Consider the following 208,204-nt stretch of genomic DNA (forward strand, 5'->3'; position numbering starts at 1 on the left):
TGACAGCCAAACTGTCAGTCAAGTGTGAGGCAGAACAAAGACATTTTTGGATAAGCAGTCTCAAAAAATTCTTATACACTCTCTCAAGAAGCTGTTGGAGGATGTGGTTCACCAAAGCAGGAGCACTGACGAAAAATCAGGATAATGTGGGATACAGAAAAAGGAGATCCAACGTAGAAGGGATATGACAGGTACACCCAGGATAAGGTCAGAAGGAGTCCCCAGAAGGCCGTGTCCAGAGGGGAGCCAGAGATGGAGGGCTCCAGGAGGAAGAACACCTGGGGAAAAGCTGGAACTGTAGGCTTCTGTGTAGATTTGACAAAACGTTGAGAGTTGTATTTGGAGGCTACTGGAATGGGATGTTTTAGCTATCGACAGAAAACTAAGCAATAAAAACAAGTCTATTATAATATTCAGGAGAAAAATAAATGTTTTGCAAGAATAGAATCATAATCAGAATATGCTACATGGCTCTGAAGCTAAAATATTTACATAATTATAATAATGGAAACATGACAATCAGCTTATCCAAACGTGGTGCTAACAACCATAGTGGCTGTTTGGGAGGGGAGGTTAAGAGACCCAAATACTCATCTGGTTGATAAATCAAGACATAGTACCAGAAGCACTGTTAAGAAATATTAAGATAAATGTCCACAGAAATGGCAAAAAGAATTGAAGAGACTGAGGAATGGGGAATAGGTAGAAATGGGGCAAAGGGCAGCTATTTTTTTATGATAAACCTTTTTTTTAACATTTCATTGTGGAAATTCTCAAAACACTTTCAAAAGTGTAGGGAAAAATACAGTGAATCTCCATGTACCCCTCATCCAGTCCCAACAATTGCCGAAGTGGCCAATCACATTTCATCCATAATCTCACTCACCACCCCATTTTATTTTACTTATATCATAAACCTTTAAGTACTATTTAGTTTTATAAAAATTTATTGCAGTGTAGCTGATTTACAATGTTGTGTTAATTTCTGCTGTACAGCACAATGACGCAGTTGTACACACATTCTTTTTCATATTCCTTATGGTTTATCACAGGAAACTGAATAAAGGTATATACTGTTTAATTTTTAATTAACAGTTAAATACCTGCACATGATAGGAGTAATATTTGTGAAAAGATATCACTATACACCAAACTCCTTTGCAACCAAAAGAAAAATAACAGTAATCACTACCTCAGACAACATGGCCCAACAGAAACTTTGTCACAGTTGGTACATATACTGCATATATACAATGGAACACTACTCAGTCATAAAAAAGAATGAAATGATGCCATTTGCAGCAACATGGATGCAACTAGAGATCATCAAACTAAATGAAGTACATCAGAAAGAGAAAGACAAATACCTTATAATATCACTTATATGTGGAATCTAAAATAATGGAACAAATGAACCTGCCTACAAAACAGAAACAGACTCACAGACAGAGAGAACAGACTTGTGGTTGCCAAGGGGGAGGGGAGGAGGGAGAAGGATGGACTGGGAGTTTGGGGTTGGTAGGTGCAAACTATTATATTTAGAATATAATAGCAAGGTCCTACTTATAGCACAGGGAACTATATCCAATCTCCTGTGATAAACCATAATGGAAAAGAATATTTTAAAAAAGAATGTGTATATACATATATATGTATAACTGAGTCACTGCTGTACAGCAGAGATTGGCACAATTGTAAATCAACTATACTTCAATAAAGAAAAGTTGGTATATGTACTAGAGAGTATAATACCCTGGAAATGAATATGGACATGGGTAATAAAGTGACAAAAGCATACATTATCTCTCCAAAGGTGGTTCCCAAAGGAATTTTAACTAAAATTAAAGTCAGAAGATTAAAACAATATCAGGAATTAGACTATCAGCAAAATATGGCTTCAGCATACTGAGATGAAAGGGCAGTGTCTACATCTGCCGCTCCCCACTTATTAACAGACAATGTCATAAAGTGATGGTTTCCCGCAACCACAGGTACATGGTCTGCATGGTAGCAACACTGCTTGGGGGGCCTCGCTGGTGGTGCAGTGGTTAAGAATCCGCCTACCAATGCAGGGGATACAGGTTCGAGCCCTGGGCCGCGAAGATCCCACATGCCGTGGAGCAACAAAGCCCGTGTGAGCCAAAACTACTTAAGCCCGCATGCCTAGAGCCCGTGCTCCACAAGAAAAGCCACCGCAATGAGAAGCCTGCGCACCGCAACAAAGAATAGCCCCCGCTCGCCGCAACTAGAGGAAGCCCTCGCACAGCAACAAAGACCCAACGCAACCAAAAATAAATTTTAAAAAAGAAAGTAGTAGATGCTCATAATTTAAAATATATATTAAAAAAAAGAAACACTGCTTCGTGTGCACGTGCTGCATTCCTTTACGTGATGAGATGAAGAAAGGAGAAATAGTGTCAGGCAATAGCTAATTCAGAATATGTGTAATAAAAATAGTTCCCTCTTCCTCCTAGTATATAAGAAGTGGAGAAAAAGTAGAGAATACACAATAAGCACATAAAGGCAAAAAACAGCCAAATTTTGTTTCCCCATCTTCACCTAGGGAAGTAAAAGAGGTCAAATTAAAGACTATTAAAATCAAAGATCCCATGGTATTATAAATAAATATAAATGATAAAGGGCATATCAAAGTTTCTTGTAGACTGTGAAATTCATATTTGATATTTCAAAAGAACGTTAAAAATCTTATTTTAAGTTGATGTATGAAGATGGTTAAAAAAATGTTTTAAATGGTGCTAAAGGCCTATACATGAAAAGGTGTGTCCTCCTGTCTCATCCCCCACCCCTCGGGCTCCCTGTTCCTCTCCAGAGAGGTAAACACTGTTGTTGGGTTCCTGTGTATCTTTCCAGAAATTGTCACGTGCACGTGTATACACCCCTGTGCACGCACACAGGGGAGCCGTGCCGCCGACCTACCATAGTTTGAAGGGGGCTCCGTGTGGTATCCCATATAGGCCATGATTCATCAGCCTCACGTGGGTGGAAATGAGAGTGGGTTCTAGTCTGGGGCCATTATAAATGTGATGAATATCCTTGTCTTTATGCTCATATAAGTGTAAGATCAATGTGGTGGGAATTTTTCAAAATAAAGTTTGATGTCCTACGTAAAGTGGTACATAGTGTATTTCCAATGACGTCGAGTGAACTTCATGTTCTCATTCCAGTTTGAGCATGTGGTTCATAAGAAAGTCAGCTCTGGATTATTTACGAGAGGGTTGCCCTCTGAGGATTTTCTTATAGCGGCTCTGGCTGAGCCTCCTGCTGCAGCACTGGTCAAAAGGGACTGAGAGTGGGGAGCAGTGTACGTAAACCAGCGAGTGGCTAGTGCCACAAGGGAGGTCCAGTTACATTCCCATGCTGGCTTTTAAATGATCTGGCAATGACCTACCATTTAGAACGGCCTACGTTTAGAACTGCCTACATTTTACCCTCCCCACCCCCGGCCCACAAGGTGAGCATAGCTATGTTTGTTTCTTCAAAAGGAAAAGCTATCAAAAGTACAGAAGGGTAGCCAGCCAGGAGAGACAGAGAAAGTGGTTTAAGGGTTTCTCCAAAGGCCAGAATGCTAAGAACAAATTAATACTGTGCAATCAAGCACCTGATGCTCAGAGAGGCCGAACGAAGGGTAGATTCCCTCTGGAGGCATCGCGTGGATAACGCTACCCAGAACTGCTCCATTTTAAGAGAATGGCTGAGAAGGGTGCTTTCTGCCTAAAGGTGGTGCTAAGAGCCAAGGCATTCATTCCCTCAAAATCAACCCCTGATCTTTCCTACTGACTACAGTAAGTGTGAGAAACAAATTTTCAGTGGTGAAATTTATGACTTGTTAATTAGCATAACTGACTTTTGTTGATCTCATTAGTGGAAGTCAAAATCTGAAAAAAAAAGAAAAGTTAAAATTCATGGGATTCTGACTCATGGAGTTTTGGATGGGGCCTGGGAAAAAAAATCTGCATTTTCTAAAAATGTCCCAGGTGATTCCAATGAGCCAACCAAGTTGAAAACACCTCATTCTAAGGACAGAGGCAAATGGGGATGGTAACCACCACAGTGGAGTTTAGTTATAAATGACACATTCCATGTCCTTCCTTGCCTTCCAGATATGGTCGGTAAAATGCAGCCCATAAAAGTTGAATCCCTTCTCAATATGGTCATGGATGTGCTGAAGAGTTCACTTCAGGACATGCAGAGCTTGGTATGCATGAGAACATCCAGGTCGAGGGGACAGGAGGGAGTTGCATGTACAGGTCTGAAGCTCTGGAGGAGTCCTGGCTGAAGATGGGTTTGGGAGAGGTTAGCCCATAGATGGAATGAACAAAGTCCCTGAGGGGAGCCGGCTGAATGAAAGGAGACCCGAGAATGAAACTGTATGTGCGGATATGGCCTTGGCCACTGTAACTAATGTTTCTTCCCTCCACTGACATTTTGGTAAAAACTCAACTCTATTTCTATGCTAACGTATACATTCCTTGCCTTTGTGTGTGCCATTACTACATCTCCCATTTTCCCCCACCCTGTCTGCTCCTGTCCAGGCTCTGAATGCCCAGTTCTTTTAACTATCACTCACGTGCTTTCCAGACTCCACCCCACCTGTGCACCCCACCTGAGCCCGTGGTTTGAAGTATCCTCAAAACTTAGGACCCGGACATCGCTGGTGGCGCAGTGGTTAAGAATCCGCCTGCCAATGCAGGGGACCCGGGTTCGAGCCCTGGTCGGGGAAGACCCCACATGCCATAGAGCAACTAAGCCTGTGCGCCACAACTACGGAGCCTGCGCTCTAGAGCCCGAGAGCCACAACTGTTGAGCCCACGTGCCGCAACTACTGAGGCCCATGCGCCTAGAGCCTGTGCTCCCCAACAAGAGAAGCCACGGCAATGTGGAGCCTGCGCACCGCAACTAGAGGAAACCCGTGTGCAACCACGAAAACCCAACACAGCCAATAAGTAAACTTACTTAAAAAAAAAAAAAATTAAAAAACTTAGGACCGCAAAATAAGTATGCGCCTGCAGAGGCCGGCGGTGTACGCGGGACACAGGAAGGCCGCGCCTGGCGGGTGCCGCGGCACCACAGGCTCCCCTCAGCGGGCAGATGGGCGCCCGGCGGACCCCGTTCCCCTCACAGCCCTCGAGAGGCTCAGGAGCCGAACCCAGCCGCTGGCGCGTGGCGGCGCTCCTCTGGCCTCGCGGCGTGTTCCCGCGCACGAAGGGCGGGCCGCGGGCCTCCGCACCGGCGGCCGCGGACAGGCGGGGGCTCGCGTGCGGTCCGGCCTGGGCGGGCCCCGGCGTCCCCTGCGGCTGGGCCGGGGGCGCCGCGGAAGGACACCGGCCCTGCCGCCGCGAGCACTGGTGGCGCCTTGCGGCCGCGGGTGAGCGTTAGTCCCGAGCCCCTCTCACCTGCCTTCCGCGGGCAGGGCTGTCCACGGGGGCCTGCGCGTCCTCCACGCAGGCAGCCTGCACAGCAACGCGTCCGCGCGAGCCGCCCCCCGGGAGCCTGGAGCCGGCGGCCCGCAGTGTGAGCGCAGCGGGCCCTGAGATGACAGGACGCCCCGGCCCTTCCCCTGGGCATGCGCGAGCGTCCCCTCGGGGACCTTCGGGCGTCGGAGCGCCGGAAGCCCCGCCCCCGGAGGGTGCCGGGCACCGCCCTGTCTCCACGTGCCGGCGCCGGGGCCTGGCCGCGCCTGCGCAGAAGGCCTGGCGCGCCGCTGCCGTGCGTCCGCTTTCCCGCGCTCCGCGCCTCGGGCCGCAGTCGCTATCGCGGGGAGGCCGAGGCCCTCGCCTGTGGGAAGGCAGCGTGGGGCTGGTGCCCCCGTCTGCTCGGCTGTGGGCAGCCGCTTTGCCGGACGCCTCTGCTCCTCCGCTTCCCGCGTGGGCGGCAGGGCGAGCCGGGCCGCTGGCTCGGGGCCGCCGCGCGAGGCTCCCTTCTCGTTCCTCGCGCCCCGGCAGCCGCGCGGCGCCCGCGGGGGGCCGGCGGCCTCTGGTGAGGAACTCGCCCAGCGGGTCCCGGAGGCGAGCCCACTGCTCTCGGAGGTGCTGTCGCGGCCCTCCAGCCGCACAGGCGCCGCGCGGCGCGGAGACGCGGCCGGAGAGCGGAAGCCCCCCGACCTGGGGCCGCGCTCCTCCGCCCCGTGTCCCCCCGTGCCCGCCTCCTCGGCTGACGGGCCGGCGCGCCGCTCGCCCACCCGCGCCGGCCATCGCCCCGGACCCGCTGCGCCGGAGCCCGGCCGGGGCCGAGAGGTGGGTCGCGGGAGGCCGCGGGAGGGCGGCGGGCCGGACGAGTGTCCGGCGGCCGCGCTGGCTGCCGGCCCCGCGGGGACTCCGGCCCGGCGCGGCCGCGGAGGCCTCTCGGGTCCCGCCCGCACCCGAGCCTGCGCCGGTGCCGTCTCGGCGGGCGGGCGGAAGGGAGGCCCGTGGCGCCCGCGTGGCGCCGGGGGTCTGGGTCGCACAGCTGGGCTGGGCCCGGCCGGGCCGTCGTGGCTCCCGCCGTGCGCGGCCCAGCCCGCCGGCCTCGAAGGCTCTTCGGGGGCGCCCGTGGTGCCGCTGCGGGAAGGCGGCGCGGCGCCGGCCCTGCCCCCTTCCCGCCTGCCGCGAGCCCGCCAAGCCCGCTGCCCCTGCGCTCCGGGCCGCTCCTTTCCGGGCCCCGTTCCTGCTCCTCTCCGGGGGACGTGCCCCGGCCCGGAGGTCCTGCAGACCGCCGCCTCCCGTTAGAGGTGGCAGCCGAACCGCAGCTTTCGGCGGGGCCTGGACAGTCGCCGCGGAGCGTCTGCCCGGAAGCAGGCCGACCGCTGCGGCCCCGGCGCTCGCTTGCCGTCGTCGGCCTCAGGACCCCCGGGCCCGCGGGGTCTCCGGCCTGAGGCGGGCTCGGCCCCCAGCCCCGCCTTCTTCACCTGCAGAACCGCCTCCGCGAGCTCAGTTTAGCCACGCCCTGCTCTGGGAGACCTCCTCTGGCTCCCTGGCAGCCCATCCCCTCCTTCCCGGTCTTAGAATTTAGCGTCAAGGCCTGACAGTGCTGGTTTCTTCTTGGGTGGGGGGGTCAAGTTTGCATTGGAAAAGGACGTGTTTTCTTCAGCTGTAGGATGCCGTGTACTTTGCGGGGTTTTTATTAAGCTTCTAAATTGTGGGGTTCAACCCTTTTTTCTTACTGATTTTTTTATCTTCTTGATCTGCTACTGAAAGAGGTGTATTAAAATTTCTTCCTTCAATGTTGAACTTAATTTCTCTTGATAGTTTTGTCAATTTATGCCTTATACAGTTTGAAGGTACCTCATTAGGTGCATGAAGGCTTTTAATTTTTATCTTCATTTAACTGAAACTTTTTATCAGTGTGTTATGATCCTCTATTTTTGATTATATCCTGGTCCTCCCCCGACCCCAGCTTACATGATGAGATTTTTCCCTTAAATTTTTAAGGACTACATGTGGATAAACCACCATTTAATTAACTAGTCCTCTATTATTGGACATTTATCGTTTCTAATTTTTCACTGTAATGAGCATCTTTGTATACATCTCTCCCTGGTTATTTCTTCTGGGTGGAGTCCTAGTAATGATAGAATTACAAGGTCAGGGTGTATAACCACTTTAAAGGCTTGTCATATCTGTTGCTCTTTCATGACTGTTGATCAAGTTAGAATTTTTAGTGTGGAGTCACCCAGTTAAGCCATGTGTTCTTAGTGCCTAAATGTTTTTGGCTTTGTCTTTTTTTGTGTCAACCAGGCATCCCTCCACATTTGTGGACACTGGGTGGACAATAAATATTATATAGAACTTTATTCCTGTCACATTTTGCCTGTTAAATTTGGCCCAACCTGCCAACATCTCTCGCCTCTGATTCAGCCACCGATGTGGGGGTCATGCCTTCTGTAGCTTCACTCGAGTCAGGATGGAAATGAGGAGAGCAGGACCTCAAGGGGATGTCGCGTTCTTTCCCAATAAGGCTAATTAAGTGTATTAAGCATTTACTAGGCACTGCACGTATGTTAACTCATTATTGGGTCATCACAGAATTCTCTAAAAGCCGGTATTACTGTCTCCACTTTAAGATGTGGAAACTGAAATTCAGGGAAGGAAACTGTCAAGCTGGTCACCCTGCTCCAAGTGAGCAGAGCCAGGATCCCTACCCTGGGCTGGGGTTTTGGTCTGCGGCCCAAACGGCCAGCCCCGCGCTAGAGGAATCCACCACCAGGTGGCGGCAGAGCCAGTGGGCCCAGGAAGGACCTCTCACTGGAGATCAGAAAACAGCCACAAAACTGCATTTTCTTCCTGTAAAGTAGCACTGACTCTTATTGACATGCCCAAAACTAGATTATTCAGTAAAATAAACATTAACCCAACAGGCACATTCCTTGGGTTGAAAAGATAATAAAGTAAACAGACCTTTGAACGTGGACCTTTCCAGCCTAGATTTCATGGCTGTGATGCCTCGGGGGAAATCTCCGCTCCTAACTCACCTGCGCTAGGATGATCCTCCCTGACTTTCCACCCACTCCTTGCTGCTTCTGCCCCCTGCACTCTACACCCCTAGCGGTAATCCAGGCTGGGACGTCCTCAGCTGGGAGAGCTGATCAGAAACTGGGGCAGAGGTTTTAGAGAGGGGAACTTGGTGGCCCATGAAAGCACTCCTGGGACTGAGATAGTCCCGGTTTTGGGGAGAATCCTCAACTTGCCATCAACCACCCACCCTCCCAACCTATCCAGCTTGCCATGAAGGACGTGTCTCTTTCTGTGATCTGAGAGTCCACAAACCCCTCTCATGTCTTCAGTCTCCCAGTCACGGTTTGAGATTTTTCTGCCTCCTTTAAAAAAAAAAAAAAAAAAAAAAGGCTTTATGCTTTCTCTTTAGAGTTCCTGGACCAGCACCAGGGCTTTGCTTGGTGCTTCCCCCTCTTGCCCTGCAGCATCTTTTTCAAACCCTTTGACTCTCCGCCAACAGAAATAGAACAGCAAAAGGAGTTTTTAACACTCTGTTACACGTAGGTTCTGCCGCATGGTCCGGGGTGGGCTCGAAGCCACCCCGTGGTGTCCCCTGCTGCAGTCTGACTGCTCCCGCGCCCAGTCCTTGCTTGGGGGAGGGTCTCTCTGCTGCACCGGCGGAGACAAGTTCCCGGCAGTCAGGGGCCTCTGGCGCTGGAGAAGCGGCCGGGAGAGGAGCTCTGAGCCCCACCCTGTACAAGTTTTGTGGTTTGGGGTAGGTTATGTGAGTTTTTGAGACTTGGTTTCCTCCGTGCAAAGTGGACATAAGGGACTTCTCTGGCGGTCCGGTGGTTAAGACTCCGTGCTTCCCCTGCAGGGGTTGTGGGTTCGATCCCTGGCTGGGAGCTAAGATCCCACATGCCGTGCGGCACAGCCAAAAGATACAAAAATAAATAAGTAAATAAACTTTTTTAAAAAACATAAAAAAAAAAAAAACCAAAGCACGCGTAAGTATAGCGCCTACTGTGCAGAAATGTTGTGTTAGGTACAGTAATGCATGTCAAGTGCTTAGCACAGTGCTTTGGCGCACTGGGCTAAGTGCTCGGTGATGCTGGCTATTGTTCAGTTAAATAGGGGGTGGGGGTAGCTAATGGGATCAGAACATTACTGCTGGCGGACCCGTAGAGATCAGGCGATGCGACGGTCTGGGTGTTCATTTCCCTCCAGATTCCTATGTTGAAATCCTGATGCCCAGCCTGAAGGTATTAGCGGGTGAGGTCTTTGGCCCTGAGGGTGGAGCCCTCGGGAACGGAATCAGTGCTGTTGTAAAAGAGACCCCGCAGAGCCCTCTCGGCCCTTCCACCCTGCGAGGGCCCGGCAGGAAGTCAGCACCCGGAAGAGGGCTCTCACCGCCACACGACCCTGCTGACGGCCGATCGTGGACTTCCAGCCTCCAGACTGTGGGAAATTGCTGTTGCTCAGCAGTGTGTGCGGTGATGTCACAGCAGCCTGAACGGACGTAGGCGGGATAATTCTCTCAGATAACCGGGTGTCTTGCTTTACCAGCTTGGATGAAAATAAGAAACTATTTTTTAAGGTCCAAATAAGTGATTCCAAGCTCCCAACATACAACTTATTAAGAATGTTTCCCATTATGTGTCCATTATATCTCAGTAACGCTTAAAAAAAGGTGTCCTCCCAATAGTGAATCTAGAGACTCTGAGCGGTTTCCAGTCGTGGTCACTTCACGTCTGAGAAGATATGAGGCCAAAAGGACCTCCCAGGCCACAGCTGTATCTCAGGGCTCTCTCTGCAGGTTGGGGGTCAGCCAGGGCTGGCCTGGGCTCCCGTGGCGATGGTGTTTTAGAGATGGCGTTCTTTGAGCTTCTCCACACAGGCGCTGGTCAGCCTGGGCTGGTTCTCCCCGCAGCTCTGGATCCTGCAGGGCTCTGGGTCCCCCGGGAGCTGGAGGCTGTCCCTCGTTGCAGCTGCCAGCAAAATGAAGTGGCAGCCCAGCGGTGCTCCTGTGAATGCCACCCCCCTGCACCCAGCACCAGCTCACCCCCAGCCCCAAAGCTGCTCCCTGTCCTCCCAACATCTCCAAGTCGCGTTCCGAAAGCCCCAGAGGAAGCCCTTCCTCTCCCAGGCCTAGGTTCGCAGCAGCCCCAGAGTCCTCCTCCCTGCAGCATCTCCAATTTCCTTCAGGAGAAGCTACCATCCTGCTGCTCCTGTGTTTCGGTGAGAAAACGGCAGCCTGAGGGAGGTGAGGTGACTGCCCAGCACCCAGGGCTGGTCAGGGGCAGGGCCCACGTGTCCTGACAGCCAGCACAGAGCTCCGCCCAGACCACAGCAGGCCTAGGTTAGAATGTAGAAATCGGGAGGGACAGGTAGGGGTCGGGGCCAGGAGCAGGTCCGTTAAGTGGGCACCGCGGGGAGCTGTGGGGGCCGTTGAGTTTGCTGTGTGGGGGTGGATGTGAAGAAGGGGCCAAGGCCCCTAGATGCTGGTTTTCATTTTTGATGGAAAGTTGTCTCAAGAGCTGTGCCATTAGGTGCTTAATGAATCAGAAACAGTTTTTTGAGGATGAGAAGGAAATACCCAGTGCTGGCTTATGGGCTGTAGGGCTGTTTTAAAGAGCAAAACCAAAACCATGAAGTCTGGGGACTGTGAATTCCAGTCATGTGCGTGCGAGCTGCTGTTAATTTGCAGATTGAACCTGGGCCCTAACAAGGCACACATAAAATTAAATGAACTAATTAGTGCTCATGTTGGCACCTGCTGTCAGGACAGTTACGCAGTGAGGGAGCGGTGACAGCCTAAGAACTTTAAATAGGGTTCTTCTTTTCTTGGTCAGCTGCGTGAATGCGGAGCTGCAAAAAGCACGGAAACACACTTGAGCACACCACCACCATCCCAGCAGCCCCCACACGGATGGATGGGGTCAACACGGAGTGGTCAGAAACCGGAGATCCCATCAGTCCTGACCCAGATAGGGCCTGACCTCTCTGTGCTGGCAACTTGTGGACCCTTTCTCCAGGGTACTCTTCCTTATTGAGACCGGGAGCAGCTTGGGGTGCCTGGCATCAAGGTGCTTGGTGCAGGAGGGATGGGGGAATTCATCTAGCTTTGGCTACGTGTATCTTGGGGTTGCAGGCTGGGGCATCCAGGCTGCTCAGAGCCCTTTATCCCAGACCTTCAGAGAGGGGAGCTGTTGCTCTAGGTGCTGGCTGCTTCCACCTTAAGGCAGTGGATCTCGAAGTGTGGAGTGAGGGGACCAGCAGATCAGCATCACCTGGGAACTTAGAAAGCCAGGTTCCCAGCCCCACCCCAGACCTGCTGAATCACGAACTCCGTGTAGGTGGTGGGAGCAACACCCTCCTGGTAGCTCGGATGCACCTTCAAGTTTAAGACGTTCTGCCCTAGGGGGTCCTGGGACGGTAGTAGCTTCAGGTTAAGCGTGTGGCCTGCGTTCCAGTTCTGGCTTTGCAGTGGGTGGGCCGAGGGCGAGGCTGGGGGGCGCCTGCAGGTGGATTGTAAGAGGGCCTGGCTCTCTGGTGGACCCTGGCTCTAGCCACCTCCGTTGCCTCCCCCTGTTGCCAGCCCTGTCTTCCCAGTGAGTGGGTGTGCGACCTTGGACCCTAAAGAACTGAGTTCTGGTTTTGTTGCTCTGAGGTGGCGCCCTAGGAATGTGCATTTTAAGAGCTCCCCAGTTATTCTTGATGGTCCGCCAGACTTGGAGATTGCTGGCTTAACATCTGTGAACCTCAGTTTTCTAACCTGTAAAACCGGATGGTAGTGTCTGCGTCATGGGGTCGTGGTGGGGATTAAACGAAGTAGTGCAGGGAAAGCCCTTAGCAGCCATGTAGCCATTTCCTTGGAGAGATCTGTTTCCATGCTGAATCCCCCGTCCTACCATCGACTTCACCTCAAACCTAGGGGGAGAGGCTTCCACGGGGCTACTTGGAGAACTTACCAAGCACTTCAGTTACCTATTGCTGCAAAACAATCCACCCCCAAAATTAGTGCCTTAAAGCAGTAATCGCTGATTTGTTCACATTTTTACAGTTTGGCCTAGGCTCAGTGGGGACATCTGTCTGTGCTCCACATGGCTCGGTCACCTGGCTGGCAAGTTGGTGCTGGCTGACGGCTGGGAGGTCAGCTGGCCTTGTTGGCCGAGGGGCTCGTTCTCCTCCCTGTGGCTGCCTGGGCCTCCTCCCAGCATGGATGCTGGGTGCCAACAGGGAGGAAGGGGACGCTGCCAGTCTTCTTAAAGGATGGGTCCGGGACTGGCTGTGTCACTTCCAGCCGTGCTGTTGGTTACGCGTCACAGGCTAGTCCACATTTCAGGGGTGGGATAGTAGATTCTGCTTCTTGACAGCTGAGTGGACGTGCGCATGGGAAGGGAGGCACTGATGGTGGCCACCTCTGGAGACGGTGGCCACCTATGGAGACGGCGACCACCTCTGGAGACGGCGACCACAGGCCTCTGGGGCTGAGGGGGTGAGTGGGGCCCAGGAGCTGATTCCTTTCTCTGGAGCATGACAGACAGATGTGCTCGCGCGGGGCTCTGGAGGCAGAGCCAGGACCGTGCAACTTCATTAGGACCAAGGGGATTGCGAGTGTTTCCCATGGATCACACGTGGGCCACGCAGAGGAGGGAGACCGGGAGGCTCCAGCAGCAAGACGCTGGCCATTCGCATACAGATGAGTCGTGGATGAAGGGAGCCGTGAGAGAGAGGTCTAGGGCTGGGAGTCTCGCAGCAATCCACGAAAGCACCTACAACTGAGGACCTGCTGCACAGCACGGGGAGCTCTCCTCAGTGCTCTGTGCGGACCTAAATGGGAAGGAAATCCGAAAAAGGGGATGTATGTATACCTATAGCTGATTTACTTTGCCGTATAGCAGAAGCTAACACAACATTGTAAAGCAACTATACCCCAATTAAAAAAAAGAAAAGTCTGCTTAAATTCTCTACCAGCCCGGAGAGTACAAAGCTGTCCAGCCAAGTAGTGTATGACCAGTCCCCTCATCCCACCTCCTGCCCTTTCCCTCACCTGGTGAGGATGGAAAGAGCCGCAGTGTGGTGGGGAGGAGAGGGGATCAGATTGGAGGAATAAGCAGCCTTTCCCAGAGATGGTACCACCAACTCCAAGCCTTGGTTGGGAGGGAGGAAGAAGACTCCTTTAAGTGAAGCGTCAAGACTGTCTAATATATAACTACGGAACAAGACTGACTTTCTGACCTAAAGTAACTACAAGGCTCTCTCTTCCCTAAAACTGAGCACGCAAGAGTCACGCGGTAGAAGGATGAAAATTTACCCACTGATAACATTTAAAGGCTAGTGGGAGACAGAAGAAAGTTTAGTTGGTGACAAACCATGCTTGTTCCTCATACAGATACAATCAATGATCGTGACTGCAGCAAACCCTGGGCCCGGGCTGGAACTCCGCCATGACGCTGTGTCCAAAGGCCACCGTGTGAGCAGGCGGGACCCTTAGGTGTTGTGCAGGGTGTTTGTTCCCATGGCCTTGCTTCGCAGTGGGGAGAGGCTCACCAGAAAGTTCTCCCAGATCCCAGGGAAGGTGGTTTTCATTTCCCTCTGGGGCCTCAGATCCATCAGGTAGGGAAAGTATCTGCGACCCTTCTGGACCTCTTGTCCTGGTCTGGAGGTGTCTTCCGTCTCTGTCTGCCTCAGGCCTTGGGTCTAGAGATGACTACACCTCCCTCACAGGTGTGACTTGGCACCCATGGGCCAGGATCTTCATACTGTCCCTGTGTTGACAGCCGTGGTTGTGGGCGCAAGCAGATGAGGGGTCGCTGGTGGTAAGGAGATGCTGGCTGCATCAATAAAATACAACCCAGAGTTTCTAAGTCTGGTCATGAGACAGAAGCTCTTTTGGAGAGAGAGGGGCTGTGGCTCTTTTCAGCTATCCCTGCCTCCCACGCACTGCTTTCACCTTGGTGCCCTGACCCACGTGTGGAGGCACCATCTTTTCTCATGGTCTGAACGGCTGAGACAAGACGAGCCCCCTTCAACAGGTTTGACCAAAATCTTAGGCCATACAAACGAGCAGTGAACGCAGAGAGGTCCCTCTCTCTGACCCCAGACCTCCCAGCTCTACAGGGTGGACACCACCTTGGCCCCAAGGTCAGAACGATGAGGATGGTGGAAAGAAGTGGATCCCTCCCCCCTGCCTGCCTAGGGCCTCATTTTAAGTGAAGAACCTCTTCTTCCCAGAGGGGATTAGCCCTGGAAATAACATCCTCTCAAGGAAGTCTGGATGCACAGCTGTCCCCTCCCCATTCCAAGGGATTCCTACGTCAGGTTCAAGTTATATTTCAACACCATGACCCCAGGATTCATATAGCAAAGCTCATCCACACAGCAGTAAAGCTTGGATCTAGATCTTGTTGAACTCTTAAGCAGCCAATAAAATCTCCTAGGATTCTTCCAGTCATTAGTGCTAGTCAACAAATGTTTACGCTTCATCTTCCTGCCACATCTTTTGCTTTGAAGTTAGGTGTAGGCCTGTGAAATGGTTTTAAAATATCCACACGTTCTTTGATACTCCTCCTTTCAGGAGGTGGAGCTTAGCTTTGCCCTTATAGTATGGGCTGGAGTTATGACTCAGAAGTTTCTGACTTCTGAGACTAGGTCCTAAAAGGTTTTGTGGCTTCCTCTTGGACTCCCTATTGACTTGCTCATTCCAGGGGAAGCCAGCTGCCATGTCATGAGAACACTCAAAAAGAGTGCTTTAGAGAGTTGTATGTGGCAAGAGCCCGAGGCCTCCTGCCAACAACCAGTCCTGAGCTGCCAGACGTGTTAGTGAGCCGCCTTGCAAGCAGATCCTCTGGCCCCGTCAAGCCTCCAAATGCCTGTAGCCTTGTGAGAGACCTGGGGCCAGAACCACCCAGCTAATCGTCTTACAGATTCCTGACCCTCAGAAGCTACGTGAGATCATAAACATTCATTGTTTTCAGCTACTAAGCATTGGGGTTATTTGTTATATGGCAGTTGATAACTAATACACCTGTGATTTGCTTTGGCTTATGAAGAATGGACAGACGTGTCGCCTGTCATTTCCAGGAAGAAACCCTTAAGAATAAGGTATGTGCCACTGTGTTCTTTTTTTTTTTTCTCTTTTTCTTTTTTAAAGAATTTTTTAAAAAAGTATTTATTTTTGGCTGTGTTGGGTCTTAGTTGTGGCAGGCGGGCTCCTCGTTGCAGTGCGTGGGCTTCTCTCTAGTTGTGGCATATGGGCTCCAGAGCACACAGGCTCAGGGGTTGCAGCACATGGGCTCCAGAGTGCATGGGCTCTGTAGCTGTGGCACTCGGGCTCTCTATTTGTGGTTTGCAGGCTCAGTAGCCCTGCAGCATGTGGGATCTTCATTCCCCGATCAGGGATCGAACCCGTGTCCCCTGCATTGGAAGGTGGATTCCTAACCACTGGACCACCAGGGAAGTCCCTGTGTTTTTTTCTATACAGGTTCCAGATGGTGGCAGCGTCATCACCCTGGCTCTGGAGTGAGGACCGTGTGTGGGTCAGGGTCCAGCAGGGGAAAGACCACATAGGCAAAAGGGGAATTGAGGAGAGTTTCATAAAGGGTCCATCCACAGAGGCGTGGGCAGCGTTAGCAGAAACCAGTGAAGGATGGGGAAATATCTCAGGCCAGCATGACTGCCCCTGAGCCTGAAGAGGCAGGGGAAGGGAGCCGTTGCCAGAATTTGGTGAGAGCTGTAGCTGTAGGAGGGCTTTAGCAGGACTGTAGCTTTCTGTAGAGAAATGCAGGCATGCCAACTGACAGCCCTGCAAAGAGGGCTCTGGAGGAATGAATACCCAACCTCACCTCCTCCCGGGTCTTCCCACGGGCCAACACACGTAGTCTCAAATATTGGTTTTGCCAGTATTTAAGTGACTCTTTAAAAATGGTACCAAACAGGGCTTCCCTGGTGGCGCAGCGGTCAAGAATCCACCTGCCGTTGCAGGGGACATGGGTTCTATCCCTGGGCAGGGAAGACCCCACATGCTGCAGAGCAACGAAGCCCGTGCACCACAACCACTGAACCTGTGCTCTAGAGCCCTCGAGCCACAACCGTTGAGCCCACAAGCCACAACTGCTGAAGCCCGCATGCCTAGAGCCCGTGCTCTGCAACAAGAGAGGCCACCACAATGAGAAGCCTGTGCACCACGACGAAGAGTAGCCCCCACTCACCACAACTAGAGAAAGCCCGTGCATAGCAACAAAGACCCAGCACGGCCAATAAATAAATAAATATATATTTTTTAAATGGTACCAAACATTTCTACCTGTCAGCCCTTTAGGGATGAATTTTGATAGCTCATTGAGAGGACATTTGTCTTAAAATAGCTGAGCTACACAGGCCATTCTGAGGTTCTTCTATGGAAAGGTGGCCAGCATCTGCTTTAGGTACTTTCCCACATGGAAATAGTTTCTTCCTTGTTTGATGGAGCTTTCCAGATGTGTACTGACCTACCCCTGGCCTGCACTCTACAAGTCTTGCTTATGGAGGTTGTGGGCTCCAATATCCAGAGAATACATATTTTCCTGAATGATCTTGGGCCTCCCATCCTTCCATAAACACACATGACGGCCCAGCCCAGTCGTAAATCCAGCTAGAGGATTTGCATAACACTCCTCCCCCGAGGGGTGCTTTAGCTAACCCTAGGCTTTTAAGATGCAGGAGTCCTAGGCAGAGAAAGGGCCAACTGAATAGGAATGAGCTTATAGGATACATGCCTCGATGTGCAAAATTCTTAGAGTGTGCTTGCTTTCGCAGAGAGCCTGTGCCAGCTTGGAGATTTCAGACCTCTCCTTAGAGCCTCATTATCCTAGTGAGGTCAGCCTTGCCAAGTGTCCACCACCCAGGCATCTTCCCCCTACGATTTCAGGTAGGTCACGATCGTGAATACTAGAGATTAGAAGATCCTTCTCAAGAAATACGTATCGGCTCTTGCCCGGTGTGGTCCCTCTTAATGTTTGTACGTGTGTGAGACAGTGGCTGAACAGTAAGTCCAGCTCATTTATGTTCACCAGATAAGGTCAACTTAACAAAAAATACCTGTCCACCAGAGCTTGTATAGACCCTCTTTTCTGTACTTCAGAGGAATACATGATGTTCTCTTCCAAAACATCTAACACTGGAAAGGAGCTGTTTACTAATCTAGACTCTGGTCCAACATCAGATTAAAATAATGGTGTCTCTGTGGGGGTGGGGAGGGCCGAGGCAGCTTGCCAAGGGATACTTAGGATAAAAACAGCCCATCTTCCTGGAACACCAATTTTGTTAGAAATTTTAAGTGGGGGGACACATTTTTATCTATAACACATTATGAAACAGACTGTAATTCACATGGATTTTAAATATAAATTGCAAATCTTCAAACACATTTTCGCTTGCAGCTGGCCTTTTTGGGCTGTAACATCTTCTCACCCACCTCCACGTGTATTCACGTGAGGGTGTTTTCATCACAAAGCTGAAAAAACGTGGTATGTGAAAGCACCTTGCTGGTGGTGGAGCCCCCCAGATGAGAGGAAGACACGAATATGACAAGAAGCCAAAATACCCAGACCCCACTCTCGTCTGTTTGCAGAGATACCTTCTCCAGGTTAGGAGAGGATATCTTGCTGTGTGCTTTTATGGCAAGTTCATAGAGAGCCATCCAGGCCAATGGGCTTCACAGGATTTCTTTATGAACTGATTGAAGAGAGTAGGGGTCTGAGCACCCCGTCCCAATGTGCAGTGAGGGTTGGGTGGGGGTGTGTTTCCCCACGCCAACAAGCAGTTCTCCCACACCAGCTGGGTGTCCTACGATTCAACTCCATTCTGACACCGTCTGCCTGGACATCGTGCCAGATCCTACGGGCTACAGATTGGAGATTCCAACAGTACCCCATTTGGGTTCAGTCAGTTTGCTGAAGGGGTCACAGAACTCAGAGAAACATCTCCTTACTAGATGACCCGTGTGTTATGAAAGGATGTAACTCAGGAACAGCCAAACGGGAGCGCGGCACGGGGCCAGGCGTGGGGAAGGGCTCAGAGCGTCCTTGCCCTCCCCATCCCCCCACATCTCCATGTGTTCACCAGCCCCAGGGCTCTCTGCGCCCTGTCCTTTTGGGTTTTTATGGAGGCTTCATTACACACGCATGATTGATTTAATTATTGGTCATTGGTGATTGAACTCAGTCTCCAGCCGTCAGGGAGTAGCACTGAAACTCAACCCTCTGATCACAAGCTTGGCTCCTCTGGTAGCCAGCCCCCCATTTTTAGGTGCTTTCCAAAAGTTGCCTTATTAACGTAAAGTCAGTTGTGGTTGAAAGGGACGTGCTATGAACAACAAGACCCCCATTTCACCTTTATGGCTCTGAAGCCATTTTAGAAACTGAGGACAAGTGACCAAATGTTACAACAAAATATGCTTTCATGGCTCTTATCGCTCAGGAAATTCCAAGGGTTTGGGGAACTCTGTTCCAGTCTTCAGTGTCCCTCTATACCCCTTACATGAAGATTCACATAAATTCCTGCTTGAGTTTAGATCTCAGAAAAAGCTACCACCACAAAAGAATTAGTTTGAATTCTTTGTCTTATTGGACAATGGAAATCATGTAACTTTATTGTGTTTCTTTCTGCTTCATTGCCAGACATCTTCGAACCAAATTTCTCAGGTCTTATAATACATTCAGCTCTGATGCCAGAAAACGCCTGCCTTTTCTGCCTCCTTCAGATGGACTCTGAGCTTTTTTATCCTTATACGTCAAGTCTTATTCTGTGTTGTAAACAGTCAGCCAACTCAGGAAGCAAGCAGGGCACAGATTTTAATGTAAATATTTTTTTCAATCGGCATTTAAAGTGATGTGACCGATTTACAGCCAAAGTTCAGATACAAGACCAAAAATTATGAACACAGATGAAAAGATAAGTCAAGTGCTAGAGAGGAACAGCTGATGGATATTATTTTTAAAAAAGGAAAGCCTATGCAAATTCGTATTGTTGTAAGTAATGCTGCAATGAATACCTATGTGCCTAATTCTCTGATTAGTTCTCTGAGGTATATTTCTACAAGTGAAATTATTGCCCTTATGGTATAACTGTTTTCAAGGGCAAGTTAATTTTCTTTGGGTGTTAGGATATTTGGGGTCACAAGAGTGGCTGAGACTGTGGACTCCAGAGTTCAAATTCTGGTTCTACTGGGTTCTTCCTGGGTTCAAATTCTACTAAGTAGAATTAAAAGCAGGCCATTTACACTCTAATTCACTTTAGGAGATAAGGGTAAACACAGTGGTCTACTCAGCAAAAAATAGAGTGGAAAAGAAGGAGCAAGGACACATAAAAACTAGAAAGCATGAAACAGAATGAAAGAAGCAAACTCAAATAAAACTATTATGAAAATAAGTGTAGATGAGTTAAACTTGCTTGAGTAAAAGACAGTGGTTCTCAAATTGGGTCAAGAGTCAAACGAGAGATTGGCTGCTTCCTCAACCTCAGCTGACTCTTTACTGTGAAATCTGGTCGCCGTGCCCACCTCCCTGTCACTGCTCTTGTCATGTCGTGTGGGTGGTCACTGAATCCAACCGAGTCTTTTCAGCCCTTGTCTTTCTTAACTTCTTGGAAATATTGATGCTGTTAGCCACGACCTTCCTCTTGACACAAGCTCTTTCCTCAGCTTCTATAAGGCTGCATTTCCCCCCGGTTTTCTTCCTATCTTGTTGGCTGTTCCTTCTAAGTGTCTTTTTCCTTTGCTTGTCCCTTCCGTGTTGGCACTGTTCCTCAGGGGCTTGCCCCAGTGCTCTGCTCTCTCTCTCTACGTACTCTTTCCGTAAGATCTCCGCCACTCCCAGAGCTGTGATTACAACCCATATGCTGACGGATCCCAGATCCAGGATTTCGGTCCCTGTCTCAGGAGCAATCCCGACCTGCAGGTCTGTAGAGCCAGTTGCACTTTGGCTGTTTCCACCTGGGAATTTTGTGGGACCCTCAAACTCGACATCACCCAACTGAATGCTTCATTTTCTCATCTCTCTCCTGATTCTCGTAGATGGCCCCACACGGTTGCTAAAGTCAAACGCCTGGGATCCAGCTTTCACTCCCCTCTCCCTTACCACCCTATCCAACGAGTCAGCTGCTCCCAAATATTTTCTAGGTCTATTTGCTGCTGCTGCTGCTGCTTCTTTTTGCTGGGTTGGGTTTTTGTTGTGGCACAGGCTTTCTCCAGCTGTGGCGAGTGGGGGCTACTCTTCGTTGTGGTGTGTGGGCTTCTCATTGAGGTGGCTTCTCTTGTTGCGGAGCACAGGCTTTAGGTGTGCGGCCTTCAGTCGTTGTGGCACGTGGGCTCAGTAGTTGTGGTTCACAGGCTTAGTTGCTCCGTGGCATGTGGGATCTTCCCGGCCCAGGGCCTGAACCCATGTCCCCTGCATTGGCAGGTGGATTCTTAACACTGCGCCACCAGGGAGGCCCCCTGTCTGCTTCTTTGAGTCTTCACTGCCAACACCCTCTTCTGGCTCACCGCCCCTCCTTGCCTGGGCTGTTGAGCAGTTTCCTAAACGGCCTCCCTACCGTGAGTCATGCTGCATTTCAATCCAGTGTCCGTTGTGCTCCCGTGTTTCCTCTAGAGCAAAAAAACTGACCGTGGAACGCCCATGCTTAATATCCTTCAGTGACAAGGCCCTTGGTAAGCTGCTACTCAATTTCTTTTGTCTTGAGTGTGCCTTTTTCTTCTCACGTGCAAGCCTTTGCACATACTGTTCTTTCTCCCTAAAACATTATTTGCAATTTTTTCCTTAGCTTACGCCCGCTCATTCTTCAGGTCTCAGATGAAATGTCACTTTCTCAGGAAAATCTGAAGTAGGTTACGCTTCCTGGCCGCGTGCTTCCTTATTACCATACAATTTCTCTACCATTTATCACAAAAGCGTTGAAATTTCTTACTTGTCTCTTTCTCTGTTGGGCTGCAAGGCCCATGAAGATGGGAACTGTGTCCATCTCTTTCACCACCATGCACCCCAGCATGTGTCAAGTAGTACCCATTAGATGTTCAGTAAATAGCTATTGACCACATGGGCACATATACAAAAATGTGTATATCTTCACATGGCTCTGAATAGTAGAAAAACTTTGAAAACACCTAATTTTCTAACATGAGAAGTTAAGTTCAGTGAAGTACGACTCTTCATATGTTGAATTACTCCTGCAGTCCAGTCATCAGGACTGCTATGGTAGAAAATATTTAATGGCATATGGAAAGATGTCTCTCATATATTGTTAGGTGAAAACAACAGTATTCTATATGGAGATGTACGGTCTGATCATAATCTTACACTCGTATTTATGATTTTCCCTTAGAATTCTTTGTCTTATGCATCTACCTTTCTATTTATTTTGTTCTTTCTCTTTTCAGCTTGTTTTCATCTTGTGACTCTCTGCTCATGTTTTATGAAAGACATCTCTTCTTCCATCTTATTGAAGATGACAGGTAATTTCACAGCATTTTCTTCTGTGTCTGGTAACAGTCTACATTTTCAGGGATTTGTCCCTTCCTCTTGTTCTTTAGGAAGGAAGGGATTTGTCCTTTCTCTTATTTAGTAGCATTTTTTCATGGACTCCACTTTTTTCTCCTTTTACTTACTTGGATTGAATGAAACAATGCCGTCAGCTTGGCCCAACGCTGTCTGCTTGGGAGATAATAGCATCCTTTTCTTAGATCAACAGCTTGAGAGGAGGTTGGTGTGAATGGTTCCCAGTCAAATTCTGAGTTTTAGGGAACTCTAGTATAGCTTTGCTCACTGAAGTGACATCTCCTTCAACACCTACCGCCTGGCTCTTTGATCCTGTGACTCTATATGGTACATAACAACTTTAACTCCTTTTCCACTAAAAGGAACCAGGGCTTCTAGGGAAAATGGCTGATTCCGGGTCTGGATGGGAAATATACAAGATAAACCTGAACATCCTGTCACACCAGACAGTGAGGATTATACGTCAAAAGGATTCAGGAATCGATGTGAAGGGGCTTCCATTGGCCGATGCTGGATCATCCGAGCATCAGTGCGGATAACGGCCATGGATGGAACCACTCAGGTAATTAAATCCGTGCGTTCACAACACACAACCCCCGCCCCACCCCCGCAAAACCCTAACGGGTCTCTGTGGGAGGAGGCTAGACAACAGCTCACTATTTTTAAAATTGATAAATAAGATAGGAAATTAAGCAATTATGGTGCCTTTCCTTTTTTGGACTATCTCATGGAGAAACCAAATACAGGTTGTGGGAAGTTTCTCTTTATAGAAGTATTACAGTGAGTAAACGAAGAAGGACAGATAGAGTTAGAACCATTTTGCAACCCCCAGTGTGACAATGGAACTAGGCTTTGACCATCAACAGCCACCAGCGTCACAAAAAAGAGGTGCAACCCGGCGTTAAGGGGCTCCTGGTGGAGGAAAGCAGCAGCACCTATAAGGTAGTCTTGCCCAAAAAACCCTAACAAACCGGATTGAGCCCCTAGATTCAACTCCCTTTTATAGGACATTCAGAGGATAGAGGAGCATGCGAAGCATTTCAGTACCACCACTGTGAGGATGCAATCATCAAAATCCAGGTGCTGAGAAACTCTGCCTGCTCCCTTCCGCAGACAATTTGCCAACTATTAAACATCATGAGTGCTTCCCTGGTGGTGCAGTGGTTAAGAATCCACCTGCCAATGCAGGGGACGTGGGTTCGAGCCCTGCCCCAGGAAGATCCCACATGCCACGGAGCAACGAAGCCCGTGCGCCACAACTACTGAGCCTATGCTCTAGAGCCCGTGAGCCACAACTTTTGAGGACGTGTGCTACAACGACTGAAGCCCAAGAGTCTAGAGCTTGTGCTCCGCAACAAGAGAAGCCACCACAATAAGGAGCCCATGCACTGCAATGAAGAGTAACCCCCGCTCTCCGCAGCTGCAGAAAGGACGTTAGAATCCTCCCAGCTCACTGGGACCTGCAGTAGATCCCATCCCCTTGCAATTACATTCTTGCGTCAGCACCTAAGGTTAAAATCAAGCCACGTCAGAATTACCTTGGAAATCTTTTAAATTTCCCACAAAATAAGTAAATGAGGTATTGTCTAGATACTTTGTGGAGTGGTTCTTATGCATGTGAGCATTTGGAAAAAACTGAGAGAAACTACAGGAAGATTCAATAACTTGGAAGACTTCCTCCGTTTGTTTTCCTGAACATCACTTTTTCTTGATTCTCCTCCTACCTTACTAACCACGTGCACTTTTTACGTCATCCCCCTCTCCATGTTCGAGTGTCCCAGGGTTCGGTTCTTGGATCTTTCTTTTCTATCTACCCTAACATCCTAGTGAATTCATTCACTCTTAGGGCCTAATTAATGTCTATAAACTGATGACTCCCAGATTTCCATCTCTAGCCCGTAATCAATCCCTGAACCCCAGACTCATTTATCCAATTGCCTACTTGATTTGTCCATCTGGGTGTCTAATAAGCATCTCAAATTATATTTGAAACAGAATTTGTTTTATTTATTATTTTTATTTTATTATTTGTTTAATTGAAGTATAGTTGATTTACAATATTTATGCTGGTTTCAGGTGTACAACATAGTGATTCATTACTTTTATAGATTGTACTCCATTTAAAGTTGTTATAAAATAATGGCTATATTTCCCTGTGCTGTACACTATATCCTTGTAGCATTTTTTTTTTTAATAAATTTATTTATCAGCTGTGTTGCATCTTCATTGCTGCACACGGGCTTTCTCTAGTTGTGGTGAGTGGGGACTTCTCTTCATTGTGGTTTGCGAGCCCCTCATTGTGGTGGCTTCTCTTGCTGTGGAGCACAGGCTCTAGGCACATGGGCTTCAGTAGTTGTGGCACATGGGCTCAATAGTTGTGGCTCTCGGGCCCTAGAGCGCAGGCTCGATAGTTGTGGTGCACGGGCTTTGTTGCTCCATGGCATGTGGAATCTTTCTGGGGCAGGGATCAAACCCGTGTCCCCTGCATTCGCGGGTGTATTCTTAACCACTGCACCACCTAGGAAGTCCTAGCTTATTTTTTTATGCATCATAGTTTGTACTTTTTAATCCCCTACCCTGTCTCCCTGCTCTCCCCTTCCCTCTCCCCACTGGTACCCACTAGTTTGTTCTCTTTTTTCTGTGAGTCTGTTTCTGTTTTACTATATTCATTTGTTTTATGTTTTAGAGTTCACATATGTGATAACATACAGTATTTGTCTTTGCCTAATTTATTTCACTAAGCATAATACCCTCTAGGTCCATCCATGTTGTTGCAAATGGCATTATTTCATTCTTTTTTATGGATGAGTAGTATTCCATTGTTTACACACACACACACACACACACACACACACCCCCCACACACACACCCCACACACATCTTTATCCATTTGTCAGTTGATGGACAGTTAGGTTGCTTCCATGTCTTGGTAATTGTAAATAATGCTGCTATGAACATTGGGGTGCATACGTCTTTTCATATGAGTGTTTTTGTTTTTTCCAGATACATACCCAGTAGTGGAATTGCTGGATCACATGGTAGTTCTATTTTAGTTTTTTGAGGAATCTCCATACTGTTTTCCTTAGTGGTTGTACCATTTATATTCCACCAACAGTGTACAAGCATTCCCTTTTCTCCACGTCCTTGCCAACGTTTATTATTTGTGGTGGTTTTGATGACAGCCATTCTCCGAAGTGAGGTGACATGGCATTGTGATTTTGATGTACATTTCTCTGATGATTAGCGATGTTAAGCATGTTTTCATGTTCCTGTTGGCCATCTGTGTCATCTTTGGAAAAATGTCTATTCAGGTCTTCTGCCCATTTTTTAATCAGGTTGTTTGGTTTTTTTGGAATTGAGTTGTGTGAGCTGTTTATATATTTTAGTTATTAACCCCTTATCAGTCATATCATTTGCAAGTATTTTCTCCCATCCAGCAAGTCGTCTTTTCACTTTGTCAGTGATTTCCTTTGCTGTGCAAAAGCTTTTAAGTTGAATTAGGTCCCATTTGTTTATTTTTGCTTTTGTTTTCTTTGCCTTAGGAGACAAATCCAAAAAAAATATTGCTACAATTTATGTCAAAGAGTGCTCTGCCTGTGTTTTCTTCTGGGAGTTTAATGCTTTCTGGTCTTTAATTCATTTTGAGTTTATTTTTGTATATGGTGTGAGAAGATGTTATAATTTCCTTTTTATGTGTGGCTGTCCAGTTTTCCCAGCACACACTCACTGAAAAGATTGTCTTTTCTCCATTGTGTGTTCTTGCCTCCTTTGTTGTAGACCGCTGGTGTGTGGGTTTATATATTTATTTATTTTAAAATTATTTATTTATTTGGATGCGTTGGGTCTTCATTGCTGTGTGCAGGCTTTCTCTAGTTGTGGAGAGCGGGGGCTACTCTTTGTTGCAGCAGGTGGGCGTCTCAGTGCAGTGGCTTCTCTTGTTACGGAGCACGGGCTCTAGGCACATAGGCTTCAGTAGTTGTGGCTCATGGGCTCTAGAGTGCAGGCTCAGTAGTTGTGGCACACAGGCATAGTTGCTCCAAGGCATGTGGGATCCTCCCAGACCAGGGCTCGAACCCATGTCCCCTGCATTGAACAGGCAGATTGTTAACCACCGCGCCACCAGGGAAGTCCCTGGGTTTATTTATTTATTTATTTATTTATTTATTTATTTATTTGCTGTGCTGCACGGCTTGTGAGATCTTAGTTCCCTGACCAGGGATTAAACCTGGGCCCTGGCAGTGAAAGCAGAGTCCTAACCACTGGGCCGCCAGGAAATTCCCCCTGGGCTCTCTGTTGTGTTCCATTGATCTATGTGTCTGTTTTGTGCCAGTATGTACTGGTTTGATTATGGTAGCTTTGTAGTATAATCTGAGGTAGGGAGCATGATACCTCTAGTTTTGTTCTTTTTTCTGAAGATTGCTCTGGCTGTCAGAGTCTTTTGTGGGTATGTATAAATTTTAGGATTACTTGTTCTGGTCCTGTCAGTGTTCTTGATTTCTGAACCTTCCCCGTCTCACTCCTCCCTCAGTGTTCCTCTTCCCTGTCAGTGGCACCAGTTGCTCAGGCCAAAAACTCTGGAGTTGTCCTTAACACCCCTTTTTTTGCTCACATCCCATATTCATTCTTTAATTAAATCATATTTATTCTATCTTTAACATAGGTCCAGAATCCAGTCACTTCTTACCACTTTTGCCTGGATTATTTCCACAGTTTTGCAACTTGTCTCCTAGCTTCCAACCTGGCCCCACAGACCATTTCTTTTTAAACCTAGCAACCAAGTGGTCTTACATCCAATCATGCTAATCCTCTTGTCCACATCTGCCCACTGTATCCGCCTCAGAGTAAAATCCAGAGTCTTAAAATGACTTACAAAGCACTTCAAATTACTGTGCAGTGAGCCCCACTACTTTCCATGACTCAACCACCCCTCTGACCTCCTGTCTTACTACCCTCTGCCTCACTGAATCTGCTTTGGTCCCACGGACTCTACTGCTGTTCCTTGAATATGCGAAGCACACTGCCACCCCAAGACTTTCACCCTCTGTCAGTTCTCTGCTGAAATGTCACATTATAACCTCCAATCACACATGCATACACATCCCTCAGCACTCCCTCTCCCATTTAGCCCATCTTTTCTCTAACACCTGTCTTCTGATACACTATACATTTCTTATTTATTTGTTAGTTGTCTTCTCTACTGGAATGTAAACTCCCTAAGAATTGGAAGTGTATCTTATTCACTGCTGTATTCCACTCCCTAAAATTGTTGTTGGCACGTAGAGAGAGGCCCCAAATATTAGTTGAATGGATGAATCAGTGAAGGAAGGAACAAGAAGGATGTCTAGATGCAGATGGGTAGGTATGAAACATTTACGACACCCCTCTCAAATCAGCTGTGAGTGGGGAACAGGTGGGGTATTGGGAACTGTTCCTGTTTATCTCTGGGTTTACTCCGTTCTAGTATTAAAACTCCTCAAAAGCTGCCATGTTGTGATAAGCTCTGTGGAGAAGCCCATATCTCAAGGAACCAAGGAATCCTCAGTCCGCCAACCATTAAGGAGCTGAATCCCATCAACAGCCATGTGAGGGAGGGAGGAAGTGCGTCTTTCCTTGTTGAGCACGAAGAGAAGCCCAGAGCCAGGGACCCAGGTAAGCCATGCTTGGACTCTGACCCAAGAGACAACAAGTGTTTTAAGCCCCTAAGTTTTGGGGGTAATTTGTAACACAACAGTAGTTAACTAAGACAGAATTTGGTTTAGGGGCTGGATCAGAAATTCCTTGAAAGCAGCGATTGTTCAGTGCTTGTCAGATGAATATTTTTTAAATCCCTGGTTGACTTAGAGTTTTTAATCTTTTGCTGTGTCTGCATGTATTTCGGGGGTGGGGAACGTTCCATCAGGCTACCAGGTGCTACTTTAAATGTGATGTCTGTCTCTCAGCCCTGCCTCTCAGCCCTACTCCCTCCATCTCATTTACGTGACCCTCCCAGTGGCTGTGGTATTGTGGACAGGATGAAGTTTCCAAAACAAGTGATCACTCTCCACCCTGTGTAGGATGCGTATTTGAAAGAGAGGGATAAGCAGAGAGGGGATAATTATTATCAGTAACAATGCCCCCTGATTAGAAATTGGAACGCTGCTCTTCTTAAAACATGAACCTGTCGTTAACAATCACAGGTTATTGTTGCAGATCAAGCTGCTTGCATATTTCCCTCTGCATTTAAGATGCACATCCTAGAGGTGTGGGCCACAGGGGACAGTGTTCCCAGTGTAAATGATGCCTCATAGGAGGGACGTTTCCAGAGCCACTGATGAGGCTAGCTCCCAGGTCACCGGCATTTAATCTCTCATTTTGGATCTCAGCCAGAGAATGTGATGAATACAAGAGATTCAACACATGAACTGTGGGGTGCAAGCACCTGATTTTTCCATGTGCACATTTTGATACAGGCAGTGCTTCTATGAGACATAGTGAATTCTTTTCATCAGAAAGCTGACTGAGCCTCAAAGTAAAAATTCCTTATTGTACCAGCCAGAGGCTCAGGGAGAACTGTTAGGCTGTGCCAAGTCAGGTGGTCCGCGGCCAGGCTGACAGGGAAGCGAAAAAGCAGTGGATGTGAACACTTCCCTTTACACCCAGGCTTCTTCTTGGGGGATGATGTGAGAGCCCAGGAGAAAGAAGGTTAGGTCAGAATCTTTTCATTCTATCCCACATTCCGTGTTCCAAGAAAGGGTTTATACTCTCCATGGGATGTGTTCTGGGGCCCTGGGGACTGGGAGAATGCAGCTGCTTGGCTCTTTTTACACAAATTTGTATGCTTCTCCAGCAGAAGATTGCTAACACTAGCGGGGCCGGACAAGCCTAGTTCTAATTTCTTGAGGCACACACACACACAAAAATCGAGAAAGATTTTCTAAGCTGCTTCTGAGGAGAAAAAGGGCTTGGTGACGCATCGCCCAGCTGGGCAGGGCAGGGTGTTCTACGATTGGTAAAACTGGAATTCTGCAAGAGTGTGGGTGGTCGGGCTTGAGACCTAGGGCACAAGAAGTGGGTCTGAGAGGGGGTGGGGTGAGTTCGTACAGTTAATGTCAAGGAACCCCTGAGCTGGGGGGGGCTACTCCATGGAAGGGTGCTTCCTAATGCTCAGGCTGCAGGTGGTGGAGTTTGGGGAGCTCTTGGCGATGAGAGCGTTTGGGCTGATCGTTTAGGAGTAGATCTGAGGCTTCATACAGACTGAGCCGTCTTTGTCTGTTCTTCCCTAGGTTAATACGTAAAGTTGTCCAGAAGGTCTTCCTCTGCTAGTATCTGAGCATTTCTGTGAAGCTCTGGGGAAACCAGACTCTGGAAATAAACATTTCACTTATTTAAGTAATATTGATAGTCTCTAGGTTCTCTCTGGGCCCTGACTAGCATTTGATTGATTCATTCATTTATACATCCCTTGAATACATTTCTTGAGCACCCCCTTCATGTCAGATATTGTTCTAGGCTTTGAGGCCACGAGGGTGTGGAAGACCCATGAGAGCTGTGCCTTCACGGAGTTCGCTTTTGTGCGGGGATGGCAGGGATCTAGCCCCATCCACACGGGAGAGTCTGCTGGCTCATCAACTTCTGTGGGCAGTTTTGTTCCAATAGTCAGCACAGATGTGAGTTCCCCAGTGGGTAGCTATTCTTGACGACACACAGCTGTGAATCAGCATGTCAGAAGCCTCCTTAAAAGAACTGCTCTCTTGTCTGAGACTGTGGAAGCTTCAGAGAAAGACGTTTTTGTCCAGGCCTGGGGAGGCTGTGTGCTAGCAGGGGGCACCCAGGAGAAACTCTCAGAACACCTGTCGGCGGGTGTAGCTGGACTCCTCCCCCCAGCTTTGTTATTCGAAAAGTAAAGACATCCCTCAACCTTCACGCCGCTCCCACTCCCCATCATAGTTGGGTCCAGTGGACCTGAGGCATGACGTCCTCGGAGAGTCAGGACCGCAGCTAAAAAGAATTCGTCCGTTGATTCCAGAATGCTGCTTTGCAACGTGGTAGCACCGTTAAGCTTCAGGAACGGAAGCAGACTGGCTTGTTCTGAAATGACGTCTGAGAGGAGCATGGTTTAAAATGGCAGCTCTCAAACCTTCAAGAATAGAGCGTCTCACCTCTGGCCGCACATTAGAATGACCCAGAGTATGAAAAACATGACCCCTGCCTAACCCAGTCCCAGCCCAGTTGGGAACCACTGCTCAGACCGGAGGCAGGCTGACCTGCCAGAGGGCAAAGGTAAGTTAAACAGGCTGCTGGCAGAGGGACTTCCAAGCTCACCGCTAAATTGGCCAATAGGTCTGCATTTCAAAAGCCAGTTTCCAAAGTTCAAGTCACCTTTCTTGTGGCTAGAAACCTTTAACATTGTAAAAGCAAATTTTTATTTCCAAAGCAGCTTTGAAGTTTGAATTTTAAAGCTGGCAAGCTGTGCCGTCCCTAGAAGGGAATGTTTTAAATTCCTGGAGAGAGTGTCAGAATTTCAAAGGCTAGTAATAATAGGTGAACGCTGACTGAGGTCTAGTGCCAAGCAGGCAGCAAGCTTTAACAGGCTCATCACCACCAGAAACCTCTGGGACCCTCTGTGTTCGCTGTAGAATCAGAAGATCATGGAGCTGGAAGGCAGCCCTCACCCGGCCTGCGCGTCTTGTGGGGAGCATCTCTGCTGGAAGGCACATCGCCACTAGAACAATTTAGATAAAGAAACACCGTTTGCTAGAACAGTCTGCACCCCTTTAGCGTAGCTGAGTTAGTGTAAGACAGGCATATGTTTGGGTTGGGCCAAAAGTAGCAAATGTATCTCATCAGTCTCCATGGCGACCATGACCACTCCCCAGTCCTCTCTTCTCTAACCCTTGTCCTTGGTCTCTGTGACCGTTCAGTGTAAGATGGCTTCTAGATCCCTCACCACCTGGTGGTCCTCTCAAGTTTGTCAATGTACTCCTTTTTTTTTTTTTTTTTTAGGTAATTTATTTGTTTCTTTTATTTTTTTATTTTTTTGGCTGAGTTGGGTCTTTGTTGCTGTGCGCGGGCTCTCTCTAGTTGCGGCGAGCGGGGCTACCCTTCGTTGCAGTTCACAGGCTTCTCAGTGCGGTGGCTTCTCTTGTGGAGCATGGGCTCTAGGTGCATGGGCTGCAGTAGTTGTGGCGCACGGGCTCCATAGCTGTGGCTCACGGGCTCTAGAGCGCAGGCTCCGTAGTTGTGGCGCACAGGCTTCGTTGCTCCGCAGCATGTGGGATCTTCCCAGACCAGGGATCCAACCAGTGTCCCCTGCATTGGCAGGCAGATTCCTAACCACTGTGCCAACAGGGAAGTCCCCTGTCAGTGTACTTCTTAAACGATGACAGGACTAAACACAGGGTATGAAATACCAGGTGCATCGAGTGCTATGGCAAGATTCAGACACAAGACCACCGCAGTCTAGCGTCTCTGTAATTACAAGAGGAGGCCGGGCCCAGACTGGGTCCGAGTGGGGACTCTCTGGCATAGTCTGAGATAAACCTGGGAGAGGCACAAATCTTGGGTGACCATAACCGCATGATCAGAGAAGGATGGACAGGATTTAGCACCCATGTGTAACCAAGGATTATACACAAATGCTGCTTTGTAATTTTAGTACAATCACTCCTTTAATTTTCTTTGGTAAACATCTTGAAAATGTGTGGTCTGCTCTGTGTGTTGTCTTTGTAGTTAGGAAAGAGGGAGGTCACAGATGGAAAAGAAGGAAAAGCGAGGTAGGAAAGTGCGCCCTCTTCCCAGGGCAGGAAGGACCCTGTTGGCCGTCCTGGCACGTGGACTGAAAAGTCAGAGGCTCTGATGTCAAACAAATGTGATCTGGGAGGACTGGTTGTCGCCCGAAGCTAGTGGAATAACTGGAAGGCAGGGAGGGATTGAGACCAGTGGTGGGTACTGGTGTTCGTGTCCTGTCCCCTGCCAAGAACAGTGGGGAGCTCGGTGTTCAGGGAGAGCGTGGAGGAGGCAGAGGGGGTGCCCCAAATATATTCACCAAAAGCCACTTTTCTTGGAGAAGGAAGAGGACAATTGTTTCAGGTCCCTTGCACACCTGTTCCTGTCTTGTGCCAGAGAGTCTGGACTTTAAAGAATGCTTTAAAGAGTGTCTTGTCTAGGAGAGAGACACGTTCAGGGAGATTTCCAAGGGTAGAAGGCCAGAGGCAGCTTTGTCCTTCAGAAGGTGAAGGCTACTTGGAGAGCTGGCAGTCTGGAGGTGAGGGTAAAAGCAAGCACTGTTTCCTCATGTTGGAGCCAGAAAGATGAATTGTAATTAGAAGTAATGTAATAATTCTGCTTGCTTATAATTTCTGCAGTTGTCACAGTTGAACCTGGAGAGTCTCCCTCTGCAGTGAAAATGTTCTGTGACTCACCGACAGAATGGGCTTGTTTCCGAAAAAACTCAGAGCAGGGCCAAGGTCTCAAGTGGTCATGTGGTTGGAACCATCCTACAGCAGGAGGCTTCTTTCCGAACCTATGTTGACACCAGCCCAAGCAGCAGCCACTAGCTCTTTGTCATTTTGTTTAGTCCTCAACACATCACTACACATAATAACTTCGTCATGAAAGACTTCCTGATTCTGTGGGTACTTGATGGCTGATAAGGCCGCTTCTGATCTGATTTTCTCCTGCTAATGTCACCGTCTTCCTGGAAGTAACCTCCTGAAGTAGAGTAGTGCTGATAAACAACTAACTGTAAAGCCTGAGGGTGGGGAGAGAGGGAGGGGCAGTTTCCTTGTCTGAAATACCTGGGTTCTTGGGTTCCCACATGGCTGACCTGACATCTGAAACAATATGACATTATGGCAACTGGAAACATACATGCAAAGAACTTCCATGGAAGGATATTTTCCTTTTAGGGAAAAAGCAGCCTCGTTTTGGTGCTCTTTCTTTAAACTGGGAGCCAACATTTCGCCTGAGGGCATCTTCACAAGCTCCTCTAACAACACAAACAAAAGACCTAGATAGATCTCGCCTAATAAAATCCACAGCATCTCAGAAATTCCAGGGAACGTATCGTTCTCATGTTTAAGAGAAAGGAGCAGGTTTGGAAATGGAATCTGTTGAAACGCACGTCAGCCTGTAATTAGGCTGCTTAAAGAGGAGTTTAAATGTTCCGGACACGTGCAACTATTCGGAGCTGTGAAATGTGTTTGTTCGTCCCTTCCTCTCCCTTCCGTTTATTCACTGGTATTTCCTGGGGGCCATCTCTCTATCCAGTGTCTGTTTGACCTTCCAGGTGAGAAGCAGCTCTGTAGGGTTCTAACTCTGCAGGAGAGAGAGTGGGTAGTCACCGCCGTCCTGAGAGGCAGGCAGCGGGACGCTAGTCAGGCGCTCCGGCGTCACCGTTCCGTCTTGTAAGCTCCCGGCAGCCTTTACATGTGGAAACACAGTTACGGCGGTGGGTGATGGCACCGCGTGGCTGGTGGCACCGCGTGGGTGATGGTGCCGCGTGGCTGGTGGCACCGCCTGGGTGATGGTGCCGCGTGGGTGATGGCGCCGCGTGGCTGGTGGCACCGCGTGGCTGGTGGCACCGCCTGGGTGATGGCACCGCGTGGCTGGGGCTGGGGCCACAGGCGCCCGTGCTTGCTCGCCTTCCCTACTTTCCCAGGGGAGTGTGATCTTTACTCACTGTCTTCTCCTGCCCTCTTGTTGCGAAGAGAGACGTGTCCCAGGCGGGTCTCTTCAGTATCTGGTCTCTCTCTTCCCCCTTGATTTTTTTCTGCTCTCCATAAACATCCCTAGTTCTCCCGCTTTTGTACAAACCATCTTTCTATTCTGCAACTCCTCAAATGCCATCTCTTTTCTCTGTTTCCAGGGACCACTAACCTTCTCACATGGTCCTTTCTCCTGTCTATTCACTCCACCCTCTCCCTGCGAGCGCCCTACAGCCCGCTAGATGAAACCACCTGCAGAGGTGACCTCTGAGGTAGAGAGGTGTGTCCCATGTCTGTCATCTTTTTCTTCCTTTGGAAACAGACTCCATCAGTTTTAGCCGAGTGCCAGGCTGCGCAGCGAACGCGTGCATTTTCCAGGTTCCCGGGCAGCTAGGTGTTGCCGTGTTCGTAACTTCCAGACCATCCTCCTGAAAGGAAGGGGTGCGTTCTGCATGAAGCGTTTCACCTTCCTGCTGCCTAGACTGTGGGGGGGTGACAGGAGCAGTACTTCTGGGCCTGCGGGGGAGACCTCGTGCTCCAGACGGCCGTGCACCAAGAGGGAAGGAGCGAGGCGCTCCCAGCGAGGCGGTGTGGCTGTGTCAGCCCAGCACGGCTCGCGCTGGCCGGCTGTCCGAGGGGCAGCGTGCGTCGCACTGTCGCGGCCGCTGTCGCAGCAGCCGGACCTGTGCGCTTGCAGCACAGCGCACACCTGCGTCACTGCGGCCCCGGCCACTGTTCCTCAGGCCGCGCGCTCCCTGCGGCGCGGACGGCGCGTCCTCCTGCTCGGGCTTGCCAGCTTCTGCCCCGTCCTGCCTGCCTTCCCACCTCTCCGATTCTTCCTCGTTTATCTGCCTCCATGGCTCTCCCTTCCCTGTCCCTCCTGTCGCCGGGGTTTTCTCCACCGACTTTCTCCTCCACATTCCGTGCCCGCCTTTGGGAAGCTGATCCCAGCTGCCCGTTTCAATCCTTTCCGCAGAACTTACCAGCCCTGCCTTGGACAGGTGCAGGTGCTTAGCGCACAGCGACATGGTGTGATGGTTAAGAGCGCAGACTCTGTTCTGTTTGAATCCCAGTTCTGCCACTTACGCATCGAGGGATCTTGGGCTCTTACTTAACCTCTCTGTGACATCGTTTCCTCAAGAATGAAAGGAAGATAACACGAGTGCTTATCTCAAAGGGTTATTGTAAGGATTAAATGGGTTAAAAGCTGTGCAGCACCTAGGGCAGAGCCTGGCACCTGGATGGTGCCAAGTAACTGATAACTCTTGATGCTGTTGGCATCACACCTGAGGACAGAGGTCCCAGGCCTGACCAAGCTGTGGCTGGCCCAGACGTGACCTCAGAGTCCTGGTCCCTCGTGGTGGGTCGGTGGCTGGACACGTGATTGGATCCTGTGCCTGCCTGGATTCCTGATCTCCTCCCTGCTCTGGGCTCTGGGGATAACAAAATAGTTTTATTCCCCTTTGTGTCAGTGACTTTTAACACCAGGCTCCAGTTCTGGCCCTTCACTGGAGCCCCGAGGCTGCCTCCTAAGTTACCCACGGCTGTGGCGCCCGGGACCCGTCCTTCACGTCGCTGTCAAAGCTGCCAGCGTGGGCTCTGCTTGGCTGCTGGAATCATAGACCTCGTACTGTGGGGCTGATGCATGTGAGCATTCCCGTACACTGCTGAGCATTTTCACTGGGAAGTTTCTCTTTCCTGCTCTTGGGTAATTATGGCTGTCAGACTTCTGTGGATTAGTAGGGAGACCTAATTCTAGAATCAGACTGATCCTAATAAAAATCAGCTACTCCACTAGCATTGGGGAAATTATCTAAGTATTTAGAATTTCATAACACACAGCCCACAAGTACGTAAGGTAAAATTGGATACATTCAGATAATGTACATAGGGAACTTGGACATAGGAGGCAGTCAGTACCCTTTTTTCTCTTATTTTAAAAATAACATTTATTCTCTTTACTTTCATTTTTATTTTGCATTTATTTTCCTGTTAACCTCATGTGAGCGGCTGAAGGGTTTGACATTGCTTGTGCCCTTCCCTGCGGGAGGAGCTCATTCTTCCTGGGTTTGCTAGCAGTGCAATGACTCAAAGAGTTTAACATTAAATGAATGAATTTATATCAGGCTGATTCCAGAAATGGGCTTAAGTCACCCTTTGGTAAGGATTGGCTTCCCAAAGCCATGCTGTGTTGAACAAGTGGGGCGGTCAATTCTTCATCTGACTATACAGAGAGCCAGCCCAGAAGGAGCTTTCCTTTTTTTTTTTTTTAAACAGGAATTGCTACTGAAAGGTAGGTCACTGTCATCTAGCTCTGGTCTTTTATGCTTCTGAAGTCCTATAACTGATGCAGTGGTGGAGAAAATAAGTAGTTGTCTATATACCCTGCCTCTTGAAAGGGATGAAAGAAACAAGCTTAGGGCTAAAAAGAAATCAAGTAGGTTCTTGGTTCTCTCCCCAAGTAAGACCTTGACTCCCTTAATAAAAATAAGCTAGTGCTTCCAACACTGGCAGTGGAAGAAGACTCCAAATATTATGTGGGATATACTTATACTAAAAATCTATGTGTCGTTTTCTGAAATTCAAATTTAACTGGGGATCCTCTTGTTTCTCTGGCAACCATAACTAGGAGAGCAAGGAAAAGTGGTGGCGGTGATGGGTTCTATGTGAGAAGAAGGGAGGGCAGGAAAATGTCCACTCCTTGAAACAGACAGAATTCTTGTGGACATGCTCTGGCTGGGTCGGAGCCTAAGACACTGCGCCCTTGAGAGTTGGTTTTTTCTTTCCTTTCCTGCTTTAAAGAACGTTCCTGAGAAAGGCCTTTATCACCCCACTGTCCTCAGAGAGGGAGACTCTTCACTCTACACTGGAGCTGTTTGTTCTTTTAAGAGCCTTCTGAGAAACAGAACATTGAGGGGAAAAAGAGATACGCAGTGAAATGCTTAAAGCATAACCTAATCTGGGCCAAATGTAGCCCACAGCATCCTAAAAATGAGACACGTGGGCACCTCCAGCCTCTAATTACACGGTGAGGATGACGCAGATTGGCTGCAGCTCCGGGTTGCTGGAGTGTACAAAACCAGACATCTCTCTTCTTATGGGAAATGGGGAAGCAGTCACTTCAGCGATGGTGGGATGGAGAGAAGGCATGCATTTAATTCTCGTCAGTATGAATGTGTTGTTTATTTTTACCTACCTAATATAGTTTTTGTGAGACTCAAAGCATCCAAAATCATCTGTGTGTTAAAAAAATGAAGTCAAAACAAAGGAACTTAACATTGCTAGTTATTAGGGAAAATGCAAATTAAGAACACAGTAAGATACCACTACCTACTTTTGAGAATAACTAAAATTAAATTATAAAACAAAACAAAACAAAAACTGACAACATCATGTGCTAGCCAGGTTGTAGATCAGCAATGCAGAATGATACAGTCACTTGGGAAAACAGTTTGGCTATTTCTCACAAAGGTAAACATGCACTTATCATAGCACCCAGAAGTCTCACTCCTGGTATTAAACTTGTTAGTTCCAAGACAAGCAAAAACGCACATCCACAGAAAAACCTGTATGATAATGTTTATAACAGCTGTGTTCATAATAACCAAAAAACTGGCAAAAGACAAAGTACATCCATTGGTAGGTGGATAAACACACTGTGGCACGTCCAAGCAATGAAATGCTCCTCAGCAGCCTAAAGGACCAAGGCTAGTGATGTGTCCAGAAACATAGCTAGATGGCAAAATCATCATGTAAGCGAAAGAAATCAGACTCAAAGGCTACATGCTGTATGACTCTATTTATATGACGTTTTATTTTATTTGTTTTTTATTTTTTTTATTTTTTAGATTTAAAAATTCTCATTTATTTTTTAGGTTAAAGTTTATAAAATATATTCAACCATTTACTTTTTTTAATGTTAATATATTTTATGTAAACTAAGAGCTAAAATATCATTTTAACATCTTTCATATAAAACATTGAGATTTAAAAAAAAAATTTTTTTTTAACAATAAACTGCATATATTTAGAGTGTACAATTTTGTATCCCAATCTCCCAATTCATTCCCCCCCAACCCTCCACACTTTCCCCACTTGGTGTCCATGTTTGTTCTCTACATCTGTGTCTCTATTTCTGCCTTGCAAACCGGTTGATCTGTACTATTTTTCAATAGTCCACATATATGTGTTAATATACGATATTTGTTTTTCTCTATCTGACTCACTTCACTCTGTAGGACCGTCTCTAGGTCCATCCATGTCTCTACAAATGTCCCAGTTTCATTGCTTTTTCCAGCTGACTAATATTCCATTGTATATATGTACCACATCTTCTTTATCCGTTCATCTGTGGATGGACATTTAGGTTGCTTCCATGTCCTGGCTGTTGTAAATAGTGCTGCAATGAATATTGGAGTGCATGTGTCTTTTTGAATGATGGTGTTCTCTGGGTATATGCCCAGTAGTGGGATTACTGGCTCATATGGTAGTTCTATTTTTAGTTTTGCAAGGAACCTCCATACTGTTCTCCATAGTGGCTGAATCAATTTACATTCCCACCAACAGTGCAAGAGTGTTCCCTTTCCTCCACACCCTCTCCAGCATTTACTGTTTGTAGGTTTTCTGATGATGCCCATTCTGACCGGTGTGAGGTGATACCTCATTCTAGTTTTGATTTGCATTTCTCTAATAATTAGTGATGTTGAGCAGCTTTTCATGTGCCTCTTGGCCATCCGTATGTCTTCTTTGGAGAAATGCCTATTTAGGTCTTCTGCCCATTTTTTGATTGGGTTGTTTGTTTTTTTGATATTGAGCTGGATGAACTGTTTATATATTTTGGCGATTAATCCTTTGTCTGTTGATTTGTTTGCAAATATTTTCTCCCATTCTGAGGGCTGTCTTCTCGTCTTGCTTATAGTTTCCTTTGCTGTGCAGAAGCTTTGAAGTTTCATGAGGTCCCACTTATTTATTTTTGTTTTTATTTCCGTTACTCTAGGGGGTGGATCAAAAAAGATCTTGCTGTGAATTATCTCGAAGAGTGTTCTTTCTGTTTTCCTTTAGGAGTTTTATAGTGTCTGGCCTTACATTTAGGTCTTGAATCCATTTTGAGTTTATTTTTGTATATGGTGTTAGGTAGTATTCTAATTTCATTCTTTTACATGTAGCTGTCCAGTTTTCCCAGCACCACTTATTGAAGAGGCTGCCTTTTCTCCATGGTATATCCTTGCCTCCTTTGTCACAGATTAGTTGACCATAGTTTATCTCTGGGCTTTCTATCCTGTTCCATTGATCTATATTTCTGTTTGTGTGCCAGCACCATACTGTCTTGATCACTGTAGCCTTGTAGTATAGCCTGAAGTCAGGAAGCCTGATTCCCCCAACTCTGTCTTTCCTTCTCAAGATTGCTTTGGCTATTCGGGGTCTTTTGCATTTCCATACAAATCGTAAAATTTCTTGCTCTAGTTCTGTGAAAAATGCCATTGGTAATTTGATCGGGATTGCATTGAATCTGTAAATTGCTTTGGGTAATATAGTCATTTTCACAATGTTGATTCTTCCAATCCAAGAACATGGTATATCCCTCCATCTGTTTGTATTGTCTTTGATTTCTTTCATGAGTGTCTTATAGTTTTCTGAGTACAGGTCTTTTACCTCCTTGGTTAGGTTTATTCCTAGATATTTTATTCTTTTTGTTGCTATGGTGAATGGGATTGTTTCCTTAATTTCTCTTTCTGATCTTTCATTGTTAGTGTATAGAAACGCAAGAGATTTCTATGTGTTAATTTTGTATCCCGCAACTTAACCAAATTCATTGATTAGCTCAAGTAGTTTTCTGGTGGCATCTTTAGGATTTTCTATGTATAGTATCATGTCATCTGCAAACAGTGACAGTTTTACTTCTTCTTTTCCAATTTGGATTCCTTTTATTTCTTTTTCTTCTCTGATTGCTGTGGCAAGGACTTCCAAAACTATGTTGAACAGTAGTGGCGAGAGTGGACATCCATGTCTTGTTCCTGATCTTAGAGGGAATGCTTTCAGTATTTCACCATTGAGAACGATGTTTGCTGTGGGTTTGTCATATATGGCCTTTATTATGTTTAGGTCGGTTCCCTTGATGCCCACCTTTCGGAGAGATTTTATCATAAATGGGTGTTGAATTTTGTCAAAAGCTTTTTCTACATCTATTGAGATGATCATGTGGTTTTTATCCTTCAATTTGTTACTGTGGTGTATCACATTGATTGATTTGCATATATTGAAGAATCCTTGCATTCCAGGGATAAACCCCACTTGATCATGGTGTATGATCCTTTTAATGTGTTGTTGGATTCTGTTGGCTAGTATTTTGTTGAGGATTTTTGCATCTAAATTCATCAGTGATATTGGTCTGTAATTTTCTTTTTTTGTAGTATCTTTGTCTGGTTTTGGTATCAGTGTGATGGTGGTCTCATAAAGTGAGTTTGGGAGTGTTCCTTCCTCTGCAATGTTTTGGAAGAGTTTGAGAAGGATGGGTGTTAGCTCTTCTCTAAATGTTTGATAAAATTCACCTGTGAATCCATCTGGTCCTGAACTTTTGTTTGTTGGAAGAGTTTTAATCACAGTTTCAATTTCATTACTTGTGATTGATCTGTTCATATTTTCTATGTCTTCCTGATTCAGTCTTGGAAGCTTATACCTTTCTAAGAATCTGTCCATTTCATCCAGGTTGTCCATTTTATTGGCATGTAGTTGCTTGTAGTAGTCTCTTATGGTGCTTTTTATTTCTGTGGTGTCTGTTGTAAATTCTCCTGTTTCATTTCTAATTTTATTGATTTGAGTCCTCTCCCTCTTTTTCTTGATGAGTCTTGCTAGAGGTTTATCAATTTTATTTATCTTCTCAAAGAACCAGCTTTTAGTTTTATTGATTTTTGCTATTGTTTTCTTTGTTTCTATTTCATTTATTTCGCTCAGATCTTTATGATTTCTCTCCATCTATTCACTTTGCATTTTGTTTGCTCTTCTTTCTCTAGTTTCTTTAAGTGTAAGGTTAGATTGTTTATTTGGGATTTTTCTTGTTTCTTGAGGTAGCATTGTATTGCTATAAACTTCCCTCTTAGAACTGCCTTTGCTGCATCCCATAGGTTTTGGTTCATTGTGTTTTCATTGTCATTTGTCTCTAGGTATTTTTTGATTTTCTCTTTGATTTCTTCAGTGATCTGTTGGTTATTTAGTAATGTATTGTTTAGCCTCCATGTGTTCGTGTTTTTTACATTTTTTTTCCTGTAATTGATTTCTAATCTCATAGCGTTGTGGTCAGAAAAGATGCTTGATATGATTTCAATTTTCTTGAATTTACCAAGGCTTGATTTATGACCCAAAATGTGATCTATCCTGGAGAATGTACCGTGTGTACTTGAGAAGAATGTGTAATCTGCTGTTTTTGGATGTAATGTCCTATAGATATCTATTAAATCCAGCTAATTTATTGTGTCATTTAAAGCTTGTGTTTCCTTATTAATTTTCTGTCTGGATGATCTGTCCATTGGTGTAAGTGGGCTGTTAAAGTCCCCCACTATGATTGTGTTACTGTCAATATCCTCTTTCATAGCCGTTAGCATTTGCCTTATGTATGGAGGTGCTCCCATATTTGGTGCATATATATTTATAATTGTTATCTCCTCTTCTTGGATGGATCCCTCGATCTTTATGCAGTGTCCTTTCTTGTCTCTTGTAACATTTTTTATTCGAAAGTCTATTTTATCTGATATGAGTATCGCTACTCCAGCTTTCTTTTGATTTCCATTTGCATGGAATATCTTTTTCCATCCCCTCACTTTCCGTCTGTATGTGCCCCTAGGTCTGAAGTGGGTCTCTTGTAGACAGCATATATATGGGTCTTGTTTTTGTATCCATTCAGCCAGTCTGTGCCTTTTGGTTGGGGCATTTAGCGCATTTACATTCAAGGTAATTATCGATATGTATGTTCCTATTACGATTTTCTTAGCTGTTTTGTTTTTGTTTCTGTAGGTCCTTCTCTTCTCTTACGTTTTCTTCTTAGAGAGGTTCCTTTAGCATTTGTTGTGGGACTGGTTTGGTGGTGCTGAATTCTCTTAGCTGTTGCTTGTCTGTAAAGCTTTTGATTTCTCCATCGAATCTGAATGAGATCCTGGCTGGGTAGAGTATTCTTGGTTGTAGGTTCTTCCCTGTCATCACTTTAAATATATGGTGCCACTCCCTTCTGGCTTGTAGAGTTTCTGCTGAGAAATCAGCTGTTACCCTTATGGGAGTTCCCTTGTATGTTATTTGTCGTTTTTCCCTTGTTGCTTTTAGTTACTTTTCTCTGTCTCTAATTTTTGTCAATTTGACTACTATATGTCTTGGTGTGTTTCTCCTTGGGTTTATCCTGCCTGGGACTCTCTGCGCTTCCTGGACTTGGGTAGCTATTTCCTTTCCCATGTTAGGGAAGTTTTCAACTATAATCTCTTCCAGTATTTTCTCGGGTCCTTTCTCTCTCTCTTCTCCTTCTGGGACCCCTATAATGCGAATGTTGGTGCAATTAACATTGTCCCAGAGGTCTCTTAGGCTGTCTTCAGTTCTTTTCATTCTTTTTTCCTTATTCCTTATTTCCACATCAGTGATTTTCACCATTCTGTCTTCCAGGTCACTTATTCACCTTTCTGCCTCAGTTAATCTGCTATTGGTTCCTTCTAGTGTATTTTTCATTTCAGTTATTGTGTTGCATATCTCTGTTTGTTTGTTCTTTAATTCTTCTAGGTCTTTGGTAAACTTTTCAGTCTTTGCATCCAGTCTTTTTTCAAAGTCCGGGATCATCTTCACCATTATTATTCTGAATTCTTTTTCTGGAAGGGTGCCTATCTCCTCTTCATTTAGTTGTTTTTCTGGCATTTTATCTTTTCTCTTCCTCTGGTACAAAGTCTTTTGCCTTTTCATTTTCTCTGTCTTTCTGTGGCTGTGGTTTTCAGTTCCACAAGATGAAATACTGCTGATACTGCTTGATACTGCTGTCTGCCCTCTTGTGGAGGAAGCTGTCTAGGAGGCTCGTGCCTTGCTTCCTGATGGGAGGGACTGATGATGGGTAGGGCTGGGTGGGTAGAGCTCAGTTAAACTTTAATCCGTTTGGTGGGCGGAGCTCAGTAAAACTTTAATCTGCTTCTCTGCTAATGGGTGGGGCTGTGTTCACATCTTGTTGGTCGTTTGGCCTGAGCCCATCTAGCACTGGAGCCCACAGGCTCTTTGGTGGGGCTAATGGTGCACTCTGGGAGGGCTCACGCCAATGAGCACTTCTCAGAACCCCTGCCACCAGTGTCCCTGTCTCCTTGGTGAGCCACAGCTGCCCCCCACCTCTGCAGGCAACCGTCTAACACCAGCAGGTAGGTCTGGTTCCATCTCCTGTGGGATCACTGCTCCTTCCCCCTGGGTCCCACACACACTTTTTTGTGTGCCCTCCAGGAGTGGCGTCTCCGTTTTCCCCAGTCTTGTGGAGGTCCTGCAATCAAATCCCTCTGGCTTTCAAAGTCTGATTCTCTGGGGATTCCTCCTCCCATTGCTGGACCCCCAGGTTAGGAAGCCTGACATGGGGCTCAGAACCCTCAGGCCTTCTGCGGTAAAACTTTTCTCCAGCTTGTGAGTCACCCACCCAGCATTTATGGGATTTGATTTTAATGCAATTGCGCTCCTCCTACCGTCTTATTGTGGCTTCTCCTTTTTCTCTGGATGTGGGGTGGTTTTTTTTGGTAAGTTCCAGTGTCTTTCTGTCGGTGATTGTTCAGCAGTTAGTTGTAATTCTGGTGCCCTTGCAAGAGGGAGTGAGCACATGTCCTCCTACTCCACCATCTTGATTGTTCTCCTTTGTGACATTTTAAAAGAGGCAGAAGCCAGAAAGTAGATCAGTGGGGTGGGGAACTTGTACAAAGGGATATGAGGGAATTTGGGGGCTGATAAAACTATTCAATATCATGGTTGTGTGATGGTTACACAATTGTATGCATTTGTCAAAATTCATTGAACTGTATACATTAAAAGGATGATTTTACCCTATAAAGTAACTCAATAAACCTGACTTTAAAAAAAACTGTAAGGTACTATTTTCATTAGGATATCATTATTGAGATAGGATTAAGATGGCGGAGTAGGAGGAGGTGCGCTCACTCCCTCTTGCAAGGGCACCAGAACTAACTGCTGAACAATCATCGACAGAAAGACACTGGAACTCACCAAAAAAGACAACCCACATCCAGAGAAAAAGGAGAAGCCACAATAAGACAGTAGTAGGGGTGCAATCGCATTAAAATCAAATCCCATAAATGCTGGGTGGGTGACTCACAAACTGGAGAACAGTTATACCACAGAAGTCCACCCACTAAAGTGAGGGTTCTGAGCCCTATGTCAGGCTTCCCAACCTGGGGGTCCAGCAACGGGAGGAGGAATCCCCAGAGAATCAGACTTTGAAAGCCAGAGGGATTTGATTGCAGGACCTCCACAGGACTGGGGGAAACAGAGACTCCACTCTTGGAGGGCACACAAAAAAGCGTGCTCACCAGGACCCAGAGGGAAGGAGCAGTGATCCCACAGGAGACGGAACCAGACCTACCTGCTGGTGTTGGAGGGTTGCCTGCAGAGGTGGGGGGCAGCTGTGGCTCACAGAGGAGACAAGGGCACTGACAGCAGAGGTTCTGGGAAGTGCTCATTGGCGTGAGCCCTCCCAGAGTCCTCCATTAACCCCACCAAAGAGCCTGTAAGCTCCAGTGCTAAGTAGCCTCAGGCCAAATGACCAACAAGATGTGAACACAGCCCCACCGATTAGCAGAGAAGCAGATTAAAGTTTTACTGAGCTCCGCCCACCAAATTGGATTAAAGTCTTACTGAGCTCTACCCACCCAGCCCTACCCATCATCAGTCCCTCCCATCAGGAAGCAAGGCACGAGCCTCCTAGACAGCTTCCTCCACAAGAGGGCAGACAGTAGTATCAAGCAGTATCAGCAGTATTTCATCTTGTGGAACTGAAAACCACAGCCACAGAAAGACAGAGAAAATGAAAAGGCAAAAGACTTTGTACCAGAGGAAGAGAAAAGATAAAATGCCAGAAAAACAACTAAATGAAGAGGAGATAGGCACCCTTCCAGAAAAAGAATTCAGAATAATAATGGTGAGATGCAAGGCAGAAATAGACACAGATGTAGAGAACAGACACATGGACACCAAGTGGGGAAAGCGGGGAGGGTTGGGGGGGGATGAATTGGGAGATTGGGATACCAAATTGTACACTGTAAATATATGCTGTTTATTGTCTGTTAACTGTATCTCAATAAAAGTTCTTAAAAAATAAAAAATAAAAAGATATCATTATCAACTATGTTTATGTGATCTTATATTAGAATATTTAATATGCTTTGTAGTATAGTTTGAAGTTTGGGAGCCTGATTCCTCCAGCTCCATTTTCCTTTCTCAAGATTGCTTTGGCTATTTGGGGTCTTTTTTGTTTCCATACAGATTGTAAAATTTTTTGTTCTATTTCTGTGAAGAATGCCATTGATAATTTGATAGGGATTGCATTGAATCTGTAGATTGCTTTGAGTAGTATAGTCATTTTCACAACACTGATTCTTCTCATCCAAGAACATGGTATATTTCTCTATCTGTTTGTCATCTTTGATTTCTTTCATCAGCGTTTTATAGTTTTCTGAGTACAAGTCTTTTGTCTCCTTAGGTAGGTTTATGACCAGCTATTTTATTCTTTTTGTTGCAATGGTAAATGGGATTGTTTCCTTAATTTCTCTTTCTGATTTTTTGTTGTTAATGCATAGGAATGCAAGAGATTTCTCTGCATCAGTTTTGTATCCTGCAACCTTACCAAATTCATTGATTAGTTTTAGTAGTTTTCTGGTGGCATCTTTAGGATTTTCTATGTATAGTACCATGTCATCTACAGGCAGTGACAGTTTTCCTTCTTCTTTTCCAATTTGTATTCCTTTTATTTGTTTTTCTTCTCTGATTGCCATGGATAGGACTTCCAAAACTATGTTGAATAGTAGTGTTGAGAGTGGACATCCTTGTCTTGCTCCTGATCTTAGTGGAAATGCTTCCAGTCTTTCACCATTGAGAATGGTTTGTTGTGGGTTTGTCATATATGGCCTTTATTATTTTGAGGTAGGTTCCCGCTATGCCCACTTTCTGGAGAGTTTTTTTCATAAATGGGTGTTGAATTTTGTTAAAAGCTTTTTCTGCATATTCTACAAAGCTACAGTAATCAAGACAGTATGGTACTGGCATAAAAACAGAAATATAGGTCAATGGAACAGGATAGAAAGCCCAGAGATAAACCCACACACATATGGTCACCTACTTTATGACAAAGGAGGCAAGAACATACAATGGAGAAAAGACAGCCTCTTCAATAAGTGGTGGTGGGAAAACTGGACAGCTACATGTCAAAGAATGAAATTAGAACACTACCTAACACCATACACAAAAATAAACTCAAAATTGATTAAAGACGTAAATGTAAGACCGGACACTATAAAACTCTTAGAGGAAAACATAGGCAGAACACTTTATGACATAAACCATAGCAAGATCCTTCTTGACCCACCTCGCAGAGTAATGGAAATAAAAACAAAAAATAAAGAAATGGGACCTAATGAAACTTTAAAGCTTTTGCTTTTAACCATAAACATGACAAAAAGACAACCTTGCAATGGGAGAAAATATTTGTGAATGAAGCAACTGACAAGGGGTATATCTCCAAAATATACAAGCAGCTCATGCAGTTCAGTATCAAAAAACCAAACAACTCAATCCAAAAATGGGCAGAAGACCTAAACAGGCATTTTTCCAAGGAAGACATACAGATTGCCAACACACATGAAAGGATGCTCAACATCACTAATCGTTAGAGAATGAAAATCAAAACCACAATGAGGTATCACTTCACAGCAGTCAGAATGGCCATCATCAAAAAATCTAGAAATGATAAAAGCTGGAGAGGGTATGGAGAAAAGGGAACTCTCCTACACTGCTGGTGGGAATGTAAGTTGGTACAGCCACTAGGGAAAACAGTATGGAGGTTACTTAAAAAACTAAAAATAAAACTACCATATGGCCCAGCCATCCCACTCCTGGGCATATACCTGGAGAACACCATAATCCAAAAAGAAATATGTACCACAATGTTCATTGCAGCATTATTTACAATTGCCAAATCATGGAAGCAACCTAAATGTCCATAGACAGGTGAATAGATAAAGAAGATGTGGCACATATGTACAATGGAATATTACTCAGCCATAAAAAGGAACAAAATTGAGTTATTTGTAGTGAGGTGGATGGACTAGAGTCTGTCATACAGAGTGAAGTAAGCCAGAAAGAGAAAAACAAATACCGCATGCTAACTCATATATATGGAATCTAGAAAAATGATATTGATGAATGTAGTGGCAGGACAGGAATAGAGATGCAGATGTAGAGAATGGCCTTAAGGACATGGGGGTGGGGAGGAGGGGAAGCTGGAACGAAGTAAGAGAGCATTGACATATACACACTACCCAGTGTAAAATAGATGGCTAGTGGGAAGCTGCAGAGCACAGGGAGATCAGCTCAGTGCTTTGTGACAACTGGAGGGGTGAGATCGGGAGGGTGGGAGGGAGGCTCAAGAGGGAGGTTCATATATGGGGATATATGTATACATATAGCTGATTCACTTTGTTATACAGCAGAAACTAATACAACATTGTAAAGCCATTATACTCCAATAAAGATGGAAAAAAAGAACATTTAATATGTGCCAGTCACTGTGCCACACATTATATATTAGATGATTTTACACATATATATATGAGGTGATTTTATATACCTGTGTATATTAGAGTGATTATTAGCTGAGGAAACTAAGACTCAGAGAGGTTAAGAAACTTGCTCAAGGTCACAGAGTGGGGTAAGTGGAAGAGACGAGATTTGAATCTAGCTGTGTCTGATTCCAGAGCTTTCACATCTTTACTGCCCTAGTTCAAGGTGTAAGCATAATCAACTCATATATCTAGTCAGGGTTTCTCAACCTCAGCACAGCTGACATTTGGGGCTGGGTAAGTTTTTGTTTGGGGGGATTGTCCTGTGCATTCTAGAATATTCAGCAGTGTCCCTGGCCTCTGCCCACTAGATGCCAGCAGTGCCCCCTCAGTTGTGGCAACTAAAAATATCTCCAAAAAAAACAAAAATATCTCCAGATGTTGCCAGATGTAACCTGGGAGCAGCCCTTCCACCACCATTAAGAACACTGAGACTTCAGGGAGACTGTCTCAAAGAAAGACCAGTGTGGAGCCCCTGTGAATACTGAAGACCCAGAGAAGGTATCTGGTGTATTTGGGTAGCTGGGGCCCTGACTAAACTGGAGCATTTGGGTAGTGGGTGAATCCTCAGAAGTTAATTAATTCTATGAAAAGCTCAGGTGCAGAAATATATATGCATATGGACATAGAAGGATGAAAGGATGAAACCATAGTTTCATGAGAAACACAGCTCAAAATGCATGCTTTTCCTCCTATAGTCACTGTGGGGAGCTTTACACTTGTGCCAGAGGTGCCTCATCATGCAGGGTGGGGCTGGGGCTGTCCTGCGGAGCTGCTTCGGCTCTGAAATCTCTGCCTGTGGCACGTCTTCACCGTTTGGAAACAGCTAGCAGTTGCCAAAAATGGTGAGCAAGGTAGACAACCAAATTAGGTGAGTATGTGTATTTTCTCAAAAGGCAGAGGTGACCATGAAGTAATAAGATTGATCTTTCTGTGCAGAGCTTGTTCAGTGATTGTTGTATGTTTGGTAGTTTTGTTAAACAAATAGTACAGTAATAATACTAGGTACCAGTCACTGAAAGCTTACTATGTACTTCATGGTATGCAATATTCATTTCATTGAATCTTCATAAGAATTCTGTGATCTGTCACCAAAAATATAAATTAACTGAAAATGGATCAACAACTTAAATGTAAGAGCTAAAGCTATAGTTCTATAGCTAAAACTGTTCGAAAACATAGTTGCAAATCCTTGTGACCTTGGATTAGGCAGTGGTTTAAAAATATGACACCAAAAGCACATGCAATAAAAAAACAGTACATTGGACTTCATCAAAGTTAAAAGCGTTTCTGTTTCAAAGAACACTATCACGAAAGTGAAAAGACAATCACAGAATAGGAGAAGATATTTGCAAACCACATATCAGATAAGGGATTAATATGCAGAACCTATAAAGAACTCTTACAAACCAACAATAAAAAGATAAACTGATTTTAAAATGGGCAAAGTAAATACACATTTCTCTGAAGAAGATGTACAAATGGCCGGTAAGCATGTGAAAAGATGCTCAACATCATTAGCCATCAGGGACATGCAAATTAGAACCACAGTGAGATACTACTTCACGCGCAATGGGATGACCGTGATAAAGAAGACAGACAATACCAAGTGTTGACAAAGATGTAGAGTAATTGGAACCCTCATACATTGTTGACGGGAATGTAAAATAGTGGAGCTGCTGTAGAAAAGTTTGGCAGTTCCTCAAAAAGTTAAACATAGACTTACCATATGACTCAGCAATTCCACTCCTAGATATGTACCCAAGAGAAATAAAACTTATGCCCACAACAAAAACTTCTACAGGAATGTTTATAGCAACAGTATTCATAAAAGCAAAAAAATGGAAACAATCCATGTCTGTCAACTGATGAATGGATACACGGGTTGTGATACCTTCATCCAGGGGACTATTATTCAGCCAGAAAAAGGAATAAACTACTGCTATTAATACATGGTATAACATGGATGAACCTTGAAAATATTGTATGATTCCATTTACGAGAGAGGTCCAGAATAGCCAAATACATAGAAGCAGAAAGTAGATGAGTGGTTACCAGCGACTGAGAGGAAGAGGGAATGGGGCGTGACTGCTTAGGGGTCTGGGGCTTCATTATGGGATGATATGTTCTAGATTAGATAGTGGTGATGGTTGTACAACTTTGTGAATATACTAAAAAACGCTGAATTGTATACTTTAAATGGGTGAATTTTGTGAGTGAATTGTATCTCAATTTTTCAAAAAGAACTCTGTGCATTGATTACTATTGTCACCTCTCTTTTACATAACAGAGAACTCGTGTTAAGAGACAAGTTATTCTCAGTGGCTGGATAAAATGTGAAAACCCCTCGCACCTCCCAACACTTAGCACTTTGGTATATTTGCTTCTAGTCCTCTTTCTATGCAGTTACGTGTGCGTGTGCATGTGTGTGATATGAATTTAATATAAATCATGTTATATCTATTGTCCTACACACTGCTGGCTGTTTTATTCTGTTTTACTTTAGAGATCAGTCCATGCATATTTATGTAGAGAGAGACAGAGACAAAGACAGAAAATGGGAGAAAGGAGTTCCTTAGTATTTCATGGAATGAATGCATCATAATTTATTGAATCTTTTCTCTTATTAAGGGATACTTTAGTCCATCCATTCTGTGAACAACATGTTTATTCCCCAGAGTTCTATCCTTGCTGGTCTCCCCACTCTCCCTGGATTCTCTGTGCTCTGCTCTCATGTTACCTGCTGTCCAGTGGTACCAACGCAGTGCCTCCATCAGACAAGAGGGCCCGGCCCTGCACTGTGTGCTCTGGAGGTCCTTACACAGGCAAATACATACGACGTAAATTAACTGAGGACCAGCGGAAGACCTTTGTCATCCAGAATCCAGCACTCAGCACAGGTAGAGTGTGACCCGTTTCTTTAAACATCCACTCTGCTAATACTGCCCAGGTCCCAAGGAAACACTTCTCCACGTCTCTCTCCCTACGTCCCGAAAACAAAAGGCAGCTGCCTCTAAATTTGCGCTGCCAACACAGAGCTGGATGCTGCTTCTGAGTCTGAAGAGGATTCGAGCAGGGTCGATATTTAGACAACTTAACTGGCCAGATCCCCCTCCCAGACTGCAAGGAGCAGGACAGATTATCACACGACAAAGTGTTTCCCAGGAGCAGTAGAAAGTAGGTGCTGAACCTCCATTTTCTTGCTTCTCTTCATGTTCTAAATCCCGATTCTCCTGCTGCACTTGTGGCACAGAATGGTGGAGAAACATTTACAGTATTAAACAATATTATTATTTTAAATTATATAGCCTGTTATTTTACATGTGTATATATGTGGGTCTGTGACGCCATGAAGATAACCAGTTCTTTACAGTGGCAGCCAGGTGGGCTGTGGTGAACTGTTTGCAAAGATAGCTGCCAGTAGTGCTTCCCATCCCTGTCTGCTTGGGGCATCTCTCCCGTCAAGAAGTGGAGTCTGTTTCTCTCCACCTGAATCTGGAATGACCTTATGATTTGCCTTGGCCAATAGAAAGTGGCACAAGAGACTATGTCCATTTGCGGCTTAGACCTTAGGCCTGGCAGCCTCTGCTCTTTCATTGGGATCCAGCCACCATGCAAGGAAGCCACCTCCCTTTAGACCACTGAATGGTGAGAAACCACATGGAGAGAGAAGTCCCGGTCTCCAAGCCACCCCCTCACAGCCCCAGGCGTGTGAATGAGGTCCCCCTCCAGTTCCAGCTGAGCTTCTGCACGACTGCAGTCTCACGAAGAACTCAGCAGACACTAGGAGAAGAACCAGCCGGCCAGTCCACAGAATGGTGAGAGGTAAGAGCTCATTCTTTTAAGCCACTAAGTTTTGAGATGATGGGTTATGTAGCAAGAGATAATGAAAACATGAAAACTGCTAGGGTTGCTAACAGTTTCATCTTCCTAAAAATATTGAATAAGATTTAAATTGTCAAAAAATTAGAACTTTCAACTTTAAGTAGTGTTGATTTAAATTGTTGATACTCTTTTATTTTTTTATTTAGTTGTGGCGCACGGGCTTCGTTGCTCCGCGGCACATGGGATCTTCCCGGCCCAGGGCTGGAACCCGTGTCCCCTGCACTGGCAGGTAGACTCCTAGCCACTGCACCACCAGGGAGCCCTAAATTGTTGATATTCATTCATTGTAATTTGTATTTTGCTTTTTAATTTTAATAGTTTTGAATAGTTTAGAAGAAAAATAATTTTTAGAAACGTACATGAAAGATAATTTTAAAATTTTATATTTCTTTGGTTTATATTTTTATGCAAATTTATTAAAAATTTTGTATACTTTGAATACAGTTATATTTGTTGTTTAACCTTTTGAATCACTGCTGTCAATTACACACAAATTATGTGAAAATCTTCATTATAACAACATTATTGAAAAGTTTGCTGAAAAGAAGGCATGAAAAACAAATTTCGTACAGGAGATGAACAATGGTGTGTGAATTACATGTACACTTTATGACGCGTGCCAACTGCTGGTGCATCAGCAGAATTACCAGGTCTTCTGCCATTTTGCCAACTTTCAGGCCTATAAAAACCAGCTCTTTATACATGTTTTTAAAATTTTTGTCATTATGAAGCTATATTTGTCACAGTAAAAGGAGACAGTGTAATTTATTTAACAATAAGTTAGTTGGATTTATAACTTTTAAATATTTAGGTCCACGTTATGTGTATTCTTGTCCCAGGCCAATGTTAGGAGCAGGCTTCTCCACCATGACCTTCCCTTCCAACATCTGATGTGTGCATTCACTTGCCTGCTAGATAGCTCCACCCACTCGCGCACTAGAACTTCAGAATTAGCTTGTCTGAAACTGTCACCTTCCTCTACTAAACCTCCTCCCTCTTTTGGTGGATTTCTCTGTCACTCAAGCTGGAAAGTTGTCCTGGGTTTCTTCACCCAGTTACTCTCCCTTTCTAAGTTATTCTCTCATCTGTCCTCTTCTCTCATCTTAATCACACCTGCCCCAGTTGGGCCTCGAGGGGCAGTGTCCTGTGGAGCAGTGCTTCTCAGACCTCAGAGTTATCTGGAGGGCATGGCATGTTAAGACACAGATTCCTGGGCCCACCCCCAGAACTTCAGATTCACCTGGTCTGGGGTGCGACACGGTACTTTGCTTTTCTGGCGTGTTCCTTGGTGATGCTGATGCTGCTGGACTTTGCTTTGAGGCCCGTGGGCCTAGGGGCTGATCTCACGTTTTACTCCTCTTACTCACTACATGAACGTGGGCGCGTCACTTAGTTTTTCTAGGCCTGTTTCCTGGTGTATAGCACGGTATAAAAGCTTTGAGAGTTGAATTAAATGAGATAATACAGTAAAGCACGTACAATAAGCCTGGACAAGTAAGGCCTTGTTAGTGATAGTTACTGTTGGGGCCCTCGTCACCTTTCTCCTGGACTCACGGCTGCTCTTCTCCATCCTCTATAAAACCATCTGAGCGATCCGTCTCTCTCTTTCTGACCACGGTCTCTTCCTTTCTGTTGATACCTACCCAATAATATGTCAACACATTCAAATCTCTTCCAGTTTTTAAAAAGCCCACAACCTGGCTTGGACTCCATCCTTCCTTCCTGCCATCCTATCTCTATCCTTTCCTTCATATCTAAGCATCTTGAAAGAATTGTCTAGGATTGCTGCCCTGACTTCTTCCATACTCACTCTTCAGCCCATCAGAGTCTGACCTTTGCGTCCAGACTCCTAAGCCAGCTCTCTCTAAAATAACAAATGGCTTCCCAGGAGATTGCCACATCTCCTGGACACTTGATCGCGCTACAACATTTAGTACTGCTGACACATCGTCTGCAGGAGGCTGTTTCGAAAATGGATCTCAGTGATCTCCACCTCCTGGTATTCACTCCCTTTTGTGATCCCCTCCCCTTGTGTGTGGGCTGAGCCTAGTACCTTTCTTCTAAAGAACAGAATAAGACAGGTGAGATGGTATGCCATGGCACTTCTGAGATGACCGTGTAAGAGACACGCTTGCACGTTTCCTCGGGGTCTTCTTTCCGTTGATGTGAGCTCCCGAGTTGGGAGGTGCCCTCTGGAGAGACCCACATGAGAAGGGTCCAAGGCCCTCATCCCGACAGCTCTTGGGAAACTGAATCCTGCTAACAACTGGACTGTTTTCTAACAGTTTAGAAGAAGGTTACTTCCCAGTCAGCCCTGCAGATGAGACCACTGCCTTGTCTGACAGCTTTATTGCAGCCTTGTGCGATGCCCTGAGATAGCGGCCAGCTAAGCCGTGTGCAGGTTCCGGCCCCGCAGGAAGACTGAGGTAATAATTGTGCTTTGCTTTAAGCCACTGTGTTTTGGGGTAATTGTTACACAGCAATAGGTAACTAATATGCCCTCCTTCTTAAAACCATTTTCCCTTGGACTTCCACAACCCCTGGTTTTCCTCCTAACTCCCTGTCTCCTCATCCCTTCTCCTTCATTGGCTCTTCTGATTTTGCTGGCTTTTACCTCCTGCTGTTTCTCAAGCTTCTTCCTTCTCTATAGACATTTTTTCTCTCCAGTGTCACCCATTCAAATGCTGTCTATAATCCAGTGACGCTCAAATTCATATCTCCAGTTCTTTTGAGCGCCAGGCCCATATATGCAACTGCTTAAAGGTCGTTGCCACCTGCATGTTGGTCTCACAGACCCTTAGACTCAGCATGTCTGAAACGGAACTTGTTATCTCCCACCAAGTTTCTCATCCTCCGAAGTTTTCAGCCTCAGGGAGAAACCATCCACCTAGTTGCTCAAACCAGAAACCCGAGAGTCATCTTTCATTTCTTTAGTCAAGATATATTTCTTGGAGCATCCACAATGTGCTAAACAGTGCTCTGGGCTCAAGGAGAGTTTACAGTCTTGTGGGGAGAGATACGGTGAAGACATTTTACACTTTATATACGTGTGTACATGTGTGTGTACATGTGTGTGTGAATGCACAACACAATCAGTGGTATCAGGGAAGAATTGAGCAGGCCGAGCAATGACTGTCATGGAGAGTGAATTGTAGTGTTAGATGGGATTTACAGATTAGACCTCGTGAAGCAAGAGACTTTTTTTTTCTTTTAAAAAGTTTTATTGATATCTAATTGATATGCAATCAGTTGCATATATTTAAAGTGTACAATTTGATATTTTTTATGCTATCTATTTTATGCATGTTAGTGTATACGTATCAACCCCAGTCTCCCAGGAAGAGACTCTTGAAGGAAGTGGGGACTGTGCTATATGAATAAACACTTGGGGGAGAGCATGTCAGGAAAAGGCACGGCTAGTTCACAGGCCTCAACCAGGACCTCAGCTGGGAGGTCTGAGGAACCGCAGGGGGTCAGTCCGGCTTGGACAGAGAGAACCAGGGGGAGGTGTTTAGAGGCAAGGTCAGGGAGGTACCCAAGCCCAGATGGCGTGCAGCCTTATGGGCCGTTGTAAGGATTCTGAGTTTTACTCTGAGTGTGACAGGGAAGCACGGGAGGCTTTGGAGTGGAGAAATCACTCTGTGATGTACGATCATTCTGATTCGTATATTTAGAATAGGCTGTAGGGAAATCATTCCTCCTCTTTTTAGCTCTCAACCCCCCCCCAATATTTTTCTCACTAAGCCCCTTTTATTTTATCTCTTAAATATATTATCCACTTCTCTTAATTTCTGTGGTCACCACCTGAGTCAAGCCAGCAGCTTCCCTTATTCACTCAATTAACTAATACTTGCTGAGAAGCTACTGTGTTCTGGGCACTAGTCCTTATTCTCGATGCTTGGGACACAGCAGTGAGAAAACAGGCTGTGTGGAGCTTACATTTCTCCCTTCGATTTACAGCTTTTAAAAACTTGCCATCCCTCAAATTGTCTTATGTATGTATTTGGTTACGTGTTCATTGTATCTTTCCTCACCGATGGGTAAATCTTGTGAGATCAGGGACATTTTCTGTTTTGTTCACCAACTATATTCGCAGTGGCCTAGAACAGCACCTTTCATATAAAATGTGCTCCACAAACACCAGTGGAATGAATGAACAATCTATTGCAAGGGCCTCTTAGCTGGTCTGTTTCCAGTGGCTTTGAAACTTTCTTTGAACTTGACTCACAGGAAGAAAAGCATTTTACACTTGTAATCCAGTGAAGACTCACACACATGCACACATAACATATTTAAAAGTATTGTTAGTGTGAAGCTGTCTGATGTTATTTATCCTATCCTGTTATGTTTCATTGAAAAAACCCTGCCAGTTACAACTTTAAATTTGATTTCAGAATCCTCTAATGGAATTTAATCAGAAGTTTGATGAACGCTGCCCTGATGCATTCTCCACAACCAGAGTGTTCTAACTCAGAAGTCTTGTCCCGTGACTTGTCCCAAACGTCAGTCTTACATGTGCATGTTTATCGGTTGTTCATGTGCCAGCGATAAAGCAACATATTAAAAAATTTGTATGAGTTGAATTACTTCTGTTGCTCAGCCTCATCTTGAGCAACAATATAAGAGGATATGGTGGATATGTGCATTATATATTTTCTAATGCGTATAAAATTCATTAGCTACCAAAAGAAAAAGCATGGGTCTGCCCACCATCTAAAACCTTCTTGTGCACCACCTAGCCACACTGGGGAAACCTGCTCTCGGGACAAAGATCAGATGCCTCCGCTTAGCCCACGAGGCGCTGCGGAGCTGGCTGGTGCTTTCCGCTGCAGTCTCGTGTTTGTTTGTTTGTTTACCACTTCCTGCACTCATTCATTCGGAGGGACTGGCAGGTCCCCTGAACATGCTGAGCCCTCTCTGGCTCCAGGACTCTGTACCCGTCATCTCCTTCCTCTGCCCAAGACTCCGCCAGAACCCTAGGCTACCTTCCTTCAGGTCTCAGCTTCCGTCTCGTGTTGGGAAGGGAAAGCTGCACTGGGCGTGAGGCTGAGCAGTGTCCTCCCCAGGAGGCTGTGCCTATCCTGTCTAGAGTGTATCACCCTCAAGAGAAGCGGCTTCTTCCTAGGTTTTACTCCAACTGAAGATTGGAAGCTCCTTTTTGAGGGCTGGGGGAAGAGTGTTTTACTTACCATAATATTTCTAGTACTTACTATAGTACCAAATATTCAACAATGATTTGGGCAGTGAATAAAAGAACAAATGTGTAGATTTCTCAAGGAAATGAGTATCACTAACAAACACCCGGCACATTCCCCGACACGTGCTAGGCATTCAAAAAATATTTTTGAGTGGTTGAAAGAAATAAAGGCTCCTCACCCTGGTGACATTACCTTTTAAAAACATTATTTGAGAGGTGGTCTCAGATGTGAGGGGCGTTGCCCTATGTGACATTATTTTCTCCTCTCTGCCCAGGAAGAGATCAGAAATGAGGTCAAAAATGTCTGTCTATGGCCTAAGAGACTTTTGGTCCCTCGATAAACAAGCTTGCTGTGACAGAGGGCAGAGTGTCAGGAAAGTTGCAGGGACATATATCTGTGTGCTTTTCTCTTACTCAGTGCAAAGTAGCTATAGAGTAAATATTAAACATCTGAATTAATATTAAAAATCCAGGACTTCTCTGGTGGTGCAGTGGTTAAGAATCCGCCTGCCAACGCATGGAACACAGGTTCGAGCCCTGGTCTGGGAAGATTCCACATGCCACGGAGCAACTAAGCCGTGTGCCACTACTGAGCCTGAGCTCTAGAGCCTGTGAGCCACAACTACTGATCCCGTGTGCTGCAACTACTGAAGCCCGCGTGCCTAGAGCCCGTGCTCCGCAACAAGAGAAGCCACTGCTATGAGAAGCCTGTGCACCGCAATAAAGAGTAGCCCCTGCTTGCTGCAACTGGAGAAAGAACGTGTGCATAGCAATGAAGACCCAACGCAGCCAATAAATAAATTAATTAATTAAAAAAAAAATCCAGGGAGCTCCCTGGAGAACCAGTGGTTAGGACTCTGTGCTTCCACTGCAGGGGGCCTGGGTTCGATCCCTGGTCAGGCAACTAAAATCCCACATGCTGTGCTATGGGGCCAAAAATAAAAATAAAAATAATTTAAAAATTAAAAATAAAAAAGTAATAAAAAATCCATACTTCATGTATGTTTTCAGTTCATTTAATGTTATTTTACTGTATATCCAAATTTTGATGCCATTGTCTCCCTTTTCTGAGATTCTACAATACAACCTATACAATTTTTAAGATTGATGGTACCAATGTTTCTTACAACAACGTATGCCATAGGGATATATAATAAAGGTTTTGCAGTAACTAAGTTGTACTCAAAGACTTTTATTTTTCTCTTCTGTAATAGCTCTCCTATCTGGCATCTTGGGGAATGTGATATTTGGTATAAGTGGAGTTTCCAAGTATTGATGTTTAATCTTGTAAACACCAAAACATTAAAAAACAAAAATGATGGGAACTTTCTCAATGTATTGCACTCTTCTCTGGCTTTTTAAACAAAATGCCTCCAATATTAATGGTTCTGTGTTGACTTGAGGCTCTTCCTACAGACACCAGTTATTTGGATGTCATAGGTGTCTGTGCTAGAGTTTTGGGGAGCACACATGTAGACTCAGATGATATGGGGCCTGAGGCTAATTGGGCAGTCACTTTAGCAGTGACAGCCTCAACCCCAGCACTCCATTCTTGTGCGTCTTGATTTTTCACCCATGACTTCCCCTGAATCCCTCCAAACCATAGTTATGTCACAGCTGATGAACTTTAGTGCAACCCAGGACCTCTTTTATCTCTTTTGCTGAGCCTTGCACGTGGGCTTTTAATAAATGTTTACGCTGAACATAGGCAGGTAGGGAGATGGTCGTTTGGGGGAAACCCCTTCGTTGTGTTGATATCCACGATTGTTTAGCAACAGGGTAGTTTTAAGATTCTCTGGTAAGACTGGAATTCTGACATGCTTTTAAATTTTAAATTATAAAACATAGTAAAAACAAGAAAAAAAATTAATCTCCACATTATATCATACTATCTGCAAATAAGCTAATGCATGAAAACTTTGAAAGCTCTAGAATGATAAAAATTTCCAATTGCCATTCTTTCTATCTTACAGAAACCCACAGCTTTAATACATATAACAGTACTTAACTTGCCTTCATTCTGCTTAAACTTTGGGAAAGAAGAGGTAGGAAATTGATTTGCTGGTATTTGCTGAGTAGAAAATAGCAGGCATCTTTACAATAGACCGATTTTATCAGCCTTATAAATAAAATTATTCAGGCAAAGATTATGCTCAGAAATAAATTCTCTGAATAATATTATTTCATTTTTTCTGCAGTTTTAAAAAAAATTTGTTTTTATTTGCTTGTGCTGGGTCTTAGTTTTGACAGTTGCCCGTGGGCTCCTTAGGTACAGTATGTGAACTCTTAATTGCGGCACGCGTGTGGGATCTAGGTCCCTGACCGGCAATCGAATCTGGGCCCCCTGCATTGGGAGCGTGGAGTCTTAACCACTGCGCCACCAGGGAAGTCCCTTTTCTGCAGTTTCATTGCTAATTTTTTTTCTGGCTCCGTCTATCATATACCCTCTTTATTCCCCAAGGTAAACATTCTCTAAGATATTTTCCCACTTAAATCATTCTTTTGTACTTGAATAGTTTCTATCTTTTCCCTTGCCTCAGTCCACTTTCAGGAACTGACTTTTTTGCCCCTATTGAATTTTATTTTCAGGAAATTTGGTTCAGCACCATCTTTAAATCCTTTTTAATAGTAAGAATAACAACAATAATGTCTACAACACACAGAACATTTAACTATGTGCTAGATTCTATTCTCAATACTTTGCATGTATTAACATTTAATATTCTTTTTTTATATAAATTTATTTATTTATGTATTTATTTATTTTATTGGCTGTGTTGGGTCTTCTTTTGCTGTGCACGGGCTTTCTATAGTTGCGGTGAGTGGGGGCTACTCTTCGTCGTGGTGCGTGGGCTCCTCATTGCCGTGGCTTCTCTTGTTGCGGAGTAGAGGCTCTAGGCGTGTGGGCTTCAGTAGTTGCAGCACATGGGCTCAATAGTTGTGGCTCACAGGCTCTAAAGCGCAGGCTCAATAGTTGTGGCACACGGGCTTAGTTACTCCGAGGCATGTGGGATCTTTCTGGAGCAGGGATCAAACCCGTGTCCCCTACATTGGCAGGCAGATCCTTAACCACTGCGCCACCTAGGAAGCCCCAACATTTAATATTCTTAACAACTGTAGAAACAAGTTACTATTATTAGTCTCATTTCCTAGATGGGGTACTTGACAGCGCAGAGAAGTTAAGTAACTAAGGTTGCAAAGCTAGTAAGTGGTAGAGATAGGATTCAAACCCAGGAGGATTTAATTTAACCACAGGCTAACCTCTAGGTCCTAATAAGATTTTATCCTCATAGTATTGCTTTATTTTATTTAATGTTTCCCTTTTCCACCAATATCATTCTGGCCCAAGACATTATTTTCATTCATCACCGTGTTCTTGCACATCTTGACTTTTTACTCATGACTTCCCTGGGATCCCTCCAAACTAGAGTTACCTCACAGCTAATGAAATTTAGTGCAACCCACTACCTCCCTCAGAGGCTCCTGAGAGGTGGAGGGCTACTTGTCTTCTTAAACTCAAGACTTTATTGTCTAAACTGAATATCCTAAGTAGGAGTGAATAGGTCTTTCATTAGTTTTAGCTCTATTTATTAAATAGCTTTATTTAAGTATAATGGATACAAAGAACTGCACATATTTATGTGTCCAACTTGATGAGTTTGGACATACACTACCCCAATGATACTATCAGCACTGTCAAGGCAACAGACGTCCAAAACCTCCCAGACTTTTCTTTTGTGTATGTTTCTCTCTCTTTCTCCCCCCGCCCCTCTGTGGTAAAAACACTTAACATGAGATTTGTCAGGAAAACAAATTTTGAAGTGCAGAATTCCGTGTTGTTAACTGAAGGCACTATGTTGTACAGCAGATATCTAGAACTTGTCTATCTTGCTGAAAAAAACTGAAACTTTATACCCATTGGATAGCAATACCCCATTTCCCCTGCTTCCCCCATCCCAGCCTCTAGTAACCACTATTGTATTCTCTGCTTCTATGAGCTTGACTATTTTGGATACCTAATATAAGTGGTATCATGCAGTGTTTGTCTTTTCTCAGTTGGGCTTATTTCACTTAGCACAATGTCCTCCAGGTTCATCCACGTTGTTACAAATGGCAGGATTTCCTTCCTTTTAAAGTCTGAATAAGATTCCATTGTATGGGGCTTTGCTGGTGGCACAGTGGTTAAGAATCTGCCTGCCAATGCAGGGGACGTGGGTTCCATCCCTGATCTAGGAAGATCCCACATGCCACAGAGCAACTAAGCCTGTGAACCACAACTACTGAAGCCCAGGCAGCTAGAGTCCATGTTCTGCAACAAGAGAAACCACCGCAGTGAGAAACCTGTGCACCGAAAGGAAGAGTAGACCCCACTCGCCACAACTAGAGAAAGCCTGGTGCGCAGCCAAAAATAAATAAATAAATAAATAATCTTTAAAAATAAAAAGATTCCACTGTATGTATACACCACCTTTTCTTTATCTGTTCATCTGCTGATGGAGGCTTGAGTTGTTTCCATATTTTGGTCATTAATTTCAGAATGTATCAGTGATCTGGAAACGCCCTCCAGATCTGAAGCAGGAACTGAGGAAGAGATGTCCCACGAAAAGATGGTCCACAAGAACAGGAATAGCCATGTTTTTCTGGGTGGAGTGGGAATGACAAGATATAGTGGAGCAGGCACCTGTGGACCTATCTCTGACAAGGCTATGAATTTAGAGCTTTGCAAAAAAAGCCAAGTTTCTCCTTAAGGGAAAAGCAGCCTTGACAAATGGCTCATGCTGCAGGCAACCACATGGGTAGAGAAGCTAGTGCCTCCACATCCACCTGAGCTTGAGAAGTCTAGGAAGTTTGGAAGATGGTTAATACAGGAGGTTCTGAAGACCTGGTGAAGTCTTTGGGGACAAGATAATGAAGTACATTCCTCTCCTAAAGAAGCCAGAGAGCCAAGACCGAAGAGAACTCATTGCAGAGCCGGAGGAGAGGAAAGAAGCCCTGGGAATCCCACCGGTTGCAACAGGGGTGCCAGCCTTCCACGGGTTATGCCTAATCAGATAAGACAGACTGGGGGCTGCAGGCTGAATCTGACCCACAGACATGTTTTGTCTAACATGCTTTTCTGTTTTAAAGAAATTTAAATGTTACTTGCCAACATCAATGTTAGGGAGAGGTCATCCCAAAATTCAGATTCCTGATTTCTCTTCATTTCCTAATCTTCACATTCCCACTTGGAAATCATCAGCTGGAAATGAGTAGTGGCTTCCCTTTAGACTGGCTTGAGCTGTCCTGTTCTTTACTGTCCCTTTCACTGTCGGTTATCTTTATATCTGGTCTGCTTCACCTATTCATGTTACCTGCTTGGCTTGTTGGGCATTTAAGTCTGACATCTGTGCACTGCATCCTAAGCAGCTTATGTGTATCACTTCTCAAAAGAAATTTCTGCACTCACTTAACAGATGTTTCCTGGAGCCATCTCAGAAAGGGTGTCAAAAAAAGATATAAGCTATAGGTACTTAATATTTTAAGAAACTTTATAACTTACCCACAAGAGTTGTGTTTCTCCTGAGTGATATGTAGTGAAATCCTTCAACAAAAGAGGCCTGTGAGCTTGTTTAAAAACACACATGGAAAGTAGGAGTTAGAGAGATAGCATGCATCCTATTCAGCCACCAGCTTTGGGGAGAGAGAACCCCTTTTTTAAAAGGGAAAGAACCACAATGAGATACCACTATATAATTAAAACAGGTAAAATAAAAAAGTGATAATACCAAATGCTGGTGAAGATGGGGAGAAACTGGACGTCTCATACATTGTTGGTGGGAATGCAAAATGATCTAACCATTCTGGAAAATAGTTTGGCAGTTTCTTAAAAAATTAAATATACACTTATCATATGACCCATCAATCATAATCTTAGGTATTTATCCCAGAGAAATGAAAACTTAAGTTCACACAAACACCTGTACACAGGTTGGTTCTCCCTGGTCTGCCAGGAAGTTGTCCCACTGTCTTTTTGGCATCCCTTCTCCCTAATAAACTCCCGTTTCCTTAAAACAAACAAACACCTGTACACAAATTTTCATAGCAGTTTTATTTGTAACAGCAAAAAGATTGGAAACAACCCAAATGTGCCTCATCTGGGGAATGGATGAACAAATCTTGGTACATCTATACAACGGAATACAACTCAGCAATCAAAAGGAATGAATGTTTGATACCTGTCACAACATGGATGGAACTCAAGGGCATTATGTTTAGATAAAAACAGCAAAAGGTTACATACTATATGATTCCATTTATACAACATTCTTGAAATGACATAACTACAGAAATGAAAAACAAATTAGTGGTTGCTATGGGACAAGGACAGAGTGAGGGGGTTAGAGGGGAGGTAGATTTATGAATACAAAAAGGTAGCAGGAGGGAGTTTTTTTGTGATGATGGAACAGCTTCATATCCTGGTTGTTGTGGTTACCTAAATGACACATGGAATAAAATTTCATGCACACCACACACACACACAAATGGTACCTTTTAAAAAAATGGTAAAAAATTAAGTTCTGTAGTCTAGCTAACAATAATGAACCATTGTCAATTTCCTGGTTTTGATATCTTACTAAAACTTTATAAGATATTGTCATTGGGGTTAGCTGGGTGAAGGGTAAATGGGACCTTTGTACTATTTTTGCAATTTCTGTGAGTCTTTATTTCAAAATAAAAATTAAAAAAATAATAAAGGAAAGTAGGCTGAACGCCTAGGGCTGGTGTTGGGGAGGTGAGCAAGAGGAGCATGAAGCAGGCAAATCGGGCCTGAGAAATAGTTCCAGAAATTTAACCTACCAAGTGCTTCAACTTGCTCCCAGTCATCCCTTCTGCTATCACTGCCTCTTTAGTGTTCTCTATTCTGACCATGTTAAGACAGTTGTTCCTTTATTGTTTCTTAGTTATGGTGCTGAGCAGAGAACTAGATCTGTTCCTGATGATAAACCAATCTTAGCCCACTGGGTGTAATATCTAGGCCTTCAATCCTTTTCAGTTATTAGTTTTCCAATTACCTAATATTCAGAGTCTGTCTCTTTGCTGCCAGAGGTGTTTTTTTTAACATCTGAATTTGATGCCACTGCAGATGCTAGAAGTTGCCAGAAGGCTGTCCTCCAGATAACTGTCCCTTGCTCTAGCTTGTATCAATGTGTTGCTGCAATTAGCATTCAGAATATGCACTATCATCTTAACTAAAATTTGTTTTTTAATGGAGAAAGCACATGGAGAGTTGATTGCGGAGCTGTGGTTTATGCTTGCTCTTCTTAGTTACCTGTGTCTAAATTAAGCTGAACCTCTGGGCTTCTGCTATTTCTAAACAGGCATCACGATTTACTAAGGGCAATGCCTTGGGGAACATTCACCTTGCAGACACTAATCTAATTCAGTGCCAGCACAAGCGCCTGATGCAGGAGTTTGGAGCTTCGCCAGAAAGCACTATTCAAATGAAGGTTCAGTTGGCAAGAGGTGGGAAGGTGGGTGTGGACCAGGGAAGGAGGACTCCAGAAGTGGTCATGCAGAGACTTCAGTGCTTTTCCTTTCCCTCTCCTCTCAGAGGTTATGTGTAAGTACTGCAGAGAGACGCTAAGTACATCTTCACACTACTATGAAGAGACCTTAATGAAGGTGTCTCATCCCACGGCGCGTTTCTGACGCTCAGTCACTCCACGGTCGCTGAGCATCTGTGTCGCACGCTGGCCTCGTGCAAGGGCGCGGGCACAAAGATGAGCAGCCGTGAGCGCCGCAGCGCGCAGCAGCGGGATGAGGGCACCACAGAGGAGGTCACGATTTGGCTGCGCCCACTTAAAGGGCTTCCAAGTGTCGAGACACGCACTGTGCGCTTCTAGCCGCGCGCAGACCCCCACCAAGCCTTGGCCACGAAGCCCGAGGAGCGGTGGGCCCAGGAGCAGCGAGGGCACCACGTACGCGCCTGCGCGGCGAGGCCGGGCCGGGCCTCGGGCCTCCGCGCTCGCGCCCCGCTCGCGTCTGCAGGCGCCCACGGGGTCTGCCGCAGCCGAGGGCGCGGGCCGCCGCTTCCGGGACAGCGGGCCCTCGGGGCGGCGGTGGAGTCGCAGGGGGGAGGGCGGGGGGCGGGAGAAACGGGGACGCCAGAACACCCCGAGGGAGAAGCCCTCCCCGAGGCGGCCCCCGGCCTCGCCCCGGGCCTAAAAGGCGCCCGCCGCCGCGTCCTCCCCTGGGCAGGGCGACCACCCTCTCAGAGACGCCGCCTCAGTGCTCATCTTCCTCAAGTCGCTCCCCGCCCGGGCCCAGCCCGAAGGGGCCCTGAGGCTCGGGGCCGGCCTCCCCGGCCGCACCGGGCCGCCGACACGCAGGCGCCGGGCCCACAGCCACGCCGGGCCGCCTCAGCCCGGTCCCCGGCGCGGGGAGGGCGCGCGCCGCCGAGCGCCTCCCGGCTGCGGGGCTCCCCACAATGCACCGCGCCGGCACCGGCGGCGACCGCGGCGGCGCTCTAGCCGCGGCGTGTCTGTCTCCACTGCTCTGGGAGGAGGAAGAGAAGGAGGAAGAGGAGGAGGGGGAGGAAGAGCAGAAAGGCGCAGGGGTGGGAGCTGTCGCCGGAGCCGCCACCGCGAAAGTGCTCCCCCCTCCCCCTTCCCCTCCGCTCCAGGCCCCCGGGAAGGCCGACGCTGCCGCCGCCCGCAGCCGGTGACCGCGCGACTCGGCGCCCGCCCGCGGTAAAGCGCCCGGCGCGGCAGGCCCGGCGGGGGCGGCGCGGGGCGGGGGGGGCGCGCGGGGGGACGGCCTGGCCGGGGGGAGCGGGCCGCGGCGGGGCGGGGGGCGGCCGAGGCCGCGGGGCGCGCGGGGGCCGCCCGGGGGCCGGGGAGGGCTCGCGGCGGGGGCGGCCGACGCGGGAGGGCGGCCCCCGGGGCGTGCGGGGCCGCCGGGGGCGGGGACGGGGGTGCGGCGGTCGCCTGGCGGGGGCGCGAGGGGCCCGGGCGGACGCCGGCGCTCGGTCCGCCGCGCCCGGCGCGGCGCCTGCTGCCCCGCGGGCCGCGCTGCCCGCGGCCGCCCGGAGCCGCTCTCCGGGAGGAGGGCCGCGCAGGGCGGGCGACGAGGGAGCCCCCGCGGGAGCCGTCGTGGGAGCGCGCGGGGGGGCGGCCGGGCCGGGGCGGAATGCGGCGGGCGGCCGCCGAGCGGCCTGAGGAGGCCGGCGTGCCCGCGCTGCAGACCCGTTAGGTGTTGCCCGGTGGAGAGGATTGAGGCGCTTCTGAGGGCAGGGAAGCGGGGACGCAGGACGCTTCCCTGGGGAGGAAGGGGAGGTTTGAAGCGGGAGGGAGCGCCGGGCGCGGGAGGGTCTGGAGAGAGAGGGCAGGCAGATGCCGCGGAACTAGTCAGGGCCGGCCGAGGACTGAAGAGGGAGTCCGGGTGGGCCAGGCTGGCCTGGTTCCGAACCTGTGTGGGCCCTTCTGTAGATGGCGTCCGGTGAGTGTGGGTCCCACAGGGAGTCGGGGTCCCCGAGAGGTAGGCCTTAGTCTGTGGTGGGGTCTGAGACGTTTTAGACCCGCCCCGGTGAGTGTGGGACTCTGAAGCCGACCTGAAGAAACCGGCTGGCCTGCAGGGCTCCTCTAGGCCACGAAGTTTAGATTTTAGCAATCTTGAAATATTATCACTTAGCAGAGGCTGGGTGCACACTACACTGGCAGATGCTGGAATGGAAACTACTTGACTTGGCGGTTTTCTTCCTCACTGCCCAGCTTATCTGGTCCAAGAGAACTGTTGCCATGTTATTCAGCTTGGGTTGCAGCACACAGGGTTGTAATTAGTGGTGGGGAGAGTCCACGCACGGTGGCCCTTCTTTGGAGGCTCCGTTTGTAGCTCAGATGAGTCTGAGTGACTAGATGGGTTCCATAGCCCCGGGGCTGGTGGGAGATCTTTTGCCGTTCATGGTTCCTGAATGTGGACTGTCACTGAGGCATGGTGGTATCGAAGAAGATGCATCAGCCTGCAAAGTGTGGGCGTGCAGAATGGAGGATTAGGATATCTGTTTTGGTCTTAAGTTGCAAGGAGGTCAGGACTGGTTGTTTTGAGGTCTAGGGGAACCTGAAGAGACTGGATGATGGTAGCGCCAGGTTGGAGGGACTCTTAGCATAACCCTAACCCAGGCAGCTGGATTTGCTGAGTTCACACCAGACCAGATTTCCAAGCGGGAACTCTGGGCTAGAACCATACTCTGAAAAGTCATCTGAAAATTGGTAACCTTTTGTATTGTGAAGAATGACGATATACACGTTACATTGTAATGTTAATTAAACTGAAGAGAGGGTGATACGAAAAATCCTTTTATGGGTGTAGAGGGTGGAGGGATTCAAGGGGAAGATAGGACTTTGGGGGAGGGATGGGAAAATCCAGTCATTCATTCTTTTAGCGGATAAGTATAAAGGAGGATAATTTAGCATTTGAGTAGAGAGGGACTTTTATTAAAATTTTTCTTATAGAAATAATCCAGGAATATTTTTAAAAGTTTTGCAGAACTTTCTGTGTCAGTCCATTTAGAGCTACTCGTTCTTTCACGGCTTCAATATGTTACATACTAGGATGTACCCATTTTTATTGTCAGCATAGTGTGAGAAGGTCTGTTTTTCTTCCCCTCACAGGTACTGTATATTATCAGTTAATGTTTGCAAGTTTAGTGGATTTAAATAAAGTATATCATCTTTCTCTCCTTTAAATTTGAAATAATATATGTACATAATTTAAAAAATTGTCATGAAGGAGCTTATAGTGAAAAGCAGTGACCCCTGTCTCACCTGTCCATTGCAGTCCCGCCTTGCAGGGATTACTTCTGAGCATCACTTTTTGTAGTTCTTAACATGCTTTTCTCTAGGTTTCCAAGTAATATGCATGTACTCTTATTTCTTGATTGATCAAAATGATGTTAAAAAGGAGTGGCAAGGATTTATGTCCTTCTCTTCAAACTTGGATAGTTATTATTTTAGCTTTTTAATTTGATGTCTTTATATCTTTAACTAACATTCTTAAAGAAAAAAAATTTTTAAATTAGACCAGAAAAACTGGGTGAGATAATTAAGGGAAGTTGATGGATGGACCTTTAGGAAAGACTAGATTGTAGGAAACAGCATCTTTGCAGCATAAGTGTTGCTGGTTAGAGATGAGGAGCAGTTGCTTGGCAGTGATAGCTGTTCATCTTGGAAGTAGTTACCAGGTCAACCGTGCAGAATTCTTTGACAGTCTTTCTTCTGGAGAGTTTTAGTGTGGGGAATCTGGGAATGGATTAAAGTGATCCTTGATTGTTCTTTCCAGGCTTCTGTGGCAATTCTTATGTTTTTTAGGAAGAATGGATTGGTGTGAATGTGTTTTTTCTTTGTGGAGGAGTGAGGGAGGGATGGGGAAATGTGGTAAGAGGGTGAGGAGGATGAGGGATAGGGTATGATGGAAATGGTGATAATTTTTGTGGGAGGCTGAAGAAAAGGTAAAGAATTCTGAGGACATTTGGATATAGTTGACTGAAGGAGATTTTTACAGTGAGAAGACGCATTTGTGGCAGTCTTTAAGGGAATTAGCACATTTAAGTTACTGATAGGTTGGGAATGTGATAGAAAAGAGCATGCCGCTCATATGTTATGATAGATTCATAAAATACTGGTTTCTGAAATTTGGTGTGATGGATATTGGGAGCATAGAAAGAAAGATTTTGCTCCTCTTTTCAAGTCTTGTTTAAGTAAGCCCACCTCTTGAGAATCTTCCTTACTTTGAATAAGAACAGCATTCACATGTTAATTACATAGTGCTAAATCTCGCATTTGTTTATGGGAATTATTTTCTCTTTGTTTTGCAAATGGTAGGTAGATTGGAGCCTGCTCTAGAGCTGAGACTTTCTTTAATCTCTGAAGAAACTTACAACAGCTTGATACTTAAATACTTAATAAGTACTTATTGAATGACTGATAGAAAGCAGTGTTCACTGTTACTGATAGTAGTGGGACTGTGAAATTGCTGAGAACTGTGGAGGTATTGTAGACAAAATGGTGTGTGTGTATTTGAGATAGTGAAGGACAAAGGGATATGTGACTGGGGAAGGCCTTTAGATTTAAGGGAAGATGACAGAATGGATTAGAATGGAACTGTAATAGTACTGCAGAAACACCTAATGGGTGCGACCAAAGATTTTCTTCTAATCTGAGGCTAGTTTAATCTGAGTAAATCTGGTCTGGAACTGGGGGCTGGTTTAATTTGGATTTTCTTACCTCAGGCCTGAATGACTGCTTAGAGGTCTTTGGCTGTTTTAAGAATCTGTCTGATTTAATTTGTTTTTAGGATAATAAAAAAGTGTTAGATGAAGTTTCCTCCCTCAAGGAATTTATGGTATTTTTATTGTTTTAGGGGGAGAAAGACAGTTGTGAAGTAATTCTGTAACAGTGTAAGATTTCAGAAAATTGATTTTTTTCTCTCTTTTTTCCCCACAATTCCCTGGCCCTCCCACAGTCTCTGTTTTCCCCACAATTCTCCATTCTTTCCTAAAATTCCCTGTCCGTTCAACTGTTCTTTTTCCTCCCAGAATCTCCATCTGTCTTACAATTCCACATGTATCCCCAAATTCCCTATTTTTCTTGCCACTCTCTCACAATTACCCCTTCTTTTACAAAATTATGCATTCTCTCTCCAAGTTTCCTGTTATATTCCACAGTTTTCTCCCTCCCACAGTTGTTTCTCTCCCACATTCTTCTCATCTCTCCAACAGTCCTCCTTTCTCTCCCACAATCCTCAGTTCTTTCAGAAAATTGATTTTTTAAAACAAGTATCAAAAGTACCACAGTATCTCCAAATGAGGATTTTTGTATTTCAGTAGTCACTTTCAGTAGTAGTGTTCAAAATATATTTGGAAGACCTTTTCTGATTTATCATCTAGCACATTCTGTACTTACTTATTGAATACCTGTTGTGTGCTCTTGAAGGGAGGGAGTCTGTAAAGGTGAGTAAAACACGGTCCCTGTCCTCTAGTTCATAATCCCCTCTAGGATGGCACAGTTACAAATATTACAAGGCATGATGTTGTTCTGAATGCTATCATTGGTGACGAATCTTTTTAGTTTGAAAGATTTGATTTTTAGAAATGCTGAAGATCTGTCAGTATCAAGTAGAGTGAATAAAGAATAGTTTTGGTTTAAATTTAGTTAGTCACAGAAGTGGGGATGTTTTTCTTGGTTGACTTACTAACAGACTTCGGAAAATACTCCCAAAGAGGAATTTGGAAATATTTTGAACAGTGCCGATAGCTTCACGTGTAGTTACTTAGGTACTAGAATGTTGGTTAAGTGCATCAGATGGTTGGATAGGTGGAGTGAATAAATAAATAAGTGGTAGCCTCCCAAGGTAACTGTTTTAAAGAGGACCACACTGGTTTTAATATGTAAATAAATTCTGGCTGTGTTAACAGTTCATTACCATGAACAAGAGAGTTTATGATTAAGTTCCCAAATGAGTTTTACAGATAGTAAGTGCTATAGGAGTTCAGGGAATGGAGAAATGAGTATTGGCTAAGGTTTGGGGAAAGGATTTAAGTGTACCATACTTTACCTGGATATTTGAAAGGATTCCTTAGGGATCTTGGGAGAGGAACTAAATTGCTCCAAATTTCTCTTGCAGCCCTAGAATGAACCTAGAGTCTGGATCTATTTTTGTCTGAATGCTTTCTGCCTTTTTCATTTTAGCTACTCCTGGTTCGTTCCTTTCCAAATTCACCTTTGCTGGATAGATTTTGAGTGCCCTGGAACAACTTGGGCGGGAGGTGGGGGGGTGAGGTGGGTGTCTGTTTCCATCTCTGTCTAGTATAACTTTTAGTTTTTCCTTTTTTTTAGCCTGTACCCCACTAATGACTTGGTCTCTGTGAGTGAAGAGTATGAGTCAACTTGGCTGTATTATCCTGGCATTTTCCTGCATGCTTTTCTCAAAGCTGCTTTCCGAATTACAGAATAGAATAGACAAGAGAACTGAGGGCGTATGTCCAGTAGACACATGCTTGTTGAATGAATGAATGAATGAGAAAGTATCTGAGGTAATTTATCTAAATTATCTGTATGTTTTGTTTGTTTCAGTTTATTCATAACCTGCCTTTTTCTACAAAGGATTTAACGGGAATGACAAAAATATGTACAGCACAAATGAATTGAAATGATTGAAGTCTAGTTGAAGAGAAAACGAAAGAAATATCTGTTTAAAGAGTATAAGACCTATCATTATGAATGTTAGAGAACTAGGAATAAAGTGGAAGATAAGCAGATGGAGAAGGAAAGGTGTTATTTGATGGAAGTATGATTCTGAAAGAAGAAAAAGGTTGATATCTGGCAGGTTATGGTTAGAGGAAAACAGGAGAAGATTGAAGGCAGAGGATTATTTTAAAGGGCTGATTTGGGGAGGAAGATGGTGAGACTATTTGAAGGATGAGAGTTTCAGGAGTTTGGAATGTAGTAGAAATTACAATGTTGATTTGTAACTGAGGTTTCAGAAAATAAGGGGATGAGTTTTCTTTAGTCAACAGATGATGCACATTTCTTGTATGCAAAAGCATTGTTAGATGCAATCAGGGATACATCATTTGGGATTTATATTCTCATAGAGGGGCTGGACTTGAGCACAAACAACTATACCATGATCACAAATGTATTATGAGAAAAATACTGAATGTTACTGAAGTGAAAAGGTGGAAAAAAATATTTGATTAGTGGAAAACCTGGGACTGCCTTTAGTAGCATGGAGGTGGCATTTTAGCTGGTCTTTGAAGGGATGGACAGGATTCTGACCAAGAGAAATTACTAGAAAGAGCTTTCCAACCTGAGGGATTCGCAGAAGCAGAAGCATGGAGGTGAGAAGCCAAGGAGATGTGAGGAATAGTGAGTTGGTTTTAATTTTTTTTTACTGTTGTCCACAGTAAGGAAAATGTGTCATATCTTCACTTAATATATGCATGTATGAATGTATGTATGTATAAAACAAAAAGTTTCAGTAACAATAACTGTCTTTACCATGTTGGATGTACTCCATGTTTCCTGTTATGTTTGGCTAAAAAGAAAAAAAAAGATGGCTGTCACCCACTAAACTGATTTCACAATGAAGTAAATAATTGATCATAACCTGTAGTTTGGAACACAGAGTTCATAAATAGGGCATAATATGATATAAGGTAGGAAGGCTTAGTTGGGGTTGCATTGAAAATGGGTGGCCTTGAAAGCTAAGCTAAGTAGTTTATATTTGATATGACATAGTGTTGTGCTTGGTAAGCAAACAAGCTGGGTTTTAGCCTTGGCCCTTCTGTTTACTTCCGCTGTGATTATGGAGGGAATTGCTTCCTTTCTGAGCCTCAGTTTTCTCTTGAGGAAATAGATAATCATTATACCTTTTGGCAAGGGTCGCTGTGAGGATTTGAGGATTAAAGTATGTTAATGTAGGATTTAAAGCATGCTAACATATATCATTAATGTAGAGCTCTTGAACTTTTTTGAGTAGAGAATTGAATCAAGGACTGTATATTCGATACCTTAATCAGACGATAGCTATACCATACAGGATAGGTTGGGGGCATTGTGGTGGTAAGGTATAACCGGAGGTTAGAAGCCCAGTTAGGAGAGTACAGGAGAAACTGAGAAGGGCTTGAATTAGTTTGATAGCAGGAGGATTAGAAATGAGGGGGTGGGATGTGATTGGATGGAGAGGGGAGGGGAAGATGACTGGAAAATTAGAGTTGGAGAAAGATTCAAAAGGCAGCAGCTGAAATTGGATTACATCTTTGGGTAGTTTGGTGGGGTACATTAGAGTAGATACAGTTTCTTGCACATAGTAGTTCCCCAGTTGTTTGTTGAATGATTAAATATGTAAGCTGAGGAACGAATTGTGAGTGAAGACAGTGATAGATGGGTTTGAGGAGGGGTTAGACTGGAGGGTGCTTTTGATGGTCTGCTAGGATTTATTAACTCAGGAAATGTTTTTGTATACTTACTGTGTGCAAGGTCCTGTGGTAGGCCGTGTGAAGGATGTACATTTATATATGACATAAACGTGTTCATATTCTTCAGGAGTTTATCCAGGGACAAAAATGTGTACACATCCGTCTGTGACAAGTACTATGGCAGGCTCAACTTTGTGGAGGAAGTGGTACGTAGCTTAGAGCTTGAAGGATGGATAGGATTATAGTAGGCATGATGGTGAGGGTTGGTATTCCAGGAAGAAGGAGTGATAGGAGTGACAGTGAGAAAAATTCCGGATATGTTGAGGGGTTGGTGGTCTACATCAGCTGGAATTTAGGGTTCATGTTGATGAATGGAGGAAAATAAAGCTGTAAAGTAGACGTTTAAAAACCCAGACCAAACTGGTTTTTAAAAATTTGTTTGTTGAGAAATAACTTATATAGAATGCTCAAATCTTAAGAGTACAGGTTAATTTTTCTTTTAGGTCTACATTTGTGTAATCACCACCCAGTTCAATATAAAGAACATTCCCAACATCCCAGAAGATTCCCTCATGCGTCCCCTCGAAGTTGATGTTTCTTTCAGCCAGAAGTAACTACTTTTCTGACCTCTGTCACACAGAGTAGTTTTGTATGTTTTTGAATTTCATATTAGTGGAATCACACTTCTGTGTCTGGTTTCCTGTGCCTGTGAATCTCCTGTGTCTGTGAGATTTGTTCATGATACGTGCAGCATTAGTTGATTCTTTTTCATTGCTCTGTGGGGTTCATTATGTGAATATACCACGATGCATTTATCCATTCCATGATTGTTGGAAAATTGAGCAGTTTCTATTTTTTGGAAGTATAAAGAGTTTTAACTCGACTCAGTATGTAGTGGAGAACCATTGATGATTTTTGAGTGGGTTTAGGAATACTAATCTGGTGACCTGTTTTGTTTGTTTCTCTGTTTTTTGCAATGAGGAGAACCTGGTAACTAGAAGACAAAGTTAGAAGGCTATGACAGAAGTGTGAACTTTTGAGAATCTAAGTTGGGATAGTGGTAGTGGAAATAAAAGGAAAGGGATTGATGTAAGAAATATTTCAAAGAAAGAACTGAAGGGTTTGATGGTAAATGGGCTTTTGGGAAACGGAAAAAAAGAGAAGAAGAAAAGGGAAACTCCAGAGCTTTTAATTTGGGTGACTGTGAGAATGGTGATGTTGTTAAAAGAAATTATTGGATCCATTAGCAGAACCATTTTGGTGGGAAAGGTGATTACTTTGGTTTTAAGACACATTGACCAGTGTGTGAGGCACCAGTGGAAGTACCCAAGGGGAGTTATCTAGCTGGAGTTAAAAAATACCGGCTTCAGCTGAGAAAAGAGTTCCAGTGGATATTTGGGAATATGTACATAGAGTTGATAATTGAAGCTACTAATCCTGGGTTTGGTAGGGCGCTGATGGCTATAAAATTATCCGGACTAATGATTGAGGTGTTAATTGAAGCAATAATTGAAGAATTTAGTTTAAAAGCAGTAACTATGTATTCTAATTCCTCAGGGATAAATGAGATTGTAGCAGAAGGTTATGGTTTAAAAATTATTTTGGGGAGCTGGGGGAAGATATCCATATGAGGATAGAAAATGTAGAAACAGCGGTAAGGGATGAAACTTTGAGGGGGAGAGAATTTGAGATAGCTCCAGGACAGAACTTGGGGAAATACCCACTCTTTGGGCTAAGAAGAGGACTAGTAGTCACTGGGAGACAGAAGAAGCAACCAGAGACCAGAGTAGAATTATGTGACGTAAATGATGTAAATCAAAGGAGGTAAGTTCAAGTGTCGTTGCCAAAGAGAGGATAAGAACTTGGGTGGTGGGTCGTAGGATTTGGTACGTGGAATTGTTTTTTGGTCTTCGAGAGAACAGTTCAGAGACCAGGGTGCAGTGGGTTGGGAGGATATGGAAGCATTGGCTGGGAATTGTATTAAGTTTATTTTAAGAAGGAGGTACAACTCTTTTTCCAAAACTGAAGGCAAGATGTAACAGATGGGTGAAAATATATAGCATTTTAGAAGCTTTATAAAGAGGATTTGATTACAGGTGGAAGAGCTGTGATCTGAGGGAATTTTATGGAAGAGATTGAGTATTTGATGAGGTTAAGGATTTAAATATGAAAATGATTTGGATTAGTCAATGAGATGGAGAGTTGTGTTTAGAATAAGTCAGTTGTCGAGGATTTCATAGCTTTTTGGTGGTGCTTAACACTCATTGTGTGGGTGTGGAGAAAACAGATGGTGAAGATTGTCTCTCCTTGGGAAGATGCATGGTGCATGTAATGGGAGGTCATGATATTCTGGAGAGGGCAGTATTAGAATGGCTGAGGAACAGATTTAAATTGTGTAGGGAGATAAGCCAGAAGGAGGTGAAAAGCAGGTGTAGACCTAGAAAAGTAGTTGTGGTTAAAAAAAAAATAAAAGGTCTCTGAAGTTACAATTCTAGTGGTACAGCACTTCCAATTGATGACCTGTTCCCAGGATATATGTGTGGGTGGCTGAAGTGCAGATGAAGGTTTTGGGAGTTGAGGAAGGTAAGTGTGCAGAAAGTTCTTCAGCACCTCAGTCACTGAGAATAACGGCTGCATAAGGGACAAAGTAGAATTGAAGTCTTTGGGGAAGGAGGGTGGGAGGGATTCTGGAACCTGGTAGATGTTGCAGATGGAATGGTGTAAATGAGTAATGTGAAATGCAGAGAGATTTTGTAGTGATAGAAGAACAGTGGGAGTGGCCTTGGGGAACAAGAAAGCAGTTGGTGCTTTTATCAAGCTGAAGGAGTAGGAGAATGAATAGCTAAGTCCTGAGAAGCAGGTTGTCCAGGAAAAGCCAAGCTTGAGATAAGGTGAGGAGGTATCTAGACATGAGATGATAGGTGATCTGAAGTGTGGCATGGGGGTGGAGATAAAAAGATGTTACATTCACCATTTCTTTAAGTTTTTTATAAATACATTATATCTGCAGAGTCATCTCCGTTCATGTGTAGTATACTGGGATAAATTCACCCGAGAGATATTTGTGGATTACAGATGAGACAGTGAAAGGAAAAAAAAAGGTGAGGTGAAGGTGTACTAATATGAAAGGCAAAAGACATGGGGTAGTTTGTTGACAGTAGAACATGGACAAGCTGATAGGAGCTAGTAAATGGATATAAATGAATGAGGAGGTTGGAGTTGACCTGAATAGGAATAAGAGTAAGATGAAGAGGACAGTGAGTAGTTTGTAACAGAAAAAATATGGAGGAAACATAATGCTACCTAGGAAACAATGTCAGGACCCTGTTCCCTCTCTGTGCATGTAAGGGCAGTCCTTGCTATCCTTGATGCATAACTGTTTTCTAAAAAGAGCATGAATTATAGAGACACTGAGATCTTTGATCTCTAGTTGAGTCCCTTACAATCACATCAAACTTTGTTTGCAAAAATTGTGTGGTGATAATTTGTATATGTAAAGAGGCTCAGGTAAAAAATGGAAAGAATAAAAAAAAAATGGAAAGAATGAGGTGGATGGTAAAAGGAGGTGTCCTAAGGGATCTAAAATGGCTTCTGTAGTTTTTTTTTTCCCCTTTCTTTTCTTTGTCTATGACTTCTATCTCATATATTTCTTAGTATTCTTAGGAGGGTGGTTTGCTCTGTCTTCTCATTTCATTTATTATCTGTATAGGTATATGGCTCTAAATATACTTTCTTATTTCTAGTTATTTATCATTTATTGAGCATTTCTAAAGGAGCTGTCTTGCCAATTCCAAAACCAAAATATAGCTAAAACTGAAACATTGCTTCTTTTTTTGTTTTAAATCTTTAGCATTATTGCCTCAGGGCTTGAAACCTTCATCATCTTCCATTGGTGGTATTTAAGACCTAGACTAGGCCTCTTAGTCTTTGGTTTGTGTCTCTGTTCTCAGACTTTCACTTGTCCAGTTATATAGTAGCATTGATTTTTTAAAAAAATTTTCTTTATTTTATTGGCTGTGTTGGGTCTTTTTTGCCGTGCGCGGGCTTTCTTTTTAGTTGCGGTGAGCGGGGGCTGCTCTTCGTTGTGGTGTACGGGCTCCTCATTGCCATGGCTTCTCTTGTTGCAGAGTACGGGCTCTAGGCACGTGGGCTTCAGTAGTTGCAGCACGTGGGCTCAATAGTTGTGGCTAACAGGCTCTAAAGCACAGGCTCAGTAGTTGCGGCGCATGGGCTTACTTGCTCTGAGGCATGTGGGATCTTCCTGGAGCAGGGATCAAACCCGTGTCCCCTGCATTAGCAGGCGGATTCTCAACCACTGCGCCACCTAGGAAGCCCGCTAGCATTGATTTTTGTCAGACTTTGTCTTCTGTCAACTTTTCCCTTGTACTTTCAAAGACTTGACTCTCAAGTGCTTAACCTGTGTTCTTAGAGATTCTCCATTAGTGCCTTGCTGTAGTCCCAGCAACTGGCATTTTAAACCATTAAGGGAAAAATGCTGTATGCTTCAAATCCTTAGTGTTTGCATTATATTCGTCACATGATTAATGAACTCTTTCAATCTCTGAGCAAAGAATACTTTCTGACCCTGTTCAGATCAGGGTTTTTGATGTTCCTTCACGTTTCAGAAAGAGAGCTTATTTAGTGGCAGTGAGAAAAACAGGACAAACCACAAAATATATAGTATTGGTTTTCCATCTTAGTGTAGCTTTGCTTCAGAATTAGTTCCAGAATCTAGCCCTGGGTCATTCATCTTTTTTTTTTTTTTTTTCCCCCTCTCCTTTATTTCTACATTTAGTCAGTCACCAAATTTAATAACGAAGGACCTATGGAGACCACCTAGAGCTTTGCGGGCCTGAGATGGCCCAGGGATGTCACTTTGTTTAGCTCACAACTTTGTTGTAGTTGCCAGTGGTCTAGAATTGTTTCTGGGACCTGCCTTAGACGTAGCTGGGCCTTGGCGAGTGGGGGTGTGTTCTGAATATTTGAGTGGAGTGTGTGGGTTAGACTCACGGTGATGTCTTAAGGAAGGTGTGAGGAATGTTATTGTAGAAGTGGGGACAGCATGTTTTAAAGTGATATATTAATTTAAAATAGATAAATGACTTCACAAGATAGGGGTTGGATGCCTGAACATCTTTGTTGGTGTGGAGTTTTCCTTGTAAATTTGAGAAGAGCCAATACATAAGGGATTAGAATGAAATTCACACTTGATGTTTTGCAGGGTCCCCTATATGCTTGGTTAACACACACACACACACACACACACACACACACACACACACACACACACACACACACACACACGCCTGCATGTGTAGACACAGATAATGGTAGAGATAATGTGTTAATTTGATTAGGTTCTGTAATTAGTCTTTAGGGAAATAGTATGTCAGTCTTGTTATGAGTGATTCAAATGAATTGGTTATTTGGAAAGATCATTAAGTTATTGGGGGCATGTTTAGGAAATGGGTTTTTCAGCAACTTTGGTGGCCTCTCTGGAATAGGTTCGCAAAATTTGAGGGCAATTTGGGGCAAATTTGTGTATTAAGTTGGAGAGTGTTAGCGTTGAGGGAAGGCGGGAACAAACAAAAAATGCGGAATTTGAGAAGGGTATTTATGAACTGATTTGGTAGATGCTGATAAAGTTATAGAAGTTATTTGTGGAGAGGTTTTGTGTAGGTAAGTGGGATGTAATGGAAGGGACTTTACCAGAAAGCTTGTTACTATTAGAAAGTAAATTTCAAAAGGGTAAAATTGGAAAGACAGTTTAGGGAAGATTATGCTTTTGGGAACATGCAGCTCGTAGGTTGAGACCAGGAAGGCAAGGGAAAACTAAAATGAGGAGAGTAAGGTGTAGAAAAGTAGGAGTAAGAAAGGATTAAAGAAGGATTAAAGGTTACTGAAAGAGACTTCTCATTGTAAGGAGTGTCGTGTCGCGCACCACTGAGTGGTCCGGCAAGGAGAGGGACTTGAACATCCCACGTTTGGCAGGCCGGAACTGTCACCAAGGACAGCTAAGTGCAGTCGTGTTACTTCTTAAGAAACCCGGGAAGCAGGGAGTCCTGCTGTTGGGAGCGCAGGCCGGCCGCGCGAGAGCGGGCAGGCGCCTGGCTGGGCGGCGGTCGGAGCTGCGCGCGTGGGGGGCGCCGCGAGCGTGGCCGGGCCGGGCCGGTGGGCCTCGGACCCGCAGGGCCCCGCGCGCCCACGCGGCCCCGGGGGGCGCTCCCGCCGGCGGGCAGGCCGCGGGCGCGGGGCGCGGGAGGAGGGGCGGCCCCGGGCGCCCGAGCGACCCCCCGCGCGGCTTCCTTTTGTTGTGTGGACGTGTGAGCGCGCGCGCGAGTGCGCCCGGGCGCGGCGGCGGCGGCGGCGGCGGCGGGGCGCGGGGCTTCTGCAGCCGGAGTGGCGGGCGCGCCGGGCCTCGCGGACGCCCGTCTTCCGGGTCGGCGCCCGGCGGCCCGTCCCCGCGCGAGAGGGCAAACTTTGTGAGTGGCTTCTCGGCGGCTCGCAAGCGCCTGCCTGCCTGCCTGCCTGCCTGCCGGCGGGCCCAGAGCCTCCCTTGTCACCGCTCCTCGCCCCGAGCCTGTTGGTTTCAGCGCCCCTGCGGGGCTGCGCTGCGCTCGCAGCTGCGCGGTGCGCGGAAGGGGCGGGCGGCCGCCTCGGGGCCGCGCCGCGGAGACCCGCGTGCGTGGAGCGCGAGCGGCACTCGGGCTTTTCCGGAATCCGGCTGCGGGCCCGACGTCGGCTCCCGCGGGGGACGCGCCTGTCGCTCACGGTGCCGGCGAAGGGCTGCCGCCGCCGCCCGGCCTCGGATCCGGGAGTCTCTTACTGGTTTCGCGAAGGGCGGTAATAAAGGCCCCACACAGCTTTGAGATTTCAAGTGTGTTCAGTGTTGCCACCGATAAAATCCTACTCAGGTTTTTAGGTTTCAGAAATCTGAGAATGCGTCTGCAGCCGTCCCTCGGCTGCAGGAGGCAGCCCTGGGTCTCTCGGCGCTGGCTTCTGGGCGGGTTTTCGGTGTCGCCGCCGCCATGTGGGGGTGGAACCCTCGCCTGCGGGGACGCTCTGCTTGCGATGGCCGGTGTGTGTGCCGCTGGGAATAGCCTGGGCCTCCTGTGCCCAGTCTGGTGACCCGTCCAAGAATAGCCTCAGGAAACTGGGTATTTGTCTGTGGGGTGGAAAACATGGCCGAGCTGATTTTATAGGGTGAAAAGAGCCAGAAAGTGAACGTGTGAACCTTTAATCTCTCTTGCAACGTGTAGAGGTATGTGGTTCCTCCACACTGAATGTCTTTGGCCTTTCTTTAAATATGTGAACGACTTGAGGATATTTCTCAGCGTCACTTTTCGTGACATTTCGTAGCACAGTTACATTGGGTTGAAACAGATAGATGCTTCTTGTATTTAGCTGTGGAGGAATGTGGTTTTTGTGTGGGTATTCTCAGTGGTTGAAGAATAGTTGGTAACTTAATGTTTAGGCTCCTCACAAATGCTAGAGAGAAGAGGAATTAGGTTAATTTCATTAATTTCTGATTTAGAAAACCTTTGGCTCTCTATTGAAGATGCTCACAAAGTACAGATGGATTACCTGTGAACTTTCTCCTCAGCTTTATGTACTGCTGTTTTCATTGTTAACACTGCATCAGCTATGATTTGTTTTGTTCATTCCTAGCCTTTCTTATGCCTTTCCTCCTATGTCACAAAAACAAAAACAGTTTCTCTTCTTCCTCCTTCCCATCCCTGGAAAGTTTTAATCTAATCCAGTGATTCTCCACGAGAGGTGGTTTTGGCAATGTCTGGAGACATTTTTGGCTGTCACGCTGGGGGATCCTGTTGGTATCTAATGAGCAGATGCTAAACATCCTACAGTGCACATGGTGACCCCCACAGCAAAGAGTTATCCAGTGTTTTAAAGTGTCAATAGTGTTGATGTTGAGAAGCCCTGATTTAATTATTGAGAATAATATTCTACCTGTGAAGTTATTTGTAATGTAATTGGCACACCTCTTATAGCTCTTTTCTCAGAGTTGTCATTAGAATGATCATGGGTCAAAGGTTATGAAGTATATTTTAGAGCATTAGTACCTAGGATTTTGGACCTGGAAGATTAAGAAGTATAACTCTTTCCTGGCAGTCTAGTGGTTAGGACTCTATCCTTTCACTGCCGAGGGCAGGGGTTCAATCCCTGGTTGGGGAACTAGGATCCCTCAGGGTGTGTGGGTGGCCAAAAACAAACAACAACAACAAAAGTATAACTCTTTCAGTGTATAGATGAGGAAACAGTTTCCGAGAGATTGTGACCTACCCAAGGTCCTACAGATAATGCAGAGCTCAGGTCTCATTATTTCTATTATAATTTAATTTTAATTTACTTATGTAATTAAAATTAATTTTAATTATTACTGAGGGAAATGGTATTTTATAATTTTTGCTTGATAAATTTAAATAATGGAGCTGAAGTTTAAAAAATTGCATCATGAGAATCTCAGTATTCACTAAATTATTGTTACTTTTTAAGATTCGCACATTGTTGAATTCTTCAGCATGGTTTTGTAACCACTGTGAACTTTTCAGCATCTGCTTTTTTTAAAAAACGTTTGAAAAATTAAAAAAGACCACATACAATTAAAAACAAAACAATTTGAAGTTAATTGTGATACCGTAGGCAACATTGCAAATGCAAACCCAACTGGAATTGTTAAAACATCTCAGGATGTCTTGAACTTAGTCATCTGTTCTGTTTTCTGAGGATCACTATAATGGTCAGTTATTGTGCTGATTGTAAATCTATTCTAGCAAGATCCTTTCGGTTAATTTTAGAAAAAGATATTGGAACTTTTAGGTGAAATGTAATTGGGTGAAATATAAATTGGATATTAAGATTTAAATTGGGTATTTCAAATTAAGTGCTGTATTGTCAGAGGAAGAAGTATCAGTGGAGTTCTTTATAAGTTTAACATTTTTTTCCTGTGGTGCTACTTTTTAAAAATGAGAAAAACGTGTAGGACAAAAGACCATATGAGCAAAGATTTCTTCGAAAGTTGTTTATATAAGAAATTTATTTTATAGAAAAGATTTAAAATGCATATTAGCAAAAAGAGTAAAATCACTAACTGGAAGAAGCTGCTGTTAATATTTTGGTACATGGCATCTTATATTTTTGTTAACCCTTATTGTGAAAAATTTAGGAAGATAAAAAATACAGTAGTATTATGAACCTCTATGTATCAGTGACCTAGCCTCAACAGAGCAATTAATGGACAAGTCTTGTTTCACCTGTATTTTTATCGCCTATCTCCCATCTCACATAATTTTTAAAAAAAAGCTTTATTTTGAAATAATTGTAGACTCACAGGAAGTTGCAAAAATAGTAGAGTCCTGTGTGTCCTTTACCCAGCTTCCCCCCAAATGGTGACATCTTATAAAGCTCTAATAAAACATCAAAATTAGGAAATTGACATTAGTACATTACTGTTATCTGAATTGCTGAACTTAATCATTTCTCACCATTTTTTAATCCTAATTCATTTGTGTGTTTATAGTTCTATATGATTTTCTCCTATATATAATTTCACAACAGAGAAGATACAGAACTATTCTATCACCACAAAGAAAATCCTTTTTGCTACCCTTTGTATTTGCACCCTACCCCCAAACCCCTCCCTGTTCCCTGGTGACCTGTTTTCCATCTTTATAGTTTTGTCATTTCAAGAATGGCTTACAGTGGTGTATTAATACATAATTTGTTTAACCATTCACCTGTTGAAGGACTTTCGGTATATTCAGTTTTTGCTATTAATGATAAAGTGCTTATGAACATTCATGTGCAGGATTTTTTGTACAGTTCTCTAAAATAAATGCCCAAGAATGAGCTTCCTGGGTTGAATGGCAAGGCCATATTTAGTTTTATAAGAAACTTCTAAACTTTTTTTCAGGGTGGTATACCATATTACATTCCCATCAGCAGTGTATGAGAGATTTTCTGCATCCTTGTCAGCATTTGTTATTGCTGTTTTTTATTTTAGCTGTTGTAATAGGTGGATGGTGATATCTTACTGTAGTTTTAATTTGCATTTCCTAATGGCTAATGATATTAAACATCTTTGTATGTATTTATTTGTTGTCTTTTCATGTCTTTTGCTCATTTTTTAATCAGAATTTTAAAAAAATTTTATTTGTTTTTTACTTTTGAGCTTTGGGAGATCTTCATATATTCTGAATACAAGACCTTTGTCAGATGTATGGTTTGCAGACATTTTCTCTCAGTCTGTAGCTAGGATAAGCTACATCTTAAGAAGGTCTTTCACAGGGCACACTTAAAAAAAAAACTTTTATTGAAGTATAGTTGATTTAAGTGTTGTGTTAATTTCTGCTGTATAGGAAAATAACCCAGTTATACATAAATATATATATATTTTTTTTTCATATTTTTTTCCATTATGGTTTTTCAGAGGATATTGAATATAGTTCCCTCTGCTAGACAGTAGCACCTTGTTTATCCATCCTACATATACCGGTTTGCATCTGCTAATCCCAAACTCCCAATCCATTGCTTCCCCACTGTCACTCCTCCTTGGCACTCCCAAGTCTGTTCTCTAAGTCCGTGGGTCTCTTTAAGTAGATATGTTCATTCGTGTTGTATTTTAGATTCCACATATAGTGATATCATGGTATTTGTCTTTCTCTGTCTGACGTACTTCACTTAGTATGATCATCTCTAGGTCCATCCATGTTGCTGTAGATGGCATCATTTCATTCTTTTTATGGCTGAGTGGTATTCCATTGTGTATACATACCACATCTTTTTTTTATATATAAATTTATTTATCAGCTGCATTGGGTCTTCATTGCTGTGTGTGGGCTTTCTCTAGTTGCGGAGAGTGGGGGCTACTTTTACTTGCAGTGTGCTGGCTTCTCATTGCGGTGGCTTCTCTTGTTGCGGAGCACGGGCTCTAGGTGAGCAGGCTTCAGTAGTTGTGGCACACGGGCTCAGTAGTTGTGGCACACGGGCTCAGTAGTTGTGGCTTGCGGGCTCTAGAGCACAGGCTCAGTAGTTGTGGCACACAGGCTTGGTTGCTCCACAGCACGTGGGATCTTCCCAGACCAGGGATGGAACCCGTGTCCCCTGCATTGGCAGGCTGATTCTTTTTTTTTTTAATAAATTTATGTATTTATTTTATTGGCTGTGTTGGGTCTTTGTTGCTGCACACGGGCTTTCTCTGGTTGTGGTGAGCGGGGGCTACTCTTCGTTGTGGTGCGCAGCCTTCTCATTGCAGTGGTCTCTCTTGTTGCAGAGCATGGGCTCTAGGCGCGTGGGCTTCAGTAGTTGCGGCACATGGGCTCAATAGTTGTGGCTCAGGGGCTCTAGAGCACAGGCTCAGTAGCTGTGGCGCATGGGCTTAGTTGCTCCGCAGCATGTGGTATCTTCCTGGGGCAGGGATTGAACCCATGTCCCCTGCATTGGCAGGTGGATTCTTACCCACTGTGCCACCTAGGAAGCCCCTGGCAGGCTGATTCTTAACCGCTGAGCCACCAGGAAAGTTCCTATATCACATCTTCTTTATCCATTTTTCTGTCATGGACATTTAGGTTGCTTCTGTGTCTTGGCTATTGTAAACAGTACTGCTATGGACATAGGGTTGCATGTAATCTTTTCGAATTATAGTTTTATCTGGATATGTGCCCAGGAGTGAGATTGCTGGATCATATGCAACTCTTTTTAATTTTTTGAGGAAACTCCATGCTGTTGTCCATAGTGGCTGCAGCAGTTTACATTCCCACCAACAGTGTAAGAGGGTTCCCTTTTCTCCACACTCTCTCAAACATTTATTATTTGTAGAGTTTTTAATGACGGCCATTCTGACTGGTGTGAGGTGGTACCTCGTTGTAGTTTTGATTTGCATTTCTCTAATGATTAGCAATGATGAGCATCTTTTCATAGGGAACAGGTTTTTGATTTTGGTGAAGTTTGGTTTATTTTCTTTTATGGAACATGCTTTTGGTGCCAAGCCCCAAAACCCTTTTCTTTAGGTCTTGAAGGATCTCCTCTTTTTTATTCTAAAAATTGTATAGTTTTATGTTTTATGTTTACATTCATCATCCATTTTGAAATAATTTTGTATGTGGTTGTGAGGTTCAGGTCTAGACTTTTTTTTGGCATTTGGATGTCCAATTGTTCTAGCACTATTTGTTGAAAAGCCTCTCCTTCCTCCACTGGATTATTTTTGCCTCTTTGTCAATGAAGAATTCATTTTTCTTTAGTGGTTATAGAACTATTTAGATTATTGTTTTCATTTTGGTTTAGTTTCAGTAGTGTGATTTTGAGAAATTGGTCCATTTCTTGTGTCCAGTTTAAAAGTGTAAAGTTGTTATGTAGTATTCCCTTATTATCTTTTTAAGTGCTGCAAGATTGTAGTGATATCCCTGTTCCAATCTTGATATTGGTGATTTCTATCTTCTCTCTTTTTATTTTTGTTAGTCATGTTAGAGGCTTGTAAAATTTTTGCTTCATTGATTTTCTCTATTTTCCTATTTTTAATTTCATTGATTTTTGCTCTTCATTGTTTCCGTTCTACTGCTTGATTTGGGTTTATATTTTGCTTTTTTTTTTTTAAGTTTCTTGTGGTAAGTAATTAGGTTATTGATTTGAGGTGTTTCCTTTTTAATATAAGCATTTAGTGCTATAAATTTCTTTCCAACTACTGCGTTAGCTGCATCCCACATATTTTGACACGTATTTTTTGTTTTCATTCATTTTTATGTATGTATTTAAATTTTTTCTTTGAGATTTCCTCTTTGACCCATGAACTTTTTGAAGGAACTTTTATTGAGATATAATTGACATGCAATAAACTGCATATATTTGAGACCCATGAACTTTTAAAAAGTGTTCTTTATTCTTTTGTGTTCAGCAGTTTTCCTGTTGTCTTTCTGTTCCTGATTTCGAGTTTGAGTCTGTTGTTGTCAGAGAATGTACCTCTTGTATTGTCTCAGTTCTTTTAGATTTGTTGAGGTTTGTTTTATGGCCCAGGATGTGATCTGTCTTTGTGAATGTTCCATGGGTGCTTGAAAAGAATTATGTATTCTTCTGGTGTTGGGTGGAGTATTCTATATATGTCAAGCTGACCGTGTTTGTTGGTTGTGTTATTAAAATAGCCTCTCTGCTCGGTGGGGAAAAGTTGTCATAGCTTTTTCATTTTTTTTACTTTCAATGTATATTATTTAACTTCTTGTTAGCAGTGTATAGTGGGCCATTTCAAAAATCTACTCTGCCAGTCTTTCTTGATTTGTCTGTTTAGATCATCTGCATTTAAGGTAGTTATTGATAAATATTAGCACTTAAATTTGTCATTTTATTGTTTGTTTTATGTTTATTTTATCTGATTTTCATTTTTTTGTTTTTCTTTTCTTGCCTTTCTGCAGATTGCTAGAACATTTTTTAGGATGCTGTCTTTCATACTTTGTAAAAGATTTATTTATAATGTTTTTGAGTCTGTCTTGGTATAGTTTTCACAGTCGTTGTTGTAGTTATTACCTAATGTGTATGGGACTAACAGCAGCCTCCTGGTATCAGTATTTTACTACTTCAGCTGAAGTGTGGACACTTTACTTCTCTTTTACCTTTTTACCTTCTTGACTTTATAATTGTTCTAATTATCAATAGTAGTATAATTTTGTTTCTGTCATTAAGTATGATCTAGAAAACTAATGATGGAAAAGATATTCTGTTGTATGTATCTATATTTCTGTTCTTTTTCTCGTTTGGAAATTTTTCTTCAGCCAGTCTTTATGGGTAGCTAGTGACAATATTCTTTTCGGTTTTCCTCTTTTGAGAATGCTTTAAAATTTTTCCCCTTTGTTCCTTGCTGTGGTCTGACTGAATTCCCCTAAAATGTAAATGTTGAAATCCTAATGCCCAGTGTGATGGTATTGGGAGTTGGGTCCTTTGGGAGGTTGTTATGTCACCCGGGAGAGTCCTCATGAATGGGATTAGTGCTGTTACAGAAGAGGTCCCCAAGAAAGCTCACTTGCCCCTTCTCTGCCATGTAAAAATACAGAGAGAAGTCCAAGATCTGGAAGAGGGCTCTCACCTGACCATGTTGGCACCCCGATCTTGGACTTTCAGCCCTCAGAACTGTGAGAAGTAAATTTCTGTTGTTTATAAGCCACCCATTTTGTGGTATTTTGTTATGGCAGCCTGAATAGACGAAGACATTACTGAAGAGTAGTTTCACTGGATATAGAATTCTTGGTTGGCAGTTCTTTTTTTCCCCTAACATTCAAAATACATTCTGCACTTTTTTTGGGCTCTATGGTTGAAATGAGAAATCTGGTGTCAGTTCAGTTGTTGTTCCATTATAGGTAATATGTTATTTTGTCTGGCTGCCTTCAGAGTTTTTTCTTTGTTTTTAGTTTTTGAACATTTAATTATGATGTGTCCTGGTGCAAATTTCTTTGGGTTTATCCTGTTTTGTGTTTGCTCAGTTTTTTTGGATCTGAAAGTTTGTATTTGTCACATTTGAGAAGTTTTTAGCCATCTTTTCTTTAAATGCTATTTCAGCCTGTCTCTCTTTCTCCTCTCTTTCTGGGACTCCAGTGATAAGAATGTTGGATCTTTTGTTATTGGCCAACAGATCCCTAAGACTCTGTTAGTTTTTGGTTTTTTGTTTTTTTCAGTCTTTTTTTCTGTTTTTTCAAATTGGTTAATTCTATTTTTTTGTCCTCAAATTCAGTGATTCTTTTCCCTATTATCTCCATGGTTGTATTGAGCCTATCCAGCAAGTTTTAAAGTTTTATGTTATAGTATTTTTTAGTTTTGTAATTTTCTTCTGCTTCTTTTTATAACTTCTGTTTCTTTGCTGAGATTTTCTTTTTTTTTTTTTTCACTTGTTTCAGGAGAATTTATAATTGATTGCTGAGACATTTTATTATGGTGCTTTAAACCTTTCCAAATAATTCCACATCTGACTCATCTCTGTATTGCCTTTGGTTGATTATCTTTTCTCACTCATGTTGGGATTTTCTTCTGTCATTTTCTGCATTATATATTGTGTTAGGAAGCTTTGGGCTCTATTTACGTTTTTTATTTTGGCATGCAGTCACCCTTTTGAGGTTTAGTGTACAGGTCTTGGCCCACTTTTGTGGGCGTTGGTTCTAATGGCAGTTTAATTTTCAGAGCCTTTGTGGTTGGCTTGGTTTATCTGATGCTGTTGGGGCTTCCACTGGTCCTTGCTGATGCTGCCTGAGAGAATAGAAGGCATTTTCTCCTACCAGGCTTCTGGGTGTCTCTAGGTGGGAGAGGATTGTAGTGAGATCCTCCTACTGGTACCCATCCCGAACTCCCAATTCTTCCCTGTCCCCGTGTCTCTGGGTGAGGGAGGAGAGTCTTGGCCCAAACTGAGATGCTTGCACTGGCTTGGTCCCTGAGTTTTGCCCACTTGCCTCTGTATCTCTAGGTGGAAGACAGGAGTTTCAGGTCATGTGGGGAAGGAAGAGTTGCTTCCTCTGTCTGGTCTTTGTTGTTGACTGGGCTTCCCAGTTGATCTCCCTTGTTTAGTATTGCAGAGGGACTTGTGTTTAGTTTGGGGAAGGAGTGTGACTATCTGGTCTATGTTCTGTTGCTGAATTGGTGGTCGGGAAATGCCAGTCTGGGTTGCCTTTTTCCATTGGGTCTGGGGACGTGAAACAGCCTGCTGCTTTTCTGTTTCTGTAGTCCTGGAGTGCCAAACTGGTTAGCTGCCTTCTTACCAGTTTTTGTAGTTTTCTTTTGGTCGTCTCTTGTGTTATTCCCAAGGTTTATATTTGTGTTTAGTGAGGAGAGGCTAGGGAAAAAGAGAGTTTTGGCATCTTACCTGGACCGGAAGTATTCAAATTCCTTAATTTTTGTGAACCTGCATCATCTCCACCCAGCAGGTTATTTCACCTTTGAAAATAATGGTTTATGGCCATGTGCTTTATGAACTTTTAAGCACAATGTAAATGTTTGCTTCGATTATAAACTACAGTATTGGACTCCTAGGAAGTTTTTGGAAGGTCAGTCATAATCAGTTCAAGTGGGTGCCAGGGAATAGATGCATGCTATTTTACTAGGCATCTATCACATAAACAGAATTTTGTAATATAGTTAAAATGAAATTGTGAATTCTGGGTATTTTCTTCACAGATGTGTTTATTTTATGGATTATTTGTATTTAAGGTGTTTAATAATTCCAATATGTAGTAGTATTTTCATATTAGCAGACATTTTTCAAAACAAATACAGAAAATCTTGTGTAGCCAGTTTAATCTGTTTCTAACTCCTAGATTGAAAAGGAAAAGATAAGATAAAATGTCCTGCTTTTTACATTCGCTAGTTTTCTAATTGAGAATAAGTTGGCCACAAATGAGAAAATGTCCATTCTACATTAGTAGAAGCTAGTGTTTCTGAATGATGAGTTAACTTGTTAAATCAGCTACTACTATTTATTTATTTATTTGGCTGCCCCACACGGCGTGCAGGATCTTAGTTCCCCGACCAGGCATGGAATCGTGTCCCCCTGCAGTGGAAGTGCAGAGTCTTAACCACTGGACTGCCAGGGAAGTCCCAACTATTACTATTTTAAAAAATCTCACAAACGTATTTCCTGAATTGTTCAAACTAATATAGTTACTGCAGTTATAGAGAAATCACTGGTCTCCTTTGCAGCCACTTCTTGAGGTATTCTCAGAGTGACTCTAATGGCAAATCTTAAATTTTTAATCAGATTAAAAACCATTTCTTTTATGTGTGGGCACACCTCTACATTGTGTCTAGTGTTTTATGTAATTCTGGGCATGTGTTCTAGACAGAGGAGATAAGAATGTGTGACTCTAGTATTGAATAAGGTAAAATTGTCGGAAGATGAACTGACTTTTTAATGGACCATTTACATGTTTTTAAAAGAGAGTAATTATATTTCATATTAGAAGTAATAATTCCGGTTCCCTCCTGTTATTTTTGGTTTTTAATAATATTTTAACATGTTTTTATTCATGAAGAATTGACACTTAAAAATAAAATTCAAATAGTTAAACTTTAATTTTCAAATGGGTATTTCTATAATCTTTTCTAGGGCTCCCTTAGTTATTACAGTAGGATAATTTTTGTGTTGTGAAAATCAGATGAATTTAATTTTTTGTTTATTTACATGGTAACTATTATTGTAGTTAGCATTTTAATTTAACTTTATCTTATCCTTACTTAAGAGATGTTTATTTTTGACTCTCAAAATATTGTTACGAGTAATATTAAATATATCAATATTTTAACTTGGGAATGACCTTTCCTATTGTGCTGTGTTAAAGTAGACATTTATTTGGCGGCAGAGGGTCTGGTTGAAGTCTTTGCCATGGCAGTTAGGTGTTGTGTAACCGTGGGTACTTAACCTCTGGAACCGCAGTTTCATCATCTATAGAATGGAGGCAAATAATAATACCTGTCTAGGTGAAATTGTGTGTGTAGGGGTATCATGTGAAAGGTGACTTGTGAAGGCACTTTGTACACTGGGAAGTACTTTGTCAGAGGGAAGTACTTTGTCAGAGGGAAGTACTTTGTCAGAGCGTGCTTACAGCATCTTTGAGGAGATCATTTGAAAATTGACCTGTGATCTTGATCATCATAGTGCAAAATATTTTATGATTATTTTCAAAATTGATATGTATACAGTAAAAATTCGTGTAAAATAAAGCAGCTTTTCCTTGAGTTTAGCAGTTTACTATTCTTAAAAACTGCTTTCTGTTGGTGAATTTGGGGAAGGGTTACATAGTTGCTTGATGTTTTATCATCCCCTCTGGGACAGGCCTGGCTTTTGGGGAGGTGCCTTTCCTCAGCAGGTGACTTGGGTTTAAAGGTTAGGTTTGTCTCTTTAGTGGTTTATAGTCTAAGGATTTTCTAAAAATGCTTACTGTTGTGTTTTGTAACATGGGTAGAGACTTGGTGTCTTATTTGACAAATGTTTACTGGTTAGATGATTTGAAAAGGTCAAGGGCAGGTGAACATTTTCAGTTGGTGCTTTTATTTTACTCACTTTGGCCAGCTGTTTAAGAATTTGCTTACCCCTTTGTAGGATTTTCTTTCTTATCCAAGTGGATTAACTACATTGATTGTGAAATTTATAAGATTTTGGCTTAATTTTTGGCGAAGATAGAAATGGAAAATCATTCTAGAAAGACCTGGTTAGGGCAGTTTCTGGGGTGGTTGGTTTGAATTTTGGGAGCTTTCATTCCTCTTTAGGATAGATCTGGTCGTGAGAAGTACACTCTGAGTTGTGACAACTTTAATTTTCAAAGCAGGTAGTGTAAATTAAAAGAACACATGTTTACTTTGTTACTGTGTAGAAATTCTAACATTCATAGACATCTCTTGCCTAGAACAAACTTTTTTCCTTTACTTTTTTAAAACATTGTTCAGAAAGCATCATTAAATCACAAAAGTAAAGCTAATGTAAAAGTAGAACTTGACTAATTACTTTCAAATATGATCTAATTAAAAGATGCTAAAGGACTTCAAGCATTTTTCCTTTGAGATTCTTAAAACCGTGGTGATGGTGGTGGTAGTTGTAGTAAGCGATGAGGAGGAGGAGGAGGGGATAGTGCAGTAGATTGTGGAGGGCCTGATAGACCATTATAAAGACTTCGGTTCTGCCACTTACTAGTTTTATAACCTTTGGTGAATTACTGAACTGAAGTTTTTTCTTCTGTAAAATGTGAATGATATTAGCACCAACCTCATAGGTTTGTTTTTTGTATTAAGTGAGTTATTATCGGCAAAGGCCTAGGAACACTACTGAGCAAAGTCCAAAGCATATAGTATCCATTGTATTCTTAAATGTGGAGCCAACATTAAAACGTCACTTCTTCCTTTTCTTTTGGTAACAGAGGAAGAATTAATTGATCCCTGCTTTGATTTTCTTATGATAAATTGCTTGAACTTCAATTATAGCACTTAACACATTACATGATCATCACTGACATTATTTCTTGTATGTTTACCATCCTTGCTAGATTATGAACTCCTTTGGGCAGAGACCATGGTATTTTACTCATGTCTTAGGACTCTTAGGAAGTGTTGCATATACATATCAGGTGATCAAAAATGTTGATTCAGTTAATGACAAGAATGTTGGCCTGAATAATGAATCAGACCACCTGCTGATACGTATGTTGAAATCCTGCCAGTCTATCAGAGCTGAATAATGGAAGGGTAGTAGCTGATGGTCCCTGCAAAATCTTTCATTTATCTTCTTTCTTAATGTGTATTTTGTCTTAATGTGATTATACCTGCACAAGTGATTATAATCAGGGAATAATTAGCCAGCAAAATCTTAAATCAGGGGAATTGCTAAGCAGGAATATTCACTAACTCTGAAGTAGGGGAAGAGTGGGGCAGGGAAAGAGGAAGATCTTAGCTGACCATTGGGTGGTTGTCCAAGTAACTTTATACCTTTCTGTTTGTACTTACAGGGTCTTAAAAGTTTCCAGCCTGGTAGACTCTTTTCTTTTCCTCATTCTTGATGGAGAGGGGTGGTAGAGGAGAAAGAGGGATAGAAAATTGGAAGGACAACTGAAATTGGTGGATGATGTTAAATGAATTAGGTTTCCAGAGACAGAGACTGTGTGGCAGGTGAGTTGGGGGAATTGTAGGTTTCCATGGTAGGGTGAAGGTTGTGACGGGAAGGACACTCCAAAATTCCTATTTATAGATTCAGACTTTGAGGTTATATTTATTTAGTACATTTGGAGGATGTGTGTATGTGCGAGTGAGGCATGTTTCCTTTTCCTTCTTGCTTCACTATTTATTTTTGTTTCCTTCTCTTTTAACATATCTCGTTATAGTCTTTGATGTGTGACAGCCTTAATTTAGGGCTTTCAATAAAAAGTGATGCAAGAAGGTGAATAGGCTTTTTGTGAAAATGTTTTCAACAGAATATAATACATTGCGAAAACATTTGTCCAGCTGTATATGTTACCATTATTATGTGACGACATAAGTAGTAATGTCTTAATTGTGGACTAGACATATCCAGTCAACTTTAAAAGACTCGTAATACCAAAGTTTCTAATTTGAAGGCATTTTTATTCCCATATATAGACTTTACCATGCCTTTTCTGTTCAGCTTTATTCCTGTGTTAGAAATTCTAAAAGTTGAATATGCTAAAGAATGTAGAATGGTGAATAGCAATGTAGCGGAGATATAGTTTTGTTTTTACTTTGCCTATTTTTAATAATGCCTACCACAGTAATACAGTTTTATGGCTTTTATTATCTTTTTGATACTAATGCTGTAGAAAATATATATTTAAAAGTAGTTTTAGGTAGTTGAGAGGAATGGCATATATACTCTTGAATGCTTGGGAACAAAGCTTTGAGGCAGGCAAGTAAGAGCTTAGTAGAAACAAATTACTTTAAATAGATTTTTTGTTCATAACTAGTTTAGCAACAAAGCTACTGACTGGCTAAGGACTAGAAACTGCTGAATTATCAGAAATGCTGTAATATTTGTAATCCCTTGATAACATTGGGTAAACACAGCTTTGAATTAATATATTTGGTTATTTTCTGAAGATTTAGAGTTTCTTTAATTGTTCTGCTTTTATATTTATAGCTTTTATTTATTTGCAAGATACTTATTGAGTCCTAAAAATGTTTGGGCTATTGTATAAGATGCTTTATATTTCTGAATAAAAGTTGCATTTGGCATATTCTTTGTTTCTAATAAAATTTCAGCTTTCAGTCCTCATTACTTGCATTTCATATACCAGGAAAACATATCCCAGTAGCAGGAATAAAATGATATATATCCAATATCAATGCAGTACCAACATAGAGTGTTAATTTTCTGTATTAGTCGCTGCTAAAAGATTGATTATAGCATGACATTTAAAAACATTTATGTGGGGATATGTGTATAAAAACAGATGATTGAACTTGGTGTACCCCCCCCAAATAATAAATAAATAAATAAAATTTAAAAAAATTTATGGATCATTTTAACATTATTAAATACCTTTGCCTTGAAAATTTTAAATACTTAACATTTTTGTATTTTGAAAAACTATATTCTTAATATAATTAGACTTTTCAGCTCAGGGAAATGTTACTATGGGATTTTATCAGGAAATAATACTATTTGAGTAATTGAGAATATCAACATATGATTTTCGTGAAATGCATTTTATTTAGTTTATTGCCCTGATTTTAAAGAAATCCTAATCCTCGGCTAGAAGTTAAATTTGAGAAAGTCCAGTTAGTGTCTGGGTCGTTTCTTCATGATATCATTCAGCACTAGTGGGTCAATACGGTTGAACTAAGTGTTCTAAGTGAATTTATTTAATCCAATAGTATCTACCATGGAAATAATTTTGTCAGATTTAGCACATTTTGATATAACTATTTTACCTGACTTTAAGAATATGTGTAATCCGATTTTTTGGGGGAGGGATAACCTGTATTTTTGTACTTTTATAGGATAGAGGGAGGAATCAACAGCTTGGAAATTCGGCCAAGTGATCTGGCAGGATGGGCATTTGCCTGACCTATTTTGTAGAGGTAATCCAACACTGTTTTACTCAACCTTTAATTTTTTACCTGTGATAGATGCCCATATACTTGAACATGAACACACCTATCACAGCTGTTGGGTAGTACTCTCCGTTTAGCGGACAATCCCTTTTTCTTTTATCCTTATATATGGCATGAATATTACATGTACATAGCATGATTTCACTGTATACAGATATAAACATCTATACATTGGAAAGAATAATGTTATTAGTGCTATAGGATAAAGACCGTTATCATTTCTCACTTAACAAGATTACTTGCATTACTCTTTTTTAGGCTGAGGTTCCCTTATTTTAGAAAGACCCATAATCCTCTCCTGTCTTGTTGGGCTGTGTTGGTACATATATTAGAGCTGTGCTTTTATCTTTCAAACAAAGTGAAAGGAAATTAAATATTTGACAGTTTTCAGGGTATTTACGTGTTTGCCAGTGGTGCATAGTCTCGTGTCATTATTAATGATCATAAAAATTTTAAGATTCTGATAAAGTTTGTTTTCAGGATTCTTCTAAAGCAAAGATGTGAAAATACTAGCAGTTTTAGTGTCCATAGTTTAAGATTTCATTTAACATGTCTCACTTCTTACCCAGGTTTATTATAAGAGGAATATATACTTAAGCAATAGAGAATGTTATAATGTAAAAAATTTTAAAAAGGCTTTCCTCATTCCCATTTACTGTTAACATTTGTGTGTGTATCATTATAGACATATGCAGAAATTTCTATGTATACTTATATTTACATAATCTTTATAAAGAGATCACACCATACATATTGTTTAGCAACGTCTTTTGTGTTGTTAGCTTCTGTATGTTTTTATTTATTTATTTATTTATTGGCTGTGTTGGGTCTTCATTGCTGTGCATGGGCTTTCTCTAGTTGTGGCGAGCAGGTGGCTACTCTTCGTTGCGGTGCATGAACTTCTCATTGGGGTGGCTTTTCTTGTGGAGCACAGGCTCTAGGTGCGTGGGCTTCAGTAGTTGTGGCACTCAGGCTCAGTAGTTGTGGTGCAAAGGCTTAGTTGCTCTGCGGCACGTGGAATCTTCCCGGACCAGGGCTTGAACCCATGTCCCCTGCACTGGCAGGCGGATTCTTAACCGCTGGGCCACAGGAAAGTCCCAGCTTCTGTATCTTTGCGTATCATTCCTTCTTATTTCATTCTGTGTAGTATTCCTAGATTTGGATGTACCATAATTATTTTAACTACCCTCCTATTCATGGATATTTAGGTTTAGTTTTTTTGCAGTAATATGGGAATGTAGTGGATGTTCTTGGATACGTCTTTGCACATACTTAAAAATATGTTTGCAGTATAAATCCCTAAGGGAATGGGCTTCCTAGGGGGCGCAGTGGTTAAGAATCCGCCTGCCAATGCCGGGGACACGGGTTCGATCCCTACTCCAGGAGGATCCCACATGCTGCGGAGCAACTAAGCCTGTGTGCCGCAACTATTGAGCCTGCGCTTTGGAGCCTGTGAGCCACAACTATCGAGCCCATGTGCTGCAACTGCTGAAGCCCATGTGCCTAGAGCCTGTGCTCCACAGCAAGAGAAGCCACGGGCACCACAACGAAGAGGAGCCCCCACTCACTGCAACTAAAGAAAGCCCACGCACAGCAAAAAAAAAGATCCAACACAGCCAATAAAATAAATACATAAATAAATAAATACATAAATAAATTAAAAAATTCCTAAGGGAAAAATTATTGGATCAAAAAGTGTGTACATTTAATAATTTGGTGGTTGAATTGCCTAGCTAAAAGATTGCCCAAACATCAGTAGTCTGGGAAAATGGGAATCTCTTTATCTCTTAACACTAGCTAGTATCAAACTTTTTAATACTTGTCAGTTTTTTGTTGTTTAGTATTGCTTTTCAAAATTTCATTGAGTTTGAGCATTTTTTTTCTTGTTGTTATTGGCCATATATATGTTTTCAGTGATCTGTTTGGTCATATGTTAGGCAGATTGTTTTTACTCAGTTTTTGCTTATCTTTTGAATTTATTTTTGCCTTGTAGAAGTTTTAATTTCGTGTGATTGAGTTTAGTGATCTTTTTCTTCATAGCTGGGGTGGAGAATGGGGTTTCCTGTGTAAGGTTTAAAAGGTCTTCACCACTGATTGTAAGACTCATTTTTCGCAACATTATAACATCTCTGAATGACATGAATTGTTGCGTTGTCATGGTTTGGCATTGTCTTTTCCTTAGTGACAAAAAATAGTTGTGTTTCTTACAGGTGGTAGTTGTAGATTGGTAGTTTTAGATTCAGTGAACTTAAAAAGTTATACAGGTTTTCTATTACATTTTAAGCTTTAAATTGTTTAAAATCTTGATTTATATTGAATATATTTGGTATAAGCAATGAATGTAGAGATCAGCTTTACTTTTTCCCACATGGCTGTTTGTCCTCATTCCAGTTATTGAATGATGCATTTCTTTTCTACATATTTGAAATGCCACAGTTATCATGTACTGAATTTCCGTGTTTTTTTTTGCGGGGGGAGGGGCTGTTCCTGAAATCACTTATATTCAGTTCATTTGCCTGCTTGATTTTTGACTGAGCATTCAGTAAAGGAACTGCTTATAAAATCAATTATACATTAATGATTTTTTAATACAAATAATAGAATTAGGGCTAATAAAGGAAAAAGGTATACATTTACAGTAACAACTAAAAAGATAAAATGCCTGGGAGAAATGTACTTGAAAAATAATTTAAAACTCTATGAGGGATAAGAAAGAAAATTTGAATCCATTCATATTTTTAATAGGAAGATATGACAAAAAGCTGTCATTTCACTATAGAAATATAATTGATTTTTCTTTATTGATCTTATATCTTGTGGCCTTGTGGGACTTATTAGTTCTCATAGCTTTTTTGTGGATTCATTGAGAAATTTCTACACACAAGATCGCATCACTGGAGAATAAAGACAGTTTTATTTGTTCTTTTCTAATCTGGATGCCATTACTTGATTGACTGACTGCTAGCTTGGTTGGTTGATTGATTTTGTCTGCTCTGTTTTACTAGCTAGAACCTTCAGTACAATGTTGAATAGCAGTGTGAAAATGGACATCCTTTTAGGAGGAAGGCATTCAGTGTTTAACCATTAAGCATGATGTTAGTGTTTGCTTGTTTGTAGATACCTTTTATCAGTTTGAGGAAGTTCTCTTCTTAGTCTTAGTTTGTTGAGATTTTTTATATCATGAGTAAGTATTGAATTTTGTCAGATGCCTCTTTGTTTATTGGGATAACCACATGGTTTTTGCCCTTTATGCTCTTAATATGGTGTATTACATTAATTGATTTTCAGATGTTAAACCACCTTTGCCTTCATGGGGTAAATATTACGTGGTCTTGGTGTATATATGTAGGCCTTTTTTTTTTTATCTGTTGCTAAATTCAGTTTAATAATATTTTGTAAGAATATTGTGTGTATGTTGGTGAGAGATGTTGGAGTGTAGTTTTCATGTGATGTCTTTATATCAGAGAAACTCTGGCTTTATGGATTGTGTTGCAAAATGTACCCTCTTCCTCTGTTTTGTGAAGGCGTTTGTGAAGGATTGGTATTTCTTCCTTAAATATTTGGTGGAATTCTCAGTGAAGCCATTTCTTTGTGAAAAGATTTTTAAATACTACTTCAGCTTGTTATATTCAGATTTTTCTGTTTCCTCTAATTAGTTTATGTGTCAGCAATATGTGTCTTTTTTTAGGAATTACATAAAAGTTTAATTTGTTGGCATATATTTGTTTATAATATTCCTTCTCTTACAATTCTTTTTGATTTTTGTGAGATCAGTGGTAATATCTTCTCTTTCATTTCTAATTTTGGTAGTTTGTGTTTTTTCTCTTTGTTGTTGCTCAGTGTAACCTGAGTTTGTAAATTTTTTGGATCTTTTTTAAAAAAAAAACAAGTTATTCTGTTTTTCTGTTTTGTATTTTACTTATTTCTGCTCTAAATTTTTCATATTTCTTTTTTTCAGCTTGTTTAGGGTTTAGTTCGCTCTTTTTCTGATTTATTAAAGTGGAGGCTCATGTCATTGATTTGAGACTTCACTTTTTTTCCAATATACTTAAAGTTATGTAATTCCTTCTAAGTACTGCTTTAGCTGCATCCCATTCATTTTGATATGTTTGTTTTTGTTTTCATTCAGCTAAAAATATTCTCTAGCATCTCTTTTAACTTCTTTGACCCATATGTTATTGAGACTTTTTCATTTTCTGATGTAGTTGGCATCTACTCTAATTCTGCTGTGGGTGGAGAACATACTTTGTGTGACATCAGTCTTTACATTTGTGAGGCTTGTAATGGCCTGGCATTTGGTCTGTCCTGGAGAGTGTGTGCTTGAAAACAGTGTGTGTTCTCTTGTTTGCTGGAGTTTTCTATATACGCCAGCTGGGTCTAGCTGGTTGAGAGTGTGATTCAGCTTTTCTGTATCTTTGTTAATTTGCTGTATAGTTATTCTGTCAAATATTTAGAGTGGGGTATTGAAATCCCCAATGACAATTATTAAATTTTCTGGTTTTTTTTCAATAATGGTAGTTATTGTGTCATTATTTATTTCAGGGTTTATAACTGTTATCATATTTTCCTGATTTGTTCACTATCGTCATGAAATACATTTCTTCATCCCCAGCAATATTTATCTTAAAGTCTAGTTTGTCTAGTATAGTATAACCATTCCATCTCTCTCATGGTTACTCCTTCCATGGTATGTGTGCCCTTGTTCCCCACCTTTTTACTTTCAGTCTTGAATTTAAAGTGTGTCTCTTGCTGACAGCACATAGTTGAATCTGCTTTTTTAGTCCAGTCTGACCGTCTCTGCCTTTCCACTGGGCTGTTTATAGACATTCATGTTTAATTACGGACATGGTTGGATTTACATTTGCCATGTTGCCATTTGTTTTATATTTGTCTCTTACGATTGTTGTTTCTCTGTGCTTCTTTTACTGCCTTCTTTTGTGTTAAATATTTTTTAGTGTACCATATTGATTACTCTATTGATATCTTTTCTAAATATAATTTAAGATATTTTCTTTGTGATCACTATGGTGTTTACATTATACATTTTAACAGTCTACTTAATAGTAACACTGTCAGTATCAGTAAAATATAGAAACTTTACTCCAGTATAGCTCCATTTTCTCCTTCCTCTATTGTGCTACTGTTGTTATATATATGTTACATCCATATATGCTATAAATTCAGCAATATAGTGTTGTAACCATTGCTTTATACATTCTTATATGTTTTTTTAAAGATTTTAAGAGAAGAAATGAGAAAAATGTATTTATAGAGTCTTTTAGTTTAACCCACATATTTACCATTTCTCGTGTTGTTCTTTTCTTCCTGTGTATTTAAGTCTGGTGTCATTTCCTTTCAACTTGATGGACTTCCTTTAGTATTTCTTGTATGGCAGGTCTGCAAAAAATTCTCTCAGTCTTTGTTCATCAGAGATATGTTTATTATACCTTCATTTTTGAAGGGTAGTTTTGCTACCTTCTTGGTTGACAGCTTTTTTCTTTCAGCACTTTGAGAATGTGATCCCACCGTCTTCTGGCCTCTGTTGTTTGTGATTGAAAGTCGGCTGACGATTGTGTTGATGGTTTCCTGTGCCTGCTGAGTAATTTTTCTCTTTATGCCTGCATGATTTTTCTCCTTGTGTTTGTTTTTAGCAGCTTGACTGTGATGTGTCTAGGTGTCTCTTTGTAATTATTCTCCATGAGATTCATTGAACTTCTAAGAATCATAGATTTGATTTCTTCTAAAAAATCAAATTTGGGAAGTTTCTGGGTGGTGTTTTATTAACAAAAATTTTTTCCCTGACCTTGCTCTCCTCACCTCCTGAACTTCAGAGATGTTGGTAAGTTGGTCTTTGAGGCCCCGTTCAGTTTTCTTCACCCTCTTCTCCTCACTGTTCTTCAGCTTGGATAGTTTCTACTGATGCATCTTCAAGGTCATTTATTTTCTTCTGCCATCTTGAGTCCTGTAGTAAATTTTTTGTTTAAGTTATTGTACTTTTCAACTTAAGAATTTCCATGTGGTTCTTTTACATAAATTCTGTACCCTTATTGAGAATTTCTTATTTGTTGATTGTTTTCATAATTAAAAAAAGTTAAAGATGAGTTCTTTTTTAACATGTCTATAATAGTTTTGAAATCTGTTTGCTTAAACCAACATCTGGGAATACTCAGAAACTGTTTGTAGTGATTTCTATTTTTCATTAGCATGGGTCACACTTTTCTTCCTTCCCTTCTTCCCTCTCTTCTTCCTCTCTCCCTCCCTCCGTTTTTTGGTGCATCTTATAATTTATTGTTGAAAACTGGGCGATTTTAGATAACATACTGGAGTAATTTCAGATTGTGACTCCACCCTCCCTGCCCGCCGAGGTTATTGTTGCTGTTGTCATTTTGCTATTATTTATATATGATACCATCCTACTGAAAAAATTTTTTTATTTTGAACGAAGTTTTTTTGCAAAATAGACATGCATGAATATCCAGGAAAATTATGAAATGAAAGGGTAGTGAAGGGTAAACAGCTCCATCAGAATTTAAACTTTTAAAAAATATGGATAGAGTATTGAAATGTTTTAAAAAGTGAATTAGTGTTATACTTTCTGAAGTACAAAGATGGACTTATTACTGGTAGGCTTTAGGTGAGAAAGACTATCTTTCTTGCTTTTGCATCACTGTGAAAACTAATATAAAATCATAGAATGTGTCATATCATCTGGACTCTAAGCTTCCTTTGGAGGAATAAATACAAACTGTTCTTAATAGGTAGGGATGTAATATTTTTAAAAACCTCTTGGGTAGGAAACCCTGTAAACTCTTTTAGTCTGTTGCTGAGCTCAGAAATATGCAGTGACAGGAAGTTTTCTTCCTTTGCATAGTTTCTGTTCTTCGCTTTTATTTTTGGGGTATGGAACACAGTCTCTGTATGATTATTCCCATCTTTTGTCAGCTCTTCTAGTCAAAGATGACCTTGCAGATCATGTTTCTGTAGGTATTTAATGTGATTGTACAACTGTATCCTTTCTGTTGTGAATACATGTGCATTCTGTACAGGACTAGTTCTATTTGCTATTTGTAGGGTCTAGCATTGTGTTTGCTTCTCTCTTCATTTCATAGCTTTTACAAAGCAGATATAAATAGTATGTATGTATGTATGTATGTATGTATTTAACTCCTGTGAGGAAAAGGAAGTTCAGAGAACTGAATTGAGTCTTTGGAGCTGAATTCTGGGTGCCTTCCCCGGGTTAGGTTTCCCCAAACTTGGAAGGATTCTTTTTAGTGGTGTCTTGGGCCTAGGGCTCCATGGAAAGCAAAAACCACTTCCCAGCCCTTTGCTGATCTGCACTGAAATTCATGGCGCTAGGCTGCCTGAGCTCCCTTAGAGGAAGATAAGCTATTACTCAAGTTTCATAGAGGTCTCCAGGCCAAGGAGCCTGAGGCCAAGAAGCCAGAAAGGTCTGCTGCTAGCTAATGCAGTTTTAGCCAAGATCTGGTTCTCCACCAGGTCTAAAGGAATTATCACATGATTTATATTCATGGCCTGTCCAGTTTAAATTTCCATTGCTGACAGAAACCCCAAGGGACTCACTTGGGGGTGAAGTGGGGAACTGGACTCTGAAATCAACCTGAAAGCAAGGGATGTGACTTTTATTGAGACTCCGCTCTACATCTAACTTAAAGGTTAGGTACGATAGTGTCATTAAGTGATTTTTTAAATTATTATTTTCTCTTTTGTAAACATTTGGGTCTGCAACCTTTTGAATTTCCTTCCATATCCCATGTCTCTGAAGTTGTACACTCCAGATCTAGGCAAATTATTCTTACACGGCCAGGGTTATTTCACAGTTACTACTTACCACTATTGTATTTTCCCAGTTTCAGATTTAAAAACAAGTCATTGCAGTGGTTATTCAGGCATAGCTTACTGTTTACAAAGAGTGATCGCTTCGTTATGCATACCAGTTTGCCCATGTTGTATCTGTACATTATTTTTTCTCTCCATAAGTAATGTGTTTTGTTTGTTCTGTTTGTTATTTTCTTTTTCTTTTGTAGGAATTGGATGGCATAAGTGGTTGAGGTGGTATTGAGGGTCTCTGAAGCCTGTGAAAGGTAGAAACTCAACCATGATTTCTTTTTCAACTCTGCAGCATTCCCTTCCTTGAAGTCTTCATTTTTACATTAGTCTCAGGTAACTTCAATACTTATTTTTCATAATCATGAATAAGTAAAATTTTCAAATATGAAACCTTTTTTTTAGCTGCTGGAATTTCATGTTGAGTTTGTATAATAGTTTCTTTATGTTGTAGTATTTATATCTGGAAGAAACTTGGGATTTAATATTTTTCTTGAGAAAACAGTGTTAAGAGAAATTGATGAGTAATGGTATAGCTTTGGGTTTTAATTTTAGCCCAGGAAAATATGTGTAGCTTATTATATAATCTTAGGTGAAATTTAAGTGGGAAGGTGTTTCCTTCTTTAACCCTTTTTCTCAGCACGGTATGTTGCATTTTTCACCCACCTGTCATCAACATATACATACCCACATTAAATTTTCCAGAATTTCCAGGGAACCTATTTTCATATGTGGGAAAATTAGACCTATTAATCAAATTTAATAGTGTTTGGCATATAATTTTTTAAATGTGAAAAAATATGTGTTACTGTACATTTTGTACATATTGTATGTTTGCCTATGCTAATATAAAGAAGCAGTTGTGTAGACAATTTAATAATCATTTACATTAAGTGTATTTGTTAAAATTTAGACTTGTCTACTGTGACAGGTGCTTAGAAAGGTAGAAATACATTTATATTTATTTGAAAAGTCCATGTAAACAATCTCAAGATTGTTTGGAGCTCCAGAATCATCATGACCTAGGCTTCTTTGTCTTGCTTTGCTGTTCTTAACATGTGGCTTCTAAGAGGGTTACCATCATGTCTACCAGTAAAAAGAAGGAAAAGGGAGGAACATTTTCTTTTCCTATTAGGAGAGTTGTGTATATCATTTCTACTCATATCCCATTGGCTGTAACTGTCACATGACCACAGCCAGCTGCATGGGAGGCTGGAAAATGAGTCATTGTTTGTCTCACTTAATATTTTATTATTGGGCAAGAAGCAGAGAACAGAATCCGGGGGCAACAAGTTGTGTGTCACTGTAGGGTTTGTCAAATTTACTTTCTGTTTATTTAGTTGGACTAACATTAAAATGTAATTTTTATTGTCTAAGACATTAACTTTTGGCCTGTGACAATACTTTAGAAATTGTTCTTGAGTTCTGAGACAGTTTTAGTTTTGTGAATAATCATGGTTCTTTCATTGAATACTGCTAGTCTTGATATCATAAGATGGAATGAGGTCTTAAAAGTTAAAACTGACTTGAGAGAATTCCTCATTTTGTTTCACTGCCGTTAGTTTGAAATAATTTAATGTTTTAGACTCTGAAGGCAAGGATGAAGGCATTGGGTGAGAGAATCTTTTTAGCTACACATAAAGCCAAATGATGTGTAACTGGTTCCTTCTAACTCTAAAAAATCTTTTATTCTGAATGTTTAGATCTCATCAGAACAACTTATTCCCAAACACATTATATACTTTATAGTTTTTGTAGATGAAAAATATTTCATTGTAATTACATTTTATGGTTCTTGTCCTGTTTTAAATATTGTATTTTGAAACAAGTATCAAATATTGTATGTTTCTATTAGAGAATTTATTAAAGGGTTGGAAATTAGTTGTCAGTTTTCCATCATATTTTATGTCAACATCAACATGTGTTAACCTTGGTACCTTTTTTTGAGACGAGATAACAATTAGTTTTGATGAATTTATATACTTGTATAGAGTATTTATATTAAGCCTATTGATTTAACTTTATTAGTAAATGGTTATAAGACATTTTAGGTGTTTTTGGCATTGAAGGAGACGAACACATTTTTAGTTTTATTGTACTTCACAAATAGGGTTTGAACTGTTAATACTTTTATTATGCAAAACTGTAGAAGATTTATAGTTTCCTAATAGAGCAAGTATTTTTAATGTTAATATTTGAATTGTTGGTATTGGCATAAAATGAGGTGGGTGAAACAACTAGATCTAGTAGGATGCAGGGTTCTGTGTTGCTTGGACCTTTTTTACCTTTTCCGCCTCTCTCCCCTTTTTAAGATAAAGTATAGCTGTTTCTCAACAAACAGTTGCCATAAATTTGATGTTTCACTATTTCTAAATATCACTGACTTCTTGTTTCATTGTTTTAGAAGGCTGGTGACAAGTATTTGGAATGGGAAATATGCTTAGGTTCTGCTTTATTTGAGCAGGACATTGGGTATGTAGAGATGCCTGATAACTTTGGCTTAAATATTTATAAATTATTTTTCTGTGGTTAAAAAATGATCTTAGGTTTTTATTTAGTTGTCATATAAAGTGATTTATCTTAGTCTGTAAATTCTCTTATTAAACATCTTTTATTGTTGCTAGCACTAATAAGAAAGGCCATTTTGTTTAGTTGCCATTATTATAAATGATACTCCTACTAGGATGTTTTGAATAGTATCAATTTAAAAATCAATTTACAAAATACACTTTATAGATGCAAAATGGTAGTTATACAAAGGTATATCTGAAGGACTTTCTGAATGTGGAATATCCCTAGATAAGAGCTAAATTTTGTTTCTAAATTAGAGATGAAGCAGTTTTTGCTTAGATCAGAACTATACTTTTGAAGGATGAGAGGAAATAGAAAACTTTTTAGGGATGACAGGTGGCAAATTGTTGAATCTGTGTTGATCATGGGTTTCTTTGTTTCTTTGTAGTACTGATTTGATCTTGAGGCTGACTGATATTAGTATTTCTAATGCTGATATTTGTAAGGGGTAATTTCTCACTGGCTCCTACATAGGTTAGAAATATTAATATCCGAATTAATGTAACTGGCATCCTTCAGACAACAAGGAGTTTGTTGAAAATACTTTGAATCAGAAGTAATTTGTGAAATCTAGCTTTTCTTTTTTTCTGTTTCAGGTTCCTTTGGGTACTTCTCTTTTGCCTATGAGTGAAGTTTCTTTATAGGTTGAATGGGTTCTGGTACAAGGCAGGGTATTATTGATTTGGGAGAATATTTTGAGTTGGAAGTTACTCTTTTTATAGAAAAGAATGATGTTTAGGTCCCTAAGCTTGCCCACTATAATCTGTTTTGGCTTATTTAGTTGAACTTTTACATTATTCAGTAAATGATGATGGAAAACATTACAGCCAAACTCAATAAATAAAACAGAAAAGCAGTATCTTTAAGTGAGAAATATTTCTTTCACACTTGAATGCAGATTTAATTAAAGGTGATAAAGTGGCAGATCGATATTCACATACATTCTGAAGGGGGAAGTATGTGTTTTCAAGAATTTTAGAGGATTAGGGCACAAGTGTTCAAATCTGTTTCCACTTTAAAACTTACAGCCCCTCTTTTCTTTGATGCAGGTATATCTTTAGTTTAGCTCCTACATTTATCAGCCGTATTTAGGATTATTTTTTTGATTTCCAGGTGAAAATGGGAAAGTAAAGGAAAAGGAGATTTTCCTAAATTGGTAAAGTTTTGAAGAAAGAATGGAAGGATTAAGAGGGTGTATGTGAACCCATGAAAAAAGAATGAGGAGAAGGAGAAATTCACTGAGGTGTGAATAATAGGTAGAAGTGGAAAACAGGAATTGTGGAACGTGTCTGTCCCTGCTGCGGGAGAAAAGGGATTCTGTGTCACACAAAATTCTCCCATGTTAGCCATGAGATGGGAGTGGCCAACTAAGGATTGCTTTGCCAAGCCAAGCAGTGGTGACAGGGTGGCTTCAGAGTGGATGGGTGAGAAGAGAATGAGTTCAATGAGTTCTTAGTGTCCAGGGCCTTTTCAAGACAGGAGGTAGTACGGTATGGTAAAAAGTGCATTAAACCAGGCTAGTCTGTTTTCAAATCTCAGTTTACATCCCAGCTGTGTGACTTTGGTTAAATAAACTCCAGTTTCTTCGTGTGTTAAATGGGGATTTACTGTTAGTGTCTTGAGTGTTACATCTAGTAGATCCTCAGCACATGTTAGTTGTCTTTCTTCTCCAGGTTATGATAATCTCTGAATTTCATAATATGGACTTAAACCTATTAATAAATTTAGAAAGACATTTTTCTCATTAATTGCATAGAATTCCCATAAAAAACTCAGTAAGCATTTTAAGTGCCTTGTGTCGTTGATTAAAAATGAGTAGCAATGCCCAACTTGTTCGTATATTATGCTGCTGTTAACTTTGTCCTCTGTAAACAAGCCCAGACAGTCACCTCAGCTGAGAAAATACTTGTCTCAAATGCCCATGTGTTTAACTCCTTATTAAAAGCCCTGATTCAAAGCTTATTTACTTTATTCCAGCTTACACAAATCTATAAAGCTTAGTTTCTGATTGCTTGCACACGGTTGATTAGAAGCATTACATTACAAGGTCCAGCAGGAAGCATCAGCTGCCTCTTCTGGAAGACAGGAGGAAGTGATGGCTGATCGTTTACGTTCTCTTTAAGTACCGCATTGCCATGAGGCCTAAATGATTAGGGATTGCTTAGTCAGCTGCAATTGGATTACTTTACACAGCTGAGCTGAACACTTTTCAGTGCAGAAGGGTGGTGGGGGTGTGTGTGGGAGGGGAAATTGAATTGTGGCCCCCAGGATCCCTGTTACTGTACCTTCTAGCTTCTCTGGTAGAGGGGTGGGGACGAGGGAAGAATGAAACTTGGAGAGGGGAAAAGAAGGCAGACTTGAATAATCTGCTAATGGGGGATTTCAGAGAAATGGCCTGAGCGGGGCCCCTTGCTTGCTGCCTCTCGCTCACTGACTCCGAGCGTTTAGCAGGCTCTGTTCCGGGGCTGCGGAAGGAGTGCCAGCTCTCCTTTAGCTGCAGCAGCTCTGGGGCATCGTTGTCCCTCCTGTCTTGAAAATCAACAGCTCTGTGGTTTTATATTCCTTGTCAGCTGCCCAGGCTTCCTTCACTTACAAAATAATGGGTCGTTATAGGGAGCTCGGGGTGCCTTGCTGCTTATTACTCCACCTAGTCCTTCCTTTTCCCTATTTGACAGAGGCTCCTGGGAATGCAGTTTCGTTGTTTATTCCTTTTTTTTTTCCAGAGCAGCGTTTCATGTAAGTGACCTGACTTAAGCTAGCTTCCTTCCCTCCTCTCTCTATTTCTCTCTCTCCCTTCCTCCCCACCTTCCTTGCTTCCTTGCTTCCTTCCTCTCTCTCTCTCTCTCTCTCCTGTGTAATATTCCTAACTCCTGAATTTCCATTAATTGTATAGACATTTGGGTCAAAAAACAGTTGGCTTTTTGAAGGTTTAGCGGGAAGAAAATTTAAATATTCACATCTTAGTGCAGATTGATTACATCAGTTTCCTTTCTGTACACTCAGCTCATCCTTCCTGAAAATATTGAAATCAGAGAAGTAGCCTGTGTTAACTTTTGAGTGTGGAACCTTTTGCTGTGTTTGGATTTTTGAATGTGTAGTGAAGCACAGAACTTTGATGAGATCATGTAGGAGTTACAAGGCGGAAAGTTGAAAATAGTTAAGTGCGATGAAGAGAACTTCAAGGACAATAAAAACCATTCTTTTGTTTATCATTTCTCTTAGGGTAGCTTTGTCCTTTTCCCTTTTACCATAGGCTTAGTGAAATTAACTTTTTTTTGGTTTGTGGCCTTATTTCCTGTCCAGTTGACTCTGCCCAGACACTGGTTCAGGTATGTCATACAAGTGTGGCTCACTTACTTGTCTGTGTATCTTCTTCTCCTTGATTTTTTTTTTCCCCACTTACTATGTCTTGGAGAACTTTTTACCCAGCACATATAGCTTCCTCATTCATTTTAATGGCTTTGTGTATTCCACTGTATGGTTGACTTAACAGATGTTCTATTAGTGGGTGCTTAGGTTGTTTCCAGTCTTTTTCTATTAGAAGGTCACACCAGTTATCCTTGTACATACATCTTTGGTTAATTTTTATGACTAAGCACATACATAGGATTGTACATACTCCTGGCAGTGAGGTTGCTGGGTCAGTGGTACATACAGTTTTCATTTCGGCAGATATTTCCACAGCTAACTTTAAAACCTTGTCAGAGCATTGATTCATTGATACTGAAATCTGTGTTGATATCTTAGTATTTTCTGGTATTTAAGGGACATTGTCTCAAAAACAGTTTGTAGGCTAGCCAGTAATTTGAAATCTGTGGCTTAATTTGGGTCATAGGAATAAGAAACTATATGTAAGAAAAGAAGAGCGATTCCTTTTTCTGTATATGTGACCTGTTTTCAAGAAGATTTTCTTAGAGGTCAAGTTTGCCTTCATTTACAGTATTTCCACTTCCTGTTTTATTTACTACCTCTGTATTGAGGTGTGGTATCTTCCTGTTCCAAATCCCTCATGCTGGCGCTTTTTTGCACACCTGCCTTTTCCCCCCAATATTCTCTGTCTCCAAAGTACTTTGACTTCCTCAATACTTATTGTTTCAGCCTGATGCTAGGGATAAGGTTAGTTTAAAAAAATTATATTTTTATGTTTGTTTTAATAGGAATATTGCATATTAACACAGTATTATAGGTACAGTTTTAAGTAGTATGCATGTATTAGGATATACTAAATTTTAAAAAATTGATGAAGATGTGTGATAAAAAACATTGGAGATGAGGACCACTGCTTTAGGAAAAATGTAGATGTGGCATTGGGTTAGTAAATCAGTTTCAACTTCAGCTAATTTTTTAAAAAAAGTTCTGTCCTAGGTCAGTTTGTCTAATATCTTTTATTAATGTCTTCTTTTAATAACTACTTCTTTTACTTTTACCATATTCTTTAAAAGCTCCCAAGGGTGGTTTTTTTGGTTGTTGTTGTTGTATGTGGCAATAGCAGATGTCACAGCAGTGAAGGGTGGCTTTGTGTATATGTGAGTCCTTTTTAAGTTCGGGGCTTTCCAAATCCTTTAGGAAAATAGTAAACAGATTAGAAGCCTATAATTGATTTGGTAAGGTTTTCCAAAGAAATAAGCAAATTTTAACCGTAATAGACTTAAATTTCACTTAGTTGTAGGATAGTTTATTCTCTAAGTAATGTGATAGAATATTTGAAGAGGATAGTTATTTGGTGATATGTTTTAAATGTTAGTCCTTTAGACTACTTAAACATTTTGAAAAGAGAAATTAGATTCTTGTTCCTTTGTCCAGTGTGTATTCTGGACGTAACGATACTATCTGGTACCAAGGAAGACAAGATTAGCAAATATGAATTATATTTTTATTTTGTTTACTTTGCTGTTTATGTGAGCTGTTTTTTTGAGCTGTACATTTAAGTAAAGTTTTCTCCCTAGTAACCTGAGTAAATGAAAGAGTATTTAAATTTAAGTAGTGTATTTGAATTTCAGTGATTATTTATTTTACTTCTGAAAGCTGTGATCAAAGTAGTAACCATTACCACCTGATTGATTTGGGAAAGAGGAGACTAAACTGAAACATAGATAATGCATTTCCTAACTGTGGGCCCATCACATTGGGTGAATGTGTGTGTTTATTTTACACAGTCTGATAAAAAACAAACTGTACTAATGCTTTGACGTTCGTTGAGATGAAGTTTCTTTGGATTTCATGATTGTTATGCTAGTTCCTCAAGTAACCCAATGGAGTATGAATTTACAGCAAGCAAAGTTAGAAGGGAAGATTTAATATTGCCCGTTTTTTCTATAATGGAAAAAATAAGATAATGTAATTATTTAATAGTGTCTCGTTCTTATGACCGCTTAAATTTATTTACTCATGTGCAGCTATTTAAGAATATATTAGTAATGAAAATACTTTTCTCCATTTTAACAAATTTGAAAGCATTTGAAAGAAATAAAATTTTATTATAGAAAGTTTTCAAATTAGATAAATGTAAATATGAAAAAAACCTGGTAATTTCACCACCCAGTGGTACTACTAATATTGTTAGCATTTTTAACAAACCTATGTACAAACACATATTTACACACACAGTTTCCTCCATATATTGGGCTATTCCTCAGATTTTCAAATATTTTTCAAGAATATTTTTTGACTATATGGGTTTTTTAAAAAAAAAATTCCAACAGGCTTTAACTTTTTATTGACATATAATAACTGGCAAAAATGTATGCATGTCACAGATGTACATCATAACATTTTACAAAATGAGCACGTCTGTGCAGTCAGCATTCAACTCAAGAAAACCGTTGTCAGCTTCCAGACATTCCCCTTTCCCTACCTCCTATCAACGGCCTCCTCACCCACGGGTAGTCATTTTTCTGATTCATATTTTTAAGAAAAACATTATTGAGATACAAATTTGTGTACAATAAAATCCACCCTTTCTAAGTTTACAATTCAGTGATTTTTAGTAAATTTACAGAGTGGGGCAGCCATTACTATAGTCTAGTTTTAAAACATATGTATGAATATAATTTAACCAGTTTCGTTTTGTTAAATACGTAGTGTAATTCCATTTTTTCACTGTTGAAGTACTTCCATAGTGATATTCCATGCATATCTTCATATGCATTTCTGAGTTCATCAGGATAGGTTCCTGAAAGTAAAATCACCAATTCAAAGAACATATGCATTTTTATGGCTTTTGATACATGGTACCAAGTTGCCTTTGAAAATAGTTGAACTGATATACTCCCACTGTCAGTAGATGAGTGTGTGTCCCCCAGCCGCCTCAACCTTGGATGTATTTTTTAAGAGTTATTATCAGTTTGGTGGATAAAATGTGGTTTTAATGTTCATTTCTTTAATTACTACTGTAAGGGACTATGTAATTTTTCATTGTGATTTGCCTAATACTGTTCTCTCAGCTTATTTCTTATTGTTATCTCTTTTTATTTTTCAAAGCATTTTAGTACATTAAAGGATGTGGATCTTTTTGATTTTTCATAATGAAATAGATTAGGATTTTGTGCCTTAATGTCACAAATAAAAAGTTGTATTTTCCTCTACCAGCCTTTGGAAATTTATCTTGGTGATTTTTAAATTGGAGACAATATTGAATTATATAAATAAAACTTTTTTTATTCAAGTGGGTACCTTTCATAATTTGAAATTTAAAAAATTCAAGTAGACATATAAAACTAATTTATTATGCTTTGTTGCCAAACTTGGTCTTTCTAGGCAGTTATACTTAAGCATGAACATTGACGACAAACTGGAAGGATTATTTCTTAAATGTGGCGGCATAGACGAAATGCAGTCTTCCAGGGCAATGGTTGTAATGGGTGGAGTGTCTGGCCAGTCTACCGTGTCTGGGGAGCTGCAGGAGTCGGTGCTTCAAGATCGGAGTATGCCCCATCAGGAGATCCTTGCTGCAGACGAAGTGTTACAGGAAAGTGAAATGAGACAGCAGGATATGATATCACATGATGAACTCATGGTCCATGAGGAGACAGTGAAAAATGATGAAGAGCAGATGGAAACGCACGAAAGGCTTCCGCAAGGACTGCAGTATGCGCTTAATGTCCCTGTAAGTAATTCCTTTAAAAGACATTACACTTGCTGTTAGAAACATAATTAATTTTGTAGTAAGTGATGCAAGTCACTGAAGAAATTTCAGAAAATGTTTAAAGGCTGAATATAAGTAGTTCAAATGGGTGTTCTTAAGTACATATACTAAATATTGGTAAAAATCATAACTGAAAAGGCAAAATTAAGTTTTTGTATTATATATGTTTTAGAAACTTATCTTTTCTGGATAACTATTTATTTATCAGGATTACTGTTTATTAAATTTTAAATGCTTAATTTTAAAAGATACTTTGTTTTAACTTCTGGATTTCTCCTCAAAGCATAGAAAGATTGAACCTGGAGCATAGCTAAAAAAAGATCATGCACCTTGAGGGTTTTTCCTTCAAATGTAACTCTCAGCAGTTTCCGCCATCTTTGTTTCCTTATCTTTAAAAAATATGTCAGCTCTTTAGTCTTTCCTGCTTACCCTAGATGTCGTAGGTCATCACCTAAGGCACTCTTGCAGGCACCGACAACTTTTTTTTTTTTAATTCAAATGAACACTTATTGGGCCCACATTAAATGGGACATGGTTAAGACATTACGAGAAGCCCCTTCTGTCTGTGTATAATTTCTGCCACTTTATCCTCAGGTGGGTACATCCTGTGTCTCACAGTCTTTGCAGTTATTCAAGCTCCTGTACTGTAATGCTAGGCTTGTTCGGAGGCTCAGAATCTTAGAAAGTTGTGGTTAGCAGAGAGATGGTCACAGCTAAGAGAGAACTGCTTCATTTTCTAAAAAAACACCAAAAACAGTGAGCTGGACTTGTTGCTTCCCATGAAGATGCTGGGCTCATCTGATGCTTCTGTCACACCAGCAGTGGCATCTTCATAATCTTTGTTCCAAAAGTTTTCTGTGGGAAGTGAATCGTAATCAACTCTGGCCTCAGGGACTTCTTCCTCAGAGCTGAGGATGTTTGATTCCACATCAGTAGCTAATGCGAAAGTCTGTGTGTTCTCCAAATACAAGTCAACGGTTGTTTCTGCATCTTGGGCACTGGTCAAGTCTGGTAGGTCGTGGTTGACTGACTGTAGGTCAGTGGTGAATTCTGGGAGTAGTGTGGGGTAGTCGCAGCTGGGGCAGACCAGGCAGAGGGGCAGGGCCCTCATGAGCATGGTGCAGATGCAGGCGGGGCGTGTGGGGGGCCCAAGAAGGTAAGGAGGCCGAGTGTTTTTTGCCTTTTTCTATCTTTATTTTTACCTGATGACCAGCGAAACTACACCTGTGATGTAATCCTCTTCTACTGTTTATGTGATATGAAACCTAGATCCTTTCAGTACTTCTACCCTACTGTGGTTTTTATTTTTTTTGCTTTAGGACCTCCGTATATCCTACTTGTAATATTCCCTTCAGTCATAACCCCTCCCTGTTTTTTTTTTTTTTAATAAATTTATTTATTTTTATTTTTGGCTGCATTGGGTCTTCGTTGTTGTGTGTGGACTTTCTCTTGTTGTGGTGAGCAGTGGCTACCCTTTGTCGTGGTGCACAGGCTTCTCACTGCGGTGGCTTCTCTCGTTGCAGAGCACGGGCTCCAGGTGCACGGGCTGCAGTAGTTGTGACACGTGGGCTCAGTAGTTGCTGCACACAGGCTTCGTTGCTCTGCAGCATGTGGAATCTTCCCAGACCAGGGCTCGAACCCGTGTCCTCTGCATTGGCAGGCGGATTCTTAACCCCTGCGCTGCAGGGAAGCCCCCTCCCAGTTTTTTAACCTAGCTAGTGCTTCACCATCATCAGCCTGCCGCGTCCGTCCAGTCTGGTTTAGTCCCTGCAGTAGGGACGTGTGCAGTGTCTCTCTGGTGGGTTATAGGCTCTGTGAGAGCATGAATTCTGTCTTATTTTCCATTACGTCCCAGGTCAGTTGCCACACTGTGTGAATGACTGGATAACTGCTTACAGTTGTGTTCTAATATGTGTGCTCACCAACTTTTACCTAGTCCATTGCAGTAGCCTTTTCCTTTTTCAGCCTGTTGATGGTGATGGATTACATTAATATTTATTTATTTATTTATTTTTGGCTGCATTGCGTCTTCATTGCTGCGCGAGGGCTTTCTCTAGTTGTGGCGAGCGGGGGCTACTCTTTGTCTCGGTGTGAGGGTTTCTCATTGTGGTGGCTTCTCTTGTGGAGCACGGGCTCTAGACGTGTGGGCTTCAGTAGTTGCAGCACGCGGGCTCAGTAGTTGTGGCTCTTGGGCGCTAGAACACAGGCTCAGTAGCTGTGGCATACGGGCTTAGTTGCTCCATGGCATGTGGGATCTTCCCTGCCCAGGGGTCAAACCTGTGCATTGGCAGGCAGATTCTTATTAACCACTGCGCCTGCCACAGGGAAGCCCTACATTAATTAATTTTTTTTTGAAGTGTACAATTTGATTTTTTTTTCTTATTAGTAGTGTATATATGGCAATCCCAATCTCCCAATTCATTAGTTAATTTTTAAATGTTGGATCAGCCTTGCATACCCAGAAGGAATCCCACTTTGTTGTGGTATACAATTCTTTTTATACATTGTTTGATTCAGTTTACTAATATCTGTTGAGGATTTTTGTGTCTATGTCCGTGAGATAGATTGGTCTAATTTTCTTTTCTTGCAGTATCTTTGGTTTTGATATTAGAGTAATCCTGGCCTCACAGAATGAGTTAGGAGTGTTCCCTCTGCTTTGGTCTTCTGGGAGAGATTGTAGAGAATTGGTATAATTTCTTCCTTAAATGTTTGGTGGAATTCACCAGTGAATCCGTATGGCCTGGTACTTTCTTTTTTGGAAGGTTATTAATTACTGATTCAATTTCTTTAATAGCTATTGACCTGTTCAGATTGCCTGTTTCTTTTTGCGTGAGTTTTGACAGATTGTGTCTTCTGAGGAGTTGGAGCAGCTCATCCAGGTGATCCAGTCTGTGGGCATGGAGTTGTTCATAGTATTCCTTTATTATCCTTTTAATGTCCATGGGCTCCTTGGTGTCCCCACTTTCATTTCTGATATCAGTCATTTATATCTTCTTATTTCCTTTGGCTATTGGCTTGCTGCCTTTTTTTTTTTTTTAAGTATCTTAACAGTTCTTAAGCATACAGTATTACATACAGTGTCAGCATACAGTTAACTGTACTCACATTGTTGTATAGTACATCTCTAGAACTGTTGCATCTTGCAAAGCTGAATCTCTATACCCACTGAACAGCAATTCCCCATTTTTACCTCCCCCCCAGTAAAGCCTTACTAATTTTATAGAGAACTAGCTTTTGATTTTTTTCTGTTGATTTCCAGTTTTCAATTTCTTTGATTTCTGCTCTATTTTTTTTTATTTCTTCTGTTATTTTGGATTTAATTTTCTCTCCACCCATCCAGTTTTCAAAGGTGGAAGGTTAGGTGATTTATTTAGATCTTTTCTAATATATGGAAATAGCATTCTATATAGCATTCAGTGATAAAAATTTCTCTCAGTATTGCTTTCACAGTGTCCCATGCATTTTGATGTTGCATTTTTATTTTCATTTAGTTCATTTTATCTTTTAATCTTCTGAGATTTTTTCTTGATTCATGTGTTATTTGGAAGTATGTTTCATATCCAAGTATTTGGGGATTTTCCAACTATTTTTCTGTTATTGATTTCTAGTTTAATTCTCTTGTGGTCTGAGAGTATGTATTACATGATTTTCTATTCTTTTACGTTCGTGAAGTTGTGTTTATGGCCCTGAATGTCTTCCGTCTTGCTGAAGGCTCCACGTGAGATCAAAAAGAATTAGTGTTGTGCTGTTGTCGGATAAAGTAATCTATTGATTGCAGTAGCTTTCTTATTGGACTGATTGTAGCCTGAGCCTTATCCAGTCTGTGTTTCAGATGGTTTCTATAGTGATCTTTTCAAAATGAGTTTTATACTTATCACTCCCCCACCAAAACTTTTTCAGAGGTTTCTTATTGCTGAACAGCTGAAATGTATTCTTTTGCTTGGGCTGAAAGAGCCTTTGAATCAAGTCTTCTCTTATCTTATTCAGCCCCTGTGTACGGTACTTCAAGCCCCTCTCCCCCCTTCATACTTCCAGTACGTTGAAATTACATTAGTTGCCCAGGTCCAGTATGATTTTTTCTTGTTACTCCTGTAGACGTCATATATACCTGTGATATTCTTTGTTTGGCAGTTACCGTTCTTCACTTCTCAGAACTTTCGTTGGTGTAATTTTCATTATAGTAACTAACTTATTTTTCATTTCTTTGCTTGCAAGACCATGAGGTCTCTTTTCTGGAACCTGTATTTTAACTTTGTGTTCTCAATAACTGGCAGTCAAATATTTTTTGAGTGAAAAAAATTTTTTTAATTGGGAAAAAGTTTAAAGTGAAATACTGTGAGATCCCGAGTTTGCAGTTTAGAGTTTTGACAACTGCATAAACTTGTATAACCCATAAGGCATCAAGATACAGAATATTTTCATCATCCTAGAAAGTTTGTGTTTCTTCCTGGTCAGTCCACTCCACGACAGTTGTTCTGATTTTTCCCTCCATCACAGATTAGTGTTGTCCCTTGAGAACTTCATGTGGATGGAATCACATGTAACTCCTGTGCCCAGCTTCCTTTCCTCAGCATAGTGTTTTTGCAGTTTTCTGTGTTGGTTGGGTGTATCAGTGAGTAGTTCATTGCTTTTCGTTGTTGGTTAACAGTCTGTTGTTTTATTATCCTAAAATCTTGTTTATTTCCCTCTTTACGGTTATTTTCAACCTTTATGAATAAAGCTACTATGAACATTGTTGTGCAAGTCTTTTTTTGTTTCTTTTGGGTACATACATTTTTACAGAAGGTGAACTATTTCTCCTCTGTTTTCATTGTGTTTGATCTAGTGTCTATCTTTGTATCAGTATTGCTCTTTTAAATTAATTTTTATTGGAGTATGGTTCCCTTACAATGTTGTGTTAGCTTCTGCTGCACAGCAGAATGAATTAGCTGTGTGTGTGCATATATCCGCTCCCTTTTGGGTGTCCTTCCTGCAGCAGCATTACTCTTGATTGCTGTGTTTCTGTAGGAATTCTTGAGATCAGGTAGTCCTCCATTTTTGTTGTTCTTTTGCAAGATTGCTGTGACTTGTTCTAGTTTGTTTGCATTTTCATATAAAATGTGGAATCAGCCTTTCAGTTTCCATAAAATGACCTGCCTCGGTTTTGATTGGGATTGTATTGATTATATGTATTGACTTGATGACAGTCAGCATCTAAAAATTAGAGGCTTCCAATCCATGAACGTGTATACTGCTGTGTTTATTTAGCTTTTCTTTAATTTCTCTTAGCATAGTTTTCAGCACAGTTACTAAATATATTTATTTTGTTAACTTTACCCTTCAGTATTTCATGTTTAAGATGTAATTATAAATGGCGTTTAAAAAAATTTCCGTGTCTAATTGTTCATGACTAGAATGTAGAAATGCAGTTGACTCTTTTTATATTGACCATGTATCCTGTGATTTTGTTATATGTGCCTCTTAGTTCTAGTAAGATTCCGTAGGTTTATTCATAGTCCCTATTATCCATGCATTTTACATCTTCCTTTCCAATCTGTCTTCTTTTTCCTTCCTTATTGTGTTGACTAGGCCTCCAGTACAGGGTTGAATAGAAGTGGTAAGAGTAGACGTCTTTGCTTTTCTCCTTATCTTTAGGGGACCACATCCAGTTTTTCACCATTAAGAACTGTTTTTGCTATAGATTTTTCATAGATGGTCTTTATTTCTTAGGTGGAAGAAGTTTTCTTTCTCGTTTGCTGAGCTTTTTTTAAATTGAATGGACGTGTAACTTCATCGATATTTTTTCTTCATCTATTAGATGATCATATGATTCCCCCCCCCTTTTCTTAATATAGTGGATTTATTGATTCATTTTCATATGTTAAACCGACCCTCCATTCCGGGGATAAACCACACTTCGTCATGATGTTTCATCTTTTTTATATGTTGTTGGATTCAGTTTACTAATTTTTCTAAAAGAATTTTTATGTGTGTGTTTATGAGGGATATTAGTTTTCTTTGCAGTCTTTGTTTTAAATATACTGGCCCCCATTAAACATAGGGTAGGAAATAGTTCCTTCTCTGTTTTCTGAAAGAGTTTGTGTAAGATTGGTTTTATTTCTATCATACATAGCTAGTAGACTTAACCAGTAAAGCTAATCTGGGGCTGAATTTTCTTTGCGGGAAAGTTTTTACTTCCAAATTTAATTTTTAAAACATGCAAGGCTACTCAGATTTTAAATTTTATTCTTGATTCAGTTTTGATAAATTATATTTTCAAGGAATTTGTCCATTTCTTTCACTTTTTAATTGAACAAAAATTTTCATATTTTCTTAATTCTTTTATCATCTAAAGGATTTGTAATAATTTCTTTTTTCACATTTGTGATAGTGCTAATCACTGTCTTTTCCTTGATTAATCTGGGTGGAGATTTATCAGTTTTATGGGTCTCTTGAAAGATTAAGGTTTGGTTTTATTGGTCTTGCTATTGTTCCTTTTAACTTTCTTTCATCTTTACTCTCAGTTATTTCTTTCCTTCTGCTTGCTTTATTTTTAGTTTGCTCTTCTTTTCGTAGCCTTTTAAAGTAGAAGTTTAGATGACTGTTCTAGACCTTTCTTTGTTTTTGATGTTAAGCCTTTGAAGCTCTAAACTTCTCTTTACTTCCTTTGTGATTTCTTTTTGACCCATAAAATAATTAGAAGTGTTTTGCTTAATTTCTGAATATTTTGAAAGTTTCCAGATATCTTTTTGTCATTGTTATTTAATCACTGTGGTCAGAGACTGTACATGTATGATTTCAGTCCCTTTAAATTTGTTGAGACTTGCTTTAAGGCCTGCTGTGTGATTAGTTGGTGACTGCTGTATATTCACTTGAAAAGAATGTGGAGTCTGGCAGTTGTTGGGTAGGTTATTTTGTAAATAGCAATTAGGTTAAGTTGGCTAGTTGTGTTCTTTTGTATCCTTACTGATCTACTTGTTCTCCAGCCATTATAGTTTATTTGCAGAAAGATCCAGTTCAAATTATATGTTGCATTAATTGTCGTGTCTCTTTAGTTTTCTTTAGTCTGGGTTAGTTCTTCACTTTAAAAATTTTGTGATCGTTATACTTGAAAATTAGAGACCATTTATTTTGTAAAATGTTGTTCGGTTCAGGTTTACATGATTTTTCCTCTTAGCAAGAGCTGAGTTGTTCTCTTTCACAGGCGTATTGCAAAAAGCGGTGCTGTGTTCACGCCGCACTGCGCTGGGACAGGTGGCACGTGATTTTTATTTGCCCTTCTGATGATGGTTTACTTTGACCTGTTAATTAAGGTCATCTCTGCCAGGTTTGTCAGTGTAAAGTTAATCTCATTCATCATCACACTCTTTAATTTGTTCATTTATTTATTTGTATCACTGTGGATTTAGGAGATTTATTCACTGGGTTAAAATTTGCTACTATGATTATTTTAATGTTTAGTTTAAAATTTGGCCAATCGGAGCCTCTTCAAGCTGGCCTCTATGTTCTTTTGACCTGTCCCATCCGTCTTTGAGCACTTCCTTGCCTTTAGTCATGAGATATTCTAGGCTTATCGTGCTCAGGACCCACCCACCCCCACCTCCTGTGTGTAACCATTTTTCCTTTAACACTGCTGCCCTTTCTCCCCTTCCTGTGCAGTTGCCTTCTTTACCCAGCTCCGGTACTCCAGTGCAGTGCATGCTACCCCTTGCCTCCTGCCTGGGTGCCTTCCTCCTCCTGCATGTGCTTTGACAACCGAGCTGGGTCTCATCACCACACGGATCCCTCCTCATACGCTGTGCTGGGTCTTGTGCTCAATTCTCGGTCACATCCTCACACCGCTTAGTTCTGACACCTTGTTCCAGGTTGCTCTTCTCCCACAGTATATAGACCCTTCTTTATGTTGCTTGGGCTCCCACAGCCCATGCTGAACTGCCCTTTTATCTGCAGAATTTCTCTCTCTTCTTAAACGCTGATATCTTGCTTTGGGCAGCCCTCCCATGCAAGTGCCCTCTTCATCCTGTCTGGGATCTGAAAGGTTGTTCTGCTCCAGATTATGGCTTTAGGAGCAAATGGGTCATGGAGAGTAAGTAGATAGGGAAAGTCAGAAAGGGGAAGGGACAAGATTCATCCTTTTGCTCTTTTTTAAAAAAAAAACTTAAGTTTGAAATTATATAGATTGATAGGAAGTTGCAAAAATAATACAGAGGGGTCCCATGTACCCTTCACCCAGTTCTCCCCAATGGTTACATTTTATATAACTATAGTACAAAATCTCAAAAATCAGGAAATTGACATTGCTACAACATGTCCATTGTTGCATACTTTATCCCACATGCAGATATGTGTAACTGCCATGATTCTCAGGATACTGAACGGATCCATCATACCAAAGGTCTCCCTGGTGCTGCCCCTCTGTAGTCACACCTCTTCTTGTTACCCCACCATTCCTAACCCCGGCTGTCCTACCCTAATCTGTTTTCCATCTCTAAAACTTTGTCATTTTCAGAATATTATATCAGTAGAATCATATAGTACGTGACCTTTTGAGGTTGACTTTTTTCACTTAACATTATGTCCTTATCGAGGGACATTTTAGTTGTTTCCATGTTTTGGCTATTACAAATAAAGCTGCTGTGAACATTCACATGTAGGTTTTTGTGTAACACAGGTGTGCATATCTGCAGGATAAATACCCAATCATGTCCCTGCCACTGGATGTAATCACTCCTGACATTCTGGTGTATGTACTTCAGTACTCCTTTGATATGTGTACCATGCCTAGGATCATGTTGCTTTTTATCTATTCTTTTCATTTACCAGAGTGTTTGAACTTTTCTCAACACCTTATTCTTCTAATACTTCTTAAATATCTGCTTGATATTCTGAATTTTCTTTAATCCGCACTTGAGTCCTGTCACTCCTAATAGAAAATGATAAAGTTGAGTCCCTTCTGAGAGTGAATCAACGAAAAGCTGTCTCACACTGTGTACCAGACAGCAGAATTTAGCGCTTGTGTAACATTCATTGTCTTGTAGCAGAACATAAGAGACACAAGACGTTGTGTCCCTTACTTGCTACCTACGCGTTCCTGCTTGACAAGGCAGAGTGGTGAGGGGCAGGTCCGGGGATCACGAACGTCCATTTCTGAGTTACAGACCGGACACTGGTCCCCCTGAGGGTGAAACTTACGCTGCAAGGCCGTTCATCCTTTCTGGATGGTGTGCTGAAAGTCTTTTGAAAATAGGTATGGAACATATTAATGGTTTTTTCCTTTTATTGTTCATTCACTTGAAAGTCACAAAGAACTTTATTTCATATTGACTTTTTTTGTTGTTAATTCAAAACAGTTGAGTTTTGTGTTTCCTTAAACTGTTAATAACAATTTAGGTTCTGTAGCCTGTGTAAACTCCCTATTGTTTTGTGACACTTGAAGTAAAAGTTCTTCATTTGTGATAACTGCTGGTTTTCAGGATTTATCTTGAGCTTACTACTCTAACTCAGTCACCCAGCATCAACTCTGTGACTCTACAGTCAGCAGCAATCTGAGGCCAACTTTTGAATGTCTGTAGTTTGCTCATTAGAACTTTGTTTTCTAATATGTTAGAAATTTAAATTAAAATGAACTGAAACTAATATTTCAGGTTCCCTAGTTGCAGTAGCCACATCTTAAGTGCTCAGTAGCCACAAGTGGTTAATGGCTTCTGTATTAGCATAGATAAAGAATGTTTCCATCATTGCAGGAAGTTTTATTGGATAGCACTGTGCTGGAAAGCTTCTCAACTCAAAAACTAAATTAATTTCAGAAATTTGAAAAAAAAAGGTAGTTGGTTTATCCTTTTAATTCTTATACTCATAAAAGAGGGATCAGGAACTTCATGGTTTATATTTTTCCAGTTTGATGTCAGGTATGTTGAAGAGTAGAAGACATGTTTGTATTGACAAAATGGAGCAAATTGTCATTTGTAATGATATAGCCACATTTGTTTTCTAGAAAGCTGTTGGATTGTACTTGAACGAAAGGATTTTTATATATTAGGAACTATAAAAAATCATGTTCTAGTCATATAATGATATAATGAAGTGTAAAGTATTTCAGGTATTTACAACTCCTGAAAAAATATACTTCAGCGCTCGTGTAGTTTTTATTTTAGTCATGAATTTCTGTGCTATAAAACAGCATGAATAAAATTGGAGACAACCTTTTATGTATTTTATATTTATGATTATTTTGTTTAATGGCCCAGGAAACTCAAGGCTTATTTGGCCATTACTGTAAGACCTCTCTTTTGTTTTTTAGTTTTAAAATGGCCTTAAATCCTGTCGTTAGTTTAAGGAGAATTGTATAGATATTTCCCCAAATACCTCTTGCTCCAGTCAGTAAAATTCTAATATGCTCTTGTTAGGAATTTGAGTATATGTCCTGTAATAAGTGACTTTTCCTCTCCTATTTAACCCCCCCCCCCAAATAATTTTATCCATTATCAGTGATTTTTAAGATACTATTTTGGCCACCTGTTTTGTACTGTGTTTTAGTCGCAGAATTATATTACATTCATTAGTAACAAACGATCTTTCACAGTCCTCCTGGAAGTTGACAAGTCTGTTTAGCTATTTAGAATGTGTTTCTCTTCTCTGGCTGACTCCCAGCTTGTTATCCCTATTTCAGTGTGTACTTTTTCAACAAAGTTATTACTTGTGGCCAGTTCTTATTACTAGTGTACTTCTTTTAAAATTCATTTGAGGGATTCAGAAGTAATTTTATGTTCATTGGCTCTTGGGCCCTTGTCTTCAGAGGCCATTGCATGGGCTTTTATTGGGTCTCTGTGCTTTAGGAAGTACTCCCCCCCCACCTCCCATTCAGATGCTTTTCACTTCAGCATGCTCTTCAGATGTCATTTTCAGAAATAGATTTATTAGCGGAGCACATTTTAAAGACAATAGATGGTAATTTATATCAGTCCTCTAGGGTATTTTTTGGTTTGTTTTGTTGTTTTTTTAAGCAAAATTTTACTCACTTGTATGGCTTTTAGAAACTGTCCTATTTGATAGGTATCAATAATTTAGCAGAAAACATGGAGTGAGTAATCTTGCTTTATGGTTTTTCCTGGTGAGAGTCATATATTGCTTATTGTTATTGATTTCAACTCACCTGGTATGTAGATGAATCAGGGTATCTCTCTACTAGTAGGTTGTTTTAGGGAACTAACTCAGAATGGTCTGTTTTTCAGTATCCTCCAGTGCTCGTAAAGTTGTTGGACTCAGTTTATCTTTTTCTTTTCCCTTTAGGTGGACATAAATTGTTAATAAAAGATTTGTTTCTAGATTCTTTAATAACATAGCCAGTCTCCTGACCCTTTTCATGTGATTCTGTCTGATCTTTGATATCTAATTGCTTGATCTGGAATTGTGAGATAGTGGTACTGAATGAGACTGACACTCTTTCTTAGATTAAGTAGTGCCCAAATTGGAAGTCATTATAGACAAGGCTATGATAGGGTCAGTCTAACTAGATCAATCTCAGAGATGTCTACTTTGAGTTTTTTTGTAATTGTTTGATGGAGTTTATTATAAAAAAAGGAAAGGACTACATAGTTACTGTAAAAATCAAAGTAGTATAGAAGAGAACAAAGAAAAAAGTAAAAGTTCCTTGTTTTCTACTCTGATTCCCAAGAGATAACTGCTAATACTGATAATCCTGGCAATTTTAAATTTATAGACAAACATACAGAATGTGTCTGTATTTATTTCTATGTAATGTGTTCTGTAAATATATATATCTTATGAAAATAAACATACATTTTGTTTTACACAAACTAGATAATGTTATTTTTGTATACTTTTGATATCTCATTAAATCTCATTCATTTAATATTTTGTAGAAATCTGCATGTTACTGCATATAAAGCTTGCTTATTTATTTTAGTGAATGATTAAATGAAGTGCCTTATTTTATTTAACCACTCCCCTGTTGATGGATGTTTATGTTATTACTAGATTTGTTTGAATGAAATAACGATGAAAGCATCATGCTTGTATATATAGATATCTTGTACCTATCTATATATCTACATATTTGTAAAGCTCTTTCTCTAGGTGTATGTCTTTTCATTGAAATACAGCATTCATACAGAAAAGTGCACAAATTGTAAGTGATGAATTTCCTCAAAAATGAACACACATGTGTAACCACTTCCCAGATTAAGACAGAACATTATCAGCATCCCAGAGACCCTCCCCTTTTTGTATCCCTTTTAGTCACAACCCTCCTCTAATTCCTAAAGATGACCCCTACCCAAACACTTTTATCATGGTCAGTTAGCTTTACCTAACTTTGAATTCAATATAAATAGAATTATGTACTGTCTACTCTAATGTCTGATATCTTTGCTTTATATTTTTATGAGATCTATCCATGTTATTGCATGTAGTAGGTTATTCTCATTTCTGTATAATTGTCAATTGTGTGAATATATCAAAATTTATTCATTCTAATGTATCTAATACACTAGCCATCTTGTTTCAAGATGTTGGCTGTTCTGAAAAGTGCTGCTGCAAATAGTTTTTTTGTTAGTTTGTTTTGTTTTGTTTTTGGCCGCAATGAGTGGCTTTCAGGATCTTAGTTCCCCACCAGGGATCGAACCCTGGCCCTGGCAGTGAACGTGCCAAATCCTTAACCACTGGACCGCCAGGGAATTCCCTGCTGTGAATATTCACGGATGTGTCTTTTGGTGCATATATGCACACTCATCTCTGTTGGTTATGTGCTTAGGATTGAGTTTCCTGGGTATGCAGATGTTCAGCTATAGGAGTTTCTGTCAGAAGTTTTTTTCAGTGGTTTTGCCAGTTTATACTTCTTGCTCTGTGTTCTTGATACCGGTTATTGTCAGGACTTTAGTTTTAGCCATTTTGGTGGTTTGGTAGTATTCCAGTGTGATTTTTTTTTTTTTTTTTTTAGGTTGCATTTCACTGATAACTAACGAAATTGAGTGCCTTTCATGTTTACTGACAGTTTGGATACTATTTTTTTGTAAGGTACATGTTCATCTTTTGCCCATTTTTTTAATTAGGTTCTTTCTTTCTCTTACAGATTTATAGTAGTTCTTTTTTAAAAAACTAGTTAATTAATTAGTTGGCTATATTGGGTCTTCATTGTTGCAGGCAGGCTTTCTCTAGTTGTGGCGAGAGGAGACTACTCTTTGCTGCGGTGCAAGGGCTTCTCATTGTGGTGGCTTCTCTTGTTGAGGAACACAGGCTTTAGGCACCGCACCATGGTGGGCTTCAGTAGTTGTGGCACATGGGCTCAGGAGTTGTGGCTCTCAGGGTCAGTTGCTCCGCAGCATGTGGGATCTTCCCGAACCAGGGCTCAAACCCATGTCCCCTGCATTGGCAGGCAGATTCTTACCACTGCACTGCAAGGGAAGTCCCTGTAGCAGTTCTTTATATGTTTGTTGGATGTGTATATATCAATTATCTTTTCCACTCTTCCACTCTGATTTGCCTTTTTATTCTTTTGATGAACAGAAGTCAGTGTTAATGAAGTTCAATTTATGTCTTTTCCTTTTGGTGTTTTGTATGTCCTATTTAAGAATTCTTTGCCTGCCCCAAGGTCATGAAGATATTTTCCTTTGTTAACATCTAGAAACTATGGTTTTCCTTTCTCATTTAGATCAACAATCCATTTGGAATTGATTTTTGCTGATAATGTGAGATAGGGATCAAGATTTACTTGATGGCTTTTTCTTTTTTTTTCTAACTCACCCATCGAAAGTTTTTCAGTTTCATTTTGCTGGCTTAATGTTTCAATTCTTAGAATAACTTAATATATTAAGATAATAATAAATAGATTTTTCTTTGATTAATACTAGGGATTTGTACTAAGACTGGACTTAATGTCTTTTTAGGATTATACAGTAACACACGTTTTGTTAGAAAATGTAAAAATTTTAAAAACTATAAAGAAGATAATAAAAATTGCTGTAATCTTACTACTTTAGGATAATTACTACTAACATTTTGTTGTTAGTATTTTAGTGTTTCCTTTTTTTGTTTTTCTGCTTATGTATTTGTGTGTTTGTGTAAAATTTGCTGCATATGTATTTGTGTTTGTGTAAAATTGTAAGAATTTATTTATCAACATATCTATCTATATTTATCATCTAACCTTAGACCATGAGCATCTCACTGGGTCGTTAATATTATTCAAAAGTAAAATTTCTAATTACTGTATGTCATATAGCTGCCTTGTGATTTATCTCACTATTTCTTTACTGGGTATTGAGACTGTCTGCACTTTATGATCATAAATAATATTGTGATGTTACATGTGGACATTGTTGTCATGTGAGGTGATTTCTTCAGTATAGGTTTCTTAGGATTCTTGACATATATTGGTCAATTTATGGTCCACAAATATTGATCAATTTATTCTCCCTCTAGTAGTGTATGAAATTCCCAACTTAATGTCTTTGTAAGTGATCTAGAGTAGGAAATCTGAAATGTAATTTCCAGATTTGTATGTGATATTGAGAAAAAAGAAAAATAACTAGGCTTGGTCCTGGGTTGGGAGTGCAGGTGAAAATTAAAAGATGTCTTTACATGGGAGACTGGAATATAATACAGCATATTGAAGGCACGGGGAAGAAAAGAAAGGCAGGGAACTTGGAAGGAGGTTCTGATGTGAAAAAAGGTTTTATTTTTAGCAATACTGAGTTGTAGATAATAGAGTGTCTAAGTGGAGATGCTCTGTAGAAATTAGGAACCTTCTGTGTATCTAAGCAGGTGCACATCTGCAGTTGTGTAATAGTAATTAATAATCATAGATATTTATTTAGAACTTGAACGTTTTCAGGGTGATTTTTATGTAATCTCATTTGATTTTCTGATGTGTGTAAGCTGCATGTTATTACTATCACTGATTAACAGATGAGATGATTATGATGAGTGGCATAAAAAATCAGCTATATATTGCTGTATGCTGTAGTCAATGCTTTACATATATGCATAGTCTCTTTTAACTCTACAGAAATTCCGTGAGGATCATTCCCTCCATTTATAGGTGAAGAAAGTTCCAAATGATTACGCTTTAGTTGTTTAGCCTCACACTGCTGGTATTATTCTTTGGGATTAGATTATATTTCTTTTAACTCCCAGCCTATGCTTTTTTTGTTTTTCCATACTACTACTGGAAGCCAAGTTCACCCAATAACAATTGGAAGAGGCGGAATTGAAACTCAAGTCTTACGCTTCATCTAAATATTGTTGACATTTTGTCCACTTTGGTTTCTTGTTTTAATTTAAATTTTTAAAAAAATTTTTTATTGAGGTGTAGTTGTTTTACAGTGTTATGTTAGTTTCTACTGTACAGTGAAGTGGAGCTCCGAGTGCTGTACAGCAGGTTCTCATTAGTTATCTGTTTTATACATATTAGTGTATTTGTCCACTTTATTAAAAAAAACTTATTTCCTTTCTCTAGAACCACTAAAAATTCTTTCCACATTCTGGCAGCAACCCAGCTATAGTTTATATAAGGAAGAATGAGATATGTTTGTGTAAATATCATTTTAAAATAAGTTTGAATAATTTAGACTTATTGAGAAGCAGTTATATCAATAGTAATGGAAATAACATTGGACTAAGGTATAAAATCTTGGTTTAAGTTCTAGTGTTGAAATCTAATAGCTTGGGTAAGACACTTATCTCTGTGAGGTTGTAGTTTCTTTATTGGTAACATGAGGATAAAAAATAATTCACAGATTACAGAAAGTGGAATCTTGTTGCTGGATTTGGAAGACTTGGATGTAAATTTTTGTTTCCCTTCTTAGACAAATAACCTTTCTTGGCCTTAGTTTTCTTATTTGTAAAATGGGATGAAAATGCTAACTTCATAGTCTTACTGTAGGAATAAATGCAATAGATTGTACCAGATGGAGACCATGGGCACCCCTTCCCTCCCTGTACACTCAACCATTGTATCCTTAGCACCCAGGACAGTGCCTGGCACATAGTAAATGTTAGATAAATCTTAGTTACCATGCTGAGGAGGAATCACACATTTGTAGAACACCACGTAAATGCTGTTTTTTTTATTTTTGTTTTTTAAATTGAAGTATACTTGATTTACAGTGTTGTGGTAGTTCCTGATTTAAAGCAGAGTGATTCAGTGGTGTGTGTGTGTGTGTGTGTGTGTGTGTGTGTGTATTCTTTTTCATACTCTTTACCATATTCTTTTCCCTGTGCTATACAGTAGGATCTTGTTTATTTTATATATAGTAGTTTGTATCTGCCAGTCCAAAAGTCCTAATTTATCTCTTCTCCACTCCCTTTCCCCTTTAGTAACTATAAGTTTGTTTTCTGTGTCTGTGAGTCTGTTTCGTAAATAAGTTCATCTGTGTCATATTTTAGATTCCACATATAAGTGATATCATATGGTATTTGTCTTTCTCTTTCTGACTTGCTTCATTTATCATCCATGTTGCTGCAAATGGCATTATTTTATTCTTTTTTATGGCCGAGTAGTATTCCATTGTGTATATGTATACCACATCTTCTTCATCCATTCATCTGTCTGGGGACATTTAGGTTGCTTCCAATGTCCTGGCTATTGTAAATAGTGCTGTCATGAACATTGGAGTGCATGTAGCTTTTTGAATTATTGTTTTCTCTGGATATGGGCCCAGGAGTAAGATTGCAGGGTCATATGGTAGCTCTATTTTTAGTTTTTTGAGGACCCTCTGTACTGTTTTCCATAGTGGCTGCACCAATTTACATTCCCACCAACTGTGTGGGGGGGGTTCCCTTTTCTCCACACCCTCTCCAGCATAAATGCTAAGTATTTTTAAAAACAGCTTTATTGAGGGTATACTTTAAAAAACCCCTGCACTTATTAAATGTATACAATTTGATACGTTTGGGATGCTAAGTATTTTTGTAGTTAGAAAAATTGTAGAATAGTGTTAAAAAACTTTTTATTATGAAATAATTTTAGATTTATAAAAAAGTTGCAGAAATAGTACTGAGTTCACATAAACTTATCACCCAGCTTCCTCTAGAATCAAAGCTTATGCAACCTAGTACAGTTATCAAAACCAGGAACTTAATGTTGGTAAAATACCGTTAAACAAACTACAGACCTTGGTTGAATTTTATCTCTTTTTATCCTAATGTGCCTTTTCTGTTCCAGGATTCCATATTATATTTAGTTGTATCTTCTAGAGTCTCCACAATTACATGACAGTTGTTCAGTCTTTCCTTATCTTTTATGACTTTGATAGTTGATGAGTATTGGATAGTTATTTGCAGAATGTCTCTTAATTTGAGTCTGCCTGGTGTTTTCTTTTTCTTTTTTTTCTTTTTAAAAAAATATTTATTTATTTATTTGGCTGCCCTGGGTCTTAGTTGCGGCACGCGGGATCTTCATTGCTGATTGTGGGATCTTCAGTTGTGTGGCATGTGAACTCTTAGTTGTGGCATGTGGGATCTAGTTCCCTGACCTGTAATCGCGCCTGGGCCCCCTGCATTGGGAGCTTGGAGTCGTAGCCATTGGACCACCAGGGAAGTCCCTGCCTGATGTTTGCTTATGATTAGATTGAAGCTTTCATGTTTTTGACAAATTCCACAGAAATGTGGTGCTCTTCTCAGTGCATGATATCAGGGAGTATAAAATGTGGAGATATGTCTTTATTACTGGTGATATTGCATTCTCAGTACTTTATTAAGATGATATCTGCCAGTTTTCCCTACTTTAAAGTCACTTTTTTCTCCTTTGTAATTGACAGATATCTTGTAGGTAATAGTTTGAGTCTGTTTAAATATCCTATTTCTACTCAAATTTTTTCCTACCTATTTAAGCGTCCATTGGTGGATCCTGCCAACTGTAGTTATGAATGTGGTGTTTGTCTAAATGTGAATTTGTATTTTCCTCATTCCTTCTATATTTATGTTAATTGTAGCTGTCCCTCCCCTCAATTTAAAAAAAATTATTTTCATTTATATCAGAATGGATATCTGTTTTCTTCTTTGGGTTATAATCTGGTACTGTCATTGATTTTTTTTTTACTCAAATTGTTTCTGCTTTGCCTATTAGGAGCTCTCTCAGACAGGCCCTTGTGTCCTTTTGACAGGTACTCTAGATTCTGGCACCACAAGAGGTTCCAAGGTCATCTTATAGTTTTCCATGCCCTACTTTGGAATCAATCCCTTTCCCAAGGAGCTTCGTTTCCTTTTGTTTGGATAATGGTATTTAGAAACTAAGTTTTGAATGCTAGGTATGTTGGATTTCATTGCTTCTTAGTGATCTCAGCCGACAGAGCTAGGCAGTATGCGTGAGTCTACTAACTCACACGTGCATACACATCTATACTAATTTAATCATGTTGGTTGAGCCCACGCACCTGTATTGAAAGAGATTGAATGGAGAAAAGGGAGGGAATCAAAATGTAGTTAGGATGTGTCTAGATCAGTGGGTCTCAAGATTTTCTGGTCTTGGGACCCCTTTACTCTTAAAAGTATTGAGGACTCTTAACAGCTCTTGCTTCTGCTAGTTATCAGTATTTACCATCTTAGAGGTTAAAACTGAGAAATTTAAATTCTTATTTATTAGTTTATCAATAACAAATCCCATTACATGTTAACATATAGCATATTTTTAATGAAATATAACCCTATTTTCTAAAATAAAGAATTTTGTGAGAATTTGTTTTACGATTTTACAGATCTGTTTATTGTCTGGTTTATCTCACATTTGCTAATACATTTAGTCTGTGGTGACATCACGTGTTAGCTTCTAGAAAATGCCACTATATCCTCATAAGAGGAGAGTGGGAAAAAAACAGGTATTATAATGACAGTACTTTTGACCTCATGGACTACCCCACCCGAAAGGTTGTCAGGGATATTCAGGAGTCCCTGGATCATGCTTTGAGAACCACTGATGTTTACTAAAACTCTTGCAAAATAAAGGTACATATATAGTAGAAGGATGGACCCTGAAGAACTTGTGTGAGGAGCAGGGAGGAACTTAAACCATGATGCTATAGAAGTTAAAAGAACAGAATTTCTGGGTAGGTAACTTGATTTGACCACTTCTTCCACTTCATCTTATAGTTATCTAAATTGTGAGATGGTGATATAGCAACCAAAATGCAAATTTATAATGAGAAATATTATAGAGGAGTAGATTAGAATGTTTGTTGTGACCTTTGTGTGGGTACCCAAACCTTTTCAAAATCAAAAGATAATTGTGGACTTTTTCAAATCCTGACAAATGTAGCTCCTTTCAAAAGTTTGCATGCAGCTGGGTCAGGCAGAAAGGGAAGGTTATGGTTCGTGATTCTCGCAGAAGCCTGTCTGTCCGTGTGCTGCTTCCCCTGTTGGCCCTGTTCTGTGACGTGGTGACCTTGGAGTTAGAAATCTTCCTGTTGACTGGTTATATCTAACTGTTCTTTCCAAAACCATCCTGGAAATAAACACACACATGCATACAGACAGAGATGTATTTCTGCTGTTAAATTTCTCTTTTTCTGGACTCCCAAATATTACTAACATTTAGGCAGTATATTTGCAGTACAGTTGTTTTATATCTTTGTTTTTACGTGTAAACACTTGTTGTACTTGTGGTCACTTCGATTCAGTTTGTTTCCTAGGCAATATTTTGGAACAGTTTCCTTCTAGTGATAGTTAAACACATTCTTTTTATATGACTGTGTACTGTTTTTACTCTTAGAATAACCATTTCTCTAAGTTTGGTGGCAGTTATTTTGCCTATACGCTTACTACAGATTATTCTTTTTTTTTTTCTTTCTTTCTTTTTTTTTTTTTTTAATTTTATTTATTTGTTTGCACCAGGTCTTAGTTGCAGCATGTGAGCTCCGTAGTTGTGGCATGCAAACTCTTAGTTATGGCATGCATGTGGGATCTAGTTCCCTGACCAAGGATCAAACCCAGACCCTCTGCATTGGGAGCGTGGAGTCTTCTCCACTGTGCCACGAGGGAAGTCCCTACAGATTATTCTTTTGAAAAGTTTGGCCATAAGAGGAAAGAAGTTGTTGGAAATATTTTGGTCCACAGGAATTTATTTTATAGGGTAGATGTAAGTGTGCTTTTAGGCAGAAAAGTAGTTGGTGAAGTAAGGGAGATTATTTTAGAGAGGCAGCGAAGCTGCAGAGCCTTAGGGATGGGTAGTAATGGAATCAGTAGCACTGAGTATAGAGGAAAGCACAAAGACACTTTCTTTTTTCTTAAACAGGGGTGGGAAGATGAATGAGAATACCTAAAAACGTGAAATTGACAATTGGAAAGGAACATATGGCTCCAGAAATGGAGAGGTGGTGAGGACAGACACTTCTGCCAGGTGACCTAGGTCTTTTCTGTAATTGATATCATGGGCAACAAGGAGCTATTGTAGATTCCTCATTGGGGAAATGGCAAGAAAACAGTTTTATATTAATTTATTTGTGGAATAATACGTTGGTAGATGATAATGCCGTAAAGCATCAAGGTTGATAAGGTTAATTGGAATGAAATATGGATATGGACGAAGGATATTGAGAATGAAGAGAAAGAAGAGTCTAAGATGATTGTAAGGGGAGTTAGAGGTAGACCAGAATTTGCCAATGACATGAAGTGTTCATCACATGCTATGTCTGGCAAAATTATTTTAGGTATCTTTACATTTGTTACATCGCTTAATAACATTACTGAGTGTGGAAGAAAGTTGTTGGAAGAGAGTAGCAGGTTTGGAAGAGAGTAGCAGGTTTGGAAGAAAAAAAAAATTAAAGGGGAATGAGATATTTCAGGTCTCATCAATTTCTCTGTTTGGTTCCTGCCCTTATTCCCTGTGTCACTCATTTAGGTTGAGTTGAATATGTGCCATTTTATTAGTTTATTAGTGTTAGTAGTTGTTTGTTTGCTTTTTGGCATTTTAAGACCTTTGGAAAGGAGACCTTGTAATAGAATGTGTTCTCAGTATCTAGTATTTTGCTCTGTATACATTAGAATCTCAGTAAATTTAAAGCTTCCATTGTATTACTTTAGATTGACTGAATTTAGCATGTAGTAGGCACTTAATAGCTATTGAATGAATAAGTGAATGAAAGCTGTTATGAGAAATACCAAAGAAGAATGTCTTATTTTCAGATACCAAGATAAGATATAGGTACATGAAATAATAAAATATAAAAGTAGGATAGTTTTCATTTCATATTGGCCAGATATGAAATGAGTCCTGAAAAAGAAAGAGTCATTCTGAATTCTGGGCGTGAGTTAGTCGTGATTAGTGAATCAAGGGAAAGATTTTTTTCAATATACAGAGACCTCTTCATGTTTAAAGTTGGGAGAATAGGGCTTCCTAGGTGGCGCAGTGGTTGAGAATCCTCCTGCCAATGCAGGGGACACGGGTTCGACCCCACTCCAGAGAGATCCCACATGTCGTGGAGCAACCAAGCCCGTGCACCACAACTATTGAGCCTGCGTTCTAGAGCCCGTGAGCCACAACTGTTGAGCCCGTGTGCTGCAGCTATTGAAGCGCATGTGCCTAGAGCCTGTGCTCCGCAACAAGAGAAGCCACAGCAATGAGGAGCCCGTGCACCACAATGAAGAGTAGCCCCCACTCACTGCAACCAAAAAGAAAGCCCGCACATAGCAAAAAAAAGACCCAACACAGCCAAATAAATAAATAAATAAATAAATAAATAAATAAGTAAGTAAGTAAATAAAAGAGCATAAAGTTGGGAGAATAAACAGCAATAAAAAATGAGGAATACCTCAGTATAATTGAGAGATGTATATTAGAAGTAGCAAGAATGAACCAGCTTGGGCAGTGGCAGCAGGTGAGGAAGCATGGGCTCTGCCTCTTTAAAGGATGTTGGGGACGACGTTTGATGAGCATACAAGGGAGGTATGAATGGGAGTCATGCCTGATGGCTTCCTTAGTCTCATAGTGGGAGGCCCAGAGGGCGCTTTGATCAGTGGATGAGCAGGGGTCTTAGAGTTTCAAGTGGAGAAATGTCTGGGTTTAGTCAAATCTTATAAAAGAAGGATGAGTAGGGTGATTGACAATATTGATGGTATTTCTGGTTTGGAAGTGAGAAAAGCATTGAAATTCAGACTCTCAAGTGTAGGCAGGAGACTGTGCGTGGGACTAGGTGAAATGGTAAAGATGAAGCCATGGGGAAGAAACCAGAGAGGTTTTTTTGTTTTTGTTTTTTAATCTGACATGTTTCCTAGCCTGTTGATTTTCTTGATGTTCTAATGAATGTGTTTCAAAAATCCAGCAAACCAGTCTCTTCAGATATCACACATCTGCAGATGCCTGCTTTAATTAATTATACTTTGGTTTATCTTAGGTGAAAAGTGACACTGAGTAATTGATTTTCTTTTAAAGATGGAGGAAAGAGTAGGGAACGTACGGATGAATTGTTGTCTCTTTTGTCATGTCTAAGAAGTTTTCATGTTTTTATAGATTGTTGTAGTCTTCCTTGGGCCAAAGGAGATTCATTTGCCAGACTTTCTGCACCTCATTGCTCCTACCTGCCTTGCCATGTTCATACCCATCTCTCTATGTTTGTGGATTTACCAACATCTTTTCTAAGTACCTGAGGCTGGACCATATACTTTTTGTGTGGTTGTGTTATATGTAGAGATTACTTTATTCCATTTATGAGTGATAAACCTGTTAGAGTATTCTAAAGCTTTTTGTTTTAACGGATCTTTATTATTTATTTATTTATTTACTTACTTAACTTACTTACTTATGGCTGCGTTGGGTCTTTGTTGCTGCGCGCGGGCTTTCTCTAGTTGTGGCGAGTGGGGGCTACTCATTGCTGCAGTGCATGGGCTTCTCATTGTGGTGGCTTCTCTTCTTGCAGAGCATGGGCTCTAGGCGTGTGGGCTTCAGTAGTTGAGGTGTGTGGGCTCAGTAGTTGTGGCTTGCAGGCTCCGTAGTTGTGGCATGGCATGTGGGATCTTCCCGGCCCAGGGATTGAACCCGTGTCCCCTGTATTGGCAGGAGGATTCTTAACCGCTGTGCCACCAGGGAAGTCCCTAGAGTATTCTAAAAATGTAGCTTGCTATGTGCCGATTGGCATTCACAATGCTTTGATTCATTGGTACTTCTAGGTTTGGGTCTGTGCTTTCATGATGTTAACAGTGTACCTTATATTTGTCAATGCTAGTGCCAATATGATCACCTTTTATAAATGTGGAAATAGGTAAAAGTTTCAGATGTATGTATCAATCTTTTTCACTGTTTGCATGAAAAGGTTCTTCCTTGGTTTGTGAATAGCTGCTAATTGGCAGAACTTATTTGTAAATGTGTCTTACACTCTACTTGACACTTCTGCTAAAAAAAAAAAAAGTTCCTTTCTTTCTTGTTGCTGGATGCTGTATTTTCATGGTTTCTTTGTAATTTATAAGCTGACAGAAATATTGAAACTGCTTTTTGCTATCCCCGCAACATAAGACAGAGCAATTCAGCAACTGCTTAGTCTGTTGTCATTTCTCATTGTCTCATACCTAGCCTCAATAGTTGCATTTCAGTAAACATCAGAGATGGTAACATGACTGTATTCCAAAGCCTTGTTGGAGGTGACTTTACCATTCTATTTAATGTTTCAAATAATTACACCAAAAGAAGCCATAAGAATGGTAACTAGTACAATTCTCTAACCTGATTGAAAGAATTACTAGCTAAATAATCATTTGCAATCACATTTCTGTGCCTAGGTTCTCCTTGATTTGCAGTTCGCATGCTGCCCACATTTCAGGAATTTATGAAAACTTCTAGTTCTTTATTTGGTCAGTTTGAGATTAATTCCTGGCTTGTGTTGCGTTTCCGTCATGAAGCCCTCTACACAGCTCTGTCTTCAAGCTTTACACTCGGAGGCTGTAAGATGTTTATAACCTTTGCACACTACCCCCCCCCCCCCCCCCCCAAGTGTATTTTTTGAAAATGTAGCCATTAGTACATTGTACTTCCTGGACTATTATCAAGAATGTTTTTAAAGCTTATAAACAACAGAAATTTATTTTTCACAGTTCTGGAGGCTGGCAGTCCGTGATCAGGGTGCCAGTATGGGGTGGGTCAGGGTCCCCTTCCAGGTTGCAGACTTTTCATTGTGTCCTTACGTGGTCGAAAGGTCGAGGATCTTTAATGTGTTTCAGAGCCTGTTGAGCTGAAAGTTTCTTAGTTTTAAGATACTTGTGTTTTCACCTCAAGGATGGGTTGAAAATGTAGCAGTGAGGAGTGATGACTGTGCACCATCAATTCTGATGAGAATTGATGCTACCATTAGTGATCATAGAACCTCCATATATTTTTTTTAGGACACGCAGCTCTTCACATCTGTGAGAACTGAGATCTAAAGATGAGATAACATTGTTGACATCTTAATGTTTCTTGTTATTATGTAGTTAGAATTGTGTCTTGTACAGCAGCAGCCTAAAACCATATGCAATTTTATAAACACATATTTGGTGATGGTTTGTTGTAGATGCCAGGAAAATACTGGCTAAGATATTGCCAAAAACATTGAACTTAATTAGATTTCACTGTTAGTTTATCATTCCTTTTTTTTAATGGGATTACCTTTTAGAATTTTGTTTTTGGGATGTTTTGTAAATTGAGGGAAACCAATCATGAAGTCTAAATACCCCTTTTATCCCCCAGTATTTTATTGATTTTGGAATTTAATCTTTTTTTGTGCCTTTAACGTGTTTCCATAAATGTGGAAGTGAAAGTGTATCCTCACTTCTACTTTACTCTGCTAGGTTTTGTTACCTTTTCCCAGGACATCTGTAATCTTTTTTATTTCTAGATAAATTTTCGTAAAATCCTAGTTTATTCCCTCAATTTATATACTGTTGATTCTTATATATCAATTGTGTATTAATGGGTTCTTCAACACACTGTTGACTTGCACACACAAGTAATTGTCCTGGGAGCACCTGTAGGCAGGGTTAGCAAAGGATTAAGCATGCGATGGCTTTTTGTCACAATAGACTTTTTGTTTATTTCTAAAATTGGCTTTTTTTTTTTTAACAGATAAGTGTAAAGCAGGAAATTACTTTTACTGATGTATCTGAGCAACTGATGAGAGACAAAAAACAAATCAGAGAGCCCGTAGACTTACAGAAAAAGAAGAAACGGAAACAACGTTCTCCTGCAAAAGTAAGAGAATGTTTTAAGGTGGCGGTTCCTAACGTATTAATCCCATGTCGCTTAATCGTACAGGCGGGAATCTGGCTGGAGCATAATTGTGGCAGACATGAAAGTCTCACGTGGCCTAACAAAGCTGGAATGTTGCATCAGCTTCACGCGGAGAAGGGAAGGGATGCATGTCTGCATGGAGGTGGTGGGCCATTGCTTTAAATTTTTCCACTTCCCTTTCACCATGGCTTTTTTTTAAAAAAAAAAACAAAAACTTTTCTTACCCCTTATCTCTCTTTTCTTTAAAAACTAACAGATGGTATGCAGTGCCCTTGCTTCTTATTCATGTTAGTTTTACTTATTTTAATATGACGATTTCAGGAAAATTCAGTACTGATTACTCATCAGGAAAAAGTTGTGCGATACCTGTGCTAGAACAGAATGTAAGCTCCACGAGGGCAAGGACTTCGTTTTATTCACAGCTATATTGCAAGAGTCTGGACTAGTAGGCTAAGAGACTCTCAGTAAATCCTGTGGGTGAATGAATGAATTAGTAAATACGCACGTGACCCATAAATACTGTGAGGCATCGCCTGCCTTTTTTCCTTTTCAGTACAGCAGTAGTTGACTATGCGTAGCATTTTGGTGTTCCTGGGGAGTCTCTGAACTCTGTATAGTATAATTTAATCTTTATAGTTACTTTTCATCTTTTGTTTTCTTCCCTCATATAGTGAAGAATGCTTTTTGAAAAAAGACTTTATAACAGACCTTTTTATTTTGAGGGCTACTTGTTTTTGTATTTGTGATTTAAATCATACTCATAATCATTATTTGTGTATTTTGTGTACGTCTGGGCTCCAGTGGTGTGCTGGACCCAGTTTGTACCTGCTTTCCAGATCTGATTGCTACGTTCTCAGGAATTTTGCAGGCTGGTGCTAAAACCATTGGTAGCTTGAAATTAGCCATGGTGAGAATGTTTATACCATGAAAATCAGCAGTCCAACCCTCTGATTCCTTAAACTGTTGTTAAACATTTACCAATAGTCCACTGCTTTTGGGGTATATAAGTATGGCCATTGTTTGAAAAATGTAGAGACTAAAGTAACCTATAGTTACATTTCCTAGACATAAATACCTTTTTTTCTGCCATATTTCCTTTCTATTTTCAAATTTGTGTAGATGGATTGAATTTCCTGATATGTAACTTAAAGAGTATGTAAGCTGTTTTTAAAGTTATTAAAGATTTTAATAAAGATTTTTATAGCTGCACATGTATTATTCTTTGATAATCACATTATATTCAGTGATTGCCATGTTGTTGAAAATGCCTTCATTTTAAACCATTCTGCACTTGAAATATTTGTGTATTACTAAATCAAAGGTTGTCAACTTTTAAAAAGGTTTCTTTAAAAATAAATAAGTAAAGTCAAGCAAGCGAGCAAGCAAAATAAGTGAAGTTTCTTGATGGTACTCCTTCCAGAAATGCTGTATCAGTTACACTGCTACCTGCCTAGACTTGAGGTGGGTCTGTCCGCACTCCCGCCAGCCTTGAATGTGAAACTTTGCTTTCTTTGTAGCTTGAGCTGGGTGTCTCATTATAGTTTAAATTTTACTTTCTTTGGTTATTGGTCATACTAAAACTTGTGTTTTTCATAATTGTTGACATTTGGTATTTCACGTTTTGTGCAATCCCTTTATCCCACGTGCCCCCCCACTCCCCCACCCCTTGGTTTTCTTGGGGTTAATGGTTTTCTCAGTGATATAGGATACTTTTAAAAACTTACATTAATGAATACATCAAGTTCTTTTAGGAAGAAATTAATTTCTAAAATTGTGATAGTGATTGTGTTACTTAGGGTTCCTTGCTGATCTATGGGGAATCTATCTCAAGTCTTTAAAAACAACATAGTATATATAAGTTGTACATTTCCCTTGATATTTTATTGCCATGTTTTTCTGATACTATTCTTGAGTGTAACTCTGAAATTCTGAGTAAAACTCAGATTATTTTCTTCTAGTAGGGTGTTATTTGGAATCTTTTTGTGTTCTAGGTAGTACAGATCAGATTTTTACAGAGTTTAAGCCATTTTCGCTTGTCTAATTTGAGATAAACTCATTTATAATGTATTATCAAAATATTTCTAAGGGCATTATTTTAAAAACATATATTTTGTAGCAAGTATATATTAAAAATATGTATATAAATGTAGTTGCTAGATAAGAGATTTGGCCTAGTCTGAGTAGATTTTATATGAGAAAATGTTTTGGGCAGCCTTTTTAGAGGGTTCTTAGGAGGGTGAAATGACTGGAAATAATATATGGCAGACAGAGATGTGAGAATAACAAAAACAATTATTTTTAGATTGTCCTGACCTGTTACATGTAACAGGACAGAGAGTGGTTGTGGTCTGTCTTTAACACTGACCTTTCAGTGTCCAGGTGAGTGGTTTTGTGTCTGGAGTCTCAGAACTTTGAACATGTGTTTAAACATTCACACTTTTGATTTTTCATTAAAGTAACTCTCCCCTTTTTGTATTAAGAGAAATAAAACCTCATCTCAAATTTATAAATCAACATGTTGCCTGTTTTAAATTCTTTAAAAACAACTTTAAGTTTCTCAAATAATTGTAATGTTTTATGCTTTGAGGACTCCACTCTCTGCCAGCACTTTTCCCAAGTCTTGGATTTTGCTGTTACGAATATTTTGAGTATGTGTCATCATTGTGTTATGTTAGATTGGGGATCTGTACAGGAAATATAACTGAAGTTATCTTACGGACTTTTAGTAAAAATACTAGAGCTCACACATCCATATAGACCTGGCTTCCTTCCAGCTAAGCTTTGTGGTGAGACATACTGTAATGTTAAGTCATGTTTAGCTGCCATAAATTTTAAGCAGTAGTTGCTTCCTGAGCCTTTATCATATGGCAAAGCTTAGTCACCTTAAGGTAGATTTGATACTTGAAAATTGCCAGAATACATTTGGCAGCATGTCTAAAGAAGAGGGTAGTCAAGCTAGGGAATGTTATCTTGGTCAAGTTATTTGATACTTCCAATGGAGTAAGTTGTTTTATGAAAGCAGATTTTCTACATAACAAAAACTTGTCCCTTTTAAATGTTTAAATTTAATTTTATTTTAACCACTTTGTTGCAAATCTTTAATATGTTGTTTTCATTTAAAACGTAGCACATTTGAACATAATTCAGCTTTTAATGCTTTGGGTTGGTGTTTAAACACACACACACAATCATGTGTATCATAGTGCAGCCCTCTGGGAGGGCTGAGATGTTAGGGCTTTTTCCCCTCACCCTGAAAACTCCTGACTGCTAGACTCTAAGAGTTTTTTAACTGCTTATAATTGCTTGACTGTCTCATTCCTTAGTGATACACTATTCATTTTTACATTGCTATACCTATGTGGCCACTTAATATCACCTTCCATTGCCCCTTTGACTCTGTTTTTGTTTTGTTATGGATTAGGACTACCGAGAACTAGTTACTAGAAATGTATCAAAGTTTTAGTAGACTTAATTCAGTCTCTGTGCATTCATGCCGGTGGTTCCCATGGCTCTGCGTTAGGCCGCCCATGGGGCTTTTCCAGTTGTCAATACCCAGGCCCCATCCCTAGGGATTCTTATTCAGGGGATTTCCATGCACACCAACAGAGTCCAAGGTGATTGTGATTTTTACATTTAAGCTTGAGAATCTCAAGTCTTGATACTAAAAGTTTCTGGTTAAATGAGGTGTTACCACCTGACTTTGCTACTGGCTTGTTGTGTGAATTAGGTGATAATGTTTTCCACCACAGAAGGGTTTTATGAGGATTGTTGAGTGAACATTGATGAATTTGAAAAATCCTTTTCAGTAAAGATATAACAGTATTTTCTTAATCCAGCATTACATACATTTTATAGGTCTTTTCAAACTCCTTAGTAATAGAATGAGGTAGAGCAGAGTGCTTTTTGACCACCTACTTCTCCTTATTCTGAAATATGTCTCCTTTTTCATTCTCTCAGCAAGCAATTTGAGTGCCTGTTATGTGCCAGGATCTCTTATCAGGTGCTGAAGAAAGGAACTGGGTTTCTTGTTATAACACTGTAGGTGGTCTGAGTAGAAATTGATTTTTCAAAGTTACGCTGAACTCAGAAGAGCATATTCCACAAATCAAATAGATTATGAATTACATAGAGAATTCATTCCCAGCAATTTATTTACACCATTGGTTCCCAGAAAAGATTTGTGATTTCAGAATCAAAAAGATTCTAAATTGAGTGATTTAAAATGAGGAAAATTTAATTGAAAGAAGGCCAGAAATAGATATACTAGCTACTTGTCAAATTTCTTCTACATGCTAACTTGATTGTGGAAGGAGTAGCTTTAAGGTAAATAACTGATTGTAAGACTGGGGATGGAAATATGAAACAGTACTTAAGAGAAAAACAAAGAAGAAAATTAGTTTAAAAAAATTATCAATATTTTATATATCTGATTTCCCCAGGGAATTGTATATTCTGGGTAATTTTTCCACAGAACCAAACCCTGATTTTAAAAAAATATTTGGATGTAAGTCTTTCTTTTAAAAAATTCACTTCTTTGCCCGATATTTAGGAAATAGAGAGAAATAACCTTTTCAAAAGCTCAGGGTCATTCTCCTAAACATCAGTTCTTTATATTACGTTATATATGCTATGCTCATGATACAGTGAATTTTGTGTTCTAGCACTGGCAAAAGCTTGCCATTTAGAAATGAAATTTGGTAATAAGTAAAATCTCAAATACTGAGAGACAGTAAAGATCATGGAGAATGAGAGAAGATGATAATGTGAGGGTGGGGTAGTAGGATGGTCACGATGTTGAGGTGGTTATTGCTACTTTGTTATTTTGTTATATGTCTTTGGGGTTGCGCTGTTCTTCCATTTCTAGTTGGATTTGGAGAGTAAAGGGAATTTTAGAAGATCTCACTCCCCACCCCTAGTTTCAGTAAAACAACTCATAATAGCTGAGAGATTTAGACTACCTCCTCCAAATCTTTTTTTGGGTTTTGGTGGTTTAGAAATTGACTTAGATTGATTTAAGGATGTATGATAAAACCTGTAATCATTCGTTTAAAATATGTTTTAATACTTGCAGTAGTACACAGTATACCTAGTATAGAATGGGGAAGATCACGTCTCCCTTTAAGATGAGAGCAGAGCGGCTTCCTGAAGGGCATCGGGGCTCCTTACTTGGTGGCAGTGCCCCTGAGGCCTCAGAAGTCTCTGAATTGAATAGGCAGAGTCTGGTGCTGCCTTGGATGAAAATCGGTATGTTATTTCACACAGCTATTGCTTTGTGTATAGATAGCCAGCTGGGAACAGATTTGGCTCAGAACAAAAAACATATCTGCTAACGGACCATGAGGTTAAGAAAGCAGATTAATTGAGGAGTTCCATTTGGTATTGAAATATTTTACTGAAAAATTCTGTTTTAAACTTATGAAACAGTTAAAAAAAAATCAAGTATGCTGTGTATTGTTTAGACTATTACTAATTTCTTTACTCTTGATAAAGCCCGGTTGCTTGATCTTTATAATGTATCATATTTCTCTAAAAGTAGCAGTGACAGGAGTCAAGAGAAATCATGTGGAGATATATTATAGTAGAGGCACCTTAGGGTTTAAACTTGGAAACCAAATTCTTGAGTTGTAATGGTGTTCGTATGTTGAAGGGAAAAAGAAAAGCAAAAATAATTTATGGTACTGATAGCAAGTAAGACTGCTAATCTCTAAGGCAAATACACTTAACCTGGTAGATCACATTTTACTAAAAGATCTGGAAAGGGTGTGAACAGGAAAAGAAGCCAAGTCTATATACCAAGCAAGATAATGTTACCTGTGTTAGTGAGCCATTTCTGTTCCACCAGGGAGCTTTGTTCTTTACACCCCCGTTTCACTCTGGTACTGCTCAGCAGGTTTGCAGAACGTTTACGAAGAGCAGAGCGAGTGGTAAGCTGCGGGGACGTTGGTGTGTGTAGTAGGCAGCCCTCTCTATAGACATTTCTAGAGTCTGTGTGATACTGTGATCCCGTTTGGATACTGTGGGGTTATAGTGGTGAATAAAACAGACAAAATCTCTCGGTTATATTTAAAACAGATTATAAATTGGAAGAGCCACTGGTGCTCTTCTGAGGCAAGGTAGTTGTCTTCGGGGTCTTTTATATCAATACAAAGGTGTGTGTTACCCTGGCCTAAGAAAAGAAGAAAATTAATATGAAATTAAATATAAAATGTCCAACATTTGATTTTTCTGTCACTGTACTTATAAATATGCCAGAGTTTTCAGTGTGCTTATTCACAAGTCAGTGTTCACTGTTTCATACATAAAATCCACCTTGAATTAAGGCTTGAGTCCACAATGAAAGGCAGAATTACCTCCAGTGCCAGAAAACCATGACCTAGAACTCCTTAACTCCTCACAAAAGGTCTTTGCACAGGCAGGGATTACATCCGTTTCACTTGGGCCGGATTTGTTCCTTACGGGGCCTTGCCTTGCAGCTGCTGTGCTGCAGAAAGCTGCTGAGCTGCCGTGTGTGTTGGCACTTGCATCGTCTTGTTTGTTACCAACATATGTGAGAAAATCCCTGGTGCTTTCTTGTTCATGTTCTATCTCGTGTAAAATGTTTGACATCTTTTTGTTACTTGTTTTATCTTGGAAATATTTTGAATCATGCTTTTGAGAGATTTTGTGCTTTTCTTTGTTTTACACACCATTAACGTGAATGTTATTTTGTGACTTGGAGGGGTTGAAAAAATTTTAGACTGACTGACCAGAGATGAAACTTTCCGTTCTCACTAACTCTTCAGGAAGCTGTGACACCCACTTGCGTTCGTTCTCCTGCCAAACGTCTCCCTCTGTGACTTTGAAGCATTGTTGACCACACTGGCAGTTTGCCCAGAACCCACATGCCCTGTATAATTTGCATAATAATTACCATTGATTTACATACAGTATAGGCTGAATTATCTTCCTGAATCTAAAGTTAAAAAAAATTTTTTTTAATGAAAGCCCCTTTCCCTTACCTACTCCTTCTTTCTAGGTTTTGGGAAGGGGGCTCATAGCTGTGTATTTACAGGCCCTAATCAGCTTCCACAGGCCTTTGTCTTTCTTCAGATGTTTGCTAGATTTCTCTACCTTGTGTGGGACACACTTTCTTGGCTCCCACTCTATATGCCCCCATCTGCAATATTGTTTCCCTCTCACTTGCCATATTCCTCCTGATCTTACCTCCTAGTTTTCTTTGCTTCTTATCTTCACATCATATTTTGTCATCTTTCTTCTCTGCTCAATAACAAAAAAAAGGATTATTTGTTATTTTCACTTTGCCACATGTCTGGTGAGAGAGGCAGTTTAAATGTTGCATGTTGGACAAATGGTTGATAAACTAGAATACATGATGCCCAAAGGTGAGCTTCTCTCTGGCACTGTCCAGACCTGGCCCAAGATATTCTCGACCACAGGAAGTACAGGCAGATAACATTGATGTCTTTGTCACCTGTCTTCCTCCCCCACACCCACTATAATTTACTAAGGAATATGCTTAACAGTAGTTTAGTAGTCCTAGAATAACCTTAGAGGTCCTTAACTGAACCAGACTCCAAATTCTATTCTAGGATGACTTAAAAACTTAGATTTTTTTCTTCTTTAAAAAAAAGGAAAAAGGAAAAATGTAATAGGTAAACATTTGTGTGGTTCAGAAAAATGTTTTAAGCATGTACAATGTAAAGTCTCCCTCCTACCAATCTTCTATCTGCTAAGTTTTCCAGCCATGATGACCAAGGTTTATATACATTTTATGTAGATCCTTTTCAAATAGTTTTTATACATATGCAAACAAATACATATTGCTGTATGTGCTATCTTGTATACAAAATTAGCAAAATTATATACTAGATTCTAAACCTTGCCTTTGTTTTAACTTAAGAATAAATCCTGGAGCTCTTTTTGTGTAGGTATAGAGAGAGCTTTCTCTTTTTATTTTACAACCCCATAATGTTAAATTGTATTTATTTTCCATGATTTATTTAACCAGTCCTATCTGATTGATATTTACGCCATGTCTAAAACATAAGACTTTTGTCCTGCATATGTGATATTTTGAAATTGAAAATAAAGCTGTACTCACCTTAGCAGAGAACACTTAGGGACTCTACTAGAGAGAAGAGGGGCAGAGTGCTGAGATTTTACCTAACCAGCTTCCAAGGTTTTATTGCTGATTTTTACCCATACTGAGTCACATTGTGCTTTCTTAAAATTAATGATAGCATTATTCTAAACAGCCCTCTCAAGGTTATTTAGGAAAAAAAATATTTCATAATCTTTGGTGACCATTGTTTGGATTAAAAGGCATTATCTTTTTTATAAATTAGTATTATGTTTTAAAATTTTCTTTCTTTTGTTTTGCCTTTTTTTTTTTTAAACCAGATCCTTACAATAAATGAGGATGGATCACTTGGTTTGAAAACCCCTAAATCTCACGTTTGTGAGCACTGCAATGCTGCCTTTAGAACGAACTATCACTTACAGAGACATGTCTTCATTCATACAGGTATTTCTTGAATTAAAGTGGGCTTATGGCCATTAAAATTATTATCTTTGCTATTTTCATCTTCTTGTAAATGTCCTTCATTTCTAAGACTGTAGCTAACCTGGCATTTCAAATCAGAGATTTCATAGGCCAGGATGTCAGAGGAAACCAGGAAAACCTTTAAATGAGAAAACAATTAGCATGGATGTGCAAAATTAATTAGTCCTAATTGGACACTTATTTGGCTTAATGTATTCTTTTTAGTTAGAGAAACAGTTAAAGAATGAACTACTAAAAGCCTGTCAACATCTATTTTTCTATGTAAGATGTCCAGATGGAGTTTGAAATACGAATTTGGGAATCAAATATAAAAAATAAGAACAGGAAGTTGTGGAGATCAGAACTAAACACTGACCAGAGATCTTTGGGGAAACATTACTAGACATGTACGTTGAGTTAAGGGGTGGGGAGGGAGACAGTAATAAGGTAGATTTGATGAACAGATACAATACAGTGTCCCAGAAAGCCAGAATTGGGGAGAATTCCAAGGAGGGTATGATCAACAATAGCACAGCCTTCTGAGAGGATAGAAAGAGACGGAGAACTGAGAACAGACCATTAGAATAAATGGCAAAGACCACGAGTAGCTTTTAAGAAAGCAGAGTGTAAGGGTTAAAGGACAGGTGGGTGGTGAAGAATTTGAGGCATAAGGTAGATGATTGAAAGGAAAGGCTCCGACAGAGAAGGAATGTTTGAAGAGACGAGACTATTTTTTTTAAAGGGGATGTTTAGAAAGTTCTGAAGGTTCTGCAGAAAATAAGTGCAAGGGCATAAAGTGGTGGTTAGCCAGGGAGAACAAGGTGGGTGGGTGGATCTTCCTCCAGATGAAAAGATGTTTAAGACACACTTGGTAACCTATAGAGTCCTTTCTAGCCTTGTGATATTTAAATTCTGTTTTAAATTGTTTTCTTTGTTTACTTTTTTCCCCTTGAAGGATATAGATCAGATTTAATCTCATTTTTGTGAGGTTGTGAGAATGTGAATTTTTAAATCTTGGGGGGAAAATTGAGAGGAAATAAAATTCTGTTAATGAATAGTATAAAAACTTCTTATGGATAATTTGGAATTTTGGGAAATTGGGCTTCTAAGATTTCTCTTTCCTCAGAAATAGTAACTATAAACTGTGTTTTATCCAGTAACTAATTTGTGGATGTGAAATTATTTTAAGGTGAAAAACCATTTCAATGTAGTCAATGTGACATGCGTTTCATACAGAAGTACCTGCTACAAAGACATGAGAAGATTCATACTGGTGAGTGTTGCCACCCTTACTAGGGTCATTAAAATTACCATTTCAAATACAGGGAAGAATTTTTAGTAAGTAGCAACAACTTGTTGCTGCTTTCAATCAGTTTCATTTCTTGAGAGTATGTATCACAGCTCATCTTTCTTCCTTCAATAAATCAATGTTAACTTGGCTTAATGTCTGAGCCTAATAGTTGACCTTGAAACAGAATTTCATAATAACTTAAAATATGTTTAAAGGGACAAAAGGGAGGAAGTTTTTGTGAAATAGCTGTTTCCTTAGATGTTTAACAAGTTTCCAGTAGGTGAAATTATCATTTGCAATAATCAGTCAGGGGGTGGAAGCAAAATGCCTGAGTCCTAAAATAGCGATACTATGGTTTCCCCCCTTACTATTTCATGTCTATAGGTTATTATATCAAGAGAGTTATAATCTTATAAATTGGAAACTTCCAGTTTTTCAGTCAAGTTGTTAAGGATTTAGTAACAAATATTTTTGGAAGATCACTGTAAAGGAACCCATACTTTCAAAAGTTGAGCGTCATTTTAGAGCAAACATTTATTTACATTCTTTTTTTTTTTGGACAAATGTAAAACCAAGTTTTATATGTAACCTTGATTTTAATAAACTGTCGACTTTTGATGTTTGACATCTCTAATTATGATGAAAAGTATTTCTTTAGAATTTATTTCCAGTATTTTGCCTTTTTATGATGGAATAAAAGTTGATAAATTTGTGTAAGTTTGATTCTTAGGTTTAAATTGAATTGAAAATGATTGTGATAGTATTTCAATATTGAAAATATTAAAGTTCTTCATATATCTCTATATTAAGTAGTCAAGCAAGTACCTGCCCAGTGTTGTTACTTAGATGTGTTCTCCTGGTACCTGTAGTACCTGTGAAAGGGGATCCTTGGACAGCTTGTCATATAGAAGAAGCAAGCTTTTCTGTCTAATGACTTTATCTGTCCCTGACAAATACGAGTGTGGCTGGTCTCCTAAACAGAAGCTTGGCTGTGTAGCACATCTGTGCGCTTCGATGCTCCACTTTCAGAGATCATCGTGCACACCTCCTGCTTCAGTTTAAGTCAGTGCTGGTCACCATTTCTCTAATAGAGTATACAAGGCGCTTGGGGGGAAGGACAACTTTATTGATTTTTTTGTGTGACTTACAGCTAAATTTAAATTTTATACAGTAATAAAACCCAGTCAGATAATGATAAATGAAAAGTTAAATATTTTTGTATTTTTTAATACCTGTTAGGTTTTTATGATTTATTCATACAACGAAAATTTACTGAGCTGGCAATACTTTTCATGTACCAGAAATAAAGAGATAATAAAAGGCAGTTTCCGTGGAGTTTACATTTTTTTTTAATTGGAATATAGTTAATTCACAATGTTGTATTAGGTTCAGCAAAGTGAATCAGTTATACATATACATATATCCACTCTTTTTTTAGATTCTCTTCCCATATAGGCCATTACAGAGTATTGAGTAGAGTTCCCTGTGCTGTACAGTAGGTCCTTATTAGTTATCTGTTTTATATGTAGTAGTGTGTTTATGTCAGTCCCAGTCTCCCAATTTATCCCACTCCCCTCCCCATCCCCTGGTAACCATTAGTTTGCTTTCTACACCTGTGACTCTACTTCTGTTTTGTTCAATTGTACCCTTATTTTAGATTCCACATGTAAGCGATAGCATGTGATATTTGTCTTTTTGTGTCTGGCATACTTCACTCAGTATGACAATCTCTAGGTCCATCCATGTTGCTGCAAATTTTGTTCCTTTTTATGGCTGAGTAATATTCCATTGTATGTGTCACATCTTCTTTATCCGTTCCTCTGTTGATGGACATTTAGGTTACTTCCACGTCCTGGCTATTGTCAATAGTGCTGCAGTGAACATTGGGGTGCATGTATCTTTTTGAATTATGATTTTTCTCTGGGTAGATGCCCAGTAGTGGGATTGCTGGGTCAGATGGTAGTTCTGTTTTTAGTTTGTAAGGCATCTCCATACTGTTCTCTGTAGTGGCTGCACCAGTGTACATTCCCACCAGCAGTGCAGGAGGGTTCCCCTTTCTCCACACACTCTCCAGTGTTTATTTTCTGTAGATTTTTTGATGATGGCCATTCTGACTCGTATGAGATGATAGCTCATTGTAGTTTTGATTTGCATTTCTGTAATAATTATGATGTTGGAGTTTACATTCTAATGGGAGAGACGCACATATAAACAAGCCCAGTGTAGTAAGTGTTGTGGAGTTTTATACAAAATGCTGTGTTACCCTGAGGAAGAGCCAAGTGAAGACTGTCTAGTGAAGGCAACAGAGAGAAACTGTGGGAGGCTCAGTTGAGAGAGAGGGAGAATGAATGTGTGTGTGTCTGAGTCTGAAAAACGATTTTAAAGACAATACTTAACCTTTATTGCATTCTGCTATTTTCTGTTGTGTTCTAGTAGTAAATTCTCTTTTACAGTTCTGGTCACAATTTTGTAATATCAGTTTGGGAAAATAATTATGCTAGGCCTTGGATGTATCTTGGATTTCAGCAGGTTATATTGGGTAGTTAATGTTTATTGAGAATTTACTAAGACCAGGTATTGTGCTAAATGTAAATGTCTCATTTAGTCCTCATAAATTTTAAAGGGGAGGCACTATTACCATCCCCATGTTTTAGATGAAGAAGCAGTAGGATGCACAAAGATTAAGAAACTTTGCTAAATTTATATAGTCTAGTATATGGTGGAGCCAGGATTCCAACTCAGGTCTGTGTGACTCCAGAGCACACATGTGAAATCACTAGCTGTGAAGAATGGGGCGAGAAGCAGAATGATATCATTTGGCCTTTTGGAGTTTTTCTTGCTCTGCCACTAAGTCACTTAGAGCTTAGCCTTCGTGTAGGGTTAGTAACTTCTAAAAGGGGTGGAAGCAGAGGCTGGAGTTCTCATGTTATAGAAGAGAGAGTGAATTGAGAGGAAGCAGGCAAACCAGGCACTTTGGTTCCTTAACAGAGGAGTTTCTTTGAAGAGAAGTGCAATTTTGCTTCTTTGTCCCCACGTCCTCAGCCCCCCCGGGTGGAACTGATAGAAAGGAAATAATTTTCCTTCTTTACTTGATTGTTCTTGATTCTTTTTATAGACTCTTTCTGAAGGTAGTAAGATATTTTTGTCTTGTTATCAAGTTACTTATAAGCCGTACTGAGCTAAGAATGTATATTTAGAACCACGTATACGTTCTCCATCGTTTATTGTTTTGTCCTTACAGTTCTTTCTTTCATGTTTTAAAGAGCTTTCATTTTTGGAGGGGAATAGTGCCCTAAAGTTTGCCCATGTCAAGGCTTTCTCTCTGTCTAGGCTGTTTGTTTAGAAGAATGCATTGAAATAGTTATGGTAGTAAAAAGGCTTTTGCATATGTTGTTTATCCATTTTTAAACTGTCAAGAAAGTAATGAGTCACCTGTTAACTGAACCTCACAGGTTGCTTGGTGAGAAGAACTACCAGGTCTTACAGGCTCTGTTTTCCTTATAGCCTCCTTCATCCTTTTGGGTCTCATTGTCACTTCCAGTCTCCCAGCCCCCAGACCTATTGTCTTTTCCATTTGCAACATGGTTAAAAATCATCACCTGCTTGGTTGCTCTTGTTACCAATAAAGAAATCTTCTGTGGCTTTTAAAAACCAGGAACCTAGCTTGATTTGGTTTTCAAATCAAAAAATTTTAAACTCAGCATAGACAGGTTATTACTTAATTGTTTGCTAAATTTGGACTAGCCTATGAAATACCATCTTAGGGGAGAGTACTGAGGCTGATCTGTGAACTTCTGGTTAAAGCTTTATTTCCTTTAGCCTAAGGCACTGAAACTGTCAAAATGCAGATATCCTTGGGACCGCTTTTTTTGGGCAGTTATGGGGAGATTTATATCTTTTGTGAATATATTATAGATCCTTTACTTAGAGTACGTTTTGGAGATGTGGGAGATAGGTGAGGACTTGAAGGCAAGGTTGAAGATAATAATCCTAATTGATCATTTTGGTTAGGGTCAGAGTTACTGGTAAGGTATACACCGAGGGTAAACATTTCTCACAGGCAGACTTACTATGTGATCAGGTACCTTTATCTGAGGTGCCTTTTCCTTTGCATTTTCTAATGCATATGTATGATAAATGTTAGAATGACATATCTCCAGTTGTGTTCTTTTCTAGTCACCTTGTCACCACTTTAAGGAAATGCCATCTTATTGCTATGGGGTTAGGGTGTGTGGGTTTGAGGAGTAGAGAACTTAAGTACAATTTTCAGTATTTTAATTTTATATTACTTTTCTTGAAATACTTTAAACAGTAAGCCACAGAATACTTATTCTCATATTCTGACTGTTACAGCAAATCATGTCTGTTTTTTTATAATTGTGGCGCTTTTCATAATCTAGTTTTTATTTCATTAGTAAAAATGTTACAAAATCATTTCTATATATAAGTAAGTTTTTATAAAATGATTTTCTTCCCCAAAATAAAAGGGATTTTGAAAATAAACCAAATCATTCAGAATTACACATATTCATTAGGTTTCTTTTCCCACAAAGTTCTTTTTTAAGGCTTAGTTCTTGAGTATATACAATTCTGTAGATACAGATGTAGCAAGAAACACTGGAAAATCTGTCTTCTCAGTTAGCATTCTTCATGCCTGAAAACATGCATTGATCTTCTTTTCCTCTTGACGGTGACTTTTATTCACAACCATGAGCTGAATAACCAGCATTATTATTATTTTTTTTAAACCGGTTGGGCTAGTGAGGTGGAGTCAGAGTGTTGGTTCACCCTTGACTAAGTTTGTTCAGCACTTTGTATTTCCTTCGTATGGTTCAGTTACTGACAGAAATTAATTTACCTCATTATTTTAAATCCCTCACTTACTGTCTATTAGCCATAATAGAGAAGTCTTAGTAAAAGAAAATGTCACAGGCCTAGTTAAACTCTCTGTTTGTGGAGATGAAGGAACTGTTCGGGCTGCTGAAAACGTTGCGGGCAGCCTGGGCTCCTAACAGGGTGATTGCTGCATCCAGACAGCACTGGCGTGGACAGAGCTTGCCAAGGAAGATTCAGCAGGGAAGGACAGATTCCTGTGACTGACATCCTCTGTTTAACAAAGCTTTCAGAAGCCAGATTTTTTTTCTTTGCAAAACTGTTAATAATTCACATTAAAAGATAGGATTACATAAAACATATATAAAAAGTTTGACTATTTAACAGAACATCTCAGAAAAGATACAGAAGAAGTCACACACATAAAAAAACTATACCGTAACTTCTATAAAATATTTTGTTTGGGAGGATAGGAGAAGTCATCCAGAAAATTAACTCCATTTAAACATTGTACCTTAGAACTGAAACATAAAAGAATCAGAGTCTTTATAATGAAAGTTGCATAGTTTTCAGTTGTATGCATTTTGTGTGTGAGTATCCTTCCCCCTCAAATCCATATGAGATGTTCTTTGTTAGTTTATAGCGTCTATAGTTAAAAGAAAAATTTTACCATTTGTTTTGACAAGTTTCTAGTTTAACAGATTGGGAATCTCTTGAAGTGGTCTCGTTCTTATTTGTGTGTAGTTGAATGGATGAACATGTGAATCACCGGACTCACAGTTTGACAAATCCTGTACAAGTAGTACAGGCTATCCACACTTCAGGAGTTCAGGCGAAATAGACCAGTGAGGATCCAGATTGGTGGCCCTGTGAGTTAGATTTTCACGTGTTGCCTGGGAGTCAAGTGTCATCACAGGAACTATAGAGCAGAAGCATGATGGAAGCCAGGACCAGGAAAAAAATCTGGGATGTACTGAAGTTGAGAATCTTTGGGGAAGAATAGGTGGACAGATACACAGTTAATTCAGAAACACACAGAGCAGCAAGTTAAAAATCAGGCAGACAAGAAGCGATTAGGATCATTGCAGGTGCTGGACAACAGGAGAAGCATTATGTCAGGTTTGCTAGTTTAAAAGAACCAGGAGGAGGAAGGTACTTAAAGAGAGTTTAAAAGCTAGGAATTCCTAACAGACATCACTATCGTAAACTAGTAGTGCTGTCAGATAGAGTGCCTGTTCTCTGCCAAGCACGGTATTAAACACAGTACATAAATTATCTTACTTTATCATCATAGCAGTTCTGTGAAGAGGGTACTATTATTCCCTTTTTTAAACAGATAAGGAAACTGAGGACCAAAATGATTAAGTAATCTGCCCCGATGTACACAGCTGGTTAATGACATAATTCAGGTCTTCAGAGTTCATGCCCTTAACCACTATGCTATTGAAAGAGTAGATGAAGCACCAAGAAAACTTCTGGTTGACAAAAATTTGGTTTCAAACATGGAGGTTTTTATTTTGTTCAGGTAAGAACAGAGCCGCTCCTGGGCCTAGTCTTACGGCTTGCAGGCAGTTGGGTGTGTCTGAATCCGATGAGGGCTGTGGGCGTCGGAGTAAGAGGAAATTCCACCTGATGTGGAATGGACAAAGGCAAGATGAACAACATGCAAATGACCGTTCTGAGTAGAACAGAAAGGGGTGGGTAGAGTGGGAATGAGGGGAGAAGACTAGAAAGCTTGATTTTAGAATTATGTTGTCAAGCCTTGATGCCAAACAAGGGGGTGTCAGATTTATCCTGTAAGCATTGTAAAAAAAAAAAACAACAGTGCATTTAACTGCCTGTTGGAGGAATATTATTGTTCCGTGAAGAAAACTAGAAATTTGGCAAATGTCTTAACTTTTTCGTTAACTATGTATAACTAATAAGAAAAATTATAGTTTATTCAGATAATTGTATTTATTAATCAAGTTTACTTTTAGGTATTAAAAATCATTTAAACAAATAAAACAACATTGTTAAGTAAGCTTCATGGAATATAATATAACTTCAGTTTTCGCCAGGTTTATGAGAAGTAGGCAAAACTTGGAAACCACTGAATATTACAGTGAAAAAAAGAAAATTAAGTTTTCTGGACTTTAGATCCTCTTCTTATTTGAGCAGTATAGGATGAACTAATTCTTAGAAAAAGAGCTGAAAAAACACTCCCCAAATTTAATTTCACATGTAGAACTAATTTTTTAAATGTTACTTCTGACAGCAGTTTCTTGTCTTTGTTTTGGTTTTTCTTTTTTTAACCATTTTCAATTACTTTAGAAAATATGGTTAGTCTAGAACGAGATAAGTTTCTCTACTCTTCCCTTGTTAGTTTGCCTTCCCTTGATGTGGCTTTTTCCCTGCTTCCTCCCCACCCCTCAAATTATTTTCCATTCTGCAGAAGATGAAATTTTAAGACAGTTGAGTCTGGATCTGATGTTTTTACAAATCCTTTGACACCATAGTCTTTTGGAAAAGTACTCAGTTACTTCCTTGAAGTCAAGCACCTGAGGACCTTTTAGTCTCCAGTATTGAAGCTGCCTTTTTGACGACAACTACTGCTTATTATTCCAGAACCCAGTTGAGTGGACGACCAGCATCCGTGCCTTTCAGATCTTGAATTCATTAAGTTTTAGGTGTCTGGATTGGCTGACAACACATTTTAAAAATTTGTTGATGAGGTTTTTCATTTCACTGACTGATTTTAAATGACACTAGGCTCGGAATTCATATATTTTATTTGGACCTTTGGTGGAAGGGTGGCTGACAAAACGTATTGTCTGATTTAGACTCAGTCACAGTAAAGAAATTGAATTTAAAATATTTAGGGCAATTTACAATGCAGGGGACATGGGTTTGAGACCTGGTCTGGGAAGATCCCACATGCCGCAGAACAACTAAGCCCATGTGCCACAACTACTGAGCCTGTGTGCTACAACTACTGAAGCCCACTGGCCTAGAGCTGGTGCTCCACAGCAAAAGAAGCCACCGCAGTGAGAAGCCACACACCACAACGAAGAGTAGCCCCCACATTCTGCAGCTAGAGAAAGGCTGTGTGCAGCAACGAAGACCCAACACAGGCAAAAGTAAAAATAAATAAACAATAAAATAAATCTTTAAAAAAAAATATTTAGGGCAATCTAAACTCACTTATCAAGGTCATTCATTTTAATTTTTCTGGGTACTTTAAAGATCTTTAAATGTTGTTATCTCTGAAGAGTTTCTATTCTTAAAAAAATGCCTAATGTGTCATCATCATTTTCAACCCCCATTTGAAATGTTGAAAGTGTCTTGACATTCTTGAAAGCAGCCACAATGATAATAACAGCTTCTACATGTTTTGTGATTTGTTTCGCTCTTCTGTAGATCTTTTGGAGACAGTCTAACTTCATGATACTCTTACAAAGCAAATGGAGGTCATAGGATTGATATCCTAAGGTAGTACTAGGTACTTACCTATCCAGCTTTATTTCCCAGGGCTGCTTTTATGCTGTTTGCATTATTAGTTATTGATGCAAGTACTTCTAGCTATTTCCTGTAGGACTCTGAGCTGTCTCCTCCCCATAGCTATGTTAAAAAGCTGATAGACAAATTAAGTTTGTTGTCTAATCCTCCCTCCCCCCATATATTTTCATCCCTCTAAATTCTTTACAGGGCCTAATTGATTCTTCTTTGCCTACATTTTCATTATCTATTTTGACTTTGACTTTCTAAGGGTGTTTAAAAGAATTACTGCTTTCAGAGTGCATTTGTTAATTATTCCAGAAAATATATTTAGTCAGCTCTTAATTAGCTTAAGGAATTGACCAGATTGTAGATTATTTTTTTAATTTAATTTTATTTATTATTTATTATTTACTTATTGGCTGTGTTGGGTCTTTGTTGCTGCACACAGGCTTTCTCTATTTGCGGCAAGCTGGGGCTACTCTTCATTATGGTGCACGGGCTCCTCGTTGCTGTGGCTTCTCTTGCTGCGGAGCACAGGCATTAGGCACGTGGGCTTCAGTAGTTGCAGCACAAGTGCTCAATAGTTGTGGCGCATGGGCTTAGTTGCTCCGCAGCATGTGGGATCGTCCTGGAGCAGGGATCAAACCCGTGTCCCCTGTATTGGCAGGCAGATTCTTAACCACTGCGCCACCTAGGAAGCCCTAGATTAATTATTTAAAAATTAAAAAGGCAGTTGTGAGAAAATAAAATCATTGCCATCACAAAAAGAGCAACATGTTTGTTGCTGTTGCTTGAGTAACATAGTGTTCTGTATAGGCCTTTTGTGCTTATGTAATAGAAAAACACTCTTCATCCTTAAAAATCAGTCGGGTATGTTCTTGCCTGCTTCATCTCGCATTTAGTTCTTCACAGCTGGGTAGAGGGGAGGGACGTGGACTCTGGTCAGCTGGAACACTGGAGTCTTGAGAAGGTCTGACTTTACTCCTGTAGAAAACTATCCGTGTTATTAAGATACTTTATTTTTTATTTTTTTGCATATCTTTACCTTCATCCATCCTTTCATTTTCAAGGAAGAGTTTTTTCAGTAGATACTTTATTTTTTTATATGAGAATTGGGGGAAATGGACAGTGGACTCATGGGAACCTGGAACTGAAAGATATCATTTTAAACTGTTAGGATTCAGTGACAAATGCAAGGGTTTCCCGTATGCAGAGCCATGGACATAAATATTAGGGACTGGCCAGGAGCCGTGTGAGGGGCTGTTATTAAGGGGATGAAATGCTAAGGGAGGGTGGAGAAGAGGACGGTTGTGCAGTGAGTGGTGGAGACTGCTGGACCGGAAGTATCGCTTGGTGCTCTGCGTGATCACTGAGACTTCTGGGTTAGTATTGAGTAGCAGAATTTGCACCGTGGCTAGCTAATGTTACCTAGGTGTTTTATGGTATTAAGAAGAAAAAGATTGCAGCCAAGAAATAGACAACTATAACAGACTTTTTTTAGCAGAGTAATAGCATTTTGGGTCATCTCTCTCTTTGTATTTCATGTGGCATTTTCTGTTTCTAAGGTATTGCATTTGCGTTGTTTTTGTGTTTTGGATGGCAGTTCTTGAATAGTAAATATGTCCCTGAATGATGTGTATAACGTTTGCATTAAATCATTAACTGTGTTGAATTGAGTTGAAGCTGCTGCTCTGTAACAGCTCTGATTTATTTGCTTAGCAGTGTTTGGGTTTTAGATTAATTAATTAGCTATTAAAATTTTTTCCACTTTAGGAAATTAACTTCTGAAAAAAATCCCAATCTTTCTTTTTCTCTTTCGTTGACAGAATTGCTTTTATAATGAGGTGATGAGGGTCTGAACTTATGAACAAGACATTGAGATTAGAAATAGAATAAAATGGCTATGAAAGACATTTCAAAGGAAGAATAAATATAGATGAAATTTAATAACAATTTAAACAGAAGGAGCTAAGAGCAAAACTAATATAGGGTAGTGATTGTTAAGCTTTTATTGTGGAACCTTGGTTTTCAAATGAAATGCTACATGAAGCAATAGCAGTAGTCAATTAGAAAGCAAGACAGATGATTTCAAGTGGTTTCCTTGGCTCTTGATAAGTTGACACGTTACCAATACTACTAAGTTGTTATTTATTCAAGGGGACAATGAGCCAGTGCCAGATTTTCAAAACAGTAAATTTATTTATTTTATTATTTGGGTCTTCGTTGCTGCATACGGGCTTTCTCCAGTTGCAGAGAGTGGGGGCTACTCACACAAGTGTGCAGTGTGCAGGCTTCTCATAGCGGTGGCTTCTCTTGTACAGGTTGTAGGCATGCGGGCTTCAGTAGTTGCAGCACTCGGGTTCAGTAGTTGTGGTGCACGGGCTTAGTTGCTCCGTGGCATGTGGGATCTTCCCAAATCAGGGCTTGAACCCATGTCCTCCTGCATTGGCAGGCGGATTCTTAACCACTGCGCCACCAGGGATATCCCGACAATGCCAAATTTGAAGTGCCTGCAGAATTAGCCTCTGTGGAACAACTGTAGGCAAGAATATTTTCAAAATGGGATTATATACACTTTTAAGTGGTTGAATTGTATGGTATGTGAATTAGATCTCAATAAGGCTTTTTTTTTTTTAATGAATACATGAGAAAACATTATTTCAATATAAACATGATGTGGACTCCGCTAAGATGTGTTACAGCTGATGATGGGAGAAATATGTGTGGAGCAGAAGCAAGTTTAGTTGGCCTGATTTACAAAGTTTGAGAAAATGTAAGGCATTTAAAGCTTATGGCTATTCATTTGAGTACATGAGCAGAATTTTGTGGAAGACATTTGACTGTATTTGTCATTGAGCCAGTAGGGTCAACAGCAAACTTCATTTGCTCTGGTGGACTTAACTATGAAGTTATTTATTTATTTATTTTTGTAATATAGAAACTGAATATCCTGACTTATTCTACTGTACAGCAGTTTAATATCTTAAAATTGGTAAAGTTTTTTGGGAATTTTTGAGTGTAGACTCAAGGTTAAAATGGTTTTGAATGAGAACAACTGCTCTCAACCACTATTACTTGAATACTGAAGAATGGCTTTGGAAAACTAGCTTTTGCTAAAAACTTGAAAATGTTTCTTAATGAATCCATCCTGACATTGCAAGGAGAAAATAGTACTTCCAGTGACACTTCTCCTGTGGTAAAGTTATGTTGACAGCTGTTAATGTTCAATCACAAAGTAACTGCTTTATGCACGTCCCATGTTACAAGTTATAAGAAGCACAGTCTGCGTTCCCACACGTATGTGGGGCAGATCATTTCCGTATTCAGACTACACTTTGATCAGTTTTTGGACCTTGATGCAAGTGCAAAGGAAATTTCCATATTTCAAAATTCATTGAATTGTTAACTCCAGCTAGTCTTCAGTTGGAAGTAATTAATCTGTAATGTGATGGTGTGTTAAAAGGCAAATATCAGGAAAAGAATCTATTAGAGTTCTGTAAATCCCTTCCAAGTGGTGAATAGTTCTTAAAATTATATTTTCATGGATATCAGTACCTATCTTTATGACCAAACAATTTCAAAGATAGAATACTGGCAAAATCTCATTGCAGATAAACATTTGCAATTGACTTTGACGACAGGGTATACTAACTTTGAGTTTCAATTCAGCTACCACCACCTATAAAAAATAATTCCAGGCTTCTCATCAGCACATCTGTATGTTAAGACATTATATTCTGTCATCATCATCAGTATTATCATTATGTTTTGAATTTCACCAGTGAAATATTGATTGGGTTGGTCAGAAGGTTCATTCAGATTTTTCCATTTTCAAATGAACTTTTGGCCAACCCAATATATGAAAGTTTTTTCATCTCTTTTTATATGCGTATGTGTACATCATCCTTGGTTTTACCTCTCTGCTCGCAAAGCTCTACTGTTTGGCCCTTTTAGAACAAGTTTGCCAATATCTGTCAAAGGGTGTTCCTTGAACGGCCTGCTCCTTCTTAGACTTGCGCTGTGTTGGTGATCTTCTTCATCCTTCCTCGCTCTTGGTCATATCTTAGACTGAGTAGTTACTAAAGGTCAGTCTCCTCATCATTTCAGGTTTTCGTTTCCAAGCATACTTCCTGATCTTGCCTTTTACACTTAGGTTTCAACAGTCGTTTGTCTCCACCAGCACCTGCAGTCCAGTGATTCTACCCCTGTCCTCTTCTCTCCTCCCCTCCCCTCCTCCTCCCCCCTCCCCCTCCCCTCCCCTCCCCTCCCCTCCCTTTCCTTCCTTCCTTCCTTCCAAGATTTTTTTGATGTGAAACATTTTTAAAGTCTTTATTGCATTTGTTACAGTATTGCTTCTGTTTCATGTTTTGGTTTTTTTGGCCACGAGGCAGGTGGGATCTCAGCTCCCTGACCAGAGATGAAACCCACACCCCCTGCGTTACAAGGCGAAGTCTTACCCACTGGACCTCCAGGGAAGTCCCCTGCCTCCTTTTCACTGTCCCTTGTTTTCCTCATACCTTCATCACTCTTCTTACACAGTGTAAATTCTGTCGTCATTTGTTGTAATCACGCCCTCGCTTACACTCAGACCTTTTGTGCTCTCGTATATAGTATTCAATTGGCTGAGTTACAACTTTGGGAAATTTATTAGTTTTAAAATTATTATTATTTTTGTAGAGTTCAATAGGTTGATCTTTTATTTGTTCTTCCAGTTTTATTGCGATATAATTGACCTGCAGCACTGTATAAGTTTAAGGTGTACAGCATAATGATTTGGCTTATGTACATCCTGAAATGATTATGACAATGTTTAGTGAACATCTGTCATCTCATATAGATACAAAATAAGAGGAAAAGAAAAAATTATTTTTTCCTTGTGATAAGAACTTTTAGGATTTACTCTCTTAGCAGCTTTCATATATAATATGCAGCAGTGTTAATTACGTTAACCATGTTGTACATTCTGTCCCTAGTGCTTCTACTTTTTCACCACCTTCCTCTCCATACAAAGATACTGCTTTGTTATTGACTGTATTCCCTGCATAATACATTTCATGCCTATGACTCATTTAATTTTGTACCCGGAAGTTTGTACGTGTTCATTTCCCTCACCTTTTTAACTCTTCCCCCGCCTCCTCTGCCGTCTGACAGCCACCTGTTTGTTCTCTGTGTCTGTGACTCTGATTCTATGGGTTATGCTTGTTCCTTTGTTTTGTTTTTTAGATTCCACATATAAGTGAAATCATATGGTATTTGTCTTTCTCTGACATATTTCACTCTGGCAGGATTTCTTTTCTTTAATGGCTAAATAATATTCCAGTGCATCTATATAACACATCTTCTTTATATAGTAATCTATGGATGGGCACTTAGGTTGCTTCTCTATCTTGGCTATTGTGATTAATGCTGCAGTGAACATAGGGTTGCATATATCTTTTAAAAATATTAGTATTTTTGTTTCCTGTAGAAAGATACCCAGAAGTGGAATTGCTGGGTCATATGGTAGGTCTACTTTTAATTTTCTGAGGAACCTTCATACTGTTTTCCGTAGTGGCTGCACCAATTTACATTCCCACCAGCAGTGCACAGCAAAAGTTCTCTTTTCGTCACATCCTCGCCAACACTTACTATTTCTTGTCCTTTTGATGATTGCCATTATGACAGGTGTGAGGCGATATCTCATTATTATGGTTTTGATTTGCATCTCCCTGAGGGTTAGTGATGTTGAGTATCTTTTCATGGGCCTATTGGCCATCTTTGTCTTCTTTGGAAAAAATGTCTATCAGGACTTCTGCCCATTTTTTAATCTGTTTTTTCTTTTTTCTTTTCTTTCTCTTTCTTTCTTTCTTTCTTTCTTTCTTTCTTTCTTTCTTTCTTTCTTTCTTTCTTTTCTTTCTTTCTCTTCCTTCCTTCCTTCCTTCCTTCCTTCCTTCCTTCCTTTCTTTCATGTTGAGTTGTGTGAGTTCTTTGTATATTTTGGATATTAACCTCTTAGCAGCTAAATCTTTTGCAAATATCTTCTTCCATTCAGTAGGCGGCCTTTTCATTTTGTTGATAGTTTCCTTTGCTGTACAAAAGCTTTTTAATTTGATGTAGTCCCATTTGGGAAATTTAACTCTTTCCATCTCTAGAATAAAACAGAAAGCTGTGCTTGAATTAGGGGCACTTGAAATTTTAAGTGGGGCCTTAATGCCTATTGGAATTTATTTCTTTCGTCTGTTCTACCACTAATCTGGATGGGGTCCATATGGACCAGTTCCACCTGCTGCCTGTTACTGTAATTAAAATTTTACTGGAACATAGCCACATCCATTCCTTTATGTAATGGCTGTGGCTGTGTTCTTCCTAGAATAGCAGAGTTGAGTACTTGTGACGGAGATTGTATGATCCTCAGAGTCTGAAATATTTACTGTCCAATCTTGAGCAGCTTTATGCTTGCCAGCCTTTCTCCCAAACAAGTGTTTCTTACTTTCTCCTTTCTGTGAATCTCCAACATTTCCTCCTTTCCTCTCACTTTCAGCTGATTACTTGCTTCCTGTTTCACTGAGAAAATCGAAATAATCAAAGAGAACTTTATCCTAGCATTGTATCTATTCATCTGTGAGTTGGAAAGTTTTGATCTTTTGGAGGAAGATGGGTTCATAGTGATCTGTTTTATTTTGCAGAGTAGCTGAGGATTTTCCAGTATTTTTTATAGATAGGCATATGGATAGTTTAAATTTTCATTATTTTTTTCATCTTAAGGGAAATATGTTTTGACTTTAAACTTTTTTCATTATTTTAAATTAGGGCATAAGTTACATACAATATATGTACTTTTAGTGTATACATACAGTATGTATGTAAAAGTATAAACATACACATTTGTGTAACCCACCACCACAAGCAAGGTATAGAACAGTCTGTCACTCCTCAAAATTTCTGTGTTTTTTTAGGTCAGCCTCTACCCTACCCGCATCCTGTGGCAAACACTGGTACATTTTTCTGTGTCTTTAGTTTTGCCTCTTTCAGAACATCATATAAATTAAATCACATGGTAACGTAGCCACTTGAGTTTCACTTCTTCCATTCATCCTAGTGCGTTTGAGAGTCATTCCTGTTGCAGAGGCACGAGTAGTTAATTTTTTGTTGTTGTTGATCAGGATTCTGTTGTTATGGATATATCACAGTGGGTGCATCCTTACCCAGTCAAATGATAGTTATACGCGGGTGAGTCAAAAATTACCCGCACTCTGGCTGTAGAATTTAATTAACTTTTAGAAAAGACAAATACATCATTTTTCAACATAGTCTCCTTGCTTTTCAATACACTTTGTCCATCTGTCAACAAGCTTTCGTATTCCCTCATTAGAAAGTGTTTTAGGCTGAGCCGCGAGCCACGCGTGCACCTGTCTTCACTTCTTCATCAGAAGTGAGTCTTCGTCCTCGTAGGGCTGCTTTCAGGGGACCAAACAGGTGGAAGTCTGATGGCGCAGATCAGAGCTATGAGGAGAATGCTTTAATATCTCAAAATGAAGTTTTTGCAGAGTGTCGACAGTGTGAGCAGAAGTGTGCGGACGTGCACACCCTCAGACCACGGAAAGCGAATCACTGCACACTACTCTTTTGTGCAGATCACAAGTGGGGCATCCACTTTTGCTTGCACCGCAGTTCTAGATGAACTGGTATAAGACGTTCACACCTGCACAGCAGTGACGGGGGAGACAGTAGCCTTGAACGGAGAGTGCTAATCAGACAGTGCGGCTGACTAGTTTTAGTGTAACCGGAGTGCGGGTAATTTTTGACTCACCCTTGTATTTGGGTTGTTACCAGTTTTTGGTGATTGTGAATGAAGCTTCCATATACATTTGTTATAAAAATTTGTATACAGCTTTTTTTGAGATCGTATTTTCACGTTGCTTGGGAAATTACCTAGGAGTGGAATTGCTTGGTCATATGGTAAGTGAATGTTTAATTTTATAAGAAACCACCAAGCTTTTCCAGAGTGATTGTTCCATTTTGCATTCCAGTAATGACTTATGAGAGTTCCCGTTGATCTGCATCAACAACTGCACTTGATATTGTCAGATTTCTTTATTTTAGCCATTCTAATAGGTGTGTACTAGTATCTCATTATGGTTTTAACTTGCATTTCCCCAAGGACCAAACATGTGGAGCATGTTTTCATGTGCTTATTTGCCATCTGCCTGTATACATACAAAATTTGATGGGAGAGGTCTAAAGTGTCTCTCCAATTCTTTTGCCCATTAAAAAAAAAATAAATAATTTTCTGATTGTTGAGTTTTGAGTATTCTTTGTATGTTTGTTTATATGTGAGATATGTGATTTACTATTTTTTTTCTCCCATAGACTTGTTTTTTCACATTACTAGAAAAGCATTGTTATCTTAATAGACCTCTTGGTATTTTCCAAGATAACATCACATTTAATTATATTTTTATATACAATATTAACTTCATATTTCTAACTGTATTGCAAAATAAAGAGTAAAATGGTAATGAATTTACATCAATGTAAGTATTTTCTAAAATATGAAGAAATCCAAAGACAAAAATATTAGGCTTTATTTTTCTGCCGTAAGTTTTGAGTGTAAGTTTTATTATGTATTTCAAAGAACAGTATGAATATTTTTTACATTCAGTGGATAATATTCTTCCATAACATCTTTTATCTAAAAAACTAGTTAAACTGTTTATTTTGCATAAATCAGTTTTAGTACCAAACTGAAGCACTGAAAGAATTTAACTTACATCATATGGGAAGTAAATTATCTTTGGGAAATATTTTTAGTATGTGACTTATATTTATTTTGTATCAGATTTGTGCTTTGCTTGCAACAATTAAAATGCTGTTACCAGGGCTTCCTAGGTGGCGCAGTGGTTAAGAATCCACCTGCCAATGCAGGGGACACGGGTTTGATCCCTGCTCCAGGAAGATCCCACATGCCACAGAGCAACTAAGCCCGTGCGCTACAACTACTGAGCCTGCTCACTAGAGCCCATGAGCCACAACTATTGAGCCCATGAGCCTAGAGCCCGTGCTCCGCAACAAGAGAAGCCACAGCAATGAGGAGCCCGTGCACCGCAACGAAGAGTAGCCCCTACTCACCGCAACTAAAGAAGGCCCGCACACAGCAAAAAAAGACCCAACACAGCCAGTTAAACAAATAAATAAATAAATAGATAAATAAATTTATTTTAAAAAGTGCTGTTACCACATTATATGTTAAGGTAATGGTGCATTCTCGGTAAGCAAAGACCCTCAATTCATATTGAGTAGTCTAAAAGTACATAGTAAAATTCATAGACCTGATAATATCAGAGAGAATAGGTTATGTAAAAATTTAGAACTACTATTGTAAAAGTATATAGTTACTGGTACTAAATATTAAATTTTAAAGCACTAAGGCAGTGCTTGTCACTGACCATTTTTGAGAGCAGACAGGAAATGGGGACGAGAAGAATCATTTCTTATTTTGAAAAGCCACAGTGTCTTGGGTTTGCTATAAAATAACCCAGATCCAGGTTGGCTTAATCCATTTGGGGATTTAGGTTATCAACCCTCACCCTGTTTGTTCAGAAAAAGGACAAACCCTCTTTAAAAGAAGATAACATCATCCAGAGTCTGTAAAGTTTTTTATATATCGTGTTTTGCGTTCAATAAAAAATTACAGTGCGTACCAAGTGATAAGATGGAATGACAGAAAGGCAAGAGAAAAAAAGATAATAAAAACAGTCTCTTGGGTTATCCAGATATTAGAGCTACCAGAGAAGGGCTTTAAAATTTAAACTGTGACTAATATGTTTAAAAAAATAATAGGAAAGATACAAGAAATAGAAGAAAAGATGGAGAATTTTACAAAAGAATTGTAAGCTATGAAAAAGAGGCAAATGAAAATTCTAAAACTGATAAATACAGTGATTGATATAGAGAACATAGCACATAGGTTTTATGGAGTAACACAGGCAGTGAAAGAGAAGGTTAGTGAAGTGGAAGACATCAATAGAAAATAGCACAGGGAGAAGAAAATGGAAAAGCGATTTGTGGGACATCCCTTTCTTAACTGGGATATAGAAAATGTTAGTCATAATAGAAAAAATTAATAAATCAGGTTGCTTTAACATTGACCTTTTTTCCTTAAAGACACCGTTAAGAAAGTGAACACTAAGCTTGACAAATATGTACAGGATTCTTACGATTAAGGAAACACAGGCTAGTCGAAAAGCGTGCAGAGCGCCTGAACAGACGGCTACTACACACCAAAAACGCATACCCACGTGGGTGCTTAGCCACCAGGAAAGTTACTTCAGATTGCCATCTGATACCACTTGCACACACTTCAGAATGGCTAAAATGAAGAATACGGGTGGTACAAAGTACAGTAGGCCCTCTGTATCTGCAGTTCTGCATCCATGGATTCAGTCAACCACAGGTCAGAAATACTGCATGATCCACCGCGGATTGAATGTTGGCATCTGTGGATTTTGGTATCCACAGGGATTCCTGAATCCAAAGGACTGCTTGGTTACTGGATACTAAGGGATGACTTACTTGCAGGGACGTGGAGCAGTGGAAACGCGTATATTGTGCTAGCAGGTGTGTAACTTGGCACATACACAAACTCTGACCTGTCATTTTCAATCCTAATTTAATGCTTATATAGTGTACATACATTCGCCAAAAGACGTGCCCCAGAATTGTTGTGCATAGCCCCAGACTGGGAGCAACACAGATTTCCATCGAGAGTCGATGAGTACTCATGGTGGAATACTAGACACAGCATTATAGATAAAAGCGTAACATTGAGCGAAGGAAGCCAGACACAAAAGAATACGTACTGTATGACTCTGTTCATGTGAAGTTCATAAACGAGGCAAAATGAATCATTTGTTAGAAATCAACTTAGTAATTACTAGTGGTGCAGGGGTGGAAGTGCTTCTGCAGTGCCCGTAACTCATAAGAGTTGTGTTCTGTTTCTTGGTTGGGATGCTCCTCACACAGGTGTATTCACCTGAAGACTTATCAGGCTACGTTTATGTTTGGTATAGTTTTGTGTAGGTATATTACATTTCAAGGAATTTTTTTTGGAATATGGTGAGAGTGTTTTCCGTGTCCTTTTTTATATGCTTTAAAATTTCCATGATAAGGCAGAGCTAATCTCCAGTGTTGGAAGTCTGGACAGTGGTTATCTTTGAGAGGTTAATGGCCAAGTGAGGTTTCATGGGGCACTCAAGAGATGCTGATAATGTTCCTTTTTTTTTTAATTGGAGTATAATTGCTGTACAATGTTGTGTTAGTTACTGCTGCGCAACAGAGTGAGTCAGTTCTATATCCCCGATAGTGTTCTATTTCTTGATCATTGGCACTCATTAAATAAGTCGGTGGGCTCTGTGAAAATTCAGCAAACTGATTATGATTTGTTTGCTTTTTCTGTATGGCTGTTATTATATTCCAGTAAAAAGTTTACTTGATAATAAGAAAGGAAGAAAGAAAAAATTAGTTGAAATAAAATTTGCCTAGTGATGATAATTATTAAACCTGAGTGACGGTACATGAGGACTCTGTATATTCTTCCCTGCTTTTGTCTGTGTTCAGAGATATACATAAGAATAAGGTAGAACTCTCGGGACAGACAGTGGATAATTGTTTGCCTGGACAAGGGGGAGGGAGTGCCGGGCAGGAGGAAGGGATTACGTAGAGTAATGGGAAGCTGGTTTTAGGTAAATTCATTCTTATTGTGGTCATGCTTTCAAAGGTGTAATTCATTTGTAAAAACTCATCAAATAGTCAAATGGTGTAAAAAAAGGAAGCAAACTGGGGTTTCACCCATTCCACTATTATCATTTTCCTGGATGTTTCCTGTCATTTCCCAACACGGAGAGACACTTAGTACTTGCTAAATGAATTGATGAAAGCACGCGTGGACCAGCTGGTATTATTGGTGCACAGTTTGGGATTGCTCTGAGATAAACCATAGGGTACATGAATTTGATGCTAAAAAGAAGGCCGCCAGAGCTCGGTACTGGGCCTGGTTTAGTATCACCATGACTTTGGGCCAAAGTTTCCTAGCCTTGCCAAATGGGGATGATTTACTTGATAAGAATGGAGTTGATTTAAATGTAAGCGTTCCCAGCAAGTGCTTGGTACATAATAGGTGCTCTGTAAAATTTTAAGATAATTATACAAATAAGATACATGCTCTAGGTTGAAATGCTATTTCACCTGCATCTTTAAGGTGACACTTTGTAGAGTGCTTGGAGCAGATCCCTTCATGCCATGTCCCTGGAACCTGTAGTGCCTGTTCTTTCTCTTTAGCTGTTTAACTGACAGCTGAATTCAGAAAAGATAGCTACTGAAATCATCACTGATTCTTGAGTCAGAGTACCCGGATTCTTTGCATGAAAATTCTGTTATGCTCCTTGTTCAGATTAGAACATCGACACTGTATTTCTCAAATGAATTGTACGTGAAATAGAAGTGTAGGTTGCAGTTAATATAAAAAGGCAAATCACTGTATTGTAACAGAACCGTGGAGACAGTTTTAAGGGTAGGCAAAAAGTCAAAGGACCCTGATTAGTTAGCTCTGATTAGGAAAAGGATTTTATTGATGAACATAGTATGTTTTTGAGAGAATGGTCCTTCACCCTTCGATATCCTAGTTAATTAAAAAAAAAAAAAGAATGAAAGCGGATATGCATTTGTCCAGTCTTTTTTGAAGACAGTGCCACAAATGAGAAAGAAAATAAGCTGATGACGAGTTCCTTCCTTTTATGGGATGCAGTGTAAGGGATTCAGTGTAGAGTCTGTTGATTTGGTAACCCCCTTTTGTGCTTAATTTAGCCTTTTTTTTAAACATGTACTGTGCCTATTTTAGTTTTGGCTGCCTCGGGTCTTAGTGGCGGCGCCCAGGCTTCTCCCTAGTTGTGGTACCTGGGCTGCAGAGCGCACAGGCTCAGCAGTTCTGGCGCATGCGCTCTGTCGTTTGCCGCATGCAGGCTCTCTAATTGAGGTGTGCGGGCTCACTAGTTGCGGTGTGGGCTTAGTTGCCCCGTGGCATGTGAGATCTTAGTTCCCAGCCCAGGGATTGGACCCATGTCCCCTGCATTGGAAGGCGGATTCTTAACCACCGGACCACCAGGGAAGTCCCTGCTTAATGTAGTCTGAACTGTTAAACTGTTATTCTAGAGCACTTTTTTTTCAGGAGGTGGCTGGAAATTGGGGGTTTATATTAAGTTCAAAAATGGATAGATTAAAATGTTTACAAGTCAGGATAATGTTAACTTAGCTCATTGCTATTTTAAGTATATTTTACATTTTGAGATTCTAACTTAAATTTCTTTTTGGTGGGGATATACTGAAATCTGTCTATCCAGCCATTTTACTGATTTTAAAAACATTTTAAAACCACACTGTGGAAGATAGATTTATGTGATATTCTGAATTAGTTTTTAAATAGAAAACAGTTATGCCACAATTAGATGGTTTACCATTAATTAATATTACTTTAATTCTTGTATGCCTAAGTGCCATCATTGGGACATCAGTTACGTGATGTTAATATGCTTAGGTGTTAGTACCAGTTGTGTATTGGCTGACAGAAAAATGAAATGTGGAAATTGCCATGATTGTATGATGTTTACTTATTTTCAGAATTAGGTTGTTTGTTTTTTGGGGGGTTTTGTTAGTTTGTTTTCTTCAGATGATTCCTAGACCAACTTTCAAATCTTTAAAAATTTGAATCTAGTCTGTCTGGGATATTGTTCTTACTAGAGGTAATCGAACATTTTTTAGTGTTGTCTGTCTCAGAGCAGGAGTCTGAAATCTAATCTCTGGTAGCCAAGAAATTGTTTCCCACCTGTCATTTGCTGTTTCATCCTAAGGAAACTAGACTACTTTAAAAAATTACACTGTAAATGTATAATTTCATAACTTTACCAAAGAAAAGCCCAGAAAAAAAACGAAAGAACTATTTTTCCTTTTCTTTTGAGGGGGGAGATGGTGACCCCAATGTGTTACTTTTCCAGAGTTTCTGAAGTTTAAAATGGAGGCATTGAAGTTTCTCCCTGACCCCCATTCTGGGGAAAGAAAACCACTCTCTACTTATAGAAAAGTGAGGTTTAAAAAATTTGCTACCCAGAAGAATTACTACTTTCATTAGTTAACTTAAGGCCTTTTGGGTTTTTGCCAGTTTGATTTAACTGACATGTTTTCATGATACTGTGGCAACTTCACAGTTTTATTTAATAACCTAGTTTGTACTTCTTAGGTTGTGGTTTAGTCTCAGATGATTTCCTATAAAATAAAGTTTCCTGCGTAGTACATGGGTTCTTCTTAGACTGCTAAGTGAACTTTCTAACCTTCTATATGCCAAAGATATTCTTTTCTTTTTTCTTTTCTTTCTTTCTCTTTTTCTCTTTCTTTCTTTCTTTCTCTTTCTCTTTCTTTCTTTCTCTTTCTTTCTCTCTCTCTCTTTCTTTCTTTCTTTCTTTCTTTCTCTTCCTTCCTTCCTTCCTTCCTTCCTTCCTTCCTTCCTTCCTTCCTTCCTTCTTTTTTCTTTCTGGTTTAGTTTTTAAATTTTACTGTACCTTCATTTTATTACAGAAAGTTTCCTCGTTCTACCTATTTATAATCACACCTTACTTCCCCTGCTCCCTACCCTCCATAACTAACCCCTGACAAACACTAATGTGTTTTCCGTCTTTATAATCATGCCATTTTTGAGGATGTTAGATAAATTTAATCATGTAGTAAGTGACCTTCTTATTTCTTACATGCTCTAAAGTTTGTGATTGTTTCCATGTAATTATTTCAGTAATCGTTCTTGTTTCCCATTTCCCTTAATTAATTTTCCAGCTTAAGGATATTTTCACTTGGGATATATAGCCCAGTTACTGTTTTAACTGTAATCAATATGTTAATATAATGATAATCATTTACCATCAACCTCTTAATTTGTGTTTTTAATAGCTAATATTTATTGAGCTATTAAAATGTGCTAGGCTTTTTCATTAAGCAAAGACAAGTTACTCACGCAAGTTCTCTCATTCAACATTTGGTTCTGATATATGTTTTATGAATATTTTCATTTTACGGATGAGAATACCAAGTCTTAAGAGTTTAAATAACATCCTCAATGTCACACAGTTAAGAAATGCTGAGACCAGCACTATAACCCAGTTAGTCTGTCTCTAGAACCTGCACTCTTAAGTACTTGTAGTGCTTCTCATAATAATGAATGATCTTTTTTGGTTAGTGTAATATTTATTATACTTTGTAAAATTTGTTTGAGCCCCCGTTTTTATGACTTTAATTAAAGATAGAAAATCCCTTCTGTTATCAAGTGTGTATTACTTGGCCATGTGAACATTGTCATAGATGTTGTAATACCTAAAATCAATATTTTATTATATAGTATTAGATGTCATGATATCTAAATATCTAAATAATATACATACATATTTTGACCTAGATTTTATGAAGACTTCATTACTAAAATAATTGCCAGTTTCATTCTGATTACTAAGAACAGGAGATACCATTTTGTGAGTGTAAAGCACTTTCAATCCACTATCACGACAAATAATTGGTTTTGAGGAGGAGTTTTGGGGAACATAATCCTAGGCGAGAGAAAAAGCATAGCAGTATTAGGAATTGAAAGAAGACAATTTTGACTAGAGCTCAGAAAGTGAAGGGGAGGATTGTGAAGAAAGATCAGATATGAGGGAAAGGTAGGGGCCAGATGGTAGTGGACTGTGTGTGTGTGTGTGTGTGTGTGTGTGTGTGTGTGTGTGCGCGCGCGCGCGCACGTGTGTGTTTTCATCTTAGGAGGAGTAGGCTTTCAATGTGATCAGATTTACTTAATGTTAACAAAATCTAGCTGTGGTGTGTAATTGGAAAGAGAGGAGAGTGAATCCCATAGAGACTACTGTTAGGAGGATATTATTAGTCCAGGTCAGGGGATGATAGTATCTTGAACTTGAGTGATGAAAGTGGAAAGAAGTGGGCAGATCTGACAGGTATTTAGTAGGTAGAAGAGGGGTGTATAGCTAAGTTGTGCAGGCCCTCTGGCTTGCAAAACTAGATAAATGGAAGTGCCATTCATAGAAAGAGGGAATCTGGGTAAGGACTAAGCTGTGGCTTAGTGTGAGATGCGATGTGTTAGAGATCTTTGAGTGTCATAGAAGCGGGTCTGTTGAGTACGCAGTTTGGATGTGTGGTCTGGAGCTCAGGTTTGAGAGTAATTAAAGCTATGAAAATAGATGTTTCCCTTCTTGCCAAAGAAAAGAATATAGAAGGAGAAAAGCAGGGCACTTAGAAGGAAGCCGTGAAGAACTAAAATATCCGTGGTTGGAGGGAGGAGAGGGAGCTGGAAGGAGCATTGAGGAGCAGTCAGAGGCTGAAAGAGCATGAATGTCATAGAAGTCAAGGGAGAAGCGAATTCAGGGGAGAGAAAGGGATCACCTGGGTTGAATGCTGTTGAGAGGTCTGCCAAGGTAACTGAAAAGATTTGGTTGTATTCGGTAACCTGAAGGTGATTTTTAAGAACCATTTTGATGAAATAAGTGTAGAAGCCAGATTAGAATGGTTGAAAGGGAAGAAGAGGATTAGTTGAAACTTCCAAAAATCAGAGAAATGTATCGAGTCATTGTAAGCTGGTTTATGCATAAAGCTTATGTCTCTATCAGTTGCTTCTATATAATTTGCCCTAATAATTACCCGCATTTTTTTTTTAATTACCCGCATTTTAAGGAAGAATTCTTACCTGTAAACAACTTCGTGTGTGCAGTGTCAGAGTTACCAGTGAGAAACACTGCAGTGGGAGAAAAGTGGGGTCTCATTGGTAACCATTAAAATCGAAACTCCAGGCTCCTTGGGTACTGGAAAATTATCATTAGAAAATTATCATAAAAAATTATCATTGAGATTGTTTCTTCCTCACCGTGTTATTGCTTTCCTGAATTGTAAACAATATTTACAAAATCCTTGGTATTTTTCATGTAAGCCTTTCCTGTTCACCTTAAAATCACTCAAGTGCTGAATAGGTTGTCTTCCTTTTCCAGTAGAGGGGCTCTGGTCTTTAAGGGGGAAACAATCAAGGGATTTTCTGCTAAAGAAATTTCACTTAAGTGTTTTTATGTTTCTTAAGGAAATATATATATATCTATCTATCTCAGTCATTTTATTTTCATTTCCATTTTAGAGACATACCAAAGTACCAAAGTTGGGAACAAGATACAGAGCACATTATCACCATTACTTTTAACATAATATTTGAGAATAGTAGCCAGCAAAAGTAGGCAAGAGAAAAATATTATAGGTTAAAAATAACTATTTTTGCAAACAATATTATTGTAAACTTGGAAAACCTATGAGTCAACTGAAAATGACTACAGACCAGCAGATTCATTAAAATTGTGGAAAAACCATGTACTTTGTATGTATACACACGCAGAGTAGAAGATATAATGGAAGAAAACACCCTTTTAATAATACCAACAACAAGAAGTGCGGAAAATTCCATATTAGGAAATTATTAAAATACTATCAAGGACAGAAAACAAAACTTTATCCTCCCCCCTCTTTGTTCAGTGCGAAGAGTCGACATCATAAAGCCGGTTAAGTGTATCCGTTTCCCACAAGTTAACATCAATACTTCAGGCAGCACTCCCTTCCCCTGCCCCAGATATTAGAGAAGCTAATTCAGGAGTGATTTGGAAGGTGGACAAACAAGACAAAACCAGAGCAAAACAAAAGAAAAGAAGAACAGTGAGGGGGATTAGTCCTACCAAATGATGAGATACAAAGTCTTAATAACTAAAACATGTTGGTTCTGGCTTATTGATAGTCCAATAGAACAGAATAGAAGGTCTAGAAATAGACCCATGGAACTTACTATTGTATGATTATGATAAAAAATGTGATCAAGAAAAGCTGAACCTTGCAGTAAATGATGTTGGAAAAATTGGATCGCCATCTGGAAAGACAGAGTTTTATCCATCACATTCTACCTCAGAATGAACTCCAAATGTATCAGATTTAATGTAAAAGATGAAACTACGTATGTATCATTAAAAATACGGACAGATTGGAATGGGAAAGGTCTATCTAAATAACACTCAAAGTTTAATATCCATAAAACAAATGATTAATAAATTCATCTGTGTAAAAACTAAAACCCCAAGTAGCCAAACAACTCCACCCCCACTATTTAAAAGAAGAAAAGAAAGAAAAAAAAAACCTGGAACTTGTACAGACAAATGACCAGTCTCTTTAATAAAGCTCTTATAAATCATCAAAAAAGAGATCAGCAACCTAGTTAAAAAAAAATAGGTGAAAGGTGCAGACAGCTCGTAGAAAATGACACATAAGATGGTTGACGTCATACTGAAATATTGTTTTTTCACATATTAGATTTGTAGTCATGAGGAAGTTTAACAATGTAGTATATGGCAAGGTTATAGGGAAACTGTCACTCATACGTGGCTGATGGGGTGCACGTTAATATCCTGTGGAGATCAGTTTTGAAGGTGTATGTCAAAATCACAAATACAGTTATTTGACCGAGAATTCTGTTTTTGAGAATTTATCCTACAAATGTACCTGCAAATTTTGCATTGACAAGGTATCTATTACAGCATTATTTATAATAGGAAATGTTTGCAAATAATAGGGGACTGATTAAATAAATTGTATGTCTGTCCATCAGTGAATGATATCAGCTGTCAGAACAAATGAGCTTGCTCTTTTTCTACTGATCTCCAAGCTACTGAATTAAAAAAAAAAAAAGGATGCAAAACACAATAAAATATGCTATCTTCATATAAGAAAGAAGGAAGAATTACAAAAAGAATATGTACTCATTTTTGCTTATGCCTGTGTCAAGAAACTGGAAAGAAACAGACCCAAACAAATAAATGTGGTTACCTATGGAGGGGCAAAGATAGGAGGAAGGCCTTTTCCTGTGTACTTCTCTAGATTGTTTTGATTTTTTTTTTTGAATCATTATGTGATCTAATCCCTAAACAGACAAGGATCCTTAAATGACAAAACTTAAATTTTTAAAAAATGAATTAATTTTTTGGCTACATTTGGTCTTCGTTGCTTTGCGCAGGCTTTCTCTAGCAGCGGCAAGCAGGAGCTACTCTTCGTTGCGGTGCACAGGCTTCTCATTATGGTGGCTTCTCTTGTTGCAGAGCACGGGCTATAAACTTGTGGACTTCAGTAGTTGAGGTGTGTGGGCTCAGTAGTTGTAACTTGCAGGTTCTAGAGCACAGGCTCAGTAGTTGTGGTGCACAGTCTTAGTTGCTCCGAGGCATGTGGGATCTTCCCGGCCCAGGGATCCAACCCATTTCCCCCGCATTGGCAGGCAGATTCTTAACCAGTGTGCCACCAGGGAGGTCCCCAAAACTTAAGTCTTATTTCTGGAATGGCTAAAGAGAGAGAAGAAGAGGGAAAAAAATGGGAGGGAGAGAAAAAGATGTGAAGAAAAATGGTAGAGTAAAAAAGGGAAATAAATACTAAAGTAGAACAAAAGACAGAAGATTAAAAATAAGGATAACAAAAGTGGGTAATCAAAAAATAAATGACTACGGAAGATGAATTAGTGTTTACATTCACCTCTGGCTGACCTAGCCATCATAATTGTTCTATTTAGGGGGCCGTGAAAGTGTTTTGTTCTGTTTTAAGCAATAAAGGAATATTTTCACAAATTGCTTTTCCGACATTAATGTTTCTAGTACCTTTTTGTTAAAGTAAGTTTCTTAAGGTTGCTTCTGGTTAAATAAGCTTTTAATTCTTGATCATCTACTAATATGTAGCAAATAATTTAAGCATGATTTTTCTCCATTTAATTTATTTTGAATTTAATTGCTAGCTCCTTGTGGAAAGAAATCGTTCACTTTGCATGGTGTCAATTGTGCTATCATGCAGTATTAAAGTTGCAACTTTATTGAGATATAATTCACAATATGAAAAAACTCACCCCTTTAAAGTGTACAGTTCAGTAGTTCGTAGTCTATTCACAGAGTTGTACAACTGTCACCACAGTCTAATTTTTAAAATAACTTTCACCTTTCTGAAATCCCGTACCCATTCCTCCCAGCACTAGGCAGTCCTTAATCTACTTTCTGTCTCTGTGGATTTCCCTGTTCTGGACATTTCTAATGACTGGAATCATAGAGTAAGTGGTCTTTTTTTGCTTAGCTCCTTTCACTTAGCATAGTGTTTTAAAGGTTCCTTCCTGTTGTAGCATGTACTTCTGTTACTTTCTGTAGCTAAATAATGTTCCATGTATGAATATACCATATTTTCTTTATTCATTCGTTAGTTAAGGGACATTTGGATTCTTACTTTTTGGCTATGGTGGATAATGCTGTTATGACATTTGCTTTCGTGTGGAAATAGTTTTCAGTACTCTTGAGTGTATGCTTTAGAGTGGAATTGCAGAGTCGTATGGTAACTCTCATGTTTAACATTTTAAGAATCTGCAAAATTGTGTTCCAGAGAGGCTGCACCACTTTACAGTCCTGCCACCCAAGTACGAGGGTTCCAGTTTCTCTGCGTCCATGCTAGCACGAGTTACTGTCTTTTCTGTTTTAACTGTCCTGTTGGGAGTGGAGTTGGTGTGTCGTCATATTGACTTGCATTTCCCTAGTGAATAATGATGTTGAGTGTCTTTCCATGTATTTACTGGCTATTTGTATATTTTCTTTGGAGAAATGTTCATTCACATCCATTGCCTGTTATTAGATTGGATTCTTTATCTTTTTAGTGTTGAGATGTAAGAGCTTTTTTTTAATACACTGGATGCACATCCCTGTCAGACATATGATTTGCAAATGTTTTACCCCATTCCGTGGGTTGTCTTTTCACCTTTAAAAAAAACTGTAACCTGAAGGTTATCATTTTAATCATTTTCAAGCATACAGTATAGTGGCATGAAGTACATTTGTAACCTTGCATAACAAAATCATACACAAACAAAACCCTGTAGCCGTTAGGCAACAACTCCCCTTTGCTTCCTCTGCCAGTCCCTGGTAACCTTTATTCTACTTTCTATCCCTATGAATTTGCCTACTCTAGGTATTTCATGTAAATGGAATCACTCAGTGTTTGTCCTTTTTGTGTCTGGCTTCTTTCACTTAGCATAATTTCTTCAAGGTTATCCATGTTGTATCATGTATCAGAATTTCATTCCTTTTTATGGCTGAAAAATATTCCATTGTCTGTATATATCACAGATTGTTTATCCATTCATCTGTTGGTGGGTGCTCGGGTGGCGTCCATCCTTTGGCTGTTGTGAGTAATGCTGCTGTGCAGATCTCTGAGTGAGCCCGTTTGCACTTCTTTAGGGTGTGTACCCAGGAGCAGGACTGTCGGCTTGTATGGCTGTTCTAACGTTAAGATTTTGAGGAATTGCGCCAAACTGTTTCCCGCAGCAGCTACTACAGCATTTTGTCTTTTGACCTTCTTGATAGTGTCCTTCAAAGCACAAAAGTTTTTAATTTTGATGAGGTATATTTTACTTATTTTTTGTTTGGTTGCTTGTGCTTTTGGTGTGGTATCTAAGAAATCATTGCCTAATCCAAAGTCAAGATTTATTCCTATATTTTCTTCCAAGAGTTTTATAGTTTTAGTTCCCACAGTTGGGCCTATGATCCATTTTGAGTTAATTTTTGTATACAGTGTAAGGTGGGGGTCCAACCCCATTCTTTTGCATATGGGTATCAAATTGTCTCAGTATCATTTTTTTTAATATATTTATTTATTCATTTATTTATTGGCTGCATTGGGTCTTTGTTGCTGCGCGTGGGCTTTCTGTAGTTGTGGCAAGCAGGGCCTGCTCTTCATTTCAGTGCATGGGCTTCTCATTGCAGTGGCTTCTCTTGTTGCGGAGCACAGGCTCTAGGCTCGCGGACTCAGTAGTTGTGGCTCGTGGGCTTAGTTGCTCCACGGCATGTGGGATCTTCCCAGCCCAGGGATGGAACCTGTGTCCCCTGCATTGGCAGGCGGAGTTTTAACCCCTGCACCACCAGAGAAGTCCCCCTAGTATCATTGCTGAAAAAACTGTTTTTTCCCCTCTGAAGTCAGTCGACTATAAATGTAAAGGTTTATTTCTAGACTCTCAATTCTTTTCCTCGATGTGCATGTCTTTCCTTATGCCGTCACTGCACCATCTTACTTACTGCTGTAGCTTGGTTGTAACTTTTGAAGTTGGGGAGTCTGAGTCTTGCTGCTTGGTTCTTCTTTTTCAGGATTGCTTTAGCTGTTACAGACCCCTTGCATTTCCGTTTGAGTTTTAGGGGCAGGTTGTCAGCTTCTGCTTTGACCAGTGTGGGGTTTATTATTAGTAGTATTAACAGTATTAAAGTTTTCCAGTTCATGAATATCGTGTGGAGTTAATTGAATTCTAATAAGTTCACTAATTTTGTCTTTTATCCTCTCTCACTTTTGAAAAATGACTTTAACTTCTGATCTTAATGAGCTATCATATACAGTCTTTATTTCAAAATATGCACTTGTTCTTACTTCTTTTTAAAGTAATACTTATACTCTCCTTCCCTCTTCATGCTCGTTCTTCTGGGATCTTGTCCTTTTGACGATTCACCTAATATTCCCTTTCCTTTTCAGTTCAGTTCCCCACCCGTAACAGTTCCTTATCTCGAGTTGTCTCCTGTTACTTCTCATCTCCTTTTTCTCATTTCTTTCACTTTAAAACTTCCTAAATAAGTGGTCTTCTCTCCCAGCTTTTGTTGCTTCAGTAGTTATTCACTTACTAACCCCTTGGACAAGTACCTTACCTTTTCTGGACTTTATTTTTTGTAAAAATAAGCAAATTGGTTGAGATAAGTTGTGTTAGGTCTCCATTCTAGCCTCTGAACTCTGGAGTCCTTACTCAGACCCCCTGTGTACAGAAGTGGAGCTGTTCTGTGCAGAATTTTGGCAGCCTTAGAGCCATTTGCCACACCAGGATCAGCCTTTGGGGGCCTCTGTGGAGCCCCCAAGAGCACAGTTTGAAGTCATTGCAAAGTCCCTTCAGCCCTAAAATTTGATAACTCCATAGCAGTTACAGAAGTTGCATTCTTTATTTATTTATTTATTTGTTTGTTTGTTTGTTTGTTTTATTTTTTATTTATTGGCTGCATTGGATCTTCGTTGCTGTGTGCTGGTTTTCTGTAGTTGCGGAGAGCAGGGGCTACTCTTCATTGCGGTGTGCAGGCTTCTCATTGCGGTGGCTTCTCTTGTTGCAGAGCGTGGGCTCTAGGTGCGTGGACTTCAGTAGTTGTGGCACATGGGCTCAATAGTTGTGGCTCTCGGGCTCTAGAGCACAGGCTCAGTAGTTGTGGTGTACGGGCTTAGTTGCTCTGCGGCATGTGGAATCTTCCCAGACCAGGGCTTGAACCTGTGTCCCCTGCCATTGGCAGGCGGATTCTTAACCACTGCACCACCAGGGAAGCCCCAGAAGTTGCATTCTTGAAAGTTTCAAATAATTTACTTGTTGCCAAATTAAATTCTCTTCTTAGGCACTATTTCTCCGGTATATTTTATAGTATCTAAACCCTTAGTTGCTCTGTTATTCCTCACTAAATTTTCTTTCCTTGGCTTTAATCACATACACACAGTCTCTTTAAGGGCTACTCAGCTTAGATTCTAACACTTACAAGAAGCTTTCCCAAATCATACGAGCATGAAATAACATCTTTTTTTCCAATTATAATCCACTGTAATAATCCTTTATGCCATTCATGTGGCACTTAAAAGTTGCCCAAAGTATTTTGAGCTACATGAAGATAATTTAGGCCCAGATTCTGACCTAAAGAAATGTAATTTAGTAAAAGAATAGAGTTGTACAAAATAATTATTGAGATGAAAGTAATGAGTGCCATTGGAGAGGTATAGCTGAAGTTCTGCGGAAAGTTAAAGAAGATAAAGATACCTTTTCTCTGGGAGAATAGGGCAAAGTATCCCAGAGGAGATGGGTTGGGCCTTGAGAGGAGTGTAGTACCTGAACACACAGAGGTGGACTGAAGGCGAATCAAGGCAGAAGTAGGAAAGCATGAGATGGTAGCTTCTTTGGCTGGAGGATAAGGTTAAGGAGAGAACTAGTGGGTTATAAAGTTGTAAAGGTAAACCAGAGCTGCATATGGTTTTGTTAGTTGTTTCTTGTTTTCCCAATTACGTCATAAACGCTTTGAGGACAAGTAACACGTCTTATACTTTTAACCTCCCACAGAAGGGTTATGGGTAGAGGAGAAGTGTTCAGTAAAATTTTGTTGAATATATGAAAAGTAAAAAACAGTGGTTTCCCAAACAAATGTTATTCAAGATAACTTCTTGTCACACCCTTCTGTTTACTTAGGCTGTGGCTTTATCAGTAAAAACTATTTTAGATCTTTATAGTAATGGTTCCTTAAAGCTGAGAGGTACTTATGTGATGTAAACCAGAAACTGAGGGTGGTGTGGGGGTTGTGTGCCCAATTAACAGCACTCAATTTAGTACATTCCCTAAAGGATGTGGGAAATGCTGGTTTCAGCTGAGGAAAAGGAGTCAATATGAGTAAACATTACTTTTAAAACTTAGTCTCTAACTTAAGCTCTTTTTTATGTTTTAATAAGTTAGATTTTAAAAATATTTTCCTAGGATTCAGATTTCATTTAACCACAGATATCTTTGAAAAGACATGAAGAATTAAAAAGGTATACCCAAGAATTGTGTTGGACTGTATATAGGTAACATTTTGTTTGTTTGTTTGTTTGTTTGTTTTCAAAAAATTCTCTAAAATGTTTTTTGTATGATTGAAAGAAAGGTTAGAGACATCAGCTACTCTACTGAAACCCTGTTCATCTCACTGTTAAGTTCCTGGTGATATAGGTCTCTATGGAAAAGAGTCTATTATGTACACATGTAATAAAAGGTGGGAAATTGAGTATGTCTCCTTTCAACTTTTTCTTTCTGATGGCGTGTGCCAATCTCTTTCGTTTTTATAAAGCAAGATATGCTTGACAAATTAAATTGGAAGATATGTTTAGTATAAGGGAGACTTGTCATTTAAAAAGAACAAGGTATGGCAACATTCAAAAGCCATTTATTTAGAGGTTCTTGTGGTAAAGTAATTCATTATTTTATAATATTTGTTTTGTTTTAAACTTTATATATCATGTACTAGGTGAAAAGCCATTTCGCTGTGATGAATGTGGTATGAGATTCATTCAAAAATATCATATGGAAAGGCATAAGAGAACTCATAGTGGAGAAAAACCTTACCAGTGTGAATACTGTTTACAGGTAAAATGTGGTTTGAATTTTTTTTTTTAAATCACTTTATTGTGGTATGAGTGACATTGAAATTCTTCTATCTGAAATTGTTATAATCTAATAAGTTAAATTAGAAAATGTTACTAGTAAAACTATTTGAAGAACTTCCTAACTGTTGTTGATTTAATCTATAATAAACAGTTGGCTCAGCAGACTAGTTTGGAGTTGCTCATATTATTATACTTATATCTATCTTTATATTAATTCCTTTTTTTCTTTTCTTTTCTTGGTTGACCAAAACACAAACGAAAACAAAAAACTCACTTCTGAACTCTGAATTCCACAGTATTTTTCCAGAACAGATCGCGTATTGAAACATAAGCGTATGTGCCATGAAAATCATGACAAGAAACTAAGCAGATGCGCCATCAAAGGCGGCCTTCTGACGTCCGAGGACGATTCCGGTTTTCCTACGTCACCGAAGGACAGCTCGCTGCCAAAGAAGAAAAGGCAGAAAACTGAGAAAAAATCCTCTGGGATGGACAAAGAGAGTTCTTTGGACAAATCTGACCTGAAGAAAGACAAGAATGATTACTTGCCTCTTTACTCTTCAAGTACTAAAGTAAAAGATGAGTATATGGTAGCAGAATACGCTGTTGAAATGCCACATTCTTCAGTTGGGGGATCGCATTTAGAAGATGCATCAGGAGAAATACATCCACCTAAGCTGGTTCTCAAAAAAATTAATAGTAAGAGAAGTCTGAAGCAGCCATTGGAGCAGAATCAAACAATTTCGCCTTTATCCACGTATGAAGAGAGCAAAGTTTCAAAGTATGCTTTTGAACTTGTGGACAAACAAGCTTTACTGGACTCGGAAGGCAATGCTGACATTGACCAGGTTGACAATTTGCAAGAGGGGCCCAGTAAACCTGTGCACAGTAGCACTAACTATGACGATGCCATGCAGTTTTTGAAGAAGAAGCGATATCTTCAGGCAGCAAGTAACAATAGTAGGGAGTATGCGCTGAATGTGGGTACCATAGCTTCTCAGCCTTCCGTCACCCAGGCAGCTGTGGCGAGCGTCATTGATGAGAGTACCACAGCATCCATATTAGATTCTCAGGCGCTGAACGTGGAGATAAAGAGTAATCATGACAAAAATGTTATTCCAGATGAGGTGCTGCAGACCCTGTTGGACCATTATTCCCACAAAGCTAATGGACAGCACGAGATATCGTTCAGCGTGGCGGACACGGAGGTGACTTCTAGCATATCAATAAATTCTTCCGAAGTACCTGAGGTCACCCAGTCGGAGAATGTTGGATCTAGCTCCCAAGCATCCTCATCAGATAAAGCCAACATGTTGCAGGAATACTCAAAGTTTCTGCAGCAGGCTTTGGACAGAACTAGCCAAAATGATGCCTATTTGAATAGCCCAAGCCTTAACTTTGTGACCGATAACCAGACCCTTCCAAATCAGCCAGCATTCTCTTCCATAGACAAGCAAGTCTATGCAGCCATGCCCATCAATAGCTTTCGATCAGGAATGAATTCTCCACTAAGAACAACTCCAGATAAGTCCCACTTTGGACTGATAGTTGGTGATTCACAGCACTCATTTCCCTTTTCAGGTGATGAGGCAAACCATGCTTCTGCCACATCAGCACAGGACTTTCTGGACCAGGTGACTTCTCAGAAGAAGGCTGAGGCTCAGCCTGTCCACCAGGCTTACCAGATGAGCTCTTTTGAACAGCCTTTCCGTGCTCCATACCATGGATCCAGAGCTGGAATAGCTACTCAGTTTAGCACTGCCAATGGACAGGTGAACCTTCGGGGACCAGGGACAAGTGCTGAGTTTCCAGAATTTCCCTTGGTGAATGTAAATGATAATAGAGCTGGGATGACGTCCTCACCTGATGCCACAACTGGCCAGACTTTTGGCTAAAAAAAATGTGTAAATAATACTGGCACTTTAGAACAGATTAATCAAGAGTGGGGTTACTCTGTGTAAAATGGAGTGCTGTACAGATTTAAGAGCAATGAGTTAAAACAAGTTAAGCTGATATGAATAGCAAGATAATCCAATAACTGCATTTTGTTTGGTTAGTCAGCATTCTTTGAACTGCCTTACATGTTGTCACCTTTATAGAAGCAATGCATTTCTTGTTTTAGATCCGAAACTTGCTATTCCACCTACACCAAGTTTAAAAGGAAAAAAAAAAAAAAAAAAAAAACAGACTTTCGCACAATTGTTTCCTAACTGATAACATTGTACATTCTTAGGAGATTAGTAATTGTGTGAAATTTACACATATTGTTTCTAAGTTTTTCAGCATAGTCATGGCACTTCAGCAGGGGATCTGAGTATACTTTACAGACAGAGTGAACTTAAAAGTTTGAAGGTCAAGAGATTATGGCTTAAATAAATTAGTGTGTCCTGTAGGAGGAAGAAAAGAAACCAAGAAACCACCTTTAAAAAAGAGTGATATGCCATACACCCTTGATTTTCATTTCGCATTATATTGACATTTTTTTTTGAGAAAAGTAATAAAAATATAATAGTCTAAGACTCCACTATTTAAAAGCCTAATTACTTTAAAATATGCGTACTTTCAAACTTTTACCAAAATACATAACTGTTGAAGCATTCACTTCTCTATGGAAGTATGCATATTGGTGTCAGTTTCTTTGTACAGTTGTACCTAGATATTTTTTATGATTTTTCATGTGCAAGTATCAAGGTTTTGAAGTTTTAGTAAAAAGATATTCTGTAGATTACATTCCCAAGAACATAATGCTTATACAAAATGTATATTCCACATTTTAAAGCTTAATTGTATTTTACTTTACATATACATTTCAGTTAACATAGAGCACTTAGAATCTATTTGGTATTTTTGATTTCTCAAAAAAAATTTAGGTTTTTAGGTTTGATATGGTTGTATCATAATCATCTCATAACTGAAAATTTTAATTTTTGGCAAATAAAAGGAAATTGGGTGTCTTTGGAACTGTAAAACCTGGTTTAATCCTTCTCTTTCTAGAATCTTGATAGATTGAATAATTAAACAGTATCCAGAGAAGTTAAAGAAATGGGCATTTTAATTGCTTATTTTATCTTGAGTTACTTTTTAATGAACACTGCTCATTACAATTTTACAAACCAAAAGTGTTTACTAATTCTAGTAACTACAGTTTCTTTTTCAGCTTAGATGAGTGATCGGAAACTTTTTGTTGCATTTCAAAATCTAAATAAACTACAGACTTTATCCTTATACCACGAATGTTTTTTTTTTTTAAATACTTTGTCTTAAAATAATACAGCATGGTACAATAAATAGTGCTTTTATATATATACATATTATATATATATATACACTTTTCTAAAGAATGATGGTTTGAGTTACATATTGGACAGTTTTAATTTTTGGAAAATAACATTAGTTATATTGATTTCATTATCCTGTTTAACTTCTTCCAACTTTTTGGTTTTTTATTTAAATTTCAACCCTCTTTGTCACAATGCACACATATGGATATAGCACCAGTGATCATCTAAAGTTGATACCCTTGGAAGATGCAAGTGTATTGTTAATTTCCATTTTAACTTTTGTATTGGCCTTATAGATCTGCAGTCTTTGTTTCAGTATAGAATGTTATACATTTAAATTATTTTTTTCTTTTATTTAATGTTCTCCCAAGACTGTTCTCATAAAGAAAGGGAACAAAGAAATTTCTGCCTTTAACATCTTTTATGTTTATGTTGAATATATGGTGTTTTTATGATAAGGACTATAAATTATGCTTAACGTGGGTTTCCTCTACACGTTGGTTATGAAACTTTGCTTGAAATATTAATTTTCCCATTCGACGGCTTTCTTTGCTGCCAGTTTTTTCAAGAATTTAGACTAGTAGACATTGAAATTCTGCCATTATTGGCTCTTTAAGAATTGCACACCACAACCTCAAGGAGGCCTCATTTAGGCGAGAACTGTGCTCTCCCCAAGTATATAGGTATCTGTGTTTTTGTCATACTACTATTGGATGATAGTAGGGATTTATTTTGCGTTTTTTTTTTGTTTTTGTTTTGAGCCTGATCAGAATTTCCGTTCTGTTGAGAACTTGGTACGGAAGAAAGTTTTTCGTTTGTTTGTGTTAACGTCAGCAGCACAGTTTCGGGAATGTGGCCCTACTGCTGAGCAGGAAGCTAAGGAAGGAGGCCTCTGAAAGCAGCAGTCATGCAAGCAGAAGTTCAGGTGTTGTGTTCCCGTGTTCACCACATCTCTTTACATCTTACATAATGGCAGACTTTTCTACCACATTATAAGCATATTTTGAGCTAAGTGATACTTTGGCATAATTTACTGACTTACCACTTTTTAAGTATAGTCATTGCTCTCTTACTGTGAAATTCTACATGCCTACCAGAGTTACCTTGTATTATCATCATATGAGAAACATCTCAGCAGTTTGGGTTTCCCCACTTTGCTTCAGAGAGTTATTTAATTTCTATCTGGTCATTAGTAGAGTAAGCAAGTAGCCTTTTGTGCTGCTGTAAATCAGAATATTGAGGATATCCTTTTGCAATTTGTTTTTTCATTTCTCTTGGTGAGCAAGTTGTTCTATGAAAACATGCTCTTACACACTTAAACTCGTCAAAGTGTGAGTGAGGTGTGCTTTCTTAGGACCTGTTCCCACCTTGGAAACAGATCACGTTAGATAAAGGAATTACTCTTGAACAGCTTGTAAAAGCGTGTTTTGTTTTGTTTTTAAACTTATTGCGCGCATATTTCATTTGGTTCAGAATATTTGAAGTGGCTCTTAAATTTTTTGGATCTACTTGCAGATTTTCTAGTTGAAACCGTAGAACTCCATCCTTTAGCTCTGGCTGAGTGAGGACTGTCAGTGGTCTGGTAATTTTCTCGTTTTGAGAGGCAAAAGAGGCCTTGTGCTCAGGGTAGGCTTTTATTTCCATAGGCCAGAGAAACTTGCAAAGTGCCAGCTAGGTTAGATCTTTTGCCACTTCTTTCATTTTATTAATTTGGATTTTTAAAGGGCTGTTTAAAAAAAATTTTTTTAAAAGCCGGGAAACTTTAAAAGTAGGTATTACTGTAAAACTACATTTCTTAGACTTAGAACATTTTGAACTAGAACTCGTTTTTTCACAGTATATTTACTTGAAGAAGCACTATTATAATCAGTGAGAAACTTTTTGACTCTGCAATTTAATTTAAACTTTTTCCGTTTCAAATTGCTTTATTTCAGGGAAATAATTTTCCAGTTGTTTTTGCTATATTCTGCAAATAAAAAAAACCTATGTTTCCTTTTTCACTTAAACTTTGGTAGGAAACAAAGCAGACAAACATTTCTTGTTGTGTTTGTTGCTTTCTTTAATCCAATGGATAAAAAAGTAAAACCCTGTAAACATTATTTTATTTTTTTATGCAATACCATGCTGTAAATATGGTTCATCAAATAAGGATGTACCTATGATTGAATCTTTAATTCTGCACAGTTAGAGTTTATATATAAACGTGTCTTGACAATCAAGGACTTTTATGTGAGTCTTCCTTTATGATGTTTATTAATGTTATGCATTCCATTTGTTTTGAAGTGAGTACCAATGTGCTAATTTGTATTGTCTGAAAGTATGTAATGTTTTTACAGCTTGTTTTTAAGAACCTGTAAATATGTACAAACAAATCCCAGTACTGCTTTATGTTAGAAGGCATATGATGTTGTACTGTATGTAAGCAATAATACATAGCAGTGCTGGCTTTACAAGTAGCATCAGGAAAGTTCTAAAAACATTTCAGTTACTAATTATCTTTATTTCATTTAATAATGATTATCTTTAATCAGTTTTTATAAGCAAATTCCATTGTTCCTCCTATTGGAACGTAACACTGTTTACACAGCATAATTGAAGTTGCAGGGGAGACAGGCTAAATCTGACTTCATCTGTGCTCACTTTCACTAAGCATTGAATGGCCTTACCACTCTTCTGCAAGATGGAGGAAGACCGCAAAACTTAGTGCCCATCACACTGAAGGAAGGGGGTGTGTTTTTTTTTCCGGCTTCTGTACTGCTACCTAACGTTGTGGTTTGCTTTGGATTTCAATATTTGTTCCTGTTTTAGATTCAAGCCCATAAGTTTTGAGGTGACTTCAGCTCCATTGTGAAATAGTTCTCTTCGTATTTCATAGCTACATTTCAATAATTCTAAACTTTCTATTTTGATTTTTAGATACTTATTTTTCAATCTTGATTTCTCAGCTGATCAGATGAATTTATTCAACTTCAATACAAAGACAAACCTATTGTAGTTTGAATTGAGTAGATATTATACTGTACAGAATAGCTAACTATTTGAACACACACATCACTGCTTTAGAAATAAAACCGCCAATTTATAAATGTATATGACCTACATTTTATAGGAAAAATGTTTTTAAATGCTAGTCATTTATATAATGTGCTTTGAAGGATTTGCTAGTCCACTTCTGTCACTTTTTAGTACACTGGTATCTTTTATATGTAATGTATGCTTTTTATTGTAGCAGAGCATTTCAGTAGAAAGAATTTTGCAACAATATGGGGGAAATTTTTCATTGTTGGATTTGAATTATACTGGATTTTATCTGTGTAGTCTTACTTGTCTTTATTTTAATGCTGTCTGGAAGGGAACTTGGTATCCAAATAAAGCAGGTAACCTCATTTTACTTCAAGGGCATACTGTGTAGTGCTGAATTTAATCTGGAAATCTGATGATTTTGAAAAGAAAAATTTATAAAAACTGTACAGAAGAAATTAAATGTGTAATGGAAATCCTGATGGTGGAGCACGTTGAATTTTCTGATATATAGTGTTATTTTCCTGGGACCCCCATGCCTTCTTTGTATTTCAACTAATAAAGGAAAAACCTTGTCATTGAAACTTGTAGGATAATAGGATATTCTGATTATACAGTATTACTTTTCCTATCCCATTTTCTGACCCTTTCTCAATCACTGTATATTTTATTTTCTATTTGCTATTGATAATTAAACATGTACATAATATAGACACTGTTGTATAGAACTGAATGAATTGGGTTGCTATGCTTGAATGGGTAACTAAGCAGAAATATGGATACTGAGAATTTATAAAATGCCAGAACAAATTTATAGGAGAAAGGGGGGCATCACGTATGTCCTGGAAGATCATAGCCGATGTTTCTTCAGCCCTCTGGGAAATCAGTGGGAAAGAAACTACAAACTCTGTATCTGACGCAAGTGGGTCTTTCCTTCTCCACCTCCCCTCCAAATATATAAGCACTAAATTTCAAAGTCTACTCAGGTGAAAATTGCTTTGCAATGAAACTTATCACATTGAAATTTTCACTGTTAAATGAAAAGATGTTTGTGATATTTTTAAATACAAACTTTCACATCAATAGTCAGCAGCGGCCTGGCAATTGAAATTCGGTAAGTCAGTTATTTTAAAATACATTTTACCCTCCAAATAGAATTATTTTTAAACAATTAGGAGGATTTTTTGTTGTTGTTTAAATGCATATTTTATTGTCATTGTAAAAATAAAAATTTGCTTGACCCCATGTTATGCCACAAATGAGTTGCTGAGCCTTTATGATATAATGAAAGCTTGTTTCATGCATAATTCATGGCACACAGAAATGTTCTTTAAACTGACCTATTCATTGAGAGGTTTAATGAGTTTCACAGCTTCTGGCATTATTGTCATGTAGTTAACCTTGCCATTTGGAGTTTATAATAACCATTTTGTGTATTGTGATACTAAAGGAAGTTGTTTTTGTTTTATTTTTAATTGAATTATTAGATAATTTATATTTGCAAATTCTGCATTTTAAATGTGGACACTGGCTGTTTGAAAAATAAAATCAGAATACAGTTTTATGAGTAATTTCCTAGCTGAATTTTTCACAATATTCTGAACCAAATAACTCATGGTAAATATTTTAAAACGGTGGTAAGATTAATATTAAAAAAGAGAAAAAAGGATGTCTGTATGGAATGAACCATTTGTTACACACAGTGAGTGACAATGAGCAGGGCCTTTACTGTGGTTTTGTGTAGAATGTTATTTATTAGGCAGTTCTAAAATACAGGAGTTAAGTGTTATGACTAACACTTAACTCCAGTATTTTAGACTTGAAATAAGCTTAACATAGAGCTAAGAGTAAGGGCATAAGAACATATATGATTTTTTTTCTTTATAGATAAGATTTAGTTATAATCATACATGGGATTTTGTTTGTTTTTTTGTATTTTTTCCTGTTAGTGAAGATTTGTTTTCATGCATCTACCTCCTTACCAGTCCCCCTCCCTATTTTGTGACCAGTGGGACACATTGTAAGAAAGTGTCTGCAGCTGGGAGTGCAGTCTGGGTCCCTGGGACAAATGGAAACTAACTGGCTTTGCAGCTGCTAATCCTGGGACCCTGACTTTATTAGCGTGGTGCTTTAACCAGTTACACATAGTCATACCGCCTGTCGTCTGTGACCTGTTTCCTAGATCACACTTTTTCTTGAATGGTGAGGAATCGTAGGGAGAGGGGTGGTGAGACACTCTATGTGATAGTTCGCCCACCTCTGAAGATGACAGAAAACACTGAAGTCAGTTGAATTAATGTTGTTGAGTCTTACTTGACCATTTATCATGCCCAAAAGGAGTATGAAGATTTTGTTGATTGTGTGTTTGGATAGACTTAAAAATTTTTTTTCAGAGTGCTGGCAGTTTTCCCCCCACTTTGATGAAACTGATATGGTATTGGGATAAATCATACTCATTTGATGTATAAAGAATCAATGGAGCGAAAGAGTTTTAAGTGAACGAAAGGTAAATTTTGAGTCTCATGATTTTAGTTCTTTTGTCATTTTCAGATGTCCTTAAAAGGACATTTATAGTAAAAACATTTTACAAACACACTCATGCAGATGTACGTGCATATGAATAAGAGCTGGAATGTGATACTGTAAATGAGAGTGACATTTTCAAAGTGATGTTTCAAACTACTAGGAAAACTCAAGGTTAGAAATGGACTTGAATTGTGAAGTAGAGAACATTTGAGCCTTTGCATATTTACCCATTTATACAGATGAAGTCTTAAAGTTGTAACTTCCTTCATTTTTTTGTAGCTTATCCCATTGTTAATAAGATTCTGAAACTATGATGCGTGTGTCAGGGTGGCGAAGGGGGCCAAGGAATGTGTTGTCTGTGATAGCAATTGTGTTTTCTGTTGATTTGAGCCCTTGTGGGCATGGTATTCAGCATTGATCATCTACTGAGTAACAGGCATTGTGCTGGATGCAAAGAATAGGTGGTCAAGGCTACTAGTATATATTTGAGCAGCTGAAAGGCATCTGTTGCAGGATGGTATCAACTACGGTATGCAGGATTGTACTTTATTAAAGCAAATTCTGTGTTAAGTTGGGTGCTATGCTGAGTAATTTATATGTCATTCCTCAACAAATGGGTAAGTAGTAGTGTTTCTTATTTTAGGATAGTTCTCTAGACAATTTTAATAAATTGGTCCCAGAAGATAGAAAGTATATATGGACAAATACAGTGGAAATAGAGAATATTGTTAAAAATCATCCCCTAGTTAAAATATCAAACTTAGGAATAGGATTCACACCTGAGCTGTGGAAATGAGGTAGTAGGCTTTGTTCAGAAGGAACTGACCTGTTATAGAAACAGAAGATTAATACTCTGTAGGAATTCACGACCTGAGGGTAAGAATGCCTGAGAGGATCACCTGTCCCTCAATGGGGTTTGGAAATGGAGGGTTCTTTCCTAGCAGTAGGAGAACCAACGCTTTTAGGCATTCTAGCACAGTCTTCATGAAACGGTGTTAATATTATTATAAACACGTTGAAATCATACTACTGATTAGTACTCCCAGATGCGGTTATGATACTCTTGATGTCAGGTAACTTCCACTAGCTCCTAATGACCTGGTATTCTCCTTTCCTTAGCCATTTCCTTCAAGGTGCATAGGCCACTGTAAAATTTATCTTGAAACCTCCAGTAGGGTGGTTTTCCTTTGTTTCTTTGTGGGCACTCCAGCACTGTCATGTAACTTGTGTCAGTGGCAGTATGAGGGTTAAGACTGATGGCTAGAGCACGGAATTACACGTTAGAGGACATAGCTGAGTAACCACGTTCAGAACACCTCGCAACGGCACGGGAGACCCTGGCTGAGCGCAGCTGTCCTGCGCAGCTTGCGGAGGTGGCCCCCAGGACGTGGGGGCGGCGTGTGACTTTGCCGAGGACGCTCACGAGACAGCAGGGCTGCTGTGTGGTGGTACTCTGCACGGGCAGGTAAGGAGCAGTCAAGTAAGCAAGGGACCCAGGCCTGCAAGCTCTGGCTCAGCCTTGATCTGTCTGTGTGACGCTGTACAAGTCACTTGCCTTTCCCCGAGTCTCAGTGTTTTTTCATCGGTAAGAGGGGCATAATAAAACCCCCTGTGAGAGTTGTTGTGACTGTCAAATCATTTGAGATATTTTGTAAACTTACAAAAGCACAAATATTCCCTAGTTTAAATTTTAGAAGTGACACAAAGGCAAGATAGAGCAGAGTTGGACAAATGTTTGGAAACGTCATTTCATGTAAAGCAGCACATGGAGTAAATTCCTGACTTACTGACAATATGTTTCAAAAGATTAAAGAAGGTATGATAGGATCTGTCTGTCTGGGCTTAACTGACCAGCAAAGAATAACTAGTTAGTGAAGTGGAAGTGACAGAAATTTTGTAACTTTATAATTCCATTATCAGACCCTGGAAGGGATGGGACATTCCGGAGAACGGTGTGTGTTGCTGTGAATGAGAAACAAAGTCAGTAGACTTCCAGAGGGGGGAAAAGTCATCCTGCAAAAGCAAGAATATATTGAACTTTCAAATCCCAAGCTATTGGTTAATCATGAGCAGGGAGCAAAGTCACGGACAGCAAGATTGGAGGGCCTCGGCCAGCCTCACCAGGTGGGAGGGAGGGAGGGATGCGTGTCTGTGTGGATGCGGTGGGCCTGCACACTCACCTTTTCCTCTTACGTTTATTTTTCTTTCACCATTTCTGTTTATTCTCCACTGTCTCCTTTGTGGTCTTCCTCCTGAGCGGCTATATGGTATGTGCTATATAACAGGTGTACGTCAACCAGAAACAACTGATTGGTGGTGTGTGGTGCCTGGCCTCTCATACAAGTTAGGTTTATTTATCGTACATGTTTTCTAGTATCAATATTTCAGGAGAATTCAAAACTGTTGGTTAGGAAAAGATGGTGAGACTCCTGGATTCGTTTGTAGGCTCCGTGAGGGCATTTTGTTCACCGTGTGTAGAACCATGCCTCACACGTAAGCAGCGATGAATGAGTGATTGAACAATGTTATGGGGTAAAAGAGGCATTGGTAGTGACGGTATTAGCAACGGTGGTGGTGGTTTAATGGCATTAAGGTGATGCTGTGATCAGGGAGCCCAGAAATGACGGATTTCTGCACTCAACCACGCACTTCTAACAAGATCCCCAAAGGAGATGCACGTAAGGATCAATGGCTGGTAGGAAGCAAGGTGTCTTCTTATGTGCCGCACTTCTGTCCCCTAGCCTCACGTAGAAATGTGCCAGAGTGTGTGGCCAGGACTGCGGGCCCCTAGAGCCATTTCCTTCCCCTTGGCGCCTAACAGCCCTGTGGCTGCAGAGAAATGAGAGCATCCCAGTGCGTGAGAAGAGTCAGAAACAGGACAGCCAGGACTTCATCAGTGAGCAAGTGGGTCCCGGCCTATTCTTCACCCCGACTGCATAGGAACAAAGAGCTGTGTCCACGTGTGTGGCCCAGTAAGTGTTCTATGATCTAGTCAATCAGGTGGGCAACTCACGGAGGCAGGACTTGAGCCCTCCTCCCTCGATCCCTGCCGCAGCCCAAGCTACCCTCAAGTCTTGCCCAGACTCCTTCAAGTTTCTGCACAGTCTCGATGGCCTGCAGGTCACAACCAAGCCTTCAGAAGTGCCTCGGCTGCTGTTTGGGTAAACGCTAAGCTCTCACCCTGGGCCTCGTGGTTTTCCGCAGCCATGAGCGCCCGCCTCCCGCTCGGCGGCCTCTCATCCTCCGCTCTTCCGCTGGTGAACTGCTTCCGGCCTCACACTTGGTTATGACCCCTTCTGCCACGGACACAGGCTTCTCTAGTGACCTCCCCACCCCAGTTTCAGCCGCAGTATCACGTTCTCAGTCAAGCTTATCCGGATCTCCCTGGTCAGGTCATAACCACCCTCCCCGTGCCACCCCGCGTCGTGGGCCACCCTGTACGGCGCTCTCCTAGCATAGTCGGCTGCTAGGAACGTGTGGACACGTGCTTTCCTGCCTGCCCAGAGCCACCTTGCTCCCCACTGTGTATCAGCACTGGGCACGGTGTGTGTGATCCACAAACGCCTGGAGGATGTGGTTGAAGGAGGGCATCCAGGCCCTCCAAGTTACACCTGAGGTGCCAAGGGGGCCTGCAGGTGGTGCAGGAGCCGCACTGCCAGGGCGTCGGAGGCTCTGTAGGTAGCAGCCATGTGACCAGAAGACGGGTCGTGTGGATTTCAAAATGGGAGCAAAGAGTGGATTTTGAAAACAACAGATAGAGGAGCTGGATTTCAATCCCCAGCAAATTCTAGAATGTTCATAACAATTCTGCCAGGTAGGCTTGACAGGTCTCATCGTTAACTCTGTGTCACACACGAGGCCACTGAGGCTCAGACACATTAAAGACCTTGGACAAAGTCACATGGTGGAAAAGAAGATCTGGGACTCAAATTCAGACCTACATTTTCTCACCTAGACTCTTGAAGGTCTGAGATCGGGCCTTACGTATATGATGTTTAAACAAAGGCTGAATGCTAATTGCATTGCTGCCACAGTTCAGTAAGGCTGCCACCCCATAAAACAAACTGGACCCTGTCCATTAGGCTTCTCTCTACATCCCACGTTTTCTTATGGTGCCACCAGGTCCTGACTCACGCCAGATGCCAGGTGGCTGATGGAGGGAGAATGCCTTTCTCTTGTCTGAGGGCAAACCCCCAGAGTCAACAAATGGCTTACTTAGGTCCTGGAGGAGAAACCTGCTCAACGGGAGCTGGGGACACCTGACAGCTGGACAGTGGCGGCCCCTCCCTCTCCACTCAGCCCAACTGGGGAAGCCAGAGCAATACTAGTCTTCCCGGGGTCCTGTCCCCACTTTCCTGGGAATGGAGAGATCTCAGGCTGTGTGAGGGGCTGGTACCTCGATCAGGTTTGTGTCTCCAGACTCACGCCAACCCTAACCCTTCCAACTCCCAGTAACACCTGACAGCCTTTCTGACAGACTTCCTTTTTGGCTCTAGGGTTCTTGGAAATGCATTTTAAAATCCAGAAAGAAGGAATACCTTTTTCTGCCGCATCTCTTCACCGGGATTAGAGAAGCTGTATCGCATACAGGAGAGGGTCTGGTATTGGAACTAAACCTGGTTTAGTTTCAAATCTTGACTTTCTCCTCAGAGCCAGCACACTTTTCTGAGTGTGTGCAGAATATCTGCGCTTTTTTAGATAGGCAAGTGTGCACCAGGGAGGTACGTCATGATGACCAACTAAAAATAATTTTATATATATATATATATATATATATATATATATATATATATATAGTTACCTGTGTTCTCTGAGTGATATATTTCACGCTTTCTCCTTGTCCTTGAAGATTATAACAAGTAAGACACCACTGGGGACAGGATGTATGGTCTCTCTCAGGTATTTTAGAAAAGAGGGAAAAAAACTCCTAACGACTGAGCTAGAAACACCATAGTTTTCAATCTTGGCTGTACCTTAGAATCACCTGGGGAGTTTAAAGAAAATTTTTCAGATATTTTCTGAAACTACACTCAGGCGACTACAGCGCATCCCGGGAGAGGACCACCAGACGAGCTGGCCCACTCTTTGTGGCCCGTCTGACTCTGGTTCTAGGGCGTAGGCTGTGAGATATGTTTTGTAATTATGCATATTTATATTCGGATTTAATGTTTTCAACCCGTTTTCATGTTTCTATTTTGGTTGGTTTTGTCCAAGCTCTGATCCCTTCCCAGGGTTCAGACTTTCCGACAAATGAGATAATGTTTCAAGACATGGGCTCTTCTCCACCTTTCACATGGAAGGCATTTCCCAGCCCAGCCACTGAAGAGGAATGCAGTGACAGCTCTTCTGTCTGCAGCTGGGCAGGTAAGACACACAGAGGAACAACTTCACTGTTGTGGGCTTCAGCTCTCGCTGGAGCGGGTCCTGAATTGAAAAAAGAGGCGAGTTTAAGAACAGCATTATGATTTTTAAAAAATATAATGGCACTGCAATCACAGTAAATTCCAACAATTTGAAATGAATAAAGATACTGTGAAAGGAAACAAAATATTTTCTACCCTGGTTAGCTGCACTATGTATTTGCTATCTACCGCTGAATAACAAATCACCCCAAAACTTAGTGGCTTAAAACAACAACTTATTATCTCTCATGGTTTCTGTGGTCAGGAATTCAGACAGACGCCAGCCAGGGCAGCTTGTCTTTGCTCTGCAGCGTCTGGGACCTCAGCTGGAGGAATCAAAGGCTGGGGACTCGAAGCATTATCTGAAGGTTTGTTTCGCTCACACGTCTGGCAGTTGATGCTGGCTATTGGTGGAACATGGGGCCTCCCCGCGTGGCCTGGGCTTCCTCACGACATGGTGGCTGAATTCCAAGGGTAAGTGCTCTGAGAGCAAGTAAGCCAGATGGACTCCCTCCTGCCTTTAGGACCTACCCTAGGAAGTCAAGCAGTGTCATTTCTTCCATTTCTCCTATTGGCTGAGGCACTTACAAAGGTCCATTCTGGCTCAAGGGGAGGGAGCATAGACTGCCGTCTCTTTTTGAAGGAAGGTCAATGTCATGTTGCAAGAAGAGCATATGGGATGGAATATGTTAGTGCTGTTATCTTTGGAAAATGCAGCCTGCCCCATATTGTCTTTTAATTTTCTTACTCATTTTTTTTTTCAGATTCTAAAAATAACGTGCTCATTGTAAGAAAAAAAATTTCAATAAAATTCCAGAATTTGTACACTAAACCAGATTTCCTCTCCCGCTTTACTCGCTATCTCAATCCCCTCCCTAGAGGCCACCACTATTAACAAATTGATGTGTATTTTCCCATACAAACTATATACATATATGTACTACCTTTTAAAAAAAGAATGAACTATACACATTATTCTACAACTTGCTGTTTTTACTCCTTATTATGTGATGAACAGAGTTTCACGTTAGTACACATAAAAATGCCTAATTCTTCCTAATGCTGGTTGTCATAGTGTGGCTGTACCATAACTTACGTAATCAGTCTTCTATTAGTGGAGAGTTAGGATGTGAAATTTGAAAAATTGATTACAAAGTAACAATGCAGTGAACATCTTTGTACTGGGCCATGTAGGGTTGTATCTCAGAAATGGACTTGTTCTGTTCAAAGGTTATGCGGGATACTATTTTTCAACACAATAAGAGTGGGTTTTGTTTGTCTGCGGTCAGTGTCATTGTTATAAATCTACATTAAGCAGGATACGCTCTTTTCTTTGCAAATGGACAGGTTTCTCGAGCTGACATGATGCAAAGAAACAAACATTTGTTCTTAGGTTTAGATGTTCATAAACTTCCAAGGGAAACTTTCATTTGTTTAGAAAAGGATGGTGACAAGAGGCAGGTGGTTGTGCACAGAGAGGTTGATTTCCTTTCTTAATGTTTTTAACTCAGGCTGATGTGGAATTGAATGTGGATGCTTCAAAGTTCACACTGACACTTTGACAGAGGCGCATCAGAGGATGACAGCAAACAGGAAACCAGCTTGAGGCAAAAAACCAGTGTCATGTGTGACCCCAAAGAGAACAATGAAGATGGCACTAGTCTCTGTACAGATGTCATACGCCGGCACACAGCAGATTCCAGTGATAGGCCGGCCTAGCCGAGCTTCGTTCACGGGCAGCTGATCTGCAATTCATCCTGGGGTTCTTTCCTGCTGCAGAGATGGGTTACTAAGAGCTTCTTTGCTGGGAATGACATCTTGACACATGCCACAACATGGATGAACTTTGAGGACGTGATGCTACGTTTGAAATAAGCCAGACATAAAAAGGATAAATATTGTCTGATTTCCCTTACAGGAAATAGCTTGAAGACGCAAATTTATAGAGACAGAAAATAGAGGTTACCCCTGGCTGGGAGGAGAGGGGTGTGGGGAGTTATTGCTTAGGGCTACAGTCTCAGTTTGGGGTGATGAAAAGTTTTGGAAGGAACAGTTACGTCTGCACCCCATGGCGAATATAATGAATGCAACTTCAGTGTACACTTAAAATGGCACATTTAATGGTATGTGTGTTCCCACACCAAAAAACTCACAAAAACCAGAAAACCCTTTGCTGGAGCAGGAGAGGTTGGGGCTCTGTCCGTGTTCCCATGGCTTTGCCTCCCCTTTTGTGTTTAAAAGGACAAGCTCTATTTTTAGGGGTTTTCACACAAAGGCTCCCGTGGGCGTGGGAAGCGCTCCCAGCTGCCCTCCTGGGGACCCAGCAAGTTCTTCCAGGCGCAGGCGGGGCGCGGGTCGGCGGCGGGCATACCGCAGCCTCCGCGTGTTCACGTACCCCCAGCCCCCCCAAGCGCGGGCCCTGGAGGCCTCCTCCCCCCGCCCCGCCCCGCCCCGCGGCTCTGCGACCGGCTGGAGGGGGTGGGGGCGCCCCCGCCTCGGCACCCCCCCCCCCCCCCCCGGGCTCCGTCCCGGAGAAAGAGCCCCCCTCCCGCGACCCTGGCCCGGCTCTGCCCCCGCGGGCGGGGCCGCCCCGAAACCCGGCGGGTCCGAGAGCTTGCGCCCCCCCCCCCCCATCACAGCGGCCCCTCCTTCCCCAGGCCCCCCCGGGCGGCGGGGGCGGGACACCTGGCCGCGCGGCGCACCTGCCGGGCCACGTGGCGGGGGAGGGGGGGGCGGACAGGGCGGGCCCGCGCAGGAAGCCGCGGCCGCGGGCAGGTGCGGGCAGGTGCGGGCAGGTGCGGTTGGACGCCGAGCGCCGGGGGTCTCGGGGCGGCTCCGCTCAGGGGCTCGGGCCTGCAGTCTGGGGGGGAGGGGGCCTCGGGCCTGCAGTCTTGGGGGGGAGGGGGCCTCGGGCCTGCAGTCTGGGGGGGAGGGGGCCTCGGGCCTGCAGTCTGGGGGGGAGGGGGCCTCGGGCCTGCAGTCTAGGGGTGGGAGGGGCTCAGGCCTGCAGTCTGGGGGGGGAGGGGCTCGGGCCTGCAGTCTGGGGGGGAGGGGGCCTCGGGCCTGCCGTCTGGGGGGGGAGGGGCTCGGGCTTGCACTGGGGGGGGGGGTGTGGGGCTCGGGCCACCCCTGCCCGCCTGCTCAGGCGGCCCCCGGGTCCCCGGCGCCCGGGAACGTGGCCCGCGCGGGTCGGGGGGGCTGCAGGGCGCGCGGGCCGGCGCACTGGCCCCGGGGGGGAGCCTCGGTGAGTCTCTGGGTCCTTTCACCAGCGGCGCCCAGTGCTGGTGAGCCGGTGCTGCCCTGGCCCTGGACAGAAGGGTCCGCAGGGATGGAGAGCAGCGTCCACACGTCCTCGACGGCTGGGCGGCTGGGCGGTTGGCTCTGACCCCCGTGTTGAAGGAGCTCAGGGGAAAAGGAGGGAGCTGGAGGCGGCTGGGCTTTAAAAGAACAGCAGCGTTTGAGCACAGGGAGGCCCCGAAGGATGAACGGATCCAAATCTTTGGGTACCAAAGAGGGAAGGAGGTATTTCCAGGCAGAACAAGGTCGCTTCCTCAGCCAGGGCCTCGCCTGGTGTGGAGGGAGGATGGGCTAGGAGGGCCAGCCTGACCAAGGGTCCTGTTTACCTTCCAGACGGGTCTCCCCACTCAGACCCCCGGGACCCCCGTTTCCACGACAATGGCCCGGATGTCTCAAGTGCAGGAGCTGTTCCACGAGGCAGCCCAGCAGGTAGGCCTGGGTGGTGCGGGGGTCTGTGAGCGAAGGTCACCAGGCAGGAAGCTGAATGGAGACGTTGCAGTGCACTATTTTAAAAATAATGATCTCAGACGTTTATTTTGGTATTCCAGCTTAATCGAGAAAACGTTACAGCCAACGCCTAACCATCTGTGTGCAAAAAATCTCCATTGGTATTTGTAGTGGGTTTTGAATCCTGGACACGCCTCCTGCCACCCCGCCCCACCCATGGAGGTTTTCCACGAACAGAGAGAGGACTCAGATAATATGAACTCCTCTTAATATTGAATCGAACCAATGTAAGAAGGTAATTTTACTTCTGAAAAACTCACGTATGCTGAAGGCACACAGATTTCTGGGTTCCCTGATATCTGCAGATTTTGCTTTTTCTTTCTTTCTTTATCCTTTCCCTGCTGATCACTAGTTATAGTAAATATTCAGAGTAGGTGTGGAATCGCACTGGCTCCCCCCTGAAAAACAAACAAACCATACTCCAGTGTTTATTAGGAAGCTACTTGCACCCAGGGTCTTTGCTCTAAAGGGGGCCACTCACCCGTGCGGGACGGTGAATGTCCCTTGGATTTCTCTCATCTTTGTAGAGAAGGGTAGGAGGGTTTTCTGGCATTATAACAGGGGGATGAGCCCCCTAAAAGGGGAGACCATCAACTCATAGCCTCACACAATAGCAAGAGAGCAGGGTCCAAAATCCAGAAGTCCTGAGCCAAGGGGCAGAGGCTGGTTGGGGCAGATGGGCGCAGGGTTGGGGGATCCATGCTGGCTCGTTACCCCCTCTTCCTGCGCATGGGTGCACGTGACAAATGCCGCATGCTGGCTGGCAGGTGGTGCGTGCGCCACAGAAGGTACCGCTCCCCTTCGCCCTGGCAGGCCGGAGCTCTATCTTCCATCCTGTACTGAGCTCCTTACGTCCAGTCCCCGACGTATTCGAGCTGTTTAGAAATGAGTGTATAGACCCCTGGAATAGCTCCTCAGAGATATTTCAGAGCTCTTATCCAGAGCTGTTTGCTCCTGGGTGAAAAGGCTGGTGGCCATGTTTTTCATGTGGTCAAGGACCCTTAGAGAAACCTTGATGTATTTCATTTCATTTCATTTCATGTAAAACATTTATTTAGCTTGACCAGTCTCGCGTCATACTGGCAATGCATTTTCTTTGGGTTTGCAAGACTGCACATGAGTGTTTGCGCACCTAACATATATTTGTGGACTACTTCCTAAATAATGGGTATGATGTGAAACATGAAAAAGGTAACCAGATGGGAAGGGAGGCCCTTGTCTCCAGGGATTCCAGCACCAGAGCGCCTGGTTCATCTCTGTGAGAGGCAGCTTAAGGCTCAGCTGTGATCTTCTCTCTGTTTAAAAGCCCCAGTGGCTCCCTGTGTCCACCACTCAGAGTTCAAACTGCTTAGCCTAGGCCCTGCGCCGTCTCACGCAGCCTGAGTTTCAAGCCTGGTGCCTGCATCTTACTCTTTGTACTCCACCTTCCAGGCAAAGGTCACCATTCCCCAAGCTCTGTGCTTGTATCTTTCCCCTATGCTGGGCTTTGCTGATGGTCTATGACGGATACTTCTCAGTCAGCTTGTTTGTGTCTGGAACCCTCCAAGTACCTAAGGTGGTGCCTGGCAGTTAAGTGCTCAGTAAGTGTTAGTTGACTAACGAAACGAACAAGCAACACATGAGCACAGTGCAAGCTAAATTGCCATGAGTGCCCTGAGATAGTTGGTTTTTATGTTTAAAATTATTTATTTATCTGTTTATGTTGGCCACACCGTGCGGCATGCAGGATCTTAGTTCCCTGACGAGGGCTCGAACCCATGGTCCCTGCAGTGGAAGCGTGGAGTCTTAACCCCTGGACGGCCAGGGAAGTCCCGAGAGGTGATTTTTAAAATGATGGATGTAAAGGCCACCCTCTCCCTCTCCCTCTTCCCCAGTCTGGACACTGAGAGACTAGACTGTGTTCAGTGTCAAGGCCTCTGGTGTTCACTATCTAGACATCTTTGAAATCCATCCCTTTGTCTCCCTTGCACTGTCTTGTCCAAGGTATCATTTCTTTCTTCCTTTTTTTCTTCTCTTTCAGTGTATCATTTCTTAATTGAATTATTCATACCTTCCCAACTTTTCTCCACATCTCTTCTCAAGTGATCCCTTTTTAAAGCAGAAGTCCGTATTTGACAGTTCTGCCCAAAGCCCTTCAGCGGCTTCTCACTGCCTTCAGAATTAGTTCAAACTCCTTCCCTTGGCCAGCACAGCAGCCCCACGCCTGCCACCATCCGACTGCTCCCCCCGCCCCCTCCCGCAGCAAGCTGTGTGGCTGCCCTTGCCGTGTGGCGTTGAAGTGAGCTGTTTCTTTCCTGTTCCTTAAGGCTGTGAACTCCTGAAGTTCAGCGGCATGTCTTACTCATTGCTGTGTCCTCAGGACCTGCCATTCGTGCTCAGACGTGGAACATGCTCAGTCCGTGCTGGTTCTACGTAACCGCACTCCCCTGACCAGGGGCGGGGGGCGCTGCGGCTTGCGTGACAGCTTGATGTGTCAGTGGTAAAGTTGGGAAGCACGTCCCAGGCTGAGAGGGTAAGAAAATGGTAATAACTCAGCTCATTATGTGCTGAGCGTGTAATACGCAGGATCTCGTTTGGTCTCCACAACGTTCCCAAGTAGGTGTGATGCTTTTGGTTGACAGGTGAAAAGTGGGGGCCCTTTGAACCCAGCATAGTCGCTGCCAAGGTCCAAGCGTTAATCCTTTCTGCTTTCTGCCTCCTGCCCCAATGGGCCGAGTAAAGCCTGTGTGAGCACAGACGGCAGGCTGGATGGCTGACGTGTTTGAAATGGCTGGCCCTCCAGAAGTTTCCCCTGAACCTTCTTTCCCTTGATGCCAGGCTTGGGAGTCAGGAATTCTGCTAAGAGGTTTGAGGCCTGAAGAGCACAGGACTGAGAAGGCAGTGTGCAGTGGGAAGACGGGCTGGGGGATGTTACCTTAAAGCCTTCCGTTCAGATCTGCTCTTCTCTTGGTCGCTGTGACTGGAAAGAAGATTTGGCAAGTGTGGGGATGCTTGTGAGTCAGGTGGAGGGGAATGAATGGATTCTTGGTTTGCCTGTACTCATCTCAGGACCAGATGGGGTAGGGGTGTGTGTGTGTGTGTGTGTGTGTCTGTGTGTCTGTGTGTGTGTGGTGTCAAGGGGACCAGCTGAGAAGAGGCCGTAGGTCTGAGGGTTGATGGACCTGCCTGGGTTCAAGTACTGGCTCTAACCCTTTGTGACTTTGGGCAAATCACTTCACCTGGCTACGCCTTCGTATCCTCCTACAAAATGACTGCACTAATGGAACCCACCTTAGAGACCTGTGGTAATTAACAGATAATTCATGTAGTGTGGATTACAGCGCTCAGTTCACAGGAAGCAGCCTGTAAATGTGGGCTTATAATAAAACCAGGGTTGGGAGAATGCATTAGTCCATGAGGGTTCAGTTGGCAAATGACTGCATGACTCAGAACACAAAGTCAGGTGAAAGACCTAAGGCAGGAGTCCCAGATCCGGAATGATTCCCTTGGCCAAAACCAGAGTGTGGAATGTTGCCCAGGACACTGTGGACAATGTGGGGGGGGCAGTCCATTGAGGAAGATGGGGTGCTTTCCAGGCCTAGATGGGTCTGGAGTGGTTTGGGAATGCGTGTGTGTGTGCGTGTGTGTTTGAGGACCTATTGAACTTCTGGAGGTACGAGTCTTGTTCCAGGAGCCTCTGTCCCCAGGCATTTCACAGATGCGCAGCGTGGTATGGTGGTGGACTTGAACCTGGAAACCTGGGTTCTGAATTCCAACTGTGCCACTAGACGTGCTGGGCCCTTGGGCAAATTACTCAAGGGCTTGCAGTCTGTTTCTATAACTGCGAGATGGGGTGAGCGTGCCTGATTTTCAGGGTTCTTATGCCACATGCAGAAGGATCTGGCCCAGTGCCTGTCACATGGTGAGTGCTAAATAGAATGCACGTCAGTGACTAGGTGAAGCGGATTTCACATTGAAACCCAGTCGAGTAGGCTGTTGGTGAGACACGGGGCTGGGAAGCTTAGGAGCAGCTGGTGCCAGAGGGAGGCGAACGGAAGGCTAATGACCTTCGAGTCCATGTGTGTCTCTGTCAGTCACAGGGCAAAGAGGACTGTGACAGACACGGCGTGTCAGGAAGATGACGCTGGCAAGAGAAAGCAGGGAGCTGGAGACAGGGAGAGACAGAAAGTAGACGTTTGTGTGAGGTCTGATGTCCCGCAGGGTCCAGCGCTCTTAGTGTGGGGAGGAGTGGGAAAAGTCAGCTCAGCTGACCGGTGTTTACTGAGTGCCTGTTCTTGCCAGGAACTCCCGCTAGCGCTGCAGACATGAAAACAGAAATCTCTTCATCATGATGGAATAAAGGATGCCTGCCACCGATCTGATGCGCCGTCCCTTCTCTCTTGGTGGACAGTCTCCCGAAACTTAAAGGGACGCTGTGTCATGCTGTGGCCTGAGAACGGGTCACCAAAAGCTGCAGATTAGCTAGTGCGAGTAACTCGTATTCTTTCCTCTTTATCCGGCGGGAGACTGGAGCTCCAGCGGGAGTGGGTCTGTGAGGACCCTCTTCTGGGAAGTCTGTGGGCTAACTTCTGGCTGGCCTGAGCTAATCGCCCTAGAAGAAAGCCCGAGCAGACCCAGGTTGCTGCGCGGCACCCGGGCCCGGTGTGAGCCAGGATCCGGCACCGCCACACTCCCTGCCCTCCCCTTCCTTTCCCTGTCCTCTCCTTTGCCCTCCCCCTGTCGTCTCCTCCTCAGCTCCATGGCTTACCTGGGCTGGTTCAGCGTGGTAAGAGTAAGAAGGAAAGTCTGGTTGAGTTGTGGGGCTGGGTGGTGGGACCAGCGAGAGAGGCAGAAAGAAGCAAACGTGTTAAAAGACAAAGGCGTGAAAATTATTGCAGTGAATAAAAAGGAATTGTTGACTCACACTCAAAAAAAAAAAAAAGAGAGAGAGAGAGAGAAGAGGGGTCCTTAGAGATCCCCCGGTCCAGTCCCCTTGCTTAGCTTGTTGGAAAACAGGCCCAGAGGTGTTGAATGAATCGCCCGAAGATACACACATAGGGGGCAGAGCCAGGTGGGAGGCAAGCCCGTACCCCCCGACCCCACAGTGTGGCTCTGGGTTGACCTTCATGCAGCCGGCCCTTAGGCTGTAACATAATTGTGAGCATTGGTGTCAGGCTTCACTGCAAAAGCTTTGCTCTTGTGTTGTGTGCCCTTCTTAGCCAGTATGTGGTTAAGAACAGACTTGCATTTTTGCTGTGCACTTTTCAGGCCTGTTAGAGCATCTTTAAGAGGCCGATATGCAAAGCGAGCCTTGGCAGCCACACGCCGGGTGGCAGCATGTTGCTTTGTTGGAACATAGAGAAGTGAATGCACCTGAGGAGGAAGGGGACCCTGGGACGAGACCGTCTTGTTAGCCCCTCTTGCTCAGATAGGGAAACTGGGTGCAAAGTGATCGGGGGAAGAGAAGGGCTCACATTTGGGGCTCCTGGAGCCATGACCCCTGTCTCCCTCCCGGTGTCTGTAGGGCATGAAACTTATACAGTTTTTAGAGATTCTCTTTAGTGAAAAGGATACAAATTACAAATACAAAATGAGGTGTAATCGTTGGGAGGGACTCAGTGCAAGTGAAAGGTGTCGAGGCCTGAGCTGTGAGAGACGGATGGTGCCTGGACGGAGCCGGGAGGTGGCAGGAGAAGAGAGGCCACGGTCCTGGAACCTGGGAGAGAACAAGGGCAGAAACCCCTCCCAGGGCCGAGAAGAGCCAGCAGCTTTCGTGTGGGCTCCGTCCCCCTCTCCTGCTCCTCCTCTGTTGTCTTCAGCCCCATTTGTCACGTAGCCTAGGAGGCCAACCCCGAGAGTGACACAGCTCGGAAAACGCTTCATGTTTGTGAACAGTGGAATGCAGGCATGTTCTGGGTGAAGGTGTCCTAGAAACTGGAATGAAAGTGATTCTTCACTGAAATGAATCAGGTGGGGTTGTCTCGTTTGTACCCACAGGGTCTTCATTTGTAGAGGTGGCTGAGTGGCGACGCGGAGGTCAGTGCCACCGAAGGAAGCGTTTACTGCTCACATTTCCCAGGAGAAGGAGGAACGCGAGGCGGGGCCACAGGGGAGGCATCAGGTTCTGCAAAAGCAGGGAGGAAGGGAAAGCCTGGGCCAGAGCCTTTGTGGTGCTTCTCTGGGGAAGGGCAGGGCAAACAGCTTAGGACTGGCTGGTGTCAATAGTTCTGGTGGGCTTTGGCTCTGGAGGTGGTCTCTAGTTCCCTAGCACCTGGCCTGGGGATGATTTAGGGATGGAGAAACATTGGCTTGGTGTGTGAGAATTAGATAAAGGGGGTGGCTTAGGGGATATACTCAGAATTGCTAGGTTTGCATACGAAAAAGCCATGCTCCTGGCCAGCTGTTTGCTATCTATAAGTATCAGTTAGCCCTGAGAAGGTCAATCTCTTCCCTGGTCCACAAGATTTTTAAGTGCTAATGTCATAAGATATAGAAAGGAAAAAAACACGATTAATACATTCTGCCTAGCTATGAATGAATGGACTAGATGACTTAAAAACGTATGACTGCCTTAGGGTATATTTCGTCCATGGTCAGGTATAAAAAAAATGCAGTCCTTGCCATTAGTTAATAGTCTGCGGTTTGTGAACAGAATCCTAGATGTTGTGTCAATGATGCTGAAGTACTTTTCTTGTAATTTGAGTAAGTAGCCACTCGGTGGTGCTTAGGCTCTGGTCTGGTCTGATTGAACAGCCTGGCTTCGTATAGCGTGGATAACTGAATTTCAGCTTATTTTTCCATTCATTTTATTCTTTCTCTGACCTAGTATGTATTTCTTCTAAATACTAGATAGATCTGTATTTGTAGAACAATATCAAATACATGTAAGATTTAAAGAAACATACATGCCTTATTGAGTGTAATTCAGTATCTTTTTGCTCTTTAATCATTACCAAGGAGTAATGTCATCTGATTCTTAAAACTTGTTTTCTTCCCTCTGAGTTTAATAACTTAAAGACTGTGGTGGTTGTAGTGGTGGTGGTGTGCTTCGGAATAGCTTGGTGTGAACAGTCCTCAGAGGTAGTACCTATTCTAGCTTGGATGCCTGTCTAGTAGGATACTGTTATCATTACCGCTTCTCAGGAGAGAGGTACGTTTCTTTTGTGCTTATTTTGGTGTGTGAGTGTTTTCTTCTTTACACAGACAGGCATAAAGAAAGAGAAAAAGATAGTGAAGTAAAAACCACTAGTCTGTGTAAAAAGTGCTTTGATGTTCTTTTCCCAGTCTGCAGGTAGCTTATAAATCACATCCACAGTCCCTGTCAGCAGTTACAGGATTTAGGTGCCTACTGATGAATCTGAAGCCATGGTAGCCTAGCGACCCTCATTTAACCAAAAATAGTTGTCTGTGATCCAGGTGATAGCTTTGCTCTAAAGTGAATCTCAGTGTTCACAGAACTTAAGACAGAAAGCTATGACTAATTTTGAGCAGCTTTCCCTTTTTTAGGCAATTATCAGTAAAAAAAGAGGAAAGAAAAACCCCAAAACCCAAAAAACCCCACAACAACACAAAGCAAAGGCAAATTCCAATTTTAAAAAAAGGTACACAAATGTTATGGACAGTCATTAATTTTACCAAAGGCTTCACTGTCTTTAAATAGACTGTATATCCAGTACATTTAAACTGTGATTCAGATCACAGGCATCTTTTGGTGAGCCCATCTGCTGCATAAAATGAAACCGAGTTACAAATAAATGACTAACTGGGGTCAGCATTTTCTTGTTCAGATATTTCTAATAAGGTGGTAAGTTTTTCTTCAAATAAAAAATGTTATTATTTTTATCATAGAAGTACTGCATGCAGGAAAAAAAATTTTCTAAACAAGAGAATGATGTGAAATTAAAAGCCTTCTTCCTTCACTGCCATTCCCCAGAGACACTCATTAATGGATTCTGGCTTTTATTTTCCCTAGTGGTTACAACTTTAAGTTATTTGTGCCTCAATTCTTGACTAAGTTGTCGTTTATTATTGGTTTATTTATTGCTTTTGGATATGAAAAAAGAGGACATTGGCACATTTACTCTTCCTTCCATTTTTCTCATTTCATTTCTAATTTTTTTGTTAGTTGGATTATTATTTTTACATCGTCAGGGTTTACAAAATGTATATGTTTTTCTGTAATTGTGATGGCTGTTTCCATGTTTGTTATAGTTGGTTATAAAAATTTTACCCCTATAAATAGTATTTACAATAGTAAGATGTATATGTGTGTGTTGAACTGAATAGCCAAGTGATGTTATTAGACTCATGGAGAAGAAAACACGATGCACAAGTCATTAAAGCTTTGCTGCTTCTGAGCAGTAGAGTCTTAATATTTTTCAAATTCCTTTTAATTCTTCTGGTTCATATGCAGCTACTGCTGTTTCTTATGCCCATGTCACCTTTTCTTGAGTGGAATTCTCTTATCTTTTGGGTGACAGGAATTTTTTTCATATATGGAATAGTGGTGGTAAATTGCTCTTTCCTTTTCTAACTGTAGAAGCATGGGAGGCCAAATTGTTCTCATGTATTTCAAAAACGACATTTTACAACAGATTGGATGCAGAAGTAGATATGGTAATCCAGCTGTATTCTATCAGGCCAGACATTAAAATGATTTGCAAAATGTATAACAACGCATCTCTTTTCACTAAATGTTTTTGTTTGGGAAAGTAGTTATTTTTCATGCAAACATGTTACTTATTTTAACAGATAATGGGTTTATTACTACTATGTTCAAATGATTAATAAGTATTTGAAAACATCTCCCTTTAAGTTTCTCATATGGTGAATATTGATAGTTGTAGCACACACAAATAAAAGCTCTTTGGGTTCCTCAGTAATTTTTAAGAATGTAAAGGGGTCTGGAGATCAAAAAGTTTGAGAATGGCTACTCTAGAGATTACATATACATTTGAAAATTGTCAATTTCTTTAGAGTTAATATCGTACCGCTTCAATGTAAAATACAGGAACTTGATAGTCACATAGGCCATGGACCAGCTCTGCCCTCCAGTCTTTTATGCTGTAAGTGCCATATATGTTACTTCCGTCCACATGATAAAGCGTCCAAAATAATGTTATGCCCAGTGATTGCTCTGGCCTGTGTCTGCTCCTAGCAGTTGCTGACCCTGAACTTGAAACTTCTCCAGTGTCTTGGGAGGCAGCTCTTCTCTTGGCTGCCCTGGGCTGCTCTATTACTTGCTTCTTTTTGCCCCTCCGAGCCCACCTGCAGGAATCTCTCCAAATGTCTGATCTGCTAGTAGCACTTGTTTTTTTCCCTTTCTAGTTATAACTATAGTTTCATACTTTAAAAAAACTGACATCATTTCTGTGATTGTCATGGTAATTTGGAAGGTAGGAAAGTGCATATTCTGCTATCTTAAAAGAGGTGTCTAATGTCACTTTCTAAAGCACGTTTTATTCATTCATTCATTCAGCTAACGTTTAGTAAGCACCTGCTCCATGAGAGGCACTAAGGGTACAAGAGTAAACAAGCCATTTTTGAAATATGTCTGGGCTTATTTTAAAAAATAAAAATTGCTTTTATTTATTTATTTGTAAACTTTTGAAATTTTGGTAACATTTTACACTTACAGAAAGTTGCAGTAGTACAAAGGACTGTTGTATACTCGACTCAGATTTACCAGTTGTTAACATTTTGTCCTATATTTCAGTTCTCTCTATATATGTATAGTATATATTTTATTACATATTATATCCATTATGTTTTCATTCTCCTGAACCATTTGGAAGTAATTTGTAGACATTATGTCCCCTTATCCATAAATATATCAGTGTCTATTTCCAAAGAATAGGACTTTTCTTTTACCTAACTAGT

At 40.9% G+C, this 208,204-nt stretch overlaps 1 protein-coding gene and 1 long non-coding RNA gene across 16 annotated transcripts; both read left to right on the forward strand.

Annotated features, from left to right (window-relative positions):
- Positions 1-7,549: 7,549 nt before the first annotated feature.
- Positions 7,550-48,381, forward strand: LOC130855901 (uncharacterized). The gene is made up of 7 exons (XR_009054389.1): positions 7,550-15,536; positions 17,229-17,340; positions 21,844-21,918; positions 22,324-22,523; positions 27,424-27,611; positions 29,968-30,221; positions 47,799-48,381. It is a non-coding gene; the product is annotated as an uncharacterized LOC130855901 (long non-coding RNA).
- Positions 48,382-64,388: 16,007 nt separating this feature from the next.
- On the forward strand, positions 64,389-187,327 carry ZNF148 (zinc finger protein 148). Of its 15 annotated transcripts, XM_057739969.1 has the most exons (11): positions 65,890-66,046; positions 70,678-71,472; positions 92,000-92,159; positions 94,005-94,085; positions 102,164-102,299; positions 111,291-111,639; positions 136,697-136,822; positions 145,262-145,385; positions 146,593-146,676; positions 180,174-180,292; positions 180,609-187,327. In XM_057739969.1, the coding sequence occupies exons 6-11, from the start codon at positions 111,307-111,309 to the stop codon at positions 182,205-182,207; spliced, it is 2,385 nt and encodes a 794-aa protein (XP_057595952.1). In that variant the 5' UTR covers positions 65,890-66,046; positions 70,678-71,472; positions 92,000-92,159; positions 94,005-94,085; positions 102,164-102,299; positions 111,291-111,306; the 3' UTR covers positions 182,208-187,327. The 15 variants fall into 15 exon arrangements, with proteins under 15 accessions (XP_057595951.1, XP_057595950.1, XP_057595954.1 ...); XM_057739968.1 differs by lacking the exons at positions 65,890-66,046; positions 70,678-71,472 and adding an exon at positions 64,389-64,527; XM_057739967.1 differs by lacking the exons at positions 65,890-66,046; positions 70,678-71,472 and adding an exon at positions 65,001-65,298.
- The last annotated feature ends 20,877 nt before the right edge of the window (positions 187,328-208,204 follow it).

The sequence above is a fragment of the Hippopotamus amphibius genome, chromosome 6, assembly GCF_030028045.1.
Source record: "Hippopotamus amphibius kiboko isolate mHipAmp2 chromosome 6, mHipAmp2.hap2, whole genome shotgun sequence".
Taxonomy (NCBI): Eukaryota; Metazoa; Chordata; class Mammalia; order Artiodactyla; family Hippopotamidae; genus Hippopotamus; species Hippopotamus amphibius.

What these genes read in the sequence shown, in the direction of transcription:
- ZNF148 (XM_057739968.1), top strand. Translation starts at nt 111,307, where the DNA reads ATGAACATTGACGACAAACTGGAAGGATTATTTCTTAAATGTGGCGGC. An exon ending in ACATGTCTTCATTCATACAG is followed by an intron (nt 145,386 to 146,592) that starts GTATTTCTTGAA and finishes AATTATTTTAAG; the next exon opens with GTGAAAAACCATTTCAATGT. An exon ending in ACATGAGAAGATTCATACTG is followed by an intron (nt 146,677 to 180,173) that starts GTGAGTGTTGCC and finishes ATCATGTACTAG; the next exon opens with GTGAAAAGCCATTTCGCTGT.